At 43.0% G+C, this 247,152-nt stretch overlaps 10 protein-coding genes across 18 annotated transcripts; 6 read left to right on the top strand and 4 right to left on the bottom strand.

Moving 5' to 3' along the window:
* Positions 1 to 6,197: 6,197 nt before the first annotated feature.
* prdm5 (PR domain containing 5) lies at positions 6,198 to 36,629 on the bottom strand. Of its 5 annotated transcripts, none has more exons than XM_071539058.1 (16): positions 36,503 to 36,629; positions 35,590 to 35,673; positions 34,795 to 34,917; positions 33,213 to 33,381; positions 32,866 to 33,043; positions 32,544 to 32,636; positions 32,168 to 32,293; positions 31,185 to 31,260; positions 28,382 to 28,466; positions 28,136 to 28,293; positions 27,344 to 27,437; positions 25,102 to 25,262; positions 21,332 to 21,425; positions 14,741 to 14,826; positions 10,917 to 11,021; positions 6,198 to 8,264 (listed from the first exon to the last, which is right to left on the bottom strand). In XM_071539058.1, exons 1-16 carry the CDS (start codon positions 36,599 to 36,601, stop codon positions 8,100 to 8,102), a joined length of 1,896 nt encoding a protein of 631 aa, XP_071395159.1. In that variant the 5' UTR covers positions 36,602 to 36,629; the 3' UTR covers positions 6,198 to 8,099. The 5 variants fall into 5 exon arrangements, with proteins under 5 accessions (XP_071395159.1, XP_071395157.1, XP_071395158.1 ...); XM_071539056.1 differs by having other exon boundaries at positions 28,136 to 28,329; positions 31,185 to 31,264; positions 32,172 to 32,293; XM_071539057.1 differs by having other exon boundaries at positions 31,185 to 31,264; positions 32,172 to 32,293.
* Positions 36,630 to 43,932: 7,303 nt separating this feature from the next.
* On the bottom strand, positions 43,933 to 54,551 carry ndnf (neuron-derived neurotrophic factor). Its single transcript, XM_071539063.1, has 4 exons — positions 54,163 to 54,551; positions 48,319 to 48,522; positions 47,681 to 47,805; positions 43,933 to 46,379 (listed from the first exon to the last, which is right to left on the bottom strand). Exons 2-4 carry the CDS (start codon positions 48,519 to 48,521, stop codon positions 44,983 to 44,985), a joined length of 1,725 nt encoding a protein of 574 aa, XP_071395164.1. The 5' UTR covers position 48,522; positions 54,163 to 54,551; the 3' UTR covers positions 43,933 to 44,982.
* Positions 54,552 to 72,502: 17,951 nt separating this feature from the next.
* cpeb2 (cytoplasmic polyadenylation element binding protein 2) lies at positions 72,503 to 87,673 on the top strand. Its single transcript, XM_071539022.1, has 10 exons — positions 72,503 to 72,678; positions 74,100 to 74,369; positions 78,197 to 78,287; positions 80,249 to 80,299; positions 81,833 to 82,006; positions 82,163 to 82,252; positions 82,519 to 82,637; positions 82,761 to 82,875; positions 83,224 to 83,405; positions 83,885 to 87,673. Exons 1-10 carry the CDS (start codon positions 72,622 to 72,624, stop codon positions 84,110 to 84,112), a joined length of 1,377 nt encoding a protein of 458 aa, XP_071395123.1. The 5' UTR covers positions 72,503 to 72,621; the 3' UTR covers positions 84,113 to 87,673.
* Positions 87,674 to 89,271: 1,598 nt separating this feature from the next.
* On the top strand, positions 89,272 to 94,751 carry LOC139660819 (complement C1q tumor necrosis factor-related protein 7). Its single transcript, XM_071539069.1, has 3 exons — positions 89,272 to 89,400; positions 92,190 to 92,426; positions 94,113 to 94,751. The coding sequence occupies exons 1-3, from the start codon at positions 89,379 to 89,381 to the stop codon at positions 94,739 to 94,741; spliced, it is 888 nt and encodes a 295-aa protein (XP_071395170.1). The 5' UTR covers positions 89,272 to 89,378; the 3' UTR covers positions 94,742 to 94,751.
* A 1,156-nt stretch (positions 94,752 to 95,907) lies between these two features.
* On the top strand, positions 95,908 to 113,068 carry cc2d2a (coiled-coil and C2 domain containing 2A). Its single transcript, XM_071539055.1, has 38 exons — positions 95,908 to 95,921; positions 96,043 to 96,124; positions 96,396 to 96,449; positions 96,763 to 96,843; positions 96,972 to 97,132; positions 97,295 to 97,385; positions 97,528 to 97,629; positions 97,738 to 97,818; positions 97,919 to 98,125; positions 98,642 to 98,801; positions 99,123 to 99,259; positions 99,349 to 99,480; positions 100,805 to 101,014; positions 101,210 to 101,316; positions 101,438 to 101,578; positions 102,417 to 102,573; positions 102,963 to 103,222; positions 103,625 to 103,802; positions 103,950 to 104,103; positions 104,323 to 104,470; positions 104,594 to 104,732; positions 104,851 to 105,054; positions 105,161 to 105,253; positions 105,365 to 105,456; positions 107,869 to 108,036; positions 108,477 to 108,579; positions 108,686 to 108,795; positions 109,443 to 109,539; positions 109,667 to 109,765; positions 109,865 to 110,041; positions 110,754 to 110,957; positions 111,096 to 111,185; positions 111,277 to 111,390; positions 111,677 to 111,811; positions 111,947 to 112,069; positions 112,158 to 112,216; positions 112,341 to 112,518; positions 112,757 to 113,068. The coding sequence occupies exons 1-38, from the start codon at positions 95,908 to 95,910 to the stop codon at positions 112,940 to 112,942; spliced, it is 5,028 nt and encodes a 1,675-aa protein (XP_071395156.1). The 3' UTR covers positions 112,943 to 113,068.
* A 232-nt stretch (positions 113,069 to 113,300) lies between these two features.
* On the bottom strand, positions 113,301 to 122,976 carry fbxl5 (F-box and leucine-rich repeat protein 5). Of its 2 annotated transcripts, none has more exons than XM_071539041.1 (11): positions 122,884 to 122,976; positions 121,916 to 122,131; positions 120,101 to 120,196; positions 119,744 to 119,939; positions 118,935 to 119,120; positions 118,688 to 118,813; positions 117,058 to 117,203; positions 116,850 to 116,932; positions 115,955 to 116,686; positions 115,111 to 115,259; positions 113,301 to 114,565 (listed from the first exon to the last, which is right to left on the bottom strand). In XM_071539041.1, the coding sequence occupies exons 1-11, from the start codon at positions 122,965 to 122,967 to the stop codon at positions 114,489 to 114,491; spliced, it is 2,091 nt and encodes a 696-aa protein (XP_071395142.1). In that variant the 5' UTR covers positions 122,968 to 122,976; the 3' UTR covers positions 113,301 to 114,488. The 2 variants fall into 2 exon arrangements, with proteins under 2 accessions (XP_071395142.1, XP_071395143.1); XM_071539042.1 differs by having other exon boundaries at positions 118,935 to 119,117; positions 119,750 to 119,939.
* Positions 122,977 to 126,544: 3,568 nt separating this feature from the next.
* On the top strand, positions 126,545 to 142,970 carry nek1 (NIMA-related kinase 1). Its single transcript, XM_071539024.1, has 36 exons — positions 126,545 to 126,580; positions 126,985 to 127,133; positions 127,264 to 127,360; positions 127,499 to 127,596; positions 127,854 to 127,937; positions 128,044 to 128,111; positions 128,223 to 128,309; positions 128,834 to 128,888; positions 129,222 to 129,422; positions 129,512 to 129,584; positions 130,346 to 130,458; positions 130,679 to 130,744; positions 131,078 to 131,137; positions 131,224 to 131,271; positions 131,413 to 131,493; positions 131,691 to 131,890; positions 131,969 to 132,091; positions 132,229 to 132,331; positions 132,626 to 132,712; positions 133,322 to 133,405; positions 133,504 to 133,581; positions 133,699 to 133,794; positions 134,294 to 134,488; positions 134,576 to 134,629; positions 134,774 to 135,011; positions 135,355 to 135,468; positions 135,633 to 135,809; positions 136,546 to 136,749; positions 136,861 to 136,966; positions 137,137 to 137,213; positions 137,653 to 137,870; positions 138,719 to 138,876; positions 139,336 to 139,694; positions 140,424 to 140,557; positions 140,669 to 140,801; positions 141,996 to 142,970. Exons 2-36 carry the CDS (start codon positions 127,017 to 127,019, stop codon positions 142,007 to 142,009), a joined length of 4,200 nt encoding a protein of 1,399 aa, XP_071395125.1. The 5' UTR covers positions 126,545 to 126,580; positions 126,985 to 127,016; the 3' UTR covers positions 142,010 to 142,970.
* Positions 142,971 to 146,759: 3,789 nt separating this feature from the next.
* Positions 146,760 to 182,134, top strand: sh3rf1 (SH3 domain containing ring finger 1). The gene is made up of 12 exons (XM_071539027.1): positions 146,760 to 146,947; positions 147,949 to 148,455; positions 168,008 to 168,283; positions 168,858 to 168,953; positions 170,365 to 170,670; positions 174,050 to 174,160; positions 175,733 to 175,860; positions 176,667 to 176,837; positions 177,368 to 177,651; positions 177,749 to 178,068; positions 178,670 to 179,019; positions 179,173 to 182,134. Exons 2-12 carry the CDS (start codon positions 148,075 to 148,077, stop codon positions 179,339 to 179,341), a joined length of 2,592 nt encoding a protein of 863 aa, XP_071395128.1. The 5' UTR covers positions 146,760 to 146,947; positions 147,949 to 148,074; the 3' UTR covers positions 179,342 to 182,134.
* Positions 182,135 to 185,504: 3,370 nt separating this feature from the next.
* On the top strand, positions 185,505 to 188,003 carry cbr4 (carbonyl reductase 4). Its single transcript, XM_071539039.1, has 6 exons — positions 185,505 to 185,622; positions 186,264 to 186,414; positions 186,913 to 187,033; positions 187,131 to 187,267; positions 187,537 to 187,671; positions 187,822 to 188,003. The coding sequence occupies exons 2-6, from the start codon at positions 186,270 to 186,272 to the stop codon at positions 187,998 to 188,000; spliced, it is 717 nt and encodes a 238-aa protein (XP_071395140.1). The 5' UTR covers positions 185,505 to 185,622; positions 186,264 to 186,269; the 3' UTR covers positions 188,001 to 188,003.
* Positions 188,004 to 191,167: 3,164 nt separating this feature from the next.
* On the bottom strand, positions 191,168 to 243,809 carry palld (palladin, cytoskeletal associated protein). Of its 4 annotated transcripts, XM_071539035.1 has the most exons (22): positions 242,812 to 243,809; positions 223,304 to 223,479; positions 223,074 to 223,134; positions 222,172 to 222,289; positions 221,969 to 222,037; positions 220,667 to 220,808; positions 220,517 to 220,540; positions 219,537 to 219,656; positions 218,201 to 218,660; positions 217,237 to 217,272; positions 202,371 to 203,075; positions 201,250 to 201,394; positions 200,746 to 200,847; positions 199,012 to 199,050; positions 197,315 to 197,536; positions 196,157 to 196,306; positions 195,585 to 195,673; positions 194,388 to 194,520; positions 192,227 to 192,434; positions 191,963 to 192,128; positions 191,450 to 191,583; positions 191,168 to 191,339 (listed from the first exon to the last, which is right to left on the bottom strand). In XM_071539035.1, the coding sequence occupies exons 1-22, from the start codon at positions 243,807 to 243,809 to the stop codon at positions 191,179 to 191,181; spliced, it is 4,458 nt and encodes a 1,485-aa protein (XP_071395136.1). In that variant the 3' UTR covers positions 191,168 to 191,178. The 4 variants fall into 4 exon arrangements, with proteins under 4 accessions (XP_071395136.1, XP_071395137.1, XP_071395138.1 ...); XM_071539036.1 differs by lacking the exon at positions 217,237 to 217,272; XM_071539037.1 differs by lacking the exons at positions 217,237 to 217,272; positions 218,201 to 218,660; positions 219,537 to 219,656; ... (5 more) ...; positions 223,304 to 223,479; positions 242,812 to 243,809 and adding an exon at positions 210,442 to 210,567 and having other exon boundaries at positions 201,250 to 201,391.
* Positions 243,810 to 247,152: the final 3,343 nt, after the last annotated feature.

The raw sequence follows: 247,152 nt of genomic DNA, 5'->3' as shown, positions 1-247,152 counted from the left end.
CTTATTAGAAATGAAGTGGCTGTGCTTCAGTTATAAGTTATAAATCACAGAACCAATGGGGTGCTCATTCTAAAAACGTTAACCCTGTTGGGGTCAATGTAAATGTCCCCACTAGCAATCTAATGCTGCTATTAGGATTTATTAAAGTAAAACCATTTTCAGAGTTGAAAATGATTGCATCATTTGCATCTCGACTCCAGCACACAAGAGTACATGTTGTATACACATCCCATACAAATGGTCCATATCAATCCTGGGACTGAAAACCTGAGGTCATAAGTCCATTCTCCCAGTCGGAGTGGGTGTAAGGTCCATTACATGTCCCACAGAGAGTAGTGTGTTTGGTAGGCTGCTGCCCCAAGGTCTGTGGCTCTCCCTGCACCTGTGGCAGGCCACGTCCCGAGCTGAAAAACACAAATAAATAACTGCCCTTCTGCTTAATGGAGCTTAAGAACGGCCCCGCTCATTTGCCGTGAAGAGCACAGGGTTTGAAACGGCTTCGAGCACAATGGCTCTTAGATAGCGCTTCACAGTGTGAGCGGTCCGCAGTTGTGTTGTGCATGAGTAAACTTGTGATCGTATCAGTTTAAACTGTGCGGAGGAAAAGAAAGATGTGAGAGCAACGATTGTAAAGGTTTGGTGCAGAGGTTAAATATACGGGTTGCCCACATTCACCAGGAGAAACAAGCAGAAAGTCGTACACACACATCTTTGTCTGCTACTGAGGCACGCCGACTGAGGGCCACTGCATCAAAGACTACTTCAAGGACATGGAGGTAAACTGTGCCAGTCACAACGCAAGCTGAAACTTGAGCACGTCAACACGGTTTCTTTCATTTGCTGTTCAATGGATGTTTAGATTCAGCATCTGGTTGTTTTCATTTTGAAGAAAACAACATCTTTTTTCTTTTAGTATCGTACATATTGTCTTCAAATTTCAGGAATACTACAAAAGCGTGCGTGACTCAATGTATTACGTATTCCCTCTGATTTTCATGGTAGCGAACAGAAGCTGGATTTTTCCACATCTTCTGACTGTTTCAGTGTGTGGACAGGTTGTTATTTATAACAAGGGGGTAATTTATGGGTATCTGAAGGCCCTGGCTACTCTGTACCCAGGTCAGCCTCACTCATTCTTCAGGCTGACAGGGCTGGGCTCCTGGAGTTATGGGATCAAGGCTGATGTCTTACAGACCACCGCTTGGGGAACAGGTATCTGCACTTCCTTATTTTATCAGCTTTCCAACAAGTGAACATGAACACGGGCCCCTATAAATCACTTGGTTCAGATGACAGCCCCGAGGCAGCGAGGCAGAGCATCGTCTGATGTCGTACATGTGTGCTGTCTTTTTTTTTTTTTTTAACTTCACAGCAATGTACCATGACAGAGTTACCTCTCCTGCCGTACAGTAATACCTCTGTCAGTCTGTCTGCAGTTCACTTGCAGTCATCCCTACTTTGAGGACTAAGTGATGGCACTATAACTGTGCTATGTCAGTAGGGGGCCATTTTAGCCCCTCATCTATCAGTTTCCTTAGTCCCCATTTCAAGCAGCATCCACAGTAATATGTCACTGATAACAGCTATTATCACCAGCCATACAGAGCAAACAGACACGTGATGGACCCTTTTTTTTAATACGTTTTACAGCATCGTCTGTATGCATGCACTCACATATTGCATGTGTTTATACAAGCTACCGAGACGGCTTTTGTTGATCGAGCGCTGAAACCAAATGGATGTATGACCTTGATTCTCTTTCCACTCCACTGTTTCTGTTTAAGGGAGAGAGGTAGAGAGAGAGTGTGTGTGTATATGTTTGTGTATATACTGTATGTGTGTGTGCGTGCATGTCTCAGCGTGTGTGTGTGTCAGTGTGTGCATACACGCACATGAATGCATCGACATTCCGTGTTTTTCAAAGAGTATGTATAGTGTGTGTGTGTGTGTGTGTGTGTGTGTGTGTGGGGGGGGGGGGGGGGGTATGGTTGTGCGTGCGTGTGTGTGAAAATATTGTGTGAGTATAGGAGTGGGGCAGACAGATACGGTCATGGTTAACTGGCTGCGACAACAAGACAGGAACAACGGATTCATTACATTTGTTTGACCAATAGCTTCCTGTGAAAGATAGATGTGTTTTGGCCCGGGCAGCTGTTCATCCTGACAGCAGTCACTCCCCTCGCATGATGTCCACTGTGTGGTTGGGGAATTACAATTCAGTGCACGTATGTGTGTGTGTCTGCCTGTGTGTGTGGTCTGGGTTAGCAGGTTCAGCGTGTCTAATTCAGAGGGCTCAGACACAAACCCTGTCCCACCTCTCACTTCTCAGAAAGGCCACAGACACTGGAGGCCATTCTCCATAAAGTTAGCCTGCTTGTGCGCGTTCTGTTGTGTATATGTGCGCGCGCGCGCGTGTGTTCGTGTGTTTGTGTGTTCAATCGAGCAAAACTCAAATCAGCACATGAAAGGTGTGTATCTCAGTGTTGCTTCTCTTGCTACTCTGACGGGAAACAGACCCTCTGTGGTATTTGGTTTCTCCAAACTCACACACAGGACTCAATTTCAAACATGGTACAAATTCAAAGCAGAAATGTAGCATGAGAGGGGACAATAAGGCCAATGTTATGTCACTAGTTAAACTCAATCCCATAGATTGTTCACTGCTGTTCCAAACATAAATCTTGCATAAAGCAAAACATGAAGATGTTTAGGTTGCGTTGAAATCTGCTTTTCCCTTTTTCAACACACTTGAAGTACATGTTTACTTATAATGTATTATTAGCTTAAGAATTGTATTTCACTACGCTTCAGTGCATGTCTTTGTCTAGAGTGAATCCCTCTCTCAGTGTTTTCTCTGTGTGTGTTCTGGTGGTGAAACATTTCGAGTCATTACCCTCGGCCTCTCTTGTTCTAACTGGTCCTCCAGCTCAGTGGGAGATTGGTGTTATTTGTGTTGGGCCGTGTGTAACAACGGTCTCCCAAAACACCAAGATTATGGGGGCTAAGAGAAAGAGGATAGAGAGGGGGAGGATGAGCAACAGTCTGACCAAAGTGAAAAGAGAAGAAATATGGCGCATCTCTCAACACATTTGCGCAAATGTTTTGGCTAGACCAGTTAAGTCTTCTCTGTCATCGCTAATCACCTAGCAATAAATCCCTGAGCAGCGGTGAATGAAGCTCGGTGGGACGGAAAGCCCAGACAGATGATTCTGGTTCTAGGAGAGGCAGCCATTACACAGCATTTTCAAACATTCACAAACTAATAGAAAGAATGGGTTGAATTTGTTCTCTGGCAGCTCATCATAGACATTTTTCTGTTTTCTGCTCTGTGGGCTACAATGAGCCTTGGCAAAGGTCACAATTTGATTGGATTTTCTGTTGAATCGTTTGTTTTCTGCCGAGGAAAATTTGTACTTGGACAGCTGAACTTGAACACAACATCAGCACAGCTTATTTTCCCCAGGCTGTGATTGTCGTTTGTGGTCATCACACATTATAAATGGCCAACCTTGTCTGACTCAGATATCAGAAGAAATCTGTTTTGTTGCTACAGTGTACAGCCACATAACACAGACACAAGACGTCCAGCCAGTGTGTATGAGGTGAGGACAGCACTGCAGTTACTAATGAGACTGAGGAGTGACGGCACACAGCAACAACCTGATGACAGAACTGACCAACACCAAAGCTCCAGAGGTGAGCCAGCGTACTGACTGATGTCTTTTACCCTGCAGCCTTTCAGAATTGGCCTCTATGTTCTGTGCTATCTTACAAGCGCAGACCTTTTTTTGCTGTCCTTCATCTGCATTTTGTTCTTCACAGTTGGAAAAAGACAACAACATTGTGGTTGTCGTTAGTGGCAGCTATACTTCATGACTGTGATTATGGCAAAGGCCTAACCATTCTTACAGAGTAAAACCTCCCTGAGAGTACAAAACTGGGGAAAGGAGACAATTGTCCATCATTCCTCTAGAACATTTCCTGGCCAGCTTTTTTTTTTTTCTCTGTGCTTTGTCACGTTCTTGTCTTTCTCACAATTCTGGGTCCAAGGCTCCATTGTGCTCCAATGCTTCAAATGCAGTTCCATTTCCTTCAGGCAGTTCAAACATAAACAATCATGACATGCTGTTTCCCCTTCAATCTACATCTTCTCTGACAATCTGATTTTGCAGTTTGTTTTCTCATGGGAAACAAAATTTGATGCAAAATGACAAGAAGACATATTGTTCCCATTTTTCTTCCACTACAAGTGAGAGAATTTTCATAATCTGACTCATAATACTAATACTACTAATACTAATTACTAATACTCATAGCTAGATTAAAAATCCACATTTTCAGAAATCACACTCCTTTTGCTTTGAATCTTAACTGTTGTGCTTAAGTGATTGTGTATAACTTAAGTGCGGGGGTTTGAGGAGGGTGGGGGTGGGGAGTAGCTGTGCACACTTTAATGATAGTTCCTCTCCCAATTTCCTCCTAATGAAATAATCCCTGTCTACCTGACCTGATACACCGCTCTCTTGCCTGGGGTGGAGTCTGAAGATTAAATTAGAACCATCTTGTAATTCAACGAACAAGACAGACAGCGAGAGAGAGAGAGAGAGAGAGAGAGAGAGAGAAAGAGAGAGAGAGAGAGAGAGAGAGAGAGATAGACAGAGAGAGAGCAGCATCCAGTTGACAGAGGAATAATAATATGCAGTATTTTGAACAATTCAGGCTATCAAACCAGTTGTCTTTTAGTTATTTTACCTCTGAAGCCTTCTCCATCTCTAATCTGAGTGTCCAAAGGCTCTTTCTCTGTTCTTTCTCACAGACAAGTTTTTGGCTTAAGCCCTCTAGCCTCATGTCAAGCATTTGACCTTTTGGTGGTTTTGAGTATCAAGGTTTTTTAGGTACCCAAGTGCCACTCTGTCTGTTTCCATGGAAGCAAGGCTTTAAGGGAATGTCCATCAACGTTGAAAGGGAGACCCAGAATAGACCTAAACACACCCTGCCCATACATATTAAAATTCTTTTGCATGGCACCCTTCACTGGGCATCCACATTCCGCATTCCCCTGGTCAAGGCAAGTGGAAGGGGAGGCTACCTGTTTCCATGGCAATGCCGGCCAAACACCGAGGTCAGACAAGCGTGTCCATGTCATTCCCAACGTGACAGTGGTTTGCCATAAACCCTAGCCGGCGTGGTAATGACACTCCTGCGCAGTGGGCGGGGCTGGCATGAGGCTCTGTGGACGCTGGTCGGGGCCCAGTCTGGCCACACTCACAAATGGGGAGGCAACACAGGAAACTGGGGCTTCCAGTAAAAACATGTAATTAGAAACACATTGACTGGGAGCCTTGGCATGATACACCCAGTTAGAGGGGAGAGACACACGCACTCAGGGGTGCGCAGGGGAAAAGAGGTTTGATTCAAGTGGAGGACAAGATCACTGGGGTATTGGGTCACTGGGAAAGTCCCAGGAGAAAACCAAATTTTGTGAAACAAAAATGGAAAACCAGGGAAACACCAGGGGAAAGACACAGTGACAGGCAAGACGCAAACACACACACACACACAGTACTATAATAGCAGGCGCAGACATAGAGTAGTATAACAATCACAAAGAGATATCTCAGTACACAGTATGAATTCTCTGACCGGTCAACCCACTTAGGACAGACTAGGTGTGTGCTATGACAGGATGGCGGGGGCATGCGGCAGGCCATAATATCCCACTGTTGAAAATCCCTACTACTACTACTGTTTACAAGATGCAATATAAATGCCACTGAGTTTGGGAGAGCGTCAGCGTGGCCCTGAGGCCTCACCACAAAAGAGCAGGCAGCGGGCAGCACAAGCGCAGCTGGCAGCGTGGGCCTCAGCGGGGCCGGGTGAGCGGAGCCACGCCCTGCATGGCCATGCGGTGAACCCAGCTCCAGAGGGAGCGCAGGTTAACATGGCCGCATGTGATCTGAGAACCATGTCATCACCAACCGTGCTCCTCAGCAGGCCTGACAGAGGCCGAGATGAGCCGCAGGAGGAGACCTCGTACAAGTTGTGAAGTACTGAGATGGAAAACTAATCTAACATGAATACTGGTGTTGATTTAATTGTTGTTACACAAACAGCAAACACTCATTCAAAAAGTGAAGATAGACACACTGTAATAGTTATGTGTTTCTAGGAAGCCAAAACCACAGATGGCAGGGTTTATTGAGTTTGAACAGCAGCCCATTTGACAAACTTCACAGCACACTGATGAGAATAACTCAAGCTTTCCCAGGTCTCTTCACCACTCATGAGATTCTCACAGAGTAAAATCCTAAGATACCTCTTAGTCAGGGAGCTTCAGCAGGGGACGAACGTGAGAAATAGTTCCTCCCTCCACAGAGAGAAACCATCAGAGGCACTCTTTAGTATGTGGCTTTAGAGATCAGGCGAGTGGTGACTGTGGCCTCGGAAAAAAGCCTTAATTAGCCTTAGCTCTCAGCAGACTGCCAACCCAAGAATAGGGGTTACATTAACAACAAAAAGTGAACACTTTTAATCAACTCTCAAAGTGTTTCCTTGTACCCCAACGTCAACAGTTCACTAACACATAATTAGAATGAACAGAGGAAATGGATGTTTGGTAGGTGATGAGGTTTTATACATTTCAAAACACAAACGTGTGAAGTGACAATTCACAGTCCGCAAATGCAGATTAAACGTCTGGAAAATGTGCAGTAATCAGAGGGACACGGGAAGCAAATGGGTCTGGTTATAGAACAGGAAAGAACAGAATTGCACTTCCATTGAAATACATATTTAACAAGGATTAATACAGAACAACAATGTAAACATATAAAGTACAATATCCCTGGGGACATTCATATGAAAACAAACTCAACGATCCATTATGAAAGTCAAGGAACAGAGCACTTTGGACTCAATTTGGTCTTTTGTCCCTAATAAAATTTGGGACACAACAGCAACACACATCAAGCACCAGTGATGCTGCTTCTCCAGACAGTGGGCCATGTTAAAGCATGTCAGCACCCTAGACCAGTGACGCCCTAAAGTGGGGTCCTGCAGGGGGTTTTAAGCAGCCCCGACAAAATAAGGAATAGTTTAGTTCCTTCATTTTAATTTAGGACAGTAAGAGAATGATACAGGAATGTCTTTTTTGGTCTAATCTAGTTGTCTACCTAACAACAGAAATCTTCTCAGATGCCACTCACACAAAACCTCATCAAATGGAGGTGTGTAGTCTAATGTCCTCCTCACCGTCCCACAGTGCAACACACACCATGCAACATTTCTCAAGTTTTGTTAGGGTCTTTCATAACTCTTGGATTAATACCACTTGGTTACTGTTCTCACCACTCAATTTCTCTGCTGCATCTCCTCTTCAGCCAGTGTGTGCTCAAAACACTTCAAGAGGAAGGGAACATTGCTCTGACTTCATAAATGGTCCAATTTGGTTTGGAAGTACACTCTGGGGTTTGCAATCTGTAAACATGTTGGGACACTTTGCACCAAGGAACAGGTATGAAAAATGTAACAGAAAGTTGTCAACATGCACATGGTCTACAAGTAAAACAACAGAAGTGTGCTAAAAGAGCTCAGTAAACATCTTTGGTTGTAGGTTTTCTTTGACAGCTGGAAACTGGCCACAGATGTACAGTAAGTTATTCAGACAGTTTGTCAGTGAAAGAGGTCAGGCTGTTACAGTATGTAACAGTAGTTAGGAACTCAGAAAGACTGGAAGCATTCAGTGAGAATATTTGTTTAGAGATGCAACTCCCAAAATTTAATCTCTACCAGGCCCTGTGACCAAGGACAGGGGTTTTGAAGGCGGATGAGAGATATTTGGTGATTTGGCTGGTCACGCCCAAATCAGTATCTAAAATTTATGACTCAAAAGTTTATTATGTACAGTATAGGTTTCAATTTTGAAATACTCTTGCTAATCATTTCCATATTCTACATGTGTATACTTTTAATAGCAAAACACTGTTATCTTATACATCTGTATACGTATAGGCTGTACTGGCTGTATGAATTATGAGACTGAACTTTCTTTTCTCTGAGGAATCGGATATCATTTTCAGTCAATGCTTCCATAATAGGTTTTAGCCCTCCGTTTCCCCGTGGACGTTCTCCATATGTACTTTGAGGTAGTCGTTCCTGGTGAACTTCTTATGGCACAGCTGGCACTCTGCCATGGGCCGGTTAGGGTTGTGTGTGAGTTTATGCCTGCTAAGCATCTTCTTCAAGCTGAATGACAGGTCACACACCTACAAAACACAACAGAGAGTATAGGGTTTTAATAATCATGGGCGTTGAGGCACACACAATCTCTTTAACATTGTTAACCTCTGATCTTGTTTACCAAATCCATCTGCTCACTGTAGCTCATTGTCATTATCAAGCTGTGAAAACCTTATCACAGACTCAGCCAGAGATACTAAGAAAAATGTGTAAATCACACGCGATAGACCTTGGCGACAGAAATCACTTTTTTTCCCAGTAGCGAGAGGGAATGCATTCAACTTAACATCCATCATAAATGAGCCATTTTACACTGTACAAATGACTCCATCGTCCTCTATCAATCATGATAATCCGCCATTGGCTAGCGTTCAGCTGCAGCTGAACACATCGGTTCAAGAATCGCAGCATGTCTCCTCCTCACTCGACTCCATCTGCTGCTCTTAGAGCGTCACTGTGAACAACTTCAGTGCATGACAGGAGAGGAGAGCCTTATCTTTGCTCCTGAAACATCTGTAGCGTTTCTAAGCGTAATACACCCATCTCATAATTACAAACTCACAATTACATTCAAAACTCTCACACACAGTGCACATCTGTGGATAAATGCCAAAGAATAGAAGAGCTGAAAGAATGAAAAGTGGCAGGAAGAACGTCTTGAATTTGATCACAATCATGGTCTGACAAAAGTTAGACTTGTATATCAGATTATAATGCAGAATGTCTTCACTGGTGTCCACAAAAAGTGCACTGGATTTACATTAAAAAAATCTTATTTTCAATTCTTGTACAAGTCCTGACAAACCAGCCACTTTAAACCATGTTTCCCAGCAACTTTTGAGTTATGTGCACTATGAAGACCATTGTCTTTAGTTTTTCAGGTTTTCCCCACAACTTTCGCAACTCCTGGTGTTGCTTAAAATCAGTTGCAGATTTTAGACAGGTCTGAAACAGTTGGTAAAGCTGAAGAGCATTGTGCAACTTTTATCTGACCCTCTAGTGCTGGGAATCATAAGCTTGCTAACTCAAATTATTCATCACTAGACCTTTTTATTAGACACTTGATTGTAGAGAATGACATGGACAGAAAACGTTGAGTTGAATTATAGGCAACTGTATAGCTGTAATGTAATTTAATTTTGATTGTAGAGGTCACCTGAGAAACCATATACAATGGCTGATTGTAATATCATGTTTCTGCTATCACATCCATATGGCATTAAATACAGTGAGATCTAAAATCTGATCCAGTGTTCAGTGAAATATTTTGAAATTTAGAAAGCGACACACAGTAACAGAGAGCGATGAAAGAATGGCTTCCTTGTCTCGTCTTAACCCAGATGTTACTGTGTGCTTCTACAATGTTTTAATGCTGTTTTGATAGACAGAGCTTACAAAGCCCTCTACATGCTCGTCTGGAAAAAAAACCTCATGGAATTGCGCACTCCTTTTGTTGGAGTCAAAATCCACCCAAAAATAAAACCCACATGTTATTTCTATTATCTTTAATAGTTGAGTCTAGAATTATGTACATGAAAAAGTCTGTTCCAAAAAAGAATCCGAATGTTGGATGTCACTGGGAGACACTTTCTGGAGCTGCTCCACTGACAATGAATAGGATACTGACTTTGTGGTCTTTAACAATAACTATGGGCGATTCCCCGGGGATATGGGCACATTTTCTGGTTTAGAACTCAAGGAAAATGCCATGATTTGAGGCTTACTTGGGTGTAAAGGCTCAAACAAATTTTCTGAGAGTTGACAAAGTCAGCCGATGGATTAGATCCAAAATTGTTTTTTGATGTTCGTCATAGAATATAGAGATTTCTGCATTCTAGCTTTAGGAGAGAAATGTTAATGTTCACAAATGTTGTTGCATCTAGCCTTTCGTTTTACATGTACAGTAGGTAGAGAGAGAGATAGAAAGAAGACCTTGCTCTTTGATTCTGAGGGGCTGACATCAAAGCCTGACATTCACCGCTGATGTTTTATAAAGCTGAAATTGTTTCTCCTATTAAACTCCACTGCGGCTGCTGGAAATATCTTGACATGAAGTCACATCATCTATGTTTGGCCAGTTACCCATGGGAATAAGAAAAATACACCACCAAACAACAAAATGGACCCAGGAATGCGGGAATGCAAGGTATATCGCCAATAGCTGTTTTTTAACAGTATTAAAGTGTTTTACGGTGGATTTTTCCTTTCTTAAGACCTGGCTTTCTAAATAAAAAAAACAGCAAATATGGGGTAAATATGTTTTCAATTTTCAGAAATGGTGATAGAAAAGCATGGCATTCAAAGAGTCTTAAAAGGTTTGTTCTAAACATCAGCAAGATCTTCAGTCGCGTGTTCTCTCCCCAGTCTCTGAGAATAATTATTACTCCTACAGTATTATAAGCAGAGGGTAATTTCTCCCTCTGATCCTCTCAATGTGTTTACGTGAGATCAGCCCACTAGGCCCCTCCAGAGGAGCAAGATCGCTATCTGCCTCTTATTGAGCCCCCCTACCCCACCCCACCCCACCCCCAAACCCCCCTCCCCTTCCCCACATCTGGCCTCGTGCCAGAGGCTGCCAGAGCGCTGTCGCACATACACACAGCCAAATACATGCAAGAATCCAGGGAGTAAAGACACTGGTTGGGTGTAAAGTTTAGAAGAGGTGGTGGGACACTCACATCACACTGGAAAGGTTTCTCTCCTGTGTGGGTCCTCATATGCTCATCCAGTCCTCTTTTCTGACTAAAGGCCTTGTTACACTCGCTGCATTTGTACGGCTTCTCCTGCAGGGACACACACACACAAATATACACAGAATAAAAAAAAAGGCACATCATCTCTCAGTATACAGCAGAACTTGAGACGAGGCTTCCCCAGTCTGTGCACATATGGACAAAACCTGGAAGAGAAATTGTGTCCAAAATGTACAAAGGCGTGCACAAGTGTAATGATACACATATGCGCACGCACACACACACAGAAAAACAAACAGACACACACAGCACAGAGGGAAACACGAAAAGGCATCAAAATATCCCTTTAACACAGACACACACACACACTCATATCCTCTCACTTCACACCCCGGTGCTCTCCCTGTGAGTTTATGAAGATATGAAATGAGAGATTGTACAGCCCCTGCAGTAGGGAGGAAATGACCGGCATAGGGGCCATCAGAAACACATGGATTCCTCTAAAGAGTAAGGAAAACACGCCACAGAAAAGCCCTTTGAACGTGTATCAGTGCACTGGCGCTCTGGGGCTGTAGAATATCACTCCTCTGTCTCCACACCTCATCAGTTTACCAAAGAACATTTCCTCTGCGCCTTTCAGAGGCCTGTCTGGGTGTCAGTCAAAAGAGCTATCTCACTGTGGGTGTGTTTCCACAAAAAAACTGTAACTCTGCATGTGTGCGCATATGTGTGTGTGTGTGTGTGCACATGCACGAGTGTTCAACAGGGTGGACATCCGTACAGAGTGGGTGTGTTCAAAAGTCTGAAGGGAAAAAGCGGTGACATTTAAAAGACTTTTTTGAGTTTGAGTTAAGAGAAATAAGAAGCATAGAGATAGTGGGACTTTGGGAGTACGGTTCGCAGTGTCAGTCTTTGGGAAGCTGTATTTGACAAGTCTGGCTGATAGCAAAGGCTCTACCCATTTAAAGCTTAGTTGTCATGGGAACAGGGTGAATGCAGGAAGTAAGGGTCCTGGGAAAAGAGCTATCATGTGGGCGGGGCAAGGAGTGCCCAGTGACACAGGATACAAAGGGAGGTAAAGATCAGGTTCATTGCATGTGTGTGTGTGTGTGTGTGTGAGTGGTTGTAAGTATGCAAGTGTTTGTGTGCATGTGTGAGAATAACGGAAAAAAGAAACACCCAACAAAGTGTGAGTTGTGTGTCTGTGAGAAACCTGCCTCGAGGAAACAGAATGTGTGACGGTCTGTGTAATGCAAATTTCCAGTTAAACCTGCTGGTTTAACAAGGATCACTTTCCCAGTAAAGAATCCTCTTTTCCATAAGGGAATAAGGCTTCTTGAATAACAAAGACAAAAAACTATGAGGGGTCAAGGTTCAGAGGTCAGGAAACACATGGATGGACTTAGGTGATGCGGCGTACCCAGAATGCATCACTGTGACCCCGGTAACATCGAACATCTGTACCTGGTGACCTTCACTCTTCAGCAGCTGTTCACCCTTTGACCTTTGGCCTAACCTTTCCTCTGGATCTGACCACTCTCTGCACAGAGCGCATCTATGGACGCGAGGACGGAGCCTTGTTTATTTACTCCGACAGGCTCGGTCTCATGTGTCATGTAAAATATGTGGGTGTTTGTAAAGCAGCATGGTTACAGGACGTCGACATACTCTGTTAAACTTCAGGGTGTAATTTGAAAATTTAAAAAAAAATGTAGTTGGTCAGAATGGATTTCATTATATAGTGTGAATTATACAAAATGGACCTACCAACTTTTCTACTCTCTGCTAACAACCCTCATTTCCTTTATTCAGTCATGGAAAGAGAAGTTGAACTGCAAAACTGTAAAAACTGTACTAGTGAAATGGTAAAAATATCCTGCCTTCATGCCAAAGCAGAAAATTGCAACTTTAACCATAAAAAACAGTGCAATTCCAATCAACATGCCTCACAGTCACAACACTTTGTCCACATCACAGAGATCAAAATGACAAAAATTAAAATATCTCCAAACAGCCAAAATGTCACCAGGAATGATCAGCATCAAACGTGCGTCTCATTTTAGTCACTGACGATGTGGTGTATGTGGAATAAACACGCAAGCTACAAACACATCCGTCTCAAATCTTCTGTACATTAACAGTGAGCTGCGGCTCCTTCTGCCAAATGACATTTGTTTTGCCGAACGGTGACTTCATCTGGTTCTGCTGTTTGTAACTGTTCAGCCCATATTTCAGAGCGCTGTGAGCAAAGGCAGATCTGGGAACATTAGGAACAAAGCATCAGTCAGTTTAATCAGCTGCTCGCTAGAAAATTATACCTGCCTGTTTCTACTGGGAGACTTCAACCCGGACTGGATACCTACATCATCAAGACAATCTAACAACAGAGCACTGCTGTTCTGGATAGTATTAAAATAAAACTTTACATAAAACCTTTGAATTAATAGAGTTGACAGGCCACTACTGTCACTGTCATAGCCATAGAAATTGATGACGGGAAACCTATGATGAAATACATATTAAGTCCCATTCATCAAAAGTGACACTAACACACATACCCAGATGCACAGAGAGAGCTCATGGAAAGTGTCGCTTTGCCGGAGAACTTCAATGGGTCGGGAAGGGGTGCAGGGAAACGAGCGGTGTCCCTTCCCAGGAAATGACCTCATGACGTCCAATAAGACCGTACCTTTTCCTCTCTCCACCCTGGGCTCTGACTCACTTTACATTTACATGTTTGGGGCATCAAAACAAAATGCCTCCTCTGAATGTTCTGCATCGCCACACAGTGAGCTGCTGTCTGTAGATTCATCTGTTCTCAGTTTAGTGGTGAAATTGGGGCTGTGAATGACCAACAGTATTTTAGTGTATTTAATTTTCTCTTCTAGATCTACGGTATCTTTCTATTTTGTGTCTGTAGGCATTATGAAAGAACCAGCCAGTTCAGGCATTACCTCATGAGAAAACTGACTGTGGAGTGTCATGTATGTTAGACAGTGACAAGACCGGACTTCTTTCACTAGGCGAGGTGTGTGAGCATTCTTCCTGCAAGCATAAAACCTGAAGCACAGCACTCCAGATTGAATGATAAAGGTACTGGGACACCTGGGACTGGGTTGGCATCTCTCTCTCTTTCTCTTTCTGTGTGTCTATCCCTATCCACTCTCTTGTGCTTTCTTTCTCTCACTTTCTCTCTCTCTCTTTCACAATGGTTTGCACAGACTTTCCTGCATCTATAAAGTACACATCATATATGTTGCTGTCACATATTTATACAACTTATTTTGTGGTCAGAAAGAATTTTCTAATGGCCATGTGGTTGGCTGGTTAAAAACATCATCAATGAAATCCAAAAAGTTATTACTCCACCTTTGCTTTCTAAAGGATTTTTACATTTCCTTAATACACACTCATTGTCACTGTACACAACTGTTAGCACACACTCAAATAAACATTGATGCAAGAAATCACACAGAAATGCACAGAAAGTAAAGACAAACACACATCCCAGCTAACCAAATTATGTCAGCACAACATTACGATTTGTCTTAGTGATTACTATGTGAATTTCATAAATAAGGACCACAATAAGAGACACCAACAGTGAAAACTTTCTACAGTACCTGCTTCTACTTTGAGCAATACTGCACTGAATAAAAGTTAAAATATACATTAAGGTGCAAAAGTGCAATAATACAATTGTATGTGTTGGCTGGGATGCAAGCTCAGTGTGCAGTTGGAAATAAAGGGTGGCAAATGGGAATACAAAATAATTTCCAATTGCCCAATTGCATGGAACAAAAACTTACACGAGTATGTGTGCGGATGTGCATCTTCAGACCATCATTCTTGCTGAATGCTTTGTCACAGTAGGGGCACTGGTATGGGCGCTCACCTAGGGCACAAAAACATCCATCAGTGTACTGTTCACAAGACCACATCATTCACATGTGGAGCTGACACTGAACCATGTATGTTTTAAACTAGGACTCTACCAAACCGGAGGACGTACTCACATTTTGGTCGAGGAAACATCACAAAAATTTATGGACACATTCTCTAATAGAAACTCTGCATAAATCATATCACATATATACACGCGCGCACACACACACAAACACACACACACACACACACACACACACACACACACACACAGATACACAGATATGGTCTACCATAACCATTAACATCTCCAAGACAGATCTGCCCTGTCAGGTAGAAGGCAGGAAAAAAACAGACAGAGAGAAAAGTAATCGTTTTATATCATGGCTGTGCAAAAACTGACCAAAGTTCTCTGTTTCCAGCCAGCGCTGTGGCTGTGATGTCCTGCCTCACAGATCACAGAGGGAAGGTATGTGTGCGTGTGTGTGTGTGTGTGCGTGTGTGTGTGCCAGCTTGGACCTGCCCCTACCGATAGGTGCTGTTACTGACATGCTCTACTGCAGAGACTGTACTTTGACGTGGCTACTGGTGGAGCAGATATCTTTCTCTCAGAGACATTCATCTCTGATGCACATTTGCAAAGCAAAAACACATCTCCTTGTGTAAAATCCTTAGAATCCATAGCTTGCCATCTGAGCTACCATTGGCTGACAGTGTAGGAGCACATCAGAGGCCAGGCTGGCAATGTGGCTTATCCCAGTTGGATCAAAAGCAGTCCAGCCAAACTCCTGCAGATCCTATCTGAGCACGCACCAATGATGACAAAGAGGAAGTGACAGGCTGTCAGTCAAACGGCCCGCCGACACGTGGATCTGTTTACCCCCGAGCTGATCCATAGGCCAGATAGGAGTTGATTACTAATCTATAGAAGGGATATGAGGTAACCCACAGAACCACAATGAAATGAAAGATTCAGACAGAAAAATACAGTAAAATACTGACTAGAAAACATTGTGGGTTCAACAATTACTGAATTCATTTTCACAGCTGGGCCTTGACTTTTCACCATCAGAATAAAAACATCTTGATGACCAGGATAAAATATCAGTGTATCAAACATAAAGCTGAGTTTTTCTCGCCTGACTTGTCTTATTCTTAAGGAAATAAGGGATTTTTGGATGGCAAATTACTCTCGTCTGAATGAAGAAAGACTCCTGCTGGTGTAAATAGAACAGCTCCAGGGGGACGCTGGGAAAGCAATAGTAACTTAATAAAACGCTGCCTGATACAGATAGCTGCACATTTGTGTTCGTTCTTGCACTATAGCAATCTAATTTCTCATCCACTTCATAGTAGTGTAATCTCTCTTTAGTGTCTAATTGTTGAACAGGCAAGCAAGTCATTTTATTGATGGGGGAGATGTTTTGCCCCTTTAAGTAATAAGGTTAATTAGCTGTGTTTCCCTGGGATTCAAAATGCAAAGATGCTTATTAAATCAGAGAAGCCACCCAGGGAGAATATGAGAAGAGTAATATTACCCCACGGCTACAAACACAACCATGTTAGAGGGATATTTCACTGCTGTTCCTTACAGTAAATGAATGTCGCTTAAATTCACACCCTAGTTAAGCGGTCAGGTTGAAGTCTTTATTGGCCATTTTCTATTATATTATTCCATTAAGATCTGGGTAGCAGAGGACAACCTTCAGATCTGTCTGAAAGCGTTTACCAGAGTTATTTTTAAATTAATCGGATCCCATGAACCCCGTGTCTTTCAACATAAAAGCTACAATGGGCTATCATGTAGCAGATATAGAGGGTTAGGGTCTAAGCCCACCATAAACCCCCCACAAGAGGGCTTCCGAGGAGCACTGAGAAAAGTGTTATGAAACAAACTAATGAAATGAGTAGCCTCGTGTTGGTGTGGAAAGGGTTAACGTGACATATGCAGAGTAATTACACATTCTGAAACATGTGCAGAGGGCAGCTCAGCATTCTGGCCAGAAATCCCCTCCTGTGCAATTTCAGCCTCTAGGAGGCCTTTTGTTGACAAACAGGAAAATCTGAATCCCAGATGTGTTTTGAGACAGAGAAGAGCAAATCTTATGTCTTATGTAGCATGTGTGGTATCAGGTTAAGGCCCAGCACTAGCCTTGGGGAGTCCTGGGGAAGGCATTAGTGTGCTAATAGCACCAGAGCACAGTGTGCCAGTGTACTCTGTGGCTTGGATCGCATCCCTCCCAGGAGCTGGCTAGTGTCAGTTAATACATAGCACAGACAACCACACCCTACAAACACAGAGGCTTACAATAAGTGCACACCAATTCACCTACTTAACCTGCATATGCTTAGGTTCTGGACATGTGTGCCTGCGTTATGACTCAACTGTAAAATGCAAACAGAGAGCTTGGTAGTAGTCAATAACGGAGGGGGGGGGTCATTCATAAAGGTGGTCACTTATCAATTAAATAACTCTTTGAATCTTACTAACAATACATTGTTCTTGTCTGATGGAAATCCCTAATTCACTGGTTCATCCTGCTCAAAATAAAATCAGTTCCCTCTTGAACTATGCCTCAGATACAGTATATGGTACTCAGCTAAGAGAAACTCAATCCCTAAGTGAAACAGGAAATAAACAAATGCTACTCTGGGAATGAAGTAGTAACATTCTTGTTACATTCATCTCTATTATTCATGCAAGAGGCTTAGTGTCTGTTCTGTTGAGCATTACTGTAACCAGAAACCCTCCACTTATTCTCCAGATTGAGCCAGATTGTTTGGGGATTATGAGGGGTGGCTGCAGCACTGAGCCGGGGCTTTATGTGTGTGGAGATGGTAACTGATTTAGCATGTGCTGAAACAGTACACCATCTCTTTGACCCTGGGTGTCTCCCCCACCCCCTGCTGTGGCCCTCACACTCCTTGTCTGCTAATCGATCCGTTTGGCACCCCTTGTGTGTTATGTGAGTGTGTGTGTGTGTGAGTGTGTGTGTGTGTGAGTGTGTGTGTATGGGTGTGTGTCTGGTTAGCAGATGGTCTGCTTTGTCGCCTGCCTGCCGCACAGCGTTCGTGTTATGGAGAACGCTTTGTAGCTTCGGGCCCTGGTCTGAAAGACATTAGTGCTGTCCATCAGAAATTAATTCCCAGCTTCCTCCAGTCCAGCCAGACAGTGGCCCTCCACTGTCCCTCCGCCTGGCCTGTGCCACATGCCGACAGGGGCCACTGAGGTAATGTGATATCAATGTGTTTGAGCCGATAAGAGATTGCCTTTGATCAGCCGTAGAAACGCCCAACAACTTTTACACTTGACCTTTTCATTACGGCCAGGGTCTCGGTAGATTTCTCCACTTCCTCAAACAATTCTCTTAAACTTGCCCATGTGAAGGAACCTGTATCAGACAAGTCCACGCCCGAGCCTCGCCACAGACTCGCCTTGCCACACATGCAACGGATCTGAACGCAGAATCCTGACACATCGCTCACAGCACAGTCCACACCACCCGAATTAACCATCTGCAATGGCGCCCAAATAAGACTTGCACGGTGTTTGAGAGGAGAACCACCGCTCACCATAGGGACAGACGATAATTCAGAACGTGGTGATTTTACTTTACAAGACTGTAACCATGACCATGATCAAGACAAACAAAACCTACCAAAGTAGATCCAGTGATTCCAGAGTGCAGCCAGATGTACATTTGGACTGGAGCTGTTTTGGCCTGAGACCATTTAAAGCTGCTACGTGTAGCATTTTTTCAAAATATACCTTGGTATAATTACCGTAAACAAATGACACCATGGTCGAGACAATTGGTAGCCTCTATCACACGCCAGTGGTATTGATAGTGCTAGTGTTTCTCAAAAAATAGAGCACATTTCCCCTAAACCCTGTTGCAAATAGGTTTTTGGTAATTATTCTCCCTTTGTTAAAAATCTGAAATTTCAAATGTATTCACAAGCAATCAATTACTTACTTTTTTGTTGTTTATTTTGTAGTCATTTAGCTGCAGTATATTATGAACTGTTTATATTACATAGAGTAAGAAATTACTTATATTTATGTTAATATTTAAAGTGGTCATTTTAATTTGGGCCTGCTTGGCCAGTGAAAGCACACTAAGGGCAAGTACAACTCTGACCTGCTGGCCTGATCGGGCAAGTGGAGTATAACCTTTATTCATAATATAAGATGGTTACTAAATAGGGACTTTGAAACTAAAATGAATAAAATGCTAATTTGTTGCAAGACAGCTGAAATTATAGTGATTATTTGTGCGTCCAATGACGTGTCCTATGATGTCAGTATGACAATGAGGCACTGGGTTCTGTCAACATTTCCTTTGGCACCAGTATTTTTCATAACCCCTCCACTGGTATTTACCACATCATGGCACACTTGGGGAAAAACCACTCACTCTGACCTATGATGTATAGTAGACTACATTTGCGCCATCATATGCCAAATTGAATAATCTAGAAAAAGGGTAGAAACACCCATCATAACTACTGAGTTCAACATCGCTCTCATCATCCCCTTCCAAGTTTTTGACGGCTCACTTTTTATGGGGAAAATGATGGTTGGTGATATCATCAATAATATTCTCTGAGGAGAGGCCTGAGCCTGTGGCTCTGAAAACAGATTTGGTTGAACACATGGAACAGCAATATGTCGTAGCCAAATCAAATCAAAACAAAAACCTAACCACTTAATACTTTCAGACTGATTTTTTTTTATCTCGCTTAAATCTACTCATCACTTTAGCCATTTCTCTCATAATGCTCAACAGTGTCTGGTGGTAAAATGATACGGGAGGAAAGCTCCTGGGAACCCTAACAAAGTCCTCTGTGTTAAGCAGGTAAATAATCAATGCTGACTTTTCCTGTGAAGGGATAGCAGGAAGACAAACAAGATCAAGCTTTCCTCTCTGCCATCCAGGGGAACTGTCGACACACAAGTCTTAACCTCAGCTGGTGGCCTTCTTTAAGAGATTACTGACAGAAAAACCAGCCATCTTAAAAGTTTTACTTAAATGACAGCGCCATTTTATGATTTACACATTCCAAAATTCTAGCACAATTTACATATCCACACATGAGTTACATGAGCTGTGTGTGCCCACCAAATTACTCCTCACTGTTAGAGAACAAGATGAGCCTTGTCAGGATTGTCGCTCAGGGAACAACTCACACTTTCACCAAAGCTTATTTTTCCTCACACAAAAACACAACAAACAAAAAGTCCCTGGTCTATAGAATGAGGGGACAGATTTACAGCCAGTCAGGGTCAAGGGTCATCCCGCTGGATGCTTTCTTGGAGTGGTCTTTTCTCTCTTTTCTCCTTTCTTTCTTTGAGGTGTCCCCTTCGCTCCCACCCCTCCCCCAGCATTCCCCCACGGCCCGCTCTTTTGTTTATTCTATATAAATACAATCAGACTGGGCCATGTCCCACACTGGTATACATTCCCTTGCTGTGCCTCTCTGTCTGTCTGTTTCTCCTTCACACATACACACGCATGTCAACATGCACACGCACACACACACACACACACACACACACACACATGGATACAAAGGATGCCGTTGACAAAGTGCGGCAGGCTTGTCAAAGGACCAATGTTTTGCCACCCTACTTCCTCACACATGTTCAAATATACACACACACTTGGAGCAATACACACTAACCTTATCAACACCTGTAGGAAACCTTTGATAGGCTACAGAAACGATTTGATGATTTTTTATTTGATGTGTGCTATGGAAAGCAAAGGTAAAAAAGGGTGGGAGAGCTGACTGAAGCCAGATTAAAACACTGAATATATAAGGTAAGTGATTTGCTCATTAGGGTGGTCATTTACCATGTGCTGGTAATGATGCAATAGCTCTACTTGGATTCAACAGACAGATAAGCCCAGAGAAAATCTATAGCCCTACAGCTATGAACACATTCCAGAGATTAAGGGATTGGTATATTATATTGGAAATCGCCATTGTTTGCGGAAGCTACTCAGCTTGAGAGGATTTCAGCAGGTGCATCTGTAGCAGAGTGAACTGATGTGAGGTTTCAATCCCACAAAACGGGGGAGGACAATAACGAGAACAAGTAGAGAACATGAGAGAGAAAAAGACAAGGAAAGACAAGCAAAGTTTAAGTGGGAGTGAGAAAAAGAGGGAGACAGCCAAGAGGAGGCAGAGAAACAGCGAGAGAGAGAGAGAGAGGGTGAGTGAAGGGAGTTTAGAGGCCAAGAAGTGTGTGTGTGGCTGTGCCAGGTCTCTGCACCAGTCTGTTGGTAAGGAAACGTACAGGAATGTGTAGCTCTCCAGTTTAAGGCAGTTTAATGAACATCCAGTGTGAAACAGGGACATTGTTGCTGCAGTGAGTAAACTGGCCGGCTCTGTGGATATGACCGCATGGGTAGTGCTGATACTCTGGATCTTTCACAGAGCATGTGATGTTAATGACAGTTGATGGTAGGTCGATTTGACAAAGCATCCCACTGTGGCGGGCCACTGACCTGTATGGCTGCGGATGTGGACCCTTAGCGTACCGTTGCTGGCAAACTTCTGTCCGCAGTATGGGCAGATCTTCTCCTTCTCCCCCGTGTGCGTCTGGGATGGAAACGATAAACGGACATATGGTTGATGTTAACAAAAAACATTTGTAACGTTCATCCTCACATCCTGCCTACATTAAAAAATCAAAATGTGATCTGCTGTGATAGCAGAAATTCACTAACAGAACACTATCAAGGCTAGTGAAATTATGTTTTCTCATCTCTTCAAAGTACAAAGTTGATTAGATTTTGTTACTTCAAAAAGCAAATGGCATAAAAGTGAGTCCCGTACTCTGGGGTTCCACATTTAAATGCCGTCTTGAGAACTTTCTCTTAATTGAACTGCGTGGTTAAGCAAAGAATAAATCAAATTTAATTATGTCCTGTAATGCACCACTGTCTACTAGTAGACCCTGTGGATGGAAGTGCACATGTTCACATGACAGTGCTTCCATTGAATTATCCTGAAGGAAGGATCAAAGAACACAGGAGATGCAGATTTGCCACTAGGGTCCAAAGCCAGGGCCAGGGTGCATGTATGCATTCCTCTCTTCATCCTTCTCCTTCTCCTCCTTCTTCTTCTTCCACTCCCTTCACCTCCCCCCAGTCCAAAGTGTTGAGCTATATGGACTCATAAGGGGTGCACATGCACACAGGGGAGAGCATGTGGAAAGAGTGTCTGCACGCCTAGCAAGGCTCACAGGCTCTCACTTTTCTTTTTTTCTCATCTCTACCTCTACCTTTTCTTTCATCCCCTCCCCTTTGCTCCGCTCCCTCTTTCTGTGTCTCGCTGTTGAAAAGTGCGCTCTGAATTCTGCTCCTGGCCTGTTGTAAATTCCCGAGAATAAACACGAGTATGAAAGGCTCAAACTCAGAGTGACAGTTTCAACAGCAGTACAACAATACAGGAACACCTCCTCTGTGGGCCCCCATCCTTCCCTCCATCACCCCCTGTGTCCCTCCGACACCTCTGGTGTTTCGTTACAAAGGCTCCGTCCACACACACACACACACACACACATACACACGCACAAACATATGCATTCACACACACATGCACACACACAAACACATGCATACACACACACACACAAACAAACAGGCACGCAAGCACACACACACATTCATGCACACACACAAAACCACATATACAAACACATGTGTTCCAGATGGTCCGGTGTTGTATTGTTTAGTTAGTTGTTTGTACAAGAGGGAGAAACATCGCTGGTATTCTACCTTCATAAATGGCGGCAGCATAACTTCCCCCTGGCATTTTCATCTGGGAACATCAAGTTCCAAAACATAACATAATGGAATTTATTGGGAGTTGTAGGTAATCATTAACAGTATTTTTATATATGATTGATCTATATGTCATTAATTATTACTCAACAAACAACCCTATTACTTTAATTTATATGTGCATATGCGTACATGCTTCCAGCCCGGTACTGAAAGAGATGGGACAATCTTGTACAATACAGAAAACATATGTGTATGTATGCATGCACATACACGCTGCACGTGGTACACTGTACATGCTGTACACACGCCCCCCTCTCATATAACAAATCCAGGCTCATTCAGGAGAAAGCATTTACTGTAATACAAGAACACTCTATGAATAATCCAGTTCTCTAGGTATAGGCCTGTTCTGCCAGAAATGCGCATCATTTCCACAAGCAATCAGTGGAGAAAGCACACACATCCATATATGACTAAAGCACAGGGAAACAAAAACATATGACAAGAATTAAAAGATCCATTCTCTCTTGCCTTGAGTCAAAAAGGAAGCAAGAGGATAAAGATTCAGTAATTCAGTCTCATATTCAGTATTAAAAGTCCTAGTGTTCTTAAAACAAACAAAACAAAAAACCTGCCAGTAGGGTGAGATAATTCCACTTATTTCCAATGCAATTTCATTTGTTTCAAGTGTCAGTTTCTTGAAACAAGGTAGAATAATCTCCCCACTAGTAAAATGAGAAAGTGACACTTGATTCAGAGAATTCTTCAGAAGTTCATTGGAAACAAGTGAAATTGTCTCACCCCATTGGCAGATTTTTTTCACTTGTTTTAAGAAAAATATTATTTAAGACTCAATACAAAATTAAGTGATAATGGATATTTTGGGCAGTGTAGTCCTGAGCACAGAGTCTAATGTTTTGCTGTGCATCAGTATCTGTCCCAGTCTCCAAGTCAGTCCATTCAGTCTCTGTGGCTGTATTTACATGCTTGGAGGATTCCATTCATAACCTGGTTATTCAAGTAAACTGGTTTTGGGTTGATGCATGTAAGCATCATAATAATCCCAATAATTAGAATAACCCAAGTAAGCGCATACTGTGATTATGAGAAACCTGGTTAAGATGCTTACTCTGGTGTTAAACAGGTCACTCTGGCATGTAAACATCTCACTCCTTTCACTTTTGATTTTCATCATCTGCGCAAACTCAGACTCGCACAGCATTATGGGTATATTTTGATGCCAACAACACATGGCGGCAAGGAGTACTTACTATTATTACTATTGGGATCATTTATTTCCCCTGTATTAGAACTAACCAACTATTGCTCAGTCAAAGAGGGAGGGGGTAGCTGGCAGCCAAAACCTTTCATACTTTTTTGCTGGCGGATTGTTCTATCTGTGGGTGGGACAGTACAGTTGGACAGGAATATTCTGATAATTGGCTTATTCATTGCAAAAGGGAGACGCAACTGCAGGGTATCAAAAGGTGCATGTAAACAGCTTAACCCGAATAAGACCTGAACCGGAGTACGGCCAACCAGCCGGGTTACTCTGTGCATGTAAACGTAGCCTGTTAGCTGTCCTCTCCTCAGCAGCCTGACTTTGATCAAGGCCAGGCCTCTCAGCAGTCTCCGGACTCTGTAACCAGTGAGACAGTTCATATGCCTGTCTTCAGCCCTACTGTTCGGAGACAACCTCCGAGACATTTTCTTTTGCTGTGTGCCAAGAAGCTGTTTGGTTTCAATCTTGATCCATAACCACACCGGACGTTGTCAGATTTAGGGCTCATAATCTGCAGTGAGATCTGTTTGGGGCTTTGAAACCCTGCGGAGCTAATGGACTAACTGCCATTTCTAATCAAAGTGGGAATTGATTCCTGGCCTCTATGGGTAGCAATGGCGAAGGTGGATGTCCCTGCCAGGCTTGACAGTCCAAGATATTAGTACAACATATCAGCTAGCTACATCACTTTCCGGGGATGAGGAGTCACAGGAATAGTGGATATGAAACGATGAAAACCATTTGGAGTAGATGGTAGGGCTGTCGTTTTTTTGAAGATTGAAGACAGAAGATTGATGATGAGAAATCAGATATGATACTGCAATTCAGTGGAATGGTTATTACTTTTGCCTTTAGCGCAGAATGTGGCACTCAGAAAGCAGTATATTATTTGTAGTTAGGCAATGTATTTAGTCAACATTATTTGCAGGAATTTGTAATACAATGATAAATAAATGTTTAGGCTGCAGTTTCATGCAGTACTTGCTTAATATAATATCAGGTACTGCTCTGGCTTCATAAGATCAGCAACAGTCAATCAAGCTAATTTTACAAGGTTTCATATGTTATTTTTGACTGTGTACATTTCAAATGAATATGAATTAATTTCTCCTGATAACAGTTTTGTTTGAACTCAATTTTGTTAAAAAGTGACAGCCCTAGCAGAGATGAATTCACTGGGTAAGATTGAGTTCTTTTCATTCACCTTCTTGTGGCTCTTGAGGACAGAGGGAGTGACAAAGGCCTTCTCACACAGGTCACACTTGTACTTCTTATGGCCGTCGTGCACCACCTGGATGTGGACGTTGAGCGTGTCCTTCCTCTTGAAGGTGGCGTCGCACTGGTCACACTTGAATGTCCTCTCACCTGCAGCAAGGATAGGAGTCCAGGAGCATTTAAGAGCCATTTCCAGACATCTATTGTTGTGCCTCTAAATGCACAGCCATCACGCACAGCAAGAGGGGACCCAATTTCACCAGGACGATTGTGTGGGCAGAACTACAAAGAGGGGTGTTTCATTGCACCAGACAGTCCCAAACAATGGTCTTCAGAATGCTCTGGTTCTGTCTTTTTTTACCTTTTAACAAAAATGGGCTTTTACCATGGATCTCTAGCTGAACACATCCCAGGGGAAGACAGTAAAACAAATCGGTTGACCATATGTATTGCCTGAACATTGAATGGTTCTGTTTTGTTGTTTTTTTACAGTGAAAAAAACATGCCCTACTTTATGATTCATTCCACTGAAAAACATTGAAAACACCAGACAGCACTCAGACAGTGAGTTAGAGTACAACTCTCAGCTGTTCCATGCAAGAGCCCCTCGCAGAGTGAAGCATGATGTTATTCTTCACGCCTCTGCTCTCTGCCTCCATACAACAGGCTCTATTGTTGAGGAGTACTTGTTTCCATTATATGGAGATCATTCAATTTCCATAGAGTGGTTTAGAGGGTGTGCGTATGTTTGGCAGGGTAAGTGGTTACAAGCTTGTGTTCATTCTCCTGTTACCAAGGCCAATGATGGTCAGCTCAATAAAATGGAACACCAGTGCAAGCCGAGGTCCACTGTGTTTTTAATCAAACAGAAACATTTACTTGATGATCGTTAATGTCAACGACACCCTCAGATGATGATTTCATTAATCCTTGGAACAGGGTTTAAAACATTATTAAAATACACATGCACGCACTCACACAGGCACACACTAAATCGCACAAATGTACACACACACACACGGTGCACACACACCAGGATCTTGAGGTGTTAATATAGCTTTTAAAGAAGGATTACCACAAGTGACATTTGACCCTACTCAAAGGTGCTGTGCATGTTTCATTGATTTAAAAAAAACAACTTGATTTCACGTGAAAATGCTATGACAGCTGTGCTTCATTTTCTCAGTGTGGGGCAAACGCATGAGAACTCATGTGGTACACAAACAATAACTCACAAAGACAGATACATTTATTCAATGGCAGGTCTTTTCTCTCTGTACAATGAAATCACACACTTTATCCTCCCGCCCCACATATTGTCTAGAACTTGATACATAATACTAGTCTCAGTATTATATAGCCCCATATCCCAGTGATTTCACTGAACAGTAATCTGTCTCCTGAGACATGGGCAGGAAATGCCTCGAGCTTCACAATCTCTTTGTTATCTGTCTCAATTCGAAGACCAGGACCGCATCCTGCCAAGACTCAGTGTGTGCAGGCACAAGGCTCCTGAACCCTAAGTACACCAGGGATGCTGCAGCCCAACTCTCCAGGGTGCAAAGTGTCTGTTGGGCCACAGCACCCAGTACTGGGATGCTTTCTGAAGGCTACTCTGACAGAGACATTAGAAAGAAAATGCTTTTTGGGGGGAATATGGTGTGTAGTGTTAATGGAAATATGAGTCAGATTGACTTGAAGGCAAGTGAAAAAACAACCAGTCACATATAACAACACACCATGATTGGTTTCAAATGTCACATCCTTTGGGGTGTTACCTGCATTTCTCATATAAGAGATATTAAGGTGCTTTGTAAGCTTAAAATTCTAAAGGATTTAATAAAAATACAGAGATAAAATATGTAACTTTTACCCACCAACGATTGTTTTGCAGATATGATCAATAATAAATGTCAATATTTAATACAGTGATAATCTCTAGATTATATCTCTATATAATCTATATTTAATGTTTCTCTCACATGAAATTATCAAAATAACTTATTTTGTTACTTGCTATTATGGATATTTCTGTACTTACACTTTAGGGGAGACTATTTCCTAAATCTAAGCCTCAAATCTCATACCTAGCAGCCAAATATTCTACATTAAATGCAAAACATTGAGAAGAAGAAAGGCATGAATTCTGACTATTCTAGCACTTGTGGGTATGTTAATTTATAGTGGACACGGTCATGAGAACACACAAGCACATTCATACTCATACTTACTATTGTGGATGAGTAAGTGACGCTGTAAAGAGAAGGGGGTGCGGAAGAGGGCCTTGCACTCCTCACACTGGAACGGCCTCTCCTCCGAGTGCGTCTGCAGAGAGAGAGATAGAGATAGAGATAGAGAGAGAGCGGATCAGGATGAGAGGGAAGGCTGCTCTTTCATAACATACATGCCATGCCATCTCTCTCCTTGGACAGCTGGGAGAGCGGTCTCCTGTCTCAGTGCTGATGCTGATGAAGCTTCTTATATTGATGTGGGAGGATTTGGGCCGGGGGTTAACATAAGGCTCCATAGCTGATTTGGTTTGTTGACTTGATGAAGACAAGTAGCTTGAGGGGATTAAGTTCAAAGTGCTTCTGTTTATCTGCTCACCCTCTCTGTCCCCCACCTGTCTGTCTGAGTGACGCCCCACTCCCATAAGTAAACATGGGGAACCTCAGGGGTGGACACAGGCCAGAGACCCCACAGGAAACAGCCACCAACGAGACCCTGATTGATTACAGCCTATCACTAATAATACTAGCTTTGAAGTGACTCTGCCTAAATGAATACTATCTATTCAAATTGACTCTAAAAACCTGCGCTATACAGTCTTCCTTAATGCGATTACATGTATCAATGAAACTGTCATCAGAGTAATAATAGCTGTAAATTGGAATATTGCTGTGTGAGGAAACACTAATCAGCTATATATGAACATATTAACAAAGTAATTGCCATAATTATGAAAGAATAATTCACCAATGGTTTAGTATGGAGAGTGTAACTCTGTCCCTCCATCTGCTCACCTTCTTATGATTCTTGTAGACGTTGCGGTGGGCAAACTCTTTCCCACACAGCTTACATTTGTATGGCTTGTCCTCACTGTGGATGATCTTATGAGCCGTCACCTGGTCCAGACGCTTGAACGAACGGCTGCAAATCTCACAGGTATATGGTCGCTTCTCTAATGGGTGACAGACCAGGAGAGATGTATTAAGGTGGGTAGAGATGATGTAAGAAGGAGGTAAGTTTTTAAGGCATCTTTTTCTTACCTGAGTGTGTGATCATATGGCGTTTTAGCTGATTGGTAGAAATGAACTTCTTGTCACATGCGTGGCAGTCAAATATTTCATGTACCTATGTGGCAAAAGAGACAACAACTTAGTTTAGTTTTGCTCACAATTTGAAAAACTCAAGATTAAGTGCATGTAAGATGTTGAAGGATCACAAAGTCTATGATGGTCAACAGACATACAAGCTTGTTCACTTTCTTTAGACTGTCTAAAGACAGAAAAGTAATTAAAGTGATGAAAAGTTTGAATCCCTTTTCTGCTTCAGAGCATAGTTCCAATAATTGCATATTCAATAGTTCCCCGGCCTACAGCTACAATAGCATATGCTAATGCAAAGCAGCTCTTCTTGTCACAGCTGCTACTGCAAAAGCTTGTTCAGCTAAACGATGATAAAGACGGCTTTAAGCTGCTTTGGAGCAAACTTGTCATTACGGAAAGTTTGATTGCTCTTCTGTAAGAATAATGCTTAACTCTTCATTGTCTTTGTTTGAAGCTCTAGAAATGTACCAGATATTTTCTGGCAGAAATGTACCTTATTTACTATAACACTTTGCTCAAGTATGACTCAATTCTTCCGAAACTTTTGAATAAACATTTTGCTAGAATCAAATAGTCATTCATCAAAATTAAATGTGATGCTGACCTAAATGTATTGAATCATATTGTGGTTTCCAGACCTCATACTTTATTACAGCTGTCAATGAGGAGAACATTTCAAGCTCAGACAATGGTACATGATTAGAGCGTCATTCTAAAAATATTTCTATCATGGACCACATAAAGGCTATAATTGGCACATGGACGCATAAGGAGGTCATATAGGAAGCCTGCATGTGCCTTTTTTAAATACAGCGGGGATCTGAGACTACAGAAAACTGACTCATAGACAGGTAAGTGGGTTAGATGATCCACTGCAGAACTAAGTCACAACTTCCACGTGATTTTAAGTGTTGAACAGTTTGCAAGTGGCTTGATGATGAATTAGCTGACTGGAATGGATTAATGCTTGCTGATTAATCTAGCAGATAAATGTCGACAAGAGAAAATGAAAATCCAAACTCCAGCTGGGGTCAGGGTCATAAATAACAACCAATGGGACAGATGAGGACAACTTGCATATTAATCCAGCGCCCAACTTCATCACAAGTGTTGATGATAGCTTACTAAGTTAACTTATGATGAGAAAAACTTTGCTGCAGTATACAGGTAAATCCATGTGGCTACGGTAGCATTATGATAATCCAATGATATAAAAATAAAACGATAATTTTAAGTGATTCTTGTTTTTCTTGGTTTTGGCGACACCCTTGGTGATCAGTGGTCATTGCTTTGGTGTTTTGCACTGCATTTCCCAGCAATCACTTCGCAACAGTGCGGCCAGACCTCCAAACTCCAAGCATGGGCTGTTCTACAAACAACTACAACTAAACAACTAGAAATAGCAGAACTACAGCCAGTGCCTAACACGGTAATATCTTCAGTATATAAATATATTAAACATGTTTTCTAAAATAATGTGATAACTGTGTGCTTACATAATTACATTATTACAAAAGAAAGCAACTACTTACAATAACATTACTAATAGACCTACATTCGTACTTTTAACCTGCTAACCAAGCTATCACTAAACTTACGAAACCGAGGTAAGCAGAAAGTTTGCTGTTATTCAAATTAGCTGTGAAACATTTATCCAGTCTTTGACGACCAAAACCTTTGTCTTTCAAAAGTTGGCTAACTTGCAAGTTTCAACTCAATGTAGTCACTGGCTCAACATGACAATAAGACACCCAATGGAGACTGCAGCTAATAAACAATAGCGAAACCAACCAGTCCAAAACAAGCAGAGCCACATCTGCATTGCTCCTCCTCGTCACTTCCCATCTTTGAGTAATTACAGACAAAAAAAGGCAATGGCAATGTTCACTGTCGTTTTAGCTTGGAGACGGTTGCTTTCCTTTTCAGCACGCTTGCCTTCCTCTGCCTTCTTTCTCCTTGGATTTTCTGTTGATGAACTTTTGAGTTTCTATAGGTACCAGTCTCTTCTTTATCTGTTCAGCCATGGTGACTATCGCTGCTCATGCAAACTACCCAATTCTTGTTATATTTATTCCAAACAAACTGCTGCTGCTGCTTCCATAAATGTAAAACGCATCACTTTGTGTACGGCAGGGAAAGACCAACCCACTCCTAGGTGTTTAGAACAGCAAATGTAAAAGCTTTCATGAACTGGCTATTATATGGTATGAATTGGCGGTAGAGAGTAGCAAAACGGATATTTATTTATATGAAAAAGTTGCAGGTTATTACTTTAACAGCCCTGTTATTCTTCAAAGCTGTAATCCATCAGTAAGAGGAAGAATCCTGACGCCAGGGTTAAATCCTTATTGTCTACCCACAGTGGCTCTTAGGTTTCACAAGACCTGTGGGATGAGCTTGTGAAATAAAAACCAACCCTCTGCTCTGTGTCACCCAGAATAAATTTGTAACAACTTTATCATAAAGACACCCTCCCGTTGAGAGGGAATAATGGAGAGAATGAGACTCAGACACTCAGGAAGCAGAGAGGGGCGTGAGATTACGAGGTTTGACTAGGTTACAGGAACAGAATGGGGTATGATGGAATACAATGCAGTGGGACAGCAAAAACAATGTCATCTTTAAAAATGGGCTGTAGTTCACCTCTGACCCCTGACCACCCAACAATGGGAAGAAGACCCACGACAAATAACAGGTTAGGAGAATTTGAGCGACAGATGTGCATAATAAATGAGGGCCTCACCTTGCGATGTTCTTGTAGATTCAGTGAAGAAGAGCATTTTCTGTTGCATATGGTGCATGTGAGTTTCCGCCGGGCACTTCCTGAAACAAAAAAGAGGATGAAAATTACCAATCCTGATTCTGTGGGACTGACATCACAGTATATTAGACATAAAGCGGATTGTTTGCAAAGTGGTGCCATTTGAAACACCAATACAGATATCCTACAACCATGACAATCATTACACAGCAACATAAAAATACCACAACGCTAATAAGGTGAACGCTGAGAGACAGTGTTACAGCATCGGGCTGCTGTTAAGTTTTACTGGACAGTGAAATCTCTCTTCATTGTAGGGCCAGAATGTGGTCCCACCATCCCACCATCTAAGGATCTGTGGCACGATCCCCTCGTTCACATCTGAGTCACATGACCCACATCTGTCGAGTCTGATCCTGCACCACTTCCCCCTCGCCCACACACATACCCCGTGTCCCGACCACGCTGGTAAAACATCAAGGCACAGATCTCTACTCCATCAGACGTTGGACACAGTGAGAGCAAAGTCCTAATCTTGCGTTGATACTGTCATGATGCACGTGTAAGGCTGCACAGATCCCCATTGCCCTACATCCCATCATAAATAGCTATGGAAGTCCATTTATCTGAAAGAGTGTGCTGGCCCAGAACATACAGGTCAGCAATTATATCGCATTAGTAATTAGAGACGTGTCTCAATGTTGTACAGATTTGAACTGAGCGAGCCCAAGCACTGTGCGCTGTGATTCCTTGAGTGTTAAGGCTACTAATGGACAATTAACCTCATTACATGACCTATGGAAAAACTAAAACTGGTATGCAAGTGAATGCTTGTGTGTGTGCCAGAGAGAGAGAAAGAGAATGAGAAAGTGACTGATAGAGTGAGAGAGAGAGAGAGAGACATGGAGAGAGGAGACAGAGAGAGAGAGAGAGACAGAAAGACAGAGAGAGAGAGAGAGAGATGCCCACCTGTGTGAACATTCCCTTTATGCTTCTTCAGAGCATCCTTGCTCTTGAATCTTTTGCCACAGCTTTCTGCTTTACAGATGAACCTGGCGTCTCCTTTACAGGCTTCTTTATGCTGTTCAAAACTGCACACACAGGATGAAGAATTGCTCAGGAGAGAGGAGGGAAATACAGAATAACAGAAGAATGCTTTTAAACTGTATACCTGTGTTTCTCTCTAGGCAAAGCATGGCACCAATACCACAATAGCCAAATGTTTTGATCTCAGCTGGAGCCATCCATACATACCCATTGTACCACTCATACTATACATTATATGCACTAACAGTCTTGTACGTCCCTTTGAAAAAGCCTGTGCACAATAACTTATATTACCTGGATTCTGAGCTGAATGTGTTGTGGCACAGTGAGCACTGGTGAGCTTTGGAGTCGCCTGCTGGACCCAGTGACTCAGAACAATGCAAAACACTGGGGAAGGATTAAAAAGGTAGACACAGTCAAATAAAAACAAATTGGGAGACAAATAGGGAATGAAAGACATCTGGGTGGTAGCGTATCAAGGACAATGGATGCTAAAGCAGTTAAAAAGTGACAAGAGCAGATTTATGGGATACATTTGGTTGAAGAACACTTATTAGAGGAAAACTGATGTAAAAAACTAGACTACTACAGGTTAGTGGTGGAATAGGAAACGCACTGGCGCTGCAGAGCCTGTTTGATAGGGAACTTCTTGCCACAGTTCCTGCATTTGAACTCCTTCTCCTCTGTGCTGGGCCTCTGGTGCAGGCTCTGGAGGTGGGCAGCCAGAATCTCCTCACTGGGGAAACTACTCTCACACAACAAGCAGGGATGGTCCTCCTTCTTTATCACTAGTTCTGTACAGATGCAGCACACACACACAATACACATGCGGCTTAAGTCATTAAACACAGATCTAAGCGGCAAATATAATTTCCTTGGTGTATATGAAGCATAATGAAGTATCTGTAATGGGGACTAAACAAGAAAATGATGTCTAATTCATGCAGTATAACTCAATTGTACCCATTTCAACAAGATGCTTGGCCTCTTTGCTGTTCTCATCTTCATCTTTGATGACTTCCTCCTCTTCTTCCTCTTCCTCCTCCTCCATGTCACTGTCCAAGTAGCCTATCAGGAGCTCTGTGTCTGTCTCAATGTCATCCACAGCCAGGTAGAAGATATTCTCTCCATCCTGAGAGACAACAAAGACATGGTAACTATCTATGGTAATCACACAGTCATAACTATGCACTGGAGTACTGGCTAAACCATACCTGATAAATTTGACAATAAGAAGAACGTAAAAGCATACTGTGGTTGCTCAAACATATTTATACCCATTTGTGTTAATGTATACTGAGTAATTATTGAGGTTTAGCTGAAGGTTGAACTCATTACACCCAGACAGCAGTCTGCTGAGGCCTGATTGAGGCCACAGGTCAGCAAACCCTTAAAGATGTTGTCATTAACTTTCCTGTCCTTAAAGGTCACACTAATAAAATCAAAGTGTCATTTTGCTTTAGCTATGGGATTCTAAATATACATAAATATTAATTAACAAGAGGAAAGCCACACAATAAATGTCACTGTTGATGGAACACAGAGCTTTAACACACATGAATGACCTTTAAACAACCAATCACTTTGGGCATTTGTGTATTAATGGCAAGAGCTTGGCCCTAAGACCTGAAATGTTCTTCTTCTTTCCCTTCTGCTTCTATTTTTTTGTCTTTTTTACACAGAAGTGCAAGAAGTGAAATTTCCCAGAACCAGTGTGCTAAGGTCATATTCATGAGTGTGTGCTAATGTGTTTTTGTATGTTTTAAGAGGTAGAATTGTTGGTGTTGTTGTTCTTTTACTTTTTTTTATATGCATAGGCCTGGCTACTGTTGCTGATTACATTAGTTGTCAATATCAAGATTAAATAAAAGTTTTATAATCTTTCAGAAATCACAATAGTGGCGATGCTACTGGCATGCAACTTCCAGACTATTCCCTTTTCACCGTTCTCCTATTTACATTATGAAAAGAATAATGGTTTTCAATGAGAATAATTGCTCAAGTTCAATTTGCAGGGTAAACAGGTAGACATGGATTTGTTACTCTTTTCCACGCTCTCTCCGCAATCCTCACTCGCGCTCACCGCTAATCAACTTTTTGTAAACAATGGCATAAGATGGGAAATGTTAAATAATAAACAATGATAGCTTACACTGAACACTAAAAAAACCTTCATATTGACCCCATTAACAAAACCAATTCGCAAAACATACTTATACATATCCCCATATAATATGAAGGAACTTTTTCAAAATGAGTTTGACTAAAAACGTACTTAACGTTTATGTCATCTGTAAAAAAAAAAAATTGTGTTTGTGTCATCAGGGAGTCTGACAGAACAAACATGATGAAATCTTCTCATTTCTTTGGCCTAAGTTACACTAGTGAAAATGTGGCTTTTTCAGATCTTATTTTGAAGGGTTTCCTGTGTGAAAAGAGATTTTCTTTTGTTGTGAAAACAGCCAAAATTTGTAATTGGCTCTAGCTTTGGTCTGTTGCCTTCAGAGGCTTTATGTTTCTCTGTCTCCACACAGAGGAAATATACCTGAATGGCCGCCAAGTTTTTCTGTTCTTGTGACGGTGCTTGATGGACAAAGCGCAGCCAGTTGGCATAGCGTGGGTTACTAGCATCCAGAATATAGAGCACATCCCCTTTACTGCCACGGACCTGAAAGAAACAACAACAACTGCATGAGTTCTGTCTCACTGACACAAATATATCACAACTCAATAATAGATTTTTCTTCTTTTCTTGTTGCTTTGATGTTTCTTCTTATTACATCAAAGTGCTTTAGCATTACATAGCAATACCAACTCATGTGGACAGTTGTTTGCCTCACAATGTGGCAGCTATAGATAACTACATTCATTTCAGTGCATCAATGGCATTCCCACAATAAGAGATAAGAGTCAATTCAAATCAGCCAATATGGTTAATTGATTTGAAATGTAATTAAATATTCCCCTTATCACATTAACTGAAAACATAATTGGACATAATTGGAAACTATTGTGTCTGACAGCAGTACTATGATAAAGGTGGTGTTTGCTAAGTTATGCCTAGTTGCAGCATAAGTTGCAACAAGACGAGTATTTGCTTCACTATATGCATGAACACTTAATATATTCAATACAGCTTTTACAGGTACAAAGTTATTACTGCTAAGAGAATGCTTTTATGCACCTATTATGTCCTAAAGACAACTTAAAGCCATGTTTGCCATTGCCAAAAAACAAAAACAAATTCATAGGGTGTTGATTTAAACTTGTTTGACCACCTAAACCTTTGAATACTTTGAATGCAATGCTAGATGAGTTAGTAGTCTGTGTGTGTAATCACCTCCCACATCAGTCTGGTGTCCGAGCTTTCATCCAGCTCACCAGGCAGCTTTTTCTCACCTGCGAAAGGGCCAAACTTTTCTCCCTTGAAAACAAAACACAGTCATAACTAGTCAAAACTGATGCTATTGTAAACCAAATAACAGCCAAAATGAATTCAGCACAGAATTATAATAAAACTATTATAGCCCCAGTGGACTGCACAAAATATGATAATATGTGGATGACTGTTGGATGGCTGTTTAGTGTGAAATGTTAATACATCCATCCGTAGTGGACATTTTCCTCCAGACCTTCCAACAGTGCAAAAAAAAAAATCCAGGGGGTGTGGTCAAAATGTGCTTTTCATGAATGAAGTATTCATGTTCATCTTCAACCTATTTTACCACATTTAATGTATCACAGTGACATGGCAATATCGTATGCATGCATCCCGACTGAATCCTGAGCAAATTCATCTGTCGCTCACATTTCAGAGCTTCTTACACGCCTCCCCTCTAGATTTTTAAACTGCAATGCAAAAAAAAAACCTATTTGTAGTTTTGTAAAAGGATGGAAAAAGTTCAGAAGTTTCAGTGCAATGTTAACGGTTAGATAGCTGGCGTATGGAAAATATAGGCCTGTCGGTCTACAAGGTAACAGTGCGATAGGTCTTTGTTGAAGTGAATACATTGTTATGCAGTGAACGAGAGAAACAACTTGAGTTACAGTATCTACGTGGCACTTCACGTCAGAGGAGCCTTGGGTTGCAGTCGAGATTTTGACAGCGACGACAAGGAATAACGCGAACAGAAAACTCCTTATCTACTCGTTATCGTTAGCTACATCGCTGCGAATTTAAACAAAAAGAAAAGCCTTTCCGCGGGTAAAACCTTTGCCTCGGTTACATAGTTGTCCAGTGAAAAACAACAAACCTTTTTCACTCGCCTCGCCGTGTAAAGACCGATTCCATCCTGGACCTTTGACGATTTCAGGGAAAATCTGTCTGGCACATACATACCCAGCATTGTCATTACTCAGAAATACTTCCTAATGTGACAATTAGTTGGCTCTGGGGTATGTCAGCGGAAGTGGATAAGTATTGTCAGTTTGAATTTAAAGCAGATTGTTTCTCCGTAAAGCGGTCCAGGTTGAACTTCTGTTGCTCCTGCTGCAGGAAGGCAATGCGGCGTCCTGATTGGTCCAAAGTTTGTAACCAGAAGCTACCTTTTCTGTCATAGAGAGCTCAGGCTGAGCTCCATTCAGGCTGCACTACTCTTCCCCCCCGGTCGTTTGGCTTGGAGGATAACAAACATCCATTGTATCGATGAAATCCAGTATCTTATAGCCTCGCCATACATATACATAACCCTAACGCTGTTTGGATCACATTTCTTCACTGTTGAACTTGCCTGTTGCTACCTGCATAAGGCGGTTAGTGTGCAGACCAGGGGCTCCCAAACTAATTCATGTAAAAAAAAAAAACCCAAATAAACACACCTTTGTCCCAAGATTTTAGCTGTTAGATATGATTTAATTACACAGCTGTCTATAGTGTAAGTGGGGAGGGAGCAGTGAAACTTATAGCCTGGATTCCTATATAGCTTAAGTATGCACTCATTGTGTTAAGCTATATTGAGTGAAAAAAAATGTGGAATTAAACTATTTCTTATATGGTGGGGGCCCCTGGAACCCCCCTCAAAGACCCCTGGAGGTCCCAAGATCCTACTTTGAGAGCCCCTGGTGCAGGCTACAGCGATAAAATAATAATAAGGTTATTCTCATCTTGTATCCTATGAAAAAAACATAACTCAGAGGATCTAATGTACATTTCCTTTTTGCCCTAGTGAGTGTGTTTGTAGAAAAATTGCATGGATGTTAGTAGGTGTAGAGTTATGTAGTTATGGATGCGTCATTGAGCGTCATTGGGGTTATCAAGAGGACTCCTCCCAACAGATTTTTTATTTTTTTTTTGGTGGAATTAAACCCACAAAACATCCAGACGGCTCCACAGTAAATTGTTGCAGAATCTAAGTTACACTACACCTTCACTACACTGACGCTGCATCTAGCCTTACACTTAGCCCAGAAAAACTCACCAGCAATTTTCTCAACCACCATTAACCTCAAAAACAACAGAATATTGGAGTAGTGGTGTATTTTGGCTTGAAACAACTCATTCAAACAATTCAGAAACCACATTGTACCAACAAGCAGAGGCTAAAGAGACGGCCGATCCTTTTAGCTTGAAACAGTCTGCTCAGCAGGTCAGAAACCACAATTTACCAACATGCAAAGGTTATTCGGCCATATGATCCCTTTGGCTTGAAGCAGTAAGAAAACAGATTGAACCAAACGTTTAGTGTACAGTTTGTAACAGCAAATTATAGACTCAACTATGTAAAAAGAAATACAGAAGGAGCTGTGGATGACTGCCCACTACAGCTACCATAGTTTTACCCATAGTTATACATTTTGTTTTAAGGACTCTTTATTGTATTTGTACTGTACTACGTGGCATTGTGGTCTTACTGTGTTGTGGTCTTAATGTGCCTTGCTGCAAAATGCATTTCCCCTTGTGGGACAATAAAGACCTGAACCTGAACCTGAACCTGAACCTGAACCTGAATAGCTATGCCATCATATCATAAAGATTATTATCATTATCACTAGGACTGGCGATTAGAGAATTACTGTTTTCATGTTGTTGTTACTCCAAGTCTTGTACAAACCTCTAAGTGAATGAGAGGTTAACATTTCACAACTTCAACCCTACCATACATTTGCTTAATAACTTTATAAAGAACATTGTTGTACCTATTCAACATAGTGTCGTACGTATTTCAAACATCATATAATGTTCACAACAAGTTCTTTGAGGGTCACAGTTCTTGGGGAACATCTTTATTATAAGGACAATGGTGAAGTTACAGGCAGACACACAGAATAACTAATTACCATTAACACATAATACAAAAATGATGGGTGACAGTGACAGTGCCATGGTCGGTCCATTTCTTCATCAACCAGTACACAACTGCCATATGACAACAGTATGGGGATGTACATGTCAGAATGCAGAAACTATCAGGCCACAGGCAGACATCACATCACACTGTCTACATTACCGCCATGTGAAAGATGGAGGAACAAAAATAAACAAATATGCCTTCTATCTCCCAAGACCACAAGTGGAAAAGAAAAAGCCCATGCACCTTGATTTGTTGACTTTCACCCTGCACACAGAGAGATTACGATAATCAAGTATACAACAACACTGAGTGTTTGTGTGTATTCTGTTTTTTGAACACCTCTTCGGTAAATCTCTTTCCCCTTTAATCAGCGTCGTGTCAGCGTTATGTCGGTTCTGTTTACGTTGTCTATAGCTCTTGTTTATGCCAATGGCTTCCTGCTGTATTATGGCTCCACATTTGACTGCTTTCGTGATTGGCCCAAATGACCAGTGTTGGTTGACAAGGATACTGCAGAGACTTCACGATGTTCATGTTTACCTTAAAGTCAAGTAAAGCTGGTATAATGTGTGCTCTACCTCTTCGTCAGAGGATGAGTTTCCTAACTGCTCTCCAGTCTCCAATGTGCAAATCTAAAACTATTGACTTTTCAATGTGAAATTGAAATTATGTAATAACTTAAAATTCTTCAAACTGATGCTAATCTCTGTTTTTTTGAGAGCGTGTCTTCATCTCATATCACAGAACGAGGGGAAAATGTCTCCTTAAACTTGTCACCTTTTCACCTTTCTTCTACTATTAATTTATTGCTCCAATCACCATTGTGTTTGGGGTTGTGTCATCAATGGCCCGGTGTCATGTTCCAGGTGTAATTTCACAGACGTAAACCAAAGGAAAAGGTTACAGGGAGACCTATTGGGTGACATGCCTGACCGCTGCTCTGAGAGAGTCTTTTGTGTGGCCCTGCCCTGCCCCACCCATGTCCTCCCTGGTCCATTTCTGTCTCCCCTGACCTCTCTGTCGGTGCCTTGGCCTGTCGAGGCAGGACGATTAAGTGTCGTGACCCCTTTTTTCCTCCATGCCCTCTGAAGACCCTCAACCCCATTAACTTTCACTCAGCTTTCACTAATATCCCCTAGGTGATCCGGACCAACTCTGATCTCCAACACCTGCACAAAAGACACACAGGAACGCACACAGATACCGCCACACCCCCCAAAACATGCTCACATACACACACACACACACACACACACACTGATGGACAGCGTCTCCTTTGTCGTTATATTTGATGGAAATGTATTGAAACCATTATCTGTTTATCTGTGTTCGCCCTGTGATGGATTGGAGAAAATGAATGAATGAATGAATGAATGAATGAATGCAACCAAGTGTAATTTTTTTTTTTTATTACATTTTTATTTAATCTCTATTTAACCAGGTAAGTATACCATTTGGTGGAGTACAATGAAGTACAGTGGGCATCATCTAACTAAAAGCATTGACAGTCACTGACAGATTCATCTTACCTACATGTGACAATTGCTTTAAACGTGTTAAGAGTCGCCAGTTACTTCAGTTTAAAGTCTTTCTGCAGGGTATTTCATGCAGTGGGGGCAGAGATCACGAAGGCTCTCTTCCCAAACTCTGCTCCACATTTACTAATATAGACACATAAGTATGAAGGAAGCTTTCCCAGAATGGCCTTATAAACAAAGACAGACCAGTGACTTAGCCTACGCATGGACAGAGATGGCCAACCAGCTCTAGCATACAGAGTACAATGATGAGTCAAGGATTTACAAACTTACTGAGATAAAGGATACATTCAATGTGAATTATTTGAAAACCCAGATTTTCAACCAAATATTACACAGTCATTTGGATCACCAGCACCACAGGAACGGGACTTTGAACCTGAGAGTACCGAGCCTTGGAAGCGAGCCACTCAGTGGCTGAACTGCCAGTGGAGTCTCAGAGGGCCAAAAAGCACAGAAACCACATTTAGGACATGGCGAAGGAGAGGATTGCACTGAAATAAATACTTTCAGAGTTTCTTTTTTTCTAAGTAAATATTTTCACTGGAGGAAAACCTCAGTTTGGCAAACATACAAATGGTTCCATACAAGATTTTCCAAATGGATGTGTGCATTTTTCTGAAATCTCCCAAACCTGATACTGTAGATTTAGGGGCCAGACCACCTTTTGTTTCATGTTTCACAAACCCCTGCAGTCCCTCACCACAACTCCCTATTTCAAGGCTGTCGTTGAATAGCCAGCAAACCATTTCCTGCAGCTCCGAGGTCACTGGATAAATGATGTTTTCATTTGTCAACCCCAGGTCGCCACTAAAGGAGGGTCTTCAGAGGGAGCCTTTTGAAATTACAGTACTGATGAAGCGTGAGAAATTACAGGCACTTAGGAGTGATTTCATGAGCACCAGAGAACAGAGGGACCACCCCAACGCCGGTCCAACAACAGGGAGCGTTGGCCTTGGGTACACAAACACACAAACACACAAACACACAAGCCTTTACATCTGCACACACCTACTGTAGTACATACACACATAGACACTCAGACACACACACACACACACAAACAGAGATCACATAGTGTTCACATTCCCTTTACGTACACACAAATAACAATGGCACTTCTTTTCCTCCTCCAGGGATCCTCAAATGCACATCATGTGTACGAGCTTGCCCATGGTAAAAAAAAAAAGGCCCAAGAGTTTAAATATATGATTAGCCTAAATGACAGTCACAGTCAGGAGCAGGCATTGTTTGGTTCATTCCTTAAATTATTCTAATTTAGATGGGCTGGGACTGGCAGTGCCTGAGGGCCGCTGGTCCCTCTCCACCCTGGGAATGGGCTCTTGGTCAGGATGGGTTTGGAAAGGAGCCCCAGACTTCTGCCTGGCCCTCTGTTAAATCAGAGCTATGTGGAGCTGGTTTGGACCTGAGCCTCCGCAGCGATCTATCCCTGAGCCACAAAAGTGGAATCATTTTCATCATGGTCGAATCTTCTTTACTTCCCTGCCGGGGCTCCCTCTGTGTGTGCGTGAGTGTGTGTGTGCATGAGTGTGTGTGTGTATGTGTGTGTTTGTGTGGGTGTGTGCTCATGTGTGAGATTTAAAAGCTCAAAGCATCATAATTTCATTACACACTGTTTGCTTTGGAGGTTTAGAAGACAGTGGCACCAGTGTAAGGCTGAATCATTTAATTTAACCATTCTCTGGTAGTACCTACCCCAGAGATGGCAGGAGCCCTTAATTCAATACTGAGCTTTTGACACAAGAGTTTTTCACTGCTTCTCTTTTTTCTGCTGTGGGAGTTACACTCAAAGCCATTTCAGCGTGTTTGGTGGCATGTGTCAGTCTGTTTCTCTGTTTGGATGCCTTTCTAGCCTCGGCTCCTTTTTCACAATCTCTTTCCAAAAGTGTCACTCAGCCCCAAGTTGAGCAGCAAGTACATTCACGCACAGATACACGCAAAACACACTCACAAATGCCAACTCCTAAAACCCTTTTGAAGTCCTGTCTCGCCTAAGCGAAATAACTAACATTTAAAATCAACACAGTTTTCTAACACTGTCAGCAGACCACAGCATCTACACCTATTTAATTTGTTGTTTTTAACAGCATACATTTTCTTTCCTTGTCACTTGTCCCTTTGCTTCTTAAAAGCTCACACCGGCCTAACTTCCGACACCCGCCTAGTGAATTTGGGGGCTAGGCAAGTCGTGTAAACCCTGACCAGGAATCAAAGCCAGGTCTTCCGCACACAGCTCTGATTACTCCACCACTTACCAAAGCACTAGATGTCTGTCTCCACTCCTCACCCTGCTCCATGTACACACATATATACAAAACTCATACATCAAAGCCCTGCGCTCATTACCACGCAAAAGATAAACACAGACAGCTCTGTAGATGGTTAGCTCTCGGATAGAGGTTTCTGTGTATATGTATGTGTGTGTGTGTGTGTGTGTGTGTGTGTGTGTGTGTGTGTTGGTGGATTGGGGGTGCTTATGAAGAGAGCTCCTGAAGGAAAAGGAGTGTGTTGACTTTTTTTTCCATCCCTAGACCTCTTGGATGACCAGAGGGCAGAGGATTCTTGGTTTCATTAATGAAGCCAACGACTTCAGAACAGATCTTATTCACGAGTGCTGAGTAACATCTGAGCAGATCCGTCCCTGCTGGCCAACTTTATTAGTGGCACTTTACAGCACTATCCATGACACTCCCACAGCCCCCTGGAAGCTCCTCCACATTATTCCAGGGCAACAGCAGGTTAATGGAAGCCAGGTGGAGCCCCCCGCATTTCCTCTGACCAGTACCATTTGATTGACAGCAAGCTGTGGAGATGAATCAGGAGCGTAGCTGCTCAGAATCGGGTCGTGATGGAAACGTAGCGATTCACAAGGAACAGCTGTTTTTCTTGGCCACAACAGAGAGAGCTTTCCCATTCACCTGAGACTTTTCTTAATTGGAACGTGTCGATATGTGCGTTGATGTATGTCTGGTTCTCCTCTTCGCTTATTTGCGGTTAACTGTGTGTGTTGGTTAAATAGTATTGCAAGTCACCTGATTCTCTAAAAGGCACTTAAAAAAAATAGGGGTTCCAAATGGATTCTTAGGTGGACAGAATGATGGTTTGAGAGGTGATGGGCCTGTTCATCTGACCTCTGTTCATCTTCTGTTTTTAATTATTCTGATAGGTGACAGTGTAGTTTCAACAATTAACTATGAGAAAGCCTTGTGCTAGTGTTGTTAGTGTTGCTTGTTTTAGCTGATTTAATTAGTTGATAAATTAAGATTTTTAAGCGATAACCCTGTCAGAGAAGGGAAGCACTCCATTCTAGCAATTAGCAAAATGATTTGTTCCAATAAAAATATCAGCATTGTGATTTGTCATAATAAAGTTAAATAAAGGTGTTTCATATCAAAACTGGTCCACCACCCATCATGATACTACATCTGTTACCTTCATAAGTCTAACATGTATGAATTGCAAATTTTCTGATCAAGACATTCTGTGTGGCTCAGTTGGTAATACATCATAGAGGTGATCAAAGTACAGAGCAGAACAGCCATTTATAATTGTTATTATACAATATCAGCGGTTGCAAAGGGACCCTGCTGAACAGATTACCTCTAGAATCAGAGCTGTAAAGAGCCAAAACACACTTGCAGCTTCGATTAAATTTCTATTCTGAGTTTCTTGTACGAGAAGGGTTTTCGGTAGGCCTTTGAAAAAAGATAAAAGGGTTGACCAGCAGGGTCAAAGCAATGAACCCATAAAGGCACTGAGATGCACTATTTTATTACTGTACATCTGTGAGAGTGTACATCTGTGACACAGTGATTTGATTGCAGGCGCTAGTGAAAGAGGGTCTATATTCTAGTGGCGTGAAACTTAGGCGCTACTTTCGAGAACATGTGAGATCTGGCATATGATCTGGCATATAAGTCATTTAAAAATCATTCCAGCGAATAATTAATCCCTTAGGGTCAGTCAGTCTTTCTGTGAGTCACAAATCATTCCTGGGATCAAGTTATCATTTCATTTAATCACTCCAAGTATCAAGTTCTGCTTATGTGACCATAATTTAGGCCTCTGAATCTATAAACACAATATGCAGTGTGCCCTTTCATCTCGGAGCCATGATTGTGATGTTAACTGCTTGGCAAAAGAACATGACACCCAGGGTGACACAGGGATTACTTGTTCTATATTTAGTGTTTATGTACATGAATATTGGCAGGACAACTCTGTACATGTGACACACACAGTGATACAGTGATAATACACAGACCTCCAGCACAGAACACATTTACAGATGGGCTCTAGAGCAAACACTGGCTGAGATACACAAGGGAATGTCTCAACTACGACAATTTCCTCATAGAATTGGAATTTCCTCATAACAGTTATTATCGTCATCAATAAAAACAAACAATCAAAAAAGAGGCAAAAAGTATAAAATAATTTAAATCCCTCCTAAAACATGTACTGAATATGCAGTGAGAGAACTATACAATGCGGGTAGCTACTGTATCTCCTCCGGTGATTTGAAACTGAAGGAACAAACAAATATGACAGACAAAAGCAAATGTCATGCAGCAACAAAGAAACATACAAGATGAGAAATGATCTTCTTTGAAGTTCTGCCTCCCCGATGGCCACAGGATGTAGAGACCTCAGGCCTGGCGACGAAGCACCGCTCGCTACGGGTCACCCAGACGTGCCACAATGAAATGTAAACATAAATATACAGGTTGATATCTCTCTCTACAAACAGTTCAGTCACTGCCACAGGCCCATCAGCTGTGTGAGTAGTCAGTCTGTATACACTCCTTAGTAGAATATCACTTAGAGTTAAATAAACTTATTTAATATATATATTTATAATAGATTTATTCTTTGCAGAGTCATTTAGCAGTATTTCCTTGTTTTCACCAGTTTGCTCTGGTATTTGACTGAGTGCCCGCTGTGGCCGACCACGTAAACGTCCAGCAGGTAGGTCTTGCCTGGCTCCAGACCTGTGATGGTCTCTGTTGTCACAGCCTTCTGCAGGTTCGGGCTGTGGAAGTACTTGCACAGGACCTTTTCTGACTTCCTGCGGGTCTCTGGCCCAGCGCACTGGTTTTGTTCACGACGCCGCTGCTCCTCGCCATAAGTCTCAGCCACCTCCTTGCGGTAAATGCAGTACTTGTTGCGGTCCTGCGTGCCCAGCCAGGCCACGGTGGCGGAGGAGCAGGTGCGCAGCTTGTCGAAGGCCTTAATGCGTGTGTCCTCGGGAAGCGAAGGGAAGGGCTGCTTGCTGCTGGGTCGTGTGGTGGCGAGCACCTTCAGGGTGGAGGCCCCTTTCCTGCTGCCTCGCAAACGGATCAGGTACTTGGCCTTTGGCTTCCCCCGCAGCTGGAACTGCCGTACCCCCTCCACATTCTGGGAGAGCAGCAACTTGCCGTCACGCCTCACCTGCACCTGCACAGCGTCCAGACACGTGTGGACGAACAGAGTGACCCTCTGGTGGGACGAGACGGGAGCAAAGCGCAGGAACTTGCTGCCCTTCCTTTTGATGAAAACATCAGACACTTTGCCATCCTTCAGCTCCACTGTCTTCTGACGAGCTTCCTCTTTAGTGCGAGCGAACGTGCCCACATACGCTGTGCTGGTGTTGGTGGCAGAATTCACAGCAAACACGTCAAAGTAGTACTGTGTGTCTGGTTTCAGGTCTGACACCGTGAAAATATTCTTATTGCCAATACACACCTTGAGAATGTCTGAGGCTTTGGGCTTGGCTGTGTAGGCCCGCGAGATCTTGTTACTTGTGAGGCCTCGGTCCTTGCCAAAATCATTGTCAGAGGGGACAAAGCCAAAGTGGGCAAAGTCAAACGGGCTGAAGTCTCTGCCGGGCTTCGGAGCCAGCATGAAGGCGTCATCTGCGCTGATCTTAGCTTCAGCAGCGCACATGCTCTTGAAGTTGTGCTCCTTGTTGATGACTACGCAGTACTGGACGGGCTGGCCCATCAAAGAGCCTGTGGGCGTAGGCTTCCAGGCCAGAGTGACGGTGGTGCGGCCCAGCGCGGTCACGTCCACGCGAGGGTCGTAGGGCAGCTCTGGGTAGGGCTGGTCGGACTCTGGGGTGGTGGTGGCATACACCTTGAAGTTGCTGTCTTTCTCTGTGGACAGCAGTTCCAGCTGGTAGAGACCAGAAGGCGTGCTGGTGGCCACATAGGACTCCACATCATTTCCCTTATAGGTGTAGAGCTCCGTCCCCTCATCTACTGTCACCTGCTGCTTCTGCTGGTCCAGAGGTTCAGGCTCTCCTGGAAGACAAACAGGCACAACATGAGCTCTTTCCATAGCACTGCTTCCAAATGGGCCTACGTTGATATTACCAAGATTAATATCTTTACAGATTCTTATTGAAGACCTTCCCAGTGATTTTTCTCCCTTTTCATTTGGCTGAGATGAGAAATTATTTCCACAGGTGCTAAAAATGACCTGTTTAATGTGTTGATGCCGGTGAGGTCATAGCGAAGCGCCGCAAGCCTCACGGACGATTAGCCCCTCACAGGCCAGCCATGTTTTCACTCTAAACATCCCCTAAGATCACAGGCCGGTATTCACTTGGCCTTTCCGGGGAAGCTGTGCTACAAAGAGGCGCCTTGTAGCTTCTACATGAGGGAGACAGGCTAAGGTCTTACTGCAGCTGAGCAAGAAACCATAATATTATGTTTGTCAACCAGAGAGTGTGCTCAGTGGTGTACTAAAAATTAATGCTCAAAGATCTGCTCCCAGTTGAGACATTTAGCAAAAAGAGCAGCAAAGGCAGGAAGAGACTAAGAAGTTTTTGTGGAGTTAGAGTTCACTGTGAACTATGGCTGACAGCACCGTGTCATTCCACCTATGTGAAGTCACGCTTCCACCTTTGGCACTGATTTTTGATTCTATTCTATTGATTTTTGTGTCCAAATTTGTCATTATGCTTCCAGTTAGTGATGAATTCTTTTCACTTGACTCAAGGTACATGTCTTCAACAATATAATCCCCCAATAAATCATTTTGTAATATTTGATTTGACAAGGTCACACACACACACACACACACAGCTGCACGTGTATTCACATTCAAATATATGCTCACGTCACACATATGTGTGCTCTAAACCACCGATTTATTCATCTGGCATGATTGGGTCTGATCTTTTGTGTTGAAAGGATACTCTCCAGATGGAGAAAGAGTTTGAGTGTGTGAGCTAGAAAAAAGACAAAGAAAGAAAGAAAGAAAGAAAGAAAGAAAGAAAGAAAGACAGATAACAGACAGACAAACAGACAGAGCAGCAGGGGTTCCCATAAGAAGACCAGCAGAGCCTAAGTAAAGGGATGTAATAGCTTTGATTCAGCAGGCTGAGTAGAGCAGTGCCCTTCTCTAAAATTATAGACGTCACTTTGGTCAAGCCAGACATCATAAGTGGTCAGACTAGACACTACGACTGTGACTTAATTAAAACCCACCAAAACACAAAGCCTAACATCACTGCGTAGGTTAATTGTGTGTGGGGGGGTAGTGATATTTTCGCATAACATGTGATTAACCTCTTCCACCGCTGCCTAATGTCATTTACCTGATCCCTCTCCGCTGGCCTCCTCTGGCAGCTCCTGCAGAGTGAGTTTCCACTCCAGAGGAGCGTCACAAGGCGTCACAGTCACAGACAGGGGCGTGTTGTCCTCCTCCACCACAAAGTAGTACCTGTGAGAATAAGATTTAAAGGCACTGATATGAGCACCGCATAATCACTTTGACTCATCGTACTTTTAAGTTATCCACGATGATGCACACCACTACATCAGAGCAGACTGCCTGAGCTTATTATGCTTCAGCATGCAGAGATATTATTGAAACCATTGACCTTGGTCTCTCGCTCTCAACCGACAGACACTCAATTACATGAACACGACTTTCTCATTAATTATTTATTTTCGCATCAACATAATAGTTCATGTTACAGTGCAACATCTGATGTTTCCTATCTGTTTACAGTAAGTGCCCATCAACAAGTTTAATGTTTTCCTCAGTGATTGCTGTGGCTCAGTCAGCAGATCCAACGGAAGTGCTAGAAAATCACTGAGGAGCATTTCGCCCTGTGGGCATTTACCTTCATGACGGCATGGCAATGTTTTGTGCCACAATTTTGTTCCTAGAAATCGCTGACTAAGATGTATCTAGTGAAACTGATTCATAGACTGTCTGGGAAACTGTTACCTTTTGGGCGTGTCTCTGAACAGGTAGCCGCTGATCTCCGCTCCATCGGGTATGACGGACGAGTCGTGGAACAGCGCCTTGTCTCTGATCTGCATCTGGAACAGGCCTTCGTCTCGCGTGGGCAGCTTCTGGGCCACAGCACCCAGGCCCAACAGCACCAGCAGGACCACACTCCAACCCTCAGCTCCTTTACACTGCCTCATCCTGGAAAAGACAGAAGAATGACTCTCACTCACAGTATAACACAACCATGGCAACATAAGCAGGGTTATAATAGTTAGTTTAGAATTTGCATTGGCTGTTGTTTTGGTTTTTATTTATTTTTGTAATAGGGTTTCAGGTTCAGTTTAGTTTCAGTGAGATGTGATTTGTTATTTCCAGTGTAGTTTCTATTTTTCAATCATTTTTGTTTTATATAATTTATATTGTTTAATATTTTTGTTTTCTTTTATTTTGAGTTTGAGTTTAATACTCAATACTTTGATGGTTTGACTCAAGAAGAATGTGTGCAAAGCAGCTATTTTATGTGTCCAATATTCAATATAAATGCAGAAGTGTTGAGGAATTTCTGCATTTCTCTCTCCTACCCTCCTCTCTCATTTTGGCATTGACTAAAAAGACTACAAACTATTATTTTATGTCAGCTAGAATTGGCAACAGAGGTTATAGTTTCACTATAGAGTTTAGAATTTCTATATTATGTTTCTATATAGAGTTTTTCTTTATTCTTTTTTTGTTTCATGTTACTAAATTATGTTTTCATACCAGTTAAGTTGCAGTTTTAGTTTTAGCTTTAATTAACTTTAATAAGCTTAGCATCTCTGAGAGAGAGAAAATGTAAGGGACACCAAAAAGGGCCTCCAGGCCACAGAGAGGGGGAGAGATTAGATTTAAACGAGGATGTGTGGAGGAAAAGAGATTGCTAGGAGCTCCAGGGAGCCATACTATTTCATAGAAAGCTATATAAAAATGTTTAGTGTAGCAATCCACAGATATAGGATGTGGCTCAGGACAGACTAGGTGCAGCTGACCGTGGCTGAGAGCCTCTCACGTATCCCCTGTCTATTGATTTTGCCCCATTGATTGCAGCTGATGGGAACGCCAAATCCCTGGTGATTTAATCAGCGTAATGACGGCAGATTAGCCAGATACTTTACTGCCATTTACTGCAAGCGAGATGGTGTCCTTTTAATGACCCCTCTCCCTCTCCCTTTCTCTGCTCGCCCTTCCTTGTCTTTCTCTCTTTCCCTTGATCACCCTTTTTCCATCAACAAATACAGCTAATCTCTTTCTCATTCACACGTGAGCACATATAATGTACATCCCTCCCTTTCTCTGTCCCTCCTGTCAAACACGTTCCCTCCTCCCTTCCCTCATTGCCTCCCTAAAGAGAGACAGATAAGTAAAACCAGAGGGAGCCAGGCCTGGACGTACCTCCGCACTACAAACACGGCTTCATTACTACATTATCGTCCTTTAAAACGCAGGCCAGAGAAAAGCCCTTGACAGCTCCTGTCAGTGTCTCCGTCTCTGCCGTTGCCTGAGCCCAGCCTCCCGTCATGCTGCCAGACTTCAGAGAGCAAAGGAAAGCCATGTAAGTGGTACTTTGAGGTTTGACTCACAGGGAGAGGAGATCCTTATCTCCTCGGCTTGTCTCATTCCACTTCAGAAGCGTGTCGGTCGGAACAAAGACATGTCTATTAATACTCAAGACAGCGCTGAGGTGGTATGTACGGAGCTGTTCAGAGCCGTCTTTCATTCCGTCCCCAAACACCACACAGACACAGAGAGGCCCCCGTCCCCGGCTGCTTCATCAAGCCCATGCAATGGCACTAACATGTTGATGTCATTAGATATAATGTCTGCTATCACTCATACAGTAAGAGTTTCATCGCCATGCATTTTCTTGCCTAGTGTTGGACATAGGCATAACATTGATGTGTGCCTTGTGTGTCTCCAGTGTGTCCCATGTGCTCTTCACATGTGATATTACTGATTTAAAACCAACTGCTGAGCCTGACAATATTTTCACTTATCCCACCTGCAATAAATGTTACATTCCCTGATCCACATTAAGAGTTTTGCTGAAAGATGAATATATAGAGCAGTTGAGCCTGCTAGTGTCTGGTTCCTGCGGCTGAGTGGAACAGCACACAGTATACATAGTCATACAGACTTGGATGGATCTGCTTATATATGCAGGCCTGCACCATTCTCATGCCACAGAGCTCCCTTACCAAAATAAAACATCAAAAAAGCGGCATCTGGAACAAATAAAGCCTAATGTTTAATTAGAATGAGGAAGAATGTATGATCGTAATTTGGGGGAAGATAATTTTAAGGCAAGGTCACCCACAATCGTGTCAACTTTGTTTTGCTGCCGCTTTATATTTATTTATTTATACTTTTTTTTTTTGTTGTTGTTTCACTTTAACTAGAACTTTGTTCAAGACCTTTTGGTTGAAAACAGTCGTATGTATTCTAACTGGGAAGTTGTGGAATCTAGAGGGCTGTGTAATGGGATTACAAGCAAAATGCAGCAGTCTAGACTGAACTTCCCTGATTGAGGAAATAGTGATGATCTTTCTTCCCATGGCTGTCACCTAAAAATGCCTACATCATCAATTAACCTTTAAAAAAATGAACTAGAAAATGTCTGTACTAGATCCAAATCATTCTAAATTAATGTAAGATGTACATGTGTCTTTACAGCCTGTCAATTTTCAGATAAATTTAGTGATGTTAAAACCCCCCCTTCATGTTACTATAATTCCTGTGTGATTATAATAGTTGAGTACTTGAAGAATGGAATCCCTTCATTTAAATTTCTTCCATAACAACTTTGACCCCGGTCACATTCAGGACCATTACAAGCAAAATGGGATATTATGTACAAAGCCAAAACAAAATGTTCACACTATGCCTTTACATGTCCCAGATGGACGCAATCTTTTCAATGACATCAATCAACTGGCTAATTAAAATCATTTTCAATCCACAGGTAAGATTAAAGCAAAATTCTAAAAAATACAATTACTCGCAACAATCCACAGAGACTATTTCCATCCACCTGATCGACCACTCAACATAATTCACATAACAAAGGTGCAATGTGTCTGCTCTCAATGTGTGTGTGTTTGTGTGTGTGTGTGTGTGTGTGTGTGTGTGTGTGTGTGTGTGTGTGTGTGTGTGTGTGTGTATGAGTGTATTTCCAGCAGCCAATGTGAAGTAAGGAACACCTTGATTATTAGCACATGATCACCATGTATGGAGGTGTTTCTGAACAAAGAACACAAACCATAACACACGCATGTACCACGGAGCGGCTTACCCATACCACTCATCCACTGGTCCCACCCCCATCAGTTAACGTGTGTGCACGTATGCTCGTCCATGTGCATTAGTGTGTGAGCACCAAACTACCCCTGACCTTCCCTTTCTCCCCTCACTTTGTTTAACCGGTCTCTCTCCTTCCCTCCAGCTCCTTGTCAAGACGGATAAGCCTCCTGCCTGCTGCCACATGGAGCTCATTAACAGAACGGGAGGGAATAAAAGACACTTTAATTTCAACACAAATAAAGAGACATTTCGGATTCCACCCAACAAGACGCCTGGCAGGACTCACAGGACCTGGAGCCTCTGTGTGTTTTCTTAAAGGAACTCTGAAGGCAGATTTACGGTAGGTCTTCAGTAGCAAGCTCCATCACTGCTGTCACTTCAGGGCCAACGTGGGGATTGGAGTGAGTGGAGGATATGCAGCTGAGAGCCAAGGATGGAACCACACAGGACCTGGACCTATTCTATAGGCAGGCCAAACCAAAGCAGGTCTGGTGCTCTTGGAGAGCCAAACAGCTCATTAATGAATTGGTAGAGACTGTGGTAAGGGCTCGAATCCAAGACTCAAGATTCTATCTGGTGTGCGTGTGTGTGCGTGTGTACGTGTGTGTGTGTGTGTGTGTGTGTCCAAACCATCACATTCCTCTGCTCCGCACTGTGTATAAGTCTAAATCATCACTCAGGACCTGTCTCCTCGCCATCCACAACATCACTCACAGTTTGAGTTTCTGAACTATCCACATCATCAGACCACAAAGACATGTTGGCACAATAACATGAGGGAAAGGAGAGCCCAGTTTCCCTCTCAGCCCCTCTTCTTTATAGCCCATCTCTGGAGCGTGCATTTAGCACTGCAACCTGGAATGCTTCTGGGAGGAGAGCGGTCAGGTCGCAGGGCAACTTTCTATTACTGCAGTGAAAATGAGGCATTCAAATGGCTGCTGAGGGTGATCATAGATTACAACACAGAATGCCCCATGGGAAAGTCATCCACCCACTGCCCATCATCAAGGATAAGGGCACGGAGCGGCATCGTGGGAAATGAGTCAATCATGATCCGTTATGTTCTACTGGGCAGAGGGAGCACAGAAGCCCTGTTCAGCAGCCAGACTGAGGGCACTGCCTCTGCTTGTGTCCATCTGAGGGAGCATAATGAGGGGCTTTGCACAGTGAATGTGCCGGGGGACCGGGAGTGGGTGTGGATATGATGAATAATTTAACAAGGAAATAAAAACGTGTCGCCATGTCCTTAATCTTCCACCAGTGACTCTGGATGTGACATCCAGTCCGGACAAAGGCAACGCGGAGGAGACTGTATATACACCGCAGCCTGTCACTTCTCTGGACGCAAATGGCTATAGCAACACTGGCGGAATTCTTTCAGCCCGGAGTTTTCATATGCAAATCACGGTTTAGTTACGGTATGCAACGCAGACCTTCCCATTTTAAGACTTTTGTTCATGATTCATTCTCCTGAGAAAGTAGAAGGGAGGCAGTGTGGCTTCACCCTGCTACTAAATACAGTTATTCAAATTCCCATCCCGAGTCTGTCTCTCATTAAATACTCTGAGACTGAAGGGAAAAACATGGGTCTCACTATGGACTGGATGGGGAAAATACAACTCCCAAAATAAACTAAAATACTATTAATCTGCCTTGAATAATTACAAAAAAAAGAGGTGATAGGAAATAAAATATATTCCAAATTGCAATGATACGGAGACAGTGGGAATTTAGAGTAGACCTGCTTATAGATTGAATAAACGGTCTCATATTGCTGCCTAACCCCGTTTAGGGCTCTTGCAGGTGCGTAAAGCCACCCATGGGTGACAGGGGGAAACAACCTCTACTAAATTATACTCCAACTCACAAGCCATGCAAGGTTTTCACACTTCACATCCGCAGCTCTGCAATCAAAAGGGTAGATGGAGAGAATAGCCCACATAGCGCACTGGGCATTAGAAATGGGGGCGAGGACGCATATTGATGAATCGCGTCTGGTGGCTTTATTGGGTGCTCTGTCACCCCTGGGAGCATGGGAACCCTTAGGAGCACAAAGCAAGGGGATTTTCAGCACTCCGGCTAAAGTTCATCAGTTTTGCAGGGAGTATTCATCACCGCCGTGTGCTGTGAAATACAGCCCAAACCAAGGAGTCTAAAATTAAAAGAGCATGCGAGTTCGGGCTTGATTGAAATGTGTTTGAAACTTTTAACTTCCCGGAGTTGTAAACCGCAAAACCTCTTCCCCTCTCTCTCTGGCAGGCGTTTCAAAGGCAAGACTGCTTTACTCGCAGAGTCCGACTCTGTTTTTATTTGGAGCTTTTATCCAGAGTCAAAATAAAAGCTTCAGAAAAGTTGAGGAAAAGATTGAAAGTTCTTTTTTCCCCCCATCAGCCTACCGCTGTTATAATTTAACAGAAGCTCGCTTAATCAGTATCAGAGGCGCAGCCACATGCCATACGCAAGATCACACGAAAAATAGACAAACGTTCAAGCAGGCAGTCTTACCTTTCGGACTATGAAACGACGAAGTTGTCTGAAGGATGGTGGTGCTTGCTTTCAAAACAGCTCTGATACCGCCACAATAAAAAAAAAGTACCTTACAACTAAAGGAACTGTGACTTAAAGAAAATTCAAAATGCAAGTTGTCCTCTTCAGTGTCCAATAGTTTCCTCAGTTCAGTTCTGCTGTAGGAGCCTATCAATCGGATTAGGCGGCTGCTCTGGTGCGTGTTGGCAGTTTTCTTGCGGATTTAACTCTGCTCTAGAGTGTATGAGTGTGTATGAGTGGGGTATGAATGTGTATGAGTGGGTATCCTGAGTGCTGGCAGTGCGTCCCTCCCCTGCCGCGCTGCTGCTATTGAAACCTCGACTGGATTGGAGGCAAACTGGTGCGAACTTCTCCTTCCCTGCGCTCTCTGTAGGAAGACTCCAAGAAACAGCCTAATAAGTGTGGAACCAGCCCACTCCTTCAGCACACCACAGCCCCTACAAATCAAAACCCAAGCAGGGACCAGCTACAATCACTCCCTGGTTTGACTGGCAGTGGCTTTCTTTATGAATGAAAAACTTCCAACAGACACACAACCTAAACTATTTAAATATTTCAAGTGTTTAGCTTCTTTTTTTTTTTTTAGCTCAGCAAGAATTCACAAAAAAATCTGATTTTTAAATATTCTTCAAATCAGATTAGTTTGAGTAGACTAGGCTAAGTGCTGCTGAGAAAACACACATTGCCTATGCCACAAATCCAACCAGTGCATAAATCTCATGCTTGGTCTCTGTTATTCTAAGAGCGGGGATCCCCCTCATACTTCTTATTTGGTAGCTGTTTACCGTGATGCGCCCTGGAAATTATTACTTTGGGCACTAGCATCCTTTCAAAGTCACGCAACCCTCGGGGCTACATTTGTGTGTAGGCAAGTTTTATCATGGGCCCAGATAGCTGGGTTTGCAAAACATGATCATTCCTCTGCCTCCTCCGCACAGCCTCCTTTGATGCTGTGGGGACTGGCGCAGCATTTTTTTATTAGGTGGAATGTGGCCTTCACCGATACAGAGAGCTGCTGATCAACTGGAAATTCCCGAGGGGACATTCGTGTTCTTGTCTGTTCCTGGGCCGAAACCCATGGAAGTAAATATTTATCCAAGATAAGAGGCATTGACTGAATTCTGTCTCTGAAGTGAATTGCCCTGAATTTATGACTTGATGGGGGTCCATGTCTGATGAGTAGGCAATCTAGACTTAGAGGATGCTGCTGTTTCCTGCTGTTTCCTCCCCAGGAAGCCGCCTACCATCTTACTTATGTTGCTGTAGCCTTTTACGCATGAACGGGAGCAGGTTGCATTGTAAATAACATCTCTACCTACAATTTAGGCTAGCCTTTCCCTCAATCTACAGCTTACGTGGACATACAGTAGGCTACATGTGTGACATAGGCCTACATGAAAGGTTTTGTTCCAAAATTAGATATTCGACATTTGAAAAATGTGAAATCTACACTTACAAAACGATCCATGACATACAATTGAAAAATGCACCTTTTAAAGGAGAGCAGGCAATTTAAGTCATCAGTTGGTAAAATGATAAAACTTTCACAGACATTACCTACATTTCAGAAATAATGAACAACGAACGTCAGGTGCTGAGATTTATTTTCCCCAAATCGATTGGGAATACAGCTCTTCAGACATTTTAAAGCCTTAAATCGACCATTCATTTGCAGGAGCCTAATAGCAGATCTATGGGTCGGTAGACAAGTGATAGAGTGAGAGTCTGGACAAAGTGTTGGTACAACAGCGTCATCTAGCGTCTGTTGGTACAAGGCCACCTGGAGAGCAGCAGTGTGGCTGCAGGACTGCAAATATACACAGCAAACTGACTTACAATGAAAAGAAAAAGGTGAGATTCTGCATCACTATACCTGATGTTCCTAACAGCAGGACTGCTTCAGGGTCAGGTAGGTGAGTTTTGATGTTTAAAAATAGAAGTGAATCTATAATGTACCATAGGGTTTGCCAAATTAGTAATATTGTGTCGGGAGTGAGAGAGGGCTTGTGTACACAAACTCTCAAAGTTATAGTCTATTTCCAGGGGAAGTTGAAGGAAACCTTGAAAGCATATGCGTTCAGACTAAAATAGATAAGAAAAGGGGATTGGAGACCAAACTTCAGACCCATTTCAGACTAGTGTCCTTCACACAGGGTCACATTTGGTCTTGCAGATTAGAAAATCATTATCTCTTTTAGACATTTCAATCTAAGCATGAGTTGGAGCTAATGTATAAAGCAGCCTGAAGCATTCTGTACCTTTCTGAATGGTATGGGAATGCACTTGTAACCTACACACACACACACACGCACACACGCGCACACACACACACACACACACACACAAATACTGTACACACACACACACACACTCACACACACACTTATTTTACATACACACACACACAAATACACACACGCCATTTTCTTATGGGGGGGTTGATGCCTGGGATGATGATTAGGCCGCTGTGACTTTCACATCCTTGGGATTAAAATAGATGCCAAATTGAATCTGCTCTTAGCCACACCACAAAGCTGTGAAAACGAATCCACTCTAGGGATATGTATTCTCACAATAACACACACACACACACACACACACACACACACACACACAATGCACACACCCCAGCTACATGCCAGAACCTTGAAAATGTATCCACACCAGGGACAATTTAGTACAGATGGAGGGAGGAGGGGAGTAAGGAGGAGGAAAGCGCTCCTGTAATGGTGATCCCTCTGCACTACTTCGGCTCCAGCGCAGGGAAAAAACAGAGCTCATTTTAACAGATTCACGGAAGAAAATTTACACAAAACACACCAATTTCTTAACCTTTATTCATCTAGGGAAAGTCAGCTGAGTACACACACGCTCTCTTCCAGCAACGCCCTGTTTCACATTCACACAGATACACAACATTCACACCTGGGAGTTTCTACTGTCGGCCAATGAGCAGCTTCACTGGAGCTGTTGGGGGGTTCAGTGCCTTGCTAAAAGGCAGCTCGACGATAGTTGTTGAGGGAGGGAAAAGCGCTACTCATTCATTTACCCCACGCACATTTTTCCAGCAGATTGAAACCGGCGACCTTCCAGCTACCTCCACTCCTGAATTTTACACATTCAATATATAAACCTCACAATGCAAAAGCAATACAATACAAAATGTTACAATGCAAATAGACATCCATATTCCAGTATTTGCCATTCATAGCCAGATACTCAAAGTCCACATATACTGTATATTGTGCAGTGGTGAGAACAGAAGAAGATTTGTGTTGGGAATGCAAGGTTGCTTAGTGATTAGGGAGACAGTCTTTCAACTGGAAGGCTCAAGCTCAACCCCGGGTTGGCAAGCGTCCGTCCTGCTGAAGTGTCCTTGAGCAATATCTAATATGTCCCTTGTGGAATATAAAATGTTACATGAGGCCCTATTTTTGGGAAAAAGCAATCATTTCATAAAACCCAATATTCTAGATAAATAATGTTGTAACATAAAAACGATACTATCTTTTTGTGTCATTTACCTAATAAATACAACTTTAAACTCTACATCTGCTGAAAGAGAAAGAGAATGAGAAGTGGCAGAATCTCATTTACTCCAGATTCTGCTTACCAGTGGTCTGATACAATCCAAGGTTAACTGAGTGAGTTTCGGGAGAATTAGTAAACCAGCAGTGATGAATGGCTCATTATCAGTTTGAAACATGGTATCGGAGACATGATGATTATGGGTTGCGGTGTTTGCTCTTGGACATAAAGTCAATCATTGAGCCAACCTTGTTCTCCATCCAGAATCTGAGTATTAGGCGGTAACATCAGGTCTAAACAAAATTTTACCAGCTGGTGTTCTCTTACATTGTTCTCTGCATTTTTTCTTGACACTGTTTATATTCTCTCTTTCTCATAATGCAGTTGTCTCTTGCTGCATACGGAGGTAAGACTCATTGTTTTGCACTGGCCTCAGTCTGTTTGCTTTGGGGGATGCTGTAATGCTGTCGCCGACTGTGGCCTCTCCTGAGCGATCTCCTTACACCTCCCCAGCGGCTCAGGTAATCCATTAATGCAGGGAGGAGGGAATGTAATATCTTATTGGACTGAAATGCATTCATATGATTGTGAGCGTGGGCCTGGAAGGTGTAATCTGCATCTCTCACATCACATTCATTTAAGGTTATCAGAGCTGTGGAATGCCACAATAAAGAGGATGGAGGTTTCCCTTAGCGTGGCCGGTCGACCTAATATTCAGTTCATCATTAACTCAGCAGAGCTAAGAGCCTGGCCCACACAAACATCCACTCTGTAAACATTTCTCACTATCCCTTTTCCTGTTGCCTCTGTGTGTGAGGGGGGGCAGGCATGAGAAACAATGTGTGAACTCCGACCTAGCTGAAGTCGGCGGACACTAGCCATCTCTTATAATAGTGACACCGGTTCAAAATAACCCGTCTCCACACTGGGAGACACTGAAGGCATCATCCCTGAAGCAGAGACAGCAACGAGACAGAGTGGGAGAGGAGAGTGAAGGTTACAGTTCAAGGGAAAGAATGAGGGAGGAAACGATAGTGATGGGAAAACAGAATGTGCTAAGGACATCCTATAGTTGTAGCAGTGTGTGTGCCTCATCGTGTACCCACCTGGCCTTCAACAAATACCTCTGTCAACTAATACAAAATAAATCTGTGAGTGGAGATAGGACGGGGCTTAGGGGAGTGTTATTTAAAACCCTTCTGTACACTTGAGGAACTTTGCTTGAGGATTTTTTTGGTGTTTTGTTGAGTTTGTGTGGTATTGAGGCCCACTAAGTCGCAGAGATAAATACAGATAAACATTACAGGGTATTCTGGTGACATGAGTGGTTCATCCTTTCTAAAATTAGTCCATGCACCCCCTCACTCTGTCTTTCACTAACTCTCACTCACTCATTCTGTCTCTCTCCAAAACTTCTTTTGGCCCCGGATAGGAAAAATACTAAAAGCCACAATTGAAACCAGATGAAAGAGGACAAGAGTGAAGAGCGAATGTCGTGTCAGTGTCTAACTTCCTCTCATTATCCAATAAGAGAGCAGTGTGTCAGCGTCCAACTTCATCCCATTATCCAATAAGGGAGCAGCATGTCAGCGGTGCCCAAAATACTCAGGGGACAGGAGACATAAACAAAGCGCAAAGTTTAGATTCACAATCACACACAGGCAGATTCAAACAGAAGTCTGTCCCAGGCCTTTTTAGTGAAACTCTAGAGCACAGCAGCTCCAGGCATGGTATGTCTATTGTAAACACAGCCAAGAGGAGGCAGAGACGAGCGGAGGAGCTATCTCCCCCCACTCTGCATCTTGTCTACAGGCCGCAGCAGGACAAACAAGCACTGCACCATTGGTAACATGTTACACAACTCACATTCACGCTTATATTATCCAAACAATCTCATGAAAAAGAAACTATTTTCTACATACCCATGGGGCACGAACTCTACAAACAATTCCATTTATTATTGTAATGGAAGTCATGGCCAAATGCTACAAACAAGGGTAAGATACTATAGGAGCATAATGTAACTCTAGCACTGAGAGTTGTCCTGTTGTGAGACAATGAGGTGAGCTCCACCCTCCTGAGGATGCAGCAGCTGCACCCATGAGGCAAGCATGGCTCATATTGGACATGACAGTGGACCAAATGGCCCCGGCACATGCTCATCCACCTTAGAGAGCTAGGAACATGCTGATGCTTTGGAAGACACAGTAGAGCAATGTCATGTAAAACTTTCAGCTGTGCTCAAAAAAAAAAAAAAAAAAGATCTGTGTGTGATTTGAATGTCTGCCGTGTAATCTGAGATTTGAATATGTAAACAAGATACAAAAAGAAATTTCTGGGTGCTAACTTGGTTTCATGCGGTGAAGAACACAGCAGATCATTTTACAACATTTATTTTTTTGCTAATTTTAATGCAGTTCAACATTGAAATTAGAGAGGTGTGTGTATGTAATGGTGAAAGTTGACAATTGTATCAAATTTTCCCATTTCCCATCCCAGCAAGCAGTTGGTACCCTTGGCCCAGCTCTATACATTGTTACAAGCTGAAATAGTTGGAAGATCTTGTATGTTTCAAGTATTACGGCCAAAATCATCAGGCTGCTAAAGGACAAAATGACAACTGAAAAGGAAAGGAAAAACACTGCAGCTGCACCCCAGACCCCTACACACACACACACACACACACATACTTGCATGCACACATACATGCATGCAGAAACACAGCCTTTATTTATTTTGATACACCAACACAGTGTTGCGTGATCCTTCTGTATACACACAGATAGAAATTGAGTTATCTCACTATGTCAGCGTACAAATGCATACACAAAAACTCTAAAATAAGGTTTAAAATTTAGTCCCAAAATACAGAGAATAAAGACCTATCAGTCTAAGAGGAAATTGCCCTTCCAGATTTGAGATTTATTTGCAGGATATTTAGCACCACTTTGGAGGTTCTCAGATACTCTGATATACAAAGAGATGTTCCTTTTTATGGCCTTGCTGTATAAAGTCTGTGTTTCTCGTTTCTCAACCGCAGTTTAAAAGACACGGGATTTACAGTGATATTTTATGCGCCAGCAAACCGGAAAGCAAACTGGAAACTTACATAAAATGTAAATCATGCATTCCGAATGTGGATATAATTGTAGCATCACAGCTGTATTGTAATTTAGTGGTGAGACATGAAATTGTCCTATTTAACGTATCATAATACTTAGCAGAGTGATGATGCAAAAAATTCTATTAATGTAAGAACCACATCGTCTCGCAGTTTCTATCATGTGAAAAAAGAATATTGCAATCATCATAGAGACATTAGAGAGTCCAGCGAGGTGCTCAGACTTTATTAGATTTGTTCTGTGGTTGTCAGGGGGAATTTCTAACAAAATACTGAATGTCCTGACTGTCTGTAGAAGAGGTTTTTCAGCCAGTCCCAAAAGAGCCTTTACAGGAAAAGACCATAAAATCCTCTCAGAGAACATTCCAGCAACAATATCATAGTCTACTGGAGCAAGCCAAGTTTATAGCTTTGATATGAAATGGTAGAGATGAACGAATTTAGCCTGGACACACACAGCCCTGGGCAAGATTCATGGAAGTGAAAATATAGTTTACTAGGCTGAAAACGCGTAAATTAAATGCTTTATAAAGAGCTGCATCATTGGCTTTAATATGGGCACATCAGAGTCAAAGTGCAACAGGAGAATGTTCCAAGAATTCAGTCTCTCCATCACTCCCAAGTGTCACGTCTGTTAAGGCAATATCTGGAACTGGATCATGGACGTGTGAAACATTAGGAATGGAGACACTGCCCTCTCCTGGCCAGAGTAGCAAACCGCAACCATTTCTCTGGGATCACCTCCAAGTGTAAGTCCTCAGTGTATCATACCCAGGTTAGCTACAAAAAGATGCTTTTCAGTACATTATGTTGGTGTACATTCAGTAAGAAAGAGGAATATTGCTGCTGATTATTGCTGCTCTTTAAAGCTAAATTCAAGATGATGATGAAAGTAAAAATGATCTGATAGTTGGGGTTAAAAGATATAACAAACAATCACTGTCCAGTTAAACCACTTAATGGACATCACATATATTCACACAGAAAGGTTCAGATGTGTCACAATCTTGACCTATGGACCTGGTGAAGCAGCAGAAGACACTTAATTTCTGATCTGATGTACATGGATGTGTAGACAGTGATCTTCTCTACAGCCCTCTTCTGTTGGGATCAGTACATGGTTGAGGCAGCAGAGGAAGAACAGCCATCCATTTGTCTTTTTCTAACATGTTGAGCTTTTATTAGCCAGCTCAGATTAGCTTGGGTATAGCTGTCAAGGATTTTGAAGATGAAAGCGCATTTATTACCTAGGCAATGCCAAACATGATGCACAGAATGAAAGAAGCACAGCATATAATCTCAGCATTCACACTGCAAGCAACTTGGTTGGTGTGTTGCTCTGAGTAGTGGTCTTGTGCAACTACAGAGTTTTGACCAAGAAAAATAAGCAAATTATGTATTTTTAGATGCAAAGGACCTCATGGATCCAGAAATCAACTCACATATTCATTCTCTCACTCACGGTTAGCCTATCTGCCCCTAGTGGCATTTAGGAGGCATGGCACACTGGATGCTGGGAATCCCTGTTTGGTCTGCAATACTACTGAACTGTGTAGGGTGCTTTGCATCTATGACACTGTGCGTCCTTCTGTCTGTTTTGGTATTGCCTTCATAATAAAAATAAAAAGATGAGGCTGAATAAAATTACTTCAGCGCTTACCATCAACCCCCAACAATGGATGCAACTGTTCAAGCATTGTTTTTGAGAAGTTCATTCCTCTAGTCTTTCAAATAAGAGCTGTAAAGAACTGGGAAGCTTTGAATGGCTGTAATCAACTTCTCATCCATTTTGCACCTGCCAGGCGGATCTATTGTTCATGAGACGAAATCAGCAGCGAAACTAGAAAGCACAGAAATGTAACTGGCTGTTACAGTAATGGCTGATGACAATAAGAAGCACATTTGTGGCCAACTTTTCTTGGCCAACAAGCCTGTTGGTTGCTCAGCTCTACAGGAAATTAATGGACTTGTGATTGTATTGCTTGCAGTCTGAATGCATTTGAACATGGTAGTGTTTCTGTTTATTCAATAGATACAACAGGTATAGGCACTGGTCAAAAATGTATTCATTTGGTTAGATTTGCAAGGCTGTAAACTAATGTAACACATTTATATTGAAACCCATTGTCATTTCAATAGGTGTTGCTAAAAAAATTAGAGCAGCTGTCTGTATCCGTGACAGTCATAGAAAACACAGCATTACTTGCCAAGACGCTCGCAGCTTACAAACCTTTAACTAGCACTACGCTAGTTTTCACTTGTTATTTTAAAAGTTTTAATCTGGCATCATAAGCAAACTCTTTCATCAACCTGCTCCGGATCTGACCATCTGGCCCAACTGCCTCTCTCCAGTCTCCAGCTTTCTCTAAACCTTCTGGGCCTGCAGACAAGTCAACAAAGCCAATGGAGAGCCGGTCGGGGGAAGGGACTGTCATATCAGATAAAGCCTGGTTGTTTTGTTTGCTCTTCCATGGCTGTCACCTGGATCAAGGCTATTCAAGGTTGGGCAGGTCACTTTAAAAATGTAATGCGTTAGTCAAGTCATGTCTATTCAAATTTATTTAGAAAGTAAAGTAGAAAGAAAACAAGCCCATCACAAGGTGTTTTACAGAGCAAAACAGACATAAATACAAATGAAAACAAGAGAAAAAGAAAAATTTAAAATTTAACTTGAAGAAAAAAACAAGGCACTCCTCTTTGAAGTCAAAAAGACACCCTGAATAATTGCTGAAACATGTTGGTGTTTTTAATACTTCTATGATATAATAAAGTATTTAGTCTTTTGATACTTCAAAGAGGAGTTGCCTTGGGGTTTTTTTTTCGTTTTTTTTTTCAAGTTTCTTATCAGAGTTTTTTAGTCTCTTCTCAAGAGAAGAGAAGAGAAGAGACGGGGTTTTGGGTCTGTTGGTGTACCAGGTCTGAAGAGTGACTAAAAATTATTTAAAGTTGTTAAAAATAACGATTGCTTTTATATCCCACCATTAAAATGCATTTTTTTGAGTAATCCACCCACAAGTAATCATCCATGTTTTCAAGCATTTGAAAATATATATTAGGGGTTTACCATTTACCATTGTTTTTTTATAATCTTACTATCTTAATTCTATTACTCTCCAAACCCAAAGACTACTGTATCGTTCTACCACTTGGCTACATGCAGCTGTATATTAGCAGGTGGATTAGTTTCCTTGAGCAGACAGCACCCTGATGAGAAAATTAAATTAGCCATGCTAGACATGTTATACAGAGACACTAACAAGGCTCTGGGCCACTGATCTCTCCACACATATTTTTGTCATTACCCCAAAAAAACATCAGAGGGCAGTCACAACATTCAGAGAGAGAGAGAGAGAGAGAGAGAGAGAGAGAGAGAGAGAGAGAGAGAGAGAGAGAGAGAGAGAGAGAGAGACTCCTAATACAAAAAATATTTTTATTGTGTGATCTTGGAGTCCTAAATAGAGTCACATGCATTCTGTAAAGTCATTTAAATATTTTGTGTCCAGTCGTTATGTCAACATGAACTATGGAGTCATAACAGTGGAGCTTTTGCAGCTCCACTGTTGCAAATTTGTTATACAACAACAAACATATGTCAGCTTATTACTCAAATTCATGTTAAGTTCAGTTGTTTTAGTATTGATGATTCTTTACTGATAACAAGCTATTGTTACAGGAAAAATGTTTATACAGTATGTTGTTGGAATAAAACTGTTGCCATATGGTAACACTATGCAGTTAACGATACAGATAAAGATATAGAAATTGAGAACTTTTTGCTCTATGTGTAAAAACAACCCACTGTAACTCATCAAACTTTCACACTTTTATATTAAGATCTTCATTCAGTGTATTTCAAAGCATGATCTAAACAGTATGTACAGCTTGCTGGTGATCTGTTTAATTAACATCTGTCATTTGCCACTGTTACACTTCCTCCTCAGCTGCTGAATACACAGCGCTGACCTCAGCGACCCTCTCAGAAGGTCAGTGACAGATCTTTCTATTCACTGGCATTAGGGTCTATGATTGTTGTTACTTTGTGTGTGTGTGTGTGTGTGCGCGTGTGTGTGTGTGTGTGTGTGTGTGTGTGTGTGTGTGTGTGTGTGTGTGTGTGTGTGTGTACATGTGAGTGGTTGTCTGTGCATGCATGTGTTCCTGGGGCTTTGAGTTACCATTTATAATTCAATGCGAGAGCTTCAACACGGAGTCTCTATTCAATAGCAGGCCGGAGTTATAATGGAGCATGGAGAGTGTGTATGTACAGTGCCGTCCAGAAAGTACTGTTGTTAAAAAAAAGGCATCAATACTTTGAAGACAATCAAAAATATTAGTAAAATATATTTGCTTCTTTTTGTCACATCTCACAAACAATCAACATAACTGTTTCAGGTATAACCCATAGCCTCACCTATCTACGCCTATGAGTTGCTCTGTCTTTACTATAGTGACTTGTATTTTAACGCACATGAACAAGGTTGTCAGTTTTCAATTGTTCACAATTTATTTTTTTACTCTGGTGTAGCTATATTATATTGTTATTTGTGTAGTGACGTGTGGATTACATTGTTATTATCATCAGCACTTTACATTGCAAAATTGTAATCAACCATACTGCTCACTCTCTAGTAATAGAATCTAATTGTATATCCTGATCCATAAAACTGAAATTCCATGTAATATGGATGTTTTCATATGCAAAAGGATACAATTGAGGTCATTTTTTCATTTTTTTTTTCCATTGATGGCACTTACAGTAATATTTTTTTTTATCACATTATTACACATGTAACCAGTTGTTCCACAGCCCTGCAAATTGCAAATAAGATGAATTTGAACAATTTCACAGAACATTTATCTATAAATCTATATCTCTTAATGATAATGAACACTCTAAACAAACAAGAAAAAAACAATTATCGCCTTATGTCACATGTAAATAACTTACCTGTTTACAAATAACCAACTCCCTTATTCAGTCATCTGGTTTGTATATTTCACAGAAGTCTAATAGCTGAAAACCATTTGGTGGTGTTAACTGAAGTGATGCAGGATATTATGCAAAATAAGTCACTGTTTATTTTGAATAATGGTTATAAACCTATCCTATATCAGAAGAAAAACTGTGCATGTTTTGATCACTTGTACTCATCATATGAGTGCCAAACGTCACATCTAAATTGTTAAGTTTAATGTAAACTGGCAGAAGTTTCCATGTTGAGGGACACATTATCAAGACGTATGATGCTCAGTTAATAAAAATCAAATGCTAGTTTCCAACTATGAACTCAAATGAAATCTATCTTTCTTGAAGTAGGCTTTGATTCCAAGTTCCTGACTCTGTTACCAGTTATCACATTTCTCATTAATGAATTTTGGCTTCCGGTTGATAAGGATGTTTGTCAGCATTTTAATACAATTTCAAACTGAATAGACTCCAAAGACCAGCGGAGGGTAATATGACTGAACTACATATCTAACTACACATGCTATGAACTGAACAACAATAGAACTGCATCTGAACTACTAGAGAAATTACAAAGATGAGCAAAGAAATCAACAGCACTATGATCCTTTAACTAATGCTCAGTTTCTATGGAGGTTAATATATCTGAATGATAAAAATGATCATGGCCTGTTTCCATTACCAGCCATGCTCTCCCTACACCTGCTGGTTTTGCACAAGGCATCTGCAGCCCAGGGACACCTGTCATCGTTGACCCCTGACCCCCAGCTGGAGCTCTGCTGCAGGGACACTTGAGATGCCCTCTGACAATGTATGGAAAACACACACACACACACACACACACACACACACACATACACACACACACACACCTAATTGCATTACCTGTAATAATGCAATATACTGACGGACAGGTGCATTCATAGATTGAATCAGAAAACACAAAAACACATTGCCTGTGTGTTCCTCCCTGTGTGTGTGTGTGTGTGTGTGTGTGTGTGTGTGTGTGTGTGTGTGTGTGTGGTGTGCACATAGGCGGGTTTCCTCTTTGTTTTATGTTTAAACAGCATTACAGACATCCCCATATGTCTGAATCTCCTGTTGTTGCCTGCGGTTAGTGTGTGTGTGTGTCTGTGTCTGTGCCTGTGCCAGTGTCTCTGCATGTATACAATGCGTGTGTGTGTGTGTGTGTGTGTGTGTGTGTGTGTAAATAAACGACCTATGGAAAGCAGAAGGCTGGAGGCTGTTATCTGTTCATGTGAGTGTTTGCTGGTACAACAGAGCCCTGGCTTCTGTGCAGCAACCAGAGGAAATTTACTCTGACATTAAGATAACGCCATCTCTTTTCCACATACACACACACACACACACACACACAAGCTAGAGCCAAGTGAGTGGACAGATGTGATGTAGAGAGAATCACTGGAGAGTACTCATGGGAATATTGGATAAGATTAAAGACAAGAACAACTTATAGCAAGGAGAGCACTAAGACAAAGAAAACAGGATGATGTTGATCAAAGATGCTGAAAGCTATCATAATAGAGAACGAGGGGAGTGGAGAATTGAGCTTTGATTCAACTATCCTGAAATAAGGTAAAATTCAACCCAGTTTGATGAAGGAGGATCACACCCTTCCAGACCACTAATACATGCAAAGCATGACAGATGCCTGCTTAGCCCGTCCTCCAGCCTCGGAGAAGCCAACCATCTAATCGGCCCCACAAGCCTTCTGCAGCGGGCCATAAAATGCAAATGTGCGCCACTCTGATACCGACCTACTGCTCATTCAAACCCACAGAATAATACCAATCATACAGAGGAGGATCCTTTTGATTGGTTTCAAAGCAATGGTGGCTGCTCCATACTTAACAGGGAGTGGTTGGTGTGACTGCTGGGGGCAAGGCCCAGTTTGCATAAGGGATAAACTCATCAGGACATCTTCTGTTGTACTGTATGTCAATCTGTTTGTAAGTCCATGATCTAATGTGGCTGTAACATCGTTACTAACGCCTCTGAGTGTGTGTCTGCGTGTGTTTGTGTGTATGTGTGTGTGAGATGACTGTTTGCAGAGGCTTTATCAGTCAGCAACACAAAGAGCTATTCAGTGCCCAGAGAGACACAACAAAGGCCCAATTTAAGGGAACAAAGACATCTCCGTCCTGGAGGCCATGTTGGGTGCAAATCGGAACAAAAACCCTCCCATAACCTGCCACTATCACTGGGGACTTCAACACAAGATTATAACCTCAGGTAAAACTGCCAGTGATATTTTACCAAGGGGCGTAGACAGACTACAAGTTTTTGGTATGTGGGAAGAAAGTGACAAAGTAAAATGTAAGATGAACGGTACAAATCTGATTTTATTCCACTTTATGCTCACCATTTGTATGTCATGGCCCATACTGAGCCTAAGTAACTAGGCCTATAGCATTTCTGCTCACCATTCAGTGTGATGACATCAGTGAAATAAGACCTCAGTGTTGAGTAACACACAAGAGGCACACTTCCTGTGTGCTGATGTATATAAGAAATGAAACATGCCCCATTAATGCCAGAACAGAGTCATCACACTTGATGGACAGGTCTGTCAAACAGGATGAGCTGATCAATGCCCCCCACCCCACCTTAAAACATAGAGGGTGTGAGAGAGAGAGCCCTGAGTCAAATAGAGTAATCAAGAAGACAAAAGGAAATGCAGATTACCTGTTGCTATGACGACCGCAGCTGCAGCGTGTCAGCCATCCACTCAGACAGAGGTCTAAATGGAGCTAGCTTTACAAACACCATGAAATTTGATATTGGTTAGTGGGCCAGGTGCTTCCTAATAGAAAACAGTAGCAACATAACCATGTAACCCGGTTAAGATGAAGGCCGTACCTGCTTCATTTTGAGTTAAAATGATGTGTCCTCATTCAAATCACGAGGCTGTGTTACTGTGTGTTCATGTGTGTGTCTGTGTTTGTGCATGCACATATTGACATTTGTGTTTATATGTGTACATTTGTCCATGTATGTTCCCTATTTATGTGCTTCAATGTGCAGGTGCTGGACATATATTCAAATACTGTAAATTAATAGGTGAACACATAGCTGTTATATGCCCAGGTCAGACATTTGGATTGACGTGTCACATTCTGTATCTGCCAGGGCAGCTGGGAGCCAGCTTGGTAGCCAGAGAAAGGACCCCCCCCACCCACACACACACACACACACACCCCTTCAGCCAACCTAGCTGCATACAGTCCCATAGACCCCTCCCCCAGCCCGTCATCATCAGACACCAGCAGCTGGCAGCCTGCCCCATTTTAACTCCCTCCAGCACTTACTTTGGACTGGCTAATCACAGCCAATGATTGCTCAGCACCAGCCGTGGCCACCACACCTGCCCCCTTGCTGGTGGGACTGTCCCATCTGGGACCTTATGATGGGGAGTTTGTTGAGGGGGGGTGTCTTCTTACTTTCCAAAACAGCTAAAGGTGCACTGAGGACAAAAGGGAGAAGAACTCAAAAGAAAATCAGGACAGTGACCACAGACAGACCCTTTGCCCACATATGGCAAAATCCTGTCACTGAAGAGTTTCAGGCTGTCTTAAAGCTATGGGATTTGTTTCTGATTACTACTGAATAGGCACATGATAGGGCAGTGGATATATCAGTGTACTGCAATCATTTAATGATAGCCTATATGACCCAAAAGACAAACCTTCCTGTCTACATGTTTGGCTTGACTCCCAATGGCCATAACAACAAACTTTATTACCTTTAGCCTAAAAATATTCTCAGAGGTTTGGGCGGGGTCATGAATTTGCCTTTGCTTTTGTAATCCGGTGTTCGTGATCAAACAATGCATTGCATAGGTGACAATGTGGGGCGGAAAGCTGTGTATAGTATGTGCTGAGATAAGCCATCATCGTTAAGCAGGGACCAGATGGTAGGTTGATCATGCACATTGCTGTGCTGCTCTGGTATCTGTCTTCCTCATTAGAAGCCTCTCTCACTTTCACACACAGAGACACACAGAGATTGCAATGATTTTTTTCTTTTTTTTTTTTTTTGCTTAAATCTTGAGTAAGTGTAGCAGTATTGTCTGTAATATAAAGCACATAAGCCATTGTGTTCACATCAAAAACACTTCACTGATACAATCATAAATTATACATGAATGTATAACTCTGGCTTCAAACAGGATTTTTTCTATCAACATCAAGAAACTGAAACTTCAGTGTTAGTGCCCTCATTTGCATTTCCCAAATTCCCAGTTGGTAGGCCTACACGTTTTGTAAATCAAATGCATAATGGACATCTACTATCCATCTGCTGAAGGAAGAGAGAGATAATAGCCCAAAACCCTCAATTCTTTCTCTCCTCAAGCACACACAGACACAGACACCGACATGCTCAGCACACACACACACACACACACACATACAATCACATGCACACAAAAATTGTATTTTGCCAGCAGTCACTCTGCTGATAGTGGCCATTTATGAGGGAGATCATACGGTAGAGTTGCCTGTCAGCTTTGGGTTCAGAACAGGCGATGAGGATTCATCTCCTTTGACACGCTCTGACATACAATGCTATATTTAGCGCTTTGCGTCCGTGCGTAAAGTGACGCTGGCGCAGACGCACGCACAATGATTGTGAACTGAATACGCACGCGTTGAAGCAAATCGTGCCATCCTGTGCAGCCTAGGTAGATTTTTAGCTTCTATTAAATTTTTTTGAGGAAACACAACCAGGAGCCTTATATGACAAGCTTCCTCATGATGTGACATGGCAACAAAAGCAGCTCTGATCTATCATTGCAGGACTTTGGATCGGCTTTTAATTAATCCCCTGAGCCTATTCATCTAAAGGCTATTCATGGTTGATGGGGAGAAATAGATTTGCGCCGATCAAAGAAATGTCTCTGATAGCCTGTAGCTGAATGTGGGTTGTGGATGGGCCCTATGCTCAGTTCATGCAATACCGGCAGATAAAATACATTTATAAACACCCTAACGACAGAACTAGTCTATGGTAGCCCTATAATACATTTTAGAACTATGATATACAAATATCACAGCAAAACTATAAGTTCCTAGGAATATTAAGTTACTATTTGGCTATAATCATACCATAGGAGATAGAATAGCACTATAAAGTAGGCCTACTACAAACTCTCTATTTAGCCCCACGGGTCTAAGGTCCCTAGGAATTAATGGGAATAATAGTGATTTTTCGTCAGGAGTAGGCCTACAATAATTCGTCTTACTTTTTGGGGCATCATGAGGGTGTAGGCCTACTGCACTTTATGAATAATGAAAAACTGACGTAAACAATGCGGTCCTCTTTGCAGCTCGGGATTGAGGCGGGCGGACCGAGGCGTGATGCGGTCGTGACGTAGTTTCTGTCGGGGATCTTTAATCCTCTGCCGCAGCAGCACAGCCGGTAACCAGAGGAGGGGGTAGCACGGTCGGACGGGAATGGACCGCACAGGCTAGGCTACTACAAGGCCGAAATAACTCGGTCTTTTGATAGATGATAAGAATCACCGAGTAAAACGAGGAAAGATCACTGATAGAACAAGCCGAGTATTATTTGCATAGGCCAGACCCCCTCCTCCCTCTCTCTCTCTCTCTCTCTCTCTCTCTCTCTCTCCATATAGCATTTTCTCAAAGACCGCTGTCCTATATTGTTCCAAAAGAGACTGAAATTCGGAAACGCTGCATAAGAGACATTTTCAAACGCATATCTGCTTCAGTAAATGTGCGATTTCGGTTGCGGCTTGCTGGCAGCGAATATAAGCACTCTCCTTGACGGATCCTACGCCTTGTCCTCTCCGGTTTCCTGCGGCCAGTTGCGCCCCGGTTCGCCCTTCAGCAGCGTCGCCGTGTCCCCGCTGTTCCTGTCAGCTGCTGCGCATCAGCAAAACATGCAGGATGAGCCTGTGGGGGTGACAACCACGCAATTACCCCCGTCAGCCGAGGAAAACGACAGCAACGCCAAAACGATCAGCAAATCCGGGAAGCAGCCGAACCAAACCGACTACCACAGCAGTCAGCTGGGCTCGTTCACATCGGACTATACGAACCAGAATCGAGATTTTCCCGATTTCGATCGAGATCATTTTTGCCCGACGCAGTCTATCTGTGACCTTCAGCACAACCGGAAAATACATCAGCAGTTAAGTCAGCACACTGAGTTTAGCTCCACGGAGTCGCCCCCACCCCAGGGACAATTCAGTCACCTGCCGCAGAGGCAGCCGTTCTCCAAGCCCGACCACAGCGCTGACCCCTGCGGCTCTCCAGTGGAAGAGACCGAAGCCGATGCTGCGTCGCCATCGCCCACTTCCGTAAATCCAAACAAGATCCAAATGGACTCCCCCATCACCCACCATATAAATAACGGCAATGGCAGCAGCACCGGCAATATGTTGTCCGGAGGTCTCGGAGCCGGTTTCCCGAACCTCCCAACCCAGGAGATGCAGAGCGCCAGCGGGGGTTCGTCTTCGCCTCCCCTCCCCGGGTTCGGCACCCCTTGGTCCGTCCAGACCAGCTCCTCGCCCCCTCCCGTACCCAACTCCATCAACCCCATCCACGCAAACGCCATTAACCAGATCCCCAATACGGAATCTGACAACAGCTTCTACCCAGGTATCCCCTCCTCCATCAACCCGGCCTTCTTCCAGAGTTTTTCGCCGGTGTCAGCTAATCCGTGCGCCGGGATTAATGTGCAGGGCTTCAGCGGCCCTTTCTCGCCCCAGATAAACGTCCCTCAGCAGCCGCAGAGTCGCCGGTCCCCGGTCAGCCCGCAGATGCATCCCCAGCAGGGCGCCTTCCTGCAGCAGAGGAACAACTACAACCACCATCAGGTGAGTTATTACAGGAGAAATGAATCATATCCAGGTAGAGAAGAGAGGAAGGGATGGTAGACAGTCTTATATCATGTTTATTCTGCTGTTGCTGAGTATGCCTGTCCAATGCACAGAAACTAGGCCTACAACCAAAGATTTAATACCCCACCATAACTCTTTGTGGCCTATTTGAATCAAGCTGTAGTTGCGTTGTTGAAGAACCCCATACATTTAGTGCCTAAGGTTGGGGGTCATCTTGTGACACTGCAGAGATAAAGCATAGCCTTAAGAGGTGTGTGTGTGTGTTGTGCATTCACTCTGATCCCATGGCCCTTGGTAGTTTTTTTTTTTTTTTTATAATGCATTTGTCATGTCCTCTGAAAGGGCTGAAGTCACTACTCTCAGGGCAAAGGAAGGGAGGGGCGAGGAGAGGGGAACAAGGGAGCATCACTGAATCTGACTGTTGTTCTCTGCTGGAAGCTGGCACTGGGATTCAGTCACATGGCACTGGACCATCCTTGTCTTGTGCTTCAGTCAGTGGGAACACAAAGGCTTGCAGGGTTTGGTGTCCTAAATGGACGCTTATCAGGCTGACATGAAAACATCTAGTATCTTGGTGATGTGTGTGTGTGTGTGTGTGTGTGTGTGTGTGTGTGTGTGTGTGTGTTGGGGTGAGATGGTGGGGGAGGGTGGGGTTGGGGTTATAGTGCCAGTAGGGGGCCAAAGGAAAGACCAGCAGTAGCAGAGACACATATGAAGATACACGATACTCTCAGGAGCATGTGATTAATCTCCCATTTGCCATTTGTGTGTGTGTATGTCTTAAATGCTTAAAGTGCATATGTATTATGTTGCTGTGTTACTGACCTTTAACCTCCAGCATTGATATGAATGCTGTGTAAATACTCATTCCATTAAACCTCTAACGACTGCCAGCTCAACTGGCACCACCATCTCGCACACACCCAAAGATCCCATAGAGCTGTTTGCAACTGAAACAAACGAGAAAATGAATTTTAGTTTTGCATTTATGTATTCAGTGTGCAAGAAACAGAAAGACGAGCATGCGCTGTGACAGGTTTTCCTGTGAAAGCATGTGATATTACGCATGATGAGATTCGATGTATGATATGCTTAAGAGTGGACGTGAGGTCCAGGCAGAGAGAGAGTGTGGTGTGCGCTGGTGGTGTCGCAGTGCACGGGATACTTAGTATTAGTCTTAAAGCCTTAAATCTTCTTACCCACTCACCCACCCTGCTACAGGAGCAGATCAGGCCAGGCCATGACTAGGCTGACAGAGGGAAAAAGACAGGATAATAAAGACAGGATAGGATAAAAAGAAAGTCACATAAAGATACTAAAAAGGTGCGAAAAGGCGCGCATGCTCTTTCAAGCTCGGTCTCTAACTGCCCCCCACCCTTTATCCACGCCTTCTGCAGCCCATGGTGAAGCCGTCTCCCTGGGGCAGTCACCAGGGGAGCGGCTGGGGCTCCGGGGGGATGTCCTGGGGCCGGGACCACCGCAGAGGGGGAGGTATGGGCATGCCAGGCTCGGTCAGCCACGCCTCACCCATGAAGAAGCCCTTCTCCAGCAACGTCATCGCTCCTCCCAAGTTCCCACGCTCTGGTGGATCACTGGGGCCTAAGTCCTGGATTGAGGAGAACATGTTTCGAACAGATAGCAACAGCAACACCTTGTTGCCCCTGCAGGTATGTGTTTTGGGGTTGATGTGTGTTGTTTATGTGTCTTTGTCTGGTGTTCATGGGTTGGTTGGTGGTTGAGGTGGGGGGTTGTTTAGAGTTACTATATTCTTGTTTGTTGTCACGAGAGTCAATGGTTTTAACGTTGGGAAAGAACTGGGAACAGAGGATTACTGAATCAGCTCCTGAATTAGATATTGGATCAAGGGAGCGAGAGAGGAGATGAGAGCATGCGCATTATTACGCTACCTACAAAGCTGCGGGAGAGAGAGAGGATGGATTAAAGCTCTGAATGAGTTCTGCTGCTGTTTTGTAGTAGTGAAGGATAAGCTAAAACCAAACATTACATTAGTCTTAGTAATGGAGACAGTGAGGTCAGAGAGACTGGGAGCAGGAAGGATTCTTCAGAAGCACATCGCAGAGAGTAAATATCAATTCCAACAGGGCCAGGATAGTTAGCATTTCAATCAGATGGGAGTGGTGTGAATTGATTCAACTCTGTAGCTTTCATCAAAGGTGTCACAGAGTGGGGGATGGGCTGGATTCAAGCTCAGGAAAGTATAACATCTTGTAGGTGAGATGGATCTATTTCAGGTATCAAGGCTGCTAAAGCTCTTTCTGTGCAAAGCAGCCAGCAACTAATCTCATCCCATTTTATTATGCAGCCAGTTGTGGGCTTTGGTAGGAAGATGGTAGAGGCTAACAGGCCCATAAGAAAGATCTACTGGGGGTCATCAAACGTGTGAATGACATGAATATAATTTTCCTGCCATGGTGCCTCTTAACTTTCTCCTGTCAAGGCTGTACAAGGCTCTAGATGGTCACCATTTGGTCACGTCTCACTGAAATGTTTCTTTGGTACTGCTGTGGCAAAATCCCCCTTGTTTCCCAAAATTACATTCATAATTTTCCAGGAGAAAAAATATTAAAGCCATATGTTTTCTTTTCTTTGGTGACTGAAAACTGTAAACTATTTCTTACCCTAACCCATTCCAGAGGGGCAGAGCTGTTAGAGATCCTCTCCACGCTCTCTCTTCTCTCTCGGTTCATAGCCTGATGTGACTCGCCCGAGCCAGCGACCACTTGGTCTCTCTTTGTGGTTTATTAGGTTATTTCTAAACAGTTTAATTTAATGAGTGCAGTTAACCAGATTTAACAAGTTAGTTAATATTGGCTAAGCTGCAGTAAATCACTTTTTCGGCCTGCACATTCCAAACAAATAGAATTACATTGAATCAAATGTGCTTCTCTTTTTACAAGTTTCAGATAGATAATGTGCATGGCTTGCTAGCAAAAAATATTGTATATATACTGGTAGTAATGATCTGTCTTATTGGTGATTTGGGCAAGATTTTAACACTAAATCACGAAGGTAACTATTATATTATGGACTTCATATTTATTTTATAACTGCATTACTTGTTTCAGTGATAACCTTGGTGTCATTGTCTCAACAGTTATCATTTCTTTTTGTACAATTATTTCGGAATCAACTTCTGATAATTGTGTCAATTCACATCTTGAGAGGTTCATTTGCAAAAATTAAAATAGACTGCAATAAATTATAAGCCTGTATTTTCAGAACTCAGTGTTGCCAGTCAGGATGTAATGAGGTATTAATTCTAAAGTAAAAACATTGTCAGTCACAGACTTTTGATATGTCATTAGTGTAAATTGTTAGATTTTCATTGTTGTGACATAAGACAGACTGCATTGGTTATCTTGGACTTGGACTTGTCTTGGAAGAGAAAGTATATGGAGAGAGTACAGTTGATAATTTGAGGTGTCCCTTAAGGACTTCTACACTGATTCTGCATTCAATAAAAGCAAATCAGCGATCAATATATATATATACATATGTATAGATAGATAGATAGATAGATAGATAGATAGATATACATTCCATTACCACCTATTGTAGGAAATTCTTTACTTTTATCAAATCAGTACAGCGCAGTAAATCATTCTGGGCATAATGGAACATCTTAATGACTTGGAATGGACAAGATATTCGTTGGTGTATATAACGCCGTCTCTGAACTCAAATATTGGTGTCACCAAATGATGTACTGGTGCTGCAAGCTGAAATTATTAGTGGTACCAGTGCCAAGGAGTGCTACTCTTCCTTTTCCAGGAAACAGGCCCGACTCCATGGATTGTTAATTTCCATAAACAGTGTCCGACCCAGAATTCTTCAGATTCCAAGTCTTTTCCTTCCTTCCTTTCTGTTTAATGCTTGGCAGTCAGTGACACATCTCTGCTGTGTCATGTTTTCAACAAAGAGATTAATCAGAGGGAGATAGGAGAGGGTCAAGTACAAAATACCTTTTCATTTTGGAGAGAATATTGTGCCTTTAGTAAAACCATTTACGTAACAAACCTTAACAGCCAACATTGTACAGAAAGGCTTGCTGTCAACCTAAAAGTCTATATCCTTAAAATTGAAGAGAATGTCCATCTGACACTGTTTTTCCCTCAACCATCTTTAACTTAAGTGTTTCTAGTCAGAGTTTTTCCAAAAGAATATCCATTATGCCAGCAGTAAACGGACTGGGATGGACCCTAGCTGGACTGCAATAATCTGATATCCAGTCAAAAGCTTTTTAGTGGACAAACCTGCTGCTGCCAGCAGTTCTGACTGGTGTCTTCCAGTCCGTCTGGATACCTTGACCTGTCATCACAAACGACTCGCAGACTGATAGATCACTGGACTGAGAAGCTGGACTCTTTCGGCAATTCTGGATCCCTGGTTAGCAGTGGATGTGAACCAGTATTCAGTCTCTGGTTCCCTGTTGAAGGGGACTCAATGATTCCATTATCAATATCATTGAAACAAGTAATGTAGTGATAAAGTAAATATCAATTATGCCCATGATACTAGCGTCCTTGACTAGGAAACTCTCCATCATACTATAAAGCAAGGAATCTCTGTCTGTATGTGTGTCCTTTGCATATCTCGAGAACCGTTCGTCCGATCTACTTCACACTTGGTGGGTGTATTGCTGGGGACCCAAGTAATGTGCAGTGTCAGATTGGACACGCGACACGTTCAATATTAATAAACTTTGAATAAACAAGTGAACAGCGCTCTGCGCAGCAGCGGGGTTCAAGGCAAGCGACTGATAGCCTACGCCTATTTTGAACGGGCACTGCACTAGTATAAAGTAAATGAAAGAGTTATAATTCTCATGCCTGTACAATTTGTTTTCTCCATTTCCTACTTATTTTCACCATAATTCTAAAAATTAATGAATGGAAAAGGGCATTGAGCATCCCTTCGATCCTTTACTATTCAGTGCCTTAAGCATTGACCTTTTTACCTTTCATCTTGCTGCTTGCGGTGAGGAAGGTTTGTTCTCTGTGGTATGCTAGTCACCAGAACATTGCCATATGGGTCTATGATGGTTGATCTAACAGGAGGGCCGCCTTATTGGCCCACCGATGAGCTCATAACCTCCATCCCAGCTCTCCGGCTAAATGCCATTCATGGATTTGGTTTCCATTCTCTCTGCCTCTGGGAACTAGTCCAGAGATCCTGGGGAATCCGTTGTACAGGCGGCTCACAAACATACCTTCGGACCCCTAAAGTGAATAAATACGGAAAGAATGTTAATCCAAGCGTGTGCTACTCACACTTTTAAATCTCTTAAATGTTAAGCCAAACGCCCCCACACTTCAGAGTCTTTATCACCATAAGCCAAATCACGAAAGTGTGTTACAAACATGATACTTAGTGTAATTATGATATGCATAATGACGTGTGATTGTTTTGGCAGCTCGGTTTCAGCATTAATTGTCTGTGTGGATGATATAAACCTCGTACCTCTGTTTCTCAGGACCGCTCCAGAATGTACGACAGTCTAAACATGCACTCCCTGGAAAGCTCTCTGATTGACATCATGCGAGCGGAGCAGGATCCAATGAAAGGTAAGATTGTCCTTCTCTTAGTGTCCACATTTGGGGGTTAGGAGGTGAGCGTGTTCAGGTTTGGTTGGGTTACAGGGTGCAGAGAGGAAGCCCATTCGCTCAGTACAGGGCAGTGACAGGCCCAGAGCTGCGTTGTTTTGCCGCAGACCAGCTTATTTTCTCCCTGCTGAGGGCTTATTACTTCTGCCACCGCCTGCACATTTACATGACCTTCCAGCTCTGATCCTGCTGCTACTTAACCTGGGCAGCACACACAGCAGAGTAAAGAGGGGAGGAGAAAGAGGAGGAGAGGCCGGGCATTTTCCTATGAATATCTCCAATTAAGTTATGGGTGTTTTATGGCAGATGTGCCGTATGTTTTATGTGTTACTCATTTCATTTATGCTCCCAACATACAGAATATGATACACTTTACAAGAATCACCAGTGAAACATATTCGTATCACATATGCCTTAGGATTTTACAATGAAAGGTATAGGAATATTACTGAGTCCTTCCCCATTGGTCGGCAGGAGCGAGCAGAGACTGTAGGGTGACACTGACAGCGCTGGCCCCGGCCTCCCGGCTCAGCTGCTGGACATCAGAGCAGCAGTGTCAAATAACTGCACCGCTCTTACCGTTCTCCCACTGAGAAGACGGTTTGTAACTCAGTTACAAACTGGCAGGCCAGCTACATTTGAATTGCATTTGAATGGATTAACACTTTAACTTGAGGACATGACCTAGAAATAACTTAGATAATTCCTCAGTGGAACATGTTCAGTTGTTTGTGTAAATGGTAAAGCCATACCACCTATATGATTGTCAGTTCTTTGTATTATGTGTATAACCACCAAGCACCATTGTTCATTATTTTTGCTGACTTGGTGTACATAAGTTGTGGTGTAGGTTCTTGGTAGGTTATTTGTAGATTCAACACTGAGGCCCTGCTAGAACTAGGACTGGGTGTCAACCTGAACTCCTTTCTAGGTTGAATTTCTTGTTTTTCCTGCAGGAGCAGATGGAGAGGACATGGGCCAGTGTGCACAGCAGAGAGAGAGGGAACTAGACTAATTTTAGATGTGATCACACTTTCACACACTGTGTGTGACAGCCAAGAGAGGAGAGGAGAGGAAAGGAGGGTTTGGAAGGGTGGGCTCTGCCATTTATAGCATTGCCATGACTAACCTAACAGTGTATACTGGCTAGCAGCTCCAGACTAACAGGACCTCATAAACCGACATGGTACAGCTGAAACAGGACATAAAAAATGTATTAGCTAAATTGTCCATACATTTTTCTGGCAAAAATATGCAACTGGAACATTTAATGCATAAACCTGAGATTTATGGGGCTGTCAGGTGGTTCTGTTTTTTTCTTTAACCTTTCCTTAAGTAACCTGACTTGGATTCTGCATCAGTTGTGTCATGTAAAAAAGTACTAAACATACGACAAGCACCCCTTGGGCCAATCAGTAACAACATGCATCATCCCTTCAAGTTTCATTAAAATCAGACCGGTGGTGCTACACAGCCTTCAAAGTTGCTCTCTAGAGCCGAAAAGCCAGTGATTGGTTCTGTCTAAAGTCTTGCTGTATTCATGGTAGCGACTCTCTGTAGCTTTACATTTTGTTAAGTTGTTTCTGTTTTCTCAATTTGTCAGCTCAGGCTGTGTTTGAGGATAAAGAGAGGTTTTGTTCTTCATTACTGACTGTAGTGCTCAATGTGGACATGTGACAAGCCTACTGCAACACATGCACAGGCAGGCATCGTGTGTGTGTGTGTGTGTGTGTGTGTGTGTGTGTGAGTGTGTGTGTGTGTGAGTGTGTGTGTGTGGGTGACTGTGGGTGTGTGTGCGCACACCCAAGTACACGCGTTGGCCTCGCCCTGTCCTCCCCATCTGCTCTGTGTCTCATCCCTATTTGTGTGTGTGTGTGTGTGTGTGTGTGTGTGCGCGCGCGTGTGTGTGTTTCTCATGTCAGGCCGTGTGGGATGCCCTCACCCTGGGGCCGACGGCCTGCTCATGCTCAATGGTAATTATCTCTTAGCACCATCTCCCTCTGTGTCTCTGCTCCATTCATGATGCTTTCACTGTTACTCCTCATTAGATAGACTCACCAGGCTCAGGGGTGCAGCAGTGTAACACTACTGTATTAGACCTGCTGTATGAGATGAGAATTTATATCAGTGTTTGTTAGTCACCAAATTTAATCAATTCAAACCCAATATGTACCAGAGATTATTACTCCCATTCTCGTGAGATGTAGGATTAAAAAAGTATGTCACATAGGAATGTTTTGTAATGGTGCTCACATGACAAGTTGGCATGTTTCCATTGTTAAAAGTCACATGAGAAGCTGGAATGTGCCACGAACGGGACTCTGTTATATCTGAATCCTCTCTTTGAGATGAGGATTGTCAGTACCTTTGAATCCACTTATACAGGCAGCAGAAAACCCGTTTGGAATAATCGTAGATTATGCAGAGCCTTTTTTCTTCATGGTGGTGACAAAAATTATGTTTTGTAACAATCCCACCAGGACACGGGCCTGGGTCAAATAGCATTTTGCAAATAATTCTTAGTCTGCATTTTAATGTAAAAGGTGTGATACAATATAGGGCATTTAAAGTATTTCTGAGTCAATTTGGGGTACTTTTCTGTGACTGACATCTTATCTGACGCTATCTGAATTGGTTGGTAAAAGAGACCTGTCTGCACATTAAAGTCTATGGAGGTTAGCTCTACCCTCTGAGAAATGTCTGCACAGCTGAAACTTGTACTCTGTACTTTGTTTACATGCAGCCAGGAGCTATGGGAGACGTAGAGGTAAACTCAGCTTTCTACAACATGTCTGTGTTATTGTGGCTTTTTCTATTATGGCATGCTTTAATGCTTGAACAGCTACCAAACTGAGGCATCAGGTCTGGATTCAGACAAGATTTCTTTCTATTCTACTCTTATTTTCAGGACAACATTTACAGTGTTGTTATGTAATTATTACGATGTTTACATTTTGTCTAATAATTTGCTACACAAAATAGAACAAAACATTACTTTTGTATTTTATTGTGTTTATATCCAGACATGCATGATGCTGAGGGTTTCAGGTTTGGTCACGTTTACCTGGACCATTGTGTCAGTTGTGCTCTGCTCTGCTATTTTGTTAACAGCTTTGTCCCACACAGCCTGCCTTTCCACACTTGCTTTATCTGCTACACTACTCAGATTGGAGCACACATGATTGCGTGTCCCGGACTTAGACCTACAAAAACTACCTTGTACATAATCCTCCATCACTTCAAGCTTGTGCTTTGTCTCACAACCACTAAGCATAAAGCTGCAATGAGAGTGGACACATTATTTTACAGACAGCCTCTCCACTGAATTAGTGTTTTGTCCTTGTCATAGCAGAGATATAAAAGTTTAATAACAGTCCGGTGTAACGCCTCATACCCATAAAGCAGAGGCATGTAATATGACTGGATTTGGATATGTGTTTGTGAGCATGTTACTTTGAATGCTTGACATTTGCTGTTGGCCTTAACCTGTCTCCCTTCTCCACCAGGCCGCTCCTCCCTCTTCCCTATTGATGACAATCTCCTTGATGATGGCCATGGCAACCAGGGTGTCCCAGGAGTCCTCGGCTCCCCCAACTGTTACCCCCACCAAAACGGGGAGCGCATTGAGCGCTTCTCCCGTAAAGTGTTTGTGGGTGGTTTGCCCCCTGACATAGATGAAGGTGAGAGGAGGATCATAATACAGTGTTTTATGATGGCAGTAAACTACCAGCTAGGATGCCTGTGCTCTCTTTGGTCCTTCTATTTGTATTTGTATCATCCGACCCTCTTTCTCTCTCTTCATCTGTCTATTGCTCCTTTTTTCTGCCTTCCATCAGATGAGATAACCTCAAGCTTCCGCCGCTTTGGTCACCTGGTGGTGGACTGGCCACACAAAGCAGAGAGCAAGTCTTACTTCCCCCCTAAAGGTACTGATGAAAGCAGCCGGCCTCCATAATATTAAACATATCAATGTATGGCTACTATTACTAAGTGTCTTTACACTGTGCATGGATGGTGTGAAGCTAAATAAATACGGATTCACTTGAAAACATCCTGATAAACCAAGGTTAGAACATATCTCCCATGTTTTTATAGACATTTGTTCCCAAGTGCTTAAGTGTACCTATCCAGCATGTTTCCAGATTGTATCTAACTGAAGCTGTGCGTATGTGTGTGTGTGTGTGTTTCCTAGGTTACGCCTTCCTGCTGTTCCAGGAGGAGAGCTCGGTGCAGGCTTTGATTGAAGCCTGCATGGAGGAGGATGGGAAGCTCTACCTGTGTGTCTCCAGCCCCACCATAAAGGACAAGCCAGTGAGTTCAGCAGCTCCAGTTCGCCGTGGGGGAAGCTCTAGCTAAAAAGACTGAAGGTTTTCATTGGAATTTTCTGGAGGAAGAGAGAGCTGATTTAACATCAAGTTTTGTCTTTGACTGCAGGTCCAGATTCGCCCTTGGAACCTGAGCGACAGTGATTTTGTGATGGACGGCTCTCAGCCCCTTGATCCCCGCAAGACCATCTTTGTGGGAGGCGTTCCTCGCCCCCTGAGAGCAAGTAAATACCCCCGCCTTGTTATTCTCAAGCAATTTCATCTCTGTGTTGTATTTTGTGCATAGATTCAGATGTTCTTGTCGCCTTGACAGGTACATATTGCAATAAATGATCAGCTGTATGTTTAATCGGCGTGAGATGAGCAGCTGAGATCTGACAAAATCCTATCTGCAGCAATTAGTCTGACAGCCTCTCCCCCACTCTGTCTCACCTCCTCCCCCATCTCACCTCCTCCTGTGTCACTTCCTCGTCTCCTCCCACATTCTTTTTTTGTCTGTCCTTTCTCCTATTTAAATCAATTCTCTTGTTTTCCTTTCCTTTCCCCATGGTACTCGCTATCTCTCTCGCCAGTCGAGCTGGCCATGATTATGGACCGTCTCTACGGCGGAGTCTGCTACGCGGGGATTGACACCGATCCAGAGCTCAAGTACCCAAAGGGGGCGGGGCGAGTGGCCTTCTCCAATCAGCAGAGTTACATTGCTGCCATCAGTGCGAGATTCGTCCAGCTGCAGCATGGAGACATTGACAAGCGGGTACAGTGCCCCCCTCTCCTTTCTCATTAGCAACGGAGCTGTGGTTGAGAAATGCAGAAACAGAGTGTGTGTGACTCAGTCATCATTAGGATGTGTCATTCAAACCGTGTGTGTGTGTGTGTGTGTGTTTGTGTGTGTGCCATCAGCATCATCACAGTCAAGTAGTCAGTGGCTCGTTGCTATGGTGAGGCGAAAGCTTATTAGGGCTGATTGAATTAGCTTCCTTCCCAGTCTCTGCTCCTATAAGCCCAGTCTCCTTTGTTTCTTAATATTAGTCTCTAGCAAGCTGCTCCAGTCTGAATATTCTGTTGCATTTTCAATACCTCCTTGATGTATGTATTCTGCTGTAGCTACTATATTTCATCACATTATTTTTTACTGTTCAAGTCCCTCCATGAACGTATTCCTTTTCACTCATTGCTCTTTCAGTATATTGACCTGTGCCCTTTCCCTGTCCTCTCTGGTGTGTTTGTCTGCAGGTGGAGGTGAAGCCGTATGTCCTGGATGACCAGCTGTGTGATGAGTGCCAGGGCGCGCGCTGCGGAGGGAAGTTCGCTCCCTTCTTCTGCGCTAACGTCACCTGCCTGCAGTACTACTGTGAATTCTGCTGGGCCAACATCCACTCCCGCGCCGGACGAGAGTTTCACAAGCCCCTGGTCAAAGAGGGGGCCGACCGCCCGCGCCAGATCCACTTTCGCTGGAACTAGAGATGCGACCACAGCCATGGTGACACGGTCAGAGGAAAAGGAAAGAAAACACTGGCTACCAGGAAAAAGAGCATCGCTCTGCCTCTCCTGCTCTCCTAAGCTATCCGTATAATCGAGTACATAACACTATACAGTATATATATACATATATCTATATATCTTTTGTAGCAGCCAAACACCACAAGCCTCAGTTTTTCACCAAAACCCCCCTCACATCTCAGGCTCTGACAACTCTACAACTCTTTTGTGGTACTTTCATGTTTTCTAAGAGGAGATTTAAAAAGAGATTGATTTTTGTAGTTTTTTTTATTATTATTATTTTTGTATGTGAGATTTAAAGTAGATATGGGAATGTTTTTGCATGGGGGCAGCTTGTCTGTCTGTTTGTCTGCTGCTAGCCACCCCACAGTGCGTGTAGCGCACACTTGTTTCTGGGAAAATCTTGATTCTTTAATCTCGACGCCTGCCCCAGGTCATTAACCAAAGGTAGCAAAATGATAGGAAGCATAAAATTGATACATTTCTGCCGCAAAACAAACTCTTATTTTCTAATGTTGCTATGTGCTCTTTCTTCTTGTTAGGGACTTTATTGAAAAAGATGATAGGGTTATTTCTGCGCTCATATTGACCCATAAAATGTTACCTCAAAATACAAAATCTGGTTTGTATTAACTGTATTCAACAATAACATTTATAATTACAAGCTATATTAGAAGCTTTGCTGCTATATATACATATATATATATATGAATAGATGTATAGGTATTATATTTAATGCCATTTATAAATCAGAATCCTGAAAAATGAAATGCAGTCTGCACTCAACCACTTATGGCCCCCATTGCCGTGGAAAAAGTTAAAGTGCATGTTATGTCAATAGGCTTAGCTACACAAATTGCATGCAGGATAGATGTTGAGAAAAATCACAAAAAAAACAAACCACTGAAATCATTATTAAAAACAATAAACAAACATAAGACAAAACATACAATTCTATGGTGAGTAGCATGACCAACCATTACAGATGCCTAAGAGAGAAAAAAATTAGACGAAGACAAAGCTAAATAAGTGGAAAAAAAAACTTATTTAAACTTGCATGCATTGATGTTTATCTGTTGTTTGATCCGTTTACATACTTATGATACAAAAAGCGATATTGGTTCTACTGTAGACTAGTGGATGCCATCATTTTGTGACATGGTGGCTTGTATGGCAAAAAAAAAATTCTGTTGAGAAGCAGAGTGGTGTTCAGTGGTTTGTGTTTGTGTCGTCTCTGTGCTGTGTGACCCTTGTTAATGTAGACTGAGGTTCTAGTTTAGTTACAAGCAGATTATGTAGAGGAGAATAGAACATCAAATTACTCTGCCTTCACCCTTCCTAGCCCTTATCTTGTGTGGTTGCAAAGGTTATTCTAACGTAGCGTCGCCCTTGGCAGACCAAATTCAAACAAATAGACTTCAAAAGACTCAAATCAGCTTGAAAGGCTTGACCAGCTATAGACTTGACTGGGAGAAATGCGTGTGTGCAGCATAAAGTGCCCAGTGTGAAACTAGTCGGCCAATCAGCACCACTGTTACAGTGTTGTTAGGGAGACGGCTATGTTAAATGAGCGTCCTTAGAACATGTTCTCTTTGTTTTGTTCTGGTTTTAATTACTAATTTCATTACTAGAAACAATCAGGCTCTGGCACTGTGTGTGTTTGCGGCTCCGTGAATCCAGAGGAATTCTGGCCCAATTTATGTCTTTTTACTGGAAGATGAAGAAAAGCGCCTCCTCAATAAGTGATTGTGATGAGGATGACGAACGACACGTGGTCTTTTGACATGCGAAATAACTCTAAGTTCTATTTGTTTGTTTGTCTGTTTGTTTTGGACTGTGACCCTTAAAGTATGTCACTCTTTAAATACTCTTTAGGGACAATCTTTCTGTGAGCAGAGGATGCTGCTGGTGCCCCAGCCGTCCGTTTTGGTACTGTACAAGTGTGTATCTGCAGCATAGCTCTGGTGTCATTGTGGTTTTGTGTTCCATGCCCTGGTGTGTGGTCCTTGGTATCGGTGTTTCAGGCGTCAAGTGTATACTGTTACAAAACCTTAATGGAAATGAGATTTTCAGTTTATTTACTCCCATCCTCGGATACTTGGATCATATAATTTAATTTGTTTCCGTCAACTTGTCACCCATCACTGGCCCTTCAATATCCCCAATATCCCTAATTATTTTTTATAATATATTATGCACTACTTTTCTATATTCCCCTCATTTTTGTTCTTATTCATTTCCCCCCCTCCAACAAGTCGATTTCAATGCAGACTTGGGATATCACCTACTTTGCTACTGTTAGGTTCTCCAAGACTTCTACCTATTTATAATTCTACAGATGATTTATTAAATTTTATTTTTTCATGATTACTTATTTAAGATGTAGCGTGAAGCAGTGGTCTTAAGTTATCTATGTTCTATATGAATAGAGCAGGAATCCAATATTTTCTAATATATTCTACGGTAGTCTGGTTGTTGTGAGGACTGGGAGTCACGTAGTGTCACAGGGTGCTGCGCTGTAGCTTGGTTGGTTCTACAGCATGACAGCCACAACTGAGGAGCAAACGAAAGCAAATGAATGATATAGTAACTCCCATCGTTTATCTATCTATATATATATATATATATATATATTTCCCTGTGGCACTAGTTCTCATGGTGTCGTACTCAGAAGAGAACTTGTTTGAATATCGTCACCTGTAACACTTGACTCGTGCTGTTTTGTGAGGTTCTATTTTCTATGTTGAACACTGTTACTTTGTTCTGTATGTGTCTTTGTTTTTGTAAAAATCATATTTATTTCACTATTTTTGTAGACAAATAACTATTTGATTTTGATTGTATTTTTCTATTTAAATAGGACTATTATACATTTTATTTCCCCTAATGCTAATTATGTCCAAAAGCAAAGTTCTGTTCAAAGACAAAGAATCACGTCATCAAGATTTTAGTACGGCATCAAAGGTTTTTGATATGCGATTTGAGTAACTGATTCTTCTTTTAGTACACATTACACATTTAATTTGAAGGAAGGAAACATGAAGGATCTATTATATTCATGGAAGACACTTGAGATTCTCCCCTGTTGCATCGAGGCCCCAGCTGCCTGTCCTCGTAGATGCTCTGAAACTTGAATATAACACATTTTGAAAGGCTGACTAACCTCGAATCTGTGTTGTGATGTGCAATACTGTTTCTAATGTTTGTATAAAAGTAAGAATTACAGTGTAAACCTTTTTAATGCAGATTTATTTTTTTCATTGCATATTTTGCAGATTTCTGATCCACAGTGTCATTTTTTACTGTCAGAAAATAAACCCCTTTTTTTCATTGCAACTATTTTTAAATCCAGATATCTTTGTACTGATGTAAATGATTGTAGTTATTTTGGATAGTGTTTTGCTAACAAAAGGAGAGACTTTTTCATGCATATTTCTATTTCATTTCATCTTGTTTTATCCCGTATTTTTATTTCATTTACTAGTAGCAGAATTCTTGGAATAATTTTTCATATTAAATGTCATTGGTATTATTTTGTATTTTTATGTGGAAATACAGTATATATAATTTTAAGATGCTAATTGCTAAGATATTATTTTGAGTTGAATTATTTTTAAAGCTAAATATTTGTAATATTATTGTTAAAGTAACTAATTTCTAAATCAGAGTTTGTGTATAGATTCACAAAAGTGGTTTATGAGGTGTTGGATTGTAATTATTACTGAATGGTTCTTTGATATGCAAAATGAATATCATGTTGATTTTTATTTTTGTTGGTTTTGTATTTAAATGGGGTGTTGATTACTATCTTTTTTTCTTTCACTTCCTGAATAAAGACCCATTCTGTTTGGACACAACATGGCTGCTGCTGCGTATGTTTTCTGCTGTTGCTCGTCCTGCTGCAGGTGCTGCGTTACCGCCGGCCTCTTCATGGGCCGAGCAGCCAAACCAAGCAGGGAGACGTTAAATGAGCTGCGCAGTATAAACTCAGCTCATAGTGAAGGAGTGAAATATTGAGCTTTACATGAGTGAGCCCAGGCCATAAACAAGACCTGACTGGTCCTCATAAAGGGATTTGCAGTATGTCCAGTACTGCTTGTGCTCTGAAGGAAACACAAGAGGTTAAGAGTGAAGACAGGAGAGTGAAGACAGGAGAACGGAGAGTCAGAGTGACTTTTGAGATTCATCTTGATAAGTGGCGGCTATGACAATGACCAGACTTGAACATCATGACTGAAGACTACTGAAATCCTTTTTTTAGTGTCTTTATGGTGTCTGTGTGTCTGTGTGTAGACACATTAATGTGAACAAAATAACTCAAGAGCAACACCTGTAGAAATTTCATACTTACACCACAGATACCTTGCTGCATACATTTGCATATTAATGAGCAAAAACTGATTTTCTTGAAACTTCTATCTCCTTAATGCTTTAAGATGTGGAGTTCATATTAATACCAACCTTGTGTTATGTGACAAGACCAGTATGTTGACATAGAAATATTTGCTAATTAATGCATTAATTATCTTAATGACCTCATTAGCATAGCTGGTCATGTTCAATATATCTCGGTGATCATGGCAAGATGCCTCTTTTATTCACATAGTGTCTACCTGAAAAGAAATAATACAAGAAGTCCCTCAACACTCAGCAGTCCACACTCACCATATTTGGCCCCATCTAGGGGCAAATTGTCAGAAGTACAACTGAGTTCAACACTTGGGTCAACAGTCCCGTTTTGAATGCAAATGGGGCACAGCAAAGGTTCCTTAAAACTGTGAAGACACAAATGAGTTTTGGTATTTATTTTAACAAAATTTGCCTTGCCATAGAATGGCAACCTTATTCTGTATCAAAGCTGTTTACTTATTCACTGGGAGTCTCATACTCCAAGTAATGGCTCAATGAGTTGATTCTTTATACACACTGTCTTTGCGTGGATGATAGTTGTTTTGCCTTGGGAAGTTTATGAGGCAGGCAGAGAGAAGGGAGTGGAGAAGGGGAGAAGGAGGGAGGGCTGGATGGAGTGAGTCCAGGGAGGCTGCTGCCGCTGTCAGCAACGCAGCAGCTGAGCTCTGCACGCAGATGTTTGAGAGCACAGACTGAGGAGAGCAGAAACAAGACGAAGAACATGTTAATAATAAAGGATCTCAATCACCAAGGACACAGGACTCTGACCGGATAGGATAGAGACATCCAACACTAAAAACCTTCATCAGCTTTTCAGATGAACGGCTGCCAACTGTGGGGTAAGAATATTGGTCCAACAACTCTGCCTGAACAGTTTGTTCACAGGATATCTGTGACAAATACTGTGACTAATACAGAGTCTTGGTCATTCAAAATATTAACAAAAATTGTTGTCATCGAGACCTTTGCCTTGTTGTCTTTCACATCTAAAGTTTTTCAGTAGAGCTTGTTTGCTCAATGTACCCAGCAAATTGTGTGTGTGTGTGTGTGTGTGTGTGTGTGTATGTGTGTGTGTGTGTGTCTGTACGGGTGCGTTCACATGTACGCTTGCATGCTTCAAAGTGTGTGTAAAAGTAGTTCACCAAACTACTAAGGACGTCACACTGAAAGACGTCAACTGTGTCCAACTGGAGAGCGATGGGTTCATTATGACTTTTTTCTGACATAATGAATTGGCGTGAGAACTTGCCTCATTGACACGTGAATGAGGAACTGAAGGAGTCACTGGGAGTGTCTGACATCGATTAATGCACCTAGAGGCCAGGATACACACTCTCACTGCTGAAACTGGACACAGACACTTTCAGAGAAGTTGCTTTTTTGGGCCTCCAAAATCTGCCTCACTCCACCTGTGCATCAGGAAATGAATAAAATGAATGAGAAGAATCTACAGATTTAGTTGTTCTACTGAATGAGTTTGAAAGAGTCAGTTCAGTCCCGATGGAGGATCAAACTTTCCATTTTGACAAACTATTGGTTTACTGGTGGTTTTGCAGCCACATTCAAAGTATATTGTTGTGTACAAACAAATACTAACAGATTGACATTGAGTCACCGATTCCTAAGTCTGTGTTTAGGGAGAGATGAAAGAATGTGAAGAGGAAGAGGGGGATTCATAGTTTCAGCAATGTCTCCAAATTAATTCTGTTTTTTTTCTTTTATGTTAGTGAAAAATTTGAGTTCTTACAGTAATTTAGTGAGTTGTGTGTGTGTGTGTGTGTGTGTGTGTGTGTGTGTGTGTGTGTGTGTGTGTTTGCATGTTTTCGTGTTTTGCGTGCATATGTGTCTGCATGCACATGGACATGTGCTTGTGTGTATAAGAGGATCATTTCTTTAATGACAGCCATTTACTAATGCTGACTTCATTGCTGTAGAGCGGAAATGGCGGGCGGGGTTTCTCTCTCTCCGGGCCTCACACTGGCTCTCTGGCCAGTTCATTACCCTCAAATCAAAAACATGTTACACCATAAGCACCGCTGTCCTTCTATAGCCCCATTATTAATAATGGGAGGAGCAGTGTCTGTTTCACATAGCAGGCTTGTTCACACACCATATGTCTGTGTGTGTGTGTGTGTGCGTGTGTGTGTGTGTGTGTGTGTGTGTGTGTTCACTAGTGCCTGCCTGATTATCTCTACGTGTTTGGTGTTATCCTATGGTACAGACAGAATTTATGTCTAGTGTACGGTTCCTAACATGTTGCTGCAGAGCACTGCCATACAAAGCAAATGTGTAATGGAAAGTAGAATGTATTAGCAACCATACACACACACACACACACACACACACACACACACACTCATCATCACAGACAGACAAAGGGATGGCCCCTCTCTAAACACCAGACACACATATTCCTACGCCCCCACTATGGCCACAGACAGACAGGCAAAGAGCAGATGTCCAATGTTGCAAAAAACAACATTCTCACACCCACATAGGCAAAAGTAGAAAGAACAAGCGTGTGTATCAATCCCAAACATAAATCTTACTGTTAAACTTGTAACTGTAGATTAGTACAGTACAGTCTTTAGGGATTTACAATCATAACTGCATTACACACAGTGTTTTTATTTCAGCATGCCACAGTAACTATTATTGTAAACAGAGTGCAGTAACTAATGATTGCACAAGCCTGCCTGGAGATTTTCTTGTAGTAAAATAAGTATATATAATAAGCATTAACACGGTTCATTTGGTTTCCAGTGTCTGTAGGGAAGCCAGAGTCAATGTTAGCCCAAGTGTGGTGTCCACTTTGCACAAAATATTCCCTCATTCTCCATTGCTGAATCATCATTGATGGTATTATTTATGCACACAATACATGAACTCAAAGAGTTATTTTTTTATTGGTGAAATGGGGTAGTGAGTGATGAGATCATCTCTTTCTCTGGGTAACATAAATGTGTAATGTTCCTGTCTGCTGAACAGACCATTGCTCCATGATTAGGTTCCCCTGACACAATAGTGCTGGATGTTAAGTCATAACTGGGGAATGTTTTGGCAAAAAAAAGACTTGGAACAGAGACAAAGGTTTCGTTTGAGGTCTCTGACATGCAATTCAGTGCTGGTTGACATCAGAGAACATCAATGTGTGAGACAGATTCCAAAAATGATAGCTTCTCATTACGAGAGTCACATCTGGCCTCATGCTGTATTCAATCACAAATTAGACTCATTGAGATTCTTTCTTTCTGTTTATGACTATGATAATACTGTCTTAAGTTTTTTATAGCATTATGAAAACTGATACATTCCTGTTTGTGTTACAAAACCAATTCCTGTTTGCGCTTCTGGCACCACAGCAAGCTCGTTTCCTTATGGTCCACTGCAAAATTTCTTTTAAATATCTGGCACATTAAAGGAGATGTTACTCAACCCAAATGTTTTTGTTGTTAAGAAAAGATGCTAATCTGTAAGGTCAATGTGGAAACACATCAGGGAAGTCCAATACAAAACACACATAATACAGACACAGTTACAGACACAATCAAATTGGAAAGTGTGATGTTGGGCCATGGCGGGCTGTAAGTGCAGTTGCTTACCTGTCAGTTGTTCTTTCTATTCACAGACCTGAGGATGTGGGCATTGATGGGAGCAGTCTGCCTATGCCATTGTGTCTTTGGACAACTGTTGGAGGCCAAGGTGAAGGGAGCGCCACGCTTGATCTGCAGTGTCCCAGGGTTGCCAGGCGTGCCCGGCAAACCTGGTCCCAGTGGGGCCCCAGGGGCTGATGGGAATGTGGGAATCCCAGGGAGAGATGGCAGAGATGGCAGAAAGGGTGAAAGGGGAGTAAAGGGAGATACAGGTATAACATATAAAAAATATACAAACATATTCAACATCACTTTTTATGTGTCCGTACTGCCACAACATTGCACAATAGAAGAGCTGCAAAGCAAGTTTTCCTTGTTTGACATAAGCTGCAACTGGTAGAGAGGGGATGAATTAATGAGATGCATAGAGAAACACATTGCCATTAATAGAATGTTTGTTAAATTAAGTGTTATCTTAAAGGCACACTATGTAAGACTTGTGTCAAATAGAACCCCCTGCAGGCACAAAGATGAATGACAAATCGAAATCAAAACCGACAGAAACTGCTTTCCATCTCTCACCCCCACCCAAATAGAGCTGAGTTACTGTAGCGATGATAACTGCTGGGCGATAACATTATCTCTCCCCTATGCGCTGTGTTAGATAACTGCTCTCATGCACATACTGTATATTTCCAGAATACTGAAGATAACTTAAAACTACACAAAATGGAAGCCATTGATGCATGATTTCTCAGCAAATTGTAATTATATATAAATTACATACATTAACATACATTAACATACATTAACATAACAGACAAACACCTTATTGCAGCATAGAAACAAACATCACATTAACCCGGTTAGCTTTGTATTGAATGGAAACACATTACAAACTACCTGGGCTTTGCCTTTATCAGGCTCAGCCCTGCACAGCTCTGCATGGCCTGGTTCTGAGTAATGAAATGAGGCTTTACATCCAGTTAGTAGGGCTAGACTAGTTTTGCTCACAGCAAGTCCAGGTGGCAACTCTGCATCAATTTTAATTCCTTTGATATGTCTCAAGTTCTGCCATTTTCAATAGCAATACCAATACTAATTTATTCTTGTTTTTTTTTACGGCCCGTAAAAACTACACAGAGCTGAATAGAGGGGACAACAAACCAAATGGGATATTAATAGATTAGAAGTTCATCCCTCCACCATCTTTTGACCTCTTGAGAAGATTAAAGTGAAAAATGTACATAGACTGCCTTTAGGTTTTACATAGCCATCCTACCAAGTTATGAGATGTGATGTGTGTCATTTAAATCTATGCTTTCAGTCTTCCCAAGCCTCCCAAGCAACATAGACATTGTGTAGATATTTTTCATGTTTGGTACTGATTTCTTGTCCTCTTTGAGATACATCAGAAGGTAAATATTTCACATAGCTGCCATGAAGGTGCTGAAATATTTGGAAGAGCTGCGTCTGTTACTTTGATCCAGCAGAACCATTGCACTGATATCATCCATGCAGTGTGAACTGCAATAAATCTATCAGTGATAGATAAGCTTCATGCACCTGTGTTTTCCATTATGTGTGGAAACAGGAATTCAGACACTTACCTTCATCTAAACATGCAACTACATAGTCAGAATAGCCTCACACTTTAACACAAGCAGGGCTTGCACAAACATGCATCATTCACTCTGTTTCCTAGCTCCAGGATACCTATTGTTTGGACTGAAGCCCACATGGCGCTGTCCAAAATGTCAAGGTGGCTGTGCTCCAAAGGTGACTTTATACATGATGTTGGGTGTGGAGCTCTGTCTTTGTACCAGTCCTTAAATAGTAGGGTTGAACAAGTGCAGTACAGAAACCTTCTCACGCTGCAAAAGTTTGACAAAGGAACAGTTATCTCTACCAGTCAAGTAAGCACGTATGCTGATTTCAACATGATTTTTCTGTTTCAGGACTAAAGGGGAGGGTCGGCCCAACAGGTAAAATCGGAGCGCGAGGTGACCGTGGCCCTGCAGGGAAACGAGGCCCTTCAGGAGAGGGTGGAGGCGTGGGCCCACCTGGTCCCCTGGGGCACAACGGAGAGAAAGGGGCCAAGGGCCAGCGCGGCCCACCTGGAACTGCAGGAGTCTGCAGATGTGGCAGCCTGGTGCCTAAATCAGCCTTCTCTGTGGGAATCACCAGTAGCTATCCTGCAGAGATGGCGCCCATCAAGTTCAATAAGGTCCTATTTAATGAGGGCGGACACTACAACCCACAGACGGGCAAGTTCATCTGTGCGTACCCAGGCATCTATTATTTCTCCTATGACATTACGCTGGCCAACAAACACCTGGCCATCGGGCTGGTGCAGAACGGCCAGTACCGCATCAAAACCTTTGACGCCAACACAGGGAACCACGATGTGGCGTCTGGATCCACTGTAATGTTCCTGAACCCTGAGGATGAGGTGTGGCTGGAGATCTTCTTCAATGACCAGAATGGTTTATTTGCTGACCCAGGCTGGGCTGACAGCCTGTTCTCTGGCTTCCTGCTCTACGCTGACACAAACTATCTTGACACACTTGCAGAGGACTACGCATAGCACCTGGAAAGAGACATGTTAATGATGATAATGATAATTTTATTACACTTACTGTATGTTGAACTATATTTTTATAGCAAATGTTTATAGTTCTACTATTATGATTTGAAATATATAATTTTATGAACCTTAAATGAATGCCTTTGTAGTTTATTTTTAATTTTTTTACTGGTGTGTGTTTGTGTGAGTGGGTGTGTGTGTTTGTGTGTGTGCGGCAGTTGTTGTGTTGTGTGTGTGTGTGTGTGTGTGTGTGGGGGGGGGGGGGGTATCAGCCCTGTTCAGTTGTTGACCATGGGTTAAATGAAATCAACACCACTTCTCACTGATAACTATTTCTGACAAGACTTGTAGTAGAGCTTGGTGTGGGGCTTTTTCTTTGCCAGGGGTGACGTTAAGTGTGAGGCACTTTGCAAACTGTAATTTGAGTCAAAAGGGGTCAACCGTAATGTTGCATTGGCGTCAGCCCCAAAAACAGAACAGAACACAACAGTCAGAAACGCCGACAAGCCCGGTATGCAGTCAGCCGCGTTTTTTATGCAGTTCGCTTTTCGGACTCCGTAGCAGGCGGGGTCATACGTAACTACGTCAGTTGATTGACAGTCCTTCGGACGAATGGAAATCCCACACTGGAAAAAAAAATCCAAGTTTGCGTCGACGCTTTTTTCAAGGTAGGTCGAGAAGTTGTTTATATCGTTACTAGGCAGCAATAACGGTAAGCCCTTTGCATGGTGTTGAGTGAAAATGACTTGCTTTGAAAAGAGTCCAAGGGCGTCAGCGATACGACTACGAATACGCTAAAGTACTGGTTTATATTACAGACAGGACCACAACAACAATGGCCATTGTCGGGCGACTTTCTGCTCTGTAATTATGTCTTGGAGATTAGCTATCGTATCGTGCATATTACAAGGTTTCATTTTTCACAACATTCACTGATTTATATAATAGATTGTAACAAAGGATCACGTTTGTTGTGTTACTGTTTCACTGTGGTCTTAAGTCGACAGGAGTAACGTTATATTGTTACAAAGCCGTTCCTGACTGTATCTGTTATGTGTCACTACAGATATATTCCCTTGCTGTGAAAGAGGATGGTAGCCTGAACGAGCACGAGATTCTGGATTAAAACTTGGGCCCTTTTGTGAGAGCCATTCATCATCTTTACCATGGCCTCCCACGGGTAGCTATTCTTCTTGTTTTTTAGCATGAACCACTTTAATGTGTCCTACGCTGAGATACGACTTGTACCTAATCAATTTTAAGCAAGATATTAAAATGAACTACCCTTGTTTCTGTTCTAGTGATATTCGAGAAAAACTGCGAAAGAAACGGCGTGCTTTGCAAGAATCTTTGGTAAAAACCACTGATCAAGGGGACACTCAGGTAAAGTTAATTAATTTTATCATATATGAACATGATATCTTGCATTTTTTATATTGCAAAGTTACAGTAGATGAAGGACACCTGTGCAATAGATAGGCCAGAGGTGCATCCAATACAAATAGAGCAAGAGCCCTCCTTGACAAGACTCAACAAGACCTGGCTGGAAGAGCGACTCACTTTATACACACTCGAAGCCCAAAGACACACAGATACACAGATTACAAGGAAGAGCTGATAACAATCCAGTAAATATAAGTATTATACTTGGTAGGCTCTGGTTCCATCCAGCAAGTTGAGTGAGGAGAGAGGACAAACTACGATCGAGGTTGGTGTGTGTGTGTGTGTGTGTGTGTTTTCCTGCAGCCTCTCCACATTGTAGCTTAGCCTGTAGGCTGTAGTTGCTTCGTATGCTGTGTGTGCTGCTGCTGACTCCTCATTACCAAACCCCTGCTCTTTTTGCCCTGCCAACTGGAGTCATGTTCAGGCAGAGTGATTCTCCTTGCTTTGTAGAGATTGTCACTGTCTGAATGCCGTAAGCCCTCCTCCTACTTTAGTGTGCTAAATAGCAGTGTGGATGTACTGTGTCCGTATGAAGTCTTGGTGGTTTTGTTTTAAACTATTTGTCTATTTTGCATCAGGAACTGACAGGTGGTGAGGAAGACCCTGGAGAGACACTGAAACGCACATTAAGAGCCCAGAGACAGAGGCGGAAGAAAATGGTAGATTTCCATCTTCCTTAAGCACCTTCAGTCTTCACTCTGTAAATTCACTAACTGTTTCAATGTAACCACTTATCAGGTCTAACTGCATATGTATTCATCGTTCCATTTTTTTCCTTATATATCAGCTGCTTGAACAGTCTTCAGCCCAGGAGTCTCATGAGGACAACGTGGAGGAGATCACCACCATTCAGCACTACAGTGAAGATGAGAGATCAGTGGAGAAGCCAGCAGGGCCGGTGGTTTTGTCTAGACCGCCCCTTGGTTCTCAGAGAGGTTGTTCCTGCATGTCCTCACTAAACCTGCCTCTCCCTCTATGCAGCTTGGCTTAGGGTATATACTAAGTAACACATGTAATGTAGTAGTTGTTTGATGATGTGCTTTGTCTTCCAGGCCTCTCCCCATTGTTGTCCGACTATCCAGAGAGACCTCAGCGTTCTCCCGGCCACAGCCACATGGAGAGACATCAGCGTACCCCCGGCTCGACCCGCTCAGACAACTCCATGAGACAGCGCATGAGAGAGAAGCTGAGAGCAGCCAAAGTAAACCCAGTTTCTTTCTGAACACCCTTGCTTTTTGGCTTGAGCACTTTGTTTGTGTTTGAATAAGACTCTGAAATCTATGCAAATCCTGCACTGAGGTGAAGAGATGTTGATTCATAATGTGTGGGTTGTTTTGTTCCAGTCTAAAGCTGAGAGCCTTCTGCAGCAGGAGGCATCTCTGGAGCCAGCCAGTCGCCTACAGAGCCTCAGAGACAGAGACACTCTCACAAGGTTTGACAGAGAGGTGAGCGTCTACCTGCATCCTCCGTGGCTGTAAAGAGAGTTCTATACCAATTATTGTGCCCATGTAATACAGTTCAGTAGTGGAGGTTTCATCCCCAGTGTTTTACAGGTTGATCCAGACGGGACAGGAAGAGATGATGTCCCTCTGGCCCTCAGCACCAGGGTCAAGTTCAGAGACGCAGCAAGACGTGTAAGGCTCGACGCAAGAAAGGGAATGCAAACTCCTTTTGTTTACACATTATTTCTGTCATTTCGGTAACTCAAACATGTTTTTTTTTATATATATATAGGCAGAAAAAGGCTTACCAACTGCAGAAGAAGCATACAATTTCTTTACATTCAACTTTGACCCAGAGCCTCAAGATGGGACCGACAAGGTTAAGAGGAAAAGGCAGAAACAGACAACAAAAGCTGAGGAGGAAGGAGCAGGGGGGGAGGTGGAAGAGCAGGAAGATGCGGAAGTAGATAAAGATAGTGAAGATGAAAATGAGGAGCGGGTAAGACACTAATAAAAATATTGGAAGAAATTAGTCAGTTGTTGTTTGAATTTACTAATTTCCCATTACTTGAGACTATTTCCAATTCATTGTCTAAACAAAGCAAAAATCTCAAACTTTCAAGTTGAGGCTTTGGGTAGTAATGAATTGCCTGGATTGCATTTGCATGGATTAAGCATGAAAATATATGGGGACACCATTGTAAAACTCAAGTCAGACTATAAATGTTTCTGATGTTGGACATCCAAATGTGAAGGTACCATATGTTTGATAAAAAAAAACAACATCCCTCCTCTAGATTTGGATTTTAGATTTTGGCTTGTACGGACTGATTGTCTTTCACTGTAGGTTGCATCTCTCTTCACCTTTGAACTGCAGCATCAGTCACAATATCGTGAATGCACACATACTGTATGTGCATCACAGTGATTTTCATCTCTTCTTTAGCTGCAGTTGGATAAGAGCCAAAAGATTCAAATGATCAACAAAAGTCTAATTTTCTTTGCCCGGCCTCAGAGTGAAGAAGCTCCTCTTGTGCAGGACGAAGAGGGGAATTTATTCATCATTGAGCAATCATCTCAGGACTTTCTGGAAGTGAAGAAAGCAGAGTACATTGGATACCACAAACGTATTCAGCAAGATAGTGAGCTCCTCTTTACCCCAAGTTTTCGAACAGGTAAACTGTATTGTAAAATCACCCGTTTCACATTCTCAACTTTCACATACTGTAATGTGAGCTGTAATATACTGTGCAGTATACTGTGTGTCTTGTAAATGTCAGGATAGTTACTCTGAGTCAAAAATAGTTACAAATCAGAATCTCACATCACTCAGCCAGAGCAGTTTGAGACAGAAGTCTGTATCCCTGAAGAACATCCATCCAATGCAGAAATATGGCCGCCCATCATGTCTGGCAGACATATCCCTGATTAAGATTGATCTGTATCAGCACATGGTTTATGTTTGCACTGACCGCCTTTATATGTCATTGCCACAGTTCCAGCCTCCAGTAAACTGCCTGATAACATGCAGCCCCGTTATCTGGAAGAGGAGGGGCTGTACGTAGGGGAGAGACCCCCTGTATCCCTGACCAATGAGAACATTCTGGAGAACCGCATTTTGAAACAAGAGGAGGTAACTTCAACCTACATGCAAACCGACCAACAGTGTCACAGGCTTGTTTGGTTATTTGTTGATTATATGTCGTTTTTCTGTTTGTTTAGGGAAAGAAGTGGTTCGGAGATGATGGCAGGATCACGGCCCTGCCAGACCCCATAAAGGAATCGTCCACAAGGCCTCCTCTCTTCCACATGGAGGAGGACCTGGACCCTGCACTGCACACTGTGTACAGGAAGGTCAGACACACACACACACACACACACTGCACATCTCACTTCGATTACCACATCCATATCCCACATCTAAAGCACTGTGCACATTCATTCACTGAAAATGTGAAGGCACCCTCAGATTTGAGAGTTCTCTAACCCCTTTGCCATTTTGAAAAAAGCAAAAGGGCAGTTTGACATTTGGTACAAAGCAACAGGGAGGGGTGTGGCGGGGGGGGGGTTATTGGAGACGAGAGCAGGAGTGGTAGCTGCCACATCTATGATATCATCTATACAGACAGTACACCACTTCATCAAATCTCCAAGGGACATCGAAGGCACTAAAAAGTAACAAAGCTGTGAATGCTGTTGAATTTCAGCTTTCAAATATGAGTCAAATATGTGTCTGTGGCACCGTCTGTGTGGTCTGTCTATACCGTCTCCTATTACCAGAAACAAGAAAGACAAGTTAAACTATCATCAGCATCTCTGAAGTAGCTAAAATCACATTATAGAACGTCCTCTTGGGTGCTATGTGTTTTACACAAACGTTACTAGTGCATGTGAAAAGTTTTCATCAGTGTAGTATACAAGCATAAGAAAAACAAATGGGTGAAATTGTGAAAGATTGTTAAATAGCTCCCTGGTGACCACTTGTTAACTTGCCCACCAATTCATGAAGAATGGTTAGGTGTGTGTTACAGCTCATGGAGTTCGGGCAGAACAAATATTTGAGCAGTCAGATTGCTTTGCTGGAACTGCTCATTTATACACACAGGCCATGTGCATGCTAATGGGGTACAGCTAATTCTAGAGTCTCTTCATGCCTGTAAGTTATTAATCTTACAGTTTTGCAGTGAAAGTGACTGACAGAGACACATATGCCAAAAGTTGGCATAGCTGACAATGCAGGCTAACATAAGTACAAAACAGATAAAGTTCAGATTTGGTTCATCGACAGTCTAAAAGTGTGCGGTTTGGTTGGGAGTGTACAAGTGTGTACCCCTTCAATATGTTGTATCCATGCTGGCCAAAGAACCCTTGTCTCCACACTAAAATTTCTAATTTAATCCTGTGGAAAGTAGGCACAGCTGTCAGATGAGGTCATGTAGAAAACAGGGACTTCATTGTAGTTCAAATGGATGTTGGTGGTGCATTGTTGTCATGCATGACTTTTCATTACAGCAGTTCCTGATGGTTCTATTAATCTTGTTAACACTGTCACGCTTGCTTACAGTCTGCACACATACTTAGATACAAGCTGGCAAGCACAAACACTGCATATATTTCATAGTGTTTATTCTCTGCAGAACGCTGTATGATGGATCGTGTTGCTTCCCCCCCCCCCCAGGCGCTGAAGTCCAAGTACGCAAATCTGTACATAGCCGGAGCGGGGGACCCCGAGGGAGACTACCAGCTTGATGTGGACGTCTCAGGGCTGATTTTCTCCCATCACCCGCTCTTCAGCCGCGAGCATGTCCTTGCAGCCCGCCTGGCCCAGCTGTATGATCAGTACCTCACCAGGCAGCATAATAACCTCACAGCACACCTCACCGACAAGGTAGGCTCCACCAATCAGCTCTCGCTCTGCTCAACACAGTATAGCTGTCGCTGCAGTCATCCTGATGCTCTGTGGAACTTCCCTGAACTACTCTTTCTGGCCTCACATGCCTGAGTGCATTTCCCCAATTTCTTATATTCTTCATTCAACGAGACCAATATGTCTGTTCTGTTTTATGTTTCCTCTCTGCTGTAGTTGCATGGCTTGAGGAACGCCCTGCGGAACATGCTTGAGATCCATGGTGGGCAGGCTCTCACCCAGGTCATGCAGCAGAGGATCTCTGAATACAGTTTGGAGGTTAGGTGAGTCCTTCAGGTTGGATCCCATCCCAGTTCTGTTTGATTTGATCCAGTCTAGAAAGCTGTTTGTTATGGCACTATGACAAGTAAGATGCCTGATGTAAGTTTTCCCTGTCTCTCGCAGGAACACTCGGCAGCTGCGGGACAGCGAGCAGGAGAAGGACAGGACCCTGCTGAGGAACATTGTCAAAGTTTGGAAGGAGGTCAAAGGCCTGAGGGACTTTCAGAGGTTTACCAACACTCCCTACAAGCTCTACCTCAGAAGGTAACTGTCCTCATAAGAAAAAAAAAATCAATATATGTTATTCCTATGAGCTCTGTTTTATGAGCTTTGTTCATAGATAGATTTGTGTAGGTGAACAAGTCTTTCCCAAAGCCATTAACATGAGGACTATGTCCCTAGTAATATATTCAGGTGCAATTCCCTGGAGCTGCTCCATAGAATGTGAATAAGATGCTATAGACTCCCTAACGGGACCCAGAGTGACTTTCAGGGGAGAGGTACATTTTCTGAGGTATAGCTAAAGCACTACTATGAAATTAAGCTTATTTCAGTGTAAATGTTTAAATATTCTATTAGTCCACAAAATCTGCCAAAACTAGAGGCACCACATGGGGTGTAACCACTTAACCAGGGTGGTCGCAGTCGTAAAGAGCAATAATTAAAGACAGAACACCAGAAAGTTGTCCACATTTGATAGTCTGAAATAATACAGTAAATCAAATGAAGATTTTTCGAATAAGTGTGTGACTATGCATAAGATAACATTACAATTGTATATAGGGATTGATTAAACTGTACTATGTAAGTAAATTAATCCAAGCTGCCATGCAACAGAATTGCCACCATTACTGCATCAGTGAAGGGGTTAAACTATACTGCATAGTCTAACTCAAACAACCTGAAATACTTGACATATATGTTATATGTTTTAGGGGAAATTTTCCTGTTTACTAAAAAAATTATTACAGTATACACTCAGCACTACTCCTAACAAATACCGATAACACCTGTATTTTGTTCTTGTAGTGGTGCACAGAGTATTATACCCCTGCCATTTATTTTATTAACACCTGTGCTGTGTTGTCTGCCCCTGCTGCAGAGAGGAGGTAGAGCGGGCCGCAGATGAGCAGGAGTACGAAGCTGAGATCTTGGCGGAGGTGGTGGAACTAGAGACAGAGAGCGAGGAGGACTACCAGAGAAAGCTGACTGAGTACAAGAAACTGCTGGAGGAATGGAAGGTCTGGAGGAGGAAACAGGTACTTACCAGCCTCAGAAATGAAAAATTCATGATGATTTTCCTAGAACTATTCAGTTGTACATGATACTGGCTATACAGGCAACTCATTTTGTCTACATAGATCAATAATGTACATACATGGCTTGCAAGGATCAATCCATTTGACTGTTTAATTTTCTTATAACTCAACATACCATATATTATTAAAAATGTATTTTTCAGATATTGAGCATCAAAATATCTGTAAAATATTATTTCTCATTAAGAATGATCAGTAAATGAAGCATTATAATAAAGTGCTTTACCAGCTGGAGACTTGTGTAGGTTTTAAACAACTTGTTCATGTGTAGTAAGTTTGTTATATACACACACGTATTGATACACACGCGTTATGTTCACCGTTTTCAGAAAGCCAGAAAGAAGAAGAAGAAGAAGAAAGGCCAGACTCAGGATGAGACAGAAGATGATGATGATGAGCAGGACGTGATTGAAGCAGATCTTGCAGAAGAGTTTCCAAAGCCGGAGCCTCCAGAGAAGCCAGACTTTGATGCTATAGAGGAGCGGGTCAGAGAGAAAGTCCACAGGATACGCAGGAAACCAGGAGAGTCTGTCCTGGTCCCTGAGCTGTCTGCTTCTGGAAACATCACTACCAATGAGCAGTGCCCCAGGTATGAGCAGAAGGAGGACAGAGGAAAGTTAGAATGTTTTCAATACTGCAAAAATAATAATGTTTTCCTAAGTAAAAAGTTTTAAAAAATTCTGCCAGTAAGGGGAGATGATTTGTTTCCAGTGCAGTTTCACATGTTTCAATAACTTTTGACAACATGTTGAAATAAGGCAGATCACACCACAAATATCAAGATATTGTTTCTTGAATCATGAAAATTCTTGAAACAAGTTTCTTTGTATTGGAAACAAGTGAAATGACCTCACATCACTAGCAGAAAATAAGATTAAGATTCAATACAAATGACTTGTTAAGATGGATTTTGTATTTTCTCATGATTTTGTACTGCCTCATGGTTGGACAAGATGTTTCTCATCACATGTTTGTTTGCTCCTTGTCATAGGGCTGAATTTGCTCGAAGAGAGGATATTGCGCGGCGTTCTCTTTTCATCAAAGTCTTATATAACGACAAAGAAGTTTCCCGAACAGACAGCCGCTCCCTGAACTCTGACTTTAGAGTCCACTTTGGCCAGATATTCAATCTGAAGATAGTTAACTGCCCCGAAAGCATCAAATTGCAGGTACAAAAATGTCTTGCATGCAGCCTCTGTGTCCATACTACTCCACAAATCTTTTTGACTGTTTGATACAGGACTACTCTACAGTGGGGGATTTTCTGTTCTCCCCATTATGTGTGTGTGTGTGTGTGTGTGTGTGTGTGTGTGTAGGTGTTTGAGGAGATTGGCTCATCATGCTCCCTGCTAGCTGAAGTGTTTGTGCCAGTGCCAGAGCCGTCAGTCGTGACGGGCAGCGTCCCTGCTGAGGAGTTTGAGTTCAGCAGCAACCAGAGGGTCATGTTCGACCATGAGGGCGTCGGTAGTGGTAAATGGAACACACAGTCAGTCAGTCAACACTAACACCGGCCTCAACCAACGTAGCCCATGAAAACAGACCGGCTCCAAGAACATCACATATTTCAGTGACATATAAACATGATTCATAGCCCTCACATTCATTGGACTGCAACCTGCCCTTTCAATCATCTCTTTCTCTTTCTTTTTGTGTCTGTCTTTCTCTCTCCCTCTGTCTTTGCCTCGTCAGATGTGCCCTTCTCCTTCGAGGCTGATGGCAGTAACAAACAGACCCTGTTGACCTCTGGGAAGCTGTCCTGCTGTGTGTCATGGGGGATAGGGGAGGATGATGTACCACTCGCCCCCCCCATGTCTCAGCAGCCTGGTGGCATGCATAGGTACTGTCTCTTAAATATAACCCAGACTTTTGTGCCCTGTGTACCTACCAAAATACCCAAGATACCCAAATATTGACTGTCAGTCATACTAATCTGTCTCTCTTTCTCCTTTTGTATGTGCAGTGGCCTGAGACAGCTTGATGCTGTTATGTGTATAGGTGCATCTGGACTCAATGACATGAAAAAAATCGGGGAGTGGGCCACACAATCGCGACTGGATCCCAACGACCCGAAAAATGCCTCCATCATGCAGCTGCTGAAAGTGGGTACCAGAATACTGCGCATAACCAACAGACCTCAACTCAGTCCAGGAACCTTGCAAATTTCCATTTGTGTAATGCAAACATGGCATCTTTCCCTGCCTCTCTCCGGGTCTCCAGGTGGCGAGTAGCGGAGAGGTGACGGCTCCAGAATACTTCCGTCTGGAGCAGCTGCAGGAGGAGTTCAACTTTGTGACTGATGAGGAGCTGGAGAGGTCTAAAAGATTTCGTCTGCTCAGGCTCAGGAACCAGGAAGTTGCAGAGTTCCGCAATTTTAAGTCTGTCCCCGCTTTGGAGAGGGAGGTCACAGATAAAGTGTTCCAGGTCAGGGTCTCCAGCATTTAGTCTAAATATGCAGCAGAATATCATGGCTTTATGGAAATAGGAATTCATTATATATGAAGCTAATTCTTTTTTTTTTTTTTTCCAGGAATATGAGAAGAGACTGAAGGAAGGAGAGATAATTGACACTAAAGAACATCTGGATTCACACAGAGCTTTAGTTGCCAAATACCTTCAGAAGGTGAGTAGACATTAACTGTCTCACAGCGGTCTCATCTAGGTAACATTCATATTGACGCTCATCTTTATCACATGGTAGTACTAAATGAAGAACCTTTGCTTTTTCTCTCAGATCCGAGAATCGGTCATCAACAGGTTCCTTGTTGCCAAGCATCACTACCTTCTGTCTGACTTGGTGATAGAAGAGGAGGTTCCAAGCATTGGGTAAATACATCTCTGGTCATTATTATTCAGCTGAATAGTCTGTCTCACTTCTAACTCACAATGTGCACAGCTGATTTTCACTCCCCTAATAGTTTCTGTTATGCAAAGATATGTTTCACAGTAAAAATGTTTTCATTCTTGCCAATCACAAACAACTACTCCAAATTTATACTACAACTTTCTGTATTGTAATTTATCATCTCTGTATATCCTACGCTTATTCCTCTTGTCAAATAGATTTGAAAAATTGCCTAGAGTGCATGAGCTCTCCGCTCCAGTGGTAAAAGAAAAGTTTAATGATTTGGTTTATCTTGAATTGTGGGATCGATGATAAACTGCCAATTAAACCTGTCATGAAGACTGATGGGGCCTATGCGGATCACAGGGTGATGTAAGTCTGTTTTTGGCCTGGTGCTGCTCCAGTCTGTTTGATCTTCAACTCAACATTGCATTCCCTTGGCTGCAGAGATACTCTCCTCTGGCCCCTTTTAAGGCAGTGTTTTGGAGCAGTTTTCACAGCATGTGGACGTGATAATGGAAAATTGCACATTCATTTTAGCCTTTGCTGATGATATTTGTGCAAATATATACATTATAGTGTATGTCAGGCCCAGTCACCTTCTAGAATGTTTCTTTACACATGTTGTATGTGTTATTGAAAATTTATGTTATAATCTCTTATGTTCCATTTTTCTGCTATGCTTCTGCTATGCATGTTTATCAGTGGTGCAGGTCCTGGGTATGTTCTTAGAGTTTTTTTCTTTTTCTCCCACCCTCTGTGTCTATGTCTATTTAGTCTGAATCCTGAATACCAGTAGTGGTATTAGTCTTAGTGTAGTATTCAGTCCCCCCAGGATTTTGCTGATTTTTTTTTTTTATTATAGCAACCGAAAATGCTTGCTTTTGTGGCTGTCTTTCTCAAAAATCAAGATGGAGTTTGTGGAGTTTAAGATGTTTTTGCAGTAAAATTGCAAGAATTGGTGAAATTCCCAAGTCAATAAAAATAGTACTTAGTAAGATGCTAAAAATGGGTTTTTTGATGTCACCGTCTGTCGTACAGAAGGTGACAACACCTGGCACCAATGATCAGCCTATAGCAGATGCTAGCTAACATGGCAAGGAGAGTGAAGGAATATGTATCCATCTATCGTTTGATTGACTGTAACATTAGCTAAATGTGTTGCAGTGGTGCGTCATATATTATCTTTGAGTTAATCTGAATATAGTCATTTAAAAAGTTAAGTTATAAAGTCTGTAGACAACCATCAATCCCATAACTGACGAATGGAAGCCCTGCTCTGCTCTGACAGACCCGAGTGGAGGCAGGAGGATCAGGCTCAGATGAGGGAAGACAGGACAGCAGAGTTGAGGTGACTAGGTGATGTAGGAAGTAAATAAGGCTAAAATAATTGTATTCTGCCCGCCTAATTTGTTTTTTGAGAGTAAATGATAGTAAATCAGAAATTGGGTTCCAGCAGTAAAATTACTTGAATCCCTTAAAAATCTTCAATACTAGAGGTGCCATGAGTCATGCCAAATAAAAATGTATGAAATTGCAAGTAGTGAGCAAAAAAAGCCCCCCCGCCATAAATGTCCCTCTCACTTCTAAATTTACATCTATACCCCTTACTAGGACTAATCAAATTTTATTTAATTTAAAAAAAAGTTAAGATGCCTGCATCTGAGGTGTCTTCTTGAAGAAGCGTGTGTTGTCTGCTTATATGCCTAAACATATAACCAATATCTATTAACCACCACGCTAAAACAGACCAATCACTCCCCCCACCCCTACCACCGTCCCATCTCGTCACATCTCCTACTGCCATCTCACAAATCTGGTTGCCCTAGATAGAAAGCAACACTTAGAATAAGCCAGTTTACACTGTGATGGTCTCATGTTTCTACAGACATCTATTTCTATCAAAATTAATTTGAGAATGATATATTGTGGTAAATATTCTACATGTAGCGGCTTTAAATGAAAACCTAAGTGCACTTAATTTCTTCCACCTGTATTGGTGAATACAAGTCACATTTGAAACTACAACTCATCGTCCTCTGAATCATCCTCCATGTCCTCGTCAAAGGCTCCACTGCAGTCATTGTTTTATAGGAAGTAGTATCAGAAGACAATGGTAGACATAGCTTGTTGATTGGACCATTTTATGCTAAAAACTGTAATGATTTTGCAAAATTGCAAGTTCTTGTAAATATTGCAGGGATTGGTTGAATTTGAGGCAAGTATCGTGATCGCGAAATCACAGATTCCTGGAGGGACTGAGTACTGTTGGTGGTAATAACCCCATCCCCAACTTTCAATGAAAAATATTTGTGATCACTATTTGCCTTTGAATACACTATTTGCAGTCCCTTATGGATTGTTGACTGACATCTATTTGTTGTGACCATCAGGATTCTAGGACTTAACCTTTTCAAACTGGCTGAACCCAAGCGGCCCTTGAAACCTCAGAGGAAAGAAAGGAAGAAGGTGACAGCTCAGAATCTGTCTGATGGAGACATTAAACTGCTGCTCAACATCATCCGGGCCTATGACATCCCCGTCCGCAGGCCCTACACCAGGTAGGACCTCAGTGCACCCAGTCTAATGCAGAACAGCAGGACATTATCACAGCTTCTCCTCTTGTGCAGATTCATCAGAGTTCAATTCCAAAAGGCTATATATCCATTTTGGAAACAAATCCTTATCTGAAATTCAGTATTTCTAACAGAATTGAGGATTCATTCCATAAAAGATCCTAATAGAGGATCCAGTCTATAAGAGTTTTATTAATGTATCGAACAAGGATTAAGTTTATTTATTACACTTTAAATAGTACCACCATTTGTTTGGTATTGTGCTATCAATTAATTAAAAATAGTAGCCGTCACTTTTTTCAAATGTGGATATCTCATTTTGGAATGAAACTCTCACCCTCAAAAATACATTATATTTCTTTTGTGATGATTTAGCATTGATTCCTAGACACCGGACAGTACTGACATTTCTGTTTGTATTTCAGCAAACCACTGGCCTCAAAGTCAGCCCGTTCTTTCGCTGAGACGTTTGCAGCAGGACAGTCATCTCAGAGTGCCATCCAGGGCAGTGATTGGCTCCTCGGCCAGGTACAACATACATGGACCAGACACCATGGCTGCATGGCAGCTAGACCTACTGGCATGTGATGTTCTATCTTATGTGTGTGTATTTTTTTGTGTTTGTGTGATGTAGGTTCAAGTGAGGCCGTTTGTGGAGGTATCCTTCCAGCGCACAGTTCTCCAAACGACAACAGCTGAAGGACCAAACCCCTGCTGGAACGAGGAGCTGGAGCTGCCGTTTAGGTTAACAACTGTTATCTTTGCTTGACTTTTGTCTTGATGTGTTTAAATTAGACATAAATGGTTTCTTTGCACTGAGCTAAAGGAAAGTACCGGTACCTCCAGTGGCTAGCAATGTGCTAGACAGCTTTAATGATGGCCTTGTGACATATTTTGAATGGATATTTACTTGCGTAATAGCTCCCAACTCGTCAAAGGCGTCTAAAATATGCTTGGGAGACTAAATTTGGATCTGTATACATTATCCATCGTCGGGGCGCAACCATGGTCAACAATACACTGTTGGAAATGGTTCCAGGAAAAATAAATCAGAGATGCCCCAAGCTATTCCAAAAGTGCTGTTATGAGGTCAGTTTTGCCATTTCTGTTTAGGCAATGTGTGCTAGTTGAGGTTCCAAATCAGCGTCAACTGCTTGTACACCCACTTTCTTTTGAACAGCTGCAAGTTACCATGTTGCAAAATATTGGCAGCTAAAGTTTTGTTATGATGGAATAACAATGCAGACACAAACTACTGCATACAAAGACTCTCTCAGATAGCTACATGCACTTAATTAAGTGAGCTGTGTGTTTGGCACAACTCAGTGCTAAAACACTGACAAATAAACTGGCTGAAATGGTGAACAGGCATTTATGACTTCCCTCTACAGCGCCCCAAATGGTGACTACAGCACTGCCAGCCTGCAGTCAGTCAAAGATGAGGTCTTCATCAACATATTTGATGAGATGGTTTATGAAACAGGAGTGGTGAGTAAAACATTGTAACATGGCATCACTTTCTTTCACCTCAGGGTTACAGTATCATTCACATCAGTTACATGTTGCATCACATTGGCCATGCTCTGCTTCATGATTAACTCCTTCTGCTCCTCAGGATGACAAAGACAGGGGGAAATCAATACACACTCGGGTAGAGAAGCACTGGTTGGGCTCTGTCAAGATTCCCTTCAGCACCATTTATTCTCAGGCCCGGGTGAGAGTCTTTTTCTGCCCATGGTGATGTTTATTTACTGAAAGACACACTGACTGGCTGGCTTGCTGACTAACTTGTCTTTCCAATTCGATCTGGCAGATTGATGGCACCTTCAAGGTGGATACACCGGCGGTGTTGCTGGGGTACAGTAAGGAACGCAGCTTTGGGAGTGACGGTGCTTATGACGCCGTGCGCAGCCTGAGTGAAGGAGCATTTATCACACTGTTCATCACTATCGAACCCCAGCTGGTGCCTGGAGAGACAGTTAGAGAAAAAGTAAGTCCTGTCCAACTGTCTGTCTCAAGGATCTATTCTGTCTGTTGCTTTTCAGTGTCTGTTCTGCCTTTCTGTTAGCTTGTTTGTCTCAGCTCGTGTTTCCTCAGATGAGTTTCTATTTCCATTATCTATTTTACCATTGTAGCATCTTTAGCCTTAAGCCATGGCATGGCCCACATGGGAGTGATAGCAACGAATCATGTCCAATGTAAGAGGACAACATTACAAAAAAGCACCATTCTATAACTGGTTATTAATTATCTGTGCAATGGAATAATGTGAAAGGTCTGACTAACCTCTACACACCTTCTAGTGGAAAAGGGCCCATTGCTTTATAGTTCATGCTCATATAAGTGGGTAGTTTACATCAATGTATTGATTTGTTCTCATGTTTCTCACTCTTTGTGGATTTTTTTTTCCTTTTTACTCTGCTGCATTTACTAGATAAAGGAAGTGAAGGTAACTGCTGACTGGAATAAGTTATCTAGAGTAAACTATAAGATTGTGCTTTTTGAAAGGCAGTCAAAAACAGAGTGACAACAGTTTGTTCTCCAGCCACAGCTTCCCCTCACCAGTATCCCTTCTCCTAGAACAATCTTCCTTTTTTGCTGATCCGACTCAACCATTCATGACACTGTCATTCCCCAAGGCATATTCTGTTGCATAATGTTGACCTCTTATTCTCTGCAATGACCTTTGACCTCTGATGTAGTTTGACAGCCAAGAAGATGAACGCTTACTTCAGGCATCTGAGAGATTTGAGAGCGATGCAGCGCTGGGCTACCCAGACCGACCCTGCCTCACCACCGTCATAGACATCAGTGGGAAGACGGCCTTCATCACCCGCTACATCCGGCCGCTCAACCCTCCACAGGAGTTACTGGATGCATTTCCCAGCAGCCCCCAGGAGGCCACGGTCAGTGTGGGGTCACCACCGTCACCTGACTCATGTTGTAAAAAGGCCACTAACCCCTATCTTCTATTTTGTTTCTCATGGCTTGTTTTTCTTATTTGACTGGATCCAGTCTCACACACTTGCTCCGTCTCTACACAGGAACTGGTTGCGCAGTTTGTTTCGCTCATCCCCTCTCTGCCAGACAGCATTTCGTTTTCTGGTGTTTGTGACCTGTGGAGCACCTGTGATGTGAGTGGACCCTCTCTGAGATACTGGGATTGGCATTGTTAAGAAGAGGAAAATACCTATCTAAGCTTGTGCTTCTTCTTCCTGTTTGCAGCAATTCCTCACCCTCCTAGCTGGTGATGAGGAAGAACATGCTGTACTGTTGTGCAACTACTTCCTGTCTATGGGCAAGAAAGCATGGCTTATAATTGGCACCGCTATCCCTGAGGTGGGTAAAGTTGGAAAACCTGAGAAGGGTTTTGAATTTATTTGATTCCCATTGTGTCACAACAGGACCTTTAACTGGGATAGAACAAAACACAACCATATTTTTCACTTCTGCTGTGATTTTTTTCAACCATCATTTTATTAATATGAAACAAGATGAGAAAAAAACAAACATGATTGTGTTTTACACTTTTACACTTCTTCAGATGGAAATATTTCAAAAACCAAAGCCGTTTTGAGGGCTGTTGCGGCAGCACTAATAGGTCTTTGATCTCTTTATCTCTTAGGGACTCACAGCCTATGTCTTGACCTATGAGCAGAGCCGCTACCTGATCTGGAACCCCAGCAGTGGTCAGTACTATGGCCAGTATGACACCTTCTGCCCACTACAAACAGTTGGTTGCCTGGTCAGCGCTGACAATGTGAGTGCTTTGGCAGTCAGGAGGGAACAACATCAAATTAATATGATTAACAATGCGGCTTTTAATTGGATACTTTATTCAGTAATTTATGATAGTTTGCAGCAGATAATTCAATTTTCTGTGACTGTCCCTTAGGTGTGGTTCAACATTCAGCAGTATACCTCCCCAATGAGGACGACTTTTGATGTCACAAAAGCCAATTTGTGGAAGCCCTTCTTCTCTCGATCCTTCTCACACCCTGGGTTGTCCAGTGTACAAGTGAGTGTTCAGCATTTCTGTATAATCGTATATGACCTCCAGTAATGTCATCTAATTTTCTACTCTCTCGTCTCCTTCTGTATTTTAGCCCGAGGAGCTGGTGTATCGCCGCACAGACAAAGCAGCCGCAGCAGAGCTTCAGGACAGGCAAGTGGTGGCAGCTGAAGTAGTTATTTCTAGCACCTTGTCATGCTATTGATAGGGTCAGACTGCAGTTGTGCACAGGACAAAACACACACCGCTCCAACATTTGCCACCTCTCCCTCCATAGAATTGAGAAGATTCTGAAGGAGAAGATCATGGAGTGGCGGCCTCGTCACCCAACCCGCTGGAACCGCTACTGCACCTCCACCCTGAGACACTTCTTGCCCAAGCTGGAGCAGAGTGGGGGGCGGGACGTGGCAGACGAGCACCGCCTGGAGTTACAGAGCCTGCTGGGAGACTACAGGGTAAGTCTGAAAAGGGAGTGACTGGGAGAAAGCTACTGCAGGCTGTAAATCACCCATTTATTGTTCCGAACGATGAAATCATCTGGGGTGCCTCCCACTTGGGAGTTTGTTTTCCCATGACGGAATATTTCTGGTCTGACAAAATGTCAGCTCATGGAAAACGCATGATCTCACATGAATAAATTCTTACCACAGATACGGAAAAGTAACTCTAATTGCCATTTGTTTCTTTTATTAGATTGCAGGATTCCCCCTTCATCTCCCATTCTCTGAGATTCGTCCCATCATTGAGGCGGTCTACAGCACTGGAGTTCACAATGTGGAGGCATCTAATGTGGAGTTTGCTCTGGCTGTGTATGTGCACCCCTACCCTAATAATGTCCTGTCTGTATGGGTGTACTTGGCCTCACTCATCCGCACATAACTGTTGATAGCAGAGACACTTCACAACTATACTTTACTGCTTTTGTACATGAGCCTCAGTCATTTAGGCTGATAACTTTTTTATGTAATTCATTTGCATTCACTTACAGTATTGTTTGCGTACTAGTGTATACGTTATTGATCATTCCTGATAATATATTAGGTTCTTGAAATTTGTATATTGATGTTGATAAAAACGACTTTGAGACATAACTACTACATCATCATGACTGTATAACATTTTTAACTGCTTGTATATATATTTCCAAGATTTCTCAATTCTCCTTCATTTAATTAGGTTTACACTCTAGTATTAAAAAAACAAAACAAAAAAACAACAGCAGAGCTTTAAACCCCAAGATACTTTTATTGTTCTGCTTCTGAATTTTACATTACCGATAGAACTCCTCATGCAAGAATTTTGAACAAGCAAATAATGCCTCTTGCAGATTGATTCAAGATGCAATACAATCTGAATGTTGACCAGAGAACACAGTGGCCTTCTTCTGAGCTGAAGGTGATTCTTTTAAATCCACTCTTAACTACGCTAAATCACCAACTGCACTGGCATGGGTTGTATCAAAATAGTCTCCTATATGTGCATTGGTCCATTTCTTTTCCCACAACATTGGAGTGCTAAAAGAAAGTTTTTCACTGAGATATAAGCAAAAGTCTCAACAGCAAACAGTTATAATGAAGATTAGGCATGACATCAAAGTTCTAAAGAGATGGTTAAGACTATACTGCAACATCAGATACCAATTCCTATGCCTGCACAGCCTGTACTCATGTCTCAGTAACTCAATGGATGCTGTGACAGTATGAATAGTGACTGTCTGTCAGCGTAACAAGCATTGGAGCCTGTGGGGATCAGAAGTCCTCAGTGTACTCTAGGAGTAACCATCAATACCATCACAGCTGTCCAATACAGTCAACTTCAATCTAGGGGGAGGAAACAATTAACTCAATCGTGCCTAATTTTCCACATCACCCTCTTCATTAAATTACAAATGTGCATGTGTGTGTCACATGAACTTGAAAAACAAATAATTCCTCTAAAACAGATCGCTTCATTGCTACAATCATTCAGGTTATTCTATGGTAAGTATAAATGGTATGGTAATAAATGAGTGATTAAAACACACAAGTGTGAGTGGGAGAAGGGGACCTAGTCAGTACAGCTTGTTAGTGACAGTTTAGGAAGCATGGTTTAATTTCCTACAGAAAACAGCAAGTACTTGGTGCTCACATTTCTCAAATTTTTGGAACTCAAAAACAAAATAAAACAAACACTTTTTCAAAACCAAAAAAAGGAACCAGAATGTACATTTGCAGATACTTCAAATCACACCCATTAATATTTTCCTTTTCTAAAGGAGTATTTCCTAGAAATACAGATGGAAATGGAAGTGCCAGGAGAAATATTTCTTTTACAGTTTCATCCAGAAACAATTTTTTGAGTGACACAAAATACAGCGAATGGTATTCCCAGGTTAAAGTGCAATAAAAGGAGACGTGACAGGGTGGGAGAGTGGCGCTAGGCGAGATCACTCTCCAGAGCGACAGCAGGCCCTGAAGCCACACTGCAGGTTCTGGCAGCCGCTGGCCGTGTCTGCGTGGGGACCTGCAGAGAAACACCACCGTTAGAGTGATCGTCCACTGAATCGCATGCCACAATACAAGGGATAAAGCTTTTGAGATTTACCGTCCTGCATGCCCTTGTATTCACAATCAACTGATATTAGAAAATTAAATTAGGATTTAAAGCACACAACTGGTTACAAAAAGCTGTCACAGTGAATGTAGAAGGCATCGTACTGGCTACTGTAATGCCTACTTACCTTCCAACTCACAAGATCAGCATCGGTTACTTAAGGCACTTACACTAGGACACATGCTATGTGGGGTTAGTAATATTTGTCAGTTATCACACATAGTAATAAGTCTGCTAACAAATCTACCTTCCATTCAATATGACATCTTCATATGCAATTTAACATCTAACACAGGCCTTTTCCAAGTGCCTTGCTATACCAGTGGTTTTAACCCCTAAACCCTGGCAATGCTAGTGCCATGCTCTACCCACTCAGCTATACAGGACCCTCGTCTCACATACATTCATCAACAATGTCTGTCACCAACATAAACAATTCCATTTCTGTGTGTTACCGTTGATGTTGTCGCAGTAATAGAAGTGCTCATCATTGAGGGCAGGACAGGCAGACACCAGCTCCTGCAGCCCCACCTCAGTGATGAAGAGGCAACCAGACAAGTTGAGATGCTCCAGGACAGGAAGTCCTCCACGCTGAGACAGAGCCCTGAAACACATGCATAAACATTTAGTATACAGCACCATGCACACCAATTAAAGACAGTGGTTATGTCTAAGTGAACACCAATAATCCCTTCTTAACCTGATTAAGGCAATAGTCTGACTATAGCAAATGTCATGTACATGCCTTAATCAGAATAAGACCATAATTGATGGAATCATAACCTGATTAACACAAGATTTCTACCTAATCTCACAATTTATTTGGCCATGTAAATATGTTAATCCAATTTCACTCAGTATTTTTTAAACCTGCACATGTGAAAAAGGTTACAGAGGGGGTTTACCCAGATGTAGTGGCAGAGTGCTTGTGCAAATGAAAACATGGCAACAGTCACGTCATAAACTGCATGGGTTATTATGGGTTTTTTGTTTTCAACTAGCACTCAAAATAATATTGCTTGCAATGTGTTCTGTAAATATCAATGCAATCAAAGGTTCCGATATTTTTCATCTGACTGCATCACATCCGCCCAACTATCAAATCAAGCCATATAAATCCTTGTTATTATGGGAAATTGTGTTACTTCAAATCATGTAAGGGCTTTAGTCAAGCTATCGCCTTTATCTGATTATTCACAATAACCAGTGATGTGTGCATGTAAACATACCCAAGTGTTACAAAAAAAAAAAAGAATATCCTTTTGGTTTGTTTGAAATAAAGCAAGAGATGATCTTTACCTCAAGCCCAAATCAGTGACTTGATAGCATCCAGAGAGACTGAGAAATCTCAGTGAGCGTTTAGCCTCTGACTGGTCAGTCCTGTTTCCATGCTCCAGACACTGCAGGCCCCCAAAGGAGCATTTAGTCCGAAACTCTGCAGTGATGCCCCTGGTAATGCCTGACTCACACTGAGGCCCAGTTAAAGTCCTGAGGGCCATTTCGCTAGTGCAGCAGGTGGAGTGACCACAGAGCATCTCCCCAGACATAGCATACTGCTGATGCAAATAGGAGGCATTAAAGCCAGTCCTGTGCCCGCGCCTCCTACTCCTCCTGCAACAGCATGAACTTCCCCCAAGCTGTGTCTCTACAAAACTCTTCCCTTCAGGAACAGACACCCCACCACGACGGCTCCACTCCGCTGCATCTTCAATATCAGCAAGGTCTGAGGGGTCCAGGACCCACACTTGGGTGGGGGTGCAGGCAGTGCCCCAACGGCCTGCCCTCTGCTTGAAAATTATGGCCTGCCGCTTCCGCACCACTGGATGTAGGTTCCTCTCATCCAGTAGGGTGATGGGTATTGGGGGACCTTTAAGAAGCTTGGCTCGTCGGTCTGAGCATTTCCCAAAGGATGTGGAAGATGCCAGGTCACCCAGCCCGATAGACAGTTTCTTCAGGGTGTGGTCAGTGATCTTCTCACACCCCGACAAGTCAAGGTGCTCCAAAGAGAGACAAGCTCCAAGAGATGACCAACTGAAAGAGAGTGGAAGACAAGCACATAGTGACGAGTATTAAATGAGTTCACATAAAAAATATAGCTGACTAATATTAAACTCCATGCCACTACAAAGCAAAGAGACTTGGATGAAAATTAAAGAGGAGAAAGAGACTGTGCAGATTAAGGTGCAACAGTTACCTGTCAAATGCAAAGTCCGTAACATCAGTCTGGGTCATGTCCAGGTGAGTGATATTAGGGCAGAGGCTGAGGATCTGACGCACCTGAAAGAGGACAAAAATACAGTGAATCCTCTTCGCAAGATGAAGTCAGTTCAGTCAGAAGCAATCTTCATATTTAGCTATTGTGCCATTACGGTGACAACAGGGGAAGATCTTGCACTACATACCATTTTACTGGAGACTGTAGAGCTGTACGCCAGAACAATGGACTTGACAGAAGAACCCACAGCTGGCAGAAGGTTCTGGATAATCCCATTCAGAAGCTTCTTCTCCCTCTGAGCAGTGCTAATTGCCTCCATATGCCCAGACACATCTAACACAAACAAGTGTTAGGATGAAACAATTAACTCATGTTAGATTTAGAGTTGATTTTAATGATCACCTTTAAAGCATGCTAGGTTTGGCCCCTAGCTATACAGCAGACCTGCTTGTTATCATCTTTTGAATCACTTCTTAAAACACACTTTATAGACTTGCTTTCATGTAATAATTTGGATTTTGCCCACTTTTAATCTTGTGCTGTTTGTTATGATTTTATTTCTTTCCTTAACCACTTTCATTTAAAATGCATTTCTCAGTTTTTCTCAGTTATCTCCCTTTCATACATTTTAAGCTGGTCCTTTAAAGCCCATTTTACACAGATGAAAAAAAAAAGCTGGGTTGAAGCCATCCAACTGAGTCATGAAGCCAGTTCAAATTCGGCTTTTTGTGCTGTGTGAAAGGAGTACCTTAAAAAGCAATCTTTCGTACGCATTACGTGGTGAACGTTATTATACCGTGTTACGTTACATCGCAAAGATAACCAACTGGAAAAAAAACACACGTCATCACCTATGTTTACCTCGAGCCCAGCGGCAAACAGCTGAGCTGAGTGTGAGATACAACAGCTTTGGCAGCTCCATTGATTTTCCAAATTAAACATCAGGAATGTCAAACTAGCCCATGCCTGTAGAGAACGGTGCCGTTATTTTTGCGTGATATCTTCTCCTGGCTGTGGTCAAGTTTTTAGAAGACTCGTCTGCATTACTAGTAGCTATATGTATAGTTTCCACTGCCTTGCGCACTTTCAAACTGTGGAAGAAAATTCAACATATGTATTAACAGCTGAACTGGGGTCACCTCAGAGAATGTAAGGTTTCATGATGTATTGTCACCTCACTGTAGCCCTTGTGCCATAACTTACTATGCCAGAGGTCTTGTTGTCACAGAGTGGCTCCTGGATGTCTCTGAGATGTCTATGGAAGCTCTAACTTAAGAGATAACATTTGTTGCTTCTACTCTACTTTGGTGACCTGTTCTAATGTCAGCACATTCTGTATGTCCTTGGAAGATATATAAAGGACTGGTTCAATCTCTTTCTCTTCGAAGAAGTGTATGTAGCCACCTGCTGTGTGCATCTCTTCCTCTCATGAGACTCCTTTTAATAAATATATATTCAAGTAAGACGAACCTCTGACTCCAGAACATTTCTTCAACACAAACAATTACAAAAGATGTTAAAAACATAAAACTTTTACAGTCCAACCCATCTTTAACAGCTGATTAGTGTAAACAACTGCTTGCATGTGTCTGGTATTACTTAGCAAGAAGTTGGCAAATTGATGGCTTGTTAAAGGCAGGTGTGAATGGATTTAGAACTAGCAATGCTGCATTTCCAATAGCACCTTTTTGCCAACTTCTGTCTGAAAGGGGCTTTAGATAAGTGCTATATAAACAATTAATTACAATAACATTTTCTGAAACACTGTTTTCGTCACTACAATTGATGCGTGCTCCTCAGTGAAGATCAAATCTCACCAGACTCATCCACATCAGCATCCTCATCCCATTCCTGATAGGCTCGACCCTCATCCTGTCGACTCTTCACCCACTCGTCATCCGGCTCCTGGTCAAGATCACCTGGAGGGCCGCTATAATAATCCCCTACATTAAAGACACACACACACATTAGTGGGGCAGCACCACTATATAGCCACCATAATTATGTTGAATACCTTACAAGTGTAAAACACTTCGGGGTAAGCAACAGCTATCAGCAGCTCACCTCTGGCCCAGTGTACAGGGTAGAGGTGCCTCCACAGAGAGCCAGTCTTGGTCAGCTCTGACCAAGCGGTGCACACTTGACTACAGCGACACAGATCATCAGGGCCCAAGTGGAGGAACAGCCTCAGCATGATCTCTGTAGGGAGCTGGGAGATGTGGGTTGAAGAACGCCCCTTCTGCTCCAGTTCTGAGGAACAACAGAAAACAGCTTTGCCTTTGACTGACTCTCAAGACAGTCAAATTTGAAGTGTACCTCTTAATGCCATAGTAGAACCAATGACTGAAATGACATGAGGTAAATTGTCAACTCATTTCCTGTAAAAGCTAGTTACATCGACTGGAACAACCTCCTTATGAAGACGGCAAGTTGGGAGTGTTATTTACCCAGGGAATGAATGCTGATCTTGTTTGCTTGTTTTAAATAACACCTGCTCCACAGTTACTCACTGACACTCATACCTGGGGCTATCTATTACAGCCACAGTCTTAGACTGTTTGCCACTGAACCTTTATAGCGGAGCAGTTGGTGCTTAAGTGCCTTACTCAAAGGCCCTCCAATGGTAGTTTTTACGGAAAAGGCAAGCTTTTGTTTTTTGCTTCCTCCAAAAAGATTTGCCCAGCTGGTCCGGAGATTCAAGCCGGTGACCTTCTGGTCACAAGCTGGCTTCTCAAACCTTTAGGCTGCCACAGTGGTGGTGTTTGTTTTGAACCGCAAGTATATTGGAAATACTCAGGTAGTAAAGATAATACAAATAGTTTACAATTCCCAGTTGTAGACGTGAAAAAACATTTGTGAACAGACTCACTAACCATCATCTGTCTTCTCATGATCTGCATATTTGAAGGCTTTCTGCAGCTCCTCTGCCTGGCTCCACAAGCTGAGTCCCTTCAACACCTCAGCTGCACAGTCCCATTGCTGCTGGCTGCAGTGCTGCGCTATCACCTGTTTCTTGATGTCCTTGAGCTCCTCGTAGGTGAAGTATTGCATCAGCATAGGCTGAAACACCTGCAATACATCTCGTTAGGTTATAACAAATGCTAACAGTGCAACAGACTGGACTACAAAGAAAAATGTTTTCACAAAGTTCCTGGAGCTCACCCATTCTTTGGGAAATCATTTGATTAAAAGATAATTATAAAAAACACAGACATTTGAATGTTTTATACCTCTTCCTCTTCCTTCATGTGGGGCAGAAAGTCCTGTGTGAAAGCTTCCAGTCTCTCCTTCAGCTGCTGGGCATAGTTAAGCTGCTCATATTCATTCTAGAAACACAGCATATTATTTATTTAAATTATGTAATGCATTTCAAACATGACAGCTAAACGACAGTCAACATAACAGCCATTCACAGCCCCATCTACAACTTCTTCTGCCAGTTCAGTCCTTTCATACAACTACACTGCTATAATGCCATGACAAAATAGGGTGCGGTCACATTGTGACACATTTTTTGTTGTCACTGAATTACAACACATGGCAATATAAAAAATTCTAATCCTTCAGTAAATGTTAGTATAATGTATGAACTCTTGAAAGAAAATTTTAACAACCTTTTCAGAATTAATAATCTCAACTAGCTCTTTCACGACAGATTAAAACCATGGTCCTCCAGCTATTACTCAACAAATATCTTTACTATGTATTATTTATCCCAGTTGAAACTAAACATTTTTTTTCCCAGCTGAAGACGGAGTGCAGGATCTCCATGTTTGAGGGCTTGTCCAAGGCAATGGAATGTTCCTCTGTTTTTACAAACTGATCGGGAAAGAGCGGAAGTTAGCATTTACACAATTACACCATTCTGGAAAGCCCATTTTTGGTTTGCCCATGGCTTGAGAGAGAACAATAACTCTTGTCTCCTAACACCATTAAGCAGATCACAAAAACAATCCTGCCTCTATTATACAAATTGAACTCAAATAGGTCAACATATCAGCCCACTTCTTTCTGCCAAAGGCCTCATTCTCGTCAGCACAACCATCCATAGACAAACACAGCAGGACCTACCACCCTAACATTATGTACAAAGTTGTTAAAAAAAAATCTGTCTTAACGCAGTTCCCTCTCCTCCTTGCCATTTTTTTAGGCAGATACTAAAATTTGTCAGATGGCTTGAATGCATATTATTCTACATTCAGAAGCTGAAATATCTTTCCTCTTCTTAACACTCAACACATACATCGAAACTGGCACTACTGTTTCCGTTCCAGTGTATAGACCAAACCCATAAAAAAAAAAAGACTCTGCTCTAACCAACCACTCGACCTAGTAGAAAAACATATTCTGACCAGGAAAATATTCAATGTAAAGTACAGCAAGTGCACTGCTAGTTTCATTATGGTAACTGAGCAAAGTGCACGATTCTTTCAGCTGTACACCAATCTTCCATTTACGCTGCACATGAGCTTTCCAAATACAGTGGTAACGTGTGCATATTTTGTCAGTGACACACTGAAAAGCGCCATTATGTGCATTTGCATGTCAGTGTAAACTGATCAAGTTGAATTTTATCCCCACTTGTTAAGGCGAATTACCACTATACAGATGGCTTTACACATTGTAAGCATGTATTTCAATAGATTCAGTAGATATTTGTAACATTTTTAAAATGGCCAATATTCCCATGTAATTTCTCCATGTCAAATAATACAATGCCATCACATTAACAGAATAATAGTCTGCACTGTTTCATGAGACATTTGTGTTTGCTAAACCCACCTAGGCAGCACCCATATTTGTTGGCAATGTACAGACTGTCATGCTAGATATAGTGACTTTGGGTGGCTAACCTAATAGTTTCTCTAATAACAGAGTGTTACCTCCCCAGTGGTCATATAGCATCAACTGAGCTCTGATGGACTCCTGTATGATTTACCTGCAAAGCCTACCATTTCTCTGCTGAGTAACACTTAAACATATGGGACAGTACATTTAGGCCCATGGCATGTTCATGAATTTCACTTCAAAACTTATATATTCACCTTAACATTGTGCAGCCCTTTCTCAAAGAGGGATAGCATCTCTGAGAGTTTGTTGTCAGAGTGCACATTGTACACGGTGCAGCTGCGTTGTTGCAACAAGCCGATAATGTACTCATTCTCGATCTGTTCATGCATCTTGAACTCCTTAAATGTGGCACACAGTGACTGAAGAAATGAGCGGAAATCATTGTTGTTGGAGAAGTTAGTTTTTGACAGCTGTGGAAAAAAGAGAAAAGGTGTGTATCAGGGTCACATGTTAAAACTACAAGTGATATTTACTCTGACAAATTGCTGAATTAGCTACTGTTATGCTGGTCTCTGAGGTCGACCAGAAAACTAACGCATTTGATGAATATAAACATTAGCACTTCTACGGGTAACATTACATCAGAATAATTGGTACTTCCTCCTTACCCCAACAACAGCTGTGGTGGGGCAAGAATCAGATAATGTTAAACCAGACAGCTAAAGTTGGAAATAGCTCAAATTGGTACAGCCTTTATGAATCACCAAGTGATAAACTAACATGTACGTTAGCGTTAGCCTAACTGGCATGTTGCATAACCAGCTACATTAGCTTGCAAGTTACGCTAACGCGAGCTAAACATATGACAGTTAGCAAGCGTTAGCTGGTTAGGGGGTGGGTTCAGGTTATGTTACAAAACAACAGTCCTACTTCACTTGGCTGGCCAACCAACCGCTTCAATCTAATGTACATTATGTCTAGCCACGTAGCTACCGTTCGCAAACTAGCGGTAGAGGATTTGAGACAACCCAACATCTCAACTGCTTCGTCTGAGTGTTGTGTATACTAGCAGTTAGCTAGCTCGCTAGCTAGCTATCACGCTAGCTAACGTTAATCAACTTCAGGGCTGGCATAGCTGGCATTCACTCGCCAGGCGAACATGTATCGTTAGATATTCCTCTGTATAACTCAAAGTCGATGGTCAGTATTTACTCATACACACCTTCTCGCAGTATAGGCCCACCAACTGCTTCATTCGCCAGTGTGGGCCAGTAAAAACATCCACCTCATCTGGAAAAGGAGCCATCTTCACACACTGAACCTCAGTCAGTGCGTCATTTGCATGGCGATACAATCAAGCAGGAGGTGTGTGCGAGCAAGTCACGTGACTGAGCTACAAGAGTAGACGTACTGATCTGGGACCAATGATTAGATACATAATGCTATCAGCTTTAGTACATTTCCAGAGGCAACCTGGTCTCAGATCAGCAGTCACGTTCTCAGGCGCAAAACTGGCTCTTATTTATGCCACTTGATGCATGAGCAATTTACATGCAAAACAAACAAGCATACTAGATTACATTTCTCTATGTCCTTCTGGACATTTCCTAAGGAGACATGTGGAAGACCAAAATAGTCACAATTAAATAAATAAATATGTATATACATAACTAAATACATAAATAAATTAATAATTGCTTGATTGTTTTTCTTTCATTTAGAATTTCAATTCATAATTATTATTTCATAATAACATGACTATATTTAATTGTAATTTTATTTCATAAAAACTTTTTTATTTTTCAAATATATATATATATTTTCAATTACATGATATCATTCAGAATTACATTTTTCAAAGTGGTTCTTTTATTTATCTTTTTCTTTTTTCATTGCTCCTCTTTTTATTTCATAATAACACTTTTCATTTCATAATGTCACTTTTCATAATGTCTCAGCCGTCTGTCAATCAATTGGGTAATCCTTTGCAATCGATTATTTTTCCTGGCTCTGAGGCTGGTCTTGCCCCATGGGCCAAATGACGTTAAAAAAAGTCATAATATTAATATATAAAGAATAAAGTGGTAATTTTAAGAAAAAAGTCGAAATATTAATTTCATATAGTATCAGCTTACAACTACAGCTACAATTTACACAGATTTTATACAATACATTTTGCTCATTTTCATGAAGGGTGACAATAATACTGGAGTTGACTGTATATGTATATGTATATGTATCATGCTATTCCTGTATGATCATTTTTGATTTTTACAATGCATCAATTCACAGTAAATGAAAAAAAATTGACTGAAATGGACTGATTTCAATGCAACACTGAATTTATTTTTTGCAGAGGGATTTCAGTCCCTCTCTGTTTCCTCGGCTGTTTTCCTCAGAGTTTGGAACAGCCGACGGAAGAAGCATCAGACTCTGTTCTTCTTCTTCTTGGTCTTTTTGATCCCTGAAAAATGACAATCAATGATCTTGATGGAAGTAGACATGAGCTACAATGTGAGCGGACCTGATGAAAAACTTTTACCTGATGTGGTGTCAGAGGATTGTTGCACCTCCTCCTTCTCCTCAGTGCTGACCAGGCTGCTAGTCAAGCCTTCCTGGACTGGAGTAATGGCAGGGGCTTCAGCAGGGAGGCTCAGAGGAACCAGAGGAGCTTTAGTAGGGAGGCTCAGAGGAACCAGAGGAGCATTAGTAGGGAGGCTCAGAGGAACCACAGGAGCTTCAGTAGCGAGTCTCAGAGGAACCACAGGGGCTTCAGTAGGGAAGGTCAGAGGAACCAGAGGAGCTTCAGTAGCGAGGGTCAGAGGAACCAGAGGAGCTTCAGTAGGGAGGCTCAGAGGAACCAGAGGAGCTTCAGTATGGAGGCTCAAAGGAACCAGAGGAGCTTCAGTAGGGAGGGACGGAGGAACCAGAGGAGCTTCAGCATGGAGGCTCAAAGGAACCACAGGAGTGTCAGTAGGGAGGCTCAGAGGAACCACAGGAGCCACAGTATCTTTTCCAGCTACTCAATCATACATCTGCGCAGGTCTTCTTACCTCTTTTGTGGTCAGCACTTGAGATATTTCCATGTGTTTCTGTGGCTCGAACATCATACAGATTTCCCCCACTGTGACATCAACGATCCTGGTCAGCAGCTCTGGCCCAAAGCGTTTCAGCTTCTCCAGCAGGACATCTGGAGTGTACTTCTAGAAAGGACCATCTCATCCCGGATGGAGTGGGAGAGGGCAGCCTGACGGTCCGTGGAGGTCAGAGAGGCAGAGAGCTTATCCTCAATGGCCTTCGTGATTCCAACAACCAAGTCACTGAGCTGCAGTGGGGGAACAGACGAGAGGATCCCCGGATTAATCCAGAAGCCCTGCAGCACTTTGGGCACAACCAGCATCACCACTTCCTGGGGGCCGAGGAGGCTGGAGCTGGGCTGCTGCTTCTCCATCAGGCTCCTGATGGCTTTGTTAGCCAGACGGATGATCTGAGGGTCTCTGTCGATGAGAGTCGCTCAAAATGCGTTGAAATACAGATTTTCTGAAAAGACACAACTTCCCCACGGGAATCATTCAAGTTTCATCTTATCTCATAAATGTGACTTACTTACTTACTGTGACTTAAATAAAAGAACCACTTTGAAAAATGCAATTCTGAATAATATCATCATGTAATTGAAAATAAAAGCCATTTGAAAAATAAAAAAGTTTGTATGAAATAAAAATACAACTAAATATAGTCATGTTATTATGAAAAACATAATTATGAAATAATATTATTTAATATTTTGAAATTAAATAATAAAATCAATCAATTATTAACTTGGTCATACAGCTGGTTAACTGGTCATACAGCTAGCAGTGCACTTCTGCACAGTGTCTACATGTTATCTTCATCTGTATCTTCATCTGTAAACTGAATTTCTCTCTGTAAATTGAATCACTTTCTGCACATGGCCTTCTGCAGAACGGACATATTACATCCTGCATGTATGATGTAAATGCACACATTTGTTTTGTTCATTCTCATATCCTTCTCATTTGATATTATATTGCATATGCAATATAACCAAAACTCAGCTTTTCAGAACTGCTTTTAATGTGTGATTTATCTTGCGTGCTATATGTTTTTATTGTGTTGTTTTTCTTTAACTTATGTAAAGTGTCTGAGTATCCTGAAAAGCGCTCTATAAATAAAATGTATTATTATTATTATTATTATTAATAATAATAATAATATCAAATATGATCTTTTACTGAATATATGTTATACTTCTGGTATATTTTCTTATCCTATGCTGCCGTCATGTTTAGTCTTTCTTCTTTTTCTACATTCTATTAGACTCACACTACACATGCTGTAATCCATACTTTGTCTCATACATGTTCTCCATGTTCTTTTGAAATGTCGGTTGCTTTCGTGGTTAGCTTGGGCCACAAGCATAAGGCGGACATTTTCCAGTGTTATTTTGAACTTATATAAGGACATTTCTTGGGGCTATGTAGATCCACTTTGCAGAGACCAATGAGACCAATATAACGCCATATGATTACCAAAAAACAAAAACAGTAAACAGTAAACTGTGTAGTCCGGCCTCTGACGGTTATGCCAGTTGGTCCTACTGTATAACCTCGTTGGTCATGTCAGAGCCATTGGCCCGGCTTCATGTCAGTGCTTGTGCTTGTGGTTGCTAAGGAAGATTGTTCACAGCAACAGTCCGTCCAGGGTGGAGACTAGCTCCGTTATTCAGAGTGAAAGATTATTGACAACTCTGCTAACCTATTAACGAGCGACGAAAATGTCAGTGACCAATGAAAATGCAGCAAAGGGTCGCTGTAGTTAGATAGAGAGCGCGAGGGACTGGATACGTCAAAAGCAGTAGAAGAATCTCTACCAGACAGTCGCTAAAAAGACTAATGGTAAGCCAAGTATTACCTAATATTATTTGTAGACCGCTTGCTGGTTACGTTAGTTAGATAGCCTCTTCACTCTGCTTGCATGCAAATATTTTTAAGCAGGGTGTTCTTGGCCTCCCGTTTAAGCTACAAATTAACGTTAACGTTAGCTATCTTGCTAGTAGGTGTATTGTGTGTTGTCTCAGCATCACAGCCCGTCCGAGCAAGATCCCGTTCTGTCTGACAGCAACGGCACAAAGAGTTATAAAAGGGTTGACATGCTATCATGATAAGTCAGCAGCTTTAGATTAAATTTGTGCCATCTGTAAACACCCATAGTTACTGTAGCCCTTAGCTGTAAGGAAAAAACCTAATTTATAATTCATCTGGAGCATAGCTTTGCAATATGTTGCTTGATCTCTTTGAAGACCCAGCATGAGGAGCCAGTCATTCCAGTAACATGGACAAGTACGAAAAGGTGAAGAAAATTGGGGAAGGGTCATTTGGAAAGGCCATCCTCGTCAAATCCAAGGAGGATGGACACCAATACGTCATCAAGGAGATTGGCATATCAAGGGTAAGCTCATAAATAAACATTTTCTAGTCTTGATGAGGTTATACCGCAAGGTTGATGTTCCACTCTTGATATGATCTCCCTTTTACATCTTGCTTTCTCACATTTCTATGTCCTTCTCTTATTTTGACAGATGTCCAATAAAGAGAGGCAGGAATCTCGAAAAGAAGTTGCTGTTCTTGCCAACATGAGTCATCCCAACATTGTTCAGTACAGGGAGTCTTTTGAAGGTAATCACGCCCCCAAGATCTCAGTCATTGACCTAATAACGAGCCACAGAGATTATCTGATACAAAATCATCCCGCTGCAGTACAATATGGAAATGTTTTCCTGCGTTTATCTTAAGGCTTATATTAACTCTTTTTAGAGGGGGGATGTCTATATATTGTGATGGACTACTGTGAGGGTGGAGACCTCTTCAAGAAGATCAACTCTCAGAAAGGACTACTTTTCCCAGAAACACAAGTAAGCCACTAATTCTTGGAGCCTTGGTAGCATCAAGACAATCACAGATGTTTAGGATATGCCACAGACAGCCTGTTGACCTTGAGGGTGAAATAGATTATACCATGTTGATACAATTGAGCATCTTATCTGATGCTATTCCTGTCTCCTCTCATGTTTCTATATTTTTTTCCCTTGGCTTGTTCAGACACCAGGATTATTACTGGGTGGACAGTGGAACCTAATAATGTATATTGTGGCTTTACTCTCTTTCCTAGATCCTGGATTGGTTTGTGCAGATTTGCCTGGCACTGAAGCATGTACATGATCGAAAGATCCTCCATAGAGACATCAAATCACAGGTATAGTTCTGTGCACTGCAAACTCTTGCCTCAGTAATGATATGTTGTTTATATGCCATGCAATGCCTCATAAAATTTACACTGTCATTTCAAACTGCCTGCATAGAACATATTTCTGACAAAAGATGGAACCATACAGCTTGGGGACTTTGGAATTGCAAGGGTGCTGAATAGGTATGTAAAATTACAGCTGAATAGTTACACAGATATCTATAAAACCACTGCTCAGTAGTAATAAAGTTTACCATGGTAGAATTTACATGACTTTCTTTCCTCATTTTTCAGCACCGTAGAGCTGGCAAGAACATGCATAGGAACGCCGTATTACCTATCACCTGAGATTTGTGAAAATAAACCCTACAACAACAAAAGGTACTACTTGATCATCTGGGGTGACTCTGTTGGGTTACCATGATTCCAGTGTTTGTCGTGTGTGGTGTAGAATTAATAATTGATAGTGACCCAGGTGACAAATTCTCTGCCACACTCACTCTGAGCCATGCAGGATCGCTATGGTAGTTGTGTCATTGTGGTGGCTGTTGAGACGACGTTAAGGTATCATGTCTCCTCTTTATTGAGTGAACTAGCTGGTGTGTATCCATAGCAGGAAGCTAGTATTGATTCCCTCTTCAACTATTTTAAATATGCATGTAATCTAATCCACCGTAGTTACATTACTCTCGAATGAACTGCATTGAGCAGCTTCACTATTCAGTCTGCAGTTTTCTCAGTAATGTTGTCTATTTCTCTATATTTTATGGCGGAGAACAGACAAGGCTCCTCAATGACTGTTGATTCATTACTGAATGAATGTAAACCTACCCCAGAACCTATCCTGTCCTGTCCATTTGTAATACTGTCTCCCCTCACTTTCCCCACCTTCCCTCCTTCCACAGTGATATTTGGGCCCTGGGGTGTGTCCTATATGAAATGTGCACTCTTAAGCATGCAGTAAGTATCCTGTGCGTGAGTGGTTTACTAATTAATGTAGGTTCAGTGTATCTTCAGCAACATTACCGTGCTCTTTGAAGTGTTTTTTGACGTATTGCCTTTGATGTCTACCATGTATAATGCATGGCAAACTGAGTTTGTTTCAGAGAACTGATCATGTCTTTCTTATCTATATCTATGACTGCTCATATTTGCAACTGCTCATATTTGCAACCACTTCGTCTTAGTAGGCAACTAATCTATACCATCACTCATTTTGATCATGTCTGATTGCCCTCAATGATACTTTTATATGGGTTATAATATATAATATATATATGTGTTTCTTCTCAGTTTGAGGCTGGCAACATGAAGAACCTGGTTCTGAAGATCATCCGTGGCTCATACCCTCCTGTGTCGGTTCAGTACTCCCAAGACTTGCGCTCTCTCTTGGGACAGCTATTCAGGCGCAACCCCAGAGAGAGGCCCTCGGTCAGCAGTATACTGGACAAACCCTTCCTCTCCCGTAGGATAGAAAGGTTCCTCACACCACAGGTAGAACACACAGCTAGTTGTCCTTGATACAGTATAAAGTTACATACTCTGTTCAGTAAAAAAAACATTTTTTCTTCTCCTCATTCCAGATCATTGCTCAGGAATTCAGCCATACTTTTCTTCACAAGCAGCCTAAAGTGGGTCTGGCACAGGGGTCACCAGGTAAGCAAACTCATTTGCTGCCACGTTTGCTGCTGAAATTGAAATATGCAATGCCACCGTTTAAAACTTAATGCCTCCTCTATATGCTCTGAGGGATAATGTCACATTTCTCACATTTTGGTGTAGAGTTATTGTTATGAAGGCCCAAATGCACTGGAAGAAATAATTGATTCATTTTCTTCATTTGACACTCATACTTTTTTGACACTTCAATGGCTTAATGCAGACCTGAGGTTTGGAGCGTCCTGTATTTCACCCATGCAGTGGATAACGATACCATTTCATATTTGCTTCAGAGTGATGTTATACAGTTTGTGTTTTATATTTGGAGACCGGGGAGTAGTTTTGTCCATAGAGCTAAACAATTATATGCTGCTGGCTAAATTACCTACTTAGTTCCCAATAATTGTATCACTTTTGTTAGTCATTTCCCCCTGAAATAGGTCAGTTCACTGCAGTTCCAGAAACCTAACAAAAACACCTGTTATGGTCCTCGGTTGGCACTTCAAAATTGAACCATGTTGAGAGCAGATGCATTAAGGTGGTTTGCCACTTTATGCTTTTAGTGCGCTGTGGACTATTTCAACTATTTGACCCAACGCACACCAGTGCATTTCTGCCATTTATTATTATTAGTATTACAAAGTGCAGTAAAACAAAAGGAACAAAAGAAACATACTGACTTAAATACATGTTTTTATATTTATAACTTGTGTGACTAGCCAAGCGTCCTGCCCCTGCTTCCATACCTCTCGCCCCAGCCCAGAAGATTACCAAACCAGCCAGCAAATATGGAGTGCCTTTAACTGTCAAGAAGGTATCAGATGGAGCCAAGAAGCCCGCGGAGAGGAAACCAGCTGTAAAACATAAACCGGTTAGTACGGTATTGATGAGGAGATTAGCCACCAAGGCTTTCAAGCTTCACTCATGCCTTTTTTTTGTATGAGTGTTACAGAGCTCTGTTTGATGTTGAAGTCCTAGTCTGGCATGTCGGAGGCCTCTCCCATCTGTGTGTGTGTGTGTGTGTGTGTAGGTGTGTTTTTACATCAGTCTGTGTTTGTAACCTCTGAACCCCAGTGTCATATGTTGCTCAGGCCCCTCTCCCAGCAGCCCCCCAGAGAAGAGTGAGTCAAGTGGAGGAAGAGAGGAAAAAACATGAGGTACAGCTGAGAGCCCCGTGTAACTTCTATTAACTGTTGGATTCCCCTGCCCTTTCTCTCCACATTTACTCACACATGAAGGTCCCTTCCTACCAGCATCGTTAGCTTTTCTCCCTCTCATTTACGTTTGACCGCTGCCATCTCCTGTTTTTCTCTCCTGGTCCGTTTGGAGTGTTCTGCCTCATTTAGCTTTCTCTTTCAACTAACCCAGAGACTAATTTATTTCCCTCCTCACCTACCTGCTCAACGACTGAGCAGTCCTGCCTCCTGCCTCAAAGCAGGTTCCGTTGGGATCAAACTATTTGATTGAAAGGTTTTTGTCTTATGTTGCAGGATGGCATGAGAAAGAAAAGGATGGAGCTGATAGAGAAAGAAAGGAAACAAAGGGAGCAGGTGGGTGCATTGATCTTGTAGTCCCTGTGTAAAGTTTCTGTGAGGAATCACGCCTTTAGCTGTCTTTTGATTCGTCTCTTCTTCAGATGTTCCTGTTGAAAGCGGGGCAAATGAAGAGATATGAAAAGGAAAAGGTATGTAGTAAATATATGCAGTTTGAGTATAGTTCTTTCTTACATGATGTCATTGTAGTGGACTGGTAAAGCATTGGAAAGTTGTGCTATGTCACCATCTAACACTGAAGTGCTATGAACCTGTGAACTCTTGACTTCTAGATCAATCGTATAAACCAAGCTCGAGAGCAGGGCTGGAAGCATGTCTTGAGTTCTAGCGGAGGCAGCAGCCCAGAGCGGAAGGTACTGGATGCCCTTTTCCTAATTTATATCAGAATATGTCACTGAATGCCTCTGATACATTAACTTAAAGTAGTACCACATTTTATTGATTGCATCAATATAATATGACACATTCAATCATTTAGTCAATTATATTCCATTAGTGTAATGCAGCTCCTCCTCCTAGCTCACAGCACACTTTTGTCTTCTAAACGCAGTGTTTTGGAGGTGGTGGCAAGAGGGCAGCAGGTGCTGGTCCTCGCCCCGTCCCAGGCGCAGTCCAGGGTCCTGCTCCAGCCCCAGCGCCCAGCAGGGGCCTGTATGAACACTACCACGCTGCTCTGGACCAGATGGCCAAGCCACAGCCTAAGGAGGCCAGCAGGGAGGGATCCTTAACAGGACCGGACAGCCCCATTCGGTTGGTTCAGATGTCTTTTTTTCAAATAATTTAGTTCTGTTAAATGGCTGGTTTGACGCCGTCGCCTCTGTGTATAAGGGGTGTACCTGCTGCTGCTGGCCCAGTGCTACCCAATGGACCTGCCCGATTCCCACACCCTGATGCTGTCAAGAGAGAACTACAGAGGCTGCAGTATGTTTCTAAACAAGCCCATATTAGCAGGTCAGTGAAGTAGCCGTCCCACTAATCAGTATTCTGAGCATGACACGACACAACTGGCCTGAACACTACGCATGTTTGCACAGTTTTCACTGTGAAAAGTAGTCAGAGTATTGATTATTGCCATATTCTGTTTTCAGGCAACGTGGTCAGATGGCTGCTGAACGGGCCTACCAGGTCGAGGAGTTTTTACAGCGTAAGAGAGAAGCCATGATTAACAAAGTCCGTGCTGAGGGACAGCTGGTACGTAGTGTAACTGATACTTATTTTTTTGGTGGATTAAGTTCTGGTGAAATAGCTGTGAGTTAGCCCTGTTATTACAATACCGACCCCTTTTCATCATAAGGATTATGACCCCTCGCAGACTGAAGATGTTTTTTTTTTTTGTATGGAAAGAGGGATACACTGGTGTATCTCTTGCACATATTATGAATCTATTTTGGTTTAACATCTCCTGGCCCCAATTCATGACCGTTGTGCCAGTTCGATGTAAGGGCTGCATCCTTCTAAAGTGTGGTTGAATTGAACGGTAAACAGGGTGCCCGGCAAAACTTGACAGCCATCTATGGAAGCCGGGCAGTGTCGGTTCGGTGCAGGAGACCCAAAGCCAACAAAGAGGAGGAGGTAGGAGCCCAGGCTCGAATGGCCAGCCCCACACTCCACCTGATCCTCACCCATACCACGCCTGGTTTGACTTGTCCCATAATGTGACCCAGCAGCTCAAACCCATGCCCACTTGTTGCTCAATGTGGTGTGTGTGTCTGTGTGTGACAAGTGTGTGTGTGAGAGCTGATCCACTATTTATTTGGCCTCCCGGTAATGGCTGCTGTTCACAACAATCAATATCATTGTTTATGTTTGGATGTTTATTGTGTATTTTGACCCATTTCAAATAACCACACTGCCTGTTTTGAGTTCTTTAACTACAGCTTTTTGCTTTGAAGGGAAAACATATTTTTTATTGCACTGTTAATTGCAAAACTGTTGTTTTTGCTCTGCTAGATGGCTGTTACCTTATATGATTTTTTTATATTCATGTGTGTTTTATGTATTGATGTCAACATCAGTCTGTCTACTACTACTAAGTAAAGCTTTGTCTATGTAAGTGTTACCTATGCTAATGTCTGTGTGATTGTGGTCTCAAGTATCTTTGCTATCTGTGCGTGCGTGCGTGCGTACGTGCATGCACACGGGCGTGTTTAGCCCATGTAACATGTATGTCTTTGTACTCAGGAGTACTTGGCAAGGCTGAGGCAGATCCGGCTGCAGAACTTTAATGAGCGTCAGCAGATCAAAGCTCGACTCAGAGGGGAGAAGGTACAATCCTCCACTCTTACCATCTGAGAGCATCCTTGATAAAAGTATTTAAATTTTTCTCTGACGTTTTGTCTCTTGGTTGTTGTTGTGTGTTTCAGTATGACAGCGATGGTTCTGACAGCCAAGAGTCCAGTGAGGAGGCGGAGTTCAGAAGAAAGAAGATAGAGGTTTTGAAAGTGAGTCTGACTCTGCCTGTGGAAAATCAAGTATCATGTTTTACAGTATTCAACATTTTATATTGTATTAGGCTATAGGCTCATTCTTCTTTGTCTGTTTCTATGTATACTTACCAGGCCCAAGCAAATGCCCGTGCTGCTGTGCTGAAAGAGCAACTAGAGAAGAAGAGGAAAGAAGCTTACGAGAGAGAGAAGAGAGCTTGGGAGGACCATGTAAGTTCTTATGTTCTTTCATTCTTTGTTTCACCCTGCTATTCCTTAGTCATTGCCTTTCCTTAGCCTTACTGGTGCCCTACTGTAGGTGTAACTAGTGCTGAAACGATTAGTTGATTAATTGATTAGTTGATTAGTTGATCGACAGAAAATTAATCGATTATAATTTTGATAATCAATTAATTGTCATTTATCAAGTAAAATACCAAATATCGGTAATATATCAAATATTTGCTGGATACAGCTTCACAAATTTTAACGTTTGCTTACTTTTCTCCATTTCATGTCGTTCATAAAATGAATACTTTGGGGGGTTTTTTGTCTGCCCGTCAGACTAGGCTTTGGTAACTTGTGATGGGCATCTGTCGTTATTTTTGACATTTTTTAGACTAAACAATTGATTAATCAAAAAAATAATCGATAGATTCACTGATTATAAAATAATCGTTAGTTACAGCCCTAGGTGTAACCTAATCGTGGTTGTTGTGTGTTGTGGAAGCTTGCAGTTCGGGGGCTGAAGGCTGGTGTAGCAGCAGATGCAGCATCAATAGCAGTAGCATCTACCTCTGAGACTCCTCTTCCACAGCCCAGCCCCTCTCAGCCAGAACCAGCCGCTAAAGCTTTAGTCCTGCCTGCATCTAAACCCTCCACCCCAGCCATATCCATGACTGCTGCCCTGAAGGATGTTGGCGCAGTCAGTATACATTTACATCCTACATCACAATATGTGTTTGAATTTGTACTGCTTGGTTATACCAATTTTACGTTGTTTGTTTGACAGAATTCTCCCGTAAAAGAAGACTTGTCCAAACCAGAGACTGCTATGGTGATCCAGGTGAGTTCATCAGTAGTCGATAATCATTTATTGCAGCAACAGTGACCTAACAAGAAAGCTGAGGGCAGAGCATACAGCATCAATATTCATGTTTGTACCTCAGTCCTTAAAAGATAATGCTGCTTTATGTTTTTCTTATATTAGAGTGAGAAAAAGCAGATTCTGCGCAGACTTAACCAGAATCTAAAAGCCCAGAGCCCAGTAGAGGAGGACTCAGCTCCACCCCCTGAGGACTCGAGTCTCCCTCCTGCCCAACAGAACCAGTCTGTCGCAGAGAAACGGCCGGCTTCGGGAGGAGACAGGAAGAAGTGGGAAGCTGCAGAACCGCCCGTCCTTTCTGTGGCTCAGCAAACCTTAGAGGAGACCTGCATCACTACGGCTGGTGAGTTGAGCCTTCACCGAACAAAGCTTTCCATCCCACGTATTAACAGAAGACAGATTAACAAGCTTATATTTGCTATCATCCTTAGTCTATACACTAGGGAAGTTTACATGGTGGTATGCTTGGCTCCATAATGTATTTTTTTTGACTTGCCCATTTTATAAGTGATCTTGCATGTCCATTCTCATACTGTGAAAATGTTGTGATCAAAATGTATCCTCTTTAGCCAGGAATACATACAAATTTGTGCTTTTGTTTAAATGGTCTTGTCTGAAACGTCTGAAAAGGTTTTTGCAGGAAGTTATGGTCTAATCTTTTTTGCCCCCAAATTGTTTCTCTCCAGCTGCTTCAGTGTCTCCATCTCCTGGTGGAGACAGGAAGAAATGGGAGGCAGGAGTCCCGCTTGTCCTCTCTGTAGCCCAACAAACTCTAGAGGAAACCTGCATCAGGACCACTGGTGAGTTACATTGTCCCGAGTGAGAACATACTTGTAGACTTGATGAAGTACAAATATCCTCAGGGGGCCTATAAAAATGTATATCTTTTGACTTTGGGGTTTCTGTGCGTGTGTGTGTGTGTGTGTGTGTGTGTGTGTGTGTGTGTGTGTGTAAAATGTCTCAGAGCAAACAGTGGGTGAAGTCATTCAGATGGGTGTGCTACAGGAAGAGGCTCCTAGGAAGGCATGGGGGAGGAGTCCAGACTCTCAGGTGCTGAGAGTCCTCCAGGAGGCGGAGCTTCAGCCTCTCACCCAGCTACTAGAGAACGTCAGCATGTGTGAGGGTGAGCTCTCCAGCCCTGGTTAGTCAAACTGTACTCACCATCCAGGCCCATTTAGTATTCTTCAAGCATAATCAGGCCAAGTTGTGAATTTCATGTTATATACTCGGACGTACATGAAGGCAGTGTTAGCCTTCCTTAAGGATAACAACCGTAGTTTTTGCCAGTATGACGACTGACTGTGTTCAAAATTTACTCACTTACTTCACTGCAGAGCTTGACGTACCCCTCAGCTGCAGTGAGCGCTGCTCTCCAATACCTCCAATACTTTTGGGATTTATCTCTACCACTAGGGGGAGTATTGAGCCACAACTTCAAAAGTGCACTCAGTGGTTGAAAATTTGACCAAAATGTGTCTTTCAATATTGTACAATCATACTAACTGGTTTTAAGCTGAAAATGTTTGTACTGTCTGATACCCCTTGAAAACCGACTTGCTTTAAGAGGAGTTGCAAAATGGAAGACTATCAATTGTATGGTTAAACCAGGCATCTCGCAAGTTTGATTGTGCATAATTATTGTGTGTTTGTGTAGCAGGCTGTTGAAAACAGCTGGGGTGCTCACTGACCATATTGTGGGCAAAATCGGTTACTCCACAGGTGTCATTATATGGTGCATGGAGAAATGAAGAACCCTTTGTTAAACAGTTCCATTTTCAGTGTTTATAGCATAGTGTGTTATTTAAGTGAATGCATTGATCATTAGATAATGAACCAGATAATTCATCCCCGCTACTGATGACCCCATATTTTCCCAGACAAGTCTAAACAGACAGCAGCGCCTGAAGTTATGAGACCATCTAAAGACGCACTGCCCTCTAAGCCAAGTCCACCTGCTGTAGTTCAGAGCCCTGAGGTTCAGAGGGAGAGTGCAACTGCAACAGAAGTCTCAGATCAGGAACAGTCTGTGGCAGGTGCAGCAGAAAGGCTAACACTGGCCCCCGACCTCACTGACACTCAGGGTGAGTATGTCACTCGACATTGACACACTGACATTGACCAGATGTTTCAACTGATCATTTACAAATGTGCTCTCTGTACAACACCATCACATCTGGCCTGAACACTTGCAGATCCATCAGACTTGGAGTCAATGGTTTTGGAAGAGTGCCCAAAGCAGGCCTCACATCCCCCAGGTGGAGTACAGCAGGCATGGGAGCAGCAGGCCCAGCAGCCAGCGTGAGTCAAAACTATTGGTCATCTCTTCATGAACAAAACTGAAAATCCACTCAAAGGAATACTTCACCCCAAAATGAAAATTCAGTCATTAGCTACTCAGCTAGTCAGTCAAATCCTACCATGTAAGACATTAGAGGTGTTTGTAGAGCTAAAGTGTGTTTCACTTTTAGGCCACTGGAGGGCGTTACAAGACCAGCAGAGACGAAGGAGGTTGAGAAGAGTGCAGAGAAACAAACAGAATCCTCCGGTGAGATGAGTGTGGTAGATGCTCAAAACTGCTTTTTTGAGGATTGTGTGTTATATGTGTGATTGTGTGTGATAGTGTCTTTAGCTAGTGGTTCTCAAATTGGGGGTCAAGATAATTTTGACAAGATAATTTAACAAGATAATTCTGGGGATTTATGGGATAGGAAAAAAACATATTTCTACTGCACGTATTTATTATCATGTGTAAGTTTTCTGTAATTTTTGCTTTTTTATTGTGACGTACTGAGTAGTTTTCATCCTCTAGGCCTCCTCTGGTAATCTAATCGCATAAAACGACTTAAAAAGGCAAAATCTTTTTTTTTGGGTGAACTGTTCACTCTGCATATGTAGCCTGAGTGAGTAGGCATCACTTGGTTTTCAGGGGTCATAAGCCAAAAAGTTTGAGAACCACTGTCTGAACCTGCCTCCCCTTCCCCCAGGTGCGGCACCCTACGAGGAGCCCCTGTTCATGAAGTTGTGTTCCCCAGCCCACCGGCGCACTGCTGCTCTCGCAATGCTCTCAGCCCAGTCCTCTATGGACGAGTCGTCCTCCTCTCTGGCCTCTCGCTCACGCTCCGTCTCACCTCTCCGCTCCAAACACCACGACGCCCTCCTCATCGGCCTCTCTACGGGCATGTTTGACGCCAACAACCCCAAGGTGAATGCCGGTGGAGCGTGAATGAAAAACAAAAGTTCACTTTTAAATGGAAATGACCTCCACCTAGTCAGGACCTAGTCTGACTCCCAGTAGTACAATGAAGTAAGACCTCTTGTTTTAGCTTCTAATGGTTATTGTCTAATGCATGATTATTAAGTGCAGGAAAAACCATGCAGAATATGTGACCCATGATAATACTGGATATTACAGTGATCTGGAGAACAGCTGTTTCAAGGGAGGAAATGCACACTTGTCCTTGTGCCTGGTGTAATGTAGAGGCTTGTGGGGGTATTTTTAGGTAGGCTTTCAGTCTTCTTTATTAATGAGGGGTCTGGAATGGAGCCAGGGCTATTAATCACATAGTCTGGACCTGCAGTGGGTCTGATAGGCGAGAAAGAGCATCCATCATCCGACATCTTCTATAACCTCCATCAGGGACACTGAAATGTGCAGAACTTGGCTCAACAGTATTTATCTGTACATAGAGAACCTTATAGTGTGTATGTGTGTGTTTGTGTGTTTGTGTTTGTGTGCGTACTTTATCAGCTACGGCTGTGCCTGAATAGAGTGTTACTAATGAAATCTCTGATGTGTCACCATACCAGAGGGCATTCCACTGGCCTCTCCATTGCCCTCTCTTATGCAGATATACACACACACTCAAACTCTCTCACACAGACACTCACATCCACACCAGTTTCTCCTCAAGAAGTGGTAGTTGCATTTTGTCTGAACATAGTCAGAACTAGAACCATGTAATTGACAAGCCTTTTGTTTTGATTGATTCCTGTCTTGCCCATCAAAACATCTTGTGTCTGTGTGTGGCTGTGGCTGTGTTGTGCATTCAGATGCTGCGGACATGCTCTCTGCCAGACCTCAGTCGCCTCTTCAGCTCTCAGCAGGACTCTGCCATGTCTAGAGAGACTGTTGTTGCCCCGGACAACAACCTGGAAGTAGAGGACCTGGAAGAGCCAGCTAAAGATGAGGATCAGTCAGAGACTGAGGAGTAAGACAAACACACACAAACAAAGTGCATGCACATTGCACAGTCAAGTGCCCCATTGTATGAATTTGGCAACTTATAAATACTTGTAGGATGGAGGGCTACACATGAGTGTCATGTTGAATGTGCACTTTGTTCAGTTTGACGAGTTGTATGAAGAGTATGAAGAGTTTCATTCCAAAACACCATATATCAATTTGGAAAAAGTTGCTGACTGAAATTCCTCGGTTATTTCAAAAACATAGATGATTCTATTGTCATAAAACAAACAGCAGTCTTAAGATGACTCATAATTTTAATGTGCCGTACTTTCATGCTTACAAAATGATCGATAGCATGAAAGTACGGCACATTACAAATTCAAATGGTGGATGTTTCAATTTGCAATAAAACTCTTTAAATACTGCCAAGGGGTGGCGATTACACACAGCAGTGTGTAATCAGAGTATGCTCTGTTCCCAGTGCCTATGAGGATGAAGACCTGCGGGAGCTCAGGGCCTCCATGGAGAGGCTGCTGCAAGAGGAGGGAGACTTAACCAGGAGCCCTCCAGAGGATGATGCAGGGGACTTTAATGGAAACCCTCCAGGGGGTGAAGACCAAGAGCCTTTCAACAGGATAGCTGCTGAGGCTGAGGAGGATGACCCCCATCGGATGGCTGTAGATGATGATGATGAGGAGGAAGAGGAGGAGGATGAGGAGGAGGATGAGGAATGCTCCAATGGAAGTCCTGGTGATGAAGACGCTGGGGAGCTGCTTACCAATGGAGTGGGGGAAGAGCACCACAGCAGTAACAGCCAGCTCAATGAAGAGTGGCATTCAGGTAAGAGGGCTGCTGGAGTTAGCAGTGCTGCAAGTGTGTGAGATCATTAAAATTATAAAATGCTTACAATGCAAAAGTACATTAAGAAAAAGATCACAGAACAAGGTGTGTGGTTATCGAAAAATAATGCACCACCTGCCCACCACCTTGACTGGTGCCAGCTGATGCTTGCATGAAATAAAATATTTTATTACAAGACTTTGCTGAATACTCAGTTCTGATTGGCTAATGAATGCATTCAGAGGTATGTGCATTTCTGAAAAACAGAGTGCTATTTCATGTAAAACATCACTGTTTCATATCCAATCATCTCATTCTGCAGTCAAGAAGTCCAGTACATTTTGTTGACTTGTAATCAAATTAACTAGCTATCCCTTGTACCAAAAAGATGTTACTCCTTGGTTACTGTAGACAACTACTCAGTTAACCTAAGTTAGATACAAGGAAGATTTTCCGATATTACTTAAGTCATTCAGAGAGGACAAAACGGCAATCTTACTGGATTTGTTTATGTTGCTGTGGTTGCAGGCCTGCTGAACTATGTTTTTGGTAGAAGCTTGTAAATTTCTTAAGTTTGTAATGAAATCATTTCATCAAACTATTTCATGCCAAATGATTAATATATTAGTAGGAAGCCATGTAATAAGCATGTTATTATTGCAAGATAAGCCCCTTCAGGGCGATCAAGACCCCGATGTGAACCATAATAGTAATCCCACTGCACCGTAGATGGCAGTGGAGAGGAGCAGGGAGGAGAGGTCGAACATCATGACAGCATCTTCAGCCGTCTAGAAGAGCTCCGCTTCAACCTGGAGCAGCAGATGGGCTTTGAGAAGTTCATTGAGGCCTACAATAAGATTAAGGTATGGAATGTTTCTCATTATCTCCCTCTAAACTGTGAGGTTGTCTGTGCTTCATGGTAGAACATAATACTCACTTAACACATTGCCTTGTGTTTGTTGTTGATGCTGAAGGCTATACATGAAGATGAAGATGAGAATATTGACCTGGGCTCCAGTTTAGTCTTGAGCATTTTGGGAACTGAGCACCAGCATCTGTATCCCAACATCCTTCACCTAGTGATGGCAGATGGGGCATACCAAGAAGGTTAGTGTTAATAGTTGGTTGTTAGTTAATTGTAGGTAGGTTTTGTCTTTTTTATCGTTTTCCATTGTGTCCCTGAAGAGCATGCTGCCCTTCTGTTTAATTGGAATCACACCATAATCACCGGTTTGGTCTTGTTTTTTTTGTCATTTTTTTCCTCCTCCCTTTGTTCTGTTCATCTCTGTTTCCCTCAACACTCTTTTCTCTTCACTTGTGTAAACCGCAGGAATACACGTGTTCCTCTTTTAATTGTTCTGTTCGGCAGCTGTGCGGTTTTCCCATAGCGGAGAGCTGTGTGAGAGCGCAGAGAGCAGTTTAATCTAATCTGCCAAATCCTATTCTCTCTCCTCACGCCCCCACGGCTTTACCCAGTCACGTAGGGACTAAGTAGATGTGAAACACACCCTTAAGACTGTCTGTCTGCGCCCACTTGCTCTGTGCCAAGTCAGCTGTCAGACGAGGGCCACAGCGGATAAGAGGGCGGGAAGAGGATTTTGTTTGAGTCTGACAGGTTTCCCTCAGGACGGGAGCAGTCTGCAGATAAATTCTCTCTTTCGCTGAACTATTCCATTTTACTATTCTTAATTTTTAATTTTTCCTTTTTTTCACAAGGATGAAATGAATGATGTAAAAGTCTAATTTCTCTCTCAAGGACCCTTCTCAGGATTTCTAAAACATGCACCTCTGATTCCCATTCATTCAGCATTAACAGTGGGTAAATTTTAAGATGTTTGTGTGGCCATTACCAGAGAACAAACCCATGTATTCTAGTTTTGCTTAGGCTATAGACTTCTGTCAGGCAAACAAAGTATCTGAATATCACATAAAAAAGCAAGACTTCTTTAAGTTTAGACCAACTTACCTTTCTTCCGGCGTAAACAGTCCCAAGTCTGAGAGGACTTGGCCAATTATGATGCTGCTGATGTTATTTTTGTAAACTTTTGTGTTGCATGCCGCCCAACATTTATGTTTTATGGGTGACCTATACGAAGAGTCCAGGATCAATGTTTACTGCCTATTTCTGGAATTTCGCAGTCATTAGCTCCTCTCCCATCACTTCTGATTAGGAGACATGATGTGACCATTGACCTCTGGGGTCTTTCTGTGCTGCAAGCACTCTGGCTGCTGTCTATCTAATGAATTATCTCTTCTCTCTCTCTCACTCTTTGGCCCTCTCTCTCTCTCCCTCTCTTTTAGATAATGATGAATAGTGTTTTGTGCAATGAAGCCGCTGGCAGCTATGACAATCTGCTAGCCATCTGATGTCTTCCCATGACGCACGTCATGCGGCAGGAGGATCTATGCATGAAGTGTCGCAGCCACGCATCTAACAGTGTTTCAGGCACACTTGCATGATGAGTAACTAGTACACTTAAGGCTGTATTTCGTACTTTGACTATCAGCACCTGACACTATTTTCTAACCAATCTTCATACATTACAAAAGTGCATTATCAAATACGTGTTCTTATTAACCAAAGTTAACTTCAAGGTTTTGTGACATATATATATATATATGATTGTATGTGTTCATAAATTACTGAAACACATGTATTGTCACGTTTGTTGATAGCATAAACCCTGTTCTGTGTTTTGTGGTTCGTTCAGAGTCCACAGTGGCATTTCATTTGATGGCAACATTTTGGTGGGCAGAGATCTGATCCCCTCAGGTGCTCATTCTAATTCAGAGGGTGGTGTCACACATTCACCATAGCTTCAAAAGGTAAACCAGGTCAACCTCAAAACAAATTTATTATGATCACACAAAACCAGTTGAACCTCCTTTTCTTACAACTTTTTCACCGGACAAATAGTTGTTATCTAATGCATTTTTTCCACTTTTCCTACGGATTCAGTTAACCCAAATTAGTTCAAAGGGAAGGTGACATTTTGTGTGAGAATGGTGTATGTTGCCATGGTACTGTAGCAAGACTGCCGCACACGAGTGCTGCTGGTGATGCAGTGTGTCGGGTCAGATTGATATTCTGCCCAGAGAATTGTACAGGTGACGAAAGCAATGGCATAGATGTTAACAACGGTTCATATTTGATAATTAAGTAAATATTGTAAATCTTTATATAAAATAAACACCTTTTTTTAAGAACCTGAAGTTTTATATTTGCTTTTTCTTTCTGTATTAGTGCCAGGTGGACTTTAATGTGTGGCTCAGCATTGACACATTGATGCTTGCAAATTAGTTGCCGATTTCAAATGATTAAAAATAAATAAATAAATAAATCTTTTGTTGTGTTTTTCACGGGCCATAAGTGTGTGGTGTCCTCTGGTAACTACACAAAACTACTTTCATCCTATACCCTTCAAACGACCACTCACCCCTCTGTCAGCTAGCAAGATTTATGTGTAATTTCCCTCCCTTTGGTTTAATATAAGGAGAGCTTCCAATGTTCAAACACCCCATCTGATTTAGGATGGGTGCATTTCCTGGTTAGACCATGACCAAATAATTGACTGTAGCATTCCTCTAATATGAACAGATGAAGGTGTTACAGTGGGTTTACAGCCCCGTCCCTAAAGGTCCCATGTTAATATATGATGTTACTTGCTTTCATGACTTACATACTGTAGAACTTGAAGAATTCCTGATTGTTTTCCTCTATATCCTGCCTTCATCCAGGCTATAATCCAGAACCAGAGAGGACTAGCACTTACTGCTGTTATCTGCTGTACACAACAAAGCAGTGCATTCAATATTTATGGTGCACGCTGGTGTTGTGTTTGTGTGTTGTTCCATTTCTAATTTACAAATTCTATTTTATGTCCTGCTCTCCGAATTGCATTATGCATGGTTGGTTGCCAAGGCTTTCTGAAGGGAGGGCTTTCATGGCTTACTTTGAAGAATACATGATGAGGAAAGCACCTTATAGGCCAAATCTGGAATCACACTATAGCATCACCATTGGCTTTGTTCATGTTTGTTTCAATAGAATCTCAGAATTGTAATTTCAGTTACAGTGGGATCATAAAGTTTCCTGTAGAATCTGCCTTCAGAAAATCCTACCACTCATCAATCTGTATATACCCATAACTGATGTGTTAAAGAATGAAGGGTTTTAATTTTAGTAAATCCAATTGTTTTCCTGGGCCTATTGGTGTTTACTAGTTGGAAGTCAAAGGAAAGGAATCAAATAAATTGAATTAAGTGTAATTAAACCTGTATTCTTAGCGTTAGAATCAAACTTTGCTCTTCAATGCTTTGTTCATAAATTTTCCAGTTTAATCAGATTCCTGTGAAGGGACTTTACAACTGCACTAAAATTAGAGCGGGTGATGAGGAGATCACAGGAGACAGGTCAGAAATGGATTACGGCTAATAGGTTACTGTCTCGTACTGTCCCACCCCATTTCTTGGGTTGACATTATACATCGGATGGAATTAATTCAATTCTCGGTTTGAATTTTCCATAAGGCCTGTGTTGGCTTGATCTCAGCTCTCAAAGGAAAAATTGCCCCGCAGAGACGTATACGCACTCAACCATTATCAGGCAGCATTCATTGACATTCAGCTATGTTCCCTAATCTAATTGGAAAGCAGTTTGCCTCAGGCTGAGATAGTAAGTTTAAAAGCCTTATCAGAGCAATATAAATGGAGATCACTGCAACTGAGTGTCCTGTTCTTAATAATGTATTAAACCCAGGAGATTTTTGTCTGGTTTCAATTAAGCCATCAATTCTTTTTTTATGTGGTTTACATAGTGTTGTCACCTTGTCATTGTGAACAGAAATGACACACAATATTAATCAGCCCTGTAATATGCAAGACAAATTGGTTTTTCAAAATGTTCATCATATTTTGTTCTAGTATTGGCTACATTTCAATACTATGCTTCTTGAGGGGATTTTTTACTGCACTGCACCGTACAAGAGAGGGCATTACCGCTGTCAGGACCAGGGTTTATCCCTTCAGGGGAAAATGGGACATATGTCTTGTCCTGTCCTCTCCTGCTTTCCTCTTCCCCTTTTATAGGCAATAACACAGCTGTCTCCTCCATCATCTGTGTATGTGCGTGTGTGTGTGTGTGAAGTGAACTATTTTTTTGTCCTCAGGTGCAGCCATTGTGAATGATTATTGCCTTTCAAGGTCTACAAATCACTCCTTTCTATATCGCTGAAAATAACTCCTACTACAGGCTTTCACAAAACACAGGCTGAATGTGTGCAAAATGATTGTGGGTAATGCACAGGGTTCATGCAGGAAAGGAGGGCAGGGGCCATTGTCTCAGTCGAGGTTGCGGGGGGCGGAGCAGTGTCTCTTCACAGTGAGGAAATATGACCTGAGGGCTCCTGCCAGCTCCCATGGGATCACTGGTGACAGAAGAGGGCCACCTCCACATAAATCTCCCTCTTTATTGCTCTTTTCTTCCTCCCCTTCATCTCTCCCCCTCTTGCTCAATATGCAGTGTCCTCCAAACGAGATAAAAATAAATCTCATTTTTATTATTTTGCAGTGTCTCATTCCCTCTCCTCTCCCTCAAGTAGTTTTGTTGCTGTGCCTTTGCTGTTAAGGTTCTTAGGGGTCAAAGGTCTGTCTTTAATGTATTCTTTGTAATAAAAGCAGCGCCTTCTCTTTCCCTGTCTGCCTCCCCTCTTTCTATATTTATATCAGTTTGACAGGTCCATCAGTTTGCTTTTGTTTCAAGAAAAAGTCATTTATATTCTAGTCCACAGCAGGCTACATTTTCAAAATACGGATCATTTTCAAAATAAAAAAGGGTATTCACATTTTTATATAGTGTGATGAGGCATTCTAAACTATGGTTGTTCATAGCTGCTCTGTGGTTTTTTGAAACACAAAACCAAAATGTGTTTACTTTCACTACTAGCTGCCACAACAACTTGAAATGTTGTCAACCAGCTGTTATTACCAGGGGCTAAAAGTACTGTAGTAGTGTGCACATACATGTCACAGTCGCATTACAGTTTGTTAGGACGTATCTTCACCTAGACTAGAAAAGAAAATCTCCAGGAGAAAATGTGCGGGCTATCTGGAAAGATAAGAAGTTTACTTGCTTCAGCTTGAAATTTGACCACCAGATGCCCCTATTCCCCTCTCCGTCACTCAATTATATTGGGAAAATTAAGAATAAAGATAATAATCTAAAAAATCACAAAATATTAAAAAGAAATGCGTCCGCACATCATGGAGGTTTTAAGTTGTAGACTAATTGAGAGAATGTAGTACTAGTTAGATGAATATTTTGGTGATAATGATAATTAAAAAATAGCGGGAGTTGCATGAGTGTGCTAGTTTTCAGCTAGCCATTTAATAACTAAATAGAGGTAGCTAAATAGGGACGAAAAACATCATTTTTCACTACGACTGGGACTGATGTTGCAACTTTTTTTGACACATCATTAGACGATTCACGCCCTCCTGACGAGGAGAGATGCTGCCTTCCAGCGCGCCTCGCAAGCTCCTACTTTCCAAGCTGAAAGTCGTAAATACGATTTGTCGCGCGTTCAGGTACTTTTGGTAGAAATAAATGACAATATTTGGACGTTGTAACAAAACAGTTATTTTTTTCTGATGACTGTTGTTTTATATTAGAACTCAAGCGGCAGAGAGCCACTTTCAGCTACAGTGCGAGAATGAAAGAGAAAAAATGCATGTCAGGCATGTAATTGAAGTTTAATTGATTTCTCAGTCAGGTGTTGTATATTTCATCACTTTTGCGATCAACTGCTGTCACTGTACAATGTTCTTCGCCCCTAAACGCCACATCTCGGCAACTCTGGTATTTTGTTGGTCGTTCACGTGTACTCAACCAATCATTCCAATATTTCTGACAGTCCCTGAAGCCCACGTACACCCTCCCCCTTTCTGCTTGTTTCCACCAACACAGTCTAGTAGTACTAGCACTCGTCATGGCGCTAGATGCGGACGGCAGCCAGAGTTCAGTTTTCCCGTCTCTGCCTTTTTCATGTTAACTTGTATATAAGTCTCTCTTACAGCTACACGTAACTACACGTCTTCTGCATCTAAACTAAAACTACCGTGGGAGAACAACAGTATTTGTCAGCTGAATACTAGTTAAGTGGCCAGTACATTCCAGCTAGCTTGCTAACAAGTAGCAAGAAGGCAGCAATTGGCAGATACAGGGCAAGAAGAGGAGGAGTCCTGTTTTGGAAGAGGTAAGCTACATTGTATTTCGTGGGCGAATGAGCTTTAAACTTGTAGATACATTGCGTGGCGTACGAACAATCATAAGAAACATTTTTGTCAGTTTCAAGCGTTGTAAAAACTTCTAAGTCACTTTTAAGACGGCAATATTAAAGTAGCCCGTTAGCCGCTTTGCTAGCGAGTGATCTAACTAACGTTAATTTGCAAACGTGTAATGTTAACTAACGGCCTTTTAGAAAACGTTGGTGAGCTGAGTATTCCTGTCGTAAAAAGTAATGTAACTAACAATGCATGTGATATCCACTGTTATGAAGTATTACATAATGTTGACATTATTTTCCTTAGTATGCCATTGCTGTAACTTACAAGCTTCAAGAATACGCCATTTGGATTTTCTTACCGAAATTGCAGCTAGTTTTCCATTAACATGTCAGCATTTGACATTAATCTAAGCTACATCCGGATGTTCTTAACTGTAACATTGTTTCAGATTGCTGACAAAATAAGCAGTTAGCTGTAGTCGTAATAAAATCATCTTCATGTCTTGGCTGTTCAGAGGCAAATCACAGGCTTTCACTCTTGCCCTGTGCTGCACCTTTCTCTCTTTGGTCGCGCTTACGCTGTGTTGATCATACAAAAATCATACATACAAAATCACAGCGTCGAGATGTATCCTTAACTGAACTGTGGACTAGATTCAATAAACTTGCATTTCATTGCCACAGTCGTTGATCCCGTGAAAGAAAATAGGGCAGCCTGATTTTGTGTTTTACCAGTGTTGTCAGCTCGCCTTTAAGCTACAGTTTTAGATGTGACATATGACTGAACAGGACAGAACTTTGTAATGTTCCAGTGTTGCTGATGAAATTGAATAGGCTATTTCTCATGCTCAACAAATGAAGCAACACTACACGATTTCTCCAGCCATATGTGTTGTCTGTTGAATGAATACCATGACCTATTTCTTGTGTTTACAGCTGAGCGATTTGCATATCTTAACCCTCTTTTACAGATAATGCAGACGCCATGGCCATAGCCGAGGCATGGGAGTGACGTGACAGTGCTGGTCCTGCTTCCAAACAAAAACCTTATCAGCAGCATGTTTTTTCTGCTGAAGTAGAGGCAGAACACACAGAGAATGGATGAGTCTGTGCTGTTGGACTTACTCGAGTGCCCCGTTTGTCTGGAGCGGCTAGATGCCTCAGCAAAGGTTCTTCCCTGTCAGCACACCTTCTGCCGCCGATGTCTCCAAGGCATCCTAGGCTCTCGTGGAGAGCTGCGCTGCCCAGAGTGCCGGACACTGGTGGAGTGCGCCGTGGACGAACTGCCCAGCAACATCCTCCTGGTGCGCCTGCTGGACGGCATCAAGCAGAGGCCTCGGAGGGCTGGTCCTGGGGCTGGAGTCTGCACCAATGGTACTTCTGGAGCTGGGGCCAGAGCACAGGGCAGTGGATCCAGGGACCAGGGCGCCCCAGGAGCACAACCCCAGCGAGCTCAGGCCAAGAGCACCCTTGTCCGGGTTAGTATGCTCGGCCTGGCTGATGCTCCGCATGGTTGAATATGGCTCAGTGAGCATGAATCTGTGTTTCCCATGGTTAGGGTCAAGCTGAAACAAAACAGAGAAAATCTGTATGGATTAAAAACAGCATGTTGCATTACTGGCTCTCTAATCTTTGCTGCGGATTAACAGTTATCATGGTGATCCCAAAGCCAGCCAGCTGACTAGCAGCCCAGCATTACAAACAGCAGTGATTGAGAACAGTTTATAGTTGAGCCAACAAATGGTTCTACCCTGTTTGCCGATTGCAGCCAGGCTTCAGCCTGTAAGGAGGGTTCTCTCTGTTTTCTTAGTTGCTGACATTGCCATATGCCAAGAGTCTTTCTTGTACTCTGAGGTTCCTGCTGTAGTGTTGCTTGTGAATGTATGTGAGAAATGCAGGGTGGGGTTGTAGTTGTATTATGCTGCAGCACTGAGATTAGTCATAAGGTATAGTTAGAGACACAGAAGCAAATAGTGAAATGCAACAAGCTTTTGTCTTTCCAGGAAAATTTACACAGATGAGAGAAAATGCTTTTACTGAGGGGGAAATGGGAATTACCACCTCAGATTCCACCTTTCAGAAGCCCAAGAGAAAAGACAGGTTGATATGAATTGTTGGTGTTTTGCCATTAATGGTTATGCAGAACCACCACATGTAAGATGAAACCAGATGCTGATGCCGCCAGATAGTTGTCATGACAGCGCTTGCTTTGGTGTTTTGTGCTGTTTTAATGCCATTTATTGTACAAATAACAAATCCTGTTGTTTTTTCTCTATTATTTACACTTCTCTCTGGGAAAGTCAATACACACGCCTCTTCTTGTAATTGTTTTTTTGTCCACGTGTTCCAAGTTGTTGGTTTTGAAAATCATTGATAGCTAGATTAATAAGTGTTTCCATGGCCAGCTGTATCGTGTGCGCTTACTGCTGTGTACTAGACATGAAAGTCAAAATTATCCTTGTTGCGTGTGAATGTGCTACTTTCTCTGAAACTCTGTAGCAGAGCTTCCCAGACTTTTTGGCATGGAAACATAATATGGGGGGCAGACCAGAAAATCAGTAAATGATAGCTTCTTAAGCCTTGCATCGTCAAGATTGTTATTATTCCATGCAGTAGATTTCTCAAAATCACACTTCAGATACTGTTTGACTGTATTGCTTCCGCATCTTTACACCTTGGAACCCTTCGCTGGGCCCAAAAAAATTGACCCATGGGCCCCTCTTTGAGCAACTCTGGCCTACACAAAGGGAGGGTAGGGTAGATGAAAAGATGTCAAGGTTCTGCGTAGAATCATTGGAATGTCAATGCGCTGATAATGTATCTGCCTAACCATGCAGGTACGAAGATCAGAGACTTTGCTGTAAATTGCTACTGGGGGACCTGCCTCATTTACCATAGTATCACTTCAGAGGGTTTGTGCTTTTTCAAAGGAGTTTGCGCATAGTGGAATTCCCCTCTGTTCTGAAAAGCCTATTTGTTGGACAGAAAGAGGTGGGCATGCTACTCCATTATTTGACCCCTCTGTGTTTTTAGGATTGACAGTTGATCCTGATTCCTTAGTCTAGGCATGGAAGACACAATGCTTTATAAGCCCCGCTCTTCACAACCCATATACAAACACACACAGTCTATCAAAGTGTTTTCTGAGTGTGCAGAATTGTGAAGTGTATTCAAAAGCTGTTTCTGATTCTGATTATCTCTGCAGTTCCAACTCTGTTGTAGCATGTCATGTCCTGGACTTGTAACGTCTCTCAAGTCTTTTCTGCTGTCCAAAGGCATTCTGCTGATGAGAGGGAGAACAGGAAAAGACTCGGCTGTGCAGGTGGAACATTTTCAGAACATAAAAGGCAGAGATCAAAGCTCTGGTTGATGGCCCAGTCTGATCTCTGGCCAGTGCCAGAGTGCAGCTCCTTGGGGACCGTTCGCCTCACTGCCCCTGGGTGACTCCCTCACTCCCACTTTCCTATTGTCCATAGTCTGTCCCTCTGTTTTTCGTGCATCCTTGAACCAGGTCCTCCAGTGCAGCGCCCCAGTACAGCCCCAGCTCAACCCCAGCTCCCCCTCCAATTCTTATCTGGCCAAAGAATGGTCGGGAGGGGAGAGGGGTGGGGCCTGGCCGACAGTTGCACAACAGGGTTTTGTTTCGGCTCCCCTCTGATCTTACTGACTGATCGACACGCGTGGAGTGACCAAGGTGTGTGTGTGTGTGTGTGTGTGTGTGTGTGTGTGTGTGTGTGTGTGTGTGTGTGTGTGTGTGTGTGTGTGTGTGTGTGTGTGTGTGTGTGTGTGTGTGTGTGTGTGTGTGTGTGTGTGTGTGTGTGTGTGTGTGTGTGTGTGTGTGTGTGGTTGGACTCCACCAGTAACAGAAGGTGACGAGTGCTAAGTAAAGGTGTCAGGACCAAAAGGGACAAATGTTGAGTGGGTAACCTTGCACAGTCAGCTCCCTGCCCCTCTCCAGGCTTCTAGCAGTCAACCAGTTGTGTGACACTCTGTGCCTTGGCATTTCTTTGATGAGGGGAATGAAAAGACTTGTCTTCAATGTAGAGCTGTGGCTGTGTGGCACTTCACATTCAGGGTGATGACTCACCTCCACACTGCTCACGTTACATGGATGTTTTGTCTTCCTTTCGCCCTTGTTGACTCATACAACACCGTATTTTGTTCACACAGATTGAGAACAGATAGCTTAGTTGCATTTTTGCGTGCAAGCGAGTAAAGCCATTGGAACTGTCTGGAAGCCAGAGGTCAGAGTTCAGGAGTCATGGCAGTCGGGGGGGATCGGAGCCAACAGAGGGGGAAGAAAAGAATTAGAGGTTTCTTTGAATGTCTTCAGTTGTCATTCTAGTCCTCTGAAGAGTTGAGCCTGTACTTCCAAAGACTTAAAATATAGCTGCTTTTATGATAATGGGTCTGCAGACTTTGTCATAAAAGCTTTAGTGTGTTCATCATTGACGGTTTCGTCCATTAGCCACACTGTAGATTTTAGGTTCCATTTAGAAGCCTAATACATACAATAATGCCCGTATAATAAGGCTGTAATTAACAATAATAACTTTACACAACTACTTATGGGGTGCAAGGGTATGTATATGTGTGCACATATACTTTCCTGTCTGTCTTTTTGTGTTTAGTTGACAGGAAATGAGACACTATTCTCTCCTGAGCTCTTGGGGATGTAATTAGGCCATTGTCTCCTCTGTGGTAATGAGGGCTTGATACAAGGGAAGGCTTTTTTCTTTTATAGGCCCCTCGCTCTCCTATAGCTCCTTCCTATCTTCCTGCTCTTATTTCTCATTACCTCCATATCCATTGAATTGTTTCAGACAAACAGAAAGCAAAACATAGCCCATTAATTTGCTGATTGAACGAAGTTCTTTCTAATTTCCTGTTATGCTTAAGAAATGGCTAAATACTTTGTTTCTAAGTTGTTGTTTTTTGATAAATGTCTTGGCCTAGGTTTTTGTTCTGTCTCTTTGTAGTTGATTTATTTCTTCAGAGAGAAGGAATGTTGTTTATGGGTTCCTCATGTAGAGGTATCTCATTAAAATTCTTGTGCTCCTCCCTCGTCTGAGGTCGATGAGTCACGCTGGCCCTCTTTGATGACATCATATTGTTGTTTGAGCCTTTCCCTTGGCCGTCTGGCTGACCTCTGCCTGTGTGACAGAACCCCTTCATTACACCCTCACTCTGCCCACATACTGGCAAACACATACTTACTGCTTTCCACTGGGAATTTTTCATGAGGGCTTAGGTCTATTCATTCCTCCTCTCTCAACACTCTCACACTTTTCTCTTGCCTCCTCTGTATTTCCCATGGAGGTCCAGAAGGAGCCATGACCCTCTGGACATTGCGTGTCAGGGTTTTTGAGCCCCCTATAATGTTCTATTATAAGACACTGACATAACCTGTATTTTTTCCATACATCTGCAATGTGCCTCCCTCCTCCTTGCTGTCTAAAGCCAGGCTGGAGCCTGTTAAAGGTCTAATGAGATTAGAGTTGATTAGACAGTGAGTCGGCACCGCTCCCTGTTCTCCTCTTACTGCTGACTGCTGACTCTCATTCTGGGAAACAAAACACTTGTTATTTTGTCCCGCCACTAGTGTGTTTGTGTCTGTGCTTGCTGCTATATATTTTTACATGCCTATCCATACATAAACTCTCTTCTGAGTGAGTGAAAGAACATATTGCTTAGCACAACAGGAACAGTTGTTCCTAGCAAATAGGCAGCATACTTTATGGATATTATAGTTTAACATGCGACCTACCTTATATATAACAGTAGACACTGCTCAGTCTGCATCCCATAAACAACCGCAATTATTCAATGTCAGAGTGTATATGATATTTTTAAACTGCAAGCATTTGAATGAACTGTGTTAATGTCAACTAATTTTAACTTGAAAATGGAGAGACAATGAATGATTTGCACCTACAAACTTGCGAATGGAGCAAAATGTAGAACGCAGGGTGCAGAATGTTGCACATGTGGAAGAATTGTGGACTGTAACTGTGTGCTACCCCCGTATCAATATGGATACAATCAAAATCAAAAAGCATCTATAGTTCTGCAGGACACGTTTTTTTTCTTTATCAGAGAGATTTAATTTCTTCCAACTGGGGTATTACACTATTTCCCTCATTAACAATTGCCCTCCAGCGGGGCGGATGGCCCTCAGAGATTTAGCCTACTTGCCATTTGAAAAGATTGGAAAATATACTGTGAGCAGAGTGCAAGTGGTTGGTTATGCTGTGGGAATTACTATACTCCACACTTGGGTTTACATAATTCCCGAGGAGAAGATCAAAAGACCTAATCATGTGATTAAGGTGCAGTCATGGTTGCCTCCTCATTATAGGGTAACACTGGTCCCCTGGTGAAGGGTGTGTGTGTGTCTGTCTTTTTTGAGCTTTTAAGATTTTCCTGCCCAGACACATACAAGAACAGCTTGTTTTGTTGAATCTCCTTTTAACCTCTTTCCCCAGACAGGGTAGGGTGTTTTGTGTGAATATGTGTTAGTGTGTGTTTGTCTCTGAGGAATGCCATGAGTAGTCGCAGGTCACTGTTTCTCCTCTAAACATTGGGCTTGTCTAGTCTCGCCCCACCTGCCAGCTCACATCACATTCACCTCCTTCTTCAGTAGACCTTCTATGAGTATCCACACATGTTTACGTGTATTTTCTGTCTGTCCTTTGGTGTCAGATATGCTAAGCTCTACTTGGTAAGCGAATCTAGGTTGACCTGATGTGATTTGATAGGACAGGAGATGTCGGTGTCTGTCTGTAATATGAATTAAGTCTCTAGGTGTGTTGATAGCCACGCAGGCAGTGGCGCGCCTGTGCACCTGAAAGCCCCAGGGCAGACTCACCTGCAGCAGCTGTGTCTTGGTAGAGGACACCCTTTCATATTCACACAAAGTGCTAGGGATCAGACCATCTTTTTGTGGATAATTGCTGTGGAGTGTAAAAGTCCAATTTCCTAACTCCCTCTGTGTACTGGAGATCACATTTAACCTCAGTGTTTATGTTTTGTTCATGAAGGTGTGTTAATGTTGGTTGTTATTCCCAGTTGTTTTAACACTACAAATCTGGGTGGTCCAACTAGCCAAAATGCCACATTTGCCATGCCCCCCCCCCCCCCCCCCCATCATCCCCCAACCCCACCCCCCACTTCTTACATCCACATGTCTCATCTCCTGCCAAGTCTGTCGGCATGACAATAGTAGGGGAAGCAGCCATGACCTCCTCTTTACCTCAGTACTATCACACCTGTTGTGGCCAACGAAAGCCTTTCTTTACCACTCCTTGTATGTGTGTGGTCCAATGGTCAAGGTTTCTTGATAAAACACGGCTTCATGGGCCAACTGTCGTCAACAATTTATTTTACAGCCCAGTTTGAGCACACCTGTCATCACCATTAAATATACAGTGCGATATAATAGTAATGCATAAGTGCACATTCTTAGTAATTCTCAGCAATTTTAGCACAACTACTATCCAGGCCCGAGTGGTATGTATTGACACTAAATTGATTTCTGTCTGTTTTCAGTGGAATTGATTCTTTTTACTGTTTTGTCAGCTGTTTGACGACATGTCCACCATGGTGCCCCACCTCTATTCCCAAGGTGCCCCTCATACCTACCCGGCTTTAGCAGAGCAATTTGACCTGTGACCCCTTGTTGTGATTGGTGGGCCAGGATTGGTCATCCATGGGCCATTGGTCCGCTGGCATGTTAAGTGTTCAGTTCCCATCCCAGAGGCTGAATCATGATTTGCTGGGAGTTTCATTTTCAGTTGTTTGACCTCTGGCCCCAGCACTATTACTGGCTCTGGATGTGTTCAACAGCAGCCTCTGGCTCACCTTGCTGCCTGTTCACAGAGATGTGTGGTCCTGGTCCTGGTCCTGCTTCTGCGATGGGGAAAAGAATGATTCTGTCAAATATTTTTGAACATAGTTTTCTCTAAATCTTCAGATCACTCTCCTTTCTTGTGAGAGCCGTGTGTTTGCTATTCTGCTGTGTGCGGAAAAGTTTCCTGTTTTGCTTTGGGGCCCAGGGGCGCAGTTAATCTGCATTTGTCCCCTGAGTGACATCCCTCTCCCAACTGTGAGGGGGCACAGGGTGATCCGGTGCTGAGCTCGGTGGATGTAGTGTTGCCCACTGTGATTTGCAGCGATTATGGGTGATTATGTATGATTATGTATATGGGCTCTAATAAGGACGATGTGAATGGGATTACTGTACAGCCACCTCTCCTGCACCGTGGGTGGCCATAACACAGTTATCTGCAGGGGAGGCAGTAGAAATCAGGAAACAGAAGAGCCGAAGAAACTGTGGAGTGGTTCTTGAAAGGGCAAAATAGGCAAAATATAAGTGTATAGTTGAGTTTGTTTGTCAAGCAGTGATTTGGAGGTAAACAGAATGCAACTGAGTTGATATGTGAAACTGAATTGCAGGTTTCTGTGTGTAGAGAGAATGTAAAATCTGAAAGACTATCCTCTTATGCTTTTTTTCCCCCCTTGAGCTTCCTGTCCAACACAAACTTGCTTATTAAGCAGTCTAAAACTTTATACACACACACACACACACACACACACACACACACACACACACACACACACACACACACACACAATGTCTTAGACAATGTGGTGCAACCCTTCGGGCTTCTCTAATGATGTGGTGTGTCTCCTATAGCCCACTTATTCATATTCAGTAGCTCCCTGTGTTTGTATGCATTTACCAATCCTTAGGTTCTGGAGTAACTACCCCTTGTACTGCCAAGCCATTAAAGATCTTTTGTTGAATCATGTAGTATTCATGTCATATAGGAATAACTGTCCAAATGACTTGATAGCTCAAAGCAACAACTTGGAAGTGTTCACGCGTTCATACTCATTTGGGAGTGTCAAACGCCATGATTGAAGTTTTCTGTAGACTGCAGTTGTTTGTGATCAGCACACAACATTCAGTACACAAGCACTTAGTGGGTGATACATTTGAGTTCATGTTTCACAGCAAGCCAAACAATGTTAACCACAAATTAAAAATCCAGCAAGTAGTCTAGTGGTGTCTTGCCATGGCAATTTAATATTTTGTGGTCACAAAATGTGTAATGAAAATCTTTAATTTTGTTTACCCTATTTTATTTGAAATCAGTATATGATCCAAATATTGAAAGAAAGGAAAACTAAGCCAGCTCTGGGCTGGTGAGCTGACTACCACCAGTAGCCAGATGGACACTGGAGTGCTGCCTGGATTGACACTTGACTTGGCTGATACAGAAGGTTCATGGTTCGTCGATGCCTACATGCTACAGCTAAACTCTTAATCATTTCCAAATACAAAATGGCTTTTCAAAGGCTTGATATCTAGCCAAGCACAACGCCGTTGTTGCAGTCAATATAACATTGGATCATTCTAAACAAAATGTCTCTTGTGTCTCCAGTCTGCCAGCTAGTTGGTCAGTTAGTCACTGAAGTACAATCTTTTCAAGTTCATCCTACCATTCCACTCTATTTGTTTAGGCTGCTGAACATTAAATGCACACAAGCTCCACAAGAAACACGTGGGCTATATTGTGTTCAACTTGAGATATTGTTTCCCTTAAATGTGAGGAAAATGTGTTTTAAAAATTATGCTTGAATTTAGAGCTCTATATATTTCTCTATTACCGTCCATCAGCCATTCAGAATGCATTAGGATTTTTACACAGGCCATGGCATAATATTTGTTACTACAGCTGTGATAGTACTAGCTTTCTGAGACAGGAAGATGAGAGATTAAATAATTTGGTTCTTAAAATAAATTATCCTGAAAGGTAAGTTTCCGTATTTAACAAACAAAAGTAGCTTACTATTAAGTTGTAATAATATTGTGTGTGTGTGTGTGAGAGCACATGTGCAGAATCCGGTCACAGGTAAACCATGCTGGAAAAAATCCTTGGGGAAAGACTGTTCCCACATTCCCACATATCCCTTTTTGTTCATGTAATACTCATCAATACTATAGATGCCATAAGGACACAAATAATTTACATTTTATTTTGGAAGAAATTCAGTGGCATGAAAACTTGGAAACCACGCTATTGAAAGACTGCGTTCTCAATTACTCTACATGCGTGGGGTCTCTCCTGCTGACAGCGTGTGATTAATTATTGAAATGGGCTTGAATAGAGAGGAGGGCTGACGAAGACTGAGGGGTGGGGTGTCACTATAAGTACTTTGACTACAGACATACATCTGCACACATGTCCCATTATAAGTATTCTCATTAGAGACAAATGTGCCCAACTTGAACCTAGTTATTTTACACACACACACACACACACCTAGCCCTTTGTGGGTTGAGTCTGACCAACCCACAGTGATGTTTGTTTTAATGAGTCACAGACTGATTTAGATCTGTGAGGGCACATTACACAGTGCACACCCACAAAAACACAGGTGCGTAGTCAGGACACAAACAGACCTGTGACAACACTATGTTGAAATGTCAGTGCAGGGTTGAGCCAACCTGCCTGTGTTTGTATTCTGCATGGTGGGAAGGTGTGATTCTGTGCCGATAATGTCAAGGAGAAAGCCTCATTAGCTACCATGTATATGGACATCCTGACCGTTCAGGAGGAACCAGCATCTGTCCCTCCTTTCTCCCCAGCCTCAAATGGAATAATTGTGGGCTGATGAGCAACCACAGCGACCTGGCACTGTTGGCATGAGACGAGCAGACCTGTCATTTGACAAGCAGACCTGTCTACTTGTCAAATGTCTCTAGTCTGATAGTGATGTATTTGCCTCTGCTGGCTGTGACCAGTCAGGACTGAAAGAAGAGGCAATGGAAAGCATAAATTCTATACCAATTCTCTCTTGCACTGTAAACTGCTGTACATAATATACTCACTGTATGTTGGCCTGCATAGACCCAGTCTTAGAATGCATGAAATTAGAGCAATCCAGAATTATGTAACTTTTTTTTTTTTAGAGTACAGCATAGTACAAAGGCACAAAGGGCAACATTGAGAAGCACAAACCTGAAGCTTCCTTCAGTACAGGACTGTCATGAACTAGTTAAATTTGAGTAAATTCTGTAATGGTCTAGCACAGGCCTGTTAAGGCCAAACCACTCAGCAAACTCTAGGGGGAAATGAGAGAAGTGAAGCCCCCAAACCCAGAGTTCCTCAGATCTGCTCGCTGACACTCTGGCTCTAGCACCCAGTGTCTCAGTTGGCATTCAGGGGAGAGGAAGAAAAGCTAGCAGTTACTTGTTACATCTGGAGTGGGTAGTGGGGTGGAATGGACAAACACACTCACACACTTTCTCAAGAAAGTGATAGATGGTCAGTGCTGTGCTGGTTCTTGAGTTGGAGAACAGATGCAGTGTTTGTGCCCTGGCCCTTTGCCATGACTGCGTCAATATCCTAGCTTTGTTTGTCCACTGTAGAGGCGTCCAAATACCAGCCAATGCAAGCAAGTGTTCTTCATCTGCCCACTGGTCTGAAATCCCACATCGGACAATTGAAAGATAAGCAGGCATATGAGACAGTCAGTCATTTAACGAAGAGGTGATTGAGAGGCAACATGGAAGTGGCCATAGTCTGTTTGCCATGTCTCCAGACATTATTTATGGTCCTGTAAGCTACAGAAGTCCGGCAGGTTATCCAGTTCCCAGTCAAATGCTCCTTGCCGCTATGGCAATGCCATGGGTAAATCGTTCAAATCTGCCCGAGCAGAGCAGGTGGCTCACTCTGAATGACTGAGTGGAACAAAAGGCCACAGACACTGCACGCTTTCACCAGCACAGTGGAGAGTGATGTGAAGAAATGCTTAGTATTCAGCTCATACCGACTGGCATTCAATACACAGATACTGTGACATTTGTAAGTAATCCCCCTGTATTAGGCTATAAGCTCACTCTTTATGTGCAACACCTCTGTGAGTTCTTTGCCGTTTTTAAAAGATTTCTTTTCTGCTATGCATTTCCCCCCAGAGTGGTTAGTCAGTTCTTTGGGTGGAAACATGAGATTATACACCCACTGACTTCACTCTGACCCCTGCGGTTTCAGAATGAGTCTAAAGACTGACTTCTGGGGGAGCGAGAGAAATGGAAAGAGGGAGATGAAGGATGAATAGAGCAGCCTTTAGCAGTTTAGAGTGATGGGGAGTGAAAAAGCACCCGAGAAATGGAGAGGGAGTTATGGAGAGCAAGAAGAGGACAGAGATGAGGGAGAGGATTTTGTGGGTTTGTTAGTCTCAGGACAGACTGTAATAGCTTGTGTTACAGCCATCTCAACCTATCACAAAACAGCCAACTAGCCATTCTGTCCTCAAGCCTGCAGCAGCACGATGCACAGACAGCCAGTTTCACATTCATCCCCCCAAGCTTTGCGGACCATGGTCTAGCTTCAGGAGTAAAATGAGAAAACATAGGCCTATTTTTAAGAGGTTTCTCTTACTGCAAATTATTTGCATAGTCTATATTTGCTTTGGACTATTTGGGACTGTTCGAGGCAAAACAAACAACTTGCACCACCATTTTTCTGAGATTGCTCCCCCTAGATTCACTGGAGTCACAAATGTTTGTAACTGAACAGATTGTAATGCACCGGTCAGGTTTTCCAATTTCCAACAGTGTGATCAGCTGATCACTGATCCGATCACTGATTGAAATGATGCGTTTTACTCAGACTTTCTACTAACAACGGCACATCATGTAAAAGTGCACAACAAGCATAAATAGACAAATTCAAATAAAGCACTGTTTTTAACAGTGTTTGTTCTTATGGCTGCATGTCATATCTGACCTATCCATTTGTAAACAAATCATAGGTTTTATCCAAACACGTTAGTGTGAGCTTGATGACTGAAGTGCTTACTCACTTATTGCCACAGGTATCGCATGAAAAGTTTTTCATTGCGGCAGCATAGGGTCTGCCTTCTGTCCAATATATTAAACTGGTTCTAATCTATGATCATAGGCTGTGAAATTCAAAACACAACATAAGAAATGAACTGTCAGTGGCAGATGGACGACATACCTACACTACTAATGTTCCGCTGACTTCTTTAAATTGGCACATACTCTTTATAATGTTTGACCTCTTTCCTGATCTAGCAGTTGAAACTTTTGATCGGGCAGTTGAAACGATGATCAGACGATCACCAATTACCTGTTTAGTACGTTTAGTGGCTGATTATGTTCAGTGGCCGATTGATCGGTGTGCCCCTACTCCCAGCTGTTCCTGCTTTAGTAGATTAGTCCTCCTGGCCAGTGGACCTATGTCTGTGGCTCCTGTTGAAGAGAACAGCCTCTGTCGATCCTGTTACACCACAGAACCATCACTCTGACAGGTTCAGGTTAGCCTGCCTCATTTCCTCTGCCTGCCTCATTCTCTTTTCAATCTTTTGATCTCACACTACTTCTCTGCCCCTCTCTTTCCAGCTCCCATCTAGCTCCCTCCCTCTCTCTGTCTGCTCTGAAATGTGAGTGGGTTCCTGTGAGAGTGATCGTTAAGCCCAGTGTATGAACTGTCACAGAGTTAGAGGGTTCTGTTCTTTCAGTCTTTAGTTAGACAAGCAGACTGGCTGATCCCTGGGCCACCCAGAACCAGCCTTTACCTCTCGACTGAGGCCAGCCAGGTGAAGACAGCACCCACCATACACATTGGGCTACACACAGATATGTGCCAGTGCATGTGCAAGTGGTTTCATACAGTTGCACATTCACACTATGGGTGCACACATGCAGCTTTATGAAAACCGTATGGCTGGCAGCTCTGTTTCCATAGTTTTTCCATAAAGCCAGACCCCCCTCCTGCTAAAATGCTTTCTTTTTGATGACTAATCTGTAGCTTACTAAGTGCTCCCGCCTCAGTAATGTCTTGGTTGTACTTCCATGTGTTGAATGTTTTTATAGACCCCCCCTCCACCCCCACCCCACATATCTCTTTAAACTGAAATCTCAATGTAGGTCCTGATTTTGCACATGGCAGCCTTATGGGGCCTGTACCCCTGACTCCAAGAATGATGGCTTTGATCATAGTGTAGGATGAAGATTCCCATGAGCCCCCAGGCTGCAGCTCAAGGTCAGGAACTGGCAGTGAAATTGTAAATTGCAGGGGTCAGTGACTGGTTACTCCCAAGAAGTGTGTTGTAACTGTTACCAAGGGGAAGGGAAGACCCCCCCCCCATCTCTCTTAGTATATAATATCACTATTAGGCTGACCGGGTGGTGCGTTCACAGACCTAGGAAGATGGCAGGAAGAACAGGAGGGCTGGTGAAGTCTCCTGGTGTTCTCCGATTCACATGTGATCCAGACTTCCATCTGGCCTCCAGACTGCTCTGTGTGTTTCTGTGACTGTAGACCAATGTGTGGGTCCTCATTTGCTATGTAGTGAGGGAAGCAAACAAGCAGAGTGAGTTGTCATACAGCAAAGCTCTTGGAAAGCTTGAATGGATTCTTGCCTCTTCGCCTCCTTCTGAAATGCAGCCAAGTGGATAAATATTTCCCGCTGCACCACTGTTTCTCTCTGTGTGCTTTATTCTTACCTTTCCTCTTAAGGTGATAGTCCATTAACTTCACCAATGCCCTGGGCCCCTTCACTGCCCCCCTCTCCCAGAACTGGATACTGCTTGGATTCTGAATGACTCTCTTTCATAAGATTCACTACACTGTCAAGAGACCCATAAATAGCCCAAAAAAGCCCTCCTGTGTGGAGTTTCCATAGAAACCAGAGAGTGGAAGTTTTTCCTTTGTCTCAGACTTCTTAGCGGGAGACAACATCTCCGGATGAGTAAGCTGTGTCATGAGGTTCTGCTGTGAGAAGAGTAAGGTTGCTCATCTGAACCTCTCAAGGTGACAGCATTGTTGGAATGCCAGTGAGAGAAAGTTATCTCTGCACCCTATTCATCATCTCCTTTCTTTGGGTTGATTAATTTGCTGGGTTATTTTCAGAGATGTTATTTTTTTCAGTTTTTTTTTTTTTGGACACACACCTCCCGTTCATTTCTAAAGGTAGATTTCTGATTCCTGCCTTCGTCCTGGTTTTTGTGTATCTGATCACTTGCCCAGTTAGTTTGCTTGGTTAGTAGTTTTCTTGATGACCTGTTAAACTGTCTCTGTCTGGCCACTGGCTTGCATAAGCATACACCTGATACTGACTCCTTTTGTCTGCTTGGTAATCTCCTCTCTCTTTGCCTGTCTGTGACCCCGTTCCTGTATGTGACACTGAGAAACCCTCAGGATTGGAGAGACAGTGGGAGGGGGGCAGTCAAGGAAAGCTGCCTCACACTGGTCATAAACAAGGCCATTAGGAACCAATTTGAAGTAATGGACCTCTAATGAAAACAAGATGGGCCGTGTCCTCAGAATTCCTCACTTCCATGTGTCACTCCCTGTGCTGCACACCACAACGCTGGTGGCCGTGTCTTCAGTAAATAGTGACTTGGTAATGAACATTGAATGTCCTACAACCACTTGGTCAACGTGGCAGATGCTGCTGCTGCTCCTTCTGGACAAATGTCTGAGATCTGAGTCTTGGCCTGGTAGTGGTAGTAGAGGGGCACACCAGACAGACTGCCCCCCCTGTTTGGCAGTAGTGCCCCCTGCTTGTTCCCCACCCCCTGCTGAGCTCCTGGAGTCTCCATATTGGAGCGGAGACTTGTCTGGCACGGAGACGTGGGGGGTAAAGGTTTGTGTCTGCTGTGGTTACACACAACGCTCGAACTGCTGACAGAGCAAAAGTTACCTGCAGTCTTCACATAACAGCTGAAAAGAGAAGCCGTTGTACTTAAGAGACGGCGTCACGTTGTTTCACTGCACTTGATTCACATTGGAGGTTCATAATTTATTGTGATTACATCATGCTGGCTGATTGTCTGAACTATGATTATAGCACGAGAGTTACACAGCCTGTTGAAACTGCATATTTTATAGGCCTTTAGGAGGTCTAATTATTAGTTTTTAAAATGTCTCTCGTAGACATTGCTGTGAAGGCAAGTTGTTAGTTTAATTATTGCCATTTGACCTAGTCTTACCTCTGTGGCACTACGTGCATGCGTTGTGTTGTTATGCCTGTCTGCTCACTGGTTGTTGACATTTGGCTGTGCTGTAGAGCTGAACGCTTGTGTAATTCAGTAATGATCCAGTGCTGTGGAAGAGAACACTATTGCTGCCAAATCCCTTTAGCACTCAGGTCTAATTGCATTATCTGCAATAAAGAAGTAATTGCACACACCAGCTGATGCTCTGCACATTGGGCCTGATATCTCTCTCTCACACACATGCGCGCGCACACACACACACACACACACACACACACACACACACACACACACACACACACACACACACACACACACACAGGTCACAGTATGAGCACACTCTACTGCAGTGTTTAAAAGTAAACATATAATGATGCAGGTGAAATACATTTTGTTCAATTTCTCCTACAGTGGGACTAGGACTTCCTTCCAGCTAGCTGAAAACAAGTGATCAGTTATCACTTGATTTCAGTAATGATTAACCTATACTTAAGAGTAAGCAAGACATTTTTGATGAACTTGCCCTTTAATCTTATCTGGGAAGCAAATTTTAGGGAACAAGATGTCTTCAAAGTGTGAACATTTGGTCATATTGAGCAACTCTTCCACTCGTGCCACTGAATTTTTACACATAATCTATCTCCACCATGACCAAAGCTTGGAAAAAGATTTAAAAAGCATCATTATCAGCCAGGAGGAGAAAAAAAATCCTGAAACTAATGCTGCATTCAAGTACTGTTGGAAACATTGTTTAATTTATTTATTTTATTTATTAAGGACACATGAATGTCCCAAGAAAATGGTAAATACGACTGGGAAAGTGGGAATTTTCTATGACTCCCAAGTTGCTGAAATGTGACTTTGAGGGGGCAGAGAGCATGGAAATCATGTCAACAACCTATGGTAGAAGTGCTGGATTTTATTGTGTGTTCTTTTTTTTATGAGCCTATATGTTTTTTTTATGACCAAAAGAATTTCAGCGTGCGTGAAGTTGTATTTAGGCTATGAGTAGGAGTTTATGAGGAATACTTGAAGGTAGCATAAGTGAGACATCTGTGCAGGTATCTATGTCCAGTCGCGTATAATTTTGTTTTAGTATTTCTGAATCAATTTCTGATTCAGTGCATGCTCATGTTGACCTGTTGATTTATACTGAATGCAAATTAATGCACTATGTAATAATGGAGCACTATTTCAGAGGTCAGTGTTGTCAGACAGGACAGTATGCTGATCACAGCAAATTACTCAAATTTACAATTGGCCCATTGCCTAACCTGTTTTCCAATTAATCACACTGTTGCAGAGATTTGGTCTACATTTAGCTAGTGTCACTTAGTTGGCTTGTGTGTGTGATTTTTCAGGTCTGCTAAAAGGCAAACCAACTCTATTTTGGTTGTCTGGGATAGACCTTTGTGTTAAAAAACAAATTAGAATTCACTTCAGGATTTGATAGTTTTCAGCACTGACTGACCAAAATCAGGTGTAAAGAGGATGTGAAAGGAACTGCCTGATATAGCCCAGTTCATTACCTATTGTAGCACATTCTCTGTTTATCCAACTGATACAGTACAATGGCACATTCTGGGAACTGGACCAAATGGGAGTAAATGACACAAGCAGGCTAAAATGCCATTTTGCTCAGTCTGAACTGTGCCAACACATTTCAGACATCAGAAGGAGAAGCAGCAGGCAGCTTTCTTGAAGGCTATTGTCAAATGAACATGTTCAGGTGTGCATACAGAGACACATAGCCCCGCTGCCATTTACATTAATGGTTTCTCAGTGTGTTTATGTTTTAAATCTCCTTGAAATCCCCTCTACCGTGTTTTGTTATTTGTGAAAAGAAGCAACAGAGGAAAAATAATTGCTACTGTTGTATTCGTGCATTGGACGGCAGCAGATTATTTTTCAACAAGTAATGGCTACAAACTTGCTAATGTAACGCTGAGGATGCCTCCAGTGGTGACAAATGTTGGTGCACGTTGGCTCTTGGGCTTTTGTTGTGTGTGTTGTGAATTTAAGTCTACGTTCTGTGATTCCATAGGAATTTCCTACAAAACAGAAAGCATAGGGCCTAAATATGTGGCATGAGTGGATATATAAATAAACACACACACAGCCTCTTAATAGTAGCTCTTAAAATTGTTTTTATCTGTATTTGTGGTCATTTGTTTTCTGTACAGCACTTTGTGGCTTTGTTAAATGAGCTCAATACATAAACTTGATTTGAAACCAACAATTCTGTGCATTTAGCTGTAAATTGCAGGGTCATTTATGTTTAAAAGGACTGAAAGTAACAGTTAATTCACATAGTTAAGTGATTGTCCCCCATTTGCATAACAACAACTTTTGTGTCTGCCTTTGTGTATTTATTGATACTCTGGCACTTCAATACTTGTAGTCAACTCATGGTGTAAGGTTGCTGCTGCTGTGCGTAATCATGCACTTTAAATCTTTAAAGAGGCTAGAGAAGTCATTAGATGTTGCCTGCAGACTCTCATTAGAGGTGCAACAGTCTGATACAGCCACCCGACAGTGGCTTATGCTGCTGTATAATTACTTCCATAAACTTTCACTGCAGATGGAGAGAGCGATTGGAGAGGTAGAAGGAGGGAAAAGCCTTACTTGCACTTCTTCTGACCAGAAATAAAGTCTATCTGATTTAGATTTCTTTTCTCATCACCTTTTGGTGCTAGAACCCCAACTCTGCTCAGGATAAGGCTTTTTCTGTGGCAGAGATTTCATGCAGGGAAGATGTGCCCTAATGCAGTGTCTCCCTGCCCCTGGGGAAGAGTTAAAAGCCATAAAGGCAAAGAGGAGGTGTGTCTGTGTGTGTGTGTGTGCGCGCGCACATTCCTAGGGCCTGAAAAGAGACTAGTTTGTAGTATTTGTGTGGGAGTGGGTCTTCCTCTCACAGCCCCGGTCTCTGCTCTCTGAGTCCAGATGCATGTTTGGTCAGGACTAGAGCCTGGACGGTGTTCCTTCATGCAGGTCCACTGCAGACACATCAGTGCAGTCTCTCTCCATGGCCACAAACCGGATATTAACCCCCGTACCCACCACCCACCCCCAGTTTTACTCTCATTCTTGCACACCCGCACCACCTCTTCCATTCAGAGGCCCCTACAGTTGCTCTCTCTCTCTCCCTCTTTCTTTTTTTCTCTCTCTCGTTTTCCCTCTCACTATGTTAAGCCGAGTGAAACATGGAAATGTAAATCTGCTGACAACCCCTCTTTTGTGAGGCCAGGATAGGGATATCAAGAACCAATAGAGGAGTAAGCCAGAGTGTAGGGGCAAAACATACTACACTGTCTGGAGTGAGGGTGTTCTGTATTGTTGACCAGAACAGTATTTGTGGACAATAAACTGGGTGTAGGTTTTTGTTTGCCAGATGGCTTTTGATATGCACGGTGTAAAAAAATAAAAATATATTAGGTCTGCCTGCTAATATTTAGGTGCACAGTCCATGCCTCAATTTCAAGGGCTAAAAGCCTTTAATCATTCTCTTCTCCTTAATGTAAATATCCCATTCATGGCCGAAGTGGATTCAATATAAATCAATAAGAAAATCATAGCTTTCCCCTAGTCTCACCTGATCGGTCTAGTCTATAGAAAGAGCAGATTGTCCTAATATTTTGTACACTCGGTGTACAAATAAGCACTAGCAAACTGTACAGTTCCAAGTGGACAAGCATTCCATATTTACCATGTAATTAGATCCCATTGGTTTTTTGCAGCTTGAACCTGTTCTGTCATTTGAAACAAAAATGGCACCGCTTCCACTTTCATTTGCATTTCCATCACAAAAATCCCTGCCAGGCCTGGGTGGGCTCAAAGGCCTGTTTTCCCCTGAAAGGAGGCCCAGTTCTAGTGCAGCATGCTGGGGGCTGCAGTACCCCTCCTCCCACTTCTCTCTCCCTACAGGCTGGACGAGCAGAGCCAGAGACCGATTGGCTCTGTGCTCCAGGCTGTGTGATTCTCTGCAGCGGGGTAATGTCACCCTGGCTCACCATCACGGCTCATTCTGTACTTTTATTCTCCTCTGAGCCTGTAAACGCTTCATTAGCCTTTAACAAGACTGCAGAGCCTGCTCTAAAGTCTACTTTAACCCCTCTCTCTCCGGCTCGCTCTCCCTCTCTGACTCTGTCCTCCTGAGTTCCAACCTTACTTTTCTCTTATCTCTCTGTATTTGTTGCTTCCTCAGTTTTCAGTTCCAGTGTTGAGCTCCAGTCAGTTGGTAGTGATTGTGATTCTGAGCACTGCAAAGGATGTCTAACAGCAGTGGGAGAAATGGGGGGGCTGTTTTGGACTAAAGCCCTCCTCATGGACTCCCACCCTGAATGGAGCGCATTGACACTCCTCTATCCTGCTACCCCCCCCCCCCATCCCCCCCCCATACTCCCTGTCCCTCTTTCCCTGGATTGTCACCCCCTGAATGGGCCTTTCAGGGCCCTAGGCTAGCAGGCTGAGACACAAAACCTTCCTCTAGGAGATAAAGGGACAGGGCCCTGGACCTTTAGAAGGCATTAGTCAACTAGTCAGAGCCAGCCAAGCTCATCACACTTTCACTGTGAACCCACAACATAGACCTTTTCACTTTCAGGGCACAAACAAGACAGTTTACTGTCTCTTTCAGACACACACTCACAGATTTGTGTAGGCTCTTTTTGGTTTGTAACTGTCATGTGAAAAGTTACATAACAAGGATACTTCTTTCATTTCGCATAGTACCTGGTTTCTAGTTGATTTAGGAGTAAGAAGACAGTGACTTTAGAGAAAGTCTGTGGACTGACTGTTCTCTAGCTTGTTACTGTGCTTCCCTGTGCCTGTATCTTGATTTTTTTTTCCATTCCACAGTTAGCTCTAGTACCTTTCTGAAAAATGAATGTGCTTCTGAGTGGTGATTAATTTTCCATGAATCCTGCAGTTTTGAACTAAGTCTTACCTATGCCTTTCACCCCTCTCTCCCCCTCATCCTCAATCTCTGTTTTCAGGGTGTACCCCAGCTCCCCTGTGCCAAGGCCCTCTACAACTATGACGGCAAGGAACCAGGAGACCTCAAGTTCAGCAAGGGTGACATCATCATCCTGCGTCGTCAAGTGGACGAGAACTGGTACCACGGGGAGATGGGTGGAGTCCACGGTTTCTTCCCCACCAACTTTGTCCAGATCATCAAACCGCTGCCACAGCCTCCTCCTCAGTGCAAAGCTCTCTATGACTTTGAGCTCAAAGACAAGGAGGCAGACAAGGACTGCCTGCCCTTCTCCAAGGTGAGAAACACAGTAGCACTGCAACACCCACAGCTCTGCCACGTGGTCACATAAGCTAAAAAAGGCTTTAATTACAGTGACACTCTCTCTTCCAAGCATTCATTTTCTCAGGTTATGAGTGTGCTAGAATGTAAGGGTTTTTAACTGAAAGGCCCAGAGACATGGTTTAGTTTCTGAGGCAGCCTTCCAGATGAGCAGCTGTAATTAGGTTGGACAGTATGAATACCATACAGGAGCTATGTACAGCGCAAACTTGAAGAACTATAGTAATTGAGTGGTTACATCTGTCCGACTCTGAGGGTCATACTTTGATGTATTTGCATTCTGTCATCTGTTTTTATGCCACATGAGCAAAAATGTAACAGAAACATGCTTACTAAGCTGTTTTCCAAATGGCATGCCATGCATTAGACCTCAGTGTTTCACTCCCGGGCTCGTTCCCTTTAATAAAACATTGTCCCTGCCTCATTATTTCTGTTCACTGTTTGTTCCTAGAGGATGGGAAACTCTCTTAGTTAGCAGCATCCTTAATGTTCTTCCCTATAACAAGGTCTTTCTCTCTCTTGAATTTCAGGATGATATTCTGACTGTGATCCGCAGAGTGGATGAAAACTGGGCGGAGGGAATGTTGGGCGATAAAATTGGAATCTTTCCCATCTCATATGTTGAGGTAAGCAAACCATAACTGGATTCCTTAATGTCAAAAGGTCCCTAATCACTAGTACAGCATGTGCTTCATAAAGAGCAGGAAAGCGCTGAGTTTCAGTCTTTGCAGTCTTTTTCCTTACGTGATATCTTGCAAAACTTGTATGATAGTTCTCCTAACCTTTTGAAATGCTCATATATTTCACAGAAGTACTAAAAATGTCTTTGATGTTTCAGTCAGTTACAGTCTCTCGCTCTCTGAGCTCCATAGGTATCACTTAAAAGCATTAGCAATAATCCAGGCAGAATGAAGTAAATCTTTGTCCTTTAAAGATCATTCCAGCTGACAGTGACAGTGTCTTAACATTGTTATGAATATGACAATCAAGCTGAAAATATCTCATCTTGGAAAACCAATTTGGCCCATTGAAAGAATCTCAAAATAGCACTTCAATCTTGAATAAAGTAGTGCTGTAGCAGCATAGGAGTGGGTGGAGGTTAGTCTGAAGAAGAAGAGCAATTTTTTAAAGCCAAGACATTTTTCTTTATTCCCTTCCTCTGTATTCTATCTGGTGACAATAACATATCCACATTGTAATACCCTGAGGCTGAGTGTTTTGCAGAAACCGAATGCAGAATATTTCCCAGGCTATAAATTGGCTATGTTTTCACAGTGGGGAGCCACTGGAGCAGAATAGAACAGAATATTTTGTTCTTCTCTGAGTAGACGGTATACAGTCGTGTTTGGGTTTCATAAACAAATAAACACAAGATCAGCACAGACACATAGCGTATAGAGTAGCGCAGAACTATTCCTGTAGTGGTACAGCAAACGAATCATTATCTAGTTCATACCTTTTATTGCCTTTTCAATTATTTATGGAATTTACTATTGGTGTGCCATTTAATTAAATGAGGTTGAGGATCCGGACTTGATTGTGTTTGTTTTTAATCCTTATGTCTGATTTAGTGTGCTGATGTGTCAGTGATGAACCTGGCTCAGCACAGGCTTTCTGCTGGATTGGTGCGAAATGCTTAGCTTTTATGTCCTAAGTAGAGGGAGAGCTGCTTGGGGCAACGTGCGACAGCGAGTGAGAGCACCCTGTGATTAACTAAACCTTTTTAGTGTTCCTCCTTTGATTTTTGCCTTGCATGAAAGGGTCAGAAAGCCTGCAGTTTCTCGGCTGTCTAAAAGCCATCCACTCCCTCAGAGCCAGAGGTCCGCTGTAAAGCCCTGATAGATCACTCTGCTGCTCACCATCTCTACTGACCAGATAGAAGTGCTCCACCACAACCAGCTTCATTATGGAGAGTGACAGCTTTCATTATCATTTTAACAACCTCCCCTTCATCTGTTATTTCCACCTTCCTACTCCCTCCCTCTCTCTCTCTGCTGTCCCCCTGCCCTCTGCCCCTCGTCTTCTCCTCTCTCCTAGTTCAACTCGGCAGCTCGTCAGCTTATAGAGTTGGACAAGCCGTCGGACTCCAGTGGAGACTCCGGTGAGGGGGCCTCCTCGGGGCCCCAGAGCAATGGTGCCCAGCGGGCGGGAGAGAAGAAGAACAGCAAGAAGCGCCATTCCTTCACCTCCCTCACCATGTCCCACAAACCCTCGCTAGCTCCTCCCCCCCAGCGCCACTCCATGGAGATTAGCGGACCGGTCCTCATCAGCTCCAGCAACCCCACAGCCGCTGCCCGCATCGGGGAGATCAGCGGGGGGCTCTCCTGCAGCGCGCCTTCACAGGTGAGATACTCCATGGGGAGGGAGAGAGTGAGGGAGAGCTGCTGCTGCTGCATTGCAGGGTCCTAGTCCTACATCTTGTACACAGTGAGCTGACTAAAGGCGGAAAAGCTCATTTGTGGAAACGCGCAGTATGATGAATAGGCTCCATTTAGCCAGAGCCGTAGCTCTTATTTTGTCCTTGGTAATGATTTGTTTCACAATTTACTGCAGTACCTAGAAGAATGTGCTCTCTGAAACACAAAATTGGGGAAAGTGTAACGCTTACAACATTACCCCGCACCGTGTGTTGCTTATTGACTGTGGGTGCCAGTAAATTCCATCTAGCATGCACGCCACAGCACTCTTTTAATTCAGTGTATTGGATGAGATATTCCTCTCTCAACCAGCTGACTTGTCAACATCCTGTTCAGTGGTATCCAAGTACACAACCATGAAAGAAGAATCAAACACAGCAGACAATCATGAAGCTGGAAAACATTGTCCAGATTCAGCACTTTTGTTTTCACAAGATGTTTGTTTCTTTTCAAAGATTCCACTCTCCTTCTGTCAGCAATTACCCTGACTTCCCTCTCCCCCATCATACCGAACAGGCCATCGCTCCGTCCAAGCGTTTGAAATCATGGATGCGTGACTCCACTCGCCCGCAAAAAAGGCTCCAGCTTAGCCCCCAAGGTTTCCACAGCAACCTCGGAATGGCAGCAACTCACAGCTGCTGTGTGGTTGCCAGGCGCTGGAGACTGGCTTTGACTTGGAGCTAGACAGTCAGAACGACAGACACGCAGATAGACAGGTCAGATAAACTGTCCTGCTGATTTGTCACAGTCTCAGGCTGTCTGTGACAGACTGGGTGCTGTGAGGAGAGGAAATCTTCAGAGGATTTTTTCATTTTCTCTGAAGCTGATAAAAGAACATTGAAAATAGAGGTGTGTCTGTGTGTGTGCGTGCTTATCAGTTAACATAAAACGTTTGGTAGCACTTTATAATAACAATCACCAATACATTTTTCTAACATTTAATAATTATGATTGAACATTGCGTAACTAATTGATGATTATTTTCCTACATTTTTTTACCAGTTAATAGTAAATGATATAACATTATTTAATCATTCACTAATGAGAAATTCAATCAGTGATTTGTGTTAAAATCTGTTAGTCACTTGTTATTATCCAGGTTAACACTTTTTAGTGCTTAGTTAAGTATTCATGAATCATTTTAACAAATGATTTATTAAATATAAATAAGCATGTGGGCTGCTATTATAAAGGTGTAACTCATGTTTACAAGTGTTAGTAAATTATTAATAAGTGTTTTGTAAAACATAAATGAACATTATCTGGGCCATTATGAAGTTGCACTTAATGGCTATTAGTAGAGAATGTAGGTAATAATTATCAATTATTAATCATCAATTAGTTATTAACAATTAAATGTTTGATGCATATTGAATACTGATTAATTCACTATTTATATGTGTTTGTTAATATAAAGTGTTACCAAATGTTTGCTGTGAATGAGTATAAAGTCTAATCGTGTGAAGGCACTATATCATTCCTTTAAACATTTGTTGGCATGTGCACACAATAGCAAGCAATTTTCTTTGTATTTCCCAAGATCAACAAAACCAGTTTTGAAGTGCCATTGGTTTGACAATATTCAGAGCCAGTTCTCATATCCACTGGCAGCCCCATACTGACACCGTTATTTCTCTCCCAGGCTCTGGGAGCTTGTAGCTAGAGCTGCAGAATTGTTCTTCTGAGCTGTAATTCTATTTTTATATTCTTTTCTACTTTTTTGAAAGTTTTTTTTGTCCTTAAATGTCCTTTCCATATTTTCTCACTGTCTTATTGTCAGACATTCTGACATGTTTACAGCTCCTGGGAATCAGTAACCTTTTTTAAAGAGGAGCCATTCACAAGTCAATGCTTTCATCCATGTATGTATGTGTTTGTTTGTGAGAGGGAGAGGAAGAGAGAGAGATTGTGTGTGTACAGAAAAGTGGGTCTCAAGGATCTTTTGTCTTTTTTTAAACCCACACCCTTTCATGTAGAATTGTTTTTTCTTTCATTAAAGACCTCTATCCATGGGGAAGGTTTAATCATGCCTTGTGGTGTGATCAGACTCCAAATTTGGCCTTTCTCCGCTAATTATTAACAAGATACTGTCTGCATTATAAAACCCATTCACACCTGTAAGGTGATCCTCCCTGGTGACAAAGGTTAGGACTAGCAATCTGATGGATTTACAGATCACTGTGTTTAATAAAAACACAAAAGCGAGACTCCCTAGACAGTGTATGCATGGCACAGCGCCCCCCCCCCCCCCCCCCCCCCCCCCCCCCTTGCCTCTACTCATCTTCTCCCCCTTCAACATACAGAGAAAAACAACAAAGGTAAGGAGTAGTTGCCTAGGGGCCTGAGGAGTCTGTCTTGGAAATAAGTACGTGGCATGCCCCCTGTCTACCATTGTACTACAAAAGGGGCGACAGAGGATTGTTAAGGAGGAAAGAGGGTGGCTGTTGATAGCATCCTACATGTATTCTCATGAAACTTGTTAGTTCTTCCATATGGTGCAACATACTTGCTCTGTGCCACAGTATTATTTTGAAAAATGTGGTGTACAGTGTATGCATATACATGTGTTCCAGTTAGTCTCTGTACTGACAGTGCTACTGTTCAGTTTTGCCTTCCCTTGGCACACCCAGTGCACCATGGACATGGCAGCAGTATAGATTGAATCTGAGGTTGGCCTGCTTTCTGTAATGGTTCACCTTGAGAGGCGGCTCTGTCTGGGGCAGTCATGCATGGAGAGAGACCGCAGGGTACAGGGAGATATTGTGTGTCCAACAGTATGGCCTTGTTACCAGGACACCACCATGACTCAGGGAACACGTGGACCATTGGTTTCCCTTTCTCCTGGTTGGGAAAGCCACCTCTCTCCACTCGGCCCAATGAAATGTCCTGCTGGGTGGTCACCTGATGTAAATCTGCCAATCAGATCATCAGAACACCCTTGTGGTTATGGGTTAGTCACTAGGATACAGAGCCGCATGTGTGCATCACTGTTCTGAAAGGGACATTTCCACACAATGTGACATTTTTAGAGCGGGAGAAGGTTTTTAAAATGAAAATGTGGTCTGCGCGCTCTAAAATGGGTCATCTCATTTCCCATGTGACACTAAGAGAGACAGATTAGCACAAACGTCCCAGGGCACATTTCCTTGCTTCTGTCTGATGGATTGGAATAAGGCCGAATACGATCATGTTGTGACTATTCAAGCACATTTTGTATTCTTGATGTGTGAGTGAAGCATGGCCACTACAGTGTAGTCACTATGGTGATGTTATTTGATGGTTCACAATTTCCTTTTCGTTGACAGGTACACATTTGCACAACTGGACTAATCGTGACTCCACCCCCTAGCAGTCCTGTAACCACAGCAACGGTCTTCACATTTCCCTCAGAGACGAGCTACACATCCATCCCTGTGGTAAGTGGATTCTTCTACAGGTCTTATACATTCCTGCAGAGTACAAACACCAGGCCAAAGCACCCAAAACAAAAAATTGTGTAACATTGTTGTAATAATAAATGTTATGCTAGTATATTACTTCACATAGAATAGTTAACACACATCTCTCATAAAAACAATTGGTACACCATTAGAGCTCAAACAAAAAGGAATACCTTGAAATTTTGAGTTTTATTCATTATTTTTCAGAATGGCTAGCTGCAAGCAAAATTTGATTGGAATGGTGAATGCTGACAATACATGTTTAGAGAAAGTAAATTGAAAGGAAGTTTGCCATGTAATCTGGCATGTTTCTGCTGAAGAAAAATGAGTGAAACTGAAAATGTCAAGGAACCCCTTTAACCTACACAAATCAGCAAGCACACTTCCCGTCTGTGTGTACGTGTGTGTGTGTGTGTGCTGGTATGTGGTGCTTCTGAATGAGCAGGAATGTGTACACAAAAGGTTGAGCTCTCCGCTTCACTTGGGAACTCTACATGATGTTTTTGTACAGATGATTTTTGTGGCCTGCAGGCAACCTAATTATCTCAGCTCAAGCGTCAGCAGTGAACCGAAACACACATCGGCACTCACGAATACACATTAACACATATACACATACTGCAGGGCCGTCTGAGAGCCCCTTTCCTCCCCCACTGTTTTATGGCAGCTATTGCTCTCTGCCTCTCAGTGTTGGCAATGTTGAGCTGGGGCTTGTCTTGTTCCTAGGTATGTCTGTGTGCTGTCATTTAGGCTTTTACCATGTCGGGAAAGAAATTCAGACCTTTTCTATATGCACTGTCCTGCCAGTGGAGAGTCTGCATTTGTGTGTGTGTGTGTGTGGGGGGGTGTAATTGTATAGCAGTGCTGCTGTTGTCTGCTTCATGGTGACTTAACAGGTTGGTGACTTAATTTTATTCCTGTAACCCGAAAGAACAGAGCAAGTAGCTCAGAAGCACACAAAGGCTACGATAAAGTTAGAATTTCTATAAATGTCTCGCTCATTTGCCTCTTTGCAAAGCTTGACTCTCTTTCATTAGAGAAGTACAACAAGGGAAAACCAGTGTATCTAGAAGAATCCGCTCGTGGTTGGTTTGAGACTTGTTTTTAAGAGTGTCTATAGACATGTTTTTCATTTCATATGGTACCAATTAAATACTGCAATGGATTTAACATCCAGCTATGTGGTCTCCTAGCAACAAACAAACAAGCAGAATAGAAGGAGATTCCCAGTTGACGGGGGAAGTCGGGGACAAGACCAAAATTTCTGCCAAGCCATACTCTCCCTTGGTGTCAGCAAGTGGGATGGAATTTGCCAGATGACAGATGATCTCTTGCTCTCTTTCTCTCTTTCTTGCTCATAAACAGACCGGTTTCTCCACTTTAGCAACATGTACTCAGTGTTTTTTGGAGCTCATGTTACTCTTTTTTTGTCCTGCTGCTATATACTGACAGGAAGTAAATGTTTTAATTGTTGTGTAATTGTAATTTAATGTAGAATGTTATCCAATTGCTAATGTGATTTGTATTTTTTTTTTTTTGACCCTACAGGATGCTCTCCCGCCTCCCCCACCTCCACCCCCACAATCCTCTGTTGTCGGAGCAGCATCTTCATTGGCTGCTGGACAGAGACCCTCCCCCAGCATAAGCGACCAAAGTGGGAGACAAAGACCCACAGTGTGAGTTATAAAAACAGTCTCGCACAAAAATATGCAGTCTTCTTAGATGTGCAGTGAAATGTCAGAAGCGGTTTACACACCAGCGGCCCAGGGCTTAATGCATATGCTCACTGCAGAGGGGGGAAGTCCTCGCCTCTGAGTGACCCCTCAGCTGTCAGACTAGGGCTGCAGAGTGTGAGCCTGTGCACAGGTGAAGGGGTCGACACCTGTGGGCGACAGTCTCCTGGGACCCATTGAGAGACCTTCCCCGTCACCCCTGGCTTCTGACCGCTCACCCTTCCCCTCATTACTCCTCCAAGACTCTCCACACACCTGATAAGAATTAGATCCACTTGTGCCTGTTCTCCCTCAGTCGACTGCGTTTGCCTGTGCATGCATGTCAGACTCTGAGGCATTCATATTCCCATTCCTCTGAAAACAGTGAAATCAGACTGTGAGGCCTGAAAACATCCCTTCTGAGACTCCCATTGCATCGCCTGCCATCCCAGTCCGGTTCTAGCACTACTGTGGAGAGATGACCCACATATTGCTGTGTCCTCCAGGATACTTTTCTCTGGGTCAGAGGGCAGTCTCTCTGCTGGAAGGTCTCAGAGGAGATGATGACAGATGTACTGTTAGTCACAGCGGGGCAAATCCAGAACAAATGGCATGATGTACAAAATGTGACTGTACTTGCTTTCCCACAAGGGAGAAAAATCAAACATGCGAGCGTTCTGTCTATGTAGGAGTGTTTTGTTCTGATGTTTTTGGAAACTGCTATGTCTTATCGTTTCCATGCCTGTGTTTACTGTTTGTTCTGTGTCTAGGTATGTGGCCATGTTCCCTTACACTCCCCGTAAGGAGGATGAGCTGGAGCTGAGGAAGGGAGAGATGTTTCTGGTGCTGGAACGCTGTCAGGATGGCTGGTTCAAGGGCACCTCCATGCACACCGGCAAGATAGGAGTCTTCCCCGGGAACTACATGAGTCCTGTCAGCAGGTCAGTCAGTAACATGCACATCAACATACACTCGTACACATTTGGCTGTGCGCACATTTATCTTTGATTTGCACACAGTCAGTCACTCCACTGATTTGGGTCTTTTGCATTGGTCTCACATATTTTAATATAATTTCTGTAAAATGCACCATGAATTCAAATTTCATATGTTCATTGATAAAGCACAACTAATACCTGCATATGTATATTGTTTATTTTGGTTTTGAATTCCAAATTAAATTTAATAAATGTGTAATTTCTCACTACATACTGTACCTACCATGTGATCCTATGCTCTTCATCAGCTGAGGAGTAACAGTCGATTTTAGCCTTAATTCCAAAACTAGTTGCTACAAATCAGGCCAAGATCAAGATCGATAGACTCAAATGTAATTTTTAAATCATGAAAACAAAATGCACCCTATTGGTGGAATTATTCATGTGCACACTGTTGTCATCTCGCCTCTTACTTATCCGTAACTTGCGTCAGAGTGCTAGGCCTAACCACTCCCCACACGCTCTCCCCTCAGGACAGCGTCGGGGAGCACCCAGCCCAAGGTGCCCATGAGTCTGTGCACTCAGGCTGGCAGAGGAGTCACCATCGTCAGCCCCTCCTCCGCTCCTCTTGGGGCCATCGTTCCAGGGCCTGACTTCAACAAACCCCTTACCGTGTGCTCTGGCCCTGTCCCTGCCATCCCCCAAACTGCTGTTGTGGTAACAGCAGCTCAAACAGCCACAGGTCAACAGCCGAAAGTACTGATGCATGTCAGCTCTCAGATGACTGTTAACCAGGCTCGCAACGCTGTCAGGACAGGTAGGCTCACTGTGGGGAAAATGGTTGCCAGAGAGTGCCTATATTGTATCTAAGAGTTTTTAATGATCTAAGAGTGTTTTTTATCTTCTCCTTTCAGCTGCATGTCACAATCAAGACCGGCCCACAGCAGCAGTGACACCCATCCAGTCTGCAACACCTGTGGCCTACCTGCCCCACCTCACAGTGTGCCCCCAGCCCTCCTCCAGCCCTGCCCAAGGCTGCGCCCGGGCCGGGGTGGCCATGGGCTGCGCCGCTGCCTCCCTGACCCCACCCAACGTCAGTGCCGCCTCCTTGGAGGGCGATGCTTTGCGGCCTGTAGCTGTCCTCACTGTGCCTGTCGGCCCTGGTAACAGCTCGGCTCTCAATAGCACCACTCCTAACGTGGCTCTCTCCTGCCGACTGGATAAGGATGTCAAGGTTGGCAATGTTTAAATATTTCAAGGTTCCTGTTGCTATCACCAGTAGATGTTTGCATGTTTCATAGTCTACCTTTGTGGATTTGTCTATATTTTTGACATATTTTCTGATAGAGAGCAGTGCTTGCCAGATGACTGAAATACTTTGTGTGAGTGTCTGAGGCTCCTGATTACTGACAATAATTAGAATACCAAACAGTCTGCTCGCCGCTGAAAATAGCAGTCAACGAGGGGAGTTTATGTTAAGCACCGTATTTACACACAAGAGTACCGTCTGTTTCTCAAGTGATTCTTGAGAATAAAAGAGTTGAGAGGGGGAGGAAGTCAGATGAAGCCAGCCAACAGGCACCAGCTGTTGGTTTGTCCCTGATAGCTCCTCAGTGTAACACTGATTGGCCTGAACCACATTATCTAAACATTTTCTGAGCTGAAAAGCAGCCAATAATCAAATGACAATGACCGTGGCTATTGTTGAACAGATCTAAGTTGCAGTTTAAAACGGAAGTCTGCCTGTGGTTTGTGAAAATTGCTTGTATGCCTCATTGCCTGGAAGTGGTAGCCATTGTTCCAGCATGAAAAGCTATGTTGTCTCGTTGCTGCAGAGAGAGAAGAAAGGCCTTCTGAAGCTGTTGTCCTCCAACAAGAAGAAGGCTCGTCCTTCACCCCCCTCCTCTCCCACGCTCGAGGCGGAGCAGGCTGCTGCTGGCGAGATGCTGCAGGGCGCCATGGGGCCGGACACCACCCCTCCGTCTGGTAACGGCGGCCGAGTGGAGCCTGACCCTGCTGCTGTCGCCTCCGCCTCTTCATCTTCCTCTTCCTCCTCGGCCCCTGAAACGTCGCATCGTAAGAGCAGTCCCCTTGACGGATGCGCCCCCATCGCTCCTCCTCCTCGCCAAGCCTGCTCCTCTCTCTTATCTCAACAGCATGATGCACGGCCCATCATATGTGAGAGGTACAGAGATGTATATCTGCTGTTATATAGTGTTGTTTTGTGATTTTGCTTATCTGACCCCTACATAGAAAGTGTAAAACTATATTATAGTTATTATGAATTATCAGTTGTCTTTCCAGCAGTGTGTCTGATTTTCCCGGCTGTCCTCCCCAGGTACAGGGTCGTGGTATCCTATCCTCCCCAGAGTGAGGCTGAGCTGGAGCTGAAGGAAGGAGACATCGTGTTTGTTCACAGGAAGAGGGAAGACGGCTGGTTCAAAGGCACGCTCCAGAGGAACGGCAGGACTGGACTCTTCCCCGGCAGCTTCGTGGACAGCATCTAATACACTACAGTGGACCGCGGTCACCACCACCATCACCTAGCTGACCGCTATTAGCCTTACCATGGCACAATACAAACCAAACCGATCAGCACTCGCAAGGTTCCCAGGGCGGTGTCGTCAGATTGACACTTCACCTCCTTAGAGGCCGCTGTGGCTTCAGTCACAGAAATGGAACAGTGATGGCCATGGCAGAGGAGAGAGGGTTGCAGAGAAGAACAGGATATGTCGGCAATTAAAGCACAGTGGGCAGAGCTAGAGGAGAGCACACTACTCATGAACTTTTTTTTCTTTTTGTTGGTTATTTATATCTTTGTAACAATTCAGATGTTAAATGTGTGCCTTGTACTGTTCCTCACTTTATTGTACATAAGGAGACAAAGATGATTAGTCACAAAACAAACAATATGAACTGTTAATAGATATGTTACACATTTTAACTTATTTCATAGTTTTGTTTTCTGGAAAAGATGAGCTTGGCCTTTTTGCAGTGCAACACATTTAGGGGTTAAGCTGGCACATGCCTTATACCATATTTTACTACATCGTCTATGCTTGTCTTAGACTGCCAGAAAGAGTTTTACAATTGTTTCAACTGTCAGCTGAAAAGAGATATATCAGATGCAGCAGACCAGAAAAAAGGAGCAGTGTCATCATCAGCATGTGCTGTATAGCAGGAAAAAGGATACTTCCCCAGCTCCAAAGGTCTTACCTAAACCTGATTTAAGATCTGACTGACCAGAAGAGATATCTGCAATATTGCATATATTCATATACTCTAGCTATCATTCACAGCCATGTGGAAATTGCACATCACAAAGTATTTTTTCAAAACCAGGCCGTTTAAAGTCCTCCTCCTTTTTCCTGTTGTGGCTGATGTGCTGAGTTGTTGATCTGTTACCTTGCGGTCATCAAATATTTGCATGTCAGTAGGAAAGCCTTCTGCAGGAGGATGAACTGGGGATAGATTTGTTAGGGGATTGCTTCATTTTTGCCTTTTTTTAATATGTGGAAAATACACTCCAAAATAGACTTTGCAAACAAATATTGCTTACTTTGTACCTTCTATGTACTTACTGACCAGAGTAGCTGCTCCCCTAACCCCTTGGCAGTAGCCTAACCGCACCAGACATAGCTCTACATCACAAGAGCGACATACACCTATCATTTCAATAACAATGCACAACTGATTCTTTTTAATGTATATTTATGTTCATTAAATTCCACATGGAGTTGACACCAGCTGCTCTTACAGAGTGTCTGCCGTATAGTTAACCTGGACACAGCAAGACACACAAGACTTGGCGCTGAAGGTCGCCCTTCACAGGCTCTCAACTTCTGTATACTATTACTCATTCCTAATGTGACTTGTTGCAATAAAAACACTACTAGCTAGAGCACAGAATGTTTTCCTCAAGTAACATATCACTCTACAGGAAGAGGTATGTAGTGTAATTCTCTCGAGTCTTGAAAGGCGAGGTTTTAATAGAAATCAATCACTTTGACGCCCTTGATTCTTGATTTAGTGGTTGGGTTTTGCTGTACATTACGTCTATACAAAGTGTTTGATGTTAAGTGTTGTATTGACTTGAATTACTGTATGATTTATTTGTGATTGGAAGGGATTTGGTAGCAGTTTTGTTGCTGGTTGAACATAAAACAAAAATAATGAGCAGTGATAGAATGAATAGTTTGGAGGATGAAAACGTATCGGTTCATTTCATCAACACAAAACGTAATGCCTCTTCTCCTTTTTTATTCCCAAAAATACATTGGAAAAAGGAATGATCATAGGGATTTCTCTACCAATTGAAGGTCTTTGATTTTGCCAAGGTAGCAACGAGAGAAGATGTAAGGAATGGGGCCAGAACTGTTGAAATACTTAATATTGTCCTAGTTGTCAGTGGACCCCAAAACAGTTAATGTAGTGTAATTGATTCAACTGTAGATAAGTGACTGCTACTGAAAATCTTCAGAAAGACCTACAAGGTCTGGGGGGTATTTAAACATTTGAGTGTTGAGGCAATCACTGAATTATGCCAAATTTGGACATTTCATATCAGACGCGAAGTATGAATTCACCGACTGAATTGGACCCAGATTTTCAAGTGTTTTTTTTTGTTTTTTTTTTCAAATGTTTTATTGTTAATTGACGGGGACCACTGTGTGATTGACTGCTGGATATGTTGTAGTTTGTGTTTGTTTGAAAATTGGAGAAAGCCTGGAAAAGGGTGGTACAAAACACTGTTAGGGCCTTTTTTGTTTTGTTTCTCAGTTGGTACTTATGTAGAATTAACCTAATGTTCCATAGTTGTCTTGGCAATCACCACACCAACCTCAGGCTATATGCTAAACTATTTCTTTGAGTGTCTTTCATTTCACTGGTAAGCCTTTATATACACAACAGACTTACATGTACACAGATGCACACATTCATCATGACATATGCACTATCATAGCATTTCTAATCATACTGACATCACATTGGTCAATGATCAGACAGTCTGCACAGTTTCAGACTGACAAAAAGTGAAGCATTGTGTTCCTGTCAACAGTTGTTATACTGTCTTTTCATGTCTTGGAACACAAGGTAACACTAAAGTTTGCTTGATTCAACTTCATGGATTTTCCTCATGCCAAGGTGACTTACTTGATTTTTTTTTAATGATTTTTTTTGTATAGTTAGTCTGTTGTATGTCTGAAAATGGTGAAATTGAAATCGACTTATTTGGCACAAGTCTATGTGAAAAACATTCTGAAGTATTTGAGGGAATAGCACATTTTGTAAAAAATGACTATAACAATAAAAGCTAATGGTTTCCATATTTGTTTTCAGGCCAATTTATTGTTATGTGATGTTCTTTCTCTGTTTGCACCAGTATTTGTCGTGACCTTGTGTTTTGCTGGCCACTTGCTGCCAGGTTAGAGCTGCCTCACTAGGAACATGAAAGGAGACATGGACCGCTGTTGACAGGACTGAGTACTCACATCCTCATCTTTCCCCGTCTCTTCCCTTCCCACAGGGAAGGGAAGAGAAGCCTAGGCTTGGATGGCATCAATAAACCTGAGGCACACAGGGTCTGAGCTTGTGTGTGTTTAAAAGTGTATACGTAACATACAGTTACACACAGATTAGATAACAGTGAAGAGAGTATTTCAGGTCAAACACAAAACTACATGCATTCATTAGTGTCAGAAGCAAAAGGCTCTTGCTGTAGATTAGCCTCTCCACTGACTTACAGTGGAGACGTTTTGCAGTGGGAGGTGAGCCATCCCAGTGGCCTAGCTATTAGTCTGTGTGTAGGATGTTCAGCTGACAGGAGCTGACAGGCACCCAGAGAGGTCACTGTGGTGCGGATGATAGGTTACCATGGAAATGAGTTATTCCAATTTGTGAGCATAAGACTGTACCGAGCAGTGGTAACAGAAACGGGTGCTATCATGTTGCAAAGAGTCTGTGTCTCTCTCTTTAATCATTCTATCTGACTAGATCACAGCTGTTTTGCTCCAGATCCTTTATCCGCTTCCATTGTGTTTGGCTCTGTTTTACTGTGGTAGATAACGGCAGATAAATGAGCAGCTTAATCCAAGAATCTTTCTGTCTGACAGAGAAATGTGTGTTGTAGGTGGGTGACTAGGAGTGTGAAAGCTGGAGTTGAATGAGATGCATGAATAAATGTGTGTGTGTAAATCTGGACTGATTGTTCATATAAAAAGAAGCTCATGGTACAAAGATAGCTGCAAAAGCCATCAAGGATTCAGGAATTAAGTCTCTCCAAGGTTAAGAACTGTGTGATATTGTTAAAGCACAGGTTTTGTCAGCCATCTCAAGTCCCATAATGATAGGAATGATGTCACATAAATGTTTGAATCCATTATTGTACTAGGATAAGAGTGACTAACACTTGAAGTGTCATTATTTGGACTCGCTTGGATAGATTTGCACAGGATTTAGTATGCATGGTTCAGTGATATAACTTGACCTGGATACCATGTTTGACAGTGGTGATGGTAACCCACTTTGCATTACAGGCCATTATGATAAGCCTCACCTACACTCCCTAAATACAACCAAAATTCATATTGGCCAATACATGGCCCATAAGTATGTGTACCAACTTCACAACATTTGATCAACCAAATTCAGAGATGCTAATTTTTGGCATTTGTGCTGTCCCCAGTTGGCCACTAAAAATAGTTATCCAGAATGATTTATAATTTATCCATAATCCAACCCTGTGAAGATTGGTTTTGATAGGTCAGCCTAGCATAACTTTTTTTTTCCTTTCAAAAATTCCATATGAGTTGTCTTTATAGTCCAGGCAAATTTGTAGAGTTATGATAGGCCACATGTACGAAGTTTCCAGACCAGTGTGAAAGATGTAGCTTCTGAGATTTTGAAACAGTTGTGCCAACTCTGTTTCAAGTTTCATGTGTCTAGCATGTAATATTGCACAAAAAATAGAATCAAATTTCTAAAATAATTTTGGAGGAAAATCAAATATATGAACCTGGAAGACAATCAGGTTTTAGTCATTCAGGTTTGAAACAACCCTGAATACTGATCAGTGAATGTGTGGGCAAGCGAGTAGGCAAGAAGAAGATGATGAAGAAGAAGATTTATCTGAAGTGGTAGGGTTCATATGCTCTGTGTGTGTGTGTGTGTGTGTGTGTGTGTGTGTGTGTGTTTGTGTTTGTGTGTGTGTGTGTGTATGGGGGGGTTATGGTGTGTAACTACTACAGATGCATATCTGTATGTGTGTGTGTGTGTGTGTGTGTGTGTGTGTGTGTGTGCACGTGTGTGCGTGTGTGTTTGTGTGCGTGTTTGTGCATGAGAGAGCAAAATATGTGTCTGTTGGCAAGCATCATTAGATCACAAAGGTGTGAAGGAGGAAAATGAGGTCCTGGTGTTCAGGAGGGTGATCTGAATACAAATCAAGTCCTCTCTCTCTCACTCTCTCTCCCTCTCTCTCTCTTTCTCTTTCTCTCACTGTCTCTCTCTCTCTCTCTCACACACACACACACACACACACACAGTCAATATTAATGAACACTGTGGTGTAAACAATAGATAGATAGATAATAATAGATAATATTTTCAGCAAGCTGTATTGCTTTGTTTTGTATATCCTGTTGTTTTATTCCTCCTCTACAGGGACATGATTCATATGCGGCAGGGTCAAAGGTCGTCTCTGGCACATGTTGTGATGTCACCCCTGGACCAGCCACAGCCAATCAATCCTGCAGAGCGTCACCCGGCCTGATGGACTGTCCAGCTGCAGGCGGAGGCCACCCAGTCTCAACATCACCCGCTTTTCTTTGACCAGTGATGGTTTTGCTTTCCTAAGGAAATACATTTTCCACCGGGGAACAATGATACATAATTCAAAGAATGAATGGCTGTAATTAAGAATCCATTTGTTACTTCAGAGGACAGGGCAGGGCAGTCTGGTCATTTGTGAACATAAATAGCTTTCTCCTAAAGCCAAAAACTAGACGACTGAGACCTGTGATGTTGTCAAGATGTAAAAACAATACTTTGTTGACTTGTTTCCTCAGAGAAAAAGAAATATAGTAATCCTATGATACATTGTAGATGGATACTATAAACATCACAGCAACAAAATATAAGCCCCTATATTGTATAGTGAGGTCACTATAGACTCACTATTGAGTACTACAAAGACATTATAGTTTGCTATAGGAATATTAGAGATATTATAGGCTAATGATTTTTCATCATGATTAACTTTCCACTTCCAGTACTTTACTGCATATTGATTATGGAATTCTAGTCAGTTTGTTCTAAAAGCAATCAATAATAGCCTACTGGAATAATTATGAGTAAAAGATTTAGTAGTCTATTTATGAGTATAAAACAAAAGACAAAAATATCAATAGGCCAAGCTTGTGAACTTGCAGCATCCAAGTCTTACATGTGATCTTCTCACAAAGATTGTCATGTGTTTTTGCTGCGTAGAGACAATCAAAATCATAGCTTGCAGACACTACTCACAAAGGCATCAAAACCTAAACACACAATCCCAAGGAAGGACAAGACAGAAACCGTGGAAGAAACTCCAGTCCAGCCCTGCACACAGTGTGCTGTGCGTAGTGCGCCATCTAGCGGGTAGCAGAGAGTAACGCAACAACACTGCAGAGAGAAGAAGAAACATGGCGACTTCCATGAGCGTCCACTTTGATACTCTGTCTTGCTTCCAGTAAATAAACTTACTCACTGAAGATCACGTTTAATCGACGGGAAAACAACACTAAACATTAACGTAAGTAGACGGAGAGATTGATTTGAAGGCGGCGATGTCATGCAATCACAGTTATCTCAGTTAGACCTGCTACCAGCCAGCCAGACAAACCTTGACCCTGTTAATATCACCGAGGAGCACTGTCAGTGTCATGAGTGGGCTCAGTGGCAGTGAGATATTTCTCCTAACAAAATGGATAAAGATAAATTAATCTAAATTACATTCGGTTATTCTCCCTTAAAGTCTGTGTTCAACCAGGTGGCTGCAGGTTTTGAGTGCGGGGTATCTGTCCAGTAACGACAATTTACTATAATACTTATATAATATTCCTATAGGGACTTGAGTGTGTATATGGTAAATTCACGGTGACCATATTTGTAGTATCTCCTATGGTGTCAGTATAATATTCTCATAGCGTATTATCGCCTGCCCGGTGGTACTCAGTGAGTTTATGGTCGTACTTTATGATTTCTTCATCTCATACAGTATTACTACAGGATTTACTGTGGTATAATTTGTGCATGATATTTTAAAGTTTTGTGGTGATACACTTGTATATTAATATGTACTGTTCTGTTTGTATAGTATCCCAAAATGTATCATAGGGTTATTATAGTTCCATCCTACTGGTCCAGTGATGCAGTGCTGTGTCTCACCTGCAGGGGGCGATGTCCCGGCTGGCCGTGGTGTGTGGCGGGTCCAGGGGCATCGGAGCGGCCGTGTGCCGCTTGCTGGCAGAGAAAGGCTGCAGGCTGGCTGTTGTGTCCAGGAACACAGACGCTGCCCAGGCCGCTGTGGCATCTCTGAAGGGAGGTACGATGCTGTGCTTATCAACTGGTTTTGTAGGCATACCTTCAATATGCAGAGCAATAACCTTCATGGAAGATAAGATTAACTTTATTGATCACAAGAGGATCTCCTTGGGGATCAATAAAGGCAAAAAACATATATGTTAGAATGCAGTGAAATCCCAAGCACTGTTGTTTTTGTTGTTGTTTTTTTTCTTCAACAATACAAGCACGATGAAGTTTGGACGATGTAAGAGAATCAAAAGTTGCATTTTTGTCTTTCCTCTGAAAGTTGATCCCAAAATCACCTTCTTTCAGAAGTCAGCCAGTCCTCAAGCCCTGGCAATCTTATAATTTCCGTTTCTCTGTTTTTCACACTTGGCACTGAGAGCATTTGCACCCACATACACACGCAAACACCGAACCACGCAATTTAAAAGAAATGTAGACCTGCCTACAGCTTTTAGGAACTGGTTGCATTCTAGTCATGGTTTACTTACTCACAGTCTTATCTGTTCTCTAGCCAACCATGTGGCTTTTAGCTGCGATGTCTCCAAAGAGCAGGAGGTGCAGAAGACCTTTGAGACGATCCAGAAGACCTGTGGAAACATCTCTTATCTTGTGAATGCAGCCGGCATCAACAGGTGATCCACTGATCCACTGCTGTATGGATATGATGTTGTCGTATAATGCTGAGTTTTGGAGCTGACTTGTATTTGTGTGCGTGTGTTTTGGATGCAGGGATGGTCTGTTATTGAGAACCAAGCCAGACGACATGGTGGCTCTGCTTCACACCAACCTGCTGGGCAGCATGCTGACCTGCAGGGCGGCGCTGCGGAGCATGCTGCAGGCCCAGGGAGCCGCCATCGTCAATATAGGTGCTGGAGGATTAACACTCTCCATACAAGACTGCATGCTGGTCTGACTCCAGTGGCAGCAGCAGATGTTATAGTTTCAGTATGGCCACTAGAATGCGGTGTATATCACTGTTGCTTCCCTCATACTCACTTTTATTTTGAAGTGTTAGATTAAACATAATGGCTTCAAATGTTGTCTTCTATTTTGAGAAATTTCTTTCATAAAAAATTTCAGGCAATTTTTCTGTCATACACAGTAGCCTAGATGGGTGTTTGTGTTGTGTTTGCAGGCTCTGTTGTGGGCCTGAAAGGGAACGCTGGCCAGTGTGTGTACAGCGCCAGTAAAGCAGGTCTAGAGGGCTTCACCCGCTCCCTGGCTAAAGAGGTCGCTTCACGCAACATCCGGGTCAACCTGCTGGCTCCAGGTACAACTCCACCCCTCTCCTGCCTTTCACTCTTCTCTCTCCTTCCTCTCCCTCAGCATCTGTTGTGACCCCTCTTTTCTCATATCGCGTTTGCCCTGCCCTGTCTTGATTTCTGTCACCCTGTTGATGTCCTCTCTCTCTCGCCACCAGGTTTCATCCGCACGGACATGACAGCAGGGCTGAGGGAGCAGGACGGGGTGCGCTCCATCCCCCTGGGGAGGTTCGGGGAGCCGGAGGAGGTAGCCCAGGCTGCCCTCTTCCTGTTGGAGTCTCCCTACATTACTGGACAGGTGCTGCTGGTAGACGGAGGGCTGCAGCTGGCCATGTAGAGAATGAAGCCAAAACAATGTCAGCAGGGCTGGTGAACGCCTCACTCAGCCTCTTACGGGATATTGTACGTCTTGTTATAGGAATAGAAGTTGGAGGTCTCTTTGAAGAGGATACTCGAGGCCAGAGGACATGGTTTGGACATGAGGGCATTGTGGGATGCTTGTTAATCTTGTATCATTGTGGAGCAGACGCATTACTAGGCGTCTGTCTGATGTGTTTGGACAGTGGGTACAAGTGGTGTATTTTTTGCTAAAGATGAGCTTTGTTCATAAAAGTAAGTGAACATGTCTGCTTTTGGACTGAGCAAGGCTTGATGACTGATGTTGACTGTGGTTTTGTGGCCATGTAAAATTTAGAGCCATAGTTCTTAGACCAGGACTGAAAGAGTGAAACACTGTGATCATGGATATATTTCTAGCCTCATCATGTGTTTGTCAGAATCCTTGCTGGAAAGAAAGTAGTCTGCTGTTTCTTTCCACAACATGGTGGCACTGCCTTCAAAGTAAAAAGAAACTTGGTTGTTTTTTGACATGGGAGGCATGAGCCTGCATCCACCAGAGAATCACTATCATCTTTGGTTGCGTGGCCTCCCATCTTCTCCCTTGGTGCTGAGTCACTCTGTCCGGCCGCAGGGGGCGTGGCCTGGCGTGTGTGACGGTTGCTCATGACTAACGCTGCTGACTCCAGAGTGTCTAGCCCAGTCCAGACCTTCGTGCCCTAAGGCCCTAACTTTGATCAGCAGATTTAATGCTGTTATTTTTTCCATGACTTTGAGGCACCCGCTGCTGACCAAAGCTCTCGCGTTTCTCTCTCCCACTTCCCCTGGGAGACCCCCACGCAGCTGGCACATGCCTTGCCTCTGCCCCGGCCCCCTGAGCTCACCTCTGGAGGGGCCCGGGAAGAGGGTCGGCCATGTTGCGCTGCAGCTGGAGGAAATTAGAGGTGGGAGGGGGTATTTTTAGCTCTGGGAATGTTTTGAGTGTCCGGTTACAGCGCTGGTCCTGTGGTGTGGACGGATGGGGTTGGAGGTGGCTGTCGGTGATGAGATTTTAAATACTGCGATTGCTTGTATTACGTCTCCCATTCCTCATTGAAACACACTCTGTTGCCCTCTACATGTGTCGTAATCATGGCCTTTAGTGAGAGACTGCATTTTGCACCCAGCTCTCTGTGCCATGCATCATGACTGTTATTTTTAATAAAGAATTGTGTTACATCATACACTGATGAGCATTTCAACAAAGAATGGTGTTTCCACTGTGATTGATGTTGTTTTAGGAAGAGTCTGTCAATCTATAAAAACATCTCACCCTGTCTCTGAAGAGTTTGATTTTTATTAACTTTCATAACCTAAAATAATATCAGGAGAACAATCCATATACAGGCATTGATTGGCATAGAAATTAAGTCTCATATCTATGTATGTGTGACCACAGTAACTGTCAGCTGAAGCTCTGAACAGACACAGAAAAAGATGCCCATTTGGTATAGTATTACAGAGGTGACAAAAATAGTAGAGATACAAGTATACCTTGCTTTGCACGTCTCACCAGCTTAGAGTGTTTGCTAACCCTGAACACTGGAGAAAAGCTGTATTTTTATACATCCTGGTAAAAGTTGTTTGGCACTGTACAAGTGTCCAAAAATAACATGCACAGAAATTGTGTTTGCATTAAGCCTAAAAGTGATTTAAGGCAGTATATATATTTATAACACTTCATGATACAGGAAGGATTATGTTTTATCGCTGAAAATTTGAGAAATGTTTGCTGATATAATTTATGTCAAGTTTGCTGGGAAAGTAAATAAAGTCTAACTTTTTTCTCATACAAAAATAAAACGGACAATCTGCGGTGTGTGTGACAAACACGTTGAAACCTTTCACAGCACCCTCTGTTGAGTGAGAACATTGCAATTCACACTTCTAAGATAAACCATCAAAGAAAATAAATCACCAAAAAGTCTTCAATATCATCATCATCATCATCATCATCACCACCACCACCACTGTCACTGTCATTCACATCCTTCTATCAAATGTTATCTTACCACATGTAGGTCGATGCCCATCACAAAAACTTGCTGTGTTTCCTCTGCTTTTGACGACAACCACACTCAGATCACACAGTTTAAGAAAGTGACTGCTGTGGGAAAACTAAGACGGACGCCGCCTCTGTTGCTGTGTTTCATCCCACCTTCCTTCCCTTCTGCTGTACCACATACATAATACACTGACACATCTCATCTGTGTGCGATCGTTGGACCAACATTCTGTTTTCCAAACCTAATTTCTGTTACTACAAGAAAAAAAAAGAAAGAAAAAAGGAGAAAAGTACTGTATGTAAGGCCCGGCCTTGTGCAATATCTGTAGTACTGTGCTAATCTATAACCTGACAACACTGATACAGTATGTGATACACTGCTCTAACTACAACCAGATACTGTAGATATCAACACTGCTACATAAGCCCAGATAGACTACACCATGGATGCCCACATAATAGAAGAAGTTATGATCTGGGTTCTCTCCTTCGTCACTCAAGTCGCAGGACAGGACACACAGCTGCGATTCTCTGAACCGTTCAGTCTCTTGAGTCTCTTTCAATGAGTCCAAAGCCATCTTTTCTCTCACATATCCCCTCCCTCTACTCTTAGTTGGTGGAGTATTACTAATACATACAGTATTACAGTCTGTATATTGCAAATGGCACCACTTTAACATGCATAATAATTCTACTTTTCATTTCAATTTTAAACCTTCTGCTTTTACCTTTACAGACATGAGAGATCTCAGGCACTTAAACAGGCGACCCTTTGCAAAACAGGGTCAACCGCACAGTTCATGAAACATTAGAGAGGATATTTATGAACAGTCTTTTCTCCTGGACAGGTAAACACGTCAGTGATTTTCCAGGGAGCAGGTCCAGTTGATAAAATGAAGCATGGGGGAACCAGACTTGATGGATGCTGTAATATTATGGGATACTATTGAAAAAAACATGGGAAAACCACGGCTGCACCGGCTCACTCTGCCCACCAACCCTTTACCCTCTACGTCATAAAGTATCAGTCTCAGGAGTGTCCGGACAGGGCTGGTGGCGCTGGGGTCAAAGGGCAAGTTTTCAGGGTTTGGGATGGCATGTGGTACCACCCCCCCCTTCCCACCCCCTGTGGTCTCTACAGGTCGTCACTTTCCACCAGGCCGCCGGGCTGCAGGGGGCTGGAGTCGGGGAAGAAGGCCGCCTTCACGTCGAGCCCTCTCTCCGTCAGCGCGGCATAGCGGCTGGTGGAGGGACGCACCTTCTTAGGCTTGGGGAGGTTGGGCTGCTGCCACTGAGCTGAGGACAGAACAGATTCAACGTTGAGTGGAATAGTAGACATGAGAGTAAAAGAGCACAATAAACTATTACTGCCTGTAAGTGTTTTAGAGGCTGAATCCTTGACTTACTGTTGACATCGAGGCGTGCGGTGCTGGATACGATGCCAGCGTCGTTTTTGGCTGACACGGTGTACCAGCCGGCGTCCTCCTTCATGGCTGGCTGGATGATCATACACAGGTAGCCACAGTTGTCCTGGTGCATGCTGGGAAGGAACATCAATACAACATCATATTTAGGGAGAGTAGGTAGAGTTTCACAAACACACCACTAACAACTCTCTGGGAGTGTCAAACGCTTTTCCTTCCATAATGACCAGCTTTCAGACCTGCATTCCTACAGAGTGTGTGAATATTTCGTGGCATTTGTTTTAATCTGCTTTAACAGTTGGGTGTGATTTACTGTATAATGATGATCTAATGATGATAAATGTTAGCTGAGGTGTAAATCCCAGAAAATGTATACTAAATTGACCTGAGATTATCTAAACTTTCTGGCACCCGTTGTATTGTCCTTTGTGGGAAACGCCACCCATCTGGTACAAATGTAGGCTGAAACAAAAGTATATATTGTATATTATTTACCTGATCCTGTCTGTGTTGTGAGTGAAGGACTCATTCTCCCTCTTCCAGAAGATTTGTGGGTAGGGAACCCCGGTGACACGACACTCCAGACGCACAGGATAACCATCGGCAACACTGGTGTTCTGCAGCTTCTCCACGAATGAAGGGGCCTTGTGCATCTCTTTGGCTGAGGAAAGAGTGTTAATGAGGTTTATTCCTGCCCCAGAATGTACTAAATGCACTGTAATATCTATATGGATTATAGTGTAGCATGTTTTTATTTACCTGCGACAATGAGTTCCAGGTTAAAGGAGTTCTGCCCGGCTCGGTTGCTGGCGATGCAGGTGTAGATGCCCGCATCGCGGTTAGACACAGGCTCGATGACCAGTGAGTGGACGCCATTTTCCCTCACCAGCATCTTGTGGGCGGAGTCGGGGCGGATGGTCTGTCCATTAAGCTGCCAGATCAGGTCAGGAGTGGGCAGACCGCTCACCTGCAGGTGGCAAAACACAGCACACGCTGAAACCCACTGAATGTATGAATGCTTATTCATACAGTGAATGATGCTTTGAGTTTGTGCAGCCCATGCTTGTTTTTGTTTGTAAAAAAATGCGTATATTAGCTGTATGTGTTCTGTGGGCCAGTGTGTGTTTACTGGCAGCGTGGAAACAGCAGTGTTTGGTTAATCTGTCTGTGTTGTGTTTGTCTGGAGGAGTCGGGTCGCCTGGATGCTTTCTCATGGGAACAGACTGCATGTGAAAAGAGCTCTTTTCAGCACCCGCAGCCTGCCAGAGAAACCCTACACCTGCCCCTCCCTGCCTCAGGTCCCACCTGTGAGAGAGTGCGGGTGTGGATCTGCATGTGCGTGTCTATGTATGTGCAGAGGAACAGCCATCCGTTAAGTGCGAAGTATTCAAAGATATCAGCAAGGAGAGCAGACTGATTTGTGATAAGCAATTTTGGAAGCGGCCCCAATACACTTCCTGTAGTCGAGACATTTTTGGCATGGAAAGTTTGGAAAGCCATAAATGATTTGGAAATAAATATTGTCTATAAATATCATTGACATTAAGACACTGGAGACTCGCTGTTTATTTCTGACAAGCGTAAAAACAGACAGTCTTTTTATAGTTTGTGAATTGTGGGTCTGGTGCTGTGTTGTTTTATGACTGATTTGTAACAGTTTTCAGACAGTGTCTTAAGGCTGCAGGGAGGTGCAGTGAAGAAGGAGAGAGGATAAGGAGAGGGAATGAGGAAGAGCGGCGGGGGGAGTGGAAAGGGGGAAATAATTGTAGAAAGCATGATCCCACTTAATCCCTGAAAAATGACACCAGTGTATCCTCCCTGTCTGCTGTGAGCCATTCATAACGCAAGGAAGTGATGAAATGTATCGTCTCCACTTGTTTTTATTTTCTAAAGAAATTGGAATGCATGGGAAGGGAAGTGTTTCTTTGGCAGGACAGACACAGACCCTCCCTGAAAGCAATACAGGCACAGAATTAAAGGGTGGATCTGAAACGGGTTTCTCTGTTACTATGATTAACATATTCTTTTTGGTAAGAGCATTTTCCTTTCCAGTCGTGTCCCAGTTATTTTAAACCCTCTCACTTTCATTGCTTTATCAAAAGCGTAGCAGCATGGATAATGTATTCTCCTACAGAAAAAGGGCAGTAATTGAATTAAACCAGAAATTCTATATAATATGAGGAGGTTGGTTGTTGATTGGGAGACAACAAACATCTAACATAGCTTCTAAGTCCACAAAAAAGTCTTTGAATCTGCTGCCATATATAAAAATGTCTCTTTCACATTACAAGTTCATAACATCATACCATACCAAACCAAGAAAACACTGTATAATTTTGACTTTTCTCCTTTTAAGGTTTAAATACATCCTTCAGTAAGTGCCCTTTCGAAAGCTATTCATTTGTTTTTAGTTGAGCGCAGGCTAAATACTTCTTCCTCAAGATCCTCCCATGACTCCTCATGTGAATCTGTTAACACTGAAAGCAACTGGTAGGGAAAGAGACAATTCATAGACCCTTCTGGCAGCGCTCATACTCAAGACAACTGCTATTCATTCCCCCATTGAATAAATTCCCATGAACAATTAACTGCATGAACTTTACCATAGCAGTGGTTTTTGATAGATAGGGTTCTAATCTATAACATACAATAAAGTCCAGTGCAAAATAACATGGTCAAAACTCATTTTTTATCCATTATGTCATCCCAATCAATAAAGGACAGTTGTTTTGTATCAAATTTCCCCTGGATAAGCCTTGCCTTATCCACCATAGGGCAACATGACGACTTTCCCTCTCCATTTATTACAACGCATTCACATGTTGTTACAGGTAATGCTAACAGGTCGGTGCTCCACCTTTTGAATGCTCTTTGATTGAACTTTACAGGTGTAATGTAGGGGTAAAGTGCGTGTCTTTACCTTGCAGTCCATCCGGCAGAGTCGGCCCTCCTGAACGATGAGGTCACCAGGTGCTTGCAGGAAGTGGGGGCGGAAGTGACGCTCCTGGATGTTCTCGTTCTCATCACCACTGTCTCTAGACCTGGACCTGGGCCTGAGGGAGAGAGAAAGACAAGTGAATCAGATTTAAAAGTTTACCTTTTTCTGGTGGAAGCTTTTCTCTACCCTTGAATTGATTTCTATTCCATTAATGGTGTAATTTTACCCAAAAACTGAATCCCATGCTTTCTAGAGATAAGCACATTCTCCTTTTAATGTAAAGATTACTTGATTTATGATTTATAATAAGATTTCAGATTTGAAAAACTGACCACCCTCTTTTCCACATTCTGTCCTCGCTTTTTCATGGTCATTTTTATATTTCCACTCTCAGAGCCATTATTTGAACTTTTAAGAGCACTTTGACCCAGAAGTTTATTTCCTGCTCTGGCATCCTTCCACTAACACTGTCCTGGTCTATGGCGCTCTTCCTTGGCCCTCTATAGCAGGTCAGGACCCATAGGTGTTCCCGTGATTCTGCTCTATCACAACAATGACATCACCACCCCGCCTGCCCCTCCAGAGTGAATACGCCTCCGCTAGGAAGAGAGAAAAGAGAGGGGGAGACACTGATTGCTATCTTGCTATCTCTCCTCTCTCAGATTGTATATAAGGCCTTATCTAATCTAGGCGTGTACATCTAGATATCAGATTACAGGTGTTATTGTCTGTGCCGTCTATGATCATGTGTACATTTCTAAATATCTGGGTGTGGATGAAAACATGCTATATAGAAAATCGTTAGAGCAATTAAAAACACATAACAGAGCAAACAGGTGTTCCCTCTCATGAATACTGAGCTTTTCATCCCTGAACAGACAAGTCAAAAAAGGAGAAAGTGATTCAGCAGACAGCAAACATTTAGTGAAATAGTAGACTGCAGCCTTTCTATGCTTAGAAGTTGAATCCATTTTGCATCAGAATAATATAGCTGACCCAATTTTAAATCTGTGTGCAACAAGGGTGTACTTGTATGAAAGTACAGAGGCCACGCAGATAGTGAATAGCCTGCAACATCCATGCAAGCCAGTGACTAAAGGTTGTGAATAAAACACCAAGAGACTTTGTTTGTCTCCTCTGCCTCTCCACACATTCTCCTGTCAGTCAGCACAGCCTTACCTGCGAATATGTCCAGGCGTGGAGCGCTGGCTACGCCCTCGCTGGTTCACTGCCTGCACCATCATCCTGCCAGTGCAGCTCACCCTGCCCTGTGAGAGAGAGAGAGAGAGAGAGAGAGAGAGAGAGAGAGAGAGAGAGAGAGAGAGAGAGAGAGAGAGAGAGAGAGAGAGAGAGAGAGAGAGAGAGGGAGAGAGAGCTTATGAGGTGCTGACACAACCACAACCAGAAGTCAAACTGGGAGGAGGAAATAAAATGTGAGTGTGAGAGTTGGAAAGGCTGTTGGAAAGCCTGCAGCACATGAACTTTTGACCCTCGTGAAGGCTTTAGTGATTTCCTGTCTCATTCAACGCCCTCTTCCTCTTTTGGCTGGAGACTGTTATCTTGACACCTATTATTCTCTCACTAATGAGCGCTGACATCTCCAACAGGCAGACAAAGTGCCGGGTTCTGCATGTGTGTGTGTGTATGTATGTGTGTATGTGTGTGTGTGTGTGCGTGTGCGTTATTTTATGAAATGGTGTGTTGGTGGTGTTTCAGGGTCTTTTCCCAGAGCCTGGCACCCATCTTCTCACCTCGGGGTTACCAGCCATGATGGTGTAGTTGCCATCGTCGTCCAGTGAGGCAGCAGCAGTGTGAAGAGAGCAGGTCCCATCGGCGTCACGGCTGATCCTGTAGTGTTCACTCCTCTTGGAGATCTGCTTGCCATCTTTAAACCAGTAGACCTGCAAGACAAGACAAGACAGAACAGACCAACACGGTTACGCAAGTTGACTACTTTGACTACTTGACTACTAGGTTCTCACACGCAAAGGCTGTGCTTCAGTTACAACCAAATCCAAGCTTATGATTTGGATGAACTTTGGTTGAACTGATGAGACTGATCTTGATATCAAAATCAGTGGTTTACGTTGTTTTTCTCAATTTTTCTGTGATATAGGCCTACTCGGGTTCCATTCACTATACAAACCATGAATGGCATACACTACCAGTCAAAAGTTTGGATACACCACATTTTTCTTCATTTTTATTTTTTCTTCTATTTTCCACATATTAGAATAATAGTAAAGACATCAAAACTATGAAATACCACAAATGGAATTATGCAGTGCAAAGGCAAAGGCTTTGGAAAGAAATGCATACATAGGCATCAACTTCACTATTTATATTTGTCTACGAAACAAATTTCAAGCATTTAAGCAGAAGCCTTTAGAACAAAATGGCTTTAAGATAATGAAAAACATAGTACATTCAAACTTCTGACTGACTTTTATTATTCTATCCTTTGAAATTGTTATACGATGGAAAATTAAGAATAAAACCATAGAGCCTTTCTATAAATAAAGCCTCTGGAGTGCTGTGCTCTATCTCTATGCCTTTCTTTTCTCTCCTCAGTTCGTCCTGATCCTGTCATCACCCGGTCATTACTGCGGCCCAGAGCGCCGGCCCAGTGTGAGTGCAGAGGTTGTTCCAGCAGCGGGCCTCCCCTTATCACAACACACTGTACATGTATCTCCACACTCCATCATCAGCATCACACATCAGCAACTCCCAATCAAGAAAGCGAAGCCATCATAAATGCCATGAAATAACATAGACGTATTTATGTAATAATAATATTAACAATAGCCACCTACACATCATCAGAGCAATATTTAAGCATGACATTACCAACACTATGTTCTAACACCCAGAGTGATGACATTCGTTTAGCAATGTGTGTAACCTCCCACCTTTGGTTTGGGGTCTCCGTTGACCTTGCAGGAGAAGGTGACTGGCATGCCCTCGAAGACTTTGTAGTGTTTGAGCTTCTGGTCAAAGGACGGCGCCACCCCTTGGCCGGCGGAGTCGTCGTCGTGCTGCACGTCGTCGTCCGACTCCTCGACTGGAGAACGCTCCAGACGGAACTCGATCTCACTGATCAGGCGCTGCTCAAAGCTGGACACTTTGTATTCCTAAACACCAGAGAGAGAGAGAGAGAGAGGAAAGCTAATGTTAATGATCAACACTGGTTCCCAATAATGCGGGGGATCAACAGACAAACTTAAATCAAATGAAAAAGAGCGAGAACAAGGCAAGCACATTTTAGAGCGTGCGGGAGTTGTGAGTTTACTGATTCAGTCACTCCTATTCAAGTACTTGTAATACTTCTCCACAATAAGCTAGTGCATGTATCAATAAAATCCTGTCTTATTCCAAATTTCCACACACCCATCAACCTGTCTTCATTTCCACCCAAAGTACCAACTTTCTCCCACTTTCCTACTCCTCTCTGCCCAGATCTTCCACTCCTCCCTCCCACCATCTCCATCAATCTCTCATCATTGCAGTTCTGCTGAGGCAGAGGGAACATCTGGAGAGCACTATGGTCTGATGACACATCACACAGATAATGACAGGCCTAAGGCACAGCTGCAGAGGCAGCATGTATTATTTTGAACTCACTCCTCCGCTCATAGTGATGGCAATCTTAGAAGTCTCCCATCCTGATCTATTGAGGTTCTACCCTGCAATAGTACTTTAGCGGCTGTTGCAGCCTAGTCCTTCTAAAATGTCAAGCAACTCAAAACAGGTATTATTATATTATAAATATAGAAGAAGAAGGTAGAATGTGCACATCCAGTTTTATCAGGTGCAGGACATCAGAAATTACCAAAAATGAAAATAGAAGAAGGATGTCCGCCCATACTGTTCCTTGAAAAAATGTGATTTATTAAGACGCACAGAACAACGCCATCCTTCTTCTATTTTCATATTATAAACAGACCTCATAGCTTTCAAACAGCTGGTTACTAGACCAGTCCTTGTGCCTCCCTATGGCTCAAAAATAGCAAAGACATACGTTTCCAAACATTTCCTCTCAGATGCAGAGCAACATTGCAGCATGCACCTTATGTGATGGAAAAAGTGCAGTATGGGAAAAGTTAAACATCTGCCCACAGACATTTGTTGTGCAGTCAAGCTTATACATGCTTCAATATCTGAATCAATTCAAACATCACATACTGTATGGCAACAAACACTGATGCACTGGTGCAGAGAGCAATCCTTAGCCATGCTCCATCAATGCTTTATTATCTGCAGACACACACACACAATATACTAGACTGTCTAATCCGTTGTCTTTAACAGAAACACCTGCAACTGTTGGGCATGAACTCTAGACTAAATCGATGTAGAACCACAGTGACCACAAACATGAACAAATGCCTTATCGCTGCCTTTTGTTTGCCTTTTGTTCCCGTATCAGCTCATTCCTAGGCCTGATCCTGTTATGGTCAAAGTGAACACATCCAACATTTCAGTGTGACTTTGTGTATACACTTACACTTAGGGAGTGACCACACACACACACACACACACACACACACGGGGAATGAGAAAACCAGAAGGTGAGAGAGGAAAGAACAAAGTATGAGTTTCGAATAACCTTTTGAGGGACAGATTCTCTATCAGATGACTTGTCTTCCTGTTAGGAGATAGAAGAACAGAGATATTGTCCCTGTGTTATGGTGTCACTTAGTCACTATGGGTGTCACTATGGGTGCTCACCATGAACTACGTAGGCAAGAGAGAGGCAGAGAGAGAGAGGGACAGAGAGAGTTGTGTGTGCGTGTGTGTGGGTGTGTATTTGTGCGCATGTTCAATCTTACCTGCTTTCACAACAGAAAATTCAAGGTACAATATTATCAGAGGGAAACAGAAACACATCCTATACTTTTGTCTCACAGTGCATTGGCATTCCCAGTCACATTCCCAGGCTCAGAGCCATGCAGTGCTGTTGCGCCCCAGCCAATCAGATCGCTCCCTCATGCCAACAGGCAGCATCACACTGAGGCAGCACGTTGCTACCTTGACCCCATCTGTCACTGTGGACAAACCCTGTGTTCTAGTGGTGCGTATTTGCACTGTGACTTTACTTAACTAATCGGTGTTGTGTGTGTGTGTGTTACGTGCTGAAGTGGAGTGCTGTCTAATCTTGTTAAAGGAGAATAGACCCCATTTACTTCTGTCTATGTCCAGTTTACATTTCCCCCAATCATTTTGCAATGCATACTGTATGTAATTAGAGTTTATTAATATTATTATTAGTTTTTTTTTTTAACATTTACTCTTGTTTTGTCCTTTTTAAAACACAAGCTTTACGGTGTCAAACCTAGCTTGAAATTAACTGCTGTCTCGGCTAACAAAGATGCCCTAAATAAGAGTATATGGACGTGATAAGAAAGTTTGTGAGGCGACATTTCCTGGCCAAGACTTCCATTTCTTCCTGCGAGTGTCATGTGATTGACTGTAAGCAAAGTGCAATGTAATGTGCACACTGATATGAAAACACTCAACTGGGGCTAACCCTAACCCAATGAAATAATGATAAAACACAGAAACTTTGACAAAACCAAACTAAGACTTCACGTTTACTGTGATGGATTATCACACTGTTTTTCTGTACTTCTTCTGAAGGTAGGAAAACAAGCCTTGATATCTCCAACTACGCTGACTATGTGCAGACAAACCAGGAATAATGTAAAGGAGAGGGGCAACCTAGACGACTGGCATGAACTTAACAAAAACACTGATTATATCCTTTCTCTATCAAGTTGATCTGTGAATGAACGAACAGCCAACACTGTGCGGAGGTGCCAGTCACTCACTGGCACTTCTGCAGAACTGTTCGTGGCTCAGAGGGGGACAAACAGCTACACAAACCTTCAAAGAGTGCTACTTCCCAGCATGCACGCAACAACACTGTGGTTTCTGCCAGTATTCATAAACAGAGCTTTTTATGGAGGGATCTGGAGGACTTTATAATGTTTATACCCTGCTTTCATAACATGCTCTTCAAAAAGTGTTTCCAAGGGGTGGAGGTGGGGGGTGGTGGGTGGAGGTGGGGGGGTGCAGTCTTTTTCAATAGTATATGAAGGAAAGCCAGTGGTCATAAGATAGGAATGACAGTTTACACACTGGCAGAGTATCAAAATAACACACATTACTTGTGTTCCAGAGGTGTACTGTATCTGTGTCATGCAACGGTGGGACATCTTTGTGAAAAAAAAAAGAAAGTAAAAAGTATGATGTATGATGACAGGTGAGTGAGTGAACGTGTGTGTGTGTGTGTGTGTGTTTCCTCTCCAGGTGTGTGTGTCCTAGTAAAGGCCCACCATACCTGTGTGACTGGCTCCTCCTCTGTGTCCTGTGTGTTTAAGACTGTGGCAGCGTTGTCGGCCCCCAGCAGTCTGCGAGCCATCTTCTCCTCATAGGTTAACCTCTGGAAGCAGGGATTAATGGGTCAGCGGGGGTTAGTGTGTGAGCTGCACAACACTCACACTCATACACACACACCGCCAACTAGCTGCCGTATCTAAGCCTTGCACTAATTAGGGATGGCGTTATGTCTGGACAATATATTATGAGGTTTATTAATGAGTGCATGAAACAAAAGCTTTGGTTATCACATGTTCAAAGACACTTTATGGATAGCAGAATGTTGGTTTATTTCAGGAATAGTTGTTTGACTTGATGGGGCGCTTGTTAATCAGTGTTAATGACGTGTTACTGAACACGCTCTAATTGCCTACAAACACAGTCATTTCAGTATGAATGAATACACTCGAACACACACAGACTCACGCACACACTCAGATACACACAAACACACACACACACACACCTGTTGACCATTGCTCATGCGCTCCTCTTTAAAGCGCAGCTTTCGCTCCAAATCCTGGATGACGGCATCCTTGGATCCCTGGATGTCTGAGTCGGAGGTCAAGCGGGGGGTTCTGGTGACAGAGGACTTCCGGGGGAACGCTCTGCTGGGCAGAAACAAAACAGCAACATTGCTGATGATTAAAGCCCACGCTCTCTGGTCTATGACACATTTTCACATTTTTTGACAAACACGTTTTCGCAACACGTCACAACCCCTCTTTCCTCTCTTCCTCTCTCCCCCTCCCTCTCTAGGTCTCTCTCATCAGCCCTTATCTGGATGTGTCCAGCTACAGCATTCCACACAGTGTCTTCTTATCTCTCTCGCCTCCAGCAGGAATGCCAGGGTGAGAGGGGAGTGCAGGAGTGAGTGAGGGGCTGATGAAAAACTACTGGCAAAGAATTAAAGGTGGAACGTCCTTGAAGGAGGGAAACAAGCCGAGTGATTTCTCCCCCCAGGGCAGCCTTCAGAAGATGAACCACACCCAGGATTATCCACACAACAGCAGATTTCTATTTCTGCTAGCTCAACATGTAGAGTCAAACGGACAACATCCCTGGACATAGGACTCTGGGAAGTGTTTTTTTTTGACAGGGAAATACCCAGAAGCTGGGTAGAATGTATATGTGAACCCCTGACACTGAAATCTGTTTATTTGACTTTGACACACCTTTCAATCTGCAGTCATCAGGTATGTTTTCATGCCATATGGGGGCTAAGACTATTGCACCTTGAGAACTTTTGTGTCTATGCGTGTGGGTGTGTGGGTTTGTGTGTGTTTAAAAGGCCTCTTCAGTTTGTGCTTTCCTGTAAACATGCTGTATAAAAATGTAAACATGTCATCTTCCATCTAGCAGCAGACATCCAGCCTCCAGTCTCCAGTTGCTGCTGCCAGCAGGCCGGTCTGATAGAGGGAGAGTGGCTCTACAGGCCTGAGACACACTGTTCCTCCTTCATGATGTAAATATAGACTGTACCTTACCAAACCCTATATACAGACTACATAAGCTGATATAGACACTCTGAGAAAGTAGTATCTGTTGTTGTGTGTGTTAGGGTTATTTGTCATTGAGGGTACTTACACTGTCCCGTTGCCTTTAGGCAGGCCCAGGGCATTGACCGTTGGACTGCTGGGTGTGGAGGGTGTGGAGGGAAGCACGGAGGACAGGAAGCTGGAGGCTGGAGATGGAGGGACGGAGGTGAAGGGAGAGGAGGTGTCGGAGCGGGCTGGTGACATGAAGCCCGAGGAGATGGGTGGAGGGGGAGGAGGTGGGGGAGGGGGGAAGTCTTGGGCAGGGCCTGATGGAGAGGGCAGGTTACTGGGGCTGAGGAAGGGTGGAGGCGGAGGAGGGAAGGAAGGAGAACTCGGGGACTCCACGCTGCTGGCCTTGCTGAAGGGGGGCAGGGTGACCCTGCTGAAGGGTTTGTGTGAGGTGGGGGGAGAGAGAGGGGAGGACAGGCTGGAGCCTGAGGAGCCAGAGGACTGAGTGACGTAGCCCCCCACAGGCCCCGCCCCCCCGGGGCTCTGAGCAGCAATAAACTGCTTTGGCCGGGCGTAGTTGAAGGTGCTGGTCTGCATGGCTGCACTGCTCTCCAGCTCCTGGAAGGAGGGAGGAGGGGGAAGAGGAGGAGAGGGTGGAGCAGGTGGAGGTACTTCCTGGGGTTGATGCTGTTGCTGCTGCGCTGGAGGCAGGACTTCCTGGTCTTGCTGCTCCTGCTGCCAATTGGCTGCTTCCTGCTGTTCCAAAAGAATCTGGTCCTGCAGCTGCTTCAGCTGGGCTGCGTTCCTGTGAGGAAGAAGAGCCATGGGCATCAGTGACAGTTATCACATACAAAATTAATGTCATATTCATACAAAATCTGGTGCTGCTTTGGACAACATATAGCTTTAAATGGGCCTGGGACAAGCTGAAACAGGCTTGTCGCTCAAATCAAAGCAGGGATACCATACTGGGAGATCAAGACTAGCACTTAATAAAGGCCCACACTGACTCACAGAACCACCACTGTGTCCATGTTTGATTTACTACAAGATCAGATGAGCTCCCCAGAGTCAGCAGTGGTTTTTATGCAGCCTTCTCTCCTCCACAAATCAGCACATAGTGCACATACCCCACTAACGCTCAACATCCTCTCAACTATTCTGCTGGGGGTGGGAGATGACTCGCTACAAAGTAACAGACACATTGTAAAAATGTTAGGAAAGCATGCGGCTGTCTTCAATTTGAGCATGATACAATAGCCTGTGCTCTATCCAACTGTAGACAGAACAGAACTGGCAGCAATGTTAGATACCAGATGTGAGTGTAATCGCTGGAGAGTTAAAATGCCAATCAGAGTGTCAGAGCATCCCGGTCAGGCAGAAACACGATGCATTGTGAAGATGCTGTTTGTTGGAGACGCATTGAACTGTGACATGACATCAGCACAAAGCTGTCAGTCCACGGGTTTTGAACAGGGGCTAAAGTGTTTTTCTCTGCTCTGGAGGTGATAGCCTGTCAGGCCTAAGGTCAGGCTGTTCAGAGGGGACTGTAGGGTGTGGTTAGTGCAGCAGTCCAGTGTAGTGGTATCTGCACAACTTGTGTGTGTTTGTGTGTGTGTGTTTTCTGGGAAGGAAACCGCTGCACCAGCAGCAGGGACTGATAGGCTATCAGCCTAAAGCCTTTAACAAAGACTTGTTAAAAGGCCAGCCTGTCGACAACACGTCAAGAATGGCAAAGCAATGAGGAGATAAGTGGAACAACAGGGAAAAGATTTCCGTTCATGCCGTCTTCCCTTACAACAGTTTACCCTGATGGATTATAAACTGATACAGTGCAGAGGCAGATCTCAAATATGATTTTGCTCTATCTGAGATATGGGGAAAGTGAACAACATGCTGTACGTGTGGCTCTCAGCATTGTGTTGTGTCATTTTGCCAGGGATGGGTCCTGATGAAGTATTGTATTTTTGGTGTGGCTTTCCAACTTGGTTGATTCACTGTGTTGTCATGTCAGCGTGGGAGAGAGGGAGCACAGTTCTCTGGAGGTTACAAATCCTGCTGAGCCATTAGAATGAGACACAAATATAATATATAACATAGACACAAATCTTATGTCCACTGTTGCTCTTTGCTCGCTGCATGTTGAAACAAACTTTACGTGCACCAGGAGGGTTTTAAAGAGGACTACCGTTGGGAACCAGAGGACAGAAATGAACTTTTTGGAGCTGTCCTTGAGGAGGAGGACGAGGATCTTTGGGAAAGGTTTAAAGTTATAAACCTTCAGCGGTAATGCCTATGTGTATGTGAGACTGATGAGTTCTGCTCAGGCAGAATATACTGTACATCCCAGTGGTGAGTGTTGTCAGGAGTCCACCAGGACCAAGTTCACTTGCCCAAATGTTTTCCAGATGTTGAATAATCAGTGGAGTTTTTCTACTATTTTTCATCTGCAAGAATGCACAGGAAAGCCCCTCCCCCACCCCCTATCTCTATAGACATTTGCAAAATCAAACAAAGTTAGCGAACATTTGACAAACCTGACAGTTGTAGCATAGTGAAACAAATCCACCACATCAGCCAACAGCAGCATGACTGATTAGTCTGTCTTAGCCAGTTATTTTCTGCCACATCGGTCACATGCTCCCCCTCCCAAGGAGACTCCACATGCCCAAATAAATACTCATTAATTCAATAGCGTCCAATGCAATCACGCCAATCTGTCACAACCTGGCCGCTTTCCTTACAGGATTCACTGATCACAGCAACACATGAACTAGAATTTGGCCTGTTTGTTTTTTTCTCAGAAGTGTCCTCTTCTCTGCATACGTTTTTCTTTACATTCCCCAAAGGTCTCCTATTCAGGCCTCCACCAAAAGAGTGCTTTTACAGGAATAGTTTGGCAGCTCCTGAGGCTTGCAGTCCTCTGTAGCGGTTTGATTCCTTTTTTGGCTGTGTTCTCGGCGCGTCAGGCAGAAGCACCCTGCCCGCCTGCTCAAGCAGAGGGGAAACACACTTAATTTCCTCAGCGCCTCGTCTCTCTCTCTCTCCCCAACAGACCCCTTTTACTGCCTCAGTATGAAAGAACTTGAGGACCTTTAAAAAGTTTCGCCCGCATGCCTATGTTTTTAATACCCTCCTACATAGAGTATCACATTCTACAAAGTCGGCTAAATTTATCCAAAGAGATACCCAAAAGGTTTTTTTTTCTCTTCTCTCTGAAAATCTCCTGAGTATGTATGAGCGGCAGACAGTGTGGATGTTAGCCAGCTGTAACTGACATCATCTCCTTGCCTTAAAAGGTGCTCTTTCTCTTTCTATATAAAGCAGCTACTTCCAAACAAACACCTTCATTCATTACAAAGCCAAACTGCTCTGCAACCACCGTCTCTCTGCTTGTCAGCTCTCTCTCTCTCTCTCTCTCTCTCTCTCTCGGTATGGTCAATCAATTCCTGATTCAGGAAGTCAGACAGCTTTTTTAATTCTAAATAAGTTTCACATGACACAGAATCAATTCATCCTTTCACATTAAAATGCACTGACATTTTGACTTCAGTCTAAATTACATTCAGCTCAACAGAATTCTAATTTTGTCTGATTATATTTTACTCTGATTAGTGTTTAAACATTTCGGTATGTATTTGACAGTGCGTGAAAAGGTCAGGTTGGGTAATTTGCAGCTGCATGAATAGTTTTATGGCCCACTTAAAGATCTGCATCCATCTAGACTCTGTGACCCTGCAAAAAGCGTAGCCTCCAGCTCTGATCGTCCAGACCGCTCTGACCACAAAGTGCTGGACAAGGTTGCAGTACACACAGTCAGTCCTGCCCTCCCATTCCAGCTGTCTCCTCTGTCTCTGTACTGTAGGTCTGCTCAGATGCGTCTAAAACAGCATGAAACCCGACCTGCGCTTTGTGAAAATTACTGCAAATGTTTTACAAAGGGCTCAAGAAGCAGAACAGACTGACTTTCTGTTCATTTCAGGCCTCCATTCGCTCTGTCTTTCTTTGTCTCTGTGGCGGAGCGGGGCTGACTTGAGAGGGAACGGTTCCTCCTGTCGCCATGCCAACGGCCCAGTGTTTTGCTGTTCTGTTCAGAGCCAACTGGCCCACAGAGCTCCGGGCCTCGGTGAGAGAAAACGCTCCAGTTCCTCAGTGTCATTCCAACTGTAACACTACATTACTCTTATGTCTCTCTCTCTCTCATTGCCTCTCTCTCTCCCTCCATTTGGTGGTATAAATAGGCAAAGCAGTTAAATGTTATGTCTTCCTTTCTCATCCTGAAAAATACTTTCTCTTGGGCCGGTTTCTGTCTGTAAATTCTTTTGCAAGTGAGAGGAGGACTCAGGCAAAAATTTGAATTGTTTTGTCTGTGTAATTGCTTTGTCTTTGCCTTTCCAGTTCCTACATGGAAACGTTACCAGCAACAGTGAGATCAACTGACAGTAACTTAATTGGAAGTGTCTCTTCGAAGCCCCATGATGTATCAGTCAGACCCAGCTAAACACAGACCATGCCAGACACGACACAGTGGGTTTTTCACCAGCAGCTGCCTCCACTCCCTGCACTCCAATCATCCTGCTTTAATCAATGAGGGCTTTAATCAACATATACAAATTGGCCCGTGTTTACTCAGCGCTGCTTGTTTGCGCTTCCTGGACAATAATGGCCCGAGGTGCGTGAGAAACCCATGTATTGTTAGACTGAACTAACACAGCGCAGAGCAAGCTAGGAGCCATCCGCTGGTTTAACTGCTGCCCTTCTTTGGGTGCAGAAGAGTGAGCGTCTCGTTAGGTCCGCAGCTGGCTGAAGACAGTTTTATTAGACTCCGCCGGCAGATGACAGGAAGCAAGAGAGGGAGGACAGGAAGTTGTTGAGTGTAAATTGCCAGTAATGAGGGGATTCCTTCTGTAAACAACAACATGAGGGGAACTTCCTGCAGCAACTATGGCTGTGCCTATGTTCCCTTTAACAGTCTCAGGCTTTTTAAGACAAAAGCTATCTGTTGTGCAACAAGTGTAACTAGGAAAAGCTTAAAGCAGTGGGGAGAGGAAGGCACAGTTTCAGGCTGTATGCCATTTGTATGTTTGCATTATATCTGTTTCTGCATACGCCTGTGGCTTAGTTAAAGTGTGACTTTGCAAAGTGTGAGTGATTTATACCCAAACAGTCAAATGCAGCTCCGGTATCACTCCTCCAAAACAAACACAGCCTCTGTCACCACCGTGGAAACCCGGCCTGAGGCGGTTACACAACCACACGGCCTGACCCGGGCCCGTTCATCGGACCAGGGGTTTATCACACCGGGAATGCAGGGTGAAATCACCTGGTCTATGGGAAAACAGGAGACTCCAGCTGCATACATGCATAATGCACGTTTACCCCACTCCAGACTAACACACCTATCCACAGCCACACAGGAGTGGGGTGCGTTTTGTTTTGCTGCGCCTACACACACCTGGTTCACAGTTCACTCACGTATTCACTGCTGAGCGTTGCGTCATCATTACAATGCGTCAACCTGAACTTGCCTCACACATCCCAGCAGGAACAGACTCTGACATACTGACTGAACCAACGTCTGTCTGACTAGTAGATTGACAGACTATGACTAAGCCTGAACTGCTGGATGGGGTGACTGGTGTCCTACGTATTGCGTGATTGACAGACGTAAAGGAAAGTGATTGTTTTTTCTGTCATCTATGATGGGAGCTGCAACATGTTGTGGATATCTGAAACACTTGTGGGGAGAGTAAGACTGAAAAGTGAAGGCCTTTGCAGTGTCTGTGTATGTGTGTGTGTATGTGTGTGTATGTGTGTGTATGCGTGTGTGTGTGTGTGTGTGTGATGAGGGGTGGGGTGGTATGATGATGGGTTTCTAGATTAAAAATGAAAACACCAAGATATCATCAGACAGTGGAGTGTTTGTTTATGACTGACATCATCTTCAGATTAACACACACACACACGCACACACACACACGTAATGCTTTGTGATCATAGTGTTGTGTAAATACAGTTTGCTGGATAAACTTTCATACGGGGGGCCTGGTGACGCAGCAGGCTCTCTCCCATCTTTCCTGTTCTTTTCCACTGTATACTATTGTGTAAAGCACAAGTAAATACAAAATAATCTGAACTTTACATCTAGAAAATTCAATAGCCTCAGTTTGAAGAGAAATAGAGGCATAACACACACATAAATCAGGCAATTTAAGCTTAATGATGTTGAAACGTTGTCAAATCCTGGGTACATGTTTTTGGAACCCAGGTTAACACACTGACCTGACCTGTATCATCAGTTGATTCTAACAAAAACTCCCCTGCTCTCTCTGCCTCCCTTTCTCTCTTTATCTCTCTCTCTCTCTCTCTCTCTCTCTCTCACACACACACACACGCACATACACACACACACATACACACAGACACAAATTATTTTCCTAACTCCCTCCTCTCCAAGTTTCGCTCCCTGCACTTTCACAAGAGAGAGCAGAGGCTCAAAAGGAACCGTTCCAAGTTTCCAAGAACATTTCAGTAGAATCCCACAGGCCGGCCGACCCCCAAAATTAGGGTGCCGTATCGTCGGCCCATGACAAGATGCAAATACAGCAGGGAACAAAAGATATTTAACATGACACGCATACAAAAAGTGCTTTACTCTTTGTCTGTGACTTCCATTCATTCAGCTCTTTACTGTCAGCTGACATGTTTTCTCTCCGTCTTTGTTCTCCCGACATCCTTAACTTATTTTCAACCCCTACATGTTTCTCCCCCTCTCTTCCCCTGGTACCCCACCCCCCTCTCCTCCTGCTCTCTGGCTCTAATTGCACACACACCACATAAAACAGAACCAGACTGTTTTCCTTTCCCCCCTCTCTTTAAAACGTAGCACAGAGCGTTTGTCTTATTCCAACCAGACCAACAGTTCACGGCTGCTCCAATTCACCCACTTTCTCCCTGCCCCACTTTTTTTCCCTTCACAATTATTTTCTCCCTCGCTCTATCAAAGCTCTCTATCCAGGGTGGTATTTCATATAGAAGTGTGGGTGAAGAGGGCACTCCACAATCAGCGAGCCCTACGTTTTCTCTATACCTCCATCCATCCCTCCCTCTTCTTCTCCCCACTCCTCCTCCTCCCTTCCCCTCTCTCTGTCCAGCGAGACGGAGAGTGTTTTTCTCTATAGCAGGAATGCTGAAGACATTCTTCGCTGGATTGGAATGGGAAAGACATCGCCATCAAATGGGATTAACAGCAGGAGTGGAGTGAGAGGAGGAGGAGGAGGAGAAGGAGGAGGAGAGCCGGAGAAAGAAAAGACAGGCGGAAAGAGAAGAGAGGCTCAGAAACAGAAGAACTCAAGTCTGTGAAAGAGTTACAGCCAAGCACGCCACAAACGTTCTCACCTAACAGACTCTATTGTGGCAACTAATCCATCTGACTCTACAGAGGAGCAATGCAAACAAACCGACCTTATCGCATGAACACAATCGGGTCTGCATCACAGACACAACAACCCAATGGGAAATCTACAGACTTACACATTGCCTTTGCTATAGCCTGAAGAGCAACACTGATGTTGCTCTTCTCTAAGTCACAGACAGACAGACAGATAGACACTACTATCGTCAGTACCATACTTATTCCCTTGTGTCTTTTCTCTAGAAGTCTCAACTCACTACCTTTCCTGAGCCTCCAGCAAATGAATGGGTATCTCACTCTGCCTCTCTGTGCTCCAGAAAACCACACATCCATTCTGAAAACACATGCTTTAGACATTAACATGCTGAGTTGGTAAACCATGCAAACATGAAAAAAACAAAACTTATTTTCCCTCTATCATTTGTCCTCTCCTTTTTCTGCTCCCCTCATTCAAATCAGCCCATTTCGGTTTAATGACAAAGTGATTTTAAAGTTGCGGTTTGGGTCGAGTGCTGTTTAATTTCCAAACAAAGATGAATGTGTATTTTTTCACTGGCACAAACAGCCAAACAGGCAATAACTTTTTCCTCTCTCAGACTTCAACGATTCAAAGTAAAAAAAAACACACAAACACATTATTCAGTCAACCCTTTATCCTTTCTCCATCATTCTCTCACTCTTACTGCTGAAGTCTGTTTAATTTAACTTAGGCAAACTAAGTTGTCAGTTTACACAAGAGAGTAATTAAGAGTTTTACCTTCAGTGTTGTGGTCTAGGTGTACAGCAGCTCAGATATTTCCCTGCAGGAAAGTTAAGTGTGTGTCGCAGTGCCGGTCTGCCAGGTATGAGGAGCATATATAGAGCAGCGAGCAGCCAGACAGTGACAGACGCAGCCTCTCTCTCTCTCTCTCTCTCCGCATGAGTCAGGCTGAGTCTGTCTGAGCTCCACCTCTTCACAATAAAAGCTCCCAGCCTGCCCTAAGACACCCCTTTCATAATAAAAGCTCCATGACTTGGGGCTGTAGTGTGGGCTGCTGACCTAGGAACTTCCCTTTCAGAGTTGGGCACCAAAAATAACAACAGCCAACTGTTTTTAAAGTAAGAGGAAAAGAAAAGATTAATGAGAAAGAAAGGGTGAGAGAAGAGAAACACCCAGATCTCATTGCGTTACTCTTCCCGCTGTCTCTGAATTTATATTGTTTCTTGAATGATTGAAGAGACTTTCATTTAAGAATTTAATCATCTGAGCTATTCCTCTCAGTTTCGGATGACACAAATGAGATATGTCTTTTGTAAGGTATCATTTGTAAACTACGCCCTGTCTGGAAATAAAATCCACATTCTGTATACTTCTCATGGCCACACAGAAACATTATCTGTCCTTCACATGTTAATAGAACAGAGTCACTATTATCTACATGCCAGCCACATGGAAGCGAGAGAATAATAGTCACAGTTTTATGTAACACTACAGTCGAGGACCTTTGGAACAGTAATGGACACAACGTTCCCCTGCCACTGCATGCACAAACAGTCCCATCCCGCCACCACCCCACAGATCTGGTTCCAGTCAATGAAATATGTGCATTTCTCAGTTTCCCAATATGAGATTTTCTCCTTCATTTTTGCGGGCTGAGATAAAACCTTTTTGGGGCATTAATCATTTCTATTTTAGTGTGCAATGTCTCTATTTTTAGAGGTGGTCTGTGTTTTCCAGCACTCTTCTCCGCTGCTCCCGTCTTTCAATGGCTGGCGATGAGTCACAGCACCGTGATGGACGGTGGGAGGCCAGGTTATCCGGCCCAGTGGGGTGCGTGTGTATGTGTGTGTATAACGGGGGCAGGGCAAAGAGCTTTTGGGGTAGGGGCCTCCCTCTCTCTCTCGAGATAAGAGTCATCGCCCATGTGTTGAGTCACACCACTTACAGCCCAGGCAGAGAGTGAATCTCCTCCACACTCAACGTCAGGTTTGGCGACTACACTGTCATGACAGTGGAGTATGTATACATTATGCTGTTATGTCACACACACCATGTAATTAACATCCAAAAGTGGAAGTGGTGTGTGTATGGATGTGGGTCTGACTGGAAGTGTGTCTAACGGCACATCCTCTCTATACCACACATGCAACCACACACACACACACATACACACACACACACACACACACACACTCGCACCAGGAACCAGGGTCAGGATCTAATCAGAGGTTGATTGACTTCATCCGGAAACAATGCGATTCCCTGAGTGTGTGTGTGTGTGTCTGTGTGTGTACGGTAATGTGTATTTATCCGTGTGTGTTTCTCAGTGTTTAACATACCACAGCATTCTCTCCTGGGAAACACAGCCTGATTTCTATGAGGGGATCACTAAGGCCTCTGAGTTTCCATGTTGTCAACTCCCAAGCATACACCCTCGTCTCTCGCTCTCCTCATCTCCCTCTCTGTGCTCCTTTTCATCGCTCTCTTTCTCTCCGCTCACCCCTCTTTCTTCCAGCCCCCTCGTAATGTTATGAAGGTCAGCTCAGAGAACTCTCTTCCTTATTTGGAAAGCTTCTCCATTCCATGCAGGTCATTCTAGCCCGACCGACCAATCCAGTGGTTAGTTTGTGTGGTGTCTCAGCCAATCCTGTGTCTCCCATGTCCTTTTAAGGACTGCCCATCTCTGACTCTGGAGGTTGATGTGGAATTATCTGCTTTCCTGCTCTCTGTGGCTCCCTTGTCTCCCGTGACTTCTTTTTGCTTTTTTTTTTCTCTTGCACACTCTTTCTCTCCCTGATGACATTGTTCAAACTTTCTTTCAGTCTCTGCCTCTTTCCATTTGCTAGTAATCAATTTACCCCTTGGTCTGCATTCACCGAGGCAAAAGGCATCCATTAAGAGAACTGATCCACAATCTGTTTTACTTCCATTTTTAATTGGACTTTTGATGACGATGAACCGCAACCCAAGTTCTCAGTTTGTACCTAGCACCATATGTGGTTCTTTAACATGCATGTTTCCCGCTTTCCATAAAACCACACGCAACACCTCTACAAGAAAGTGATTGTTAATACTTCATTAGAGAGTTCATGAGTTGCACCTCATAAACACAAACACACTGCTGAGAGGAAGCTCTGAGTCACAGCACAGATATGTGACAAAGCCTGGCAGCCAGAGCCCCTTGCTCAGCTCGCAATGCAACACAAATACATAGATGCTGCTCTAAACTGTCCAAACTGAAAGCGACAAACCCCATAACAACCCAGAATCCTAATAGCAACGTCCCACATACACATCCAATATGAAGCATAGTCTGAAATAAAGCTATTGAGTCATAAAAACCATTACCTGCAAGTGTATTAGGCTTCATACTGTAAACACTTTTGCAAGTAAACGTTCTGTGTGTGACACCATGAGACTGATGGAAAGTTGGCAAAGAATAGTTTGTTGCTTTCAGTTTGTCTGTTGTTGCCCTGACAACAACCTCACTGGGGGTTAAAGAGGTTTGGAGCTACTGCAGAAATCATTTAATCTCGCTGGTATGGCAATTATGCCGCCGGAAAGGGATTGAAAGGTATAGGGTCAATCCGCATGCTATACACAGCACATTAAAGTGGATTAGGCCCTTCCACGTAAGTATGCATGCCTTAGAAACATATAAGTTATACACACATGGTGTCACTTACAGACTGCTGGCCATGTTGTTCTAAGCTCCCGCATGTTTAGGATTGCTAACCCTGTGTGTGTGTGTGTGTGTGTGTAAGTGTATGTAAGTATGTGTTGTGTACATGCACCTGATTGAGAGAGAGAGAGAGAGTGAGCGAAAGAGCCAAAGAGGCTGGAAAGAGCCTAAGAGAGTGTGAGCGTGCATTGTGCAGTCAGGAATGGGAGTTCCCGGATGCCATGAGTGTTGAGGCACCACATGTTGGGTCATGACCCCACACCCTGCCATTTTCTGGCAGCATTTTAACACATAATAGTAACCTCTGATCTATAGCCCCAGGAAGCTAATTGTTGCACGCTGCCTGCACCTTTCCACTTCCTCCCTAGACGCACACAGACATAGCTTGACCTCTACCTGCCTTTCCCCAGGCTACTTCTGCTCCCATCTCACTTCATTCTAATATCAATTCAAAACACTGTAGAATAAAGTGCAGAGGTTGCTTAATCCTTGGTCTGTTTAAATTAAAGTCAAATAAATAATGGATAATAAACAAATAATTCTACAGAGTCTATACATATCATATTAAAAATAGCATGCAAAAGTATTTCAATACATTCAAAGTACTGTAACTGACGTCAATGTATAACAATACTGGACATTGGGAGAGGTGGGGGAGCTCTCTCTCTCTCTCTCTCTCTCTCTCTCTCGCTCACTCTCACTCTCTACCTCTGCACTACCAACCTGATGACATTATCATAGCCTTTTTTTGTACAAATCAATAGCAGAACCAGATAACCAGCTAACATAAACTTGTGACTGAATCCTTGAAGGCTCTTGGGAATAACATGAAATCAATGTTATGTGAAAAGGCAAAACTGAGGCTCTGTTAAGTGCTGATATGTGCCTGCTTTTCATCATCAGTAATCTTAGCGTAATCTTAGCATATTGAGTAAAAATGAAAGTACAGCTCCATAAAAAATGACATCAAACACAGGCATTGTTGGTCTGAGCTCAACTCAAACACATAAAAAGCGTTTTCTGAAATGAAATACGTGCAAGAGAACAATTTCAACTGTCAGAGTTGATTCCTGGTCTTATGAAAGAGAGATTAAGCTTTGGAATGGTTGGAGGATAATTGTTGCCTCTGCCAGAGCGCTGAGTGTCTGACGCCCACCCAGAGATTATCCCAGCCTGTAATATAATGTTTTGCCTCTATTATCACGGTCAATAGCATGGCGGTCACACCTTGACATATTTCACTGGCTTGTCACTTATGAATGAATGATTGTCTTCTTCTTTGTCCTACAACAGTTGTTTTTACATCTCAGTGAAGTGGTTTCTTGAAATGGTTGTCTCCCAAACTCTCCACACATTAAATAACAGAATGACATGCCTTAAAGTTTCACTATATAATACTGGCAGATCTAGATGTAGTATGTTGACAGTAGACCTTACCTATTACCTGCGGTTATAGGCAAGTTACCAACACTATAAGTAAAACACTGAGAAATCATTTCAGCAGCACAGGTACTATAAACAATTTATGGATGGCAAAAATTTGAAAACACACAAGTATGTGCATGTGCACAGTGTTTTTCCTCCAATATTGGCAAGGATATGTCATAATGCCTTTGAAATGCAAAAAGTTCCTGTAAAATGTCACACCGGGCAAGTATGTACTTTTATCAATACAGGAAAGCTGACACTAGACACCGCCTCCACTGACACCTCATCCATCAACACACACATGCACACACACGCAAGGATACACACACACACACACACACACAAACACACACGCATTTACAAGTTCCAGGTGTTATCGGTCCATTTGTGATATTGCTTTATACAGTAGATGGTCATGCATGTACAGTTAAACCCCTTGTGAGCAGTGACTACAGGGGAGTTCATACTAAATCAGGAGAGAACATTTATTCTCTCCAAAATGGCAGCCCACTGACCTTACACTGAGATGCTAGGTCTCACCCACTTGAATTATGGCCTGTCTCACAGCAATGCTATCAACCCAAATCCTTTCACATCTTCGTTCAGACTCTTGTGCACAAATGCCAGTCCTTAGAGCCCTACCCAACTGACTCTCTCAGTCCAATAGGCTGCGATCCTAAAATATCTTTCAGTAGCCTCACATAGCACACCTGCTTAAAGCAATATTTCACTTTGGCATAACATTTTTTACATACTTAATCTTCAATGGAGTTTCTGCAACCACCAACATTGGCTGTCCCAGTTATCTGTAACTGTGGTGTTGCTCAGTACACTACAGTAGTCTGAAAATCACACTTCTAACACATTTACCAACTAAAGCAATTGACCCAAACATTATTATTTGTGTTCTGGCATCGCACATTAAAAAAATTGATTGAAAAAATGGGAAAAAGCCTGAATGCCACTGGTGCATAGAGAGAGATAGTGCTGCCAATTCACTATCCATGTTTTATCAGTCTATTTTCTACCATGTGCTGAAAGACTGTTTTCTCTCTCAACACAGGCCATGGCTCCGATCCAACGAGGCAATCTGAACCGCTCCCCAGAGAGTTTCCTTTGATTCTTTTCCTCAGGCCTGGCACCAGTGCTGGGCATCAAAACCACACGCCAATCGACCCACCTCTCTCTTCCTTCAGCGCAGACAGACAGCAGGCCTGTTTTCACAGCTCAGGTCTCCTGCAGCCTCCCAGCCTGCCAAGTCATACAACCACTTCCTCCCCCCCGCCAGCTCAATGTTATTAAAGCAAAAATCCTCCCTAACAGAGAATTTGCATATGTTATTCCTAGGATTTAGAACAATTTAATCTAGATTTGCGAACATGAACACATGTCTCCAATAGCTATAAATATAAATGTCAAGATTCTAGTGTTATTCTATGCAGCCGGTCCCTTTATAATCAATGGTGGATTGACTTTTAAGGTGAAAACCCAGGATGATTTTCTGGAGATATGGGTATATTTTTTGTCTAAGAGCACCAAAATAAAACAATGCTTATTTGGATGTAAAAGCTCAAATAAACATTCATTGGCCTCCACTGTATGGAGCAGCTCCAGAAATAATTTTCATGATGACATCAGAGATGAGAGTCTTGGCACTCGGGTCTCAAGCGGAACAAGTCACTTGTTGAAATAAAAAACCTCTGACCCCCCAGTCCTTTTTTTTAAATGCAGTGAAACAAGAGTTATTGCATGATATTGCTTTGTTTAAAAACACAAGACAGTAGGGTCATAGTTTCCACTCTGTCTCGATTCAATTTATAGCAATTTAACAAAGTGCTCAATTAGAAACTCAATTAAAGTTACGGAGCCTTAAATCAACTCTTGTAAACACTGAAATCGTCGTGAAAGTAACAAAACAGGATCACTTTTCAAAGGCTGCAGACTTTGCTGTGCTGTTTTGGTGTTGTACAGCAGAGAAGAAATAACGTATTAGTCTGTTCAGGACATGTGCAGGACAACAAGCAGGATATGATGAAGTCTATGATAAGCTCAGGAGTTTTAGGTCGAGAGTGGTCAGCCTGTGTTCCTACAGCTCCCCTGAGGAAACAGAGTGGAGTCTGACCTCTTTTACACGGCACAGAAACATGACCCTTAGCTAATGGCAGGCCTGCTGTTTTTACTGTGTAATTACAGAGGGGAGAGGGCAGGAGAGGGATGGCTTGTGCCATCCGCATGCTTCACAGTGGGGAGCTGATTGTTTCTGGCAGTGTGTTCATGTCATTATTGTGGAAAAATTGTCAGATAATCAGCTTTTACTGTGATCCTGCAATTTGGAGAACCCCCAAACCGTTGCAAAACAATGTTCCAACATGTTAAAATCCTCAGCTACGGTAAGTTTGACTGCCACACGAGGCCCCACTCACATCACACCCAGAGCCTCACCCACACAGCCAATTCTTTACCTGTCATTTTCTGTCTCCTCCTCTATATTCTCCGCTCTGGAAGCACAGAATTAACAAAGCATCAAGGTTTATGTCAAGAGTTACACAATGAGCATCAATGAGGAGGATTCAGAACTCAGTACACATGCAGTGCACTGTAGGCTGCACAAAGCAAGAGCCAGGCCTAGCTGCACTCTAGTCTACATGCATCCTGCCGCATCATAACAACATTGTCATCCCTTGGTTGTTGATAACATATTGTTCTATACTGTGCCACTCATAACATCAAAAAAACGCTTCAACAAATCCTGTCTCGGTTCTGTAAGTTTTCACAAGCTAAAAAGAAAACTTGACTGAGACTTTTCTAAAACGAGAGTGGAAAAGAAAAGAAAAGAAAAAGAAAAGAAAAATATATCAATACCAACCACTAGAATACACTTGATGTATTTTTGTCAACATGGCCTGCAGCTGGGTTCATGATCAGACATGCATCAACAAGTGAGATATAAACCATGCAGTCAACTCCACATACAGGACCACTGAAAACAAAGCCATTCAATGCCCAACTCTCCTCCCATAACACAGACATCCTACCCGATCCCTATAGAGCTCACAGAAAGGTGCTGAGGAAAAAACAATGGCCCCGTCCTGGGCTGGGCATGCAGACCGAGGTCAGATAGAAACAATAGGAGCCATCCAGCAAAAGCCACACAGATCTGTTTACAGCAACAGACGCACAGCAGCTGGCAGGCCGGCCCTGGCACACATGATGGCACATTGACACCAACATAAAGGCAGAGGAATGCTTTTGTTCTAAAAAAAAAAAAAAAAAAAAAAGGGCTGGGATTCCCCTTTAACCCTTTCACAAAGCTGAGACACAACACTATCAGTTCCACCAGGCCTCAGTCGGTCCTCCCAGCCTGTCTGCTTCCCGCTGGCCCTCCCTTGACTAGCTGACCCCCAGGGCAGAGAGACAGGTACTCACAGCTTTGGCTTAGGCTTGGTAGGCAGCGGAAGACCCTCCTTCCCAGGGGATGGAGACAGCTTGCCTGGGGTTGGAGGTGAGTCTGGCGCCGCGTGGGGTGGAGGTTCTGTCATAAATTCAGAGTGTGGCGGAGGTGGAGGTAGGGGTGGAGGTGGAGGAGGTGGTGGTAGGGTCTCCTTAGGCAGGCTCGGCGGTGATGGTGGATTCGGGGGTCGGCTGTTCTGTAGCGACCCCTTGCCTTCCAGCTCTGAGCCCATCTGTACGGGCGGCAAGGCCGACACACTGGGCCAGATCTCCAGCTCGTTGACGTGGAAACCCTCGGCGCTGGGCTGAGGCAGCGTCTTGGGCGGCAGCTCCAACAGGCTGATCTCTGTGGGTGGGGGCGGAGGGGGGAAGCCAGCGGCGTCCTCAAACCCTGAGCTATCACCAGATGCGCCATTACTGGATGAGTCCTCAACAGCTGAGGGAGAGAAACAAGGACAAAGACACTTGACTTCAGTTTACATTTTGTTCTGGCCACCGCCTTACTCAGTAGATAAAGACAACACACACAAGGCTGCATCAAAGCTACGTGATGCTGATCTGAACAGATCTAAAGCAGCAGCTGGGTCCAGTCAGACTGATGCAATTCATGTTTATTCAGCCTTTCCCTCAACTGTGTGGTGAGTACTGTACTGCACATACACAGATCTGTCTGTGAGAATAAACACAAAGATATTTGTGTCCTCCAACACTCACACATAGCTGCTCATCACCTCAAGCCTCTCACCTTCCTCACAGACTACATTATAATAAACAAGACAAAGATGGTCATCTGGATCAGAGGAAATACCAACTGACCGAAAACCACAGGATCTCCAGGAAAGATTATCATAGGTCAATGCCATGACCAAGTCCTGATTCATTTGACATATTTTATCTGTTCTGGAAAATGGACTGTGCTACAATAATACAGCTGTAGCTAATGAGGAAATTTGAGTTTCATTACAAAATGAGATATCTACCATTTGAAAACATTAAGACCTACAAATAGAACATTAATGTTGGAATAAAAGTCAAAGTCATTGTAGTATATTATTCAAGTTATTAGGTAACAGAAGACCTGCTTAAAAATTGGCAACAAAGAAGATATAACTTCACACAGCAATTTTCTTCATTTGTAGAATATTTTGTTTCATGCTATTACGCTTTTTGGGACATTAAGAACAACCAAAAACATGTAAAGTTTACAGTAACTATATCCATGTTAAATTGTGTGCCTTCTAGCTTGTGTAATGCACAAACTCTGCTTTGTAACAACATGTTGACGATCAGTTTCTTGCAGTGTTAGACGCACCTGCGGTGACAGTGAGTTGGGCTGTGCTGTTGACAGAGCCGTAGATGTTGGCTGCGGTGCAGCAGAACAGACCTCCGTCCTCTGGAAAGGCCTCAGCTATCACCAGGGTGCAGATCTCCTCTGGAAAACAATCACCGTCGATACACTATTAATGATCAAACCATCATTTATGATCCTAGAAGTTAGATTTTATTAGTAAAATAGTCTGAAATCTGTCAGGGGCCATGTGTGCGTAGTGGATGAGCAGAATAACAGGACAGATTGAACTTGATGGACAGTGATGCGGCAGGCATGAAAACGAGTGACATGTTGACTGTCCATTTGTTTGTAATGGGAGGTAAGAGGGACATGTGATGGACAGGTAGACAGATGTTATGTACACGGTAGACTGATGATGGATAGGTCATGTGGACTGGTGACTCACTGGCCAGCGGCAGATCAACAGACGAGACAGACAGACAGCGGTGGGGGGAGAGAGACAGACACATACAGCAGGCATGGATGTGACTGTTCAAGTAGGCACAGAGAGACAGACAGACACAGATGTTCAGGGATGTCTGAGTGACTCACAGTGTTTCTGTCAGAGCCTGAAAGTAACACCTGATGTGCCCCCTTAGTCACACAGGCAGGAAAAATCTGAACATAAATTAGCGTGTGTGTGTCAGTGTTTATATGTGGGTGTGTTTGTGTCTTGGGGGTTGGAGGTGGTGGGGGTGTAGTTGTCAGACTTTCCCAGGGACTTCCTCTGACTGTCCTAGATATGATGATGAATGTCTTGTGAGACATGGAGTTATCAAATTGTGATATTACTGTAGTCATAACCGGGTGACAGGTTGCAACTGATTATACAACCCTCAAACGCAGTTCAGGTTTCACAGACACAACTAATAATCCATGACTAATTTTGTTGAATGCTACGGCAAGACTGCACTTGGCAAATTAATACTATAATAGATTTGTCAGGAAGTGAGGTGACATACCTGGCTCAGCTGCAGATCGAGGCTCTGTTACACAGTACGCCACAGGCAGAGGGAGGAAAAGAAAAACAGTAGGTTGTCAATTTCTGCCAATCATGATTACCGTGCTAATTTAATAAGCATTTTGCTACAATGAGCCACTGAATGTCTCACTTTTCTGGAGGATGCGAAAGTCTGGGGAGTCCAGGATCTCCTCTCCCTGGCGGTACCATTGGACCTGCAGAGGGGGGCTTCCCCGCACCCTGCACTCCAGAACCACCACCTGGCCCTCGGACGCCTGGGCATCCTGCAACAGCTGCACAGAAGAGGGGACCACAAAAAACAGCAAGGAGTGATAAATTGAGAGAGAGAGAGAGCAGTAATAGGAAAAAGGAGTGAGCGAGTGAAAGGCGAGGATGACAAGGAGGTGAGAGGAGAGTGAAATAGATAGGGAAAAGGGGAATCCACTCCAGAGAGAGCATGGGATGAATGGAGACAGAGACAGAGAGGGAGATGACACACTTGTCATGTAACACCATTCGAGGGACTGGGAGGCCGGCAGACACTGACCCTTATCTACAGCCACTCTGTTTCACTGCGGGACAGCGCGGTGCTGTCCGGCCAATCCCGTGACAGCTTCTAGTGTTGCAGAACCAAAGGAAGCCATCCATGTCGGGGCGGACGGAGACGCCACAGTGTTGTGTTGACTCTTCCGCTAGTCAACAGAACGGGGCCCCAGTGAAATGGATTGGCATATCCATCAGCAAGAGACACTCTATCGCTTTGCCTGCGTGAATAAATGTGAGCCTGGGCCTCTCTCTCCCTCTGTGTGTGTGTGTGTGTGTGTGTGTGTGTGTGTGTGTGTCTATTTGGGCGCATGGGTATATTTTGGGAAGACCGGGGGTGGAATGTACATCATGTGTCTTGACAGTGTATGTGTGTGCATGTGTGTGTGTGGCATGGGTGACATCACAGGGCTGACTTCACCAGAGGCGGACATCCTCTCATTGAGATGATTAAAGCCTGCAACAGCTCTTGAAGGGGGTGGGGGTGCGGGTGCGGGTGGGGGTGAAGAAAAACAAATGTCTTTTTGTAATGAAGTGGAAAATGATTTAGGAGCTGGCTGGCTGGATGAGAGTGAAACAGACCTGACCCTTGTGGGTTTGGCAGGCCCGCTCGAAGCTCTGCCTCGGCCCGTTTCAATCCCGCCATCACAAGACACATAGCCTGAGGTGGGGTAGAGGAGGAGGAGGGAGCCGGGGAAGAGTGTAGGGGTGGCGGGGGTGGGGGGTGATGAACAGTCTGGGCTGGAAAAGGGGCGTTGTGGAGCTGGAGGTAGAGCTCTCATCAAAGCCTATGTTTTATCTGACCCCCACTGGTGAAAGCCACAGCACTGTGTACTATTATTACAGGGAGACAAAGACTCTGTGTGTGTGTGTGTGTGTGCCTATATGTATTCTCTGTATACAGACTTACCTTGGTGAAGGTAGGCGGTGCTGACTGAGGAGCCTCCCCACCGTACAGTGACGATACTGGACTCTGCATCTGGAGGACAACAGAAACTCACTTTCTGAACACTGAGAGCAGAATCCAATGAGAAACATGTCTGCTGATGTTATTGAAGAGACTTTTCCAGATGTATGGTGCTGTACTCTGTATGTGTACTTTGTGTGGCTTACCCGCTGCAGGGGCTGAGACAGGGACTGGACCAGAGTGGAGCGATGAGGAAGCACGTCAGCGGTCTTGGGTGAAGAGGAGCGGATTGTCAGGGACATTGAAGTGGTCTTCTTCTGAACTCTAAAAGAAACAAAAGTATATACTTTTTGTCTCTTCTCTTCTGTCTCTTCTTTGTCTCTTATGCCAAATGTGCAAAGGAGGAATTTCTCAACTCTAAATGCTTTCAGTGAACATATTATTAACTTTTGAGTCAAAGAAAATTGGCTCCCCAGCAATTAAGATGATATCACTGAGAAGAGGAGCCTGACTTTAATGTGTAAACAGAAGGGAATCAGGAAGTAGTCCACATGGAGTCAGATTATATAAGAGATAATGACCAAAAAACTTATTAGAGAACCAGACACAGCTGGATTTCATGAGAGAGAGAGAGAGAGAGAGAGAGAGAGAGAGAGAGAGAGAGAGAGAGAGAAGTGGGAACAATACATTACAATATCATACTGTATATTGGACCAAAGGAAATTAAGTTGGCGAAGGCCAGCACAGAAAAGTGTTTATCATATGCAACAGAGAAAGAGAAAGAGACAGAACAAGAGAAATGAAAGATCGAAGGAGAGTGAAAGAGGACAAGGGGTGAAAAGTTAAACGTTTGAAAGTAAGTACAGGGGACAATCTTGGCAGGGTTATTTTTTACCATATTAACCCTCTGCACCTCTCATTAGCGAGATCGTAGCCTGTGTGCCTGGGTCAGGGTAATGGCTCTTTAAGGGCCTTTTTAAGGGCCTAGTTAAATGGGAGCAGGCAGCAGGGCTGATTAGCTGCTGCAGGGCTCAGTTAACCTGTTCCAGGGGGTTTAGGGTTCACAGGGTCACGGGGTTAGGGAGGGGTCATGCTGAAACACACGTACTGAGGCATGGCTCCTGATCTGGACTTTGCCCCTTCCCCTTCTGAGTCTGATGACGAAGCTCCTGCAATGGGACATAAATAAAAGCAGTCTGTTATGGTAATTCTCAGTCTAAAACATCTCCTCCACAGTGAACATTATACACAATAAAGAGATGCTTAGGAAATTATGATCACATTTGCCATAGACCCTGCTGTTTCCTGTTACAAAGACGACACTGTTCTAGTTCTGACCTTCGATGTAGACCTCAGCGGAGGTATTGTCTGCTCCGAGACTGTTGGAGGCCACGCACGTGTAACGTCCCGTGTCGTCCTCAAAGGCTTCAGTAATCACCAGTGTGTGCAGGTCACCATCCCTCCAGATCTGGATGTCAGGAGAGTTGTGCAGCTCACGGCCCTCGCAGAACCACCTGGCCAAAGAGGGGAATCATACTTCGGTCACTTCACATGTCGTGTCGATAAATATTACTGTTTGTATAACTGAGCCAAACCAAACTAAAGTCAACCTAAAAAGTCAGACTGATAGTATGGCTAAAGGGATACAGCACGTTTTTGGGAGATTGGCCCATGAGAACAGACATCAAACTTATCCATCTGAACCCCGTAGATCATTCGCTCTAGTGCTCCATGCTATTAGCATACTATGTTGAGTGATCGTACGCATTATCCAAAGTAAGACAAGTGACCTTTTTACTCATGAAATGTTGTTAGTGAATTTATTGCCTGTAGGTCCATATATTTTTAAAAAAGAAATATCATTAACTCAATGCAGCTGATGTAGCCAGGTTTATTTTGGAACTATTTCAGGTGAACAACCACTATTCATTTGCTGTAATTCGTAGCTGTACAGAGTCTCTCATCGCCCACAACGTTCACTACCTATGTAAACAAGGAAAGTAGTCCCTGGTGGTTCAATACAGTATTTTATTTTTGTATCATATACTGAGTAAACTTTACCAATTTCTTACAAAAAATGGCAGACTTAGCTGCATATCATTTATGATTCCGTAAAGTTTAGCTTTAGAGCTGCTACAAGTTCTCATTTTCTTACTTTTGAGATAATGACGGTTGCTTACTAACACTCAACATATTGTATTCTTAAGAGTTAGCATACATTACATTCTCATAGCTTAACTTAAGGTAATGTTAGTCGACCAATGGGCCAATCTCCCAAAAGCTTAGTGTATTCCTTTAACTCATATCTATAGACCTTTAATGGACCTCTGCTCGAGAGAATTGCAAGAATTAGTTGATTTAGCACTATAATGGGAAAAGGTGCATTGATATCACTGTATGTCACTGTACATACAGCAAAGAGCCACCATTTTCTTGTGTATGAGTAGTTGCTTCACTGCTTGCCAATAGCTACTGATGAATATTCAAGTACAGGTAACGACTTACAATACGGACCGCAGGCAATAGGGATCATTACTATGATTGATTTCTCTGCTCAATAAAACCTTGTCTGACAAGCACCATTATTCTTCTTGACAACTACTTGAACTTAAATATACCTTTGCCGAATATGATGGAGCCCTGCCAATCTAACTCATAACAATAACTACTCACACACACACACACACGCACACACACACACACACACGCACACACACACACACACACACACACCCTCTGGGCATTTCTGAGAAAGAGTTTCCGTACCTGCTCAATCTCAGCCTCCCTGAGGCTTTGACGAGACGCAGTGTTACTGGAAAGAGACACACCCTTGCCGCCCCTCCCCCTCCCTCCAATCAGAGGTCTGTGCGTCTGGGCGGGAGTCTGGCCCGGCACCACCTCCCTGGGGTCTGCTGACTCTGGCTTCGTTCCCTGATCCGCGACCCAGGAGGGATGAGAGAGGCTACAACTCAACCGGCTTGATCTGTCTCATCTCTCTTCACAGGATTATGATTAAACCAGACTCCCCAGCACCACGCTGCCACATCAAGTACTGGGCCAACCCCCATGGGTCGCATAGCCCATCTTCTACACACACACACACACACATCACATATCTTAGGATTTGTGATGTTTCTTCTTTCTTGTTTCTATTTCTGTTTCTTATCAGTATTAATGTGCTCTCTCCACTTTAAAGTACTTTGTGACACATTCGTTCAAAACATCCACGCTCTTGCTCACACACGCACACACACTTTGTACACCCTATCAACACCCTATTAAAAGAGAGGGCATATATGTGTGTTGTTCACCTCTTGACCCCTGCATTGACAAGAGCGAAGGGGGAAGCAGGAATTCACCCAACATGCTGGAAGCACAGCTGTTCCGCTCCGCTAGAGTCCCGACCTAAGGACATTCCAACTATCTTGGAGCGCTATATAAAAATTCCCTACATTCTGCTGCATGGACATTACGTGATTTTATACACTCTGGTGTGTCAGTCAAACCGCAGGCTAACTACTGTTCCAGAAAGCAATCCATCAGCCAAAATACTCAGACATCACTTCATACTCTAGGATTTGCACCTAGCGTGGGTGTGGGAGCTGCCCAGGGAGAGTGGAGAACGAGACAGAGAAAGTGAGAATGGGCCTTGTGCGAGTACAGGACCGGGAGATGAATGAGCATGAGTCAGCCGGGGTGAGACAGGGACAAATGCATATGATACGCTCTGTCATTATTGAGACAAATCACACTGAGCAATTCATTAGTAGCAGTGGCAGGTGGAGCAGTCCAGGGCCTGAGTCATTCTGTTCACCTCAACATTAACCTCCCAGCACAATAGACGAGTTCCTCTGCCTTATCGCCTGATGAAGTGAAACAACGGAAGCCTGGCTGGCTCTATCTTGCAGCCAGACGCCGGTGTGTTAAATGATAGGAAACAGATCGGGACATGAGTCTAATAAAGGGCTGTTCATGGCCTTATCCACTGGTGTGTCAACCCTAGAGGCATCTTGAGGCTAAGAGTCATCCGCCACACTCCAAACATCCCAGCAGCTATCTGTGCACCACACAGAAGACCCAGACAGACAGAGAAACCCCGGGACAGGAGTGAGATTTTGTACAACATGACTGTTACACGACACAGTTTCATAATGCTAGTTAATTTCAAAGGCCAAGTTGTTGGGTACAGAACTGACAGCGGCAGGCAACAGAGACTAAGAAGTTGATTGTTTCAGCAAAGCAATATGTCTGTGTGGTTTGGAAATCCATTTTTTAGGATTATAGCCAGGCGGAGGAAAGGGAAAACAACTTGGGGTATCGCTGTGACTGCTGGGAATTTTCTCAGGATCAAAAAACAGGTTTCTTTTTTGGTGAGACCTCATGGCTTTCTTTTGAGTCACTCTCACTGTATTAATCAGATTGGTTCACTCTGGACTTCACAGCCATATGCTCCCAGTTTGAAGTGCACCACATGTGGACCGCACTATGCAAATCCCTTTCACTATAGGAAAACCATTTAGACGTCTACTGAGCAGCGTTAAATTAAACACATACAGGAAAAGGCCTATTGTAACATATGACATCATTAAACTAACGAATGCACAGCCTGACTGTGGTTTTTGTGATGGTGGACATTAAGACTGATGGAGGTAAGTGTGTGTGTGTGTGTGTGTGTGTGTGTGTGTGTGTGTGTGTGTGTGTGTGTGTGTGTGTGTGTGTAGCTATACTGAACAGAGGCCAGCAAACAGCAGGGGAATATGTTTTCCACGGGGAGGCCAGTAACTGTCTAGGTCCCAAGCAAAGAAAATACTGCATTTCTGTGCAGAACCATATGTGTACTAAAATGCAAAAATAGAGTTGTAATTCAAGCATTCATCAGTGGTCTTGCGAGTGCGGCTGTTTTTTTTATGATAAGTTTTCAAGTAGTTTTCCATTCTGATTATGGCACGTAGGGCTACCAGCCTCTCCTTGCTGAATCCAAAATAAAGTCCTTCTGCTCAGTAGGAGTAAAGCAATGGAAATGTAAATTTGTTTGGGCACAGTTTGATGAAACACAGAGCAGGGCACAGGACTCATCGGCTTGTGAGGGGGGAGCGAGCATAAACTAGGAAGCACAAGCCATTCCCAACGAGCACAACAATAAAACCCCATATTAATCAACCTTAATGATCTACTATTATGCATAATTACTGAGTAAACTCATTTAGAGACAGACGGTAATGTTTATTTAATCCCCTCTCCATTTCTGTGGAATGTGCTGAACGTGGTGCTCAGCCTAAACACCAACTAGTGTTTTCCCCAGTAGGAGAGAGTGGGGACTTTGTTGAGTCGCACACAGTCTAGCCGTAAAAAACAGAGACGGGGAGAGAAGGAACTCGACCACCAATGGCTTCTTCTGCAGAGGAAGCAGGGTGTGTTACAATAGCAGCCACTCTGTACTCTGATAAAATTGACTGAAAGTATAATTTTTGGCAGAATTTAGCTTTACCACCCTTTTCCTCATTATGAAACACAACCATTCCACCACACATGCATATGCAATAGCTGAGTGCATGTAGCCCGCACTAACTCAATGTTTGATCCCTACTTGGCTGTAACTGCTAGCCTCTTCATTCCTCTCCCACCCAAAGGCACCCAGCCAGACGATGACCAAACATCCCAACACCACACCAACCACCCTCAGCATCAACCTCTCAACCAGCCAGTCACCAGCTACAGATAGCATGTGAAAAAGTGATTTTGCAGAAGTTGGATATCTCCAGGGAAGAAGACCTTGTTCTCACGGCACTCCCTACACTAACCTATCCATATGGCAACGCATACGATGAGCAGAGCGTTCCGTGGGTGAGGCCAAACCAGAGCCTGCTGCCCTGGCCTCTATAGTGCGTGCTGAGGGCCACACTCTCCTCGTCTGACCCTGTTGTTATTTGCTGCTGTTGACGGAAAGTTTTATGAAGCAGGGCTCAGTTTCACCACAAACCCAAAAGAGTGGAGGCCAGAGCGGAGAGGGAAGAAGAGAAGAAGAAGAAAGAAGCAGGGTTTAATCATAAAATGACCTTGACAATATGTAGGAGCGGCAGGGTGAGCTGCCTGCAAAAACCACACCCACCGATTGTACATCAATATGGGATGTATGGCATGGGTGGACTAGACCTATACTTCCTGAAATGTGTTTGTCTCTGTCTGGTAGCTCTGCTGTCAGTGTTCAGTCTCTAGGCTACGGACCACAGAAGTCAACCAAAGTGCAACTGGACGAAAAGAGCAGCATCTAGGCTGTCTTTATTCCTAATTACAAACTACAATAGAGGTCAAGTGAAACTGCCCAAGCTCTCAAGTAAGCCATGTCGGTTTTATTATTCACGACAGAGAAATCTCCCAGTTCACGCAAACACAAGATGGAGAGCAGTTCAGTTTTCCTCTTTCTCACACACACTGAAGCAATGTCAATACAGTTCTATAAGACTCTGAGAAAGGTCTAGAAGTACTACCACATAAAGACTATTCATGCAAAATATTTATTTTCACCAAAGCTCTCCTTATTACAGTGTTATTGGTATTATTTACCATAATACCACTTAATGCATTGCATGATTCACTTGCCCTCCAGGGACAGTGTGGTGCCAGTGCTGGTATAGGATATTAAACTAAAACATAGGATACAGCAGAATATACCCAACACTAAAATCCCACACCAACAGCTACTTAACTTGCCACAAATCAAAGCAAAGCAACTTGATTTTCTGCCTTTTCATATAAGACATTAGTTCTCTTCAATGGAGGAAAATCAATTTTGTGCAATCATCCGTTTAGTAGTAAAATTTTATTTTTCTGAGAAGGTAATAGCGATAGAAAAATGTATTGGTGCATCACCACTTTGAATCGCCTGGTTATAACCTGATAATACTTTGTTCATCGCTTCCATATGTTTATGATCTTAGTAGGCCTAGATGTGCTGGCAGCAGAAGAGTGGAGGTCTTCTATACAAGATTCTATTAATTTGTAGTCAGTTTTTCTTGGGTGTTATCACGTGGAAATGTGGAAGGAAATGTCAGCGTCCCAGATTTGAGTCTGGGCTTGGCCTGACCATTCTGCTACTTCCCCTCCAAGTGTAAGTGCTCATAAGTGTATGCAAACAGAAAACTGAACATGATAAATGCAAGAATCCATCTCAATAAAGAAGAGGAAAAAGCCATTAGATGCTTGAGTAGCCCTATTTATCAGGGCTAAGGATCATGGGTCAGAGGTCACAGGAATATTCCAGACAGCAGACAGCTGGAGGAAGCAGTCAGACCGGAAGCGAAGCCAGAATAGAAGGAATACAGGCTACATTGACAAGGTCTCCGTCATGTTGCAACGAATGTCCCATAGGTCTACAGACATCAGTCACTGATATACATTACTGCAGAGCGGACCTCAATGTCTGTGTACCAAGCAGGCAAATGGTTCAGGATGAATCATCATGGGCAATGGGCATTAATGAAAAATTTGGAACTGTGTGTGTGTCTGTGTGTGTGTGTGTGTGTGTGGAGTGTGTGTGTGAGAGAGAGAGAGAAATAGAGAGCGAGAGAGAGAGAGGGAGAGAGACAGAGACAGAGAGAGAGAGAGAGAGAGCCAGAGAAAGAGAGAGAGAGAGAGAGTGCCAACTGAGATAGTGACAGACACATGTGCAGCAGCTGAGCTACAAATACACACACATGCAAACACACAGGGATGCCCACATGCCCGCGTACAAACAAACACACACACACACACACACACACACACACACACACACACACACACACACACACAATTTCAGTTCATTCAGTTTTTCAGGTTTACAGGTTTTCCATCTTGTTTACCACCAAAAATATAAGCTATTCATATATAATATATAATTATAAGATGATAATATTTGTTACTGCTTCAGAGAACAAAGCCAAATTTTTTGCCCACTGGAATCTTCTTTCAATAACAGACATCAAAGTTCTCTTCATGGACCTAAATCCCCAACCACATTCAATGAGATGTCAACCACATGACCCTACTCTTGTATTCCTGAGGCCCTGAATCTGACAATCTCCTTTTTCAAAATACGGTAGGCTAGATCATTAAGAGAGTTTCACCACGTAAGGCTGACATTTACCCGAGAATAACGGTGGTGACATCACCAACAAAGTTCAAGCTGTAACTTACCTGAGCCGCTGTGCTGCTCCCGATTATTAGAACTATGTCACTAACGATTTCCTTGATCTTAGCTTGTCTCCTCCTGACAGACTGACATTCACTGAGCCCACTGCCAGAGACACTGACACTCTCACACCACAGTTGCCACTGTGAGTCGCAGTCAGACATACACACAATGCTCAGACCGACCGGAGAGGAGAGAGGGAGGGAGCAGCTGAGAGCTGCCAAATTCCACACAAGTGGCGAGAAAGAGACACGGAGAGGGAGAGAAAAAGACACTTAAGACTGATGTCAAAGAAAAAGCAGTTTCATTGCTGCCTGCAAACTAAACCCTGATTGTTGGCATAATTCCAGTAGCTTTGTCTCTCTGTCTCAAACCCTTTTCTCTTAATGACAATACCTGCACCAGTAAGACCCACCGCAACTTTAAACCCATCATGGCTGGACACAGGTAAAGCAGTGGCTCCACATGTGAATCAACGCAGGAACTCGGTTTGCCTCTGATACATTTTGTGGGCTACAAAACATTTTAACAAGCTGACCGGCACGCAATGTGTTTTTCTAGCTGTGTCTTTGTGGAATCTGTCTCCCATGCAAAAACAAAGGTTGTGCTTGGTCTGTTTTTCTGCCGCTATACAAGTTTAGCAGCCCGGGCCACAGTCTGCTGGCCATCAAAGGCTGACGAGCCCCACAGCAACCCTGGGCTCTGGCCAAATGACCTGTCACCATGGAAACCTCTGGGGCTCTGATGTGTGCGTGTAGGAGGGGAAATCGTGAAAATAAAAGATGATAGTGCTACAGAGCGACACAAAGACAGAGGGCACTAAATCGTTCCTTATTCAATAAGTCATGCATGCCAAAACTAACTAGACCACTTATAAAGCCCACTTAGGACTGAACAAAAATAGCTTGGATAAGTCTGGATCAAAATAGACCACTTTGAGTGGGCAGCACCTGGCAAGTACAGGACAGATGGCTGTGGCTACTGTGTCTGGTTATGCCTTGCACACACACACACACACACACACACACACACACACACACACAGCGAGAACATATAATAATCCCAAACATACTCATAACACTCATAATTCACCTTGATCAGCAAATATGATTCTGGTATTTGAGGTTTGTTTAGAGCCAGTGGGTCGATGGCTAATGCACAGTCTGATGCAGAATGAGGGTGTGGTGTTTCACCATGTAGCGCTCTGTGGGGGTTCAGTTCTGGCCCTGGGGCTTAAACGCAGGGCGGACTCGTGATATTTTGGTCGCTGTCAGTGAAGACTGAGAGCCTCCCGCTGGGACGTGGCAGGTGGGATTATTTGTGGTCCTTGTTACTAGGAAGGTCTTCTGTGTGTGTGTATCTGTGTGTGTGTGTGTGTGTGTGTGATTGTTTGACATAGAGATCCACTGAGATAAACACGCATCTAATACAGGATTAAACAACGTCCTGTCCTGGTGGCACACACTGTGATCATGCGGTTCTTTTATTTAAATTCCTCTGGTTTGTAAAAGAACTTTGTTTCATAGTCATTCCATCTGAGCTCAGCTGCGGTGATAACAACATGAAAAACAACGGTACTCCCCCTAAGTGACTGTAAAACACAGGCTAATAAGAGGAAGGGCTTTTACAGTCTCTGGATGTTCCCATTAATTACAGGCTGACCGACAGGAGCCTGCTCAGACCTACTGCTTTGTTTGACCAGAATGCCAGAGGGAGAAAAAAACAACATAAATGTGCAGATGGTAGCAGTGTATGTGCTTTCCAAAATGTGAGTCAATGATAATAAAGAGATTCCTCCCTTGGAGCAACATGCTGGGTTGATTAACATACAAATATACAAACACACACACACACACACACACACACACTCACACTACAAACAACCAAACATTGTTAAGCATTCTTGCATGGTCAAGCACACACCCACTTACACACAATATTTCGTTGTTTAAAAAGGTCATATGAGGGTCACTTGACATCATCAAAAAAAAAAAAAATGGGTGCACATTGTCATGACAACCTCTGTTTTTGCTCCAAGGAAACCAAATGACACTAACAAAAACAAGCAAAAATAAGAGTTTGTCCTCTCATGATGTCATGCTGCGAGGACTATATATCTTCCCAAATGTCAAATAAATCCAGCGTGAAACCCAACAAAACCAACATCTAGAAGAGCCCAGAATTAAACATATCAGCCATATAAAATAAATTATCCCGCATATTTAGACAACAGGAAAATGAAGCCACTACTAAAAGGAAAGGGATCGCTGACCATTTCAAGCCAGCAAGGTCAGCCTTCCCATTCGCCCACTGTTGTTGAGACGTTTAGTGAGGTTGGAAATTCTTTGGCATAATGTTGTGAACTAGGTGTAGAAAGAGTAGCAGTAGAGTAGGTGAGTTTAATTCTGAGCCAAATTCAACCAAATATCTGTGATGGGAGATGCCCACTTGATAAGCAAAGTGACATTCACGCTCTCACCAACCCTTCTTTCCTCTAACATCCAAGCTGGGTTTCTCCATAATGTGCTCACCCATATAACACAGGGGAGATCCTGTGTTCTGGTAAGCTTCTTCAGTTCTTCAAGAATCATCGTGATCAATATTCCTGCCTAACTAGTAATGCACTGAGGGATTAGAGTTGGAGACGTCTCATGTGGCAGCGCTAAATTTAGATCTGTATCGTAACTTTCTGGCGACAACAATTAGCTTCAAGGAAGCACACAGAGCTGATATGTGATCATAGTCACATGTTCTTTTTTTAGGCTCTGAGTCAATTACAGGATTATCCTTGGACTAATGACTGTTACTCTCTGTCCTCTCCTGGTTGATGTGTGTTAATTGTCATATTTCAAAGGCCAGGCACAATTTCCAGCTGTCTGATAGTCAAGAGAGTTTTTATACACAGGAAGTTGCAGACACTTGGAGCCATCTGGAGTCCATGACAACTCCATCACAACTAAATCTCCCCAAAAAAACAAATGCCCATGAGCCCCGACCCACCACCCACCCACGACCTCACCGCAAACACACAAACACACACCAAGACGCATCTGCACCCATGAAAGCCCAACCATCTCTACTGCTATGTGGGTGGATATGTTATATTTCACCTCAAAACATGGGCATCTTAGGAAAGGTTGAAGAACAGTAAATTTTCTTGTGGAGAAAGTTCTGAAGCCTAAGATCAGTTAGGCTACAAGAGGCTCTTACAGGGGGAGATAGTGACTGATATACAGATATACAGATTAAAGACAAGAGGGAAGCAGAAACACCCTCTATTTCTGTTTCTGTTTCTGAGACACTCCTCAACACCTTGTGAAAATAAGATTGTGATCAGAAAACAGAAACCATTTGATTTCATCAGTATTGCTGGGAAATAAGCTATCAAACAGGTCTGTCAACTACTAAGAGGCAACAGGCTTCTCCATAGAAGTCGCTGTAGTCAGGACTTAGACTCTGTGACCTCTCCTCCTTTTTTATAGACTTAGATCTATTCTCTGATCAGACACACATAAGCCAGACATGGAGCATCTTCTCCTCATCCTCCTCCTCCGTCCTTCATATGAAACTGAATCCCGCTGACATACGGACCCCCCATGATATCACCGCTGAAGCCAGGAGCCTCAGCACTGAACTGGGGGTGGGTGGGGGGGGGCAGGAGGAGTAGGGAAACTCCACTGAAGTGACAGCAGAAGGGACGAGCAAAAAGACAATCATGGAGAGATAGACAGCGAGATGCATATCTGGAGTTTCTGTGAAAGACAGTTTAACATTCACAGCTGTTATCCTGTCACATGTACATGGGAAGGAAGACTAGAGCTTGTTTTTACGAGTCCCATTTGACCTCTTGTCTGCTCATAAAACAAGCATCCCCCCCCCCCACACACGCACACTCTAATTTTCACACAGCACGCAGCCAAGTGCACAATGCATGTACACAAATTACACTGTATTGGGAGATTTGTTGGGATATTGAGAGGAATGCTGTCACACAAAAAGCACACACACATTCTTTTGCTATTTCTCATATAGAGAAAAACACTCAAAGACACGCAAACGCATATAACAGCCCACACTGAATTCCCCACTTCAATATTGTCAAAGATGCATAATTGAACCAGGCTCAACATCAAACACGGCTCTTTGGCAGCCACACAGGAATCCAACCCAAGGAAAAAAAAAAACTGCCTAAAATATCTCATCAAAAGGCAGATTACTGTAAGCTGAATCTAATGGCCATGCCTTATCAAGCATGATGAATAGCAGAGAGTCATTTAGCAGGTGAACAGAGGAATGTAACCCAGTGCTTACTGTTCACAGCCCAGCTGTGGAACAGACCCCAAGGCCCAGATGACTCAGAGCCACAAAACCTTAAAAACCTGAGCCGAGAACAGAGACAGACAGGTCCCGACTCTCTCAGGGGAAAACTTGAGTCGTTGGTATTGTCGGCAGGCTGTGGAAACGTGGGTCCAAGCAGATCTATGGAAGCCTGGCCCGTTCCTTAACATGTTTCATGTATTCTTGAGTGGGAATTTAGTGCACTACATACTTTAAATAGTGATGTTTGTGGGCTTGTTTGGGGTGTAGCTTTTAGGCTATTTGAGCTGTTAGTAGGTGAATTTGGTCCTATGGTGAGAGAAGTAGTTTGTTTGAGAATGCATGCATCAATGACCGTGTGAGGTTTGATGGCGTTTGCTATTGATAAGCCTAAGTGTGTGCGTGTTTACCGTCGGGGTTGAACGGGCCTGCTGACACTTGGAGTGGTGAAGAGGCTGCAGTACCGAGGAAGATTTATGAACTGTCCTCTGCCCATCCTCCTCCTGAACTTGTCTTAGATTACCATCCTCCTGCCTCGCATGACTGCTGCCTTTGTCTGCCACAGACATGCTTTATATCAAATCTGGTATTCTACTTCTTCAACTGTCACTGATCCACTTATATAACTCCCTAAAACTCTCCCTCTCTTCTCCCTTCCTTATTTAACCCCTTTCTTACCTGAATGTATTCCCTTATGGTGAAGTAGTAATTTTGTTAACCGCCCCCAAGTTGACCATATACCACAGGCATCAAAATTACACTAAATATCACCGAAACCAAACCATTCCTTCTTTTAAAGTCTCAACAATAGCACAAAGTCCAAATCACATAGTTATTAAGATAATTACTTGTCACAAACAAAAAAATCACATATGAAAAAAAATCTCCTTCTTCACTTCAAGGCTTATAATACTCAAGTCAAGTCAAGTCAAGTCAAATTAGGTTATAAAAAATGAAAAGATAGAAACAAGAAAGAACAAACACATCACAATTTAATATATAAGGCCAGAGCTTGTGTGTGTGTGTGTGTGTCTGTGTGTGTGTGTGTGTGTGTGTGTGTGTGTGTGTGTGTGTATGTGTGTGCATGTTTGTGCATGTGCATTTGAGGATGCAAGCATGTGTGACTGGATAAGAGGATTAGCATGAATATTGGTATGTGATAAGAGGCTGCAGGGTCAGGAGCCTCCCAGACTCCCAGGCTGGAAGAGGAGCAGGAAAAGTCTCACCTCCTGGGGTGAAACTTCACACTCTGTCTCCAGGCCAGCGGAGGGCCGGGGGCCACCGCTGAGGCTCAGACAGGACAGCTCCATTCGTCACAGCTGCTATTAACGTCCCATTGAGGAATAGCACTGACGCGTGTCCATCTGAATGTTTTACTGCTGGAATCCTGTTGTGTATATGTGTATATATTTAGAATAAGCCATTATCGAGAATTAGCGTGACAGTGGCAATGCTACTGGCACATAGGTGTCCAATCTATTCAATGATCATAAAGATTAGATGAAAGATGCTTTGTCTATTTTTGTTTACCTCAGTAAATTCCTTGGCAGCCTGGTGTGAACAAGCTCAAATGTACTCATGCCTTGAACAAATCTTTGTATATATATATATAACACACATAGCCACACATACTGTTCAGTCGTCAGCATGATGAGAACTAACTAATACGTCAAACTGACTACCTCACATCAACCTGCAAAATCGACATACAGTACCTGTAGTTAGGGTTCTACACTCTTTAACAGTCATATTTTAGAAACTTAAAGGTGCTGTCAAGCAGTTCCCATATAGTACTGATGCCTGAGCCTAAGTGTAACCCCCCCCCCACACACACACACACACACACACAAACTCAACGCTCTTTCATTATTTGGAGCTTAAGTATGATATGACATCATGGTTATGTAGGCTACTGCTCACACAATTTAAAAAAAGCAGGTATGAAAATGCCAGTACTCCCCCCCCCCCCCCCCTCCCTCCCGCGGAGATCAATTCAGCCCATGAGGGAGAAGTTAAAATTATGGCCTTCCTAAAACAGGCCAAACAGTCAGCATTACAGTCCGGCTACGTCATGAGTCAGCAGCGGGTCACCTGCGATGACCTCATACCAAGACTGTTTCACACAATGAGAGAGGAAGGGCTACTGTAGCCCTCTGCTGCAGTAACGACTTCTGCAGCAGCAGATTATTATGGCAAGCACACTTCTTTCCCTTCTGTCTGTCCTCAAATCTCCCAGCAAGTCGCATTTGAACCAGGCTGAGGAACCAAGGTAGTAAAATGTTTTTGGTAGCAATGATAATGAAGAAGAGATATTTGTATTTTATATTTTAGACATTATCCAACATGACTTACAAGTAACTAGCAGCTAGAAGTGCAAAGGTCAAGGCCTTACAATATTCCTGTGACCATAGGACAATCATGTAAGAGCAGAGTTCTAGGAAAAGGAATAGAATAAGAGCTAAGGAGTATTAGTTGGGTATTTTTTGAGAGCAGAGTGAGTAAACCAGAGGGAATATCATTCAGTGGGGAGAAGGTGACAAGGGCTATTTCTTGAAGTGATGAGGTTTCAGCCTGTGACGGAAGATGGTGACTGACTCTGCTGTTCTGACCGGAGTGGGGTGACTATTCCAGCAATTGATCCCAAGTGGAGTGAGAACACAGGAAGCCGATGGAGGGATCGTAGGAGGGGGGAATTTGGGGGAATTTGAAGGCAAAAATTGGATTTTGTGTGTGTGTGTGTGTGTGTGGTATCCATGAGCCCTTTGGTAAATAAAGCTCAAGCAGGGGTACCGTGTTTTAATTTAAACAAGGATCACATATTTGATGACAAATTCCACCACCGAGCTATGGGCCAGTGTATCTTCCTGATGTTGGAGACACTGCCTTGCTTGGATTTCTTTGCAGAATTCCTCTGCAGCCTCTCATCTTCCACAAGTTTCCTCTGTGGTTCTGTGTACTTGGTTGAAACCAAGAAGCCAAGGCTGCTCTCCCCCATAGCCGCCCATCTCCCTCCATTCAACGCCAAGTCAAGTTTTTAAATGCCTTGTTTGCACAGCAGGCAGTTAGGGTAATGACATGGAAGAGCATCAGACAAAATGCCTAAAATAGCACATTGAGCACACCACAATTGGAGATGGATTTTCTCTGTCTGCTCTGCATAGCATTGAAATAGTGTGAACTCAGTGATCAGGCACCCGCAGCCTGTTTGGTGTTTTTATAAAACCAGACCTCACACCATCAACTGTGTTTAGAAATGCTCTCTTTAACATACACATGCACGTACACACACCATTGAACTATCCTTATGTGGATCTTCCATTGACTACATTCATTCCCTACCTCCCACCACTAACCTTAACCCTCACCACTACATGCCTAATCCTTAACCCTCAACTAGCTCCTTGAAGTGAGGAAAGTCCAAAATGACCTCACTTCGAAAAAATGTCCTTACTCCGACAGTCTAAAACTGTTTCTCACAAGGATAGAAGCACAAACACACACACACACACACCACGATACCAGAGAGGCATTGGTATAAACAGGCCCAAGGAGCCTGAGTATATACTGAAGAATACCAGGCGCTCAGCACCATAAGACTCTCCTACCAAGACAAATTGTGGTCGACCACGGGAGACCGCGCCCAGCACCCAACCACCAGGAATGCCTCTTTCACTGGGCATGTAAAATGTTGGCATCAGCTCAGCACCAACTCATTAGTGTGAATGAATGTGGAGGTGAGGAGGGGTATCACCTGCCAGGTCTGGCAACTCCTTCAAAGCCCCTGCCCAGGGGAGAGGAGCGCTCTAAAATGGGGAGAAAGCATTTGAGTTCAACCTGTATGAAATTAAAACAGGAGAAACAGACGCTTGAATACACACACACAGGTGCATGCTTGCAGACACACTTATTGCACATGTGCCTACAAACCAACTAAAGAAGGTTAGGTTGTTAGCAACATAATTTAAAATAATGAGGAACAAAGGCTAGAGGAAGCAATAAATAATAGACAAACCTTCCTGTGGAACACATAAAAAACATATGCATGTGCATGAGAATAGGCCTAACCTTTGAAATGTACAGGAAAGGTGAAATTAAAACTTCATTCAAGGCTAACTGAGATGACTACTATCAACACACATACAGTACATACTGTCCATAATGTGTAGCCTGCATACTGCTTTCTGGTATTTCAGCAAGCATCTCTGCAGATAAGACATTCAGATAGATGTGTGGGTTTATATACGTAGCAAATAATAAACTATGTCTGAGGGTCTCCCCACAAGTATTTACGGTTAGTGCTGTATGCAGAATGCAGATATGGTGCTTCATTCATAGGTTAAAAGGTCTTGTGCATCATCAAGAAATTATATGACCAGGCCTATACAGTAATTCAGTGACACACACACACACACACACACACACACACACACACACACACACACACACACACACACACACACACACACACACACACACACACACAGTATTTTTGAGCCCTAAGGCTAATAGCTTGTAGATCATATGCCCTGTGGACAGTCATAGATATTTACATTCCCAAATCTTTAAGAAGATAAGATAAACATATATAATTTTTATCACTTTTGGCACCAAGTGTGATAAGTGCCTGTGTTCTGGCATTCCAACAACACACACTGGACATGACTAGATGTTGCTGCATCTTCCGGATCTCTCACTTGCAGATTGTAGCTCTGTGCCCATGGTTGTAGGACTTAGGAGTGTTTGCGAGTAAGGTCAGGTTATAACAAAATCATTAAAGTGATGTTTTACTTTGGTGGAGCATTTTTATTTTTTTGTGTACATATCTGATATGTACACTCTGTGTAGGAGGTCACAAATTGGTAGCCATCAAAATGAGCCACTCCAGGGCCATAGTGCATCATTATCTTACTTTCACAGCCAAAAAATTCTTACTTCTAACATATAAACAAGTAGATCCAGGTAATATTTACCAATACACAGGATGTGATGTAACTTTCTTATTTAATTTATTTATTATTTAATTCTGTGTCCCGGATTATACTTTTTAAGAGATAATTGTGCCTGTTTGCAGTTACTGATAGTGAGAGCCGGGGACAAAAGCCTGAACGGCAATAGGCTGATGGCCCCTCAGTGTCTATGTGTCTATCTAGTGTGCATGCTGTGAAGAGAAAACGTACTATCAAGGTATTGCTTTAATGGATAGACATTCAATCATGCCAATAATATCTGGACTTAAAGGAATAGTTCTCCAAAACAACTGAAGTCAATGGGGACCTGTTCTTTAGAGTTCCAAACAAAAACAGCCAAACAATCACACTGTGAATAGAAAGACCTATACACCATTATCTGTTGCACACCAATCAGCTTTAGTTAAGATTTGCACTAAATTATGGTGTAAATATAGGTATTTTTGGAAAAGAGTAAGTGTACACTCATCAAATACTCTGCTGTATCAAGTGAAAATCAAAGTGCTGTTTGTCCAGGGAAACACCACTCCTGTTCAAAATCCTAACACTACAAGTGGCGTCATTTTTCAGGGTTGTGCTAACGTAAAGATAATATTAAGATAATTATTTGCAGGATAACTATTTGCCGGACAAAGGATGTAGTGGCTCAGGTAGTTTACTCTGGCTGCTATGCCTGACTTAGTATTTAGAATGATGACATGCTTCCTCTCCACACCTGGAACTAATTGTGTGTAATGATATAAGAAACCTCATGGTCTACCACCACTGACTGGTATTTATGAGGTTGAGCACAGGGACACTGTGTTTATAAGAACGGTCCCCAGGAGCTGTGAGCCTTGTATTTAAATAGATGTTTATCAACCCACCTACAACGAAAAGGTTGCACAAGAGAAAGCACTGGCCTTGGGTTTCGACACAGATACAGATGATACGTCCTTTCCACTTGTCAATTCTTGGATATCATTCACACTTTCTAGAGGAAGCTAACTCCAGAAGTTGCACAACTTTGTTTTGAATAGTAAATACCCTGCTGCCATCTAGTGTTCATCAACAGTAGAGGGGCCAATACAGGAACTCTCAGTATATTTAATTAAACAGCACAGAAAATACTGAGTGTTTGTCTCTTGAAGAGCTGACACTTTGGCCAAAAAAAACACAACTCATCAGATGACATAAACTGCTGTACAAATCCCCAAGACCTCACTTCGGAGCCTTTCATCTCAGTCTGTGAAGACTGCTAAATAACATCAAACACTTTCAACAGCATGAAGATTCTAACTTTTTTCAGGACACTTGAAAACTGCTTATGGATTAGTAAATTACAGGGGAAAAGGGGAAAATACTTTGCTTCGATTTTTACTTTTTCCCTCCTTTCTGCTTTCCACTCATTTTCTCTGTTATACAATATCAGTAGTCCGCCACAGTGTCTGCGCTCTCCTGTTTCCCTGTGGTAAAACACACTACACACTACCTTCATATTCCCCAAGAAGGTGTGGAGAGATGGAGAGCGCGGTGACTGAAAATGCCTTGTCATTGCATTGCCTGCATTCCTGCGCCTGGCTCCTGTTGGCCTGGAGACTATTTATACAGCCTTGGAAGAGGCCCCTTATAGCCCGCCGGAGAGATACATGTCCCAGGTCTCCGGCGTTGCGTCTTGTCCTAAAAGGACGAGACCTGCCCAAAACACTCTCACACTCAAAGGGGATCCATATGAACACTGGATTCCTCTCACCCAGTCCAGAGTTACCGATCCTCAGTCAGAAAAACTGTCAACTCCAAGGAAGAAATATACACACACACATTCACACACAGAACCAAACACTGCAGAATGACTCCCTTTAAAGCAATGAAAGCATTGTATTCAAATAGTATGCATTTAATAGAATTTGAATTAGTTCAGGTGTGGCTACATAGTAAACAGCAAGGATGTTGACTGAGCTTTGAGGTTGACACATCTAGAAACAAGAGAGGAGGGTATTTTTAGTTTACTTATGATCTGGTGCAAATAACCAGGAGCAGGAGGCACTGTCGTCTCAAATGGAGTAGTAGTGCATCCAGGCAGAAACTCTCTGACCTGACAGCGCCTCTGTTCCAACTGGCCAAGGTGCTGATTGACAAATCCGCTTACACAGAGTGGAAGTCCCCCAACCCAATAGCAGGTGGTCTAGAAGGGAGCTTGTCAACACACAACAACTCCCACCTCCTGGCTACCTCACCTTATCTCCAACAGCTAGGCCAGCGAGCCTATCTCTAGAAGCACGGTCTGGTCAATATCACTGACACTGTGGCATGAAGGTCTGCTCATGCAGATCAGTTTATTCTTGGACCGTTTTCATTCAACATTGTGAAATCAAACTCTCTTAAAGTTTGTTTCCTATAATGTTGACTGTATCTTATTTCACCATGCTCCAGCAATCCTTTGACCTTCTAACAAGGAAACAACTTCTCTTATTATTAAGGAATATCATACAAATTCCCTTGCAAACATACTACAACAAAATTATTTATTACAATTATTTATTATTATTTGAGAGAACAGGTATCTACTATACAACTCCTTATCACAACAGTGACCTACCTCCAGTGGACCAGTGAATTTAAAATAATCATTCTATCAAGCCTTTCAAAAAATTCCAGGAATATCAATCATGCTCTCTCATACAGGAGTCAGCATCTGAATGAATTGCTGCTGCTGTCAGGTTCAAGGTTCAAGGTTTTCACAGGTTCATGGTTCATGATTTTCATGTTTTAACTTCAGTTGAAGGAATCTGTGCTCCTCTATGAGTTAATAAACTTCAACCACCTTTGGTCTTATAAAGCCCTTTCAAAGCTCAAAATGCATGGTGATCAAGTGGAAAACAAGGCTGTTTTTCTTAGTTCCTGAAAAGTCGACATGATGGAGATAAGAGGTTTTCACTAGACAGCAACGGAATATATAGGTAGCTATAAAAAATGAATTGAATCTTGTATCCTTGTATGTGCTCTGAGTCTAAATGAGAAATCTCATTAACATTAACCGACAATGTGTAATGTTGTCCATGACCAAGAACACATTTTAAACCAGTTGTATACCAACAAGTATATTATTGCATGGACCTGCAATGGATTGATTTGTGTATATCAGATAAATTACCTTGACCTTGTAAGAGAATCAACTGCCTCAATTTTTTTCTAACAGCCATGGAATCAGCGACAATCCCCAAGACCAGATCCAAGAGATATTACCCCAAATCTGTTCTATGGGCCGGGCAACCCTGTGCTCTGATCTCTCTGATAAAATACACATGTGCAGGTGGCTATGTGTGTGTGTGTATATCTAGGAGGAATATGCAAAAAGACAAATTCAATGTACCCTGTGTACACTGACCAATATTAATCAGGTCAAACCTTACCTGACTAGTGGCAGGGGGTTTCCTCCGACTCGGCACTCCAGACGAATAGGGGTTCCTTCTGCCACCTCTTGACTCTTCAGCTTCTGGGAGAAGCGAGGCGGGGACAGAGGTCCAGATGTGCTCTGAGCTCCAGACTGCTGGTACCTTATAGACCCCGTCTCTTCCACCGAGCCTGCTAGCTGGGGGTCCACGGCTGGCTGGCTGTACTGCGCCTCCTCTTGCTGGCTGGGAGGCTGACAGGGAACAGAGACTGAGCCCTGTGGGACCGGCCGCTGGCTCTTTGGAGACAGGTAGCCACTGTCAGGAGAGGAGGAGTCCTCCTCGCCCTGCTGCTCCAGGCGAGCAGAACCTTTGAAGATGGAGGACAGCTCCTCGATAAAAGTGGCAGCGCGGCTACAGAACTCTGTGGCTGAGGCCCGCTCATTCAGCTCCAGGCCTTCATGAACCAGCCGAGGCTTATCCTGCTTATACATTGGCATGATGGACTTGTGGCAGACAAACTTCTCAGCAGAGGCCGGAGATTCACTGGAGGCCTGTACGGGCCTGCTGAGGAGGACGTTCTGGCTGGAGGAGACTTTGACTGAGACACTGTCATCTGGGCAGGGGGCTTTGGTCTGCTGGTGCAGGTTTGGGCTTTTGGTCAGTTGTTCAGTCGTCTGGACAGGGGTAGAGAAAGTAGGGAGGGAGGGGAGGGGATGGAGAACCTGCTCCTGGGGTAAAGGATTAGTGGGGTCTGGATTCCCGGTTTCACCTGCGCCGCCGAAGGCCTCCCGGGCCAGGTCCAGGCTACGATTAATCTCATCTGCACTGAGGAAGGCAGTAAGATCTGCAAAGTCCCCATCTCCAGAATTCAGCTCTGCCACGGAGTCCAGGTAGAGGTCCCCATCAGAGGACGCCTCAGAAAACACACCCCCATCCCCCTCCAAATTCCTGCCCCCTGCCGGGTCTTTTAGCAGCAGGGAGACGGGGAGTGGCTGATTCCAACTCCCGTCCTGCATCCTGAAATACACATCAACTCTCACTAAGCAACAATTACACACATACACATCGTTGACAGTACAGTTCATACCTGAGATAACCATCAGTAGGAGGGAAATGACAAATAGACACAATCCTCTAACAGAAGAGGAGTCATGCTTAAAAACAGACCTTACAGTAACTAGTGCCTCAGCTGCTCTCCCACACACACAGTTGTGGCAGGATGACTCAGGCCGATATTCTCTGGACACAGTTGGTGGGTATTAGCAAGGGCCTTTAGCTAGGTCATAGTGGACATGACTGGCATTTCTCCACTAGCTCTATCTCTCTCAGTCCATTTACTTGGTCATTATTTCCCTTTCTATACCCATCTCAGATTTGTTTTACTCCAAATAAACCGAAATAAAGGTTTTATGACAATATTGTTCCGACAGTGTAGGTCCTATAGCTGCATCGATCAAATGATGTTATCGCACCATGCCTGTCCTCTGTCCTTGCATATTCTACTTTAAACACTGAATGTTTGCATGATCATACCTAGAGATGGGACGATATGCTTATCGTTTCGATACGCCATATGGGGTTCACGACTTGATACAACCACGATACAATGTAATTAATAAAAGTTCAATGACAACAAAGTGAATTATGTTTATTTCTGAGCCACAAATCATTCTAGCGATAGCATTGGCTTGCTAGAATGTAAACAACAATTTAAAAATGTCATTACAAAGTGCAAATAATATAATTTCTTTGGAGAGCTTGTGAAATTGTGATGGGCAAGCCGTCTCATTTGTGATTACAACAGCAGAATAAAATGGAGCGAATATTGCGATTCATTTTTCTGCCCCATGATACGCATTATCACATTTATGGAATGCGATATATTGAATTTTTATATATTGTCCCATCCCTAATCATGCCACAAATTTATGAGACAGTTTTGTTACAGTGAATATTATCTCCCAGCTAGGGCTGTGCATAAGCATAAGACCACATGTGTGCATTTACATAATCTGATGCATCTTTACTTGTGAGCGTACAACTAATGTATGAGAGTCTCACTTTTTGATTCAGATGTAAAATGTCACATGTGAGTGTAGTTAAAAAGGCTTTATTTCTGTAGGACCGATCTCTTTATGCCTGAGTCTAGATATATACGTTGTGTCACTGTTGGTATAGATATGACAGAGCGTGACACTCAGTCCCTCATGTCGTCCTGAAGACCAGCTGTTGTTATTTTTAATCCCCAGGGCTATGTTTCACAGCAGCAGTGCAACCCCGCCCTCGGCACAGAAGAGGTCCTTTAAACTCAGTCACTACCTCAGAACACACACACACACACACACACACACACACACACACACACACACACACACACACACACACACACACACACACAGGCATAGCTGGGCATGCACATACACACACTGACACACACTGGCTAAAACAAAGGGGATAGACAAACACATTCTCCTTCAAAGCCTGCAATCATCAGAGGAAAACGATAACAACAATGCAGCATTGATTAAATATGAATGTGGAATATTTTTTAAATATTGAGATTGATTGACAGAATGTTAACTGTCAGTGTTGTTAAAGGCAGAGGAGCGTCGGCTATATCTTCTATTCTTCTTAAATTTAATAAACTCTATTAAGTTATATTAAATACCTATTTCACATACTTTAATATTTCAGGTATATTTAAATATATACACATACTTATATAGACAGACTTTGTTTAAAAAGTAGACAGAATGTCCTGACAATAAGATGACTGACAAGATCTGAAAAGAGCATAACAGGAACACAGCATGTTTCCATTAACACTGCCATATAATGACTTAATTTATTTTTGAACAGCTTTATTGCTAAAGGTTTTAGGTCATATTTTGTAATTATAAATTCTTGTTATAAAAAACAGCAACAAAAAACATAAAATGCCACTGAGAGTATCGACAAAAATGGGGCAAAACATACCTTCAAGTGGGCTACTTGTCCAAATGCTTTGTCCTGCTTGAGTGGTTCCAGCTTTCTCTTATTTATTAACAGTGATTCAGCCGAAAAGAAGCGTCCCTTTTCAGAAAAGCAGCCTTACTGGTCAGGCAGTGAGCAGGAAAACTCAGGTTCAGGGTCCAATTGCGTGGTGCCTCCGCAGTGGCCTGCTGTCCCATCTGTCCCAGGCTCTCACTGCTCACTGTGTGGGGCTATATTTGGCCCCTGGCTCAGGTTTCACAGCCAGAATACTGGAAAAAAAAGAGAGAGAGGGAAGGGGGTCCAGGGGAACAGAAGGTAGTGAAGCAAATGCTGCAAAGTCTCACAGAAACAGTATTTCTGAATGAAATACTGTAAACACGGTACTGAATAAAGGCATGCCTCAATAAATAAAGTTTACTACAGGCTGTAGGTTGTAATATTTGACACCACACACCCACAATACACAAGACTGCAGCACTATTAAGACAATACAACTGGTGGTCATGCAATATTCAAAAGCTCCCTCATCTACCTGCACATTGTGCATCTGCCACTAGCATAACCAGGGGTTTGGGTTAGTGGAGCGATACCAGTGGCCCGGCCTACCTGCTGGGTTGTGGTTCGTCTAGCGCAGAGCAAACAGGAGCATGACAGCTTCGTCTCGTCAGTTGTCAGGGCGGCCAGCTGAGTTGACTCCATGACCCCAGAGGCACCACTTAGCTGTTGTCTACATGCAAGTTGTCCCAAACTGGGCATGGGAGGATTCTGCACAGTTGGTGTTGTGGTCAAGGGTCACGGCTAGGTTTGGCCAAGTTCAATGCTAAAGGGTTGAATAAGAGAAAGAGCATTAGCATTTTCACCACTTTCCCCAGTCTGCCACACTTAAGTATTGGACTGCTACCATATTCACCATTAATGCTGTTTTCTTATTTGTTGTACCAGAGAAAGATGGCCAAGACCTACTGCCAAATCAGTGGGTTAGAAGGGGGCAGACAGTCGTGGACCACACAGCCTCACTTGGTCTATTTGTAGGCCACTATCACATATAGAGCTATCACAGCTATTCTGGTTCTTCCACAATCTACTGATTACAGTTAAGTGGTAGTGACAAGTCAGGAAGGAATTTCCACTGTAATAACTCTATGTACTATGTGTCTACGTACCTAGGGGTGCACACACACACACACGCCAGCAAATCAGTAACCTTGTAATAGTCTACTGACCTCCACATCTTACCCCAATAAGCAACAGCCCTAATTCTGGTGGGTACCATTGGACTTACTATAGCAACATGTCTATGATCTATGTAAGAATAGCACTGGAGCTTTTCCAGCGCTCTTTTATACAGTATGTGCACACCAGAGCAGTATTCCCTTTGCAGCACCC

Source organism: Centroberyx affinis, unplaced genomic scaffold (assembly GCF_046629955.1).
Source record: "Centroberyx affinis isolate AG114_WGS23_722 - 3 ecotype Tasmania unplaced genomic scaffold, CSIRO-AGI_Caff_v1 ptg003390l_1, whole genome shotgun sequence".
NCBI lineage: Eukaryota > Metazoa > Chordata > Actinopteri > Beryciformes > Berycidae > Centroberyx > Centroberyx affinis.
Note: the sequence above shows the minus strand (reverse complement) of the source record. Positions and strands in the feature narration are given on the sequence as shown.

Bases quoted from the DNA above. Each gene is read 5' to 3' on its own strand.
- LOC139660819 (XM_071539069.1), top strand. From the start codon at position 89,379: ATGAACGGCTGCCAACTGTGGG. The intron at 89,401-92,189 runs GTAAGAATATTG...TTCTATTCACAG, and splicing joins GAACGGCTGCCAACTGTGGG to ACCTGAGGATGTGGGCATTG. The intron at 92,427-94,112 runs GTATAACATATA...TTTCTGTTTCAG, and splicing joins GGGAGTAAAGGGAGATACAG to GACTAAAGGGGAGGGTCGGC.
- palld (XM_071539035.1), bottom strand. From the start codon at position 243,809: ATGCAGGACGGGAGTTGGAATCAGCCACTCCCCGTCTCCCTGCTGCTA. The intron at 222,290-223,073 runs GTACGTGTGTTT...TGTTTCTTTTAG, and splicing joins AGATCAGGAGCCATGCCTCA to AGTTCAGAAGAAGACCACTT. The intron at 197,537-199,011 runs GTTATTCGAAAC...TCTGGTGTTTAG, and splicing joins GAGAATCTGTCCCTCAAAAG to GAATACAAAGTGTCCAGCTT.
- sh3rf1 (XM_071539027.1), top strand. From the start codon at position 148,075: ATGGATGAGTCTGTGCTGTTGGACTTACTCGAGTGCCCCGTTTGTCTG. The intron at 174,161-175,732 runs GTAAGTGGATTC...TTGACCCTACAG, and splicing joins GCTACACATCCATCCCTGTG to GATGCTCTCCCGCCTCCCCC. The intron at 176,838-177,367 runs GTCAGTCAGTAA...CTCTCCCCTCAG, and splicing joins TACATGAGTCCTGTCAGCAG to GACAGCGTCGGGGAGCACCC.
- ndnf (XM_071539063.1), bottom strand. From the start codon at position 48,521: ATGAGGCAGTGTAAAGGAGCTGAGGGTTGGAGTGTGGTCCTGCTGGTG. The intron at 47,806-48,318 runs GTAACAGTTTCC...TTATTCTCACAG, and splicing joins TTCAGAGACACGCCCAAAAG to GTACTACTTTGTGGTGGAGG. The intron at 46,380-47,680 runs GTAAATGACATT...TTTGTCTTCCAG, and splicing joins GGCCAGCGGAGAGGGATCAG to GAGAGCCTGAACCTCTGGAC.
- nek1 (XM_071539024.1), top strand. From the start codon at position 127,017: ATGGACAAGTACGAAAAGGTGAAGAAAATTGGGGAAGGGTCATTTGGA. The intron at 131,272-131,412 runs GTATGTAGTAAA...CTTGACTTCTAG, and splicing joins AGAGATATGAAAAGGAAAAG to ATCAATCGTATAAACCAAGC. The intron at 134,489-134,575 runs GTCAGTATACAT...TTTGTTTGACAG, and splicing joins CCCTGAAGGATGTTGGCGCA to AATTCTCCCGTAAAAGAAGA.
- cbr4 (XM_071539039.1), top strand. From the start codon at position 186,270: ATGTCCCGGCTGGCCGTGGTGTGTGGCGGGTCCAGGGGCATCGGAGCG. The intron at 186,415-186,912 runs GTACGATGCTGT...TCTGTTCTCTAG, and splicing joins TGTGGCATCTCTGAAGGGAG to CCAACCATGTGGCTTTTAGC. The intron at 187,268-187,536 runs GTGCTGGAGGAT...TTGTGTTTGCAG, and splicing joins AGCCGCCATCGTCAATATAG to GCTCTGTTGTGGGCCTGAAA.
- fbxl5 (XM_071539041.1), bottom strand. From the start codon at position 122,967: ATGGCTCCTTTTCCAGATGAGGTGGATGTTTTTACTGGCCCACACTGG. The intron at 117,204-118,687 runs GTGAGATTTGAT...TGTTTGTGTTAG, and splicing joins TGCTGATGTGGATGAGTCTG to ATGTGTCTGGGCATATGGAG. The intron at 115,260-115,954 runs GTAAAGATCATC...CATGTGTTTCAG, and splicing joins GTCACTGATTTGGGCTTGAG to GGCTCTGTCTCAGCGTGGAG.
- cpeb2 (XM_071539022.1), top strand. From the start codon at position 72,622: ATGCATCCCCAGCAGGGCGCCTTCCTGCAGCAGAGGAACAACTACAAC. The intron at 82,253-82,518 runs GTACTGATGAAA...TGTGTTTCCTAG, and splicing joins GTCTTACTTCCCCCCTAAAG to GTTACGCCTTCCTGCTGTTC. The intron at 82,638-82,760 runs GTGAGTTCAGCA...CTTTGACTGCAG, and splicing joins CCACCATAAAGGACAAGCCA to GTCCAGATTCGCCCTTGGAA.
- prdm5 (XM_071539056.1), bottom strand. From the start codon at position 36,601: ATGACAATGCTGGGTATGTATGTGCCAGACAGATTTTCCCTGAAATCG. The intron at 33,382-34,794 runs GTATATTTCCTC...GTTGTCTCTCAG, and splicing joins AAAACTTGGCGGCCATTCAG to GATGGAGAGAATATCTTCTA. The intron at 21,426-25,101 runs GTGAATGAAAAG...TTTCCATCCCAG, and splicing joins TCCTCAAGAGCCACAAGAAG to ACGCACACGGGGGAGAAGGA.
- cc2d2a (XM_071539055.1), top strand. The intron at 98,802-99,122 runs GTAAACTGTATT...TCATTGCCACAG, and splicing joins TACCCCAAGTTTTCGAACAG to TTCCAGCCTCCAGTAAACTG. The intron at 104,471-104,593 runs GTACTGTCTCTT...TTGTATGTGCAG, and splicing joins CAGCCTGGTGGCATGCATAG to TGGCCTGAGACAGCTTGATG.